Source organism: Pelecanus crispus, chromosome 2, assembly GCF_030463565.1.
Source record: "Pelecanus crispus isolate bPelCri1 chromosome 2, bPelCri1.pri, whole genome shotgun sequence".
Classification (NCBI taxonomy): domain Eukaryota; kingdom Metazoa; phylum Chordata; class Aves; order Pelecaniformes; family Pelecanidae; genus Pelecanus; species Pelecanus crispus.
The window spans coordinates 41,837,111-42,125,468 of NC_134644.1; the positions used below are offsets into that span (position 1 = coordinate 41,837,111).

The following is a 288,358-nucleotide window of genomic DNA, read 5'->3' on the forward strand; positions in this document are numbered from 1 at the left end:
ATGAGGCAGCATCTCCTCTTTATAAAAATCTGATGCACACTTGAGACCTGGGTGTGTGAATGTATGAGAAGCTTTCCAACTATACAGAGACCAAATCAAGACTGCATAGACAGTAATCATTCTATGTGATTGAACAATATGAATAATGAAATTAAACCCGATGCATGTAATTTCCTATATATTTCAAAAGGAAATACAAACCCAAAAGCCTAATAGGCTGGTGATATCACTACAACTAGAACCTTTTGAATCTACCACGCTGATCTGTCAGTACATTAGTGAATGGCATGTCTGTGAACATTGGTAAGCTTGCAGCCTTTATTTACACCAGCACAAAAAGGACATGAGGCTTTTGCCAAAACAGTTCACAGGTATTTGCCAGCAGCAGAGGAAAAATGAGGTTTACCATCATATATGGGTTCTTCTGCTTTTTTCCCCTGTACTTCACTTGTTTGACCCTTTCATCCCCAAATTGTCCATGATCCAATCCTGTATTTTCCTCATGTCATTCTGTCTAGCTAGCCAGCTCCAGTTTCATTTCTCACTTTTCACCCTGTTCCTGGTGTTTTGCCCCTTTGTTTCAGAGCTGCCCTGCTTCATCTCCTGCTGCTCATCTTCTGTACCTCGTTTGCACTGAGTCTAATTCAGATGGGATGTATTTCCTAATGACCTTTTTGGTTTTTGCTTCCTCTGACTTCTACTTTGTCTAAGGCCTAAAGGGTTTCCAGGTTCCCTGCAGACCTCCAACTTTTCCTTACTCCAACATCCACTTCCCATCTGCCCCTCATCCATTTCATCCCAATTACTCATCATGCCCCAGGCCAATTCCCTAGTATGGCTCCTCCTTTACATTATGTTCCAGTGCGGTTTTTTTTTTTCATTTGCTTAGATTTCTCAACCTGTACTTTTCCTCCTCACTTCAATCTTGAAAATGGCTGAATTTTTTTTTTTTTAAGCTGGAATGTTCAAGAGAGATGTTCTGTCTGAAGTAATTGCCATGTTTGGCAAAACTTTATACAATAGAAAACATGGTCTCATAGTAGCAATTGCTGGCATATATGTAGTGACATGTAGGTCTCTATAACCCACATAACATAGGAGCAGCACGTACTGGGTCAGACCAAGGGTCTGTCTTACCCAGTATCATTTCTCCACTGTGACTAGCAGCAGATAGTAGGAGAAGAGCATACTAACACGATGAGTATTAAACCCTTTTTCTTGCAAGCTTTCCCAATCTATGGCAACTTAGCACCTCTGGCTCAGGAGGTGACTATCCCTGTATTTAAACTTTGACCCAGACTGTTCCTCATTTGGCAGAGCTTCAATTATGCAGCTTTATTCTTGAAAAGTTCTCTTGTTGGCTTATGCACAATGGAAGAAAAAGGCCAGAATTTCTTTAAGTACAATGGTCATTTATTAGGATAATACTCTTGACACACACTACTTCAGACTAAATTAGCCTGTTCATGGCAGATGAACAGCAGGTTGCCATTCTTTGCCTTTTCCTAATATTTTCAGACTCTTTCATAATTCCCTTTTTTCCATTGGATGCCCAAGTTAACAAACAAATAAGTGGGTGGCAGTTTCAAGCACAAAAGTAAGCTGCAGGTAGTCCTTTCTGATTAATTTGATTTTCACTAACTGTTTTCTTTCACGTAATCATAGCAGGTAAGTTGAGGTCAAGTGCTTATACCAGGGAAGCAATAAGCAGCTCCTAACTTATTGTATTATGAGGTAATTCATGGTACTGCAAAATATTAATCCAGAAACTTGGAAAATGTACTTTTGGTTAAATTATAAATGAAGAAAAGGAGGTGTGCAATTATAACCAAAAGTGCTACAACACGCTGCTCCTTGCATATTCTAGGCAAAATTCTCTGCCCATGCCCTCATTTCTGGGTAACTAGCAATATCTAAAAAGATTATACAGTGCCTTGAAACGTAATGTGCTATGTTGAATGCCCAACTAGCTGTGGATAAGTGGGAGGAAACGTATGTCTGAGATTATATTTTACATACTGTTGGGTAATTTGAAGCAACAAACCTTATTTTCTTAGATCATACTTCTGGTCTAAATTGTAAGCCCCTGACTAAATTTCATTTGCAGTGTAGATGCTAATGGCAACCTGAAGTGTAGCAGCAGTCCTATTAGTTCCTAGTCTCTCAGCCCTGGTACTGTCTTGCTATAAATTTTTTTATGTTTTGAATTCAGAAAAATGTTCTACAGTAAACAAAGAGAGGAATACAGGGAGTGGGCCGTTTACCTAGAATGGATATGGATTTATGCACAAAAATCAAAGTTAGATTTCAGCTCTTGTTTATCTCTCCTTGCTGGTAAAAATATGATATCTTTTAAAGACAGCACCTAGGTATCCTAGATACTCAAATTCAAAATTAATATAGCAGAATTAAAAGCTGGTTTCCTGAAAGAAGATAAAAATAATCTGGTTTTGTATTTTACCTTTTCCTAAAAATTAAAAAAAAAAAAAAGAGAGAGAGAAAAGAAAACAAAAAGAAACCCCTTATTTCAGACTATTCGGAGTCCCTAGTTTACATTTTGTTAAAATGTTAAGAAATAATTTTCCAGGACTTGACCACAAACTTTCAGCTGCTCCTGCACCTCCCTCTTAAATACTCTCAGCTGTTCTGTCTCTGCTTCCCTGAACTTTTTGTCCTCAGCTCACTGAAATTTCAACCTGCTAAATGTGTCTGCTTTGAACTACTCCAGACTTAATGTTTCTGTGTTTTTCAACTCTCTGAAGTTAAGTATCGGTCTGTATTAAGGAGGATTACTCTTGTGAGTAAAAGGTTGTAGAATATGCCAAATTCAAATGCAAAATAGGATGTTACACTTCAGTTTCTCTTCTTATGTATTTTGAGGCTTTTTGTTGTATGTATCATTTTTATAAAATGTTTCATTAGTGCTATTTCAGAAACATTTGGGTGGTTATTCTGTGGTACATAGAACACAAGCTTTTTTTTTTTTTTAAAAAGCTTAATGATTAGTAATTGTTCATAGTACCTAGCTATTGTCATAACCAATTTATGACAATATGCCATGCTTGTGAGTATTTGTAAAACACAACAAAATTCAACTGTGAGAACTCCAGGCAAGAGGAAGAGGCCTTCAGCATGTTCTGCTTATAAATAATTTGCTGTTGTCCCTCAGTCTTGTGCATCACCAAGTTTTCGTTGTTGGTAGAGCTTTTACTGCAGTTGCCATCACCTTCTCCTGGCCAGTGGTGTATATATTTCAATAACCGTAACTTGTGCTCACCATTATCAACGTGAAACGTACCATGTAACTCCTCTGGCAGCTATCCATCCTTTTTGGCATGTGTATTCGTATAATTGTTTGGGGGTTGGTTTTTGGGGTTTTTTGGTTTGGTGGGTTTTTTGTTTGTTTCCTTCCCCAAGTTAAGCCTTAAGGCTTTACTTAAACATTTTCTGTCTTATGGTTGTTAAGAAACTTCCATGGACTCTCAATAAAGCTCTAAACTTACTGAAGCTGTTATGTCATAGAGCCCTTAAAACAGCATGATGTTTACAGCTCAGACTTTGTTGTCTGTGAGGAAGTACAGGATTAGCCACTTATGGGCTGGCAGAGTTATTGGATGACAATTTGATTCCCCTGTATCCTTTTGTATCCTTTTTTTCCCCTTTTGTGATGATTTTTGGTGAGTCAAAATTGATAAATACATTTCTATCATTAAATGTATACAGAGGTTACTGTCACCTGACTGCCTGTAGTAGGGTTGAGAAGATATTCTTTTCTCTTTCACTGTATCCCTACTTAGATGGCATTTGGGGCAGGTCATGAAAAAGAGTGCAAGCTGAAACATGACCACGGTGCACAGGTTACAATGTATGTAACCCCCTTGGCAGATTTCAAAGGTTCAGATTTACCTTAATAAATTCTGTTGCTGAGCACTCTGACAGAAGTGAAAATCTGATTGTGTTTTTCTGGATTTTGCAAGTATTGGAACAGGCTTTTCTTTATTTCACCAGTAGGGACATACTGTAACATCAAACCTAACTACTAGTGTCATACCTGCCAGTGAGACTAAATGGAAAGCTATCAAGAGAAGTTAGCTTTGGGGGTCTGCTTATATTGAACTGGAAGACATAAGAATAATTTTGAAAAAGAAAATTAACAATTGCTGGTATTCAGTATTAAAAATTGTACATTTTAAGGACAAGACTAGTGATTCCCAATGACAGTAAAAGCCTGCCATGAATTTGAAGTTTATCAGCTAAGAAACCGATAGTGCTGTGAGATCACGGAGACTTCCAAAGTAATAATGACAGTGAGGTAGTCTCCCTTTTCACATGCCACTTCTGAAAACTGAGCTGGCAGCTCCATATCGGCTATTTTGTACAGGCTTCCAGTACAAGGAGAATTGGACAGATTCATGATCTCAGTAAAATAAATACTGCTCTGTTCTTCAGAGCCAAGGTGGGGTTACTGTGGGTAGACTTTATTTTGTGCTATAAAGCCTATGCATCAGCGTTTTCTGAGGGTTTGTTTTGTTTTGGGTTTTTTTTTCCTTTTAATTATCTGTCATAAAGAAAGACCCTTTTTGTCCCTCCTGGAGCCTCTCTCTGTGCTGTTTATCATAAAACATGGGAATCAAAGTCCTTTGTTTGTTTGGAGAAAGGGAGAAGTGCAAATAAATGTGAATAGCAAGAAATAAAAATAGCAATACTGTAAATCAGTAAGAGACCAACAGGTTTTCCCTCCATAATGCACGGTGACTTTGTAGATTAGGGAGTGTACTTGCACTGTTCTCCAGTGTCTTTTAGTCCTGAAAGAACATGGAGAAATTTTGCCATTGCTGCTACAGTAAGTGGAATGACTATACCATGGGGCATTATCTGGCAGCATTTAAAGAGCCATGGTACTAGCCTGAGCAAGTTACTCATCCCAGTGTGGGAGCAGCTGGTGTGCCTGATTATTCTTCTTCCCTCCCCCTCTTTTTAATTATTATTTTTTTTTAAATTTAGACCTCCTGGGCTAGGATCTAAGTCTCAATTCTCTCTTTTTATTTTTTTCTTTTCTTTTCTTTTTTTTGGGGGGGAGTGGGTGGGGAAGGAATGTCTTCCAGGAATTTTTCAGGAGGAGTTTCTAAAAAATTATCTAGGAAATATTCACAGTGGAGTTGGAAATGCCTGTCCCTTGAATAAATAAACAAAATAGCCTCAACATGCAAATAACGCATGAGACCACACACCTGATGGAGCATTCTCCATGTTCTACCCTCGCTCTCCAATTAACATCTGCAGGGCCACTTGCTATCTTGCTATACATGGCAATACAGTATCTCTCCTTTCAGCAAAGTAAGATTCCCGGTCTTTGCCCTGCAGTATCGTTATTCACGAAACAGGGTGTATGTGAGCTAGTATGCTTCCAGCCTAGGGAACTTGTTGTGCGCCAGGGCTGAGCGCTGGACGGGTCATGCTGGGATGGGGGGCGGAGGAGGGCCCGGCAGAGCCGGGGCGGCCGCCGGTTCCTGCGCTGCTCCCGCCCCGCTCCAGCCGCAGGTAGATAAGGGTTGCTCTTCCCCCTCTCCGCAGCCCGTCCTCCCTCACGGCCGCTCTCTGCCGGCGCCCCCCGCCCCCTTTCCTTCGCGGGAGGCGAGGGGAGGGGGCTCCGCGCCTCTGGGCGGGGGCTCCGCACCTGTGCGCGGCGCTCCGCGGCCGCCCCGCCCGGCAGCTGTGGGCGGGAGCCATCTGCGGCGCCGGGGCTGACGAGCGGGGGGCTCCCAGCGCCGGAGGCGGCGCGGCGGCATCCCCATCCTCCTCCTCCTCCTCCTCCTCCTCGCCATCCTCCCCTCCCTCCCTCCTCCTCCTCCCTCCTTTCCCCCGGGCGCCCTCTGCACTTTCTTCTCGAACCACCCTCGCAGGCAAACTTTGATGGGGAACCTCGCACCGCGCTGGAAAAATGCCGGTTATGAAGGGATTACTGGCACCCCAGAACACCTTCCTCGACACCATCGCCACCCGGTTTGACGGCACACGTGAGTCCGGGCTGGGGCAGCGGGCGGCGGCTCCGGGCGCCCGGAGAAGGGGATGCGCGGGGGGCGCGGTGCCTGCGGTGGGAGCCTCCTCGTCCCTCCCCCCCGCGCTCCGGGGGTTTCCTTGGTACCAGAAGCCGGCAATGAGGAGGGGGAAGCGAGGGAGCTCCCAGCATCTCCCGCTCTCCTGCCTGGCTCCTCCACAGCTTTGCAGGTGAGGAGAGTGCCGGGTCCTCTCTCCTCCCGCCCCCCTGCGCGGGGGCTCCGGGAGGGCCGGGGCCAGGGCGAGCCGGGCTGCCGCTGGAGCCAGGATCCCTGCAGGAAAGTTGTGCGCTGAGCTGGGGCTTCCCCTCCCGCCCCGCACCCCTGGCAGCCGAGACACTGTGTGGGAAAGGCAGGCTTCCGAAACTGGGCAGGGCTTTGGCAGGAGGTTTGGGGATTGGGTTTGGTTTTGGTTTTTTTTTTTTCTTTATTACCGCCAGCTCCGTTTATTAAATCTCCCTAAAAGCTGAATTCCTGCAAGTGGGGCTCAGCAGTGGCAGCAGCTGTTGCAGGGTGTTAGCGGAGGGAGGGCCCTTCAGTGGCAGCGCGGCGCTGGCAGCGGCGTCCGGCTGCAGCACCATGGACGGGGCCCGGCCCCACGCGTGTCCCGGCGGGCTCGGCTCCGCAACTCTCCCCGCCGCGCACGGCTCCTCCCGTGGCACCCTCCTCGGCTCCGCTCGGCAGCTCCCCTGGGCAAGGCGCTGCCTTAACGTGCGGAGCTGGATCCCGTGCGGGAAGTTGGCTTGCTCCCCCACGACTGTGGGTTAGGAGTTGCGCATATCTTGAGTTTAGTTTCTTCTTTAATGGGGCTCATTTTAAAAAAAAAAAAAAAGGAGGGGTGCAGGGGCGGGGGAGAGCAGATTTGGGCTGAAATGGACTCCCTTCCCTTTAATTACCTTAAAAAAAAAAAAATCCAGACATCCAAAGTGGAGGAAAAACAAACTCAGTTTTGAGTCGCTGTCAGCTGTTTCTTGACTGAAAACGTTGCAATCTAATGAGTTTAATATCTTCTTGCTTATGTATCTATTGGCATTTTCCAAATGGCTCAGTTAGTGTGCGATTAAGATAACTGAACGGTGATTACTGTATCAATAAGTTGTAAAATGTCAAGAAACTGATTTAGTTACTGAGATCAATTGCAGAGAAGCACAGAACTGCGTTTGAATGGCTCTGCTAGTCTGAGGATAGATAGCTAATTATGATACAGTGCTGTATGTAATTGATACTTCATTACAAAGCAATCCCTCTTAAGACTACTTAGATGTACCTTTAAATTCCTTCAACTACAGAACTCACAGTCCTCCCATCCTCCACCCTTTTATTTCTATAAAACATATGGGTATTATTTACTGCATATTGAAGCATGCAGCTCTAATAGGAGTTTTGTTGCTGATACTGTCATTTGCCAGAAAAGCAGTTCTTCCCTGCTTTGTGCTCAGGACCCTCCCCCTTTACAATGGCTTCCTTTCAAAGGATGGAGCGCACAGCCTGCGAGCTGTACACACAAACATTTCACAAATTCTGTGTTGTTCTTCAAAGATCCAATTTAGCAAGCAACATTAGTCATGACGTGCAGGTTTTCTATTAAATAAGCACTAGAAAAATGTCTAATTACCATTGTTCTCAGTGACACCAACAGACAAGTGTGGTAGAAAGTTTATTGCTTAGCTGAATTCTATAGCCAAATGTAGCTACTTTTTTAATGCAATAATTCTACTAACATTCATGAAGTCAGTTAGGCCAATCTGTTCTTAAACAAGAAGAAACAGACCCCAGTGTCTTATTTTGAAATCTCTAATGCTAACAACTCATCTACTTTTTCCTGGGATGTAATTGAAAAATAATGTAATTAGATATTTAAGTACCTCAAGAAAATACAGCACACTATATTTTATTACAGGTAGTGATTTTTTTTCTTTTTGGTTAGCATTTCAGAATTTGGCTTAAACATTAAACAGGCCTAATCTAGAAGTCATCATTGTATGATTATCAGCATGTGAAATATTCCCAAAAGTTCACAAGGGAAGAAGACTTTTTATGAACTATGTAGTCCTCTATCTAATAGAACTTTGGAGGATGGTACTATTCTATGCAAAACTGGTAGCCTGTCTCAACTTAAAGAATAACATAATATCTGTTTTAGAGTGTTAGAGTAAAATGATGAATTGACTCAATGTTTTTCTGTAACAAAGTTATGTATACCAATCCACATCATAGCTTAACTTAAAATCTTCAGAAATAGCTCATCTTTGCGGCTTTGATACAACATACCTTTTTCCTTTAAAATGAATTGATCCTTCAACTGACTCTTTTTTTTTTTTTTTTCAAAGAAAGAAATGTAATTTTGCAAAATGTGTATACATATCTGAACATCAAGTAGAAACATTAAAGTGAATTTTGTTTTCATTTAAATTGTCCAGGTGGTATTACTAAGGTTGTTCAGGTGGTTAAAGCTAGAAGTAATAGTGATGGCTAATCCTTGCAGGAATCGGTTCTGTGTCTTACTAGTTTTATAGGTGATACAGTCTGTGAAGGGAATAGAACTGATACAGGGCACTGAACCTGAGGCTGTATTTCATAAACTTACTTTGACCTCATACATGACGATATTGAAATGTTAAAATACGGTTTTGTGTCAAAGGGGGTTTTTTTTGGTTGTTGTTTTAACATAGTCTGTAGTTAACAGACCTCCTTTCATTTTAAGCCTCTGGGAAGGATATATTATGTTGTCATCAGTGATAGACTAATCCACCAATGCATCTTTAATCCAGAAGAGGGATAATTCTAATTCTGGGCAGCAGTGCAAGGAAGGATTCCAGATAATATTAGAAAATATGCTTTGCTTTGCACAGAACTCTTCAAAAATTCATTCACATAAATAGTTGCAATAGTAAAATTAAAAGACTTATGTCTAATTAGCAATTATGAATCACATTATGAAAAAATTGCATATCTCATATCTCACAAAAACACAGATAACAACTGCTTGACAGATACTTCAGCTGCTCAGAATTCTCACAGTAGATACTCTGTTTTGTTATATGTATGTTGCACATACATATTCTTTATTTATCAAATCAGTGAATATATGCTAAACAAAGAGACTTAGATTAACGTTGGGGTGACTCTTAGTTGTGCAGGAGATCTCAGAGATCTCCTATGCAATGTTCCCATTACCTGTGTCGTGTATGTGGAAAAACAGCATTAAGGGTTTGCCTATCTGGATTTCCATGACAGAGCTCTTGGATCTGCCTATGTGCAATTGTATCTTCACCTTCTTACAACTCTGAACTGCTTTTTGTGTTCTTGACACTGTAGTTTTAGTCAATGCTTTCTTAAAGGTCTTTTTCGCGCCCCCCCCCCCCCCCAATACCTAAGCACCAGGTCATCCAAACACTTTTTACCTCCTCTGTTAGCAATGTGTTTATGTGGTTATTGCTCATTCAGAAAACAAGCATACACATTTTCAGATCAGTAATTTGTGGTTTGGGCTTTTGTTTTGTTGTTTTGGGGTTCCTCTCTCCCCCCATCCCCAGATTTTCAAGACAAGATATTATTTTCAAGTGTGAAAATATTTAAAATATAAGCTTGTAATTAATGCTCCACAAATATTATGAAGCTAAATGTCTGAAGTGAGTTCTTTCACTTCAAGCTTTTGAATGGAAAATTTGTACATTTTTGCTTCTCATCCCTATTTAGATTAGGAGAAGCATTCGGAAATGGATGCATGGTAGGAAATTATGTTCTATTGCTTTCTCACATATTTATAAAAAGACACATTGTGTATGTACTATTTATTTATTGGAATAGATAAATCCACACCAGATGTGGTTGTTTCTGCAAATTTGTGATACTTTTTCAGGAAGCAAAGCTAAGAGATTCAGCAAATGGCCTCATTAATTTGTATTTTTAAAAGTATGACAATTTTGCGTATGGTTATACTATAAAATGGCAGCTGAAGTTCTATAATTATCTCTTGTGTCTATCAAATATGATCCGTTTCCAAATTAAGTGTGTAGTTCCACATTCTTATTAACAATCTTGTATGATCAGTCTAATCTGAAGATCAAGCTGAGTTAATTCCTTCTTGCTCACTGTCAGTGGTGATAATTTGATAATTCCCTATTTGTAGAACAACTTCTACGTTCTGATTTGTTTTCCAATTAAAAACTTGCTCAACTATTAACAAACAGAACTTTGTACCTAAGCAGCAATTTTCATAACTTTTTTTTTTCTTGGTCCTTACCAATCACATGGATTCAGTTTTCCAGTTGCTTCAGTTACCCCTGAGGGGTGATCAAAAGGTACCTGATGAGAACACACAGATTTAAGCATATCAAACTTGGTGTCAGTGTGCTTCCACTGGCATCGTGGGTAGAACCAGGTTGTGTCTTTCGAATAATCAGCAGTTGGTACAGAACTGAAAGCCTTTGTATACAGCAATCTTCCCAGATTGCAGGGGCAGATAGCTTGCATTCCTCCCCCGGCCACCCCTATCATTTGCTTTTCATGCTCATAAACAAACTGGTGAGGTTTGCCAGGTTGAGCCAAAGCGCTAACGCTTTCTGCAGCTTTCTCATCAAATTCTGTGTCTCATTCAGATTGAATCCTACCCTCTCTAGACTTGTCAATGTGCTGCTTAATCATAACAAGGTTATCACAAAAACTTCAAAGGTGGCAAAGCACTTCCTGGCTACTGGTGCTACTCAGCGGTTCTCTCCTAAATGGGCTCAAGGAATTGCAACAGTGTCAGGTGTAGGGAAGCAATGGCTGAGCTTCCCAGTGGGAGGACGTTATTGATCAGTCTTCAGGATCAGAATGGTCCACCTCCCAAAGACAAACACTTGTGAGCAAAGAAGGGTGAAAGACTCAAACTATGATAAGCACTGATCAATGTTGAAGAGGCTTCCAAGCAGTGACAGTGGAAAAGCTGGTGGCCTGTCAAACTCTCCTTCTGAAGGAGAGGAGGTGCAGTGAAGGTGGTCTAGCTCTTTCTGCTAGAGATCAAGTTATTCAGCCAGAGGAAAATTTCCAAAGATTCATAGACAATTGGTCTTCCATCATGCAGATTCATTTCGCCCTTTTGCTTATATCCTTGGATAAGTAAATAATGTGGTTTTTTTTGAATGAATCATGTATTTGTCACTACAGAAGTATACTGTCAGCATAAGAAAAAATCTTGCTTGTTCTCAGCTCAGAGCACAAAGAAAGCAAACGCTTTCCTTTCTGTACTTGTCTCTGTAAGATATGGCGTGTGTTGCAGCTTGCTGTAGCTCTGTTACTAAAAAAAGGCAAATATGATTTTGAATATAAACCAGGGGTCAGATGTTGGAATCTGTGTTGTGCTGTTGCTCTTCGCTGGAAGTAACTAAGAGGCTTGATTAAACAGCTACTTGAAAAATCTTTTCCTCTTCTTTTGGCACAAGTGTTGGGGGTGTAGAACCTCATAATTTAAGGTTGTTTTGTCTGGATGATCTTTGCTTTCAGCAGCTATAGTAATTTCTTATTCTAACTTGAGTTGAAGTTGAACCTGAAAGACAGAAATGGAAGGGTTCAGAGGCATATTAAGACCACATTTCTTAACTAATTATTGAGTTTTGGTCCTGGTTCAAGGAAAAAAGTGTGCAGGTGCCATTTTTAATATCCAGTCACTGGATTATTCTTTGAAATAATGAAAATCCATTATTATTCAGAGAGCATGTTATTGATAGAAAAAATACTGATGTATTCAAATTGTCAGGTGGCGTTCTCTTGTTTTTCGCTAGACAGAGAGAAGTTAGAGTCACGATCCTGCAGTGCGACCATTCAGAAGGCTATGTAACTCATTAAGCACATCACTTTTAAGTCTAAGGTTCCAGGTTAATGCTCAGAAATGTAAAGTTATACCAGTAGCCCACACTGTTATTTCAGAAGTAAACTCTGTATTTGAATTCAAGATGAGCATTTGAAATGTAAGTGTGGAAAAGAGTCATTAAATAAAGGGGTTTTTTTCCTGAATAATACAAGAATATTATCCTCACTGTTGTTTCTGAGTAGAATTTTATATGTGAGCCTAAGAAACCTGACACTCAGTGCAGTGATCAAAACAAATCTCTATATTTGAAGTGACATATATTTGAATGAATGTATACTTTGTCAATGGATTACAGAAGAAACTCTTTAGAGCGTTTCTAAATCTTAGATGATTATCAGGGTTCCCACTAGAGGTGTTCTGTAAATCTACTCTCTTTTTCTTCTCCACACATATGATACTATTTTCTTCTCTGATAAAATTTCAGTGAGTAAATAGGTTTGCTCTGAAAATAGATTTATCTTATTGTTATCACCACATTTATACATTCAACATCTATTTTATCCTATTCTTATTTTGTTTATGTGCGTAGCAATTTTATACACATTCCCAGTCTTTTTGGATGCAAAGAAAATATGCTCAGAGTATTGTTCAGAGCAACAGAACAATAGAAACACAACAAAAGCACTTGCTCAAGCACATGTAGAAGTGTAAGCAAATATATATGCATGAATATATTACAATAAATCAGCAAAGGTATGGGTTTACAGAGCATTAACTACTGTTAGTACTATTCTCATGTAATGTATTTTTGAAAGAGAAGTAAGTTGCATGTATTTCATCAGCTGTAGCCTGGAAAAGGTGAACACAGGCAATTGCTACAGTACTTCTGCATTTTCAAAAGCTAGCTTACCTTACCTTGTGTTAAAGTGACTGGAAGTAAAGAGCAATTAAGGAACAACCTGCTCCCAAAGTAATGTTGCTTCCTGCATTCTCAATCTAAAAATAAATAAATATGAAAGAGAGAAAAAAGAAAGGGCTGAGGGATAAAGAAACAAACAAAGCGTTCTCAAATTGCGGACAGGAGAGAGGCTTCCTGAACAGTAAGAAAAGTCTTCTTTTGGAGTTTCTCTTGCCAAGTGTTTCTGTCTCCTTCTGTTTTCCAGGACTGATAATAGTATTCAAAGGCTTTGGAACAGGTGTTGTTCTTAAAATACTAGTATATTCAACATCGAACTTGACATTACATATTTTCTGAGCATCCCTAATGCTGGGCTGTCAATCATTTCAAGGACGACTGAAGACAATTGCATTATGGAGAAACACCTCATCTTCCCTGTTGATCTTAGATGCAGGATTTATTTTAAGAAATGTGGTCCACTATCTTAGGATGTTGCAATGATTTACCCGTTATCAAGGAAGGGCGGTTTGTTTGTTGTTGGCGTTGTTTTATTTGTTTGCTTGGTTGGTTGGCTTTTTTTTTTTTTTCCCTCCTCACAAGTCATCTATTTTCAGTGGCTGCTTAAGACTAGGTCTAGAGCTTTCTGATCCCCTGAGAGAAACTGAGGTTGAGTCAGTTGTCCCTGGTCTTCAAGAGACACTTTTCAGCAGAACGTATTTTTGAGAGTTCATGGCCAGTTTAATTATTTTCCATTAATGTCTTTCATCATATTACATAAAAAGCATTCAGGATTCTGTTGTATTTTATCCTTAAAGCAGCACTGCTTCTTTATGAAGATCAGTGAACTCTGATAGGAACACACGTATTCTGTGTAAGGAAGAAAGCAAATAAGCAGCAATGAGGATAACCAAGGGAACTGTCCTAAAGAACTTCCAAAATGTTCCTTCTCAAGTGGAATGAAGGATGTAACTGGTTCTATAGCTGAGTTTGTCCATCTTTGAGAGATCAGGAAAAGTATTGAAAATACAAGTAAAACAACTGCCATTATCATCCAGATTTTCCACAGAAATTTGTAATGGCAAACTGGCAACATGCAAAGTCAATTTTTTGGTCAAAATGAAAGAAAATAAAGCCCAATTCTAAAAATTTCTGGCCTAACTCTACTTTCGGTAAAGTCAATGTGAAATTTATTCCTGTTATAATAATTTTTTTTTACTTGAGTGAGAACAGAAGTGTTCAGGTACAACTTTTACCATGGTGTTACAGAATTTTGCAAATCCCTGCGATAGCTTTTAACAGTTTTACAACTATAGTCTGTCTCTCTCTTAGAATGACTGTAGATGTATCCCATTGAGCTCACTGAAATTGTATCAGTATTTTATTTAGGTAAATGAATGAGGAGTCTGGTCCAAGACCTTAAATGACCTTTCCAAATAGTACCTTAGATTTTCCTACTTTTTCTAGTAAAAGTATTCCAAAATATTCATGCACTAAATATGAAAAATTTTCCTTAGTACTAAGCACAAAATAGAAACACAAAAAACTTATGTCTGTGTCTCAGGAAATATGAACTTATATACTGTTAAGAATAAAACATGAAATATCAGGAAATGATCTCTTTTAGAATTCACAGTATTTGACACATAATTAAAAGAAGTTAACTCAAGTTTTAATGGAGAAAATTATTCATGGATCCAACAAGTGTGTGTGGGGGGCAAACTTGTCACAAAATGATCCTTTTTTTTTTTTTAATAGATCAGTAATAAAAATGTAAATACATATGTGCATCTGGGTTAGACCTTTCTTGTGTCAAAAGAAGAAATGGAAGAAAAACAACTGTGATGCAATCTAACTTGAATTTTCTTGAATAAAAACATTTAATCGATCATTACTTTTTAATTGTACCCTAAAGAAAAAATAATGCAAGAGATCTTGTTTACAGTAAAGGAATTAAATGTCAGTATTAGATGTATTACCTTTGGGGGGATGTAGGAAGTTTTGAGGTATTATTATACAAAGCTATAATTGTTCCCTTTTGAAGAGAAAATGGCTTCCAGTGTGCCAGCATTGAGTTCACTTTTTCTCTAGGCATTACTTACAACTGCTAGGAGTCCAGTTTCCAGCTCTTGGGACTTTTAAGGATTGAAAGTTGCCAGGGTTATTTTGCTTTTCCTTCAGTTTGAACCTATAGAAATACAGAAGGATTCATCTGGACAGCATGGACCTGAAACTCATTACTACAGCTTTTTTTGGTGCCCTTTTCTTTTTGCCTTCCATCTCCCTCAACAGCTTGTTATGATACATGACTAGACGTCTTATTCCAAATGTATGAAAGAGAACTCTAAGCTGGTCATTTTGTCATCTATTCGTTTTCCACAATGACAAAATTTTCCTCAGATAAATAGCTCCCTGCCCCCCCCCACCCCCCCGCCAAATGTCAGATATCTCCTGTGATGAGAAGAGTATGTTTTTGCATAAATTGTGCCTTTTCTCATGTTTTGGAATTAATGATGATAAGAAACGTAATGGCAATATTATATTGGTTTAGAGGAAAATATTTCTGTAGGAAAAGCAAACTTCTTTGTGGAAGATGAAACACCTTCTTTGGTGGATAAAGGAACTTCAATAAATCAACAATAATCACAGTATATCAGCAATAAGTTGATTTTTTTTTTTATGATCCAAATGAAAATACACAATATTTTAATCTGTGTCTTTCTTGTGAATATATAGATTAAGTTTGTGAGATAAGACAGTCATTGCATTTACTAAACTAGATGGTTCCTTTATTGATTTGAAAGATCTTGAGGCTAGGAGTTTGGACATTTCCACTTCAAGAACAGTGGGAAGAAGCATGAACCTTATGAAACCTGCAGTTATAGAACAATATGTTAGGCATTTCAATAATTAAAATTTCATTGTAGAATAGTATAGTTAATAAATATTAATGGAAGAGGTTGAGTTACACATTTGCCAAGAATAAGGAAAGTTAACAGGATCACTGATTTTTTCAGAGGAAAATATATAGCTATAGGTTGTGACTATTTCAGTGATGTAGTAATTGGGCAGGATGGAAAGAAAAAGGTGAGAGAATAGTGCAGTTAGATGCTATATTTTGGGCCTATTCAAAGTCTTATTGTATATTAGTGTTTGTGATTTTAAATATATTGTGGCTTTAATGGCCCTGTTTTAAACAGAGCTGTGATACAATAAAATATGGCCACGTTACTTCTTAGTCATGCTCCAGAGCTACTTCTGCATTGGAAGCAGAAAGCAGGATGCACTAGACATCCTGAATATCTTTATTATCTTTTCATATTTTTACAGAAATATTTACCTAAGCTTTTTTTTGAAGTAGACTTATATGAGATTTTCCGAATTCATCAGGAGAGTGTCTCTGCTGATACTGCTGTGCAGAGTGTACATCTGAGAGAGTGGTTAGAGCACAACATGCTCCATGCATCTGCTACCAAGAAATTCTTGCCTGGAACTAGGCAGATGATGGCTCTTACATCGTACTACATTGAGTCCTTCTCTAAGGAAAAGGGTGGTAGGTTTGGCTACCTCACATCAGTTAAGTGAACTCACTGTAGTGCAGGATGAAACAAAAGATGGAGGATTCATCCTTTCCACACTTACAGGTGTGCTAAAGGTTGTGCTGGTTAAAGCCTACTTCCAGATTTTCTTCTGGTAGGGTGCAGGTTTGCACCCAACTATTTCCAATAGCTTTGACATCCCTGTAAGAGCTTGTCATTTTTCCCTCTTTGCATCTGTGATTTTTGTCTTCAAATTCATTAGCAATTACAGATAATTATTTGTTAACTCATTTTCATATCTGCAGCCATAAAGGACTTGAATTTTGAAAAAGCAGTCTATTCTCCTTTAAAATACACTAAAAGCCTTAAGAAAAAATAGATTATAAGTGACCTTAAATATAAAATTGATTTTTTTAAGTTTTATTTACAGTATGAACTGCAGTGGTGAATGATTTTCAGAGGGAAGGGGTAGTCTTATGTGGTAAAGTGTATGAGTCACCTTTATCCAAGAAAGAGAAAAGGAGGGAGCAGCTGCAAAGAAGCAGTGATTGACTGATGGGATTAGTGAGTGAGCAGCAGGTAGTGCTTTGGAATGAACTAAACAGCAGTAGCACTGTGGGAAGCTTCACTTCGGTGCAGAATATGGCTAGGGAAATGTTACTGTAAATGAGTATAGTCGCGAGAGGATTAAAAGCACTGTCTTCTCAAAGAACAAATTACCTGTGATCCTACGTAGTGCTTGGTGGAAAACCATCTGGCAGTCTTGGGTGTCATAGGCCAACGTGTCTTCATTATCTTCTTGGTGAATTTAGCCACTAAACCAATGAATTGAAGTCTTCATTTCATCATATTGTAACTTCTAGCTGGTTGATATGCAGGAAGGAAGCAATTAAAAGTAAGTTAGGTAGCTAGCTTGGTGAAAAAGCACAGTAAGGATTGACTACGCAACTGTTTTTCTAATTATTTTTTTATAAAGGACTACCTTTAGAAATGACTATTTTTATAAACAGAATGAGGAACCAGGTTTTTTTGTTTGCTTTGTTTTAATTGATTTTCTGTTTATTATGTGTGGATGACTGGATAGCACATGATCTTATTTCTTCATAAACTTGCATATAGTATGTCTGAAAGTCTGCTGTGGTTCTCATGTTTGCCATCTGCTCTGCCCCTCTCCCAGAAGTTTCCATTCCTACTGTTGGGGTGAGTTGGATCTGACCAAACAGCTGCTGAGCAGCTACAGATTGCATCCTGGCAGTGAACAGTCCCAGCTTAATTCCACGCGTGGGGCTGTAAATTACAGCAATTCAGTGCTGCTTGCCCAGGCAGCTGATCGATCCCTGCAGCAAAGGCAGCAATCAGCAAGAGTCAGGATGGACAGGTGGAAATTACTGCAGAGATTTAATCTCATTAGTCATAATTCTTACACAAATAAAACAGGCAGCTGTTGAGCTGTTTTCATACTGCTATGAGCAGGATCCAGATGGGGATCTGGGATTTTGGTTCCAATTGCAACTTGGTGCTAATAACCAAAGCAGACAGTGGAAGCAGTAAGTCTGGGAGAAACGCACAGAGACTTTGTTGCCTGCTCCCAGTTGGATCTATCTGAATTGCTCTTTTTCTGCTGCTTTTGTCCTAACTAGATGTCCTGGGTTTGGCTGGGATAGAGTTAATTTTCTTCCTAGTAGCTGGCACAGTGCTGTGTTTTGGATTTAGGTTGAGAATCATGTTGATAACACACTGATGTTTTAGTTGTTGCTAAGCAGTGCTGACACTAGTCAAGGACTTTTCAGCTTCCCATGCTCTGCCAGGTGCACAAGAAACTGGGAGTGGGCACAGCCAAATAGTTGATCCAAACTGACTAAAGGGCTCCTCCACACCATATGACGTCATGCTCAATATATAAACTGGGGGGAGTTGGCTGGGGAGCAGCGATCGCTGCTCGGGGACTGGCTGGGTATTGGTCAGTGGGTGGTGAGTGTTTGAATTATTCTTTTTTTCCCTGGGTTTTGTTTCTTTCTCTCATTTTTCTCCTTTTCATTACAATTTTTATTATTATTATTATTTTATTTCAATTACTAAGCTGTTCTTATCTTAACCCATGAGTTTTCTTACTTTTGCCCTGCCTATTCTCTCCCCCATCCCACCGGGGGGGGCGTGGGGAGGGTGAACGAGTGGCTCTGTGGTGCTTGGCTGCTGGCAGGGTCTAAACCGTGACACTAAACAAAATAATTACGTGTTAGAGATGCACTTACTTTTGACCCCCAAGAGTATCTTCAGAAAAGCAATTATCTATCTGGAGCTTTCAACACTTTGTATTTCAGGTATATTTATAAATACAGAAACATATATGCAGGTGATAACCTGCTTTAATTACAGGAGAAAGCATGATTCAGTCAGGAGAAGTAGTTCATGTATTCATCTTTCTGCTGAAAAGAGTCTTCTGGAAATGATTGCTTGAACTGTCAGGGCAGCTGCAGGCCTTCTGTTTGTGTCTTTTGTGGTGAATAATTTTAACATTACTAATTTCCGCTGTCTTTTTTGTGGGTTTGGTTTTTAAACATAAATAATCATAACTTGATGTGGTATCAATCTCACCTGATATGTAACAAATTACTGAAGTAAGAACTTTATATAAATAGGTATGATCACTCTCAGAAATCAGGAAACAAGGAAAACATTTCTTCCAATGCTGACAACAGTCAGAGGGGGGAGAAGAACAGCCGCTATATGCATCATTAAGTAAGGTGCAAAGCATAAGTAAATTGCCCAACTGCCAGTCTCACAAGTGACAAGTGAATAGTACAAGGAAGTGTCTCTTCCAGGGAAGCAGGAGACCAAATTCGGGGAATTATTAGCCACCTAAATAAATAATCTGGAACTATAGTAATTCATTCACCTTTTACCATCATTCTGCTTTTAAAAACACATTTCCCTTGTATGAATTCTCTGTAGATAGCATCTTCCCAGTGAAAGGAAGGAAGACAAAGGCCAGAAAGCCCAACAACAGAAATGCCATACGACCCGCACCAAGATGGATAGATCTTAATAAGCCTAGTTTTGGGAGATGATCGAAATAATTGCAAGTAAAGCTAAGAGGTTAGAATTAATTGGGGGAATTATACTAGTCTTTTTCCCCAGCCTGATGTGGTTGATATTTTATATGAACTGTCACTGAAAAAAATACTTCCAGGGATATAATTAAAGGTTATGAGACATTTTCTGCCACCTTTACACATTCTGTTCTATGTTGGGCTGACTTTCTAAGATGAGTGAGAATGAAGGGAGAGAAACAGGTGTTTTATATTTATAGTATGAAGGTATTGTCCCCTAATGTTTTTGATGGACAGAAGTACATAAAATTGATTGCTCATGTTTAGTTAAAATGGACATAATGGTTATTCTAATGAAAATATTTTTCTAAAGTGAAGTTAATGGAAAAGAGTCTTTGTAATGGTGTTTCTTATTTTGAGAGTTGCTGTTTTTCCAGCTATTAAATTTTAACATATTGCTGTGCAGAACACAGTGATTTTATTTCATCTGTTTTAATGCTCAGAGTGTTGTAGCAGTTTGCATAACACTTGAATGTTTTGGTGTTCATTTATCATGGTTAATTCATGGCTTCCAGGGAGATTTTGTGAATGGCACAATAAACTAAATATAGTAATAGAATAGTTTACTCTTGAAAGCAGGTGCTTCCTGATAGCTTTCCAGGCTTGGCAAGCAAAGTTTGTGGCAGTAAACCACTGCAGAGAGTGTTCTGACAGCTTGGCTATGAAAAGAAAAAACGAATCTCTGCTTTTTGACAGACCTCACCAGTATCTTCTTTGGTACATAAGACAATGCCATCTTGGGCCACATGACATGGAATATCTCTTGGTCTGAGGATGCAAAGTGGCAAATGCTCTCCCGCTAGATATGGTCTAACTCCATGGCATGGCATTCTGCTGCAGGGAAGCACCAATGTCTCTCTTGTTCCAAAAACCCCTGTACCAGATTAGTACATGATTAGCAGATCAAATACCAGGGCTGGCAGCTACATATACAATGTGGGCGCCTGACAGGAAAGGATCCGAAGTACTGCTCTGTGTGATATTCAGGCCTGTGTGCTGGGATTATGAGGCAAGAGCTGTTCTCTGTATTATCAAGAAGGTAAAGTAATACCTAGAAATAAAACGAATTGTATCGACAGAAATTCTGTTTCTTGCTGCCAGCACTGCTACTCCACACTAAGAGATATGTTCGTTATGGTTGTTAAATTCCCAGTGTTTCCTGAATGAATCTGTACTTGCAATTATAATCAAGCATATGGTGTTGTTATGAAAAACAACCCCCCAAAAAAATCCTGTGGTTCTGAACCAAAACTTTTATTTTCAGTTTGTAATTATCTGGAATTTTGGATCAATTCTGCAATTTTATCAGGTTTTAAGCTTAAAAAGTAATTTTCAGAAGCCTTTTGTATTTTGTTACTCAGGAAAGGTCATGATGATCAAAACAGTTTCAGGATCTCTAGTAACGTCTAAATCGTTCAGTTGCTCAAGTGTAATGGTAAAAGACTTGATAATTGTGACAGAAGACAAATAGAGAAGTTAGAATAATGATGGATGTATCTTATTTCCACAAGTGCAAACTACTACCACAGTTAGTTATGAGACTTTCAGAACGAAAAGCCACCCTTGCACCATATCTATCCCATTCTTGCCATGAAAGGGATGTATTTCACACTCTTAATTCTTTCTGCGGGATAGTTACTTTACATGAATGGCTTATTGTAGACGAGAAGCATGTTTCTATCCTTACCTTGTATTTCCAAAATTACTCCCATAAAAAGATATCCTAACAAGACCAGGCTAGGAGAAAATGTTAAACTTAGCTTAAACTATACTGGTGACAAACCTGAAGGAACAAAACACAGAACTAGATAGCCCAGGTCACAGAAACTCATCCTGTCTTAGAAACAGATAATATCTCCTTCTAATCTTGGAAAGTTCTCAATCACAGACTTTGAAGAAATGAAGAGGATTTTTCATGACAAGGGATTTGGAACAACCTATGCTAGGATGAAACACCATGTCTATAAAGAAGAATTCTATCTTTACTTGCAACGCATATCTTTCACAACATTAATGCTCAATCAGCAAGAAAACAACACTTACATGAAAAGTTTTTGTAAATGTCCAGGACAAAAAAAAAGTTCCTGTAAAAATGAACATTCTGCTTTCCAAAAAGTTCTTCTAATAATGCAGCTTTCAGACCACAAGTAAAAAGAAAATTATGTAAATGTTTAAAAAGAAAAGGAAAACCAAAACTAAGAGAAGAGAACACAGAGAAGTGACTGTTAAACAAACAAGCTTAATATAAATAAGAATGTGGTGGTATTTAATTTCTATATTTTACCACATTTACGTGTTTGTTATTTCATAACTTCAGGATTGCTATGTTGTGCTTTAGCATGCTTTGTGAAGCATCAGGAGCACATGAGGAGTCAGCAGTTGTTTTTACTGGTATTGAGTCCATTTTCTGAGGCACAGCTGAATTTGTTTTCAGTCTACTGAAAACAAAAATATAACTACTATGAATACTCTAAGGTGTCATGGTCTGTCTTCCTGTTTTCAAAATCATCAAGACCAGAATCTCCTAGCACTTTAGCCATAGGCACTTATTTAATTTGTTTCTCCAAGACAGTATCTTTTGTGGTTCCTTCCACTCAGACCAGCAGCCCAACCTGCATTTCTCCCAAGACATTTATTCACACAGCTTGGGTCTGTTGGTAAATTCTTTTACTAAGTATGAGAGCTGTCCTTGAAGTGTGGGGATGTTTGGTTGCTTACTTGTTCGCCAGGCTAACTGTTTAAGTACTGAGACTTTTTATTTCCATGAATAATACACAGGTTTCATAGGTGTCTCATGGGAACTACAATGCTAGCCTGAGTTGTTCTCCATAACTGGAATATAAACCCAGTGATGAGAAATGTGAACCTTTAAACCCTAGCCCTGAACTGGCCACTTTTAATAAGCAGTGATCATGGGATTAAATCAAAGGGACATCTAGAAAGTTTCTTTGCATAATCCTTTTTTTTTTTTTCCAATTAACATTTTTTGTTGCTAAATTTCACAAAGTGCTGAAATTGTAACATTTAAAAATTTTTGAAGTATCAGATACAAAAATCTCTCTTCAGCTCTTGCAAATATGTGAAAGGGGGAACAAGTGATTTTGTGTGCTAAAGAACCAATGAAGCCTTGGTGTCTCTTGCAGCTGAGCTCCTACATGAATTTTCTGAAATCCAGTAAAGTCAAGCTGACATTGAAGCTTTGTGAAAATGGGACATGAATTATTTCTCTCCTGGCTGTTTTGTGAAGCTTATAGCATCTCAGCACCCTTCAGACCTCTTCTCCCCTGTTAAATACTGCTGAAAACAGTCAGGGGATCTAGTGTCAATAAGGGAAAATATGGGTGGAATCAGACGTGCATGGGGAACACATTAATTTATGTTGTGTTTGCTTTATTGCAAAAAGCAGCAACAGATTAAAACTTTCTTGAAAGATTCAGCAAGCATGGGCAATCCACAGCAGTTTAAGTACCATCCTTTATAACACTCAGAAATAGATGTTTAACTGACTCTGCATTGATGCTTTTGAAGTTCAGACTTATTTGGCTTCATTATCCTAGAAGAAATGCTTGCTGCAGCAATTCTGAATCCATTGCTGTGAGAGAAGAAATCAATCAGTTGAAATGAAGAGAAGATGTATAATAGTCATATATGCTAGTTGTCCTTCTTGTTGTTTTAGATATAAGCCTTTTCTCAGAACTGTCTTCCTCCCTTTTTAGCTAACAAATTTCTCAGCCACTGCCCCTCTCACAAGTGTGAGTAGAAGGACTGAAGATGGTTTTTGTGTCAATTGGACATTTGGGAGTGGGCTTTGAGTGATTCACTTGATTCATGATGAAAAAAGCTCTGAAAGGTATGGTAAATTTGGCACTTTTTTTTTTTTCTCCCTTAACTGGTTCAAGTTATTTACAGAATGGAGTAGGAGAAAGTGCTTTTCTTTCTTTTGACTGCAGAGGGAATCTTGCATTCCTAATCTTTAGGGCTTCTTGGATCCACTTTAAGTAGAGGTCTAAAATAGACCATATATCTACCCTTCATAACTGCACAAAACATATGATAAGAATCTCTTAATCTCTCTTCTCAAACCTCTCGCATCTGGAAACAGTAGAACTAATTATTTCTGAGAGTTACTTTTTGTCTGTTTTTATGGAAGGGTCTCGTATAATACCATTAGAATTATGCCTCTTTCTCTTAAGAGGACTGATGCAGAGGGTGAAATAGTGGTTGAAAGTAAGACCACTTTGGTTTTTGTCTTGCATTTTTTTCCACACATCTGCCTGAAGCAGATGGAACCTAAGCTAATTTCATCAATAGAAATTACTGCCTAAGTTAACTGGAACAATTTATTTGCTTGAAACAGTTTAGAAATAAACGACACATAGAGGAGTTATCTAGCAACACTCATTTTTACACAGTTTCAGCTAAACCATATATTAGCACACAAAAAGAAGCAACTGGGGGTAGCTGTGACACTTGAGAAAGGAGCCAAATTTGTACCCATAAATTTAACCCATCTGGAGATGAGGAGGGCTTTTTTTAGGTATGTGTGATATAGGTAGCAGTCGTAATATGAACATAATGTATTTTCTGATAATTAAACCATGACTGGACTATATATTCAGTTATTTAATATTTTTACTATTGCTGAATAGTGTTTTATTTTTGCCTAAAAATATACTTGAGGAGTATGAACTTAACTGGTTTAGTGATGGGGATCATAGTCTGGTTCCTGCTTGTATTTTTTTTTTTTAAATACTAAAATAACTACTAATCTAATGACCAATGACTTGCACATTGCAAGATAATTCTGATCAGTCATGCAGTCTTTGACGAGTTATCCCCATGAAAACCATTTCTTCCTAAAATAGCAATATTATCTGGCATGCAGTGTCAGAACATCATGTACTACAGTCTCTGTTGTTTGTGCAATGTTAAAAATGCTATCAAAGAAGTTTCCACATAAACTGAACCACCTTTTATACCATTAAGTATTGTAAAATAGTTTTATCCACTAGTAGGAAAAGCTATGTAGTTATACCATGTATTTATAACATAAAAATCAGCATCACAAATATACTTGTTAATATTATAAGGATGTGGGTTCCAACTTTTCCTTCAGAATCAATGACTGTAGAATGCTAGAGCTTTATTAATAGGGAGTAAAAATAAGAGAGTTTGGTTGGCTTGGCATGTATTTATACTTCCGCGTGTGGAAATTGGGTAATAAGGAACAAGCCCTCCTGACAGCTCTCAAAACAGAGATACAAAATTAGTTTATACATAATCATCCATCTCTGATGAGTCAGCATGCAATTTATAACTTGTAGTCCGTCACTTTTTGTAAGTGACTTCATTCTTGTGAATATTCACCTGTAATTTTCAGATAAGTGAAAACACTTCCCAAATGGATTGCCAGACATGGGAAAGGGACAAGCAGTTCCAGATGGTGTTTTCGCCATCTGAGAAGTGTCCTTCTCTCCAATGATTAGAGCAGGGAAATAAGGAATAAATGCCTGAAATTCGACAGGGCAAAAGGGGCCATAAGTGGTCTTCTTTCCCTGTGACTAAATGGCCATACAGGAGGGTAGTTGTGAACTTAAGTCATTGAAGAATATTGATTTTTTTTTTTTAAAATCTATCCACGTATATATATATATAAATATTACAGCAAGGTCTAACCTCTGCAGTAATATAATTTGAAAACAGTTCAAAGTTAAAATGTTGTTTCAGACAAACCAAGTTAGTACTGATATTTGAACTTAAATCTACTGGTTATATTTATCATCACTGGAAGTTTACATCTGCAGAGCAATGTATTGAAAGCTGTTGGCCAAATTAAAACTGGGGACAGTATTTCACAGGGTTGCACTGATTTTACACTAGGTCTGAACTTGATTCAGTTATTAATGAAGCTAAATTGAAAATAAAACCCCCAATATTACCCTTTTCTTTCAATGCAGAGTTAGTTAAATAGAGTAGATGTAAAAACAGGTGAGCATAGGAAACTGCACATCATAGGTTATGAGGAAACATAAGTGGGTCAGGAGCGCTTGGGTTGTTGTTTACCATTTACCTCATGTTAGTTCATAATCCCACAGGCCGTTGGGAGATTACAGTGGAACAGAGCAGTCCTGTAACAACGCTCCACATAGTATTAATCAAGAAAGAAACCTTTTTTCCCAGAAAAAACAGAAGGAGCACTGAGCACCCACCAAAGCGTATGCCTTTTCAAAGTGAGCCCTGTCAGGTTTGAAATACCACTTGCTTGTCACTGCACGCTCTCCATCACTGTCCCTCGGGAACTTGCAAGTCCAGCCTTCAAAAAGGTAAGAGAGCTGAAATTGTAGCTCCTCAGATAACCTCTTTCCTGGCTAGAGTATTTTCCATGGGAATGTCGTACTCATCTCTCTTGATATTGCTTGCAGCTGCACAGGTTTTTCATTTTGTGTTGTAAAAATACATGGCCAGTATTTGATGTCTGTGCTTTGTAACTTTATTATTACTTTAATTCAAACTAACTTATATCATGTCTCTTGCTCATGAGTTTGCATTAAAGACTGAGGTGTAGCCTGAATAAGTCTCCTATACGTCCTTTAATTTAGACAAAACCTGTATGTGTGAGCACTGTATGGTATCTGTAGTGTGTTTCACGTGCCCTGGATGCCTTGCACTAACCAAGGTGACCTGCCATGTCCATATGGTCTGCAAGGTAGATAGGGTGAGCATGGAGACAACTGGTACAGCAGGTGCTCACCAAGCCTTAAATGGCATGAAGCATCAGCAAGACTGCCTGTGTCCTGTAGCAGCATATCAAGTTAAGTCCAGTGAGACCAGAGTAATATGTTTTGTGAAGGTGGTAATCCACATGTTACATTGATGGTCTGTCCATCAGTAAAGGCTTTGTCCATGATTTCTGAATGTCCCATGGTCCTGCTAGCCATCTGTTCCTTCAGAAGTAAGTCCACAGAACATATATTGCAGACAAACATGGGAAATTGTGAAATTCTTCCCAGGTAAGAAGCCTGGGTGGGATAAAAAGAAAAATCTGAGGGGAGATTCAGATATCTAGTAGTTCTACTTTTGAATAAAAGGCTAGCAGGTTGGATGATCTAAGTTATACCTTCATTCTGGTTCTTGGGGCAATTATTGTCGTAAGACTGAGTAATTAACAAAATTCCCTAATTCAATTTTCTTCCATCCTTGAAGTGAGACATTGTGTACACCTAACTTGCAAGGGGCGTCTGAAGAATATTTAATGCTTGTAAAACATTTTGAAAATGTACAATGCCCTGCAAAATGTTAGCTATTATTCCTTATTACTAAGAAATTATTTCTTTCCCAAATCTATTAGCACTGCTATTATTTAAATAGAACAGAAGTGAGACAAATTTTTTAGCTTTTGGTTACTGTTGTGAATGAATATTTTTTTTCAGAGATTTCAATTGAACTATCAAAGCTTTAAAAAGAAAAAAAAAATCCTTTTTACCCTGGTTAAACCTCAACTTTGTAAGCTCTCTCTTGAAGTCAGTGGCCAATGTCATCAACATTATATTAGAAACTTTTCAATAGGCCTCAAGTTCCATCCCTATTTAGCAGAGCACTAAGGTTGTGCTCAGTTCCAGTGGCTTCTGAAATAGTACTGACTGTTTACGAAGCTGTGCAATTACAGCTGTTGCTGTATGTCATCCACAGAGCAATAATATTGTTTATGCAACTTCAGCTAAATGGAAATGTTGGGTTTCTCAGTTATGATGTCAGTTTTGTTTTGAGAAGATTTATGGTTTCTACTACTACTAGTTGTTCTCCAGAGCTACGTCTTCTCTAGTTCATTGCCAAATTAGTTGAAATGTAACCAGGTTGTAGAAAAGGGTTTATTTCCATGTCCTTTTTAAATTTTATCCATGGTGTTACTGTTACTTCTTACCATTTTGTGCCTCAAATACCCTTTTATTGTTTGCTGGTACATTTTCCCCAATTGGATTTATCCATTCTTTCTGAATGCAAAGTAATTTTTTAAAACATCACAAAAAGAAATAAACTATCCTGTCACTGCGAGGGGTTCTTTTCCTTCTTTCTTTCTTTTCTTCTAGCTACTTCATTGAACTTACTGAGTTGCACGACTTATGTTTTCTTTCTTTCTACCTCGTACAGCCAGCTACATTCTTCTTTGTGTGAATGCTCCACACTCCCTTTGTAGGACTCAGAGTGATGGATAGATCGGATAGAACAGTGAAATAAATAGATGGAAGACCAGAGCCTTTTATTTGCTAAAGACTGTCAAGGCCTAAGCTGAAAATGCATATATGCTACTCTTTCAGAAACTCAATGTAGAGAAATCCCACTATGGTGGACCTATTAGAAGGGCTGTCCCTGGAATACTAATTTTCCTTTTTCTTCCTTTCCTTGAATTCTGACAGCATTTTCTTTTCTTTACTTCTGCTTCATACTATTCGGTATATCCTTCCATACATATGATGCCTTTTTCACTTTTGCATAGAGGCTGGGTGTACATCGGCAGTGAAGAGCAGGATTACAACTGCTTGCTTTTGTGACCCACATGCTTTCCACCTGCACAATGGGCTATCAGTCCAGCTGTTGTTCAGTTACCACATCCACTATTCTTGCTTAGGAAGAACTTAATTGGTTACTTGTTGATAAAGAAGCATGCTCAACCCTGCTGACTTCCAACTCATCATGGGTTGGGGCTTAGGTTCTTCCCTTCTTTTGAGCTACATGAGTTTGCCCAAGCTCATTCTTTAAGTGTTTGTGTATAAATCATGTGAATGGTAGCATTGGAAGACTTTGTCTTAATATGTTCTTTAAGATTTCACCAAAAAGGTCTTAAAACACATAAAAATAAGCTTTTACGTAAACTTACCAAGAAAAATATCTTTTGAATTGTAAAGGAAATAATTATTTCATGGTGATAAATTTCAGAAATTCACATTTATTTCAATCTTAATCTTTAAACCCTCTGAGGAAACATAAGTACCCACGGGACACTGCAGTTCAGCAATAGCTTATTGTTCAGACAGAAATACTACAAAAACTCCTATGCTCATGTGCAGCCAGAAAAATATGTATTAAACCTGAGTGGTGAATACTCAGATATTAAATACTTAAAGTCAGATTTCTATTTGCAAAGCAGTAGGAGAAAATACCTATTTATTTTTTTAAAACACTTAATACTATAAGCCTTGTTTGCCATCCATTTTTAATAATACGCTTTCATGTTAAGTGTCGTTATTTCTGCTGTTTCTTGGACAATTTCATACAGATTTTCAGATCAGGATGTGCCATAAATACCAGAGTATAAATAATCTATCATTATACAGACATTTCATAAATAATGCATGGCTGTGACATGAATGAGCATGCATAACTTGCAAGGTAACCTTTTGAAACATTGATAAACATATGCAACAAAAATTTGTAAAAATTATTCCCACCTTTACAACATCTACACACTGATGTAGTAAGGAGACAAAATGGAAGTTTAATATACAGAAACAAAGGAGTATTCTCAGGCATTGTTAGTTGTAAATGCAGACCATAATTATAACTGTTCTTTCAATCTATTGGGGTGCTAGGTGAGAATATAATTACACCATTAGTAAATCAACTTAAGGAAAAAAATTATATACGCCCTGCTTCTGAAGATCGTACTGTTGAGTAGCCGTGCTTTATGCAATATTCCATGCAAACTTTTTTGGCTATGTTATTCCAGATGATACGCATATAAAAATGCAGAAAGTAGCATTTAAAAAGAATCATTCTGCTCAAATAATAATTAAAAATGCAACTTGGTTGTTTCTTATTGTTATTGATTTATCATAGAAGATAATTTTAATTTTGTTTTGTGAATATGAATCCTGAATATTTGTTTGTCACTATTTAGATTTCTTAAGTATATTTTATATGGAGAACTTCCTAATGAAAAAAATTCCTTTGCCTGTTATCTCTTCCAGTGATATTATGTTCCACTCACTTCTGATATTCTGTAGACTGTAACGTGTTCTCCCTGAAAACATGTTGATAGTTTCAATAGTTTATCTTCAAGTTTGCATTTTTGTTTTAAACAATATGTAATTTAAAAGAATGCAAACTAGAAGCAGAGACAAAAATGTGTGTGACAAAATATTACAAACAACACAGGCAGGGTAAAATAAGGCAAGGTGTCTAGATACTGCAGAATTAAGAAAAAAAGGTAATGGATAGAAGAAAAGGCAGATATAATAAAGTATGTGAACTGCCATGACCACATGCCTATTTTAAGTGTGTATTGTTATTTGTGCCTAATGTTTACTATGATTAAATCTACATGTACTGTCACATATTTATAAAGCCATTTTCTCCTTGTTGACCAGCTGTTTCATGCCTTAATCTTATTTTTTTTAATTTTTAACTAGGAATAATGGAGTTGAAGAGGTGTATTATGCTATAGTCAAAAAAAGATCCCAGAAAATATAACTGAAAAACTCGCACAAACCTGTGACTCAAGTTTTCCTAAATATCACATATGATTATGTCTTAGGGTCTTTCAGCCCTGTTAAGTGACATGGAGAAAATTGATTTTAGTAGAGAACAAAAAAATTTTTAAATATCTTGCAGCATGCGTGTCATTAAGGAGGTATGTATTATGCTTTTGTTCATTCAACTGTAGTTACCACCAAATGATGCCATGTCTAATTTTTGGTATACTACTGCTGAAAACCAGGATTGTGACATACCTTTCACTTTAATGATTTGCAAGGCTCCAAATGCTACAATAGTTTATCACTACATGATCATTCCTGTTTATTGTCATGTGTGTCTTTATGTGGTAGGTAAGACACGCTTTTGGAAATTAAAGCAACACCATGCACCTTCTACTTTGCTGTACAGTCAGTTTATCCATTTAAGCTTAATTATAGTGTAGAAAAAACATTACAAAGATATTCTATTTATTAGAGTTTTTCAGTGCTGAAAGGAGTAACAAGAACCGGCAATAAAGCAAAATTACCCTTCTAAGTGTTTCCAAAAACTGCAGTAAAAAAAAAAAATCAAGATTTACACATGGTTCTTGAATGCAGCAATATTTCCCTACCAGACAGTGCTATGTGTGGTAAATGGGGGAGAAAAAAAAAAAATCATCTGGGATTGATTGCATTGAAAAGCACAGTAAAATTCTGCATTTTTAGAAAATAAAGTAGGGCTCTGATTATTTTGTCAGAGAACATATTCTTTGCCTATATTCTGTGTCCCAACTGCTGGTTTTCAAATTCTGTTCAGCGATTTGGTTCCTTTGATAAGTGGCCTTATTATCAGCGCTGACTTCTCTCACAGAGTTGTTTTTCCTTTTTGTTCTGCTTTATCATCACACCAAGCATCTTCCCATTCGTCTGCCTGTAGGGAGATTTAGAATGGGTTTCTCTATGTATTTCAGATCCCAAGGGAAAGAGGACATCTTAGGGATGAGAAATCACATTTCTTTTGCTTAAATTGTTTACCAAAGTCCTGATTTAGGAAAGGACTTAAGAACAAACTTGACAGGAAGTGTATGTTAAACTCTTGTGTCTTTTTTTTTTTTTTTTTCCCCTTTAATTACTACTTGAGTAGAACAGGAATGACATGTCATTAAGAGATGAGATTATTTTTTTCTCTCCTGATTGTGGGCCAAGGTTTTGTTTTACTAGATTATGTCTACTCAACTTATTTACCTTTGTTTTCTGAATTGTGGCCCTTTGTAATATAGGTATTCCCTCCCGTTATTTCAATGAGAAAATGTTGGATATTACTTTTGTGGCAGCTAAGTCTCCATTTTTCACCCCACAAAAAAGACAGTCCTCCTAATATAGCTGCCACATTTGGGTTTTTATTTTATTTTTCCATATTATTTAACTCAATAATCTTTGCTGTTTGCAAGATATGCAGGGTTTTTATTGCTTTGACCAAGACCAAAATTTCATGATTGGATCTTTATTGTGTGTGTATGTATGTATAAATATGTAAGTACATTTCATAATTTCATTTTGTATAAAGTAATTTGTATGAAACATTTGAAATGAGTCTGTGTAAATAATGGATTCTTTAATTTGGGAGCCTAACAGAATTTAAAAAAAAACACAAAACAGAAAAACATTTTTGAGATCTAAAAAACATTGTTTAGGGCTTTTATGAAAAATTTTTAAAAACTGTCTGTTTTTAAATCCTTTCACTTTCAAAATGAAAACTCTACTTTGAAGAATATTTCACTTTTACAGCTCAAAAAGTCAGAGTCTCTGGGATGAAATCAATGACAAAATTCCACCAGTATATGGAATTGGTTCGAGTTTATGCAGAGTGGCTCAGGGGGCACTTGTTACTTACTTACTGTTGTTGTTTGTAGTTTACTTTTTGCTAGATCTAGCTTCCCTTACAGAATATATCTAAAACAATTTCCTGGCATACACTGTATTCTAGTTTTATCTTCTGCACTGTGGTATGTCTCAGTAATGATGGAATAACATCCCCATGGCAATTACACTAAGTAGTGTTGCTGATGTATTTAATATTCTCTTATCTATTTTAATACAGTATAGCAGGTGGAAATTGGAGACAACCTGCCGTCAAAAGCGCAGTCCTCTGTGGTGTGTTAGCATTTCTATGAGGGCTATATAGGTAGTAGAGAGATCATAAAAAATAGAACTAGTTATATGAAGTCTAAGGATCTGTGTCAAAGTGAAGATAAATAGATAACACAGTGGTCACTTTCTGCTTCAGATTCATTGAATAGATTTGGAACTAGAGTCCTAAATGACAAAAGAGTCCTCAAACAAGCAAAAATGTTATGGGTTTTTTAGTCCATGTTACAGAGTTATTTTTGTTTCATTTCAATCAAAAAGATTTGTTTAGAAAGTGAATATGTGTACTTGCGAATATATAACTTGGATTAGATTATATTTTTATGGATATACTTTTAAAAACAAATTCAATAGAAAGTAATTTATCACAGAAGTATTCTGCTTTGCTATATAATCTTTAGAAGAAGAAGGTAAAAATTCTGTGAAAACAGACTTTAAGGAATAGAATTATTGATAGTGGTCCTAAATCCATAGACCTGGGTAGGCTCAAAATGCTAATGGAGATTAATGTGCTTTTCTTTTCTAATCTGTCTGTATGTTGCTGTGAGTCTCTATTTTTGAATGCTCAAAATTCAGTAAAGTTCTCTCTCCCTTTTCAGAGCAAGACCTTTTTTTTTTTTTTTTTTAAATAATAAAAAAAAAAAAAACCCAAGACTTAGTTTATTGGAGTTTGCTTTCAACTATTTTGTTTTAATTTTTTTCGTTTCCTTTCCATACGGTCGAGGTTTTGAGTTCACACACTAGCTGCTGCAATAGTTAATTACCTCAACATCTAAGATAGCTCTTTGTGGAACTTTCCCTGCCAATATGCAGAGACAGGAGCTATCTCGGGGCACTGCTGGTTGCCAGTTCAACTACAGTTTAATGAATGGACATTTTATTTCTCTGGATTACTGTGAGAACAACATAGACAACTGTCTGGATGAATAATTCACAGCAAAAACAGTGTTCAGCAAGTACAACTTTTTCTTTTCTTTTTTTTTTTTAACTGCACATGAAAAGTCTGTGATCAGATCACACTGTACACACATTCAGTACTTGAGAAGTTGCACACTTGGGCCTATTATTTTGTTTATCTTCCTGAGCCTGATTGCAACTTTGGGAAGGCTCCTTACAGGCATAACGATTAGCGAGATGGGGCCTAACTTATCTGCAATTTTGATCTGTGTCCCAGTGCAGAGCCCAAGTACCTGCTCATCAGTGTGATTAAGGAATTCACAGCCTCTCAGTTATGTTCACGGCTCCAGCTGTGTAGGCTGAGATAAGCTATGTTTCCTTGAAGCATGCATGACTTTCTGTAGAAGGGGACAAAATCTTTTTTCAGGTCAAGAGAGTCTGTATTTAATGTATAATTCCAGCAAGCTAACTCTGCTGGAGAATGATTTTAAATGAATTTCAGTTTCACAAATAATAACAGGGCCAGAGTCTGCAACCGTTCCCTTAAGCCATAGTCTGATGATTACTGCACAAATAGCCATGGAGATTTACAGTGTTCGTACTCTCTCGGGGGTGATTAGTATCTTCACAGCACAGCCAGCATAATGGATCTTATTAGTGTTCTTGATATGTTTCTGTGCAAAATCAGCCAGCATAGCTTAATCTACCTTCTGTAAACTTTCTAGTGAAGTGGTAAGGAGTGCTCAGGTGCCTTTTCTGCTGATTGAGACAAGAGCTCATGGTTTCACCAGGTGAAGACAGATTTGGGGAGGAAGGCAACAGCTTTGCACTGATCATCTTATAATGACTCTGCTTCATACCTTATGCCACTAATAATTTTGTTCATTTCAGTGGACCCAATTGAAGAGCGGTCATACACTAAGCCAGAAATTATGAGGATGGGCGATGGTAGTAAGTGATCTATGTGGAGCCCTGTTTCTTCACAGTGGTCTCCTCCATTATTCCCAGTAGAATCCTGGAAGAAGAAAAGCAGCTGTTTCAGTGGCACTGCTTTTCTTCTGTACAGGCAGGCAGGTAGTTGAAGGAAAACAATAAGGGGCAACTGAGGCCTTGACAGCTCCATTCACTATCATATATCATTGACTGCGAGGAAAAAAAGGAAAGGGGCCTGCACATCTTTCTTTCCTATTCTCTATTTCCTTCTGTAAATCCCAAACACAAGGGATGGTGGAAATCAGATTTTATATCTTGGAGGTAATGCATATTAAGTGCTCTGACCTGCTTGGTGTAGTTATTGCTGCCTGTTACCCAAGGGGAATCGTAAATTGCAAGGTGCAAATCCAATTCAGCATGAAGGAGGAATGCAGAATACGGCCCATTTATTTTTAAGTTTGAGGAAATAATTAAAGCAAATTTGTTGTGGTTTTCACCCTGCTCTAATTACAACACAGAACACTTCAAATGTAGTTATTGCCAGATCTATTTGCATATTCAGTGTAAATTAAAATAATCATCCTGATTATCTGTCAAGATATACATAAAGTGATCATAAAATAGATGTAATACAGTATTCATTTTCTTACTATAATATGTTGCCTAAAACTGAAGTGTTATGGTCCCAGGAGTGATGTATGGATAAATATTAATCTATGAACTTGATATTACTTTTTCACATCATGCTTGTAAGTCACAGGAAAGTACATAAAATGTGTCATTCTGGCTTCGTCAATTTTGAGCAGAAAGGCTATAAATCTGTGACCTGTCACTATGATCACTAATAACTGAAGAGTGTAGTTAAGAAATCAAGTTTCTGAGGTAAGTATAGTCTCAGTGTACTGAGCTAAACTTGTAAGAGTTTCTTTTAAAGGAAGTTGAAAATGTGAAATGAAAGACTTAGTAAAGAACATATTGATTTTAAAAGGGTAAGTAAGGAATAACTAATTTTCCCTTCAACCCTTTGGACATGTGGTCACAGTGAAGAATCTGGCTGTAGAAAGTCATAAACAAACAATACCTCCATCTGAACTCTTCCTATTTAGATCCTACCTGGTATTTAAAAATCTTAGCAATTTTTTTTTTAGACTTAAAGATATGTTCAGATTTAAAATAATATTGCTGAAAATTATTTTGTTGGGTAAAACAAAGCTTGTTATGCCATTTTCAGCCGAATAAACCTGTTTTAAAAGAAAAAAAAAAGTATTTTGCATATGTTCTAAAAGTAGTCATTTTGATGCAGAAAGCAGCTATGATTTTTTTTCACTGCCTTTGTTACCTTCTTTCACTGCTTCTCCATTTCATCCCAAATGGCTTTTTTCCAGAGATGTACACAATGCAAATCTAAGGAACAGATTCTTCTAGACCTGCCTGTTCTCAAATTACTGGTTTAAAAAAGGTGGAAATAAGGACACTGACATATCTATTATACTGAATAGCAAACTGTCAGCAATGATGTAGATGCAAAATATGAAGTAGGAACAATGGAAAAATACATTAGAAATTACTGGCTTTTGATTAATATTTCATGCCAGTTTTATGTTGGTACAACTTAATTATTTTTCAGTGGAACTTGTTTACACAGGTTTAGAATAAAATTTATTTTAAATTTCTTTGTGAGTACTGAGTAAAAAGCTTAAATCTGCAAACGGACATGTAAGATAATCACGTATACTCATGTAAATGAGATTTTGTGGCTCTAAGTTCCCAATAAACATCTTTCTACATATTCTTAGATTTACAGTATATGCAGTTATGATTGAAAATATAATGAATGTAGGTAGTAGACAAAGCACAGATATTCACAGTTCCATTGAAGAAAATGGGAAATATGTCTGCTGCTAGTAGCAGGATTTAGCCTGTTCAGATTTCATTTAATTTCTTGTTGGCAATGGAATCAGTCTCTGGTTCTCTTCAAATGTTAAGCTCTGTGCTCCTGCATCCTGGCATAAGTAGAGGAAATGAGCAGCAACTGGAATGGTCTTACACTGGCTGGCATGGGAAGGAAACAGCTACTGGAAACTGCCTTGGTAAAATACAGAGAACAGCACCAGAGCTGCGGAGCCTAAAGCAATACTTGAGGTTTAAGATTAGGGCATAATCACTGGATTCATTGACTTCCTAAAAGATGTTTAAAAGGTCTCATAGTTTGATGTTTGTAAAAATAACTAGGTTTACATTTTAGCTGGATTTTAGGGGTGTTTATGGATAGCTGCATTAATATTTAGGGGGGTTTGTTAGATTTTATGTAGTAGAAATTGCTAAAATCATGTATTTCTGTCATCTTCTTGAAGCATGCAAGATTAAATAAGGAAGATAAATATAAACCTGTAAACCTCATCCTTTAATCAACAATGTCATCAGCCAATTCTTGTGGAGCTTCTTCTGAGGCACAAAAATATTGCTTATACACTTTGATATGAAAAATGGGGTGTGCTGGTACAAAGAACACTGAATAGATAGACTTGAGTTTCTACATCTTCTCCTACCACACTATTGGAAGTAGGTAGAAAGAAAGGCGGGGTGGGGGGGGGAAGAAGTAAAAGAGATTAATATTTCCTCCGAGCAGTCAGGAATTTAGGAAATGCTGAATTCCAGGGTAGAAGAGATACTCTTCCATCCTAGCAGCCAAGATACGAGAGACAGTGAACAGAAATGTTAAACATTCTTTTTGGTGAAGCTTGCATCATAGTATCAGATAATATGTATTTTTGATGGTATCACTAGGAGATCTTGTGTTCCAAACAGAGCAACAGGTAAGGCTGTGCTGGGTTTGTTTCTACAGGTCCTTTCAGAAGTTCAGTGGGCTCAAGCATTGCCTTTCCAACTCTGCAAACATTCATAATCACTCCCTTACAGCTCTTATGCAATGCCTTTTTGGTATGAAGTTTTTATTTTTTGGCACTGACTAGTTAATATAGTAAATGCTATACAAACAGGAGACAAAGAAATAACTATATAGCCTTAACTTTTACATAGAATATAAACAGGGTCTTGCAGAGGTAAGGGTTTCTACCAGTCTTTAAAAGGTGTATTTGTGAGGTGTTATCCTTAGTGTTCCATCTTCATGTATATGTTTTTTTTTAAATATCTTTGTAGTTGAAGGGTATTGAGCTCTTTGAGAAACTCCATAATTAGCACATTTAATAATAAATGATCTCTTGAAAGATGTACTATATTGAAAAGGAGGAAAACTCCCTTCAAAAAATTTCACATTACATAAGAATTTCCTGGGTTTGACTTTGAGAGTATGTTTTTCTTTGAAAAAAAGTCAGGAGCCGCTTTAAGGGATTATGTCATGCAGAAGAAAGAAATATTATTATATGGATTACAGATGATAGAAGAGTTGCCTCATTTTAAGGAGAAGTTATGTTTAGAAAACAACAGCCTGCCTCTTACCTGCCTGTAAAACATCTGATGCCATGTTTAACGAAGTAGCCGCGTAATGAAATATTTAGGTGGAGGTTTTGGTCTAAAGACGTTCCCTAAGAAATTTTAAATACTGACAGCCTGATCATTTTTAACTGTTGATCAGAAAAAGATACATTTAACACGTACACATGGGAACTGGATGAAGCCTTATGGATGACTATGGTTAAACAATTGCAAGTGATCTTAGAGAGGTTCAAGTAGAAAGACTCAAAGCCCTACAATAAATGATCTAGATCAGATTGTAAGTGTTAAGCCTTTCCCTAATGTCTTTCTGTTAGGATAACAGACCTTGTTGGAAAAGAGGTGTTGACTTTCTGAAAGAAAGGGGCTTGATTTGTCCAAGACCAGACCATTTCTAATACTCCTGTGGCTGGTGAAACAGATTGATTCAGCCTGTGGCAAATACCCCTTCATCACTGCCTGGGTTAGGCTGTGAACCAAAGGCAATACTCCACCAGCCCAGCCAATTGAATAAGCAGCTTGTGATGAGGATTTTATTTTTATTTCTCTGTGTATTTGAGGAAATATGTGGGAGATAAATGTGTAAGCACAGTCCTGATATATGTGTTTAACAAACATGGAGAACAGGATTGGATCAGGCTAACTGAATATTGCAGTCCTGTCCCAGTCAGAAAAAAACATCCCAGCTCAGGAGGGAAGAACACCGCAGGAAATTGCTGCATAATTAGATCTTTAATTAATTTATTAATTCAAGGCAAACTCCTTCACTGAGTTTCACCTACCAGTAATGGATTTTTCCATGCCATATACAATAGAATTTGATCTGGGTTTAGGCATAAGCTTTGCAGCAGAATTTTCAAGTCACATCTTTGAAGTTCTTTCCCAAAAAGGTATAAAAAGAGGTTTCTTCTGAATCCAAATCTCCCTCATATAAAATTCAATAAAATGTGACCCTTTGAATGAAAGCATTCTGTTTAATCTACTGGAGATTATTCTAGTGTCTATCAAACTCCCACATTTCTTCCCACATGTTACTAGCAGCTTTGTAGAAGTGTGCAAGATTAAATAGCCTAAGTTTAAGGCATCTTTTGTGATTAATTTAAGGAAAATAACTTGCAAATAAAATACACTAATAAACTACACAGCAGATGAGGGATTTTTTTTTTCCTCTTCTGATTTTTTTCCTTGCTTCATTTCATACCGCAAACCTCTCTAAGCCAGGCTTCTCATATCATTTTGGCTCTTGATGGCAATGATCAGGTAATAAAGTGAAAGGTAAGCAATTCCTGTGCAACTGCTCAATATTTACTTATGGCAGTTCATGTACTTGAGAAGACAAGCCTCTGTGTCTTGTTGAATAATAGCAATTTGGGAGCCAAAGGGAGAGAAACACTCCATTTTGTAAGAAAGAGGAATGAGTAGGTTTTGTGCAAGTCCAGTATGTGAATGTGTCTGTCCTTATGTCAAGAGAGTGAAAATGAAACAGTGAGCATGAAGGTCAGCATCAGATTTCAAGAATACCAATATTAGAAGTAAAATTTTATGTTCAAAGTAGATCACAAAATCACTTCTTTCTACAGATATAACTTATTAATGTGTCCTCGTGTAAGCCAAAGACTAGTTTTGAAAAAGTATTGAATTGGTGTCTCTAAGTTACAATACTGCCTGACACCCTTGCTGTCTATCTGTTGTGATTTACACATTTGTTATTTTCTGTACTGTTTCTAAATAGTTAAAATTCATCCATTTCTTTTTAAAAAAAATTTAATTTATTTCATCAGGAAACTTAGAATTTGAGTTTGGAATTTTATTCTTTCATCCCTAACTCAAACTTCTCTTCAAACTGATTAATTTTATATTATAAATGCAATGCATTTTCATGCTCATGTGTCCTTAGTAGCAATTTAGGATACATCGTAGGTGAAGAACATTGCATAGAATTGAGATATGTTAATATAAGTGTCAGCTATGCTGCTACAGCAAGCCATTCATGAACAATACATAAATATGAAACTAAATTACATTTCAATTAATTATTTCACTTATTTGTGGTTTTAAACAACTGTGCTTATTAGTAGATCATTTGTGACTAGATAGGCATTTCCAAAGGGGTGATTATTGTAAGCATTTTTCCCAACTCTAAAGGGAAATAAGACTACTTTGGTATTCTGAAATAGGAAGGAGACTTAGGAAGCTATGACATTGCTATATCTTCAAATGGGTCTCCAGGACAGAAATACCAGCAATATATTGCAGTAGTGCCGCACAATAAAATGGGAAAGAGGACCCGCTGTGGTAAATACAGTCCAAACATGTCTTAAGGGACTGGCAGGGCCCTAAGAAACTTGTAGTTTAAGCAATTGGAAGGAAAAGAAACAATATTATAAAAAGATTAAATTACTTACATGTGGTGACTCAAAAAATAATTGACCATACTGATCAGAATGGGACAGTGGGTGTCCTTCTCTTGCTTTGCCAGTTTGGCTACATTCACCAACACTGTCTCGAAAAATAAGTTTCTCTTTTGCAACAGAATAACCAACATTTTAAAAAAATATAGAAATCCTCTTCAACGTTGTTATGTATTCAGTATTCTGTGTTAGCGTTGTAACATTCACTGTTAAGACTCCTTTATTTCAGTTATATGAAATGAACACCCTCCTGTTTCGTACCTCATTTGCTGTGGAATGGGAAATTCTGCAGGATGCTGCTGAGTTCCCAACACATGCCAATTTCCATGTTCAGTTTTCACCATTCTATTCTAACAAAGCTGTTCTTTGCTTTCGGACTATTTTGTGCTAAGGAAGGGGAACACAGGTCTGTAGATGCTTTCTTATGGAATCTTGTTTACATCTGCTTTTACATGAATTATACCGTGATTCCACTGAGTTGAAGGAAATAGGATTATCTTATTTTTTATTTTTCTCCTTATGTGCGCTTACTGCTTTCCTGATTATCACATGGTGTGGTGTAGGAAAATAGAATATTAAATAAAAACTTTCATTTTTTAAAATTTAAAACTTATTGAAAATAGAAGGATAAGAGGTAATATGTTTGAGCATATCCATTTGAATGCATTAGTATTTTTTCTAAGTTGCTCTTCCATTATCCTTTTTTGACATTTTTCTCCTTAAGATCAAGTTACCCTGCCATAATGGATTGCTTTGTGGTGCCATATAGGTGCTGTCACTTTTCTAAACTCTTTCTTTAGGTCTTCTGACTGCTACCCGAGTTCTAAATAATCAGTTTAGCAAGACTGAGAAAACAGTTTAAGGAAAGCTACATGCAGACTTTTCTCCTAATCAAGCTCATTAGACATAAGTCCTAATTTAAAAGGATAGTGCATGACATTGTTCCCATTGAAACTCACGGCCCAGCTCACACTAGACACGTTTCAATATACTGTCATATCAAATACGCTTTGAGTTTATGCACCAGGCAAAGAACTGAAAAGGATTCAAGTGTTATTAAAACATTCACCTTCAACTTTCCTGTATTTTGCTGGTGATATTTGTTTTCTGATGTGAAGTGCTTGTTCTCCACATGCATGTCACAATTGCCATAGACTAGAAAATTTTACAGGATGCTATTGAATTTCCAAGATCATTTAGATTTCTACAATTAATTTTCAGTGTATTATTTATAGTGGTTTGCCTTATTTTCAAACAGTATGTGCTAAGGAAATTATGCAAGTCTGCACACGCAGAGCTGTCACAGACCATCAGAGGAATACAGCATAAACTCCAACAGTTAGGCTAGCAGAGATGTTCCATTACATCTAAGTGGAGAGGGCAGGAGCTCAAGGCAGGTATGATCTGTTAATGAGTCAGGACATTACATCAGGGTGCTGGTGTGCTTGCTCCATTTTCCCCTGTTGCTGCTGTGGTCCACTCCAACTTCTGTTGGGCAACTCTTGACCACGTCTGTCAGGAGCAGATTAGACTCTGTAGATTCTTAGATTGTGTCTCTTTTTGGTTGTAGAATGAAGAATACATTTTATTGAACATCTCAGACTGTTTCCTAAAGTGTGCCTGTCTGTGATGTGCTCGTGGGAAAAAGAGATAACAGAGTTGTACAGATTACAGATTTGCTTTTTTCTAGAAGTAATACATTGGCCTTTCATGTTGGCAGAAATCATATAAAATAACTACATCAGTGTAAGTATATATTCGAAGTAAACATACAGCAAGACCATAACTGAAAGTATGAGACATATTCAGGTACAGAATGCTTTGCAGTGAATTAAGGAAGATAAATTATCACATTTTTATCTGTTTCATAGGGAGTCATTTAGTACTGGAGATGGAGAGATCACAATTTAAAAGCCATATGTAAACTCCTGATTCTTAAAGCGTTGTTGTTGTTGCCTTGGTGTAAATCAGAGCAGTTTAAAGGATGTTTATGTTAGCTGTTCAACACCTGCTGAAAATTAACATCACGTAGCTGTAATTCTTCCATTTCTTTATGTTCCCTTCAAGCACCTTTTCTGCCTGGGATGGAGACCTGTGGGCTGTCATTATTGATCCAGTTAATATTTGCTGAACTTGAGAGTCAAGAGAGGAAAACTCACCTGGGCAGCAGCAAAATCTGGCATCTAGTTGTAGACTGTATGTTAAGTAAATAGGAAGGGAATTTCATTCAAACATGAACAGGTGGTGATCTATAAATGTTTTTGCTGAGAAATTAATTTTTGAAAGCTGCTTGTATTTATATTCAATCATAAACTAGATAATATCTTCTCAACAATTTTCAGTTAACATTGAAGTCTTTCCCATTGTGTTGATCTAACAAATTCTACAGTTAAACGATATACAGGGTATGTCAAACATACAATACACAAGGGTGCAGCCCCCAACCAAAGGGGGTGAGGTAGAAGATTCCTGTTCAGTTTGTGTATGTATATTCCTTAAGTTTATGGTAAATCTGTGCTTTGTGATATGTAACCAGAACAGGGATGGACTATATATGCAGATTTACCTGTGAATCCTAATAATACGGTTTACGTGGATTTTATTTGCTTTAATTTCCTTTGCATTTTTGACAGTAATATACCTTACACTGGCATTTCATTTCATTATAGAGGATTCTTTACAGGCTTCCACTGAAATTGTTGTTGTTATTGTACTCTTACATTGCAACAAGAATTGTCAGCAATTGTGGACTTCCAGTGAATTAATTTCCTCCTTATAAATCTAGACTCATGGTGACATTGAAACAAGACTAAGTTATAATAAGCAAGATTTGAGATTATTTTTTTTTTCATTGTAGTCTTACACTGTAGTAGCATAACCTACTGGAACTGCATTGAAATTTTCCAACGTGGATTTCATGGATTTGAAGTATTATCTCCATGAAATTCTGTGTGAATCATAAATTCTGCAGTTTTTCATTCACAATATTTTTTGTTGTTGTTGTTCCAGATTAAAAAAAAAAAATCCTGCTCATGTTTTAGACAAACTGCAAGCTTTATTGATCATTAGGATTTGAGGATATTTCACCCAAATATCTAAAAGGTGCAAATCTCAGTCATTAGTGAAAAGTGAGCAGTACTTTCAGAGGATGGTACATACTGTCCTGAGTTAGGTGTTTCCAGAGTGTGATTCATCCAAACTCTCCCTCCTCCTAGGCTTGTAGGTGTAGACTATTTGTGCTAGAGAAGGTGAGTCTCACGCTTACCAGGTTTTCTTAATTACATAGGGTTTCTGGTTTTTATGTGTTTTTTTTCTGGTGGCAGGGAGGAGTTAGTAAACATTTGGAGGGGGAAGAAAAATGAAAGGGACTAAAAGCAAAACTGACTCAGTAGAGATTATTTATGAATCAAAGTAAAAATAATATATATGTTATTATCATACCAAATATGCATATAGATGTTCAATTTCTGTCTCAGTTGTATAGTTACAAGGTTAAAATTTCTAGATACCTAACTGCTGTTCAGATGCATTAAAGGACTGGAAAAATAAAAGGTATATTTCTCATACTTATGTAATGACTTTTTGGATGCTGTTTTTTCCACTTATATAGATCCAAATAGTTTTTAAGTTATTCCAGTTTGTATCAACAGCTAATAAATTGTACACCTGTTCCTGTGAAGCTGAGTTAGGCCTGACAGAAGGGAGTTATCGATGTTTTTTCTTTTTCTCTGACGTGGTCCCTGCACCAACTGCAAGAAAGAGAGTTTATTTTGTCTTTTACCTCTAACTGATCTTTTAGAGACCTGGGATTGCCTCTAATGGCTGCCTAAGCATATTAGCTACATCTCTACAAAGCTGTAGTAATGTAAAGTTACTTCAATGCATGACATAATTGTGGCCATAAATTTTGTTACTGTAAATGAGAAAACAGGCAGCTCAGAAGCAACTGAAAAATATTGTTGTGACTACATCAAGGAGAACTACAAATACATATCAAAGTGGTCATGTCTTAGTTTCCAGGGACTATTAGTATGTTGGAGACTGCAACGTGAGATCCACGGTTAGGAACTTGGAATGTAAAGGTGGTAATTTAAAAGAAGCATATGAAATCTTTCAGACTGCATGGTATTTTGATTATTTTGTAAGAAATATTGAAAACATACACTGGATAGTAATAACATAAAAGCTGTACATTCTTTGTACTTGTTTTAAATTATTTAAACAGTATTTTTAGTCTCCTCATTAATTTTAGAAATTAGAGTGAATTTCAGAAATTCAGGCTGCTGGAGTGTCTGATGAATGTCTTCAGGTGTTAAAAGTATTTGAGGACAGAAAAGGAAATGTGTTGTCAATGTGTTCTCAATAGCCAATCTCCTTTCTAGACTGTTGAGAAAGCCAAGATATTGTCAGTGCAGCACAACCTGAAGTTTACTGCATCTCACAGGAGACAGTGGGAAGCCAAGGCAGAAACCTGATCTTTTTTAGTAGTAGAACATGTGATGCTAACCGAACAAAAAGGTTTGGGGTTTTTTTTCCTTCTCCTGTGTTCTTCTCTTTGCCATATCCAGCCTGTCTATCAATCTAATTTCTTGGACTCATCCTTCTTATATGTATGTTGTTTTTACATATGGGAGAAGTCCCTTTATTTATATATCAGAAGCCCTAACTTCTGTCAATCTTTTCAGAAAGTCAATCTTTTCTGAAAACTTTGTCAACATAAATCATGGTAGGTAGCAAACAAGGCCATATATAGCTAGAGTTGAGTCCTTTACATTGTCAGGTCTGCTACTGTCTGTAAGGAACCGTTTTATTCAAGTCCTGTTCTGCAAATAATTTTACGCAAAGGCACATTCAGAATTTCTACCCCTACTTATAAACAACATGAGTCATGAAAAATGACTCATGAGAATAACTGTATGTAGAAGTGTGGGACTGTACTGGATAAGGTTAGACCACTGGTTCTTGCTCAAGAATAAGCCCTAATAGCTTATTAAAGAAAAATAGCTTGAAAGATTCTGCTATACAAATAAGTCAGAACATACTGTAATGTGGGTGGCAAGGACATGGAAACCTGAAGTATCTGTTTATAGTATTTATTTCATAAGACAGGTATCGGAAGTAATTCATCTCAAAACTAATAAACTTTTAAATGTTTGCTGTTACTGCCTTGGTTCTTGCAATGAATTTCATTATGCTACCTGCCCTTGCTTTTAAGTGTAGAATAGGTACATTTGTCAAGGGGTGCTTAAAAAGGAGAAAGAGCCTCCTATGTTAATAACCAGAGATATTCCTATTAAAAAATTTATAGAAATTGAAGTCTCCATCTTTCAGTGTGCTCATTTAACTTTTGAAGGCTTTAAAGGAAAACTCCACAAGTATTTTTGCAGACTACCTTGTACTTTCCTCCGTAACTAAAAATGTTAGCCTGCCGAATTCTTGATTCTGTAATATCTAGTGACTTCTTAATAGACTGTGTGGTAGGATTTTTTTGTTTGTTTGTTTGTTTCAAACCAGTCCTAATGCTTTGAACATACCTAAACTACTAGTAATTTCTCAAAATTATTTATTTCTTTCTTCATAAGAAGCCAGAAATTTATTTTACACACAAGTGTACTTTGCAATTTATCTGTTATTCTTGTATAATAACTTACAAAGCTTAAAGATAATCTATCATATTAAAAAAATGCAGCCTTTGAAGACTAAGTTGGCAAAATTATTTTTGCATCTAGAAGAAGGGAAATGATGACTATTATTGGTTTTCTTAACATGTGACTGAAGTAGCACAAAACTATTTCATTCCCTATAGATCATCTCCAAATGCCATTGTAAATGAAAATGTACACTTGATATGGCAATTTAGCAATTAATGAAAATGGAACAGTGGACATGATGGAAATTAAATATTCATGGTCTTAAAAGCTAAGGCTGTTTATAACTCAGCAGTGAAGCAGAAAAAAGTTGTTACTGTATGTATTTTACAGACTATATATATCCAGAGCTTCTAATACATAATGTAGTTCTTTTTCAGTCTTCTCCTAAAATTAGTGATGTTAGATCAGGTGCTAATGGAACAGATATTAGCAGATACTAATGTAAAATGCTACCAAGAAAATATTTTTGAAGTGTTTGATGGCAACTGAGAACAAGAAAGAAATGTCTTTCTCTGCCATTATAAGAAATCCGAAATGGAAAAGTGCTGCCCATGTGTTTAAAAATGTGAAAGTCTTTATTGATACTGGAAATAATTCATTGAAAATGTTCTAACAAAGAAATTTCCATGAATAATAGGTATCTCAGGCCCAAACTTTTAGTTAAAAAGGTTTATTTGTCTCATTCAAAAAAAGGTACTGGAAGAGTACTGCCTGGATCACTTCAATGTTCAGCCCAGTAAGACAACTAGAAATATCCCAGTTTTCCCACCCCAGGACAAATGTTCCTGGTACCTCTGTCTTGTATTATGTTTACTTCAGTAGGACCAGGACTTTAGCTCATAACTTTTTGTATTTAGCAGTTTCAAAAAAGAATAGGAATTTAGAATTACAAGGGATTTCCTGAGTTGCTAGACAAAGTATCTTACTATTGCTGACAACACATCATGTAATTTCTTTAAATGTTTTTCAGCTTAATCTTCAAATTGGATTTGTGAGGGAGGTGGTCTTCTGTTTCAAAGAGGGTGTTGTCCCTTTACACATACTAAGGTTCTTCCAGAGCCTGACTTTTGATGGAAATTAGAATAATATTTCCAATGCATAACTACATGAACAAAATGTTTTTGTAGTTCTTATCTTTTCATACTCACCCTGTTAAAATCTCATAGCGTGGCTCTAATGTTATTCAGGACTTCTAGAGCTTTGTGATAGAACAAGGTAAGGTCAAGGCAGTGCGGTAAAAGATTTGCCTTACTCATTGAGTATCTATAGAATGTATATATACACATATATATGTATACATATATATAGACTATATATATACACATATATATATTCTATATATATAGAGAGAATGTATACCATAGAATAAATACTGTCTGTACAGAGCTAATCTTCATATCAAGTAAAGACATCTAGCCAGCTGCAATCAATGGTTGTAGATTCAAATAACTGATAGGGCTGGCAATGATTTTTGTGACTACTGTTGACTGCTTAGTACTTGACATTGGTACCTTTAATTGACCCATTTTATTTATCAGTATAGACTTAGTCAAAATTCCTGAAACAGGGGCAAGGTGCAAGCTTGTATCCTCTACTGTATGATAGGTAGTATGCTTTATGATACGGTTTTGGCCCAAACCAACCTCTGTTTTCACAGTAGTACCAAAGAAAAATTCAGGGAAAAGGCTTGTTCTCAATAGGCAAGAATGAGGCTACCCTGACATTTGTTGCCTAGGGTTTTTGTTTGTTTGTTTGTTTTGTTTGTGGATTTGCTCTTTTTTTGGGGTGGAATCAATAGGCGGTAGCTATATAAATAAGAAAATTGCTGTGCCATTGACCTCAGGGCCAGAGAATTGTCCCTGATCTGCATTTTTTTTAAAATATAGATGCAACCTTTGAGATCTGCTTCCTTGTTAAGCCGAGTGAGAAAGCTTGGTCTATGATTAACTGTTGCCTTCATTTTTTCTAAAATCCTGTGTTTATTAAGTCTGAGGAGATGCTCATCTGTGATCTGTCTAGAACAGGTCTAGAAGATGTAAACAATATAGTACTATACAAGTCTGGTTTTGGTAACTTTTTCTATTCTCCACACTACAAAAAGCTTCAGCTTTGTAGAAATAATTATGCTGCATGCCAGGCATCAGGGAATTAACATCAGATCTTAACAAAGATGGGTTTTATTCATAATTACTTGTAACATCTATATGTGTGTAATGCTTTTCTCTTTCAAAACACTGCATAAATACAAGCTAATTAATTTTAGAATCTACTAATAACTATTCCATTGTGCTCCAGAAGTCTGGAGAGTCAGACTTGTGCAGGACAAAGAGGAGCCTACAGTGGCAGCCATGCCACAGAAAGACATCATTTACAAGGCAGAAAGTCAAAATTGTCCTTTGTTCCAATTATTAGAACATTTGAAACTATGCTGGTGTCATTGTTATTAAAAATAATATTATTATATGCACAAGGTAGCTTCTTCTTTTGTGGTCTTTGGAAAAAAAAATATTAACAGAGGCATAAATGATACCTGTTTCATTCCAATTAAAATATTCAGCCAAAAACAATGAGGAAAAGGTGAGTAATGTCAGGTTACAGATGTAAGAGATTTTGGGGGGTTTATTTTTCTTTTAAATGCAGCTAGCATTTTACAGCAGGTCTGAATATCAGGAAGAGGTTGAAGTTGGAGGGAATAATTTCTGTTTTGAGGCCTCAGCAAAGAAAAATGCCTATGTCTGCCACCCTGAATTACTGTGTTACTATTGGGACAATACTCACAATAAAATCCAGCTGAAAGAGGGAGGTTTGTATGGAATGACTTGAAGAATACTGGGGTTTGAAAACTCCCAGAGACACTTTAGTCAGTCCATTAGGCTCTACATAAAATTTCTGGATAAATCAGAAGAGTTAGGGGTGAGTCAGACCCAAAATGCACAACAGTCTGGGATATTGATGGCTGTGATTGGCTTATTCTCTCTCTGACTCAGTGAATATTATCTTTCATGTGGAACAGACAAGACTGCGAGACAGAAATTGAATACATACCCTGATAATTCAGGTACTTACGGAGACAACCTGTTTGGGATCAAATCCTGCATGCCAGATGAGTGTCCCACCTTCTCAGCTTCTGATTATCAGGAAAAAGGAGGAAGACAATCAGGGCAAAAACATATGCAAGTCTCCCTTTCTATTTTGCAGCAGGGGAGGCTTCTCATGTGGAACAAAATCTGTATTTCCAGACTCCAGCATTTCTTACAAAATTGGCTGTCTGTTCTCAGGGTGCTCCATCCCATGGGGTTACAGGTCTTTGTCTGCGAGTTTCCAGTCTAAATCTTGTCTCAAGCTCTCTGTTGGAGCTATAATCAACAATAACTGCTGTGACTCTTTTACATAGGCCTCTTGTTGCCACTCAGGTTTATGCTTCTACGGTGTAATAAACTTGATTTATACACTGTATCTAGAGATCACTTTCAAACCACACTTAATAGTTAATAAATGCAGCCCCTTCATAAACATTGCTTTTAAATAGGAACTGACAATGTAGGATATGTAATAAATGCATACTTAATTGACTGAACAACTCTAATTTCATTCATTCACAGAATTAAATCCGGAACAAATGGATGTCAGTTTTAGGATAGGGATGTCCTGCCTGTCTGCTACCTCTCTTCATACAAAACAGGCAGTCTGATCATTCAGAAATGGGCTACTATATCAGACTTAGCCAGTTTATTGATATCTCTGCTTATATCACTCATTTTAATGCAGATAATTGTTGCATTCCTACAAGTTTTTATTAGCTGACTTGGCAAGTATTTTTATATAATTGGTAAGTAGATGTTGCAAGTGACATAATGACTGCTTAATTGGCACTTATTTCTGTCTATGTGCTTGAAGAAATGTAAGAATATTTTTTCTGTTTGACCCAACTTCAGTTAAAGGTATTCTACTTATTCTTTTTAATCTTGAGGTTGAGCACAATGTCTCATTTCCTGTAGCTTAAAACAAGGTATTAACTTCATTCAGCTTTCCCCAGTCTTGATGAATCTCTTCAAGATGGCAATCTACTTGCAAGACAGAGGAGTGGGTAAATATTGGTAAGGAAAGCTGCCTTGTGTCCTGTACACATATCACAGAACTGTTGTTTTATTAGTGGATAAAATAGTTGGCTGTTGGGAAGGTTATCTACCCTTTGCTCTCTGAAACTGTTGTAATTCACAATATAACTGGATGCAGGAATAGGTCACAAACAATTAATTTACAAGCTCAAATACAGTCTACAAATGCTAACTTCAGTCTTTATCTTCCAGTTTTCAGCTTAGTTACAGGCAGTGCCTTTGCATCCTTGTTCAGTAATCTTCTGACTGGGAGGCAAAGTGGGAATAGAGAATGGCTTGAGTTAGCAATCAGAAAGTAATCAGAAAAAATAAATGAGAAAAATTAGGGAGGAAGTGAGGAACGAAAGGGAGATACTAGAAATCAGAAAAGTAAAATAAACATAAGAAGGAAAGAAGAAGTATCAGTCTATCACATGTGGAACAAAAAAAATCCCAACCCCAAAGCAAAAAAAATCCAAACAACACCCCCACTCCCCCCACCCCCAATATAATAATCCAGAGGAATCCAGTGATTTATTTGGGAAGACTGAAACCCATTTTGATGTAATTCAGTCTGAGCGCGGATTCTCAAGCACAAATCTACTATAATTATTTCTGTGTTTTGATTAGTTTTTACTTTTCTCTTTACTTCAATTCTTTTTTACTTAACTTCTAGTGAAAGAACAGCTGCTAAAATTGCAAAATAATCTTTAATAATCAGGTCTGTGGACTGAGTATTAAACAACCAGTCTTATCCAGCAGACCTTGTATGCTAGAGCACAATCAGCTCAGACAGCACAGTTCCATCCAGACACGGGTCACTTAACAAAACCCATCAAAAGTTCTACTACCTCTTTTCTTGTAGAAAGGTTGCGTTAGTAGTAATGAAGGATATGGCCTTACTCTCCAAAGTCTCTTTATTTTTTCTGCTGTTCGGGTTTTGCAGATAGATGCAATATTGCAGAGGTTTGACACCTGTAAGAGTGAAGAAGTTGAATTAACTTCTGGCCTGGTGTCAGGGAAAATGTGGATTTGGTTACAGTTGTTGGAGAGAAAAAATTGGAATTTTTAAGAAACTGAACCACAAGAATTATTATTCAGCAAGCAATTGCAGGGGAGATCTCAAAACACACAAACACTCCAATCTGAACTTTACGTAATGCTCAACATCTTAGTGATTGGAAAAATCGTATTATAAATGAAATTGCAAAAGTTACAAGAGTCTTTTATCTGTTTGAAATGTCTTTTCAATGAATAATCTTTTGAACAGTCTATTAATGCACTTTTAGAGATGCCACTGATGTTGTTTTTCTTTTAGAGTTTATAAATGTTCAAAGTGTATTAATTTACCAAGCAGTCTGTCCATTTGATACCATTGTACTTTCTCCCCTAAACAGACACAGATGACAAACCTATCAACGCATGTTTTAAGCTTGTCATACATTTTCAGATTGACAGCTGAATGTTGTTTGGCACCATTGTTTTGCAGGGAGAAGGAATTTAAAAAAAAGAAACAACAACAAACCAGAAATAGTAAGAGAATAAATAGTGTAACATCTGTTCTAAAATGCAATAAAAGAGTTTATAAAAGAGAGAATGTGGAAGTTTAGAAACAAATTCTATTTATTGACACTAAAATTAACAGCAACCTAAAGTGATTATTGCCTTAGTTACCGTTTCACTGTTTCTCTTTGATAACAATATTATAATTTAATAAAATTGGTTAATTGCTAGATTGTGATCCTAAAAGTATTGTCTCTCCTTGAATCTGCACAGAAAATATTTTCTATGAGATGCAAATGAATATTATTGAAATCAGAATCTAATTTGCCAGATGCCAGGGAAGAAAGTGCTGGATTCAACTAAAATACTTTTCATAAGTACTGAAGCTTAATCTAAGTTTCCAGATTTCCATCTCTTGTAGAGCAAGATAAATTTATTACTGTCAGATGAGTTGCCCTGGAGATGTACCAGAGTAACTGAGAGCATGGAAAATGAGTTTTTAGATACATACATGTAAGGATGAAGATGATAACCCCATTTTTGAAAGTGGAAAAAACATATATTGATTAAATTGGCACTCATTCCTTCTCATTATGAACTTGTTTCTTTAGGGAATCAAGGAGAGGAAATAATGATGCATATAAGGAAAGGTTTTTGATTTGGTTCTGTGCCCCCCCCCCCCCCCCCCAGCTTCTTGCTGTTACATTAAGTAGTAAAGTACATTTGAGTAGTAATAGCTGAGCTTTACTCTCTTTTTTATAGATGATTTTGGTGCGCATGCTTGTGACTCCAGAAAAACATGAAAGGCCAAACAGGTTGCACTTGAACAAGATTTTATTAGGATCCATTCTACTGAAGATTTCCAGACAGACTCAGCATCTGTTACATGGAAAATAATTGTGTGAAGCAGAAGTGTAGAGTTTAATCCTAGGTTGCTAATATCATACTCACAAGAATAACCTTTTTTAATGTATATTGTGACAGGCAATACGATAGGTCTAGAGACAACTTTTGCAGCAGTTTGAATTCAAAGTAAAAAAAAAAAAAAGAGGGGGAAATAGTAATAATGGGAACAAAGGGGTACTTCGGCACCAGTGCTCTCACTGCTCCTGCATGAATCCTATGAAGGAATGTAACCAGCATTTACATCTCCAGTCAACAGCAAGCTTGAGAGTTTCTATTTTAGCTATCACCTTCTAGTTATGGATGTGCTATCTTTGAACCATTACCAGTGGCATTTAATTTTGAGCAGATTAGCATCCCAAAGGAAGAATTAGGTTCACAAATTACATCTTTTAGCTTAAAAAAAAATCATCCTAAAAAACCCAGTGGCTGAAATAGTTTACTTGTAGGATATGAAAAATAAGTATCTGCTTGTGGACAAATGCTCTGAGGAGAGTCACACCTCATCTGGGCTTTTCTGGCCAGTAAAATTACAAAAGTGCATACACTGGACACACTGTGCAAAAATACTGTGCAGTGGTGAACTAAAACAAAAACGTTCATATTAGCAAAGGCTGAACATATTTTAACAATTTCAGCAAAAAGTATGTGTGCATAGTTTGGATCAAAATGCTTTTTTTACTGATTCTGTACAGATCTAAATCTATATCAAGAAAACTAAGTTTGTTTAGAGATTTTCACTTTCACTATTTTCATTATGTAATACCATTGCATCATCCTAAAATTCTGAGAGGAGGATTAAAACTAATATAATCATGGCAAGCACTTCTTTTTGTCCTGGTTCCAAGAAAACAAGATGTGTGCTATATTATTGGGAGGCGGTCCTGAAGGGCAAAGGGGTCCAGGAAGGCTGGGCCCTCTTCAAGAAGGAAGTCTTAAGGGCGCAGGAGCGGGCTGTCCCCGTGTGTCGTAAGACCAACCGGAGGGGAAATCGACCGGCCTGGCTGAATAGGGAGCTTTTGCGGGGACTCAGGGAAAAAAGGAGAGTCTACCGCCTTTGGCAGAAGGGGCGGGCAGCTCAGGAGGAGTACAGGGATCTTGTTAGGTCCTGCAGGGAGGAAATTAGAAAGGCAAAAGCCCAGCTAGAACTCAATCTGGCCAGTGCTGTAAAAGACAATAAAAAATGCTTTTATAAGTACATCAGCAATAAAAGGAGAGCCAAGGAGGATCTCCATTCTTTGCTGGATGTGGGGGGGAACATTGTCACCGAGGACAAGGAAAAGGCTGAAGTACTTAACGCCTTCTTTGCCTCTGTGTTCAACAGCCAGACCGGTCATCCCCAGGGTACTCAGGCCCTTGAGCAAGAGGATAGGGATAGGGACCAGAATGGAGCCCTCATAGTCCAGGAGGAAGCAGTTAATGACCTGCTATGCCACCTGGACGCTCACAAGTCTATGGGGCCGGATGGGATCCACCCGAGAGTACTGAGGGAGCTGGCAGAGGAGCTTGCCAAGCCACTTTCCATCATCTATCAACAGTCCTGGTTAACAGGGGAGGTCCCTGATGACTGGAGGCTTGCCAATGTGATGCCCATCTACAAGAAGGGCCGGAAGGAGGACCCGGGGAACTACAGGCCTGTCAGCCTGACCTCGGTGCCGGGGAAGATTATGGAGAGGTTCATCTTGAGCGAACTCCACAGGCAAGTACAGGTCAACCAGGGGATCAGGCCCAGCCAGCATGGGTTCACAAAAGGCAGGTCCTGCTTGACCAACCTGATCTCCTTCTATGACCTGGTGACCCGCCTGGTAGATGATGGAAAGGCTGTGGATGTCATCTACCTCGACTTTAGCAAAGCTTTTGACACCGTCTCGCATAATATCCTCCTCGGGAAGCTGGCAGCTCACGGCTTAGACAGGCATACTCTTCGCTGGGTAAAGAAATGGTTGGGTGGCCGAGCCCAGAGAGTAGTGATAAATGGTGTTAAGTCCAGTTGGCGGCCGGTCACGACCGGTGTTCCCCAGGGCTCTGTTTTAGGGCCAGTCCTGTTCAATATCTTTATCAATGATCTGGATGAGGGGATCGAGTGCACCCTCAGTAAGTTTGCAGACGACACCAAATTGGGTGGGAGTGTCGATCTGCTCGAGGGTAGGATGGCCCTGCAGAGGGACCTGGACAGACTGGATCGATGGGCCGTGGCCAACTGTATGAGGTTTAACAAGGCCAAGTGCCGGGTCCTGCACTTCGGTCACAACAACCCCATGCAACGCTACAGGCTTGGGGAGGAGTGGCTGGAAAGCTGCCTGGCCGAAAAGGACCTGGGGGTGTTAGTAGATAGCCGGCTGAACATGAGCCAGCAGTGTGCCCAGGCGGCCAAGAAGGCCAACAGCATCCTGGCTTGTATCAGGAATGCTGTGGCCAGCAGGAGCAGGGAGGTGATTGTCCCCCTGTACTCGGCGCTGGTGAGGCCGCACCTGGAATACTGTGTCCAGTTTTGGGCCCCTCACTACAAGAAAGACATTGAGGTGCTGGAGCATGTTCAGAGGCGGGCAACGAAGCTGGTGAAGGGTCTGGAGAACAAGTCTTATGAGGAGCGGCTGAGGGAACTGGGGTTGTTTAGCCTGGAAAAGAGGAGGCTGAGGGGAGACCTTATCGCTCTCTACAACTACCTGAAAGGAGGTTGTAGTGAGGTGGGTGTTGGTCTCTTCTCCCAAGTAGCTAGCGATAGGACAAGAGGAAATGGGCTCAAGCTGCGCCAGGGGAGGTTTAGGCTGGAAATTAGGAAAAATTTCTTTACGGAAAGGGTGGTCAGGCATTGGAACAGGCTGCCCAGAGAGGTGGTGGAGTCACCATCCCTGGAGGCGTTTAAAAAACGGGTAGATGTGGCACTTCGGGATATGGTTTAGTCTGGTCTACCCTTGATTAGTCTAGAGTGGGCTTGGTAGTGTAGGTTAATGGTTGGACTAGATGATCTTAAAGGTCTTTTCCAACCTAGATGATTCTATGATTCTATGATTCTATGATTATACTCTGTCAGTTCCCCTTTCCCTTCCCTGTGAAATAAACTTGGGAACTTGCTGGGTGCTTTAAGAAATCGTAAGTTTGTGCAATAGGCCTGCAGAAGAAACAAACAGAACCCATATAAAATATTTCAAGCCATTTGTTTGGCTCTCAGCACCTGAGAAGAAGCTCCACTTGGCTTACCTGTGTCTTTTGGGTGGAAGGTGTCCAGCTCCTGTTCCCCCAGCAAACCAACCAGCATACACACCTCGGCAGGCCAGGAAAATGTACTCTGCCTCTTCATGTGAGAGCTGAAAGCAAACTAAAATAGATAGGGACCTGAAGAAGACAGGGAGGAACTGGGGGAATTGTGAGGGGTCTATGTAAGGAGTAAGGAGTACTGCAGTAGAGAAGGAAGAGGATTTAAGTACTATGGCATAAGGAAAGGAGTTATGAAGATGCTCTTTTCATAGTGGACTGCAGTTAAGATGTCAGTGGCTAGGTGCTGCAAATCCCATTAAAAACCCCCAAATTTTAGTTCTCTCACAGCTAATAGTTAAGGAGCTTCTATAGCAGACCTGCTATAACTCCTTTGTCAAAGGCCTACTTGGGATTTTTTTTCTTGCAAATATTCCTAAAGTTTGAAATCAAATATAGAAAACACAAGTCTAAAGCAGCAAGCATGCATGCACCTCATCTTGCTTTCAAAACAAAGCTGGCCTGGATGTTGTTTGGGTGAAAGCAGCAGGCAGTACATCACTAATGGTGTCAGTTAACCATCAGTAATTCTGCATTCTGAGAGATGGGGTGCTGAACGCTGTGGGACATCAATGGGACACATCTGTCTCACGGCTGAGAAACAGGCTTCTTGTGAATTATAATATTCTTGAAATGTTTTATAGATTGCATATTAATCTTGTTATGAATGTGTTCTCTGTTTACTTGTCATTTTGCACAGAGAAAATCCTTTAGGAAATGAAACATCTCAGTTACAGAAATATCTTGTCATGATCAATACAAATCTCGCCTACATGCCCATGTAACAATGTGTTTGGCCAGATACTGATTTTTTCTTTTTTTAGAAACAAATAATACTGGGATTGAAAATGAAAAAAAAATGGGTCATTTGCCTCTTCTAATTTGGTTTCAGTTATGGAAAGAGAAGTAAGACTTAGTCATTAGTTTTACCAGCTGAATAGGACTGGCTTAATTAACATCAGCTCCCACTTCTTCAAGTGTGAAACAGCATAACTAAGAGCAATGCCTGAAAATGTCTGGCATATTAGTAAGAAATGGAGCCACAACTAATTAACAGAAGTTAAACATTCAAATCATTGCATACAAAATGTATTGAAAAATGTGAACAATGCGGGATTTTAATTGAAAACATGGTGACATGGTATAGGAATATATTTGTAAGTGAAATCCTTAAGGTTGCCTCTTTTTATGAAATAAGATATTAAACGTATGCTGTATAGTTTCCTTCACCTCTTGTGGAAGCTGAAGTTTGTAGATGATTGCTAGGTTATTCAGTTTTCTACTGTGGGCATATAGCTAGTAGCAGATCATGGTTTTGTTGTATCTCTTGAAGCCTGGGATAAGATCAAGGAGCCCAAACTCTGAAAAAGGTGACTCATTCTTTTCCAGGAAAGCCTAAACGGAAGAGAAAATTGTTCAGGAAGAAGGTTAGTCGTTAAATGCTGCAAAGGTAGGGGTCGATGTGACTAACATTTGTGTCTTATAACCTTTTAGTACAGTAGACTGAAGACCAAGAATTAGATCTCAGATACTTGCTTAATTCAAGTTTGAGGCAAATGCTATTTCTATTCCACTCTAATTAGTTCTGATTTCCTAAATCCAGTTAGAGACAGCTACCATAAACATCAATATAAAGCCCCTTTCCTGGGGATTCGGACTGCCCAGAGAAATAGTGATAGTTCTGGGGAGTACAATATCAGTGGAGGCCACAACAGGTGAGTAAATGGATGAGAAATAAGCTTCTCAGCTGTTTAAAGCAGAGTTACCTGGATGACTTCTCTAACTGAAAGAAATTGCCAAGAGTGCCTCTGAAGAAGCAAATATAGGGCCTATGGCATTTTGGTCCTCTAAATGCCATTCATACTTTACCAATCTACTCATTTATGAAAGCTGGGGAGGGAAAAAAGTGAAACTGAAAATTCTTTTCTGAAATATCAAAGGTGTTTTACTTTCCAGAGGTCCAAGCATATTTACTTTTCTTGCATGCTGCAAAAATGTCCGTTAATCCATTGTTGAGACTACATCCTGAGAAGAACAAAAGCTTTGGGAAATGGTTTTCTTTATTTCTTTTCTTAATTGATTTTTTTCCCTGTGTGCTGTTTTACATTTTTGTTACCATGTCATATGAAATGGTAAAAAGAAATAGCTTATCATTATTACGTTTGGTTTCTTTTTTTATAAAGCCACAAAAATACTTAATGAAAATCCTTTTATTTGGAATTTTAATATACCAGTTTAAATTTTTGCATTTCATGCATGTTTTATTATGTGACTAATTTTTCTGAAGACATACCCTTCTGAAGCAGAGGTTATATGAACAAGGTATTTTTAAAAGCAAATTTAAATGTTAATTAAAAGCTAGTTAGTAGTACTTCCAGAGAAATAACCAATATGTTTCCTGCTTCTGAAGAACCCTTTGACATGTAGTGGATTAGTTAGTGGGTTAGAAAGATGGGGAATAGCTGCTCTTGGGCAAGTTTGCAAAACTCCAACCTTAGTCTTATGACTATTCCAATTAATTTTAAAGGACTATAATCAACTGAACATTTCTATATATTGAAAAATAAACTTCAAGGTATTCTTGAAAAAAAAATTACCTCTTGTAATGGTATTGATACTAAAAATATTTCAATAATATCTACAAAACACTGTTTATGTAATTTTCCCTTTGGAATTTCTTTAATGAAGTAGAGTGAGGAAGCAAAGCAAAGAGGTTAATGAGCTGGCCTGTGCAGACAGCTGTATCCCACAGCATCCTCTAGAAAAGGCAAGCTAATTATACTGATAGCAACTGTTTTTCCTGAATTCCTCTTTTTTTTTTCTCTCTCTCTTTTTATTCCTCTTTCCACCTCTTTATTGTCTCTTAAGTTACATTTTGGTTCATGATTTAGGCAGTTTAGAGCTATTTTTTTTTAATATATATATGCTCATAAAATGTCCTAGAACATAAGAGTCTAACAAAGTGCAAGTAGTTAATAATACTGACAGAAGTATGCCAGCACCACCAACTAGTGAGGAATGAAATAAATAGCAGTTAAAAAGGGTAACAGAACTAAATTTCAGAGTTCTGTCTCTCCATTTCTTCTGTCTCCTGGAGTGAAAAGAAGTGAGTCTTGCTTACTTTAATATTCAAGACTTTGTGAAGAGAATGGGAAATTAATGCAATGGACTATCTATCTATCTATCTTTCCTGAGAGAGAGAAGGCTGACCACCTTTTTCTTAAGCAAGAGAAGCTCTTGGGCAGCCCTCTGAAGGGTCTGTCCATCTAAGCTGAAGCTAAAAACTATTTGAAAGTCTTATGAAAGAGAAAAACAAAAAAAGTAAGGCCTGGAAGTGTTCTAAAAGGTTTGGGAGATTTTATCCCTCTTCTGAATGAATCCAAATTTATTACTGCGTCAGATGTTGGCTTGTTATTTAGTACTTGGATGATTCCCTTGATGAGAGATGTCATTTTTCCCTGAAACATATTTTCTTTTTGGATCCTGTTGTGGTTGCTCAGTTTTGCACTGATGTGACTCCCACACAGGAGTCCCTATTAATATAGAAAACAGTGCAGCAGCATTCAGGTTCTGAGATGTTTGATAAAAGAAGCCCCTTTTCTGGAATATTGTGGTCCCCAAATTGCTCCCTACCACAGGCTGCTTTGACCCAAAGTGGGTTACACTTGTCACCATACAAAAATTTAACCAAGCTGACCTACCACCTGCTGCCCTCGAAAGGGAGAGATCCCATGGCCCCTCCTCCATACTGCTCTCCCCCTCTCCCTTGCACTGAAGTTCTGCTCTCATCTGACCACAGCATTTAGCCTGCTAATCCAGCAGGACTGTCCTGGTTTCGGCTGGGATAGAGTTAATTTTCTTCCTAACAGCAGGCATAGTGCTGTGTTTTGGATTTAGTAGGAGAAGAATGTTGATAACAGGCTGATGTTTGTAGTTGTTGCTGAGTACTGCTTATGCTAGTCAAGGACTTTTTCAGCTTCCCATGCTCTGCCAGGCGCACAAGAAACTGGGAGGGGGCACAGCCAGAAGAGTTGATCCAAACTGACCAAAGGGCTATTCCATACCATATGACGTCATGCTCAGTATATAAACTGGGGGGGGGTTGGCCGGGGAGCAGCGATCGCTGCTCGGGAACTGTCTGGGTATCGGTCGGCGGGTGGTGAGCAATTGCATTGTGCATCACTTGCTTCGTGTATCATTATTATTATTATCATTATTATACTGTTACTATTAGCATTACTATTTGACTTTATTTCAATTATTAAACTGTTCTTATCTCAGCCCAGGAGTGTTTCTCACTCTTACTCCTCCAATTCTCTCCCCCATCCCATCGGGGTAGGGGGAGTGAGCGAGCGGCTGCGTGGTGCTTAGTTGCTGGCTGGGGCTAAACCACGACAGTCCTTTTTGGCGCCCAACGTGGGGCTTGAGATAACAACAGATTAATCAGAGTGTATTAAGGAGTCTGTTAACAGTTGCCGGTCACGATATTAGTTCTTCTGATCTGCACCATGTTCTTTTTTTTGCAGCACGCGTTAAAGCTTGCTGTCAGTTTGTGTAGTGTGCTATGCTCTGCAGTGATTCATGATCTTTTGCTTGGGAGGCTCCTTATCAAAACCCTGACCTTGAGCATTCTTTGGTATTTGGGTTTCATACAGAAGTCACTACTGTACTTCGGGTACTACCTCATAGAGAGAGTTAGCAATTATACTTCTTACTCTGAGAGGCTTGTTGTGGAGGAAATACAGAATGGCACCTTTGCTGCTTTCTTCTATGATGTTTCCTCCTTCATTACAACAACTTTCCTGTATCTTGAACACCCCTGGGCAGTTAAGATACTTCTATTGATAATTCTTGGGAATGTTGTTTCCATTTTGATAAAGGTCAGTAAGCAGTTTAAAAATACCATCCAGAGATCTACCCCAAGGCTGGATAGTTATGAGTGGCAGGGTGTGTGGGATCGTATGCGCAAGTACCTAGGGCAGTGGGGACCTCCAGTGTTTTGGAACTTCACCCCTGAACAAGTGCAGAATCCTGAAGAATTAGTAAAGTATTTGGAAGAAGTATGTTGTCACCCTGGTAGCTCCAGAGAGACACAAATCATTGCAACATGCTGGGGACTGGCCCATGCCTATCGAGCCGTGGTCAACGCTAATCAGTACCCTCAAAAGAAAGAGAAGGTCTCTGGATCTGATGACAAAACAACAAGCACTGTGGCTACTCAAACCCCCACTACAGGCCCTGCGGCTACTCCAACCCCCACTACAGGCCTTGCAGCTACTCAAACCCCTGCCCCAGGCACTGTGGCTACTCCAGCCACAGCCATGAGCACTGCGGCTACTCAAACCCCAGTGACAGACACTGTGGCTAAACCAGAGAACCAACCTGCGCCGGTATCAGTTGCCCCTATACAGAAGAAAAAATACACGAGGAAATCAGTTCGTTTAGTAAGGGATGAAGATGAACCAGGGCCATCACGAGAACCAGAGGAGGAAGAACCCATAAATGAGATGGTGACCACCCGATCCCTATCCCTGAGTGAGCTGCGAGATATGCGAAAAGATTTTGGTCGTCATCCAGGCGAGCACATCATCACCTGGCTGCTCCGATGCTGGGATAACGGGGCCAGTAGCCTGGATTTAGAGGGTAGGGAAGCCAAGCAGCTGGGATCCCTTTCCAGGGAAGGGGGCATTGACAAAGCAATTGGAAAAGGGGCAAAACCGCTCAGCCTCTGGAGGTGACTTCTGTCAAGCGTGAAGGAAAGGTATCCCTTCAAGGAGGATGTTTTATACCGCCCAAGCAAATGGACCACCGTAGAGAAAGGTATCCAGTACCTGAGGGAATTAGGCGTGCTGGAGGTGATTTACAGTGACCTGAATGATGAGCGGTTAACCAAAGACCCAGATGAAGTCAGGTGCACACAATCCATGTGGCGGAAGGTGGTACGGAGCGCACCAGCATCGTATTCCAACTCGTTGGCAATACTAGCCTGGAAAGACGACGAGGCACCAACGGTGGATGAAGTGGCTAGACAACTCCGGGACTACGAAGAAAAGCTCTCTTCCTCCCTACGGGCCTGTGTCTCGGCTGTGGAAAAACTGTCTGAAAAAATATGCCAAGAGTTCCAACAACTCAGAGAGGATCTGTCCTACTCCCCACCTGCACGGACCAGTGTCTCAGCCATTAGGAGTCAACGTCCCTATGCTCAAGAGAGAGGATATAGAGGATACACACCACGGGGCACCCTGTGGTTTTACCTGCGTGATTATGGAGAGGACATGAGAAAGTGGGATGGAAAACCCACCTCAACCTTAGAGGCACGGGTGCGTGAATTGCAAGGAAAAACTATTAGAAAAGGCGGTTCTCCCAGGAAAATTGCAGCTCCAGTTTCCAGTGAGCAGTTCCCGAGACAGAGTAAGAGGGCTAATTTTACTTCCGACCTTGATCAGGGAACTTTTGATTCACATTTACAGGAAGTGAACAACGAATACTGTGACCAGTGTTAGAGGGGCCCTGCCTCCAGCCAGGTGGAGGAAAGGGACAACCGGGTTTACTGGACTGTGTGGATTCGATGGCCTGGAACGTCAGACCCACAGGAGTATAAGGCTCTAGTGGACACTGGTGCACAGTGCACGCTAATGCCATCAAACTATAGAGGGGCAGAACCCATTTGTATTTCTGGAGTGACAGGGGGATCCCAACAGCTCACTGTACTGGAAGCTGAAGTGAGCCTAACTGGGAATGAGTGGCAAAAGCACCCCATTGTGACTGGCCCAGATGCTCCGTGCATCCTTGGCATAGACTACCTCAGGAGAGGGTATTTCAAGGACCCAAAAGGGTACCGGTGGGCTTTTGGTATAGCTGCTTTGGAGACAGAGGAAATTAAACAGTTGTCCACCTTGCCCGGTCTCTCAGAGGACCCTTCGATTGTAGGGTTGCTGAAGGTTGAGGAACAACAGGTGCCGATTGCTACCACAACTGTGCACAGGCGGCAATATCGCACCAACCGAGACTCCCTGATTCCCATCCATAAACTGATTCGTCGACTGGAGAGCCAGGGAGTGATCAGCAAGACTCGCTCACCCTTTAACAGTCCCATATGGCCAGTGCGAAAGTCTAATGGGGAGTGGAGACTAACAGTGGACTATCGTGGCCTGAACGAAGTTACACCGCCGCTGAGTGCTGCCGTGCCAGACATGCTAGAACTTCAATATGAACTGGAGTCAAAGGCAGCTAAGTGGTATGCCACAATTGATATTGCTAATGCATTTTTCTCCATCCCTTTGGCAGCAGAGTGCAGACCCCAGTTTGCTTTTACCTGGAGGGGTGTTCAGTACACCTGGAACCGACTGCCCCAGGGGTGGAAGCACAGCCCCACCATTTGCCATGGACTGATCCAGACAGCACTGGAACAGGGTGAAGCTCCAGAACATCTGCAGTACATTGATGACATCATTGTGTGGGGCAATACAGCAGAAGAAGTTTTTGAGAAGGGAAAGAAAATAGTCCAAATCCTTCTGAAGGCTGGTTTTGCCATAAAACAGAGTAAGGTCAAGGGGCCTGCACAGGAGATCCAGTTTTTAGGAATAAAATGGCAAGATGGACGTCGTCAGATCCCAATGGATGTGATCAACAAAATAACAGCTATGTCCCCACCAACTAGCAAAAAGGAAACACAAGCTTTCTTAGGCGTTGTGGGGTTTTGGAGAATGCATATTCCAAATTACAGCCAGATCGTAAGCCCTCTCTATCAAGTGACCCGGAAGAAGAACGAATTCAAATGGGGCCCTGAGCAACAACAAGCCTTTGAACAAATTAAACGTGAGATAGTTCATGCAGTAGCCCTTGGGCCAGTCCGGGCAGGGCAGGATATTAAAAATGTGCTCTACACTGCAGCCGGGGAGAATGGCCCTACCTGGAGCCTCTGGCAGAAAGCACCAGGGGAGACTCGAGGTCGACCCCTAGGGTTTTGGAGTCAGGGATACAGAGGATCCGAAGCCCGCTACACTCCAACTGAGAAAGAGATACTGGCAGCATATGAAGGGGTTCGAGCTGCTTCAGAAGTGGTTGGTACTGAAGCACAGCTCCTGCTGGCACCCCGACTGCCGGTGTTGGGCTGGATGTTCAAAGGGAGGGTCCCCTCTACACATCATGCAACTGATGCTACATGGAGTAAGTGGGTTGCATTGATCACACAACGGGCTCGAATAGGAAACCCCAGTCGCCCAGGAATCTTGGAAGTGATCATGGACTGGCCAGAAGGAAAAAACATTAGAATATCACCAGAGGAGGAGGTGACATGTGCTGAAGAGGCCCCACTGTATAATAAATTGCCAGAAAATGAAAAGCAATATGCCCTGTTCACTGATGGGTCCTGTCGTCTCGTGGGAAAGCATCGGAGGTGGAAAGCTGCTGTATGGAGTCCTATACGACAAGTCGCAGAAACTGCTGAAGGAGAAGGGGAGTCGAGTCAGTTTGCAGAGGTGAAAGCCATCCAGCTGGCTTTAGATATTGCTGAAAGAGAAAAGTGGCCAGTCCTTTATCTCTATACTGACTCATGGATGGTGGCAAATGCCCTGTGGGGGTGGCTGCAGCAATGGAAGCAGAGCAACTGGCAGCGCAGAGGCAAACCAATCTGGGCTGCCGCATTGTGGCAAGATATTGCTGCCCGGGTAGAGAACCTGGTTGTAAAAGTTCGTCATGTAGATGCTCATGTACCTAAGAGTCGGGCCACTGAAGAACATCAAAACAACCAGCAAGTAGATCAGGCTGCTAAGATTGAAGTGGCTCAGGTGGATTTGGACTGGCAACATAAGGGTGAATTATTTATAGCTCGGTGGGCCCATGATGCCTCAGGCCATCAAGGAAGGGATGCAACGTATAAATGGGCTCGTGATCGAGGGGTGGACTTAACTATGGACAGTATTGCACAGGTTATTCATGAGTGTGAAACATGCGCTGCAATCAAGCAAGCCAAGCAGTTCAAGCCCCTTGGGTATAGTGAACGATGGCTGAAATATAAATATGGGGAGGCCTGGCAGATTGATTACATCACGCTCCCACAGACCCGCCAGGGCAAGCGCTATGTGCTCACCATGGTGGAAGCAACCACTGGATGGCTGGAAACATATCCCGTGCCCCATGCCACCGCCCGGAACACCATCCTGGGCCTTGAAAAGCAAGTCCTGTGGCGACATGGCACCCCAGAAAGAATTGAGTCAGACAACGGGACTCATTTCCGAAACAACCTCATAGACACCTGGGCCAAAGAGCACGGCATTGAGTGGGTGTATCACATCCCTTACCATGCACCAGCCTCCGGGAAAATTGAGCGATACAATGGATTGTTAAAGACTACCCTGAGAGCAATGGGTGGTGGGACGTTTAAACATTGGGATACGCATTTAGCAAAAGCCACCTGGTTAGTCAACACCAGGGGATCTGCCAATCGAGCTGGCCCTGCCCAATCAAAATTTTTACGTACTGTAGAAGGAGATAAAGTTCCTGTAGTGCACATGAAAAATATGCTGGGGAAGACAGTCTGGGTTACTTCCCCCTCTGGCAAAGGCAAACCCATTCGTGGGATTGCTTTTGCTCAAGGACCTGGGTGCACTTGGTGGGTGATGCGAAAGGATGGGGAAGCCCAATGTGTACCTCAAGGGAATTTGATTTTGGGTGAAAATAGCCAATGAACTGAATTGTATAATATTAATTGCTTTATAATACTGTATGTTATCTCTTAACTATATGTTATCTCTTAACTGCATGTTAATATAATAATATAGTAGGTTAATATTAAGTATATAATACTATATATTATGATTGCTATATGCCGCATCAATGGTATTGCAGTAAGAATTGCCCAGCCTAAGGAAAATGAACTTTGATGAAACCATGTTGGAATGAGAACTGACTTCAGCATGCAACAGTCCAACACTGCACACCACCTGTCCTGCTCTGAAAGACTGTGATGACAGATGGAACCCAAAGTCATGGGCTAAATGAACTCAATGGACATTTTAGGGGGATGGGCCATAGACGAAGGGAATGATATCTGTGTGTATATCAAGATAGGGAAAGGGGTGGTGATTAATTGGAACACATTGGAAAGGGGAGGGCCTGTGCATGACGTAGATGGTATAGAATAAGGGGTGGATACTGTCCTGGTTTCGGCTGGGATAGAGTTAATTTTCTTCCTAACAGCAGGCATAGTGCTGTGTTTTGGATTTAGTAGGAGAAGAATGTTGATAACAGGCTGATGTTTGTAGTTGTTGCTGAGTACTGCTTATGCTAGTCAAGGACTTTTTCAGCTTCCCATGCTCTGCCAGGCGCACAAGAAACTGGGAGGGGGCACAGCCAGAAGAGTTGATCCAAAGTGACCAAAGGGCTATTCCATACCATATGACGTCATGCTCAGTATATAAACTGGGGGGGGTTGGCCGGGGAGCAGCGATCGCTGCTCGGGAACTGTCTGGGTATCGGTCGGCGGGTGGTGAGCAATTGCATTGTGCATCACTTGCTTCGTGTATCATTATTATTATTATCATTATTATACTGTTACTATTAGCATTACTATTTGACTTTATTTCAATTATTAAACTGTTCTTATCTCAGCCCAGGAGTGTTTCTCACTCTTACTCCTCCAATTCTCTCCCCCATCCCATCGGGGTAGGGGGAGTGAGCGAGCGGCTGCGTGGTGCTTAGTTGCTGGCTGGGGCTAAACCACGACAAGGACTTTAACCCAAGTTAAAAAAAAAGAGAACACTTCTTTACTGCGTTAGTTGATGAGGTCAGCTGGGTGTCACAAAAGCGTGAGGGACAGGGAAAGCCTGCTTAGGCAAGAGCACAGGATGAGAGTTAGGAATGAATAGGAAATTTGTGTTGAACAAAAGATGTTGAGACAGGCTTACATACTCAGAGGTTTTGTAGTGGAGCCCACAGCTGATGGCATACATTGACTTTGAAAAGCTGATTTAGGAGGAAGGTAAAACAACAAAGGAGAGAGAGAGTGCAAAGGGAAAAGGAAAACTCTCCCCCAGTGGCCAGCTGGGAGAAGCAGTGACGGGATCCCTAGAAGAGCTCTGGGCATTTCTCCAGTGTAGCAGGTGGCAGTGAGGAAAACCATTTTTTGCCTTGTTTTCCCCTAGTACTATACACTTTTACCAAGACCACCTCTACCACCACCACCCCCTGCAGTGGTTGTTCACATTAAAGGATGGCATTAGTGCTGACTGGGATACGTGTATTAGCTGGCAGTGATATGTATTTATTGCTTGTTAAGCTTGTGTGTGACCCGTATCCTATTATGGGTTAATATTTATGGAATACTTAAATTACTATTGTCTTCATGGTTGTGCACAGTGTTTTGGTGCTCTGTAATAAACTAAAATCTACAGTGAGATAAGGAGACAAGGGGAATGAAGGGGTCATTCTTAGACCAGTGATAGGTGCTTCCTGTGAGAGCCCACCACTATTCAGGCTTGCAGGTGCAAGGTTGTGAGAACAACAATATAAGAACAAGAGTATGAGAAGAATAAAAAATAAAAGAAAAATAATACTACAGAGGCTCTGAAAACACTGCCTCAACAGTGCAGGTAAAGGTTATGGGGCTGCAAGTAGCAGTTCCATAGCATACTAGGAGTAAGGCACTATGGTACCTAAGGCACCGCACAACATTTGTTACTATTTGTCATGTAAATCCACTATACTATATGTTTTCTCTGCTTGTGTGAAAGTATTTAACAGGCCAAGTTTCACACTTTTTGTTTGTTAGTTTTAACCAGCAATTGTAGATTTTGTGAAGTTTTCACCCAAGTCTTTCAGTTATCATTATTGCTATTGTAACTTAAGAAAGTTAATTTATGCTGTTATGCACAATATGTATAATGACCCTTTTTACTCATATTTACACATATGGGGAGGTCTGAAATTGAGTGATTTTCCTACACCACAGTATAATCCATGAGGTCAGATTCCTACTTCATGCAGCTTATTGTGTTAGGATAAACACTGTCCTATTGTTCTGATGTGAGTCTCTTTCTGATGTAAGTTTTGCTTTATTCAGGCAGCATTTTGGGGGTAAGGGGATGGGGAGGGAAATTGGTTTTGTTCCACAGCAGAATGAAAATAACATTTGTTGTAGAAATGCCAAAGGTTCTTCTGTGCTCCTTAGCTTTTTTATTTCCTTTAAAAATGAACATGAGATAAAACAAAACAAGCACCTATAAAAAGGCCTAAGTTTTGAGTAACTAACTATCTTCAGTCCCTTCATGATTTTGGCATGTTTCTTCTCTTATCTGCACTGTTTAAGTTCTTTGAGGTTCAATTCAGGGATTTTCATGATATCAATCTTTTCCTATGCCTGGTTTTCTTTCACTGAGATAATACTTAGTTCAAATTATTTTTTTCTTCTTCTAAGGTAATCAAAACCCTGACAATTTTACTGTGTATTTATATCTGTACTCCTTACTGCAAGGAAGTTCCAGATGCTTTGAATTTCCCGGACCTTATCCACTTCTTCAGCCAAAATCTGGATTTTTCTCCAGAAGACCATCTTATGGCGAGTTCACCTCAACTCTTTCAGGTTCCCCAAGAAGCTTCTTCCTTGATTATTTGGATATCGTACATAAATGAATAGATCTACGATCGGGTGCTCCTGCTTTAAGCTATACCAATCATTCAGGAGGTCCACAGTAGCTTCATTATAAGAAAACATAGAATCATAGAATCATAGAATGCTTTGGGTTGGAAGGGACCTTTAGAGGTCATCTAGCCCAACCCCCCTGCAGTGAGCAGGGACAGCTTTAACCAGATCAGGTTGCTCAGAGCCCCATCCAACCTGACCTTGAATGTTGCCAGGGATGGGGCCTCTACCACCTCTCTGGGCAACCTGTTCCAGTGCTTGACCACCCTCATTGTAAAAAATTTCTTCGTTATACCCAGTCTAAATCTATTCTAAATCTAAATCTATTCTTCTTATTTTAAATCCATTACTCCTTGTCCTGTCACAACAGGCCTGGCAAAAAAGATTGTCCCCATCTTTCCTATAGGCCCCCTTTAAGTACTGGAAGGCCGCAATAAGGTCTCCTCGCAGCCTTCTCTTCTCCAGGCTGAACAACCCCAACTCTCTCAGCCTGTCCTCGTAGGAGAGGTGCTCCAGCCCTCTCTATATATAATAGCTTATGTCTGCTTCAGGCATCTACTTTACATTTCCAATGAGGTTATTCTGCTTGTTTATTAAACAAAAACACCGGCCCTTCCACAGTTTTCAACATTTTTCCTCTGGATTTCTCAAAAGTTCATTCTCAGCTGTCAAACCCACTACAAGATAGTTAATTTTCTTTTGAATACGATGTTAATTACATTCTTACCTGTAACCTCCCTCTCATCCTCTTCCACCCCAAAAATATGGGTTTTTTTTAATGGATGTTGTTCAAGAATACCATGTCAGTGAGCCTTACACTGTGATTCTTAGAATTATTTTGATTCAGAAAGGGTGAGTTTGGGATACACAGTGTAATTCTTTGTTATGGTAAACAGTGCAGTATAGAACTCTACCTTTTCTGGAAATGACATTTCCTGGACACTGTTCATCATTTTCTGAACCATTTTTTACTTAATTTCTGTCAATTTGTCAGAAGAACGTTCTTTGAACACACTTTCTTTTCCACAGCATCATTTTAGATTAGTGCTGCTTCTCTGAGAAAACTGTATGCAGAAATTCTTGCAGTTTACACAGAACTCATTTCACTGGAATAGGCACATGGGAGTCTGCTTCCTCTCCCCATTAAAATTAACTCAAGCTTACCCTTTAATTTCAGGGACTGAGAGAGGAGCAAATAAACTGCAAAGGCTCAAAATGGTTACTTTTAGCCATAGAGTCCTGGCACCTTAATACTGAAGTATAATTATAGAGAGAAATCAATATAGTAGAAGTCACCAGAAGCTGGCATGGAATTGTCATGGGGGTCGTAGAGGATTGTCAAAGTGACAGTGAACAGCCCAGAAACAATGCCTATGAGCTAGCATACATGAAAAGCAGCTTTGAGCTGCTTTGAGCAACAACTTCAGGGTAGTACAGCACTTGTATGAAATGATAAATGTTTCTTATTCAGATAATATAATAGTAAAATGTGATATTTGAACAGCCAGTGGTTTTGACATAAGAAAGGTATAGATATTGGTTTTTGAGTATCTCTCATGTGGAAATGAAGATTGTATGCAGAAGCTGTGTGCTGTTACTATGTGCAGGACCAGATGCATCTGTGATAGTGATGGGTGAAAAACTGAGGATACTGCATCACCCTCTGTGCAGTGCAAGTGCTGCACTAGGCAGATGGTGCTGAGGAAGGATGACTACTGTCCCTTTTGCCTTCACATTAAACCCAGACCTTGGTCTGGATCTGTTTTGAGGGTGGATCATTTTGTTCAGGTGAGGAACAGTCACATGAAATGCCCCACTGTCACCAGGGGAGAATTAGTGTTAATGACTCCTGCCTCACTGGACTCTCTAGCATCCAGAGGGCACAGCCTGGTCTCAGTTTCTTCCATGGCCACTTCCAGGGCTGCAAGTGTAATCTGTTCTCCTTCATTCTTTTTGCAAATAGTGGCTGAAAGTTCCCTGTGCTCAGCATGTGGACAGTAAATAGCTTCAACTGGCCTTGCACGGTAGAAGTAAGGGGAAGGACCATGAAGCTCTTCCACCCTCTTTGTGCTGAGATCCCTTTATATTTCTTTGTTGAAAATATTTTCTTTACGTACTTACTGATAACTTTCTTTGGATATAGAATCTGCTGTACTACAGTGTTTTTTTCCATGGTCACTTCCAAAGAGGAAACAAATTTCCACAGAACCTACTCATTTCAAGTGATAAGATTAAACTTTCTCAATAGTAGGTAACTAGTTCTTCAAACCCATGACATTACTTTATAAAGAAATCCAGTTCCTTATTTCCAGTATAGTTGGCATCAGGATATTTTCCAAGCCCCTGAGCTACCACTCCATAATCAACATAGTCTCATAAGAAGAAAGAAACATTAGATTCCAGAGGCAGGAACATAATCTTTTAAAGGCATTTCACACTGGGTTCAAAATGTCTAGCTTAAATTCTTCCCCTCAGGTGTGCAGGAATAAGAGCTCATTAATGTATTTCCTGTATTCTTCCATTAGTTCTGTTAGCAGCATCTATAACATCTGGCTCAGATATATTGCAACATCAGTAGCAGTACATACCATAGAGGACAAATATCCAAATGGCTGTCTGCTGCAGTAGTATTATAAACAGGTTCATCAGTCATGATATTTAGTAAAGGCATGTGTAGGACACTAAAACCACAAAGCATTATGCAATGGTGAAAGTCTGGTATGTCTGTAAACTGAAAGAAGTCATGATCCCAGGCTCTTAAATCATTAGGCCATATGATTTGAGTGTACGAGAACTTAGCATGTCAGTTTGACTTACAGCAATTATATTTCTACCATTCCAGGTGAATTTTAAATCAACGGAACAGTCTGAAAAGAACAGCAAATTAAATATAGCTGGGTTACACAAACAGCCCTTCTGCCTGGTGGATGAACTTTAAATTTCCATGTATTTTACTGGAGAAATTGCAAAACATGCTTCCTTTGGAAGCAGGGATCTGTGCACTCTGCTCTCCGGTGGGCACCTGCAGAAAACACCAAGCAACAGCTGAACTCCCTTGTCAGGGCTAGAGGGTTCAGCTCTGCCAGGTAAACAAGCATCTCCAGTTCCCATTGAGAAACTTCTGGATGACACCATGCATTGTTACAACATGCTGGTGACTCATGAGGTGCAGTGTCTCTTCACTGCTAATGTCTTTGTCTTTTTCATTGGCAAGTACTGTTTCACTTGCAGCATTTCAATGCATATAAAACTACACACCAGCATGCCAATATTTGACAACTGCAATATAGCTTTTTTAGTTATGTCAGCACTGTGTGCTGGCAATCACTGCACAATCAATAACACAAATAAAGGTGGTCAAATACAATGCAATTTTTTTTACTGAAAAACAAAGTTTTGTCAAACTCAACACAGCTTAAGGGTGGGAAAAGAAATATTTCATTGCAACTTTGATTTAACTTCATCTGTTGGATTTAAATTGTTGTTCCACATAATATATGTGTAATGTGAATTTGTAATTCCAGGTAAATATCAAGAAAAAAGTAAAAAGACATATCTTAGAGCAGTTAATATTTCCTTCTGAGAAAAAGATGCAGATGCTTCTGCTAGTGGAGTTGAATTTTGAAGAACTTAAAGCCATCTCTGCTAAAAGTTCCTCTCTTTTACTACAGTTCACCCATTACAATTGCACTGATTGTTTATTTGAAAGGTGCTCTGTGATGATAAATGAGCAGTAACAGCATAGATATAATTTGAACAAAGTCTTTTTCAGTCCTTATACTTTGGAGTTCAGGTGGATGCAAATGAGATTGGGATTAGAAAAAGAATAGAAACATATCCAGAGGTTTCTAATGGAGAAGCAATTTTTTTTTCTTTTTTTTTTTTTTCCCCCCTCTCTCTAGGATCCAAGGAGCCCATTTCACCATGACAGTTATTTTTGGTTTTGTTTTTTATTTTATCTCCCTCTGATACTGTCTGGCTTTTTGGTCTGCTTCGTTCTAGGAATAGGTACTTTGGTCATGAAGAAAGCTGCAGTCATTATTCTAGTATTGACCCGATACACTAATGGTATCGAAGGCTGGGTTTGAGATCATTAAACACTGAGTCTCTTAAATGGCTTGTGATCTGTGTTTACCAATAAGACTAGAAGATGATTTAGCATCCAGATGCCCAAGTTTTGCTTGGATATCTCTATATTGAACTGCATTACAGATTAACTGTTTTTGTAGCTATAAATATTGTATACAGTAAAGCATTTTCACTGTCAGACTGGATTTTATTGTAAATGCAAAGTGAAAGGTTGATTTCTTAGCTGCTGAATTCAGAACTTTTCTACATAATGGGAATTAATTTTGGTAATGCATGTTCAGTGAGAACTATGGTGGTTCACCCTTGAGCTGAGTCCATAGGGCTAGGTACTTCAAGTATCATTTTGTATTCTGAATTTGTAACTGTTACCCAATTTTATGAATATATTTCCTTGTAACGGCAGCCTTTATTTGAGATGACTTGGCCAATTAAATCAATTATACAGCTTACAGTGATGGGTCCTTTGTTCATCAGTCCATACTTGTAGTTTATTATGCAACAGTTCTACCTTTTACTGTACTACTGTAAATTCCCTGGAATATACAATATTTTTTAGGGAAGAGTAGGAAGAGGTACCAGTATAATCAACTGTCTTTCTGACTCAGTGAGATCTGGATAAATCTTAATCTCACATTAGTGACCAAGTTAACTGTACTGAGATTTTCAAGAGGAATTTTAATATTTGGAAGTGTATGCATTATAAAATAATTTTGGTCTCAATCAGATTCAAAGGATAGTAGTTGGTAAATGAGTTTAAACTCTAATTAAATGCACTTGGTCTAAATATGCTGACATAAAGCTAAATGTTTTCATATGCTATATTTAATCATTCAGGTAATCTCAACTGTTAATATGGTCATGTTCTCTGTAATAGTAATTTGCGTGAACCTGCAATGAGACTTCTTTTGTTAAGTTGCCCATATAGGAACTGTGGAATCAAACCTAAATGTTGTAAATCCTTTCATCCAGAAGAATTATGCACTGTTCTCCATTCGATAGAGTAACTGTGTGAGTCACTTGCTTAATTAATGCAGCTTCTTTGATTGCTAGGGATTTTTTTTTTCCTTTTGTAGTGTTTTTTCTTCCTTTTTAATTCATAAATAATTTAATATTTAAAATTAGAATGGTGGTTGGCTGCGCTCAGTTGCACAAGAAGTCAGATAGATGTTCTCTTCACTGGTGGAGATGAAGACTTGCAGAAACCATCTGGACTTTGATTGAAAAGAACTGTTACAAGAACTGGGGAAGCACAACGATGAGATTTATAGCAGGCATAGCTACAGTATTAAAGCAAAACCCCTTTTGTAATTTTTTGCTGAATAAGATGACAGTAAGATTTATCAAGGGAGTGCTGAGTTTAATCGTAACATTGTCTCATTACAAACAGTCAGATAAATTGTGTGCATTAATTATGAAGCAGAGAATTGCATAATAGCCTTTGCCTTTAATTATCTCAATTCTAAAACTCTGTCATGGGACGTTTAACAAACCTGTCTCTCTGTGTCAGATGGCATATGATACAAATTTTTTCTGTTTCTCAGGTTATAATTTTTGAGTATCAGGTCACTGAAACAGGGCAATGTTGTGTAAGCCTATGATTGAAGGTATAGTTAGCATGGTTCTGGTTCAGCTTGTTTACTTGTCTCCAAGTTTATGCTATGTGTCTAGCAGAGGTTTCTGGAAACCATGCAAGTCTTCTGTTGATTGGTGTCTTATCCACTCCAATATGTCCTGTTTCCAAAGCAAACACAAGCTCCTAATATTCTTCCTTTGAACTTTCATGTGAAAAAGTCAGTTGATCTTCATAGAAAATGAGCATAAAGGGAAAGAAGCATAGCTAAAACAAATCTGCTTTTAAATTGTGCTGAATAGTTGTGGAATACCTCTGTCATATTCATCCATGTCTTCTGACTTGCTGTTAAAGGAAAACATAGTGAATGTTGTTGGACTTCTTTGTGCCTAGGCTTCTTGTCTCATCTTTTAACAGAAGCACTTTTAAATAATCCTTTACACATCACACGCAGGCTTGAACATACAACTGAGTATTTTTATTCAAAGCTAATATACAAATACACAATCTGAATATTTTTGTTTATTTTGCACAGACTAGGCACATTTAACAATTTCTGAGCTGAAGAGAGCTACTTATGGTTTTGTCAAAATCTATTCTTTCAGGTCATATGCAGATTGGCAGCAGTTTTACTCCATTGTTGCACATGCCCTGTACTCCTAAACAGTCCAAAAAGCTCAAGGTTGCATCATTCTCAATAGATCTTCAATTTTGCTTGGATGTATTTTCTTGTCTTAAAAAAAAAAAAAAAAACAAAAAACACAAACAAAAAAAACCTACCAGTAATCTAGTACTGTCTCCTGATCATCCAAGTCCAACCAATCTGAATAAAATAACTTAATATTCATGCTGATGTGCTGAAAGAACAATATGGAATTCAATGTCTTCTTTATTATTATGGAAGTGTTGCAGTCTACATATAAACATACACCAAAACATACAGACCAATAGGTTCGTATCACTCATTGCAACTTTCCTATTGTAAGTTCAAAGATAAGCAAAAATGCTGTCTTCCAGTCCATAGATTTCTAATAAATTATTCTAAATAAAATGTCATTCTTCCTCCTCGGGATTTTAAGATCTAGCTAGCTATCACTGAAGATCGTAGAATTAAATGCTGGGTTTGTTATTTGTGTCACACTGAAGCCTGAATGATATAAAATTCTCCTTCAGTTCTTGGTTTTTTGGAATATTCTATGGTGCTTTATGTGCACTAGGAATAGCATGTGATATTAAAGGTGCCAAGCTATGAAAATAAATTACAAAAGTAAATAAACTTAGAACCAGAATATTTTAAGATGTGTTTCAAGACAAACTTTGCATTGTGTAATAGGTAAATGTTAGTTATAAGTTAATAAATATTACTGAAGAACTTGATGAAGCAGAGATGATTATTAGACAAAACTCTGTTGCCTGAACCTTAAATATTACAAGGAATTTTTTCAATAAATTATTTAAATATTTCCCTTAGTCTACTAGTTTTGGATTGCAAGTGCATCTTTCATAATTTGATTTGAACTTCAAGCTCAAGAAAAACAGAAAATATAATTCTGACTGTATTTTTCTGAAGCTGATGCTTTACTGGTGTACTCAAAAAGTCCAGCAAAATTAGGCTTACAAGCCTTATCAGATGTTAACAGAAAGATTGCCTCTTATTCTGGCTGGCACTGGATTGGGCTTTTACAAGTAAATTGTTTTCTGCTATGAAAGTTAAAGTAACTGAAAGTATTCTGGGTTTATTTTGATGTAAATGACAGCAGAGTTTGGCCATCTTAAATTTTTCATAGAATCACGATATGCTTGGTAAGCTCCAGTGTATTCCTGTTCGTAATGATATTCAAACATTCCTGCACTCTGAGAGCATCCTCCCTACCCTTTCTGTCCTTTTAGTGTTCCATATTCTGCTTCATGCAATTCACAACAATTAGAATTAAAAAAAAAAAAAAAAGTTTTTGCATCACATAGTTATAAACCCAGGAGTAAATTAATTTGATAGCTACAGATGCATTTGGGATGTGTGATCTGCAGGTCTTACACTGTAATGCTGTCATTAAACTGCAGCGCAAGCATATGATTTTAATTCTTCTGGCAGTATGGGGATTTAGTTTTGTGTTGATGGGGGGAGCAGCATGTCAGTGCATGAATGGTAATGATACTTATTCCCTAGTTAGGCAAACAAAAATGACAGGCTAAGTCAAGCACAGCACTGAACCAGAATACATTTTTAAATCACATGATTTGGTAAATGAGAAAAGTCTGTTTTAATATAACAATCATTTATTTATTGAATGACTTTAATTAGATTTAAACAAAAGGTGAGTAACAGAAGCAAAGTCTTAAGAGCAAATCAATCTTTTACTAAACCTCAGTATTGTCTTTAAAATACTGAAATCTTAGCAGTATCAGCCACAGTATTTTATCCCTTGGGTAAATAAAGAGTAATGTAGTTGAAGTTGTTAGAATTTCATGGATGTAGAACTCGTGACAGTTAAGGCTGAAACAGACCTATTTTTCCTCTATTTTAGTTTATGAATTCTGTCCCTCCCTTCCCCATTCATGAATAATATATCGCTATATGGGGATTAGGCATATCAACCTGAGTTTTCCATTAAAATAGCTCATTTTTCTCTTTAAATTTATGAATATTTATCAAGGGATTCTGGGTTAGTTAATAGTATTTTCCCTTAATACATACACATGAATCCACATACGCATAATTCTGAAAAATTAGAGGTATCTATCTTGGGACTAGGCTGCTTCTAAGCTCACGCCAGCAAGCTGTAAGGTAAACATTCCTTAATAAGCAATAGGCAAAAAATAGTCTTTCCTCCCTCAATGTGAAATGTAGACAAATTCCTCCCATAAAACTTTTTTTTTTTTTCCCCCCACTTCAAGATAAGGGAACACAGGCAAAAAAACTGTATGAGAACTTCATACATTAGTTGGAAAGGGTGTCCATGTTAATTTAAAAAGACCGTAAAGTGCCAGAGCTGTTGATGTAAGCTGAAGATGAGAGTCTAAGGCACAAAGCTTCCAAAGACACTTTAGCAAGGGATAGAAATGAACTATTAGGCTGCAAGATTTGCCACAGATTTGAACTCAAATTAAAACACATTCATGTCCATGTCAATATAGTATTCTTGCATTTATCATACATGATAGTTGCATCTTACACACCCTGAAAAATTACAAGTGCATTAAGTTGTAACAGGATGGTGAATCTTTGATGTGCCTGTTTCATATGGGAGAAGTATGGTGGGGCTCTGGAAGACAGCTGACAGTGCTTTTGGATGATATCTTTTTCCTTCACACACACAAAAAAAAGAGAAAACAAGGACAAACAATTTCATGTATCCCCAGAATGTCCCTCAACTCTACGTTTAAGGATTCCCTTGAAAAATTATATAAAAGAAATTTTTACATAAAGTTGATAAAGATCAACTTTAGCTTATTGAAAGCGTAGAGAGCTTAGCTTTTTTTAAGATATAACTATGTCTGTTCAGACTGCAGAGTAGTCTGAGCAGCAGAATGACATAACACCTTTAAAATTTCTCCTAATCTTCCATGTTTGTCACCAGTCTTTGGTCAGTGCTTGTTTTAATGTGCTAACATCCATCTCAGAGGCAGTTATTGTAAATTATTGCTTGAGGATGCAATGAGGCAAGCTGTACATAGCCATGAGGAACCATCGTATGAAGGTGCTCTGTGGACTGTTAGACTTGATTTCATTTCAGACTAATGGTCTAAAAACAGAAGTTGCATTCTTGTTTGCAGGCAGTTGGGACTTTACTTTTAAATGTATGTCCAGTTGTGCCTTCCTATGAAGCTAAAGAAAGTATTATGTCAAATGATGTAGAATTCAGACTGTAATTCATGTTTTACTTTTGTGTTCTTCTACAGATAGTAACTTCATTCTTGCAAATGCTCAGGTGGCTAAGGGATTCCCTATTGTTTACTGCTCAGATGGCTTCTGTGAGCTTGCTGGATTTGCACGAACGGAAGTCATGCAGAAGAGCTGCAGCTGTAAATTTTTACTTGGTGCTGAGACAAATGAGCAGATGATTCTTCAAATTGAGAAATCATTGGATGAAAAGGTAGAATTCAAAGGAGAAATAATGTTCTATAAGAAGAACGGTAAGTTTTTATTTCCCCTTTTCTTTGTCCCAAAGAATGAAACTTAGCATTAATGCATATAATATATGGTATTCATTTCTGTGTAATGATTTTGTATGTCTATAATCAGACCTACAAGAACAGATTTGAATAAAGACAGTTGGGTACACTTTGAGAGTATGTTTATATTAGTGTTACCGATTTTATGTAAGTATATGACAAGTTACAAAACTGCAAAGAAGAAATTCAGGGTCCTAAAATACATTGTGAGACACTTTTATCTCTACTCAGTATGACGCTGCATTTTCTACTTTTTCTTATAATGAAGTTCTTACCCTTTATTGTTGAAACTGTAATTAAAAAATTAATACTCACCATAAGGTAGACATTGACTATGTAAAATTATCAGTCCCGTCAATAAAATGCTCAGAACTTTGAATAATCCAAGTGACTCGTTTTCTACAGCCATTATGTATAAATATAATAATAATGAATTTCAGAATGTGGGTAAGTACTCTTAGTAAAATTTATATTTAAGTATCTGTTGTCACATAAAAAAATTTCCAAGCATTAAGCAACTCCATAGACTTCAGTAAATTTTGAGTTGCACCACTAAAGCTTTTACTCCTATGGTAGGGCATTTATAAGGACAGTTTCATAGTCAAGATCAGTGAGCCATGGAAGAAAGCACCCCATGATGCACACTTATCAGCTTGTTTCATTTATATCAGGCTCCTTCAGTGTACCTATTCTGTAGGCATTTACACTGCTATCATTCATGTGATCTTCAAACAGTTGACACTAAGTGTGAGACACTGACAGGATTGCAATGACCCCAGTGCTGTAGGAGCCTTCACATGTGCTTAATGATCCATGGGTGCCTGTTGAATATCACCTTCTGTTTTATTATATGGCTAGAATTTCTAGGCATATGTTTAGGCCACGTGTTTTCCTCATAGATCCTACTTATGTCTTTACTAACGAAACATTTTCCCCTCAAATATTATTACTATTATATTAAATATTTTAAAAGTTATTTTAAAAAAATAATAACTATATATTGACAAGAAGATTGTCAGTGATTTAGAGTGTTAAGAGAAGGCAGCTTCACTTTCCCTGACTTACACAAAAAAGAGAAATGTTGCTTAGTTGGCTTGTGTTCATGACTGCTGTTTTTCACGGTATGAAATTTTGAAGTTATTCTGAAGATGCTGCTAAATGCTTCCTCCTCTTGTCTTTTGGGGGAGGGGGGGTGTTTGTTGTTGTTGGTTTTGTTGTTTAGCATTTAGAAGAGAGTCCCGTAGTTGAACTCATGTTTCAGGAAGGTTACTCACAGAAAGTAGTTTCAAATTTGCAAATCATGTCTGAATATAGGATAAAAATTATCTTAATCTGGAAGGATAAGAGCTGCTTTTCTCCAGTATTGTATAGTGATGAGTGGGCACGGTGAGAAGAGATTTCAATGTATGTAAATGAAAGAAGTAAAGCTAACATTCATTTCACTGTCTTGGTCCTGAATGATAAATTGTGATTCCTTTGCACTATGAAGGAGTGCTTCAAACCTATAATAGATATGATTAATGCAGGCAAAAAGAGATTGCAGGTCAATGTGCTTATCAGTGAAGTAGCTGAACCACAGATAAGTAGGTAAAGAGAAATTGTTTAGGATAAAAGAATTCCCACAATCCATCCTGCTTGCTTCCCCATGTACAACTCAACTGGAAGCCATTCCAAGACACTTTCTGAGTATGAATAAATTTTCCAGACTACCTATTCTATTTTTCATTTTCCTGTATTTCTGTACCACTGGGAAACAGAAATGAATAGGTATTAAAATAACATGAGACTGTTCTTGAATAAAAGCAAAATTTATCTTAAAAAATAATCTTGTTTTTTCAACAGAGCTGCAAGGTGCAGACACCAAATTCGGTAAATCATCCGTTTTAGGTAAATGTTTGGGTTTGGCGGGTTTTTTTCAGAAGAAAAATTGAACCTCTGAAGCAGTTAGGCTTATTCAACATCGGCAGAAAAAAAGAAAAAAAAGATTTCTTTGTTGCAGAACAATGTTTTAAAAATATTTTAAGAAACTTTGGGAATAATGGCCCCAAAATGACCCTATGGATATGTTCAGGCTTACCTGATATTGAAAACAATTGTCAGCTGGGCTAGTGCCCAGTGTAATACCAGGAACATAGGTCAGTGGGAGACAAATAACTAGCAATGTCTAGTCATCACAGGGTTATAATTCAGTGTCCTGTTAAGACTTTAGGGTGTCCGAGTGAAACTAGGTATGTGCCTTTATTCCACTATTCAGAGGTACAGCCTTGCTCTGTAGGCCTAGCTGCAAGACCAAATGAACAGTTTCAGGGATAACTTCAGGGACAGAAGTTCAGCTTCAGGGATAATTCTGAGCTCACAGAATAGACTGAAATGTCCCTCAGCATACTACTTAAGAGCTTAATAATGAGTACAACATTACGATAAGAAATGACTATGAGGGAAATGGATATATCAACATAATAACTTATTCTCGGTTTCTTCTTCTGGATTTGGTCTAAAATGTAGAAGCTAGAAACTTGTAATTTTTTTTCTTTCTTTCTTTCTTTCTTCTATGTGTGTCTCATCTTTTGGGAAAGAAATTTAAGCTTCCAAAACTGATTATGTGTTGATTTCTTAATTGCCGTATTTTTTAATATTTTGAATTGGATTTAAACTCAGTTTAAAACTGATTTAGTTTTTATCATTAAATTAGATTGTTCTTTCTAAACAAGTAGTGATTCAAACTTGGGACTTAAAGCTCTTACTAGTTTTGATCTGAATTTAGGTAGCTTGAATATGGGGCCTTTCACACTTATTAACCATCATTTAAGAATTCACATAGAACTTCTGCTCAGTAATTGTTAGTTAAAGGAATGACTGTTATAACTAAAGCAACTCCAGCAACCCACCCACAATTTCATGGAAGTTCCAGACTTCTCCAAGCTGACACTGCAGCAAGAGTGGTGTGCAATGAGTTGTGTAGGGAGCTGAGTAAAATGGATTACCTATCTGTGGGATGAAATGCAGGATTTCATTGTCTTTGTCATTTGGGTTTGGATCTTAACAGAAGGGTGACCTTCAGCAGTTGTACTCTGACCAAACTAGAAAACAATCCTCCTGGAATGACTAGAAGTGGATAAGAACTTTTCTCTGTGTGTTCTCCTTTAGTATTTTAACAAATCCTTAATAGGATAAACTGGCCTTCTCATCCAGGATATTTTCTGCCATGTTAGCACAGAGCAGTATTAGAACTGTGGCAGCAGCAACAGCAGCTTCAGAGAGAGATGTCTTTTGAAAATCCTGTTCAAAATACACTTTTCATCATAGTTTCAGTATTTATATTGTTTCCTCAGTCAGTTTCTAACTTTTTATTCATCAGAGCTATATTGTTTTTTTGAAGACAAACAGAAAGGAAACTATTAAAAGACAGGGAATTTTATTATTATTGTCTTCTTCAGAAAGTTTTAAAATTATATAGCTTAGGAGCTGATTTTTAATTTTTTTTTTCTCTTACTATTTCTACACTTTCTTCAAAACATCTGCATCATATTAAGTCGTCAATTATGATAAACAAATGCAAAGTAACCTTTTTGAATTCAAGTGAGTTGTGAGAAAAGAACTCACTTCCTGGATGTCTTTTTTAGGCTAATCTGAAAGCAGATGGACACTATGCTGAGGAACTACATTTAGACAAACACTTCTTTTTCTCCGTGCTAGACCACTGCAGAAATTTATCAATAGCAAGTACCTGTAGTTAAATGAAGTCTTCACAATCCCCCAAACTTAAGTACAAATAAGCAGCAGTGTGGATTTTTTCCTTTTCTGTCACAGCCTAAGAGAATGCTACAATAAGCCCTATAATCATTGACTTAGTCCAGTCTAAGCTCTCTATCTTCAGCTGCTGAGAAGGTCATACCTTACAACCCCATCAGACTCATTTCCTATGTCTCAAAAATCAGTTTGTAGTACTGAAGAAGAGGTCTGTTCCTACACACACCTTCTTAAGACCTGCAGTAGTCCTACAGTCTTCCTTCATTGAAAGGAAATTGGCCTTTTTCTGTGTATGTGTAACTTGTGGGAAACACTATGTAATCAGCTGTGGCCACTTCTGACTTATGGACATTTGAGAGGCTTCATTGTGGTGTCCATTGTATCTGTGCACCCCAGCAACAGGGCTGTTTGCACAGGCTTTTGTGGGCAATTAAAAATCTGTGCTGTAAGAGGACTGGAGTGAGTGAGTGTTGCTGGTACCACCATTAGAAGTTGCCTTAGGACTTGGCTTCAAGCAGAGTTTGCTTCATCTGTGATAGACCATGGGGACCCAAGGGACACTTTGACATCTTCTACATGTAAACTGATTTAAACACTTTCTGAGGTATGTCTTAGGCATGTACCTTGTAGGTCTTGGCCCCTAAAGATTTGGTAAGTAACTTGTAAGGTCAGGAAGTCATGATATAGTTATTTTCTTATTTTTTTTAATTTTAAGAGTCTTAATGATTAAAGCAAGGTGTTTTGGCTGTTCTCATCAGTGTAGGAAAATACTTGTTTTAATAACTCTGTATCCTTATCTGGAAGGTCACAACCAAGGTGTTATTTCAGATGAGTGGAATATGAGTGGAGAAAAGGTGAAAGTCAAAGTCTCTTACTCAGTTACTGGATACCATCAGGCAAAAGGCCATTTGAAGTCTAGGTATAACAGTGTTCTCACATGAGCAGCAATTGACAGCCACAGGCAAAGGGAACAAGCCTCATGCCATGAGACATCATCTATAGCCTCTGCCATGGCTGCAGTTGAATAATGTGGCTACAGGGTAACAAAGGCTCCATTACATTATTTGCAGTTACTGCATGACTTGCGTTAAGCAAAGAAAGCTTTTTTTAGATGATGAGTTTAATCTTATTTAAAATTATAGAAGCATTAATTAATTATAAAGAAATTTAAGGAACATTAATTTCCTTTAAAATGAAAGAAAATTAAGTTTTCTTAAAGCTTTTCTTCTCTACAAAGAGTATTTTGTTAGTTGCAGAAATGGTATCCCTTTTTTCCAACAAGAAGTTTAAAAATCTACTTTTAATGGTTTTCCAAAAATATTCTGTAGCATTTTGAAATGTGGGAGTTGTATATTACATTTTTAATATGAACTGACTTCCTGCTTTAACAATCTCCTGAAATCCACTGTATCTTTGGGAAATGTTAACCCAGGAGTTAGAGAAGAGGCATTTATTAGACTTTTCTAATTAGAAAAAAAAAAAAAATTCTATACAGAGACATCAATTTTCTAGTGACGTCTAGTTACTAATGTAGAGGAAGTCCCTTGACAAGTTGCTTGGCAGGATCGTTCATAGCAACATGACCTCACTGCTGCTCTGCCTTAAAAACGTGGCCTAAAAATAAGAAAGCTAAAAAGCTTTTGTGGTTGGTTTGCTCACATCTAAATTATAGTACAAAATACAGGAGGAGGGGAATAAAAAAAGCAAGCAACACTGAAAAATTAATCTGACGGTAATATTACATGAGCCATAAACAATAACTTTTATCTTTATGAAAGCATCCTTTTCTTCTTTCTTCTTTCCTTTTTCTTTTTTTTTTTTCTTCTTCCCTGCTTCCATATAGCTCAGTAGGCATTAAGAAGTTTCACTGATCTTGGGGAAGTCTTTCTCTTAAAAAGCAGTATAGTTGTAGACCTAGACAGAAGGCATGTTCTTATTTTCCTCTGTTTCACAGAAGAGGGAAATTTTCAGCTCCTTTTCTCTCCAAAGACTTCATTTGATTGACCCATGGCCTCTGATGGAAGGTAATGTGTAGCCTTGAAGTGTGTGGTCATTTTAGAGACAGTCCCAGCATCTGCAGCGGAAGGGGAAGACAGGGCATATTTCCGCTCCTCTGGAGAGCCCTGGCTTAAACTCTGCAGAGCCTCAGGTGAAGGAGTCAGACAAAGTCTGTGAAAAGACAAAATGAGGGGCTGAACTTCAGTTAGAAGAAAAAAAAAGGCAGTAAAATCCCCTGCGTGCAATGTGATCTAAAACATCTGAGATCTTCTTCTGTAATTTAATGAGACTTCAGCAAGACTGCTGCTTACTAACTGACAGCGCTGGTACTTTGTTCTGATGGCACTCGTGGTGACGTTGGCTAATAGCTTCTTTCAATAGCAACATGATTTATTAAAAGCATAATTCACTGAGAAAAGATATGTTCTCTTAGAAGCACATTGATAAGTAAATAAATCCGTATGAGCGTTTCCTGCTGCTTACTGCACTGTTACAAAGTGATGGGCTCTTCATTGCTTACAGATGCTTACAGATTAGTGTTTCCATACAGGCACCCTCAGCTCCCAGCTGCACTTAGTATAAATGGCTGTTAGTAATGTTGCATGCACTTTTTTATTTTTTTTTAAATATATTTCATTATGCTACTTTTTACACATCCATTTTTAGGAAGAGATGTAGGTATTTATTTTGCAGTGAGATGTTTGTACTACATCAGACCGGTCACTCTTCTCTTCAAATTTTCTCAGAATTTTATGGTCACACCGAGGCTGCCTATCAGCTATCTTCTATTTGTATGAGTTTTGAATGTGGCTTTAGCTAAAAGTTAGATAAAAGCTAACAGCAGTTAGGATGTTCTTTGGTTAAAGAAAGATCAACGTTCCATTTCTCCTGATGACTACGTGCCTCCCCGCTACTGACATTTCCTTATTTTGTTCATGATACCCAAATCCACGTACTGAATCATGGTGCAGACTAATTGTCACCTCCTGTGCTGACAATTGCAATGACTTCTTGCATTAGCTCCATAGTTTTTTTGGAAGAGCAACATGAGGCTCATGTTAGCACTGTCTCTTGAACCCTCTCACTGATTTGCCTAGGGAATTGCAAAAGAAGTCTGATTTTAGAGAGCTGTTAAGTAATTAAAAGGTTAAAACCTAGCACTTTCCAACTGGCAGGGTAACTATAATTCTTTTCAGTGGGCAGGCTCAGAGTCTGTTTACAGCATGTGCTCACATGGATTCGAGTGGTGAACAGGGAAGATTAATCCTCTCTATAGCGTTATGTAATTCCTCAGTGTCTGTTTCAAAACCCTTCTGTACAGAAAACATAAACCTGACAGGATGGAGGTATCAATCCAGATCCGTGACTCGACCCCTTCTCAGGTCCCAGCTTTAGCCCCTTCCTTCCAGAAAGGTGCCAGTGGGCAGTATGTCAAGTGCAGGTTAAAGTTCTTGAATCGTGGGCTCAACAGAAAATCCTCAAACTTGCTCTAAAACTTCTGGTGGATATTAACAGATAAAACTAAAATAATAGACAGGAACTACAGAGGCACTGATATTCTTGTTAAGCAAAAAACTTCTCCAACCTAACCTTGTGGAAAAAGCAATGGAAAATAAATGATCAGTTTCTAAAATGGAGATTTGCAATGTAAGTGGACAACTAACCGGCAGAATCCTCTCTTTCTCCATGTAATGTCTGTTGAAAGTTTTATGAATAAGCATGAGGCTGTGACCAGCACCTCTACCAGCATTGGGAGACCTCCCATTCTGCAGAATCCAGACCTTCTGTTTCTAGCGGCTGCCACTGCCAGAGACACCAGAATCAGGGTCACAAAAATATCTTGCAGAAGATATTTTTGTCTATATTGTTATCACTTGTTATTTGAAACTGAAAAAGTGGAAAATTGTCTTTATAAGTGTAGTGGTCTGTTTTGGTATGGGTGTGCTTTTGCTTACAGGAAATTTTGTGTCATCTTTGACCCTTTGGGTTTTTTTAAGAGAATAAAATAATGAGCTTAAAAGCACAATAACCTCATTTGAAAACATGGTTGTGTTCAGATGAATGTGGGCTACACCTCCTCCTGCTGTCAAAATATCAAACACAACTTCAGAAACATTAGGTAGCTTATAGGGAGAAACTGAGAGAAATGAAAAAATGTGTTTATAAATACATGGTTTTTTTCATATATATATGTGTATATATATAAATATATATGCACCCATACATACATACATGTATATGAGACCTCATCCTGGCTTAAGAAAATTTCATGCTTTTTTTTCCAATGGACAAACGTACATCCCTCAGTAGGCTGAGAAATCATATTTACTGCTGTGAGTGCATCTACATGTTGGATTAGATGCTCTGAAAATTCAAAAGGAGTAAGGACCATAGTTTGTAAATGCAGTTCTAACAATAGATTTCAAAAATACAGTAATCAAGGGAAAGCAAAATTTGCTTCTTTTGGGATTGTTCAACTCAAAGCAATGAAAGAGGCAGAATTCAGATGAAGAAAGTAAAGACTAGTCTGCTCAGGAAGGATTGAGCCTGACTATTTCTGAAACAGTACATACAAAGATATTGAAGAAACAGTATTTTGGGTTTGGTTTTGTTGGTTTTGTTTTCATTTTTGTTGGTTTTGTTTTCCTGTGTTTTTTTTTTTTCCACTTTAACTATAGATATTGGATATTTATTTATATAAATAGACTGTCTCACTTAGTACTTTCCCAGGAGTTAGCTGATGAATGCTGAATATCTTGTACTACTATGACTGTTGACAGAGTAGTCATCATCAAGGAAAAGTAACTTGCAGACTGATAATATTTATTAATCTGCCCTGAAGTTTTTTGCATTTAAACAGAATGCATTTCATTGACTTAACTGAGTTTTTAGATAATCCTGTGTATTTTGCTAATTGTTATAAATGTAACCTGGTAAATGTATTACATCAGGGAATTATTTATCTCCTTAAATGCAGTTTTCTAATCTGGATGGAGATAGGAAAAGAAAACTAGAGCAGACGAAAAGTAAGTAGCACACATAAGGATAATGAATGTCACATGGCTTTAACAGGCATTGCTCAGCTTCTCTGCTTTTGCTCAATGAAAACTCAAATATAACTAGAGGATTTTGAAGCGGAGTTTCATTAAGTAGCAAAGATAGTGGAGTTACAAAAGGAGAGACAGGAAAGCTGAGTAAACAAAACTGAAACGTAGATGTGCTAGAGATCATAAATTAGTTTACATAAAATGTGGACTGCAGACTGTACTAGCTGTTGCATACAAAATACGTAAACACTAAGGTTGGAAAAGTCACGCACTCAAACTAGGAGCTGCCATAACAGAGGCAGTATGTGTCCACATAGTAATAAATGGAGAGTTTGAGGTGGTGAGTTAAGCTTCTCTCTGCTTAAAACTGGGAGTTTGCAAGAGAGGCAAGGATAAGAGATTGCTGTGCTGAAAAGTGTCTCCTCTTAGAACATCCTTTCCATCCCTCCGTCTCTCCATCATGGCACTGATGGCAGAAAAAGTTAGACATGCTGGGCAACATGACATGAGTCACTGAATTACCTGGCAGTAGAGGGAGCAGAGCACAGGGGCATGGAAAAGAGGGTGGAAACACATGGAGGGGGGATTTGCACATTCTAGGATGATATGTGATAGATTTGAATAAATTCATGTGGTACTCCATAGCCTATACAGAGGGATGCAGGGATATTTTTGATGGAAGTTTCTAAAGCAGCTCCACAAGATTAACACTTACCTACTTATTCATACTGAAATGCAATTTTTATTTTGTTATTAAGGTATCTTACCTATAAACTTTCCTCCACCAAGTTCTTGGTATACCACTGTATTCTGGTTTAAGACATTTTGGAATGGATTTACATTGACTGTTAAAACTTGTAGGGAGAGTTACTGGCAGGATACAAGCATGACCTATTGGCCATACAGAATGTGGGTAACAAGTTCTTAATCCTTCTTTACTATTCCTATGAAAGTGTAGGCACAACCATCAGTGACCATATAAGTCAGTTACCTGATAGCCCATATGTGTTCTTGTTAGTTTTCTTACAACATCATCAGACTGTCACTAGGATGTAGCGCACAGGCTGTCATCTACAGTAGCAGAATTCAAGGAAAAAATGGTTAGATTTTTATTTGTTAATACATACATGTGATTTCTGCAGAGATGATGGAGAAGAATGAGGGGCTTATTTGCTTAAAGCAGCAAATCTTTGCATTAGTTGTGTTGATTGATCATTGTCAAAGATATGATATCTACAAGACAGAAAGTACTCTAATTATAGCTATACTTTTCCTTCCAGCTCCATTCTCTTTCTCTTTAGTTCAGTTGCATTTTTTTTAAAGCATTGTTTTCTTTGCACTTTACTCTCCTTAACAAAATGTTGACACCTTGTCAAAACCACAGAACATTCAAAACCAAATCTTATCAGTGACACAGGGGATCTTTGGATAAATTACTGAAAGAGCCAGTTTGGTTTCCCCATGCAAAATCTTTGGCATCCTGATCTGTCAGTCTCAGAGTCACACTTTGTGCAGTGGAAAAGTGGAAATGATCAGGCTAAAACTTCTCTGGCAACATCATGTATCCAGCAGCAGGTTTATTTTGTTAACAGTTAGTAACTCTGTAAATGAGATCGTGTTGTAATGTTGAAGATTTAGCTTCAACCTTATTGACAAGTTATTATAGTTATCTATATGAAAATATTTTTACCTTTGTCTTTTACTTAACAAATCCCTGGTCATAAGGTGGTGTGTTTTAATATTTTTTTAAAGGCTTCATCTGCATCTGTTTAAAAGAACATTTAGTTTACTAAGTCAAGTACTGAAATGTAAAGAAATGTGCCAGATTTATCATGTCCTGTGCAGCCTAATTCTGCCCTTTTATGCATATATATAATGATAATTATTACTTGAAGAGTGATTGCTTTGTGCCACAAGACTTGTATATCAAATATGCAAAACATTAACACTTTCTGTTTTTTCTTTGGGTACTTGGTTTATAAGACTATGAAAGATTTCATTTGATTAGTCTTGTATGTTATGTGCAGATGCAGAGCTTCATGAAAGAGCTCTGCATCTCAATCCCTCTTCCTCTCACCACAGAGAGTAGGAGACAAATCACAGGATTTTGTTCATTTGTTATTTTCTGTCCTTGAGTGATGGAAGCGGCAATACAGGCTGGCTCAGTGTTTGTCTGGAGGGTGGTGTGGCAAGCAAAGTCCTGAGAAAGAGAAGGTCTGGAAGTGGATATAAACACTGACAGTTGATACATGGCAAAAAAAGGAAGACAAGCTTGTCTACCTGGAAAAAACTACTCCCAGGCTGTCTAGAGCAAAAGGAGAGCTTTGCGTCAGTAGCACTGGTACTAAGTAACTCATAGGGATATTTGAGGCTAAGAAGATACTGCAGAAAAGCTCAATTAAAATTTTGAGGAGATGGATGCAGAATTTAATTCTTTTATTAAAGAACTAAATAAGATGGGTGTCAATAATCCCTTTCCATTTCTATATCATGATACCTCTACAATAACCAAATAGCCACCAAAGATTTCCATTCTGAGTATTTCATTGAGCATTGTCTAGGGTGGGCATAACTAAAGATTGAGTATTATTGTATGTTGAGTACACATAGCTCATCAATAGGGCTAATGGTCCAAATCTGTTCCTTGGTTTAGACAGGCCGTATTTTCTGGTGAAAGGAACGCTTGCCTCTGAAGGCTATTGGCATCCTGATGGCAGGGCGCTGTGGTTTAGCCGCTGCCAGGAACCAGGCACCACACAGCTGCTCGCTCATCCTTCCCTCTCCAGTGGGATGGCGAGAGAACAGGAAGGGCAAAAGTAAGAAAACTTGTGGGTTGAGATAAGAACAGTTTAATAATTGAAATAAAATAATAATAATAGTAATAAAAATTGTAATGAAAAGGAGAACAATGAGAGAGAAAAATAAAACCCAGGGAAAAAAAACAAGTGATGCAACAGATCATCACCCACTCACTGATGCCCAGCCAGTCCCCGAGCAGCAATCGCTGCCCCCCTGCAGCCAACTACCCCCTCAGTTTATGTACTGAGCATGACATTATATGGTATGGAATATCCCTTTGGTCAGTTTGGATCAACTACGTTGGCTGTGCTCACTCCCAGTTTCTTGTGCACCTGGCAGAACACGGGAAGTGGAAAAAGTCCTTGACTAGTGTCAGCACTGCTTAGCAACAACTAAAATGTCAGTGTGTTATCAACATTATTCTCATACTAAATCCAAAACACAGCACTATGCCAGCTACTAGGAAGAAAATTAACTTTATCCCAGCCAAAACCAGGACACAGGGTTTTGTATAAAATCTCCCTTTTATATTCCTTGGTTTGTTGACTTTTGTTTTGATTTCAGTCTGAGGACAGACTTCTAGCTGTCAGAGCAAGGAAAGGTAGAAAGGGTGGTTGAGAGAGTGACCATAAAGCACTCTCTGTTTTATGTATATATAAAAGGTAGACTATAGCCAAATTGCTTTGTGATAAGATTATGCTTCATTTGGTCTCTTTTTTCCTTTCCTGTGATGGGCTTGTATAAGCCTTGAGGCTTACATAAGCCTTGAATATATATTCAAAAATATATTTTGAACCTTCAGTTCATAATGTAAGAGAAAGATTAGACTCCTTCTCCAAGACTGGTGGCTTGGAGCAATAGAGTCTGTATATAAATAAACGTCCAAAAGAAATTTCTTTGATAGACGACTCTTGACAATACAAGACCTTTGTATACACCATCTGAAGCAGGGAAGGAATTTCTGTCTCACAGATGAGTGCACTCAAAAGAACTGTAACAAAAGAGGGCACTACTTTTTTGATGAGTAAAAAGTTATTCTTTTGTCTTATAGAATTATATGATGTTGGCTTTCAGTAAAAGCTATGTAATGGGTTGCATTGGATCAGTATATATTTCCCAGAATGCTCCTCAATAGCGAAAGATAGTACACTTCTGTTCTTGACAGAGTGCAAGCACATATTGACCTAGTCCTGACCTAAATTGGATCATCTCCTCTAGTCCTGAAAAGTACTTCATATTCATTTGCTCCTGTCAGACTAAAGACAGAAAAACAAAACAAAACAAAAAACAAACCAACAAGCTCAGTTTAGGACTTCTGAAGATTGAGTGTGTAAGTAATGTCAAGACTGACTCCATGCAGGGCACTAGTCTGGAACTCTTCAGGAGAGAAGTAGCCTGTGCATGTACTGGATATGTGTTTTCCTTAGTGGTGCATACCATTTTTTATCCATATTTGTTTTGCTTAGTCAAAATATTTTCAGACATATTTACAGAGGAGAATGAGGACAGATAATGAGAGAAAATATGATTAAAGAGAAACAGCAAATGACATTAAATGATGACAGGATGTGGAACAATTTCAGTGACCAGTGGTCACCTGGAAAGAATTCAAATGCACTTTGATTATAGAAAAGAAGAAATGCATTAAAACATGAAAGGCTAAATAGATTTGTCTCTATTTCTAATGATGAACCATGTTACAATAACTTCCCTAAACCTACAAATCTATCATTTCAAATAATATTACCAGGTGTGCTTCTTAGGATAACTGAGTTAGGTTTGTTTGAACATGGCTGATGTCTACAACTTTCTTCCAGAAACAGCCTTAATGACTAATTTGTGCATGTGTGTAGAAAAGACATGAAACAGTTGAAAAGAGTAAGATATGCTTCTACTTCTGGAGGAGATTACAACATCTGTTTAAAGGAACATTGCAGCTATTGGTGTTGTTTAGAAGAAGGAATTTAGAGTGACTTCTTGTCCAACTGAAACTACTGCTATAATGTAGCCAAGCAGAATGTAAATTTACAAGAAAGAATTTGGCCAGTTTAAGAGTTATAATATTCTGTAGAGATCTGTGATTCTATTTTTAAGGAGGAAAGTAAAATTGCTTAATGCTGCTTCTCTTTGAATGCATCACTTCTGATTGATAGGGTGATGTCTCTCTATAACATTTCGGATGGTAACAGCACTGAGCAGTTTTTCTCAGAAATTTTGATAAAAGAGTCAACTCTGTACAAAAATGAATTAAGGTCAGAAAATTAGAATGGAAAAAGGAACCGTAGAAGTACCTTGCTTCTGACATCAGTTCTGCCTTCTTTTAAAAGGGCTTCTTTGCTTGCTCTTTCTTCAACATCCAAATGAGAATATTTAAACCCAATATAAAGCCAGTCTGCTTCTTCCCAAGACTTTTCTCTCCTTCTCCAGTCATCTTTCTTCCTGTTGCAAATTCTCCCTATCCCTTCTTTAAATACCTTAAGTGGAAGCATTACCTGATGACTGAACTAGTAATGTTACTCTCAAAGTTGCCTGTCTGCCTCTTGGAAAGTTTGACCAGGATGGAGAGGACTAGATGAATTTCCTTTGAAGCATACTTTTGGACCTTCAACTGTGGTGGCCCTTCAAAAGGAAAGCTGCTGTTTCACCTCCTATGCTTGCCTACAGCCTTCAACAGGCAGTCAGGGAACTTCCAGTTGAAAATTTAAATTAGAAAGCTGAATTGTGATCCTGGTGTGTCCGGTTCATTTTCAAGATCGCAGAGTTCAGAAGACAGAGAACAGAGTAGGAAGTGACTATTCTGCTTGCTCTTTCTAAGGACCCTTCCAAAGCTTAGCTGATTATTTGGCAGTAGTCAATCGTGACAGCAGTGGTCCAGGGAACTATTCCTGTTTCCTTTATGAATGAAAGTAGACTTGTGCTTGTAAATGAATGTCAAAAATAGTATGTTGGGAAGGAATATGATTATGGAGGTGTAAAGACGTGTCCAAAAAAGAAATTTAAAACTGAAAAAGTAATGCTGTGGCAGTACTTATATATCTTATAAATAACATTAGTAGGCTGATGGTGGGTGGAGGTAGTTAATGTTGATACTCAAAACCTGAATACCACAAAAGCCTGGCACTGGGCTGAATTATCCCAAAATGGATGGGATTGGGATCTTGGGTGTTTGGCTGAGATCTCCATTACACTTCCAGTGCGTTACCAGCATGTAGGCATTCATTATCTTCTCTTCTGAGTGGTCTGCATTAACTGCAAACTTATGAATGATGTTATTGGAACTGAACAATATATCTTGCAAGCAGGACCTATGACACAATCAGTGACAATAACAATTTATTTTAAGCAGTATAATTATGTAGCGGGTGTGGGCAGAGAAAGGTTGACATGAATTAAAAATATTGCCAAACTCAGCAGTGTCTAACTTAAGTCTTAGCAAGGTGAACATTATAGACAGTAAGGAGGATAGCTGATATTAATTTTACAGATGATGTGTAGTATTGCAAGTCTCATCATCTGTAAGATGCAAGGAGTTAATTCTATTTCTATTCTAAATCTGTTGTCTGATTATTTTAAATATCTTTGAATTAGTGGAATGAGCTCTGACTATCAGGTCTTCTGCCAGGAGATTTTAATGAGTATCAAGTCAGATGATTAAGGTAGAATGATTCTATAGTAAACATGGAAGCTTCAGATGTCAAGTTAACAAAGTGAAAGCTATTCCAGTAAAATAAGCAACATCAGTTGAGACTTCAAAGCAAAGCATGGTTTCAGAGGAGTAAGCAGCTTCATTAAACTCTATTAATGATCTCTGTAGATAAATTTTGCATTTAAATTTATGCCTTGCTTCTAGAGAAAGCAGTATTACTGAGCTTCAACCAATGATGCAAAGAGATTTACATGAGCTGAACATCTGTGATTCTCTGACTACTAGACCTCCTAAATAAGATTTTTTTTCTTTAGAATTATGTTAGTTGTTGATTTAGTATTTCACTTTTTTTTTCCCCTTTCTATGCTAAAAGACAGCTGTTTGAATTAAATTCATTCTTTATCCTTGCAGGGTCTTCATTCTGGTGCCTACTGGATATTGTTCCTATAAAGAATGAAAAAGGAGATGTAGTACTCTTTCTGGCCTCTTTCAAAGACATAACAGACACAAAAGTGAAGATTGCTGCAGAAGACAAAAAGGAAGGTTTGTGTGAATTGGAACAACATTGATAAGAACCAACATTAATAAGTTTTTTGAGAGTGCATTTTACACACCTACATGAACTCTCTCTCTCATGTACACTTTTCAATATAGAGACGTCCTAGCTTTCCAAAGAAGAAATTCATATATGACATGGAAGGTTAAATAATCTGTTGAAGTTCTTATTCATAATTTTTTTTATTTACATATTGCTTCGCATTCTGTAAACATGGAAACCAGGGAACAGAGTGTCCTCAAAACTGAATTTGTTTTAATGTCCCCTGATTTAATTAATTTATTTTCTGGATTATCAGAGGTACATTCTGGAAAAGCTAGACCTTTTCAAGCATTCCTTATGTGAATCTGATTTCAACATGGCTGAGAGATGAACGAATGCATTTTTTCATGTTTTTCTATAAGCAGAATATACATCTTTTGAAATTATTTTGCCTATTGAAAAGCATGACTATTCTTATGTATCTAATTTTCATTACATTATATGAAATTGTAAGATTTATTATGTATTTAGGAATATCAAATAATGTAAGAAATACTTTCTCCCATTTATTTGCTTCTGAAATGAAACAATGCAAGGATTTTCTCATGAATTTGGAAAAAGATTGTGTTATGCTAATGATTCACAGCTGCCATAAAATGATCTTGACTGTACAGTGTAGTCAAATTTTGCTAAATTCTGCTAACACAAAGCAAAGGCAGTGTGGAGGGATGGAGGTTATGCAGTCAACATTGACCTGTGTTGTGTATCAAAGGCAGTGAACTTATTCCAGGTTTATATTTTTTAAAGGTATATTGAACTAAGACTTTATGTTTGCAATTTTTCTGTGTCAAGGAACTGTCTAGAAAAAATTTACCTAAAGAGGGTAAAAAAGTTCTGTAAAATTTCATTACTGTTGAATTTTCCAGTCTGGTACTACCCTGGGATTTATTTAAATTGTTCACCCTGTGATAGCCATTTGATCTCAGCATATCTCAGAAACAACATAGACATGGCCTTAGGACTCCTTTTCTCGTTATGGGTTTCTGAAGTAGGGGAACAATTAGTATTCAATTTTTCTGGTTTTAAATATTTGCTTTTCAATAAAATAGTTATATTTCAGTTACAGAGAAGTGTAATTCAGCATTCTTTTACAACAGTTTATTACTCTAAAACAGAAAATACTATGCTTCCATGTGCTACTGAATATTCTTAAATCAACATTTATGTTAAGTGTCTGCCTTTTCTGTACATTTGGACAAATAATTTCCCCTTTGTCTTACTTTTCAAGCCCTGAATAATGGAGGGGTTTTTTTGCATCCTTCACTTTTTGCATTGAGAATTTGAGAATTTCTGAGCTGGAAGACTGAAGAAAGGCTTTGAAATAGTACACAAGTACGTCTTGCAGCTTTTCCTTACATCCAATTTCAACCAATCACTTCACCTCGAAGTAAAGCAGTTAAAATAGAAAACATATTTTATCCAGTTTCTCCCTAGGCCTTAGAAAACCTTATGCTTATGAAAGTTTTAGGGAAGTAGTTTATTAAAACATCATATGTGGGGCCATGTAGAAGAGAGATTGTCAGAACATCTGTGCTCTAAAGGCTAATAATTTACATTATGAGAGATGCAAATTTTCAGGATACACTCAGTGAGAAATCACATTTAGTCTGCCAGTGATGACTTGAAATAGGTATATCACTGATTACTTGTAAAATGACAGCTATTGTTTACCTGATAAACATTTTATAGCTGTATGCTTATTTTAGGATGGATTAAAATGATCTTCAGCTTTTGATGTGAGTTCGTGTCAAATTGTAAATCTAAGCAGATTTTAACTTATGCTTGCTGTTGCACATTTAAAAATTAATACTTCTCCTGCTGTGTACTGACAAAGGAACACTCTTATGCAGAGCTACATTACAGCAGCAAATGCCCATTCAGTTGCTATAAGCTTATGAATATTGATGTTTCGCCGTCTTGTGCAATGTACTCTTCAGAGCACAATCCCGAAAATTTGTTGTTCCTTCCCTTTATATTAATTTTAAAACCATGGCAATCATTTTATGTTATGGTGATACTTGATTGCATCATGGCAACAGAAAGTAGCACTTTGCATGGTGTTTTGCCAAATACACTGTTTTATACAATATAGTGAGATAAGAAACAGGATTTAACAATTTATTCAAAATATTTACAAACAATACCAGCATTTTAATTTTTTGTAGATCTACCTAGCTATATAAAAATAAATTTAATGGTATGTTAGCTCTTTGAGTAACATTCAAATTCTTCCTATGCAGAATGATTCAGTAGTCCTCCAGCGGTGAACATAATCTCAGCATTGTCAGAAAAGAATTCCCAGTGCAATCTATGCAACTGATTCAGTACCTGAAATTTCAGAATGTTTAACTTCCAGAAGTAATTGGTTCTTCTTTACTTAAAACACAACCACTATCTGGCATGTAGGATGCACCTTTTATTAACAGAAAATTGAGTTTGCGTTTTGTTTAAAGATATTAAAGATCTTTTTAATGTTCAGTGATTAACATCTATTGCAAGGTGATTGATACACATGGCTAGATATTATTTTCACAGTTAATATTGCTAAAAAGATAATTTTAATTTTTCGAAGATTACTGAATTTGTCCTTTCAAAAATCAGGTAACTTCTAAACTTGGAGTTGAAAGCCAACTCTTCCTATAAGATAATTGCCATTATGCACACTTTTCTATTGCCTGTTGAGCATATCTCTTGTGGTTAGATTGTGTATGGGAAGAAGAACTTAGATACAAACATGCTCAGTGTGAAAGTCTTGTGCCCATGCAAGGCTGTTGTATTAATATTTTTGTTTCAGTCTATCTCTTCTCTGTTCTGCCCAGAACAGACTTTGGTAATTTGTATGGAACATTAATAGTCACATTCCATCTCCCTTTAATTTCTAAATCCCTTAGAAAGCTTATCTAATAAAATTATTTCATGTTCTGTTTCTCCTAAGTCTGCCCTGCACCCTTGGCTTTCCACCAACACTCTATGGTAATACACTCTCACTGGTTGTGTCTCCAAAAGTCTTAGCATCATAGAATGCTTTGGGTTGGAAGGGACCTTTAGAGGTCATCTAGCCCAACCCCCCTGCAGTGAGCAGGGACAGCTTTAACCAGATCAGGGTGCTCAGAGCCCCATCCAACCTGACCTTGAACGTTGCCAGGGATGGGGCCTCCACTACCTCTCTGGGCAACCTGTTCCAGTGCTTCACCACCCCCATGGTAAAAAATTTCTTCCTTATATCCAGTCTAAATCTATCCTCCTTTAGTTCAAAACCATTCCTCCTGTCACAACAGGCCTGGCAAAAAAGATTGTCCCCATCTTTCCTATAGGCCCCCTTTAAGTACTGAAAGGCCGCAATAAGGTCTCCTCGCAGCCTTCTCTTCTCCAGGCTGAACAACCCCAACTCTCTCAGCCTGTCCTCATAGGAGAGGTGCTCCAGCCCTCACATCATTTTTGTGGACCTCTTCTGGACCCACTCCAACAGGTCCATGTCCTTCTTGTGCTGAGGGCCCCAGACCTGGACGCAGTACTCCAGGTGAGGTCTCACCAGAGCAGAGCAGAGGGGCAGAATCACCTCCTTCAACCTGCTGGCCATGCTTCTTTTGATGCAGCCCAGGATACATTTGACTTCCTGGGCTGCAAGCGCACATTGTTGGCTCATGTCCAGCTTTCCATCCACCAGTACCCCCAAGTCCTTCTCCGCAGGGCTGTTCTCAATCCCTTCAGCCCCCAGCCTGTATTGATATCAGGGGTTGCCCCGTCCCAAGTGCAGGACCTTGCACTTGGCCTTGTTGAACCTCATGAGGTTCACACAGGCCCACCTCTCCAGCTTGTCCAGGTCCCTTTGGATGACATCTTGTCCATCTGGTGTCTCAACTGCACCACTCAGCTTGGTGTCATCTGCAGACTTGCTGAGGGTGCACTCGATCCCACTGTCTATGCGATTGATGAAGATATTAAACAGCACTGGTCCCAGTATGGACCCCTGAGGGACTCCACTTGTCTCCGGTCTCCATTTGGACATGGAGCCATTGACCACTACCCTCTGGATGCTACCATCCAACCAATTCTTTATCCACTGAACAGTCCACCCATCACATCCGTACCTCCCCAATTTAGAGAGAAGGATGTTGTGGGGGGGACTGTGTCGAAGGCTTCAACAGAAATCCAAGTAGATGACATCCATTGCTTTTCCCTTGTCCACTGATGCAGTTACTCCTTCATAGAAAGCCACTAGACTAGTCAGGCAGGACTTGCCTTTGCTGAAGCCGTGCTGGCTGTCTTGAATCACCTCCCTGTCCTCCATGTGCTTGAGCATAGATTCTAGGAGGTTCTGTTCCATGATCTTCCCAGGCACAGAGGTGAGGCTGACAGAGCGGTAGTTCCCAGGGTCCTCCTTTCTTCCCTTTTTAAAAATGGGCACAACATTCCCCTTCTTCCAGTCACCAGGGACTTCATCTGGCTGCCATGACTTTTCAAATATTATGGAGAGTGGCTTGGCAACTACATCAGCCAATTCCCTCAGGACTCTGGGGTGCACCTCATCAGGTCCCATAGACTTGTGTACATTGAGGTTCCTCAGGTGGTTTGAACCTGGTCTTCCCTTACAGTGGGAGGGGCTTTACCCCCCTGGTCCCCATCTTGCAGTCCATTGACTCGGGATGGGTGAGGAGAGAGGTTGCAGGTGAAGACTGAGGCAAAAAAGTTGTTGAGTACCTCAGCCTTCTCCTCACCTGTTGATACTAAGTCAGCATTCTTGTTCGTCGCGGGGGTATGTTTTCTTTAACCTTCCTTTTCTGGTTGATATACCTGTAGAAGCCCTTCTTGTTATTCTTTACATCCCTTCCCAAATTCAGCTAAAGCTGTGCCTTGGCCTTCCTGACCCCATCCCTACACAACCAAGTCTTCTCCAGACTCATTCTTCCTCATATCTTTCCTACCTTTGATACCATCTGTATTTTCTGTGAAAGCTTGTTCTCCTTACACTTTCACAATGACCTCTTCCTGAGCTTTATCTCCTGGTTTTATGGCTTCTCTTTTCTTGTGGATCATCTTTTTACTTTCGCAGACTTCAGGAGTTGATACTGTCTTCGATTTTCCGCAGACCTTTTCTTATCTATTTTATCTCATCTGTTCACACAACTTCAGTTGCTCCTTTGTGCCTATGCACCTTGCAAAAGTCCACTTTTTTGCCTGATTTCCCTTTACCCAGCCCAAATGTCAGATGTCGTCTGTGACCTTTTCTTTTGAATGTTTCATTCTAAATACAAATTTAACGGAATCTTTTTCTCCTCTTCGTCTGTATAAAAGTTTCCAGTTAAATCAGCCCTACCAGCCAATGGGAAGAGCAGACTTTGTCCTAAGACTTTCACATAAGAAAAAGGCAAAACCACATGCCTGAGAAGTTTGGCAGTCTTTAAGAAGTGCTGTGACAGTCAGCAACTCTCATATGGCTTCTTTGGTTTGGTTTGGTTTTTTTAAGTTAATTTACCATCCTCCTCCCCCACCCCTCTTTTAATTGAAATGTTCTTAGAGTTCTCAACTTTTCAGTATTGGTAGTTTGCTTTCAACAATACGTTTCCCCTACCTGTAAGTTTATTGTAGAAATACACTCTGCTTTCCATCTGCTAATAATACCTATAATCATTAACTGCTGTGAAAAGCAACTCAACAGTTTTTCTTCCTAAAGCTGGGGCCTTTAATCAAATTGATGGTCTTTTTTTTTATAAACAATGATTCCTTCAGAAATTGTTTCTTAAATAGTTTTAAGGGAGATTTATTTTAGCATCCTAACTTACAATGAGCTTCATTTTGGTAAACTGGTTAAGAGTTCCATTGTCCTTTTTGAGGGAAAACTGATTAAATGGAAACTATCAGACTCCAAATCTGGACTCCAGTATGGGTCAGTGTTTTTTCATTTCTGCATATGTACTTTCCATAATACACTTGGACATGGGCTGGAAGTTACTGAGATTACAAGAATCCAGGTAGGGAAATAAGAAATTAAATTAGTCTGTGACTACTTTTAGATCTCTATTCTCTATGCAAATATACCATAATTGGGGTTATATAGGTATAGAGTTTTACTGTTATAATCACTGCCAAAATTCCTCTGTTGAATTTGACTCATTCCAAAAAGTTTCCTTTAGCCTTCATTGGTTTTGAAAATGTTTAGCTTTGTTTGAAAACAATTATCTTATGACAGATTCTCTCAACTTTATTCCAACATTATTATAAAAATGTGTGCAATAGGTAGTAACCATAGAATCACATGATAGTTGAGGTGGGAAGGCATCTCTGGACTTCGTCTACTCCAGTGACCCCTACTCAAAGCCAAATCAGCTAGAACATGTTGCCCAGGACCATGTCCAAGTGAGTGCTGAATATCATAAAAGATGGAGACTCCACAACTTCTCTGGGCAGCCTGTTCCAGTGTTTGACAGCTCACAAAGTAAAAAAGCTTTTTCTTATATTTAAACAGAATTTCACATATTTAATTTTTGTGCCCATTGCCTCTTGTCCTTTCACTGGGCACCACTAAAAGGATTCTGGCTTTGCCTTCTTTACATCTCCCCACCGCATATTTATACACATTGATAAGATCCCCCCCTGAGGCTTCTCTGCTCCAGGCTGAACAGCCCCAGCTCTCTCAGCCTCTCTTCCTATGTCAGATACTTCAAAAACCTAATCAACTTTGTGGCCTATTTCCTGGATTTGCTCTAGTATGTCCGTGTTTGTCTTGTACTAAGTAGCGCAGACCTGGAGCCAGCACTGCAGATGTGGCTCACCAGTGTAGTAGAGGGGAAGGATCACCTCCCTCAACCTGCTGGCAGCGCTCTTCCCAATGCAGAGCACAATGCTGTTGGCCTTCTTTGCCACAAGGACACATTGCTGGCTCATGTTAAATTTGGTGTCTACCAGGACCTTCAGGTGCTTGCTTGGCAATCTGCTTGCCAGCTGGTTGGCCTCCAGCCTGTCCTCGTGCATGGGTTTATTTCTTCCAGGAGCAGGACTTTGCACCTTGTTGAGGTTCCTGTTGGCTCATTTCCCCAGCCTGTCAAGGTCCCTCTGAACCTTCTTGCAGCACAAACATCTGATATAATAACTCCTCACTCCAGACTGTATCATCTGCAAACTTGCTGAGAGTGTACTCTTTCCCATTTCCTAGGTCATTAATGAAGTTAAACAGTATTCACCATAGCATTAATCACCCAGTCATAATGCTATTGAGTGGCTTCTAGCTGGACTTCATGCTGCAGATCACAATGCTCTGAGCCCAGCAATTCAGCCAGTTGTCAGCCACCTCACCACTTCCTCACTTGTTTGTTGGTTATTGTATTCTCCATCTATTGTTCCTAGTTTGAAGGCCTCCTTGCCAGGCTGGTGTGCCTGTTGGCAAAGGTGTTTTTACCCTGGTAATAATATGAACTAAAAGCTGGACCACACCCTTTCCCACCATGGATTAAACTAAGCTGCAGTGTTACAGTTTAACTGGTTAGTTTTTTCTGGCTTCTTATTAATCCTTAGGTCTATATAAATTTCTAAGAAAACAGATTTATTTTGATTTTGCATCATTTGTTGGAGGGAGGGGTTGTTCTTTTCAGTGTGCTAGAAGTGAAATACCATGTGCCAAACATTTTGCATTCCAGATTTTTATGTAAAAAATATCTGTTGGGGGCAGGGATGGGCTCTTCTTCTAAGAAATTCTGCAATGTGCACTTTAATTTATTCTGCTTAATTACTGTCTCAGCTACTTCATGATTGCTCAAGCTACAGCAGTGAATATTCAGGGCACAACTTTTCATTTTAAAGCTCTTTACACCTGTCAGGAGGCAGTGTATTGAGAGGGGGACATACAGTCACCTAGAAGTACAGTATTCAAAGCAGGTAAAATTGTTTCAGGATGCATGGGGCACCATGCAGTTTCATTGATGGAGGAGGTGGGATAGAAGCACAGTTTTACACCAACATTCCCACTGCCCAAAGGAAGAATATATTGGGGAAACCTTATTCTACAATGACTCAGTTACATCTTTTCTAGGATGACTTTGCTCCTGGCTGACCATCAAGGAAGGGTCTGTGTCTCTTCTGCCCTCAGTAAAGAGAAACTCCTTTCCTCCTGGTCAGTGCATGAGAGTGTAAACACTTAGGGGACAAAAATAGAGCTTCCTTTCTACTCCCTGTTCCTTCAGATACATGTGAGCACATAGATGCTCTCACTCCCCCCTTTCCACCTTCTTATGCAAGCAAATAAGTTGTATTTGAGCCTTGAACCTTTAGAAGATGTATCAATCCTTACGGCCATTGCCTTAGCTTTTTACCAAGTGTTAAATGCAAGTGGCAGTTCCATTCCAGCAACTCTGAGAGGCACAGGATATGTTCTGGAGGTCAGGGAAAAGTGTCCTTTGTGGTATATGTGGAGTGAAAATGAGAAAAAGAAAAGCAAACTGATTCTTAAGCAAATGCAGAAGAGCAGACTGTATTCTAGGATATCCTGGAAGGGTGAGATTATATATGTATTTGCATAGTTCATTGACTCACCACTTCCTAGATAAACTCATGCAATCACCTCTAGATTTTCCTTAGAAACAAGTTACCAAATTATGGGACTGAGGGGAGGGGGAAGTAACTTGTTTGGGTTGTTTTGTTTTGTTTTCCATTTTGGTGTTTTTCTGTTTGTTGGACTAGTTTGATGGCAGACTTAGTAGAAGATATCTTCAGGTTTTCCTTTTAGAGTTAGCTAGCTGAGCTATGTAAGACTGACAACAGAAAGCATGGAAGATGTAGGGAATTATCTTTAGTATGTGCGTTGCCAATTAGAAGAGCTCTTCAGAGTTGTGTGTGTGGTAGGTGGTTTTTTCAGGGTTTTTTTGAGGGGGTTTTGAGGAGGTAGAGGGTTTGCAAACTTTTCTGTGGAAAAAATCTTAAAAGGAAGAAATGTCTTTAAAGACTTTCACAGACCTAGAGGCAGCCTGGTGTCTTACATTTAATTAATTAAGAGACCATGAGGACTAGAATATATATTGCATACATTCTTTGTGTTCAGAAAACACACTTGGACCACTTGCAGAATTCATCTGTAACTGCACATATGCTGAATACAGTTCATGCTGTAACTCCTCAGAGCAACTCTGAGGTCCTATAAAGACTCAGCAAATAAGATGTGTTATGGGTGAGTTTTGCCTAGCTGTAGTGAAGACAGTTTTACAACTGTCAACTGTCTATCCTACCTTGTATAATTAAGGTTATAAAAGAGTTTGGGGTTTTGACCAGTCACTTTCATACTCTGAAAATCTCATTCCTTGAGAGATAATCAGAGATACTTTCTGGGTGTTTCAATGACCACATGAAACATATACACAGACATTATAGGTTTTTGAACTTATATATGTCTTATCTATTTAAACTATTTTTTTTTTTAAAAAAAGCTATTTTTTCCCCCCATTTTAAATCTGGACAAGTTGCACAGGCCACAAAACATTTTTATGGGTGACTGATCTGGTTCTGAATTGCAGATAAATATATTAAGAAAACAAGTCTTCATTTTCAAAAGACTTGCTTTCATTACAAAATAGAAATTATTCAGGTGTATATATTCCTATTTTCACTTCAGTGAGCAACATTATACTTTACCATCAACTTCTGTGCAAATCCTTTTTTTATTTTATTTGTGCAAAGATCAATGATTGTGAAATTATGATCACCTCAGATTACAAATGACCTTCCTCAAATATTCTGAAGGACAAAATATCAGTAAATAAAGTATGTGATTGAATTAATGGAATTAGTGGAATTAAAGGAAAAAAGAAAACCTTTAGGTTCAGTGAGATTATGTCCTTAAATACTACATTCTTGCACAGAAGGACAGATGTTAACACTTGCTGAAGTCAATGAGAAGTTTCTCAGTGACTTAAATAATTGGAAATATTTAAGCTCTAGGATTTTTTTTTTAAAATATTTCAAATATTCTCTGTATTATTACAGTTATGTTTTGGTTCATAATGATAAATGAGCATATTACTTTGCCATGAGCTACCATTCACTGCGGGAAATACAACCTGTTCCAGGAAATAAAAGTCACATCAAAACCAGCTGAAACAATAAGGGATGACCCAGCTGTAAATTCAACACTACATTTTGTTCTGTAAGAATTACATATGAATGCTCACTTCAGTTAAATCAATAGATATGTTTCAAATTTGCTGGCATAATAAAAATGACAATTTTCTCCCTTGTGAGACAATGTGTGTAGTAATAAGCTGGTAAATAAATATTTTTACACAATTATAAAATAGTTATTTTTAAGTTGGAATCTTTTACTTCATTATAAGAGATTCTGTAACTCTTTAGGTAAAACTGGGGAGAAGGCAGTAGTATTAATAAATGCAGAAATAGCTTAAAGTCAACTCACCTTCAGAGTTCTGCTGAATCTCAGTCTATTAGAAGTAGCTGCAGAAGGTTGTGTCTACTTGGATTTTTTTTTCCAATTCTGAATTTTATGAGATAGACCCCAATACTGGCATCCAAAAAAGAACATTTATTTATTTATTTAGCAGTGTACACCTATCAACCATGAAAATGGAAGTGGAGAAAGGTCCTTTCTTCTGGTCTTTGTGTGTCTTTCCCACCCCCCCTCCCCCCTTTTTTTCTTAATGATGGAAGAATCAGCAGCCCAAAAATACCACTGTTCAAAGGTCTGTCTTATCCATGAAACAGTAGTAGTGATGTATACTATTGCTTCTTTTCTCTGCCTGTTCTAAGCTGAGTTTTCTCTGAAGTCACAATATTGAAATGATGAAAATCATACAGTTGGGCCTGTGTAAAATTGGTCCCTTTAAAAAATATTCTGTAGTAATATTTACAGTTTTTCAGCTGGTATGTGCATTAAGTGTGTCTTCTTATTGAATCAGTTAATCAGTTAACAGAATAAAAAAGCAGCTAGAGGCTAGCCTCTAGCTAATAGTTCTGTGAATATTTAGTTGTTGTTGACAGAAAGAATGTGTCATGCAACTAACAGACCTCCTGCAGCCTACTGCCCATAGTAGTGCTTTTATTCTGCCATTAATACTGAAGCAAGCTTTTATCAGTTTTCTCTTTATTGACAACTGCAGGTGTGCTGTCCCCTAGAGAATAATATCTGAAAGTTAGCTAAAGGTTTTAAAGAGCCTGGAAAAAATCATACCAGCCTTCTAGACAATCTGTTTTTCAAGGGTTTTTTATGTTCATTCAGAATCCTTTTGTATTGCTTTACCCCAATTGTCTCCGTCAGAATTTACTTGGTGGTTTGTTGGTTTTTGGTTTTTGGTTTTTTGTTTGTTTTTTTTTTTTTTTTTTTTGAGGACTACCTATGAAATGTATTTTGTGTTAATGATACTGGACATGATTAAGTACCATTGTGTTTCCTGTAGACATCACTGTATTTATTTTATGATGTGGACTATTCATGGATGTCTATGCACAGATCACACTTTCTGCTGTGGTTTTTCTTACCTTATGATGCAAGTGATGAGGGTTTCTCAAGACTTGTATTAAAAGGACAAAAAATCTTGATTGCTCTTACAAGAAGCCTTTTATAGGTAGAATTATGAGATTAACAAAGGATTAAGAAATCCTTTACTAAATGCTTCATTGAACCAGGATCAAAAAGGAACAGTTCAGTACTTATAAGATATCCCAGGTAACAACATCTCGCTGTGTGATCAAGCCAAGTGGCTGGGTTATGATACCCTAGAGAAATAAATAAGAAAATTAATGGGGGAGGTTTATTTCCCTGCCTGATTTCAGGAGCAGGACAAATCATGCATGTACGTGAATATGCCTCTCCCTCTGTGTTTTGAGGGAAGGCTTCAACTGGCAGTAGTTTAAAGTCACAGTGTTAGCCCAGTTACTACCTCTTCACAGTGCTCCAACGTGTACATGGAGCAGCATCTTGGATCTCTTAAGTCTGTCCATATCTGGATACTTCTTAGCAATGAAGAAAGACCATTTGTCCTATTTACCTTTTTTTGGTTGTTCAAAAGGAAATCTAGTTCATACATTCGAAAGGATATTATTTCTATGACAAATTTTCTTACGTGGGAGCTAGCATTACCTGCTGTTTCGTCTCACAATTGACTTTAGCTCTGTAAACAATAAAATAAATAAAAATGTCCTTAGCTACTCTGCCAACTTATCCAGTCCTCTGAGTAAAATGTTAATAGAATAAAAATTTTATCTATTTATTCCTCATACTTGCTCCTGGACCTCAGAAGATCTAAGAAGTCATCTCATTATTTTATGCAAATCTATTTATAAAAGCATACACTACACTATTAAATAAGCCTAAAAAATATAATTTTTCCAGATAGCAGGCACTGTAGGGTTGACTGTCCATGTAAATCCAGAGCCATCTGATTGTAGCTCATTGCTTTTCTTCAGAACTCTTCCTTGCAAAGTGTTTAAAGATAGCTATATCTATACTATCTTTCCTGGGTTTGCCCATGTGGACAGTCAGGTTTGCTGCATGTCATGACTTGAGATGGTCATATTTATACTGTTTGAAAAGGTTATTCAATGTGTCTGAATCATTCTTACCCTAAGCCTAACAGCCCCATCTGACAAGCAAACAGGACAGCAGTGGCAATCAAATGCTGGGGCTGGAATATAACCTTGAGCATGGAGCTAATGAGGTTGTGAAGATGTAAGAAGTAAGCCAACAGTTATGGTCTTGTCCCTAGTGGTGAACTCTATCTTTTCAATGGCTACTATACCCAAACAATTGAAAAAATTTGCAGAAATACTGCTAAGAGGTCCAACTCTGCAGCCTCACAGCCTTTAGGATAACTCTGCCCCATTGGTTTTTGGTAGAACTACTTTCTGTGAATAAGGTTAATCAGGTGTGTATGTGTTTCCAGGGCTAAACCCTCAGACTACTTTACCTCACCCCTCTCTACCTTATTCACATATTGTCAGTATATTGTGCTCTGGGTTAAACTGGAAATGTGCTGGCTGCTTTTATTTGTTCTCTAATTTTATGATTGCTTAGGTAAAAACAGATAAATCTCTTGGATTTTCCTGTGTAATATGAATGAAATGCTAGATATTAATTTTCTCTTTTGTGTCCATGCACACTTGTATAGAAAACTTTCTGTGATTATGATCCATGATCAGACTGGGAGATGGTTCTGTAAAGGAGCATTCTGGGCATTTAATCACACCAGAGGAAAATCTAGGTAGTGGTTTTAATTAATGCATAGTCTGTTGTGATAATGCATAACCTGAGGGAAAAGTGAAGGCAGTTCTTTTGAAGGGATATAAATTAATACTGTGAAAAATGAGGCAAAATATGAAGGTTGAGACATTTTTTGTCAATAATGCACAACCTTTCTGGCCAGAGCAGGTTAGCTTATTTCAGTATTTGGAAAGAAATGTATTTCATGGTCACTCTCATGCTACAGCTTGTCTGCTATGAAGAGAGCATAATGCTTCTGGGTCATGTCAGAGTAGTGTAGACATAGTGTAGACAGCTTGAGTCCACTGTAAAAGAAGATCATGGTGGTTCTGCTTGTATATGATGGATTTGCTTTCCAAGGAAGCTCCTATACCTGCACAATTACAGCCAAGCACGGGGCTGGAGACCTAGAACAAGAGCAGGGTAGTATTCAGGTGCAGCCTGCTTGTGCCTGTAGAAGAGTTCCTGGGCCATGAGCCAGTTCCTGTCACCCTCTCAGTTGTCCTGAGAAGTAAGGTCTGTGGGACCTGGCAGGCTACAATGGGCTCCCTTGACCATGTGTTGAGCACCCCTCCTCCAGGTCCAGCTCTGCCTCAGAAAGCACTTGTGATATCTTTTATTTGTTACCACCTCAACTTCATGACTGAAAGAACAGTTTCTTATCTCCCATTTGATGGTTAGACACTTTATTTTACATTTCAAGGATTTAAATGTAACATACTTTAGCTGGGGAATGAGAACATTATAAACCATAAAGTATCCTGGACTATATCCAATGCTATGCTCTGACTACTCTGATGTGCTTTGAAGGAGAGCAGACATAGATTTGGTTTTAATTTGGTCACTAAAGCTGAGTTTACAGTTCTTCTGCATTGCTAAGGCAGCATATACCTAGTAGACCTTATCAGAAGTTGTCTGGTTTTATTCTCCTGATTTATACCTAAGGAGTGGATATATTTTTTTTTTTCCAAAGGGACAAGAAAGTGTTAAGCCTCCACTTTCTATTAAGTGGAAGATTGATGCCTCATGTTCTTATGAAAACACAAACAGAAAAGTCAACACTTACAAAGGCATTTTTGTCTGATTGTGCTTTTTTTACTGCAACCTGCTCTTACAAGATTGTAAGAAGTCTTGAGCTGTTATGAGACATGTTAAAATTGGCAAAGAGGTGTTGTTAGTTTCTTTTCTTAGAAAAGACTTCTGAGATTGCCATGTGTGATGGTTGTGGTGCTATACCTAATCTCATTTGAAAGAAAAAACACAGAAGGACAGCAAGAAGAGTTAAAAAATGTATTACCACTTTTCAGATGAAAGGGGAGTTAAGACTAAATTGCAAAGCATCCTTTTTAAGGGCTATTTCGGGGGCGGGATTACCTTCACACAAGAAGGGGTGTGTAGAAGCACCAGGAGGAAGAGCCCCAGATCTGAGCTTTTTTTAGAACAATGATTTCTCACAGTATCTGGGGAGATGAGAAATCCTTATGATTTTAAGCACAGGGTAAAAATAGAACATCTGTATTTAAAGTGACTTTCTGCTTATGGTTGGATTTACTATTGTATATTTTTGCTAAGATCAGTCATGGAAAGACAAAAGCAAGTCTGTCAGGTACCTAAAATTTTTTTAAGAATCAGAAAGAAATATCTGGGTATTTATAACAAAAACTGTCTCCTTCAGAGTAGTGATCTGTAAACTGAATGTGACAGGAAAAGATTGAAGGTTACAGACAATAATCACACACATACAAAGGCACACCTGCTGAACAACATAGTTTACTAAGGATCAGGATTGCCTCTTTTCCTAAAGGCACTGGGAAGATCAGAAAGCAGGAGAATTCACAAATGTCATTCATTGATTTGTGTTATAAGCTATTGACACGTGCTCCAGTGATGGCATTGTCTGATGGCATCTTATCTGTATAGGCAACTTGCATTCTTTTCACTGCTAATAACTACAGTAAAAAATCTTTACCATTTCAGTTTAAAAAGAAAAATATTATTACTTCATAATGAATGTCACACTTCCCTTTTTTATCTGTGCTTTTCTGTCTCTAGGAGTTGAGTGACTTCCAATATTACCATAGAGGTAGCATTAATCTTTTGCAAATAGTGGAATCAACATGTGGTGGAAGTCACTTGTTTTACAAATATGCAACTAGTATGATTCTAAGTGTCATATCAAGCCCCACAACCTGAGCAGGTTAATGAGTACAGAATTCTTAGTGGCTGGAATGCTAAACCTACATTTAGATGGGATCTATCTAAAGCAAAATATTATCAGGCCACTGGCACATAAAATTTGAAATCTTATATGGAACTTGGTTTTTATTTAAAGAGAGGACAGAAAATGAAAAATCAGTGTCAATAAATACATAGGAAAAAAGAAACAACTTTAACTGAATATGTATATATCAACTGTCTCCATAGTAATTATTACCATTCTGGAAAGAGATGGAGTTGTGGACAGCTTTCAGCTTAGTGCTCAGCAGGTAAGAAAAAGGCAAATCTGAGGCTAGGAGCTATTAAGAAAATAACTGAAGACATTATTACACTATTGTATCAGGTGATTTTGTATCCATATCTTGAATGTTGCATGTTATTCTGGAAAAAAGGAGCTACTTAGAGGGTATCTTTAAAAAGACACAGGAGATCTAGGAGGGGTAAAGAGAAGGCATTCAAGGTTGAACAGAGATAGAGAGCTCCCCTTCCACACAGACAGAGCCTTGTATTGTTTGGGATGCTGAAAGTACTCAAAGAAACTCCACCTGAAGGCACCACACCTGCCTTCTGCCACACTGTTCAGTGTGGGTCTTGCAACACATCTCCTAGGCTGTTACACCTACCACCTACCAGGATGGACTATCTTGTGCTTTGTAGGCTAAGGACATGGAGAGGTATTAGATATGAGACTGTGTGAGGACAAAGCCTTTAGCTAAAGAGTCCTGAGAGTGTTGCTGGCCAGAAACTTTTGTGGGTATTTGCCCATTTTCTCAGCCTGCCTCATAGCTGGTCTTGAAGCATATTTTATTGACTATTTTGGGAGGCAACAGAGAAAACTGAATGGCCTCATCCAGCATAGCACTTCAGGTTTAGAAAGGGAAGAAAGAGAGGTCTGTAAATAGTTTTAAAGAGAATTTCAAAGTTGTATGACAAAACCAGACTACTACAGCTATCCAATACAACAGTGGAAGCCCAATTCAAAACACTTACATTTTTTTTTTTACTCAAAGAAGCAGATAAACACTCTGTTCTCACCCAGAATTTAAGTATATTTTTAAAATACAGTTTGAGTTTTAAATGGTTTGATGCTTGAGAGATGAAAGTTCAAAAAAAACCCCAACATTCATTTAGTTGAGTATTTTCTAAAATAGTCCCTTCTGGTTTACCTTTTTTTGTTGTAGCTGGCATCTGTATGTGTGGTAGCTCTTTAAACCACCTGCAGGTACCCAAGTCAGAGATGGGAAAGTATGGGTTTTTTCCATCTGCCTCTCTCAGCTTTCCAGTAGCTATCTGGTTTTGCAGTGCAATGTTTTTCCTTCCTTTTTTTTTTCTTTCTTTTTTTTCCCCTCTTCTCCTCCTTACTGACATGTAAACATCCTCAGCTGGAGAGGAGTCTTGCATGAATTACATGAAATATTCTTCACTGAGAAGCTTGAAAAGTTTAGCTTCCTACACTTTTTTGTTATGTATGGTTTTGTTTTGTAGAGCCAAAAATATATCAGTCTTCCATAATTCAAATCTTTCTTGCTTTTTTAGGCAGGTTTCAAGATGTAGATATTTTGCTTGTTGTTAATTTCTGGCTGTGCTAATTGGGTTTTGGGTTTTTTCCCCCTTAGTTTATATCCATTGAATTGAATTTAATTAAATCTGTTTGACAGACAGCTTCTTCCTTTATTCCCATAATTCCTTTTTTCTTAATCCCAACACATCACAAGATGTCTGCTTTCATTTACCCTGGCATCAATTCACTGTAATTCCATCAGAGCAGAGCTACAGGAGTTACTTTGAATTTACTGCTGTATAAGCAAGAACAAAATTTGATCCCATGATTGACATATATAGACATCTGAATGGACGGAAAAACGACAAACCTTTCCAAACCGGTGTTCAGTCTTTACTCTTAATGGATTTTATGTCACTAACGAATGTGTCAAGTAATTATGCCACTGACCATGTGGTGGGAGAAGAAATCTAAAGGCGTGAATATAAGAATTGGATACTACTAATGAGCAAGGTTGCAAATTAACATATTCTGACATAATGGCAGCCTAGTACAAGTCAGATTCTTTGTTTTTAAAAAGTACACCGCAAGAGAGATTTTTTTTTTTTTCCTTTCCCTGAAATAGTAGAGTGTAGGAACACCTTAAGGACATTTTAAGTGGTTACTCCTAGCCACGCTTGCCTCTGGTCAGTAATCACTATTTAATTTTCTGAAACAGTAAAGAGTACATTGTTCTTATCTATGAAATCATATGTTGCAATTAATTCCTTCTGAGTTGTGTGAAGGCATTTGACAATTAAAACTTTACAGTGATTTGTATTTGCCCTTTAGGAGAGGGATTTTATTTTCTTAACTGCAAAAGTTTAAGCAAAACTAAGGAAAGGTGTGTATAATATTTACATCTAGCCCTATTTCTACCAAAGTCAAAAATGTCAGTAGTTCAGCTCCCAAAGTTAAAAGTGCCATTTCCTGATGTATAATGGACTCTCACTTCCGTTCTACAGAAAAATGGAAAGGAAGAGGAAGAGCGGGGTCACATTTTGAGTCAGCACGAAGACGGAGTAGAGCTGTCCTTTATCATATCTCTGGACATCTACAAAGAAGAGAGAAGAACAAATTAAAAATTAATAATGTAGGTGTAATTCTTCTTTTTTTAAAAAAAAAGTACTCTTTGTACTGTCATTTTTTTTTATTCAAAAGTGCTGTTAAAGGTCAGTGGGTACCTGAGAAATGTCCTAATCATAATTTTACAGTAACAAAAGGAGTAAAGTGCAGTTCACTTAAGTGCAGTTCTGCCTGCTATGGTATTTGTTACACTTCACATAGCAAGACAGTGCATTTAGCCATACTGTGAACTGACATTTATTTAACCCCAGGAAAGCCACATTATAAAATTTCTCAGAACTTAGTTTTAGGTTACAATTTACCTTACTATCCCAATTATTTCACTTCAATAATTACTATTTGCCAAAAAAATAATGAAGAAACTCAAAGTATTACTCTAGCTGAAAATGTTTATGCTGTGTAAGCTCCAGAAGGTCACACTTCATTTAGGCAACTTTTCATGTGAATATCTCCAACTTTGTGCCAAGTAAATTTATCTTTTCATTTCCTAATTGAAGTAGTAATGCTTCTTTCTTTAAATTGCTCTGCGTTCCCATAGTAACTATAACTAATAAGTAAGTCCATAAACACTCTGTGAATGTTGCAAAAAACAAAACAATACACAAAACCAAAAATATAGCAACAGAAACTTCTAACAAAATATACTTAGGAGAAAGAATAACTCTCCTGCTTTATGGAACTATGTTTCAGGAGAAAAGTTAATGCAGAGGAAAGCTAGAATGCATAGGAAATAAGTATGTACATATAAAAATTACCTAGAATAATATCTGAGAGCCTGTTCCAACAGTGAGAGCCTATAGTTATTAGAAGCAGGGGTAGTAAAAAGAAACAGTTATTCTTAAAATCTCAAAACAGTATTTCATTTCTTGTTTGTATATCATTAGCATCAAAAAGCTAAAATCTTTGACAGAGCCACAAAAAGAAAACAATGGTCTCTTTTTTTTATTTTTTTTAATGGTTTGGGGGAGAATGCAAGACAGACAGTGGACAAAGTAGCCAAAGGATATATATAGATCATGAACACCCTGAAAAGATGATCTGTCACTGGACATGTTCCTTTTATTGGTTACAAAAATTAAGTAGCAGTGCAGATACATCATCCTAGACAACATTATGTTAGAAATGAAAAGCAGAAAAAACTTGGTATAGATTAAGGACAGGAAAATACACAGCTGGTATATGCCTCAAAAGACATACAGTCACTTCCATTGAATGTAAATGTTAGGTGTTAAAAAATGTTAAATTTAAAAAAAAAGGTTAAAAAGCTAAAAATGTCAAAAAATGTTAAATGTTGAAAAAGTGTAAAAATAATAATAATAATTTTAAAAATCTGCAAAATATGACCCAGTCTTCCAGTGATATTTTGATAGCACAGTAATATTTTTTAGGAACATGACTTTTAAATAACTTTTGGTGACTTTCCTGTACTGTTAAAATCCTAGTGCAGGTGATATTATACTGGTTTAAAACATTTGTTGTCAGACTAATTTAACACCTTTAGTGCAGAGACTTTTAGAGCTAAGAATTGGAAGTCATAAAAGGAACATTTTCTTCTCTGTGATTAAAAATGGTCTGACACTAACAACAGTGAGAATTCAGCCCCTAAGATTCATGAATGAGAACAAGAATGGAGAAGGCAAGGACATCAGTATTTCAAAAGAAACACACAAAGAGAAAGGCTGTGACAGGCAAGGCAAATGTAATTAAGTCTGCGGTCATGCAGTTGTTGTCTTTTTATATTCATAGCGAATAACTTCAAGATCAGAAGTAATCTTAGCTTGCTGAATACACAATATTGTTTTGTGAGGCTCTTCATTACTGGAACAGCATTAACGAGGGGCACAATGACAGGGAGCAAGAATTTTGTTAGTAAATAATACAAGACAGTTCATGTAGCACATGCTGCTTTTTAGGAGAATAGATGTTTTTATTAAAACTGAAGGATGAAAGCTAAGAATTTATAAAACTGGTGTGTAAGACTGAAGTCTTTGTTGCAAAGACCTTTGCTGGCTCGATGACAAAGACTCGAGACACATGATGAAGCTAGGAATAGTCTAATGGTGAGGGTACTTGGTTCTGGAGCTGTATTATGGAAGGTCTACATCAGTATTTTGGATTAGATCAGGAGTGCAATTTTAAAGAAAATCAAAGTTATTCCTACTAATTCTGCTTTGGTTCATAGCAGTCTCAGGCACACAAACTGGATTCCCTCAGATGAAACTAAACCAGGAGAGGTGCTCCAACTACTTATAGTTGTTCAGTCTACAGGACCAGGCTAGAGTTACTCTGAAACAACCTTCTCACAGCTCTAAAATATGTGTAGGAAGGATGTTTTGTCTTCAACACCACCTATTCCTTTCTATATGTTTATTCCTATTTGCAGTACTATGTCCTCATGTATACAAAGTTTTAGCCTATCTGTCCAGCAGAAAAACATTGCTCTTCAGTCAGAATTCACGCAACAGAGGACGAAATAGTTTGCCAGATTCAGTTCCCTCCTCATTCTATTTAATCTGTTCTTTATTAATCCTCTTCCTGCCCCCACATTCACAAAAGTTATTCCATCAACAGAACCATCTGCCTAAATAAGGGTGAGGACTACATTAGAAAAAAAATCAGCATTAGTTCTTGCCTGCATATGAGTATGTCATATTTCTTTACGCTTTTTAAAAAAAACAAATAGCTGCATTGGAAGAAACATGTCTGTATGATCAATTTATTGTTTAGTCTCATTTAACTTTTTCTCTCTTTTTCAGAATGTTTTTGTAGATAAACCAGCATTTCCAGAATACAAAGTTTCAGATGCAAAAAAATCCAAATTCATATTGTTGCATTTTAGCACTTTTAAAGCTGGCTGGGACTGGCTTATTTTACTGGCAACGTTTTATGTTGCTGTGACTGTACCTTACAATGTTTGCTTTATTGGCCATGATGAGCTGTCTACAACTCGAAGCACAACTGTCAGTGACATTGCAGTGGAAATTCTTTTTATCATTGGTAAGATATGTTTCGGGTTTGTTTGGGATCTCCTTTTTGACATTCAAGGTTTTCACAGAATGTATAACATAGAAGAGGAAATAATCATTGCTTTCATGATTTTAAAGAAAATCAAGTTTACCTGTATACTTTGAGATTTTATCTGAACTTTAGATCACCTTTCTTTTTTTTCTTTTTTTTCTTTTTTTACTTTAAATTGATTCAGGTAGTCCTGCTGTTACTCAAAAGGGACCTTTGACCTTACAGAAAGCTGAAAACCATTGTTTTACCCTGTGGATGCCTAAAACCTTCCCAATGTAGGGATGTGCCCTGAAATTATGATAGTGCTGTTCATAATGTACCTTTTTTTTTTTTAATTACCTTTCACAAATACTTGGAAGACCCATGGACCACAAGTTGAAAAGCACCAGATTTTAAGCACTAATGACATAAGGTTAAAACTCATATTGCAATAATGCAAATGTACTATCCAATATGCTATACTGACAATTAGGATAGAATTTAAGAGGCAGAGCTTGCAGCTTGTCATCTGGTCTGTTCTCTAAACATTTTATTTCAATGATCCATTTAATTCTTATACCTTTAAAGAATTAAAAAGAAGACAAGGTCATGTCTAATAGTGGCCTTGTAGCAAAGGAATTTCTTTTTTGTATTATCTTTTTTTCATTTCTTTGTGAATATAGAAAAAAATCCCTAACTAGAGTCACACAGATTTTTCCCCAAGTTATAATACCACTCAGTGCTGTCACACTGACCAACCATAGCTCAAATCTGTTGATAAGATGCTGGTAGAGAAGTTATTATTTTAAAGTAATAAACAAAGTTGAGTATGTCTTTCTTGAATATGAAAAGGCTTAGGATGGGTCCTCAGAGAGAAAGAAAATTAACAAAAGAATAAAATCATCCTCAGATTTGAAACTTCTTTTTCTACTTTTCTCTATTTTTTCCCTGAAAAAATGTAGCTTAACTCTTACATTAAAAGCAGTGTTATGATCTTCTCTAGGAGAACTAAAGAAGACTGAAACTTCTTAAATGCTAAGCAACAACTCAGAACGTCTTTAGTTTAACAGAAGTTTTTCTTAAGAAAATTTTGAAAAGTTTATTCCATTTCTCTGACAGCTTCACTGTAAGTTTAAGGTGATGTGGCTAATAGAAGAATCAAATGTCATGATGGATAAATATTTGTGTTTCCTCCTTTGGACATTGATTTGTCATTAGGTTTAAGGTCTAATTTTCCCCTTTTATGGTCACTATTAGAACTTGGTGGACTCTTTCATATTAATGCAGATAATCCACATTGAATGATACTCAAGCACTGCAGTAAGAAACCTATGTTCTGCAATGCAGATCATGGAGGATCATCTTTTGTCTTGTGTAAAAAGAGCAAGGCTATGACTCTAGTCAGTCACATATGACTCTACATTCTATTTTAAAGAACATAAAATGAAATAATTCCACTTGATCTACCTGGGCATCTTTATAAAAAGAGTAGACTCAAGGTTAAAATATTTTGATAACGATTGTATTCTTCACACCACGCCAGTGTAGATAACTGGTTTGTGTTATGAATGTGTTTATTAGAATCCGAGCACAAGAGAGTATAATCTGTATCTAACTGATTTATGTGCTGTAGTATTCATTTGAAGCAAGACAGATGGTGTACTGCCCAGTGTTACTTTTCTGTTTATATCCTTTGCTGGAAATATAGAATTCTTATATCAGTAAGTCAAAAGTAATGGTATCTCTATGAACAATAGAGTAGCTGGGTAAGAAAAATAAAAGGAAGATGATGTTCTGTAAATTTTAATTCATATTTTCTGGTTAGACTTTTAGGTCTATCATCCAGGAAATCAAACTATGCTTGTAACTAAATACATTCAAAGTGTATGAAGTACTAGAAAAGACTTCTTTGCATAGTTACGTTACTGGTAACCACAAACACTGTACTGTAGCATACCAATATTCCTCCCCCACAGTTTCAATAATTGTTTCAAAGTCATTATCTTTTTTTAAATTTGCGGCTCTGGGGAAGGGTTTATGGAGTATTTTCAGGACATTCTCATACTGCATTTAAATCTCTGCAGTGAATTTAAAGAAAATAGTGTGTTTATAGTCACCTCTTAATGGTCCTTCATCCATTAAAATATTGAATGAATGTGTCTCAGAACATGTGTAAGATTGACAGCATACATAAATTTAAGCATAAGTTTCACGGCATTGTTGCACTGTGGCTCCGACAAGCACATCTTTGATGGATGGTCTATGTGCTTTGAGAAAAGTCAATGAGAAGCATTGAGTAAAATTCTTTTTATGGTGATGCTGCCTCAGAAAGTCAGTGGGGATATCTGTCTGAGATGGGGCCTTCAGCTGTATTACAGCTCTGTAATCGTGGATTGAGGTATTATAACTCTGTAATCGTGGACTGGAGAAAAAGAGTCTATCTGCTTTGATTTTATTCGGGTTTCTCAGAACATAGAATAATATTCCTTTTATGCACATAACTTCCATAAACTCTTATTTGGACTTAACAAGGTCTTCTTTTTTAGCTGTGTTATCAAAGGGAGCAGAGACATGACAATAAAAGGGAAAGATGTCTTCTCATCTGTTCAAGGGAAATAATAGAGTAGAAGCTAAAGGGTTTCCTTTAAGCAGAAGAGTTTGAATAAATCTAGTGGCTAAAAAAAATCTTTTAGGCTTATCCAATTTGTGATTCAGCATATGCTTAAGCACAACAAAAATACATATGGAAGTGTTCTCCTGACTTGGGCTGCTTACAAGTAGGAGTGTTGATGTGAATTAAATTACTTATGAGAAAAGAGCACATCTAGCTAGAGGTTTAATTGCTTTAGCCTTTAAAGTTCTCTAAAACATAAACAGAAGATAAACAATAATAATAACCCATTTTGTGATGTCTTTGGGGAAGAGGTTGGAGAAGGAACGTAATTAAAGCTTCTCAAAATTAAGTTAAACTTATTTTCTGCTTGATGTTTCCTGTATATGTTAGTGCTTTGATAACTCGTGTGATGTGATGTTTGAGTGTACTTTCAGATCTCTTGTCCTCTGTAACGTGTGCAAACCCTCTCTAACATTCTCCTGTAAATATATCTTTTGCTTCTTCTATCCAATGAAAGTTTAAAACTAGTTTAGTTTTAGAATTTGACTGTTGTATGTATCTTAAAATCATAAAAAGGTGGAGAGAAAAACTTTTTAACATAAGTGTATTTAAGCAAACACATAAAGAATTACCTTAGAAAGTGTTTCATCTGGTGAACGAGATTACCTGCTTTATTGCACTATTTATTTCAAAGTTTATGCCCCTTCATTTGCATAGAGAGTAGCTAGGTCCTTCATTTGTAGGTAAATATGTCTGGGTGGCTAAAGTTTCAATATTTCTAAGGAGCATAATGAATCTTTGTTACTTTTCAATAATATTTGTAAAGTTTCCTCTCTTTCAGAGAGAAAAGCTGGGAGACCAGTTAATTCCCTTTTATTAGTAATGACCTCCTGATTGCGTAACTTTTACTCTTCCATAACTATCCATTGTAGTGCTTTTCTTTCTGTAACTGTTTCATTCTAGTTTTCAGATATTCTTTCTTTTTATTTGCATTTTTAAAACATTATCAAATGCCTTAATTGAAGAAAGTAACATTACTGAAAAAATTATCAATACCTTATTGCTAAATGCTCAGACTCACTCACAGGACTATTTGAATAGGACATCTTCAACAAGAGTTGAAATCAACGTGATGGTTCAGAGAAAATATATCTAGGCTTTCAGGGTAATGGTAATACATTATTTGCTAGATAAGATCAAAGGTGTCTAAGTATTTTGCCTCCTAAGGTGGCCAGGAACAACTATAGAGAGAAGAGCTATGAAAATAAGTGATCTTTAACTTTTAATTTTAGTTTTCTCTTTGTGGATCATCCAGTTTCTAGTGGAAGATGGAGAACCCTGGATGCTAATTATAGCTATAAAATTATACTCTTTACAAACATACTGGCAACAGTGATTTTAAGTGATTTTCTGCTATGTACTCCCTTGCCTATCTGTGGAAAAAAAAAAAACCAAACCCATACCCCCTTCCCTGAATCTCCCTACACACATGCTTATCGGCAGACTTTATCTGTGGCTTGCACTTTCAAGAGAATAAATTAATCATGGTTACTAAGATCGCTTCTCTTTGCATGTATCTCTCTCTCTTGTTAAATACTATTTAACAAAGTGTTTTATCAGTAATTTCAGTTTTTAAAAGCAGCATGTTCAGAAGCCCTAAAACTGTCATTTGTGTTGCATGATACTGTAGATTAGACTTGTTGGTCCATTAGCATCTATCACAAATGTATATGACTCAAAATCTGTCCAAAACTGTCTTAAATCATATGAAGCTCTTGAGTCTCAGATGTATAATATGTAGAGATTTAAAAATATGGTACAAACCTAGTAAACATTCATAACATAATTCATGAGTTATGCAGTCATTCAAGTGTGCATATTATTGTATTGAAAATAATATATGTTAAACAAAATTTTTTTGACTCAGGTGAGATAGTATTAAATGCTATAGGTTTTATTAGGACGGTTTAAATTAGAAGGTTTGTTTTCTTTTTTTGCTCATGTTGTTTTTCATTATTATAATGAATATAATTTCATATCTTTGCAAGTGCACAGAAGGTCATGTAAAACAATATCTGTGTCTAGGGGACCTCACATCTAAGAGGAATTGCACATTTTGAAAGGATATGGCAGTATTTTGAACCACATTTTAGAAAGTGTACTTTCAGACCCTAATATGCTAAAATTCAGGGAGATGCCAAGGGAGTAATTTGAATTTATCTCTGGGAATTTATCTCTGAGCATCAAATGGTCTCATTTGTGAGATGAGATTGACATGAACAAAACACAAAACTGGATAGAGTGACATTGTTCATACACTTAGTATTAGGGAGGGAAGGTCATAATAAATTGCTCATGGACTATGAATTACCTAGTAATGTGAACAAACAGTACAAAATATTTATGTTGAAAAGCAGTAATAAATTTCCTAAAGTTTCTCACTCAAAATGTCAAACTGAAGTTGGCAAGACCACTATATTGTTAGAAATTTTTCAGATAGTGTTCCTTATATACCTTTGTAAGGACAGATGCTAGTCTGCATACAAGATGCAAGATGTGTTTCCAAGCACAAAACCATTCACCTGGACATAAAGAAGACAAACATAAACCACAATAATTTAGAAGTGGTCATTTCCATGGAAATGTTTCTGTATCTTCTGGTAGATGCAGATAAATGTTATGATAATGAAGGCACCCTGAAAATTTGACTTGTATTGGCTCTGATGACGTCTTCTCTTCATTTGCAGAGGCATGATGTCATTGTTACACATCTTTAGCCAACTTCTCATAGAATGAAAAAAATGTATGCATGTAGATTTAACCAAAGTTTTAAGAAATCACTGCCCCAAAATGTTGCTTACTACTCCTGAAGTTGGGAGATACCTTACAGTTAAGACAAGAAAACTTATCTGAGCATTCCTGCTTTTCCTGAGACCAAAATGAACCACATTGACTTTAACTACTGGTGAACTGGTTACAAGAAGGGATCCTTAAGTATTGTGCCATGTACCATCAAAGTTAAAGGTAAAATCCAAGAAAAAACTACTTAAGGAAGTACTGAACAGGCTCCATTCTGAAATCTGATTTTGTGAAGGAATACCTAAAAGAAAGCAAGTGGATTATGCAGGATAAAGACCTTTTAAAAAACACATATAAGATGATGGGAACCTCATAAGTACAGACCGAAATATGCATTTACCATATGTATTTCCTTACTATTCTGGGGAGAGTTCTGTAGGCAGCTTATAGCTAGGTCAAGATATTCTGCATCTGTGCATCTAGCAAATATAGTCACTGTTCTACTTCTCAGCTGTCCTAAATGAGTCTCTTCAGACAGATTATTTTTCTTTCCTACTTCCTATTTCACAATGAGACTTGTAACATTAGAGTGACAGGCTTCTGAGCACTTAAGAATACTAAGAGCATTTAAGAACTGACTCTTCATCATTTTTGTCTAAGATGTGGTGCTACTGCATTAAAAAAGAAAATCAGGCAGTGTGACAAATCATTTGTTTCACCTATAGTAAATCCACACATTGTGAAATGCTGTAGTAATAGTTTTGTAGGTAATTTTCACTCTGCTATGTTTCATTTCAAAAGGTATGCAAAGTTAAAACTACCGTGTTATACAGAGTATGACTGACTTGCCTTATAACTATGATCAAAATTTGTATTTAGGTTTACTCTCCTATAACACCATGGTAAAACAACACTATATTTTTCAATAAGACTGAAGTCTTTTAATTAACCATCTAGATAATTTCCAAGGAAATGCTTAGATGCTTAATAGTTTACCATAATTTTTGTGAGCTTGCATATGGTTTTTTTAATATATTTTTTTTTAATGATTTATGGATATGTCCTATGTATGCGAATTGTTGTCAAGCTGCATGAGATAATTTCTGAGAAAAATATTTCAGGTTTCCTCCTTGGAATTGGTGAAAAAAATTTAAGTGCACGAAGCAGTTTCCCCATTGCCCACTGAATGTTTTACTTGTTTGATCTTTTCATTGTTTTCTCCAGCATTTGCGTAAAGAGAACTGTGTTCATGAAATACCTAACAATGACATTTGCTTCACACACACTCAATTTAGTGAAAAGTTAAGTCATATGACTGATGTTTCTTCACTCTTTGGAATTGCTTCTTTCTGCCCTATTTCTGCAGGTTCTGTTAAGAAAATTACTCGTGTAGGAACTTTCACACTTCTGCAGTCACAAATACTAGCTTCTTTTAAAAGCAGAGCTAGCAGTTCGTTTTTCAGAAATATTTTTAGTTCTTTGCTTTTCTTTCAAGACTCCAAAGTGTGTATCTTCCTTTGTAGAAAAGTCCATATAATATATTTTGGTTACTTAATATGTTCATGGATTGAGCCTGGTTTTAAAAGGTAGGGCATGGTTTATGAAAAAGAAAATCTTTCCAGTGTTTAGTATGTTACTGTTAAGGTCATGATACGTAATGCTTTTCTGGTGTACCAGCTGCTGTAGAGCTGAGATTAGCTAATCCCTGTTTAACACCCTCATCATTAAGGAGAGCAACTTGAAAAGGTGAACACAAAAGGCTCAAAATCAAGGAAGCCGATAAAATAAAAGAATGTGACTTTTTAAGTTTGTGGTCTTTTGTTCAGTTTCATGATATTGGGATTTGAAGTCATGGGCTCTCAGCACAGTAAAGAGTTGTCATTAAAACCCGTGTTTTAACTTTGTGCTGGTCATCCTGTGTGTCCCAGCATGCCCACAGTAATGGGTACAGCAGTCTAAGTATGGTGTTTGGTAGAGCATACCATGCTAGTGCATTAACACTGACCATACTACACTCCTGCAGGGAGTGACTTTTGTTACTACAATAGCCCTAAACCACTAACGCCTTCCGATTTCAGGTTTTTATATTAATGGATATTTTACCCAAGTAAAACAGTATTTCCACTTGGGTAGGACTTCAATATCCCATTACCTTCCACTGTAAGAACAAATAGTAAGGGAGAGCAAATCAGTCTGTCAGTTACAGATGGATTTTGGGAATCAGTTCTGATATGATCCATCATACTGAGAATAGATCTTGCTCCATTAAAATCAGTAAAAATGTTGTTGATTTGTCAAACTGTAATGGAGCAAGGCTGAGAACATACATCATAGCAATGCCTTAGAACAGCAACTGTGCTGCTATGCAGTGACAAGCGTCTTGGTGGCCAATTGTAAATAAACTCTTTTCACTGGAGAAATTTGACTGGTAAACAGCTTAGTGTATTCAATGGTGACTTTAAGAGAACAAAGCTTATGAATTATATTCATTCCACATTAACAGAAGCATTTTTCAGAGGTCCAGCATATCACATGAATGTGATATCCCTGTGCTGAGGATTTGAAGAATTTGTAGCTTTAAACTATGTTTCTGTTGTCCATCTGAATGCTAGTCATCCAGCTAAAGCCACAAGACCTCTGAAAAAGAACTGCTTTGAATGGAGGTATAATGTGTCTCTGAAATGAGGTTTCCAACCTCTGTGATTACCTACACAAACCAAAAGGGGTTGTTTCCACAATATTCTGGAGTGCTAATGGCCAGGAGAAAATGTTACTGGTGGTTGTGCCCAAGGAAAAATAGGAAGGAGAGGTATACCTGATAGCCAATTTTTACTATTTTAAATACACTGTTGCTGAAGGACTAATTCTAATCCTTTTACACAATTTTCTTTAATGATCATGCTCCTCAATAAGATTTTTTTTCTGTTTAAGCTGTGGAAAAGAACTAACTTTTCTACTTAACAGAATGCCATCCTGGTGGTACAATGGTGGCTTTTCATACTCCTTTTTAGATTTCAAGCCCATTGGTACCTACACTTTGTATCTTGGGATACTTCATCTCTTTAATTTCTAGCAGTATAAAATTTGGGCTGGCTTCTTCCTTCTCACTGTTATCTATGCCAACACGATATATCTGAGATTTCAGTTATATGCAGTTTTATATGACCTTTCAGTTCATAAAGACTCTGATAAGAAAGAAAAATTATGATCATCTAGCTCGATCCTAAATATAAGACATAATATTTAATCCAAGTATTAATATTAATGCCAGTAAACTGTGTTTGGCTAAAGCATATTTTCCTGAAGAACATCAGCTCTTCTTCAAAGACCTCACAGAAAGGAGAATCCACAACTCTACTCACCTATAGCTTGTAAATGACATATTTCTTTTTTGTATTTTTTTCATCAGTCCGCAGAAGTGACCTCTTGTTAAGTGTTTAGTGCTACTGGTTTAAAACATTACTACCTGCTGATTCTTAGTTAGGACACATTGGATCGTAATTTAGCATCTGATATGAATCAACCATGATTTGCTGCTTCGTTCCAAAAATTAGATAAGAAGTATTTATTGAATACATCTGGGGGTTTTATAAGATTATTAATAGCTTCTGTTACAATGGGATGCCACTAGTACAAAGGAACTAATGTTGCAGATTACCGTTTCTTTTCTAATACATCTAAAACTGTAATTTTCCTTCATCCTCACTGCCAGAGATTTCTTTCTCTTTCCAAAACAGGTCTAGATTTTCACATCAAATTTTCTGGGGTTTATATTGATTGTTACTTAGTATCTGTTCACCATTTGTTATACCTTTCTTAAAAAGAAAAAAAAATTCTTTTCCTTCAGCAGCTGCAATAGGCTGTTAGAAAGACTTATTATTTCATTATATATTATTATTTATATATTAAGTATTTTATTATATATTACATATTTATTATATCAAACCCCTACATTTAGGGGTTTTATTAATCTCTGTTGTTTTTTTCTTTTACACTTTATTTGACTTCATAATAGCCCAGATTCCTAAGCAACAGGTGTAAAATAAGCATTACTTTCCTTTCCTATATAAAACCAATACCATCTCCTTCACCTTATCATATCATCATCTAAAAGAAAATCATCAAGCTAATTGTGGTAACAAACATCTTGAGGGGATATGCTGAGTTGAAAAATAACACTTCCATTTGAATAAATTTTTCCTAGGAGATTTACTAGGAACATCTAGATTTATAGCTGCAGTAGAATAGGAAAGAAAAAAAAAAAAAAAAGAGTTTATATAGAGACAGATAAATTGTTCTTCAAGCAATATAGCACTAATATTTCCTGGAGTCTTTCCTAAAAGTTCTCCAGCCAGATTCTAATACCATTATCTATATATAATTAAATAACATTGGCTCAAATAATCAGATAGATCAAAGAGCTTGGACTTTGGGGAAAATATTGCTAGCTAAAGACAATCAATGTAAAATCACATAAAGGAAGATGAAAAAAAAATAAAAGAAATAACAGAAGAGCTAGTCATACCATCTAGAAGAGGGAGCTGGTGTAGGAAACTGTATGCTCTGAAAATCAATGGGGTTAATACACCTAAATCATCTAGGTCTCAAGCACAGGATTGAATTACTGTAGTTTAAAAAGAAATCATGCATCACCCAATCCCCTGGTTACTGCTTATATGTATACCAGTTGGCCTAAAGGTGAAGGATTTTTCAACTTCATTTAGTTCACAGTAAAAGAGAGGTAAACTGAGTTATATTACCTAACATTTGCTGCAATCTAAAAGTGTGCCTTGGGCAGTTATTGAATCATCTGACTAATCCAAAATTGTTATTCTGCTGTAGCTTGATCATATGTCTAATCCCAACAGGATCTATTTTTTAACAATCAAGCCTTAAGAGGAAAAAAAAATGTTGGCACAGGAAAATCAACTGCTTCAGGTAAAATAATCCTGTTTATGGATAAAGAGGTTCAGTTGACTACCAGATAAATTTTTACCTCTGGATTATATCTTTTTTTTTTTTCTCTGTTGTTTTTTTTTTTTTTTCTTTTTTTAACAGGGATTAGAAATTGAGATTATACAGAACACATATTGTACTTTCAAAATTGGAAAATGAGTATTATTATGGAAAACATCTTAAGGATTAATCGGATAGTTTGGTGAATATCAGTTTATGGTTTTCACTCTTTTTATATCATTTAGAATTGCAACCTGCATTATGCACTAAGTAGAACCTCCATTTTTTAATGTAATCTTTTTTGCCCTTTGTTGAGCACCAGTTTAAATTGGTATTTTCATACCATTCACTGAGTGGATGTGTCTGTGTGTGAATGTGAGCACGGCAGATATCTAAACAGGGATGGCTTGGTAAAGGATGTGACATGTCCTAACGGATCTTTAATTCAAAAGAAGTCACCAAATGGTTCCAAAACCACAGACTTGCTCAGTGTTCCCAGGTCATTTATGCCCAACTATGAAATAAGTTGTCTTTTCATAGGAACTAGGCATAGCTAGGGCATGGATTTTCACACTGGAAGCTTGTGAAAAGCAAAAGAGTCACCAACGGGTGAGTAAAAGCCATTAGATCACTGAAATAAGGAAAGGAACAAGTTAGTTTTTCAGTTAGATCACAGTATTGGCTTTAGAAATTTTGAATGAAAATATCACAAAAGCATGTAGCCATGGTAACTGCAAACTTGGAAGACATTAGGGTAATGTTGGTTCCAGCCTTCTGATGTTTACTGCTGTGGATACTGTGTCAGAGCTTCACTGAAGCAAAATATATAAATAAATTAGGAACTGCAACTGCATGTAGATTAACATTTTTTAATGTAGACAATTTCATAGCTGAAACAACTGGGTTTTGTTTTTGTACAAATTCAACTTTTTCAATCTTTCAGTGTAACTTCATAAGAGTTCAAGAGATACAACATTTCTTACAAGAATTTATTTTTTTTAAAAAGGGATGCGTGTCCATATCTTACCAGTAATGGAAATAATAGGCTGAGAGAATCCATGCAGATTGAACTAGTTAGCCATGGGATCCAACCAGAAGATAAATCAAAGTCAAGGTTTAAGTTTGAGGTTGATTGTACCAAATGGTTTTATGAGGTTTGTCAATCACTGTTTATTTTCTCTGCATGCATCTTAGAGACTTAGTGCCTAACTGGCCACTTTACTTTGTGTGGGATTGGTAGGGGAAGGCCATCAGTCTGCAGGCTAGAGAGAATGAGGAGCAGCACTGGAAAAGCAGAAAGGAACTGCATCAACAGGCACATGTGGGCAGAGGGTTTGAGGAGCAGAAGCCCATGTTCTGACACAACAGCACAGCAGTGCTGAAGGATGTGGAGAGAAAGCAGCAGGCATGTAAAAGAGAAAGTGAGGGGACAGAGAGGTAAAAGATTTGCCTAGGGAGACTAGGCAGAACAGGTTTTCTGACAGTAATCAGCCATTGATTTGCCATTGAATTTTTCTTAATATGAAGTGATCCTGCATGACCTGGGTGTGGAAAAGAGAGCTGAAATAACAAAAGAAAAAATGCTCTATTTAAATCTTTGGAGGTGAGGGGTGGGATGCATAGGTGATATGATTGCTTATTCCAAACCTGTTGAAATTGAAGATCTTGGGTTCTCCCTATTGAGTGCTGCCAGGTGAAGTTCACCTTTGTGTTTAACAGCAGAAAAATTACTTGGTGCTCTGCGGACTGACACACTTTGCTTCTGCTAAGCTCACAGGTTCACCTGCACAGCCGTAAGTGGGGAAGGAGCAAAAGTCTGCAACACAGGCCAAGGCTGGCTTAAAATGCATGGGTGTTTGTTAACAAAACAGGTGTAGCTATGATAAAACATGGCAAAAATCTGTGGAAAAAAGGCACCTTGTAGTTTATACATGACTTAAGAGCCTTTCTTAAAGTCAATAGGATAGTCTAGACTTTATCTTGATCTTCAATTTGCTTGAACTCTGATTTTTTTGCTGTCTAATTTTAACCAAAATTGAATTATCTAACTTGAAATAAGAACCCAGTTTTTTTCATGGTGAAGACAAGAATACAGAGGCTTCACCCTTTCCTTCCTCTCTACATCAAGTATAAAGATGATATTTTAGTTATGTGCGTGCTGTGTTTCAGCACAGAATGTAGTGAGTCAACCAATTAGATGTTATCTGCTGTTACTCCTGCTTTAGTTTTAGGTAACTTTTTAATGATGTTGCTCATGTCAGAGGCATTATTTACATCCCCTATTCTGCTTTCCTGAGCACATGGCATGATGTATATAGCTTGCAAGATCATTTAAAATTATGCTTTTCCAGCCTACATGGAAAAAATTTGCTCTGAGGTAACTTCAGAATTTTTTTCCTGTAGTAATAATGCTTATTATTAATGATTTGTGTTATGAGAGCTACTGAAACAGAAAAGAGATAGTAGTTCTTGTCCCACTCTGAAACAAACATACCAAATACAGCTTTAACTATGAAGCTTGCACAGGCTGAAGTTTGTTGTTAAAGTATACTTAATATGTTCAAGCATACCTCTTGCAGAAAACTTTTGACCTGTTAATTGTCCAAAGATATTAAAGTCACTTCATGTATGCTTTAACAGTCAGCTCAGAGATTAAATATCCCTCTTGCCTGTTTTACAGCTGTAATCTGTAAAATTTTTGCCCTTCCTTGTCTGGAATCTCCAATGCTTTACAATATTGATGTTTGTGTTGAATTTTCAAATGTTTTTTTGGTAAGTTAGTGTCATTGGTAGGTAGAAGCTAGTGCACAGTAAGATTCACAAACAATTTATAATGTATTAAATAGTCCATGAGTACTTTCAGAATAGATTATTGTGCAGTTTTTTGATGTTTAACTACTCTTTGTTGCCTCAATTTCCTTACCATTCTAGTTGCTCAAAGTTTTTAAGGATAAGAAAACATTTATTTTAAAAAAGAAAAAAAGTTAGTCTTCCACTTTTTAAACAGCGATCCCAAAAAGACCATGGAATGTGTAATTCCTAAAAATAATAAACTCTCTCAGGAGAAATGGTCATTTCTCAATTTGTGTTAAAGATTTTATTGTGGTTTTAAAAGTTTCTTGCCTCAGGAGTTCTGTTTTAGGTTTTTTTCCTTTACAGCTTTCTCAGTAAGTACTTTAGCAGAGCAGTTAAGCTGTAAATAAGGTTGTCCAGATGAAGAAACTGTTTACACCCAAGTATAGCTCAGAGAGTTGTCAAGAAATAAAAGATGGATCACACTCACCTACGTCCCTCTGGATTTTTATCTAATGAGTTGGATGCAGAAAGAAGCACTTACCGTTTCTTATTCAGTTTTATATATATAAATGTTATCTGGGGCTGTTGTCCTAAATTGCTTTGATAAGAAGGCAGAAAGGGGTGCTGTGCAGAAAAACCTCTAATCTCTTCAATCTTGAACAGTGAATTCCATATGCACATTGATAAGCCTTTGGTGTACTGAATGGCTTAGGGGAATTTAAAACAAGCATTTATCTCCTTTCCTGTTAAAGCTTTAGTTTTTTCACAAATGCTAATGTGCAATAAATAAGCAAAACATTTTTCTAACTTTGATAACTACGCACTGGAGGTTTCTGAGACAAATGAGAATATGAGGTTTCAAAATACTAGTGATGTAAATATCTTTATCTTTCTTTCTTACCTATATGAAGCAAATCTGCATGAAGTAGTCAATTAACTCTACTAAGCACCTGTGGAGCTGAACTGACCCCCTTGCTCATTATGAACCATATGAAATCATGCTAATTTCACATCTTAATTATATTACTGAAAATATCAGAACATTTTTATAGCTTTAAGAATGCAGGGCCAGCTGAGACTTCTTGACGATCTAATCCAAAATTTCTATATCTCTGATTTTACTTATATGTTCTGTTCAACCTGAGGATTTTGTTGAATGAAAACAGTAGTTCTTAAAGCCTGAACCAATTATAACCTGCAAGACCTTGGTCCATGGAACAAGACAGCCTCAGCTATCTGTCTACGTCACTTTGTGTTAAGGTTTTGCACTAAATCTTGAAAAATTTGAAGGATCAACACTGTGCCAAAACAACAGGAACTCCCCCAAAGATTTCATTAATTTAGGAGACTCAGCTCCAATGTGTAGAAGGGAGGGAATGTAGCCTATTTTGCCTAAGTAGCCTATCAGTGCATGAAAACAAGTAAAAGTCAGTTATCCTGTTAGTATTCCAGACATGAGTAAACCAAGAAAGCTGAATTTATAACACCATGTAAAGTGAAGTCCAGGTAGTTTTCTGTAATTCTCTTTGTCTTTTCATTTGTCGTGAGGTGTGGGTGCTAGAGTTGTATGGCTGTAGTTGTTTCACCAAAGGCACAAACTGTTCTCTATTCACAGGTGATATTCTTGGTTTTGCCACACCTTTGTACTAAGCCCATACTGACATGCTTAGCTATTAGAAATCTCTTTGGTGTCATTGTTTTCCAAGCCAGAATCTCCCCTTCTACAGATACCTTTTTCCTTCTTGGGTCTTAGATGTGTTTTGCCTATTATATGGAGACATTTGACCCATTTTATGTTTGGATTTGGATTGGCCACAGTCATCCATGTTCTTCGTTAAAAGCTACCATATCACTGTGGACTTAATCAGCCCAGATGAGTCCCCTAGAAACAGTTTTGTTTATAAACAAACCCATAGTAACAACATTTTGAAACTGAGCAGAAAGCCAGGTTCAGCTTTTGTTTTATGTGTCTCATATTCTGGTTAATGCAGACCTTTAAATTACGGTGATACAGGATGAAATAACTTGAGCACATCTAAATATTCTGCAGCAATCAAGTAGTTTGATAGGTGTATCAAAAAGACATAATTTTCTTAGAAAAAGGCAATGTGTTGATTTCATACCCTCCATGAACTTATGGCATTAGCTATACTTTAACATGTATTGTTACTACTGCACATTTAACCTGTATGCCAGAATGATCAGCTTTTCTTGTGATTGAGTCACTTTTAATGGTTCCCCCTGTCGTGTGTCCCTCCCCCCCCCGCCCCCCCCCAGTTATTAAAATTATCATGGCAAATTCTATTTCCTTGGCATTTCTCCAGTTTTCTGAGATTTTATTAGAAGTTAATACCGGTGATTCAGAAAGTGGCTCTCAGCAAGTTCCACTTAGAATTTTAGGTGGAACATTGTCTTCAAAAATCTCCTTGAAATGTCTAATGCCTCCTTTGTTATATGATAAGCTTGTGTACCATCTACAGCATCATTTAGAGTGATAAATCTTCCTACTTCACTCCAAAACCAGAGTTTTAGTTTTCTTCTTTTTAGAAAATGAGACAAGTGGACTATAATATTCTATACACCTCTTCAGTTTTGTTAGTCATTTAAACTTAATTACATTTTGTTCTCACTTTCAAACTTGTAATTTTGATAGTCATTGATCTTTTCTTGCATTTCAATTACATTTTCTGGGTTTTTTGTGTCTTACAATTTTGTGAGGGTTTGGGGGGTTTTCTTTTGGATTTTTTTTGACTAGGAAGGCTTATTGTTTTTCCTTAATGTTCTGAATGATAATTCATGCTTAAAATTTGTTCCAAGCATGTACATTGATAAAGCACCTGAGGTCTTCAAAAAAGTCTCTTTTACACTTCCAAGTGCACATCTTAGATTATGTTGTATTTTCACAGTGTCAGTGTATGATAAGGTCATGTTTTCCAGATCCAAACAGTAACTGATTTTTAGTCAAAAATAACTTCCGCCCCCCATTAAAATAGATTGCAGCACTAATTTATCCCAGATTGCCACAGAATGTCTAATCCCATGTTAGGTAGTTATTATTTTTTAGAAACTGTTAGGAATTTTTGTTACTAAGCTTATAGAACAACCAGTATATATCTGAAACTGAAGGCACCTATGAAGTTGTGTTTCATAATACATAATATGAATAGATGATATTTTTCAGTAACTGCCTCTCTTTTTGTGGGCATAATTTGTCCTTGCAAAAAAGCATACATTCATTGTTTGTGCCTGGTTCACTGCCAAAGTACAACAGCCATAAAAGTGAAAGACAGGATCAAATATAGCTGAAAAATCATTTCTACTATCCACATTGAAGAACTTGAAAATAGTACATGAAATACCAGCACGTTTTAGAACTGGAACTATTATTTCTTTGTTATAAAATTGTAAAAATATGCAACAGAATTATCCTTTCTTTAAGGATGAGGAATATGTATATGAAAAATATGCATATGGTAATGATATTGATTAAATATGTATTTGTATTACTACATGTTAAATGGAAGTCTAATTGATATTTTATAGAAGCTGATCTATCATAGAATGCTTCTCTGATTATGTTACAAAAACTTTAAGAAAAACTCTAGGGAGATGAAACTTTGAAACCTGGTTGGTTTGGGTTTTTTTTTTTTTTTCAGTTAAGAGGGGAAAAAAAAAATCAAGTGTATATAATGAAACATGACTGTTTTATAACAGCTATGAATTTCACCAGATCTTTTTGTGGTTCAGAGCATCATCTAACAATATAATGTCACAACATGGATATCTCAATGCAAATCTGAGTAGAATTAAACAAGATGGTAAAATTGACACTTTTGTAAAACATTATACCAATGTTTGGCAGTGCTTTAGGCATTCTTATACCTTGTGCCCCAGAAATGTAGAGATCCTTAGCTCCAATTCTTCATAGCTTCCATCATCAAAATATGCAAGCAGCACATTGCAGCAAGCATAGAGGAAAACATCTCTACAAGCATCTCTACAAGTACACTAAAGGAAAAAAAGTTTGATATTGCTGTTCTTAAGATGGAAATGATGTCATGGATACTAAGTGACCGCAACAGATCTCCTGCACAAACCTGGATAAGAGTTAGTAATTCGTCTGAGTGTCAGCTACTCCATTATATTTAAAATGAAGTGTAGGCAACTGGGTAAAGTTAGTAGGTGGATGGATTTAATTTTCACACTCCTTTGCAAGAACAGTAGTGGGAACTCAGTCCTAGGACTTCAACAGTAATTTCTGCATGGATTGTGTGGCTGCTGTGTTTGAGTATCTGTGTTCATAAGGGATGAAAAAGAAGTTTTTATAAAATACTGGATCTGTCTGGTCCAAACATAGAAAACGCTAGCCCTAAACAATTAAATCCTGCAGGTACCACTCTCCAATGCTACCCTGGCATAGTGAGAGTCAAACAATTTCCATTTTAATGTTTGTTTAGTACCAAAAGATTCTAAAATAAAATTCTGGAAATGAAAACTTGCTTTAATATAGACTATTGGCAATCCATGCCCTCTCAATGAGGCAGTATTTTCCATTGAGCTTTTATAATGTGTCAAATTGGTTTATATCAAGTTGATTTACTCAGTTAAGATGAATGTGGTCAGATACTTTTACTCTTGCTCTGCTCTACAGTGCTCTCCTTTACTGTAAGTCTATGTATTGGCTGTCCTCACATTGTTGAAGTGTCTTTTCCAAAGCCTTCTTAATTCAGAAGTAATTCTGAATTCTGAATTCAGAAGTAATTCTGAATTAAGTAATTCAAAAGAAAAAACTACAGTGAGAAAGAGAGAAAACATGGGGAAAGGTGGAAAAAAATGTCCTTGATAAATGGGAAAATTAAGGAAAATCCAAAAATACCTAACCACCAGAACGTAATAAAATCTGGCTCATTTAAAGAGAGCTGCATAAATGTTTACTTATTCAATTTTCAGCATACTGTATGCTATATAAGCATAAGGTTTTCATTTTAAAATTTTTTATTTACAAATAAATCATGGGCAAAAAAATGGTTTAATGCTCATTTTTACATTTTGCTGTCTAGGTTGTACAGAAGCTTGCAAATGGGACAAAGCTCACCAGCTACTCTTTTCTATGGCTCTAGTGGTGGCAATGCTTTGTGTGTTCTGGAAAATCTATCCTTCGATTTTGCTTTCTGAGGGGTGTCTGTTTGTTCATACATGCTGGTCTTTGCAGACATTTCTCATACACTGAAAGAAAAATGCAGGATCAAAGGTATATCAGAAATTAGGCATTCATTCTCATGTGTGTATAGCAGGAAGAAAAGTTCTCAGGCCCCAGAAACTGCCTACAAAACCAAGAGCAGATGAATCTACTACTCCTATTAGTAATCCTACTACTACTCACTTTTTAGTTCTAACTTGATTTACATTAAAACCAAGTTACAATACTAGTACTGTTAGTGTACATTATGTTTTAATTATGAGGAGACAAAAGTTGAGGTATGCTTACTTTTTAGGACTTCACAGCTTTTTTTTTTTTTTTTCCAGGAATGTGCTGAATTGGAGCAGGTTTACATAGCACACAAGAAACTAGTTGTGAGGAAAGGAAATATCTGCATCCAAAGAGAAAACAAATCCCTTGAATAGACTGACGCTATGAAATACTTATATTCTGTGGTTATTTCCATTTGCAAGGCAGATATTTTCTTCCTATACCTTCACCCTGGTGGTGTGCAAGAGGCTGAATTTCACTTGTAGGTGCTTCCACTTGGCATTTTTATCTCCCCTTCCCCAGAGGCTGTAAGAAATATCTGTTTGGGCAGCAAACACTTCCCAAACATCTGCATGCTCCATGCTGTATATAGTGCAGAGCCAGCCCCCAGCAGCTGTTGCTGCCACCTCCCTGCAAGAGCAGTGTGTAGAAGAGGCAGCTGAAGGCGTATCTTCTTGTGCATCATGTAGCAGATAGAGTCAGTGCTGCCATTGTGGCCATAGACAGAGGCAGAGGGCACCGGGAATGCAGTTCTCTCCTTGTAACACTTAATAATAGCCTACCTAGATTACAAATAACACAGCTGACAAATCTATTACACACTGGACTAGCATCTAGAAAGCTGCCTCTCATAACTTCGACATTAAAGAAAGTCCACTGGCTTTCAGGCTGACAAGACCATCACCCTGCAGTTGTTATTTTTTAATGAGAAAAAAGTATATCACACTCTGAATGTCTTCCTAACACTTGGGATCACTTTTTTCTCTTTTATGAGATGGTCTTCCACATGAGGCATTAGAATTTGCAAGGCAGCAGGCTGGTTATCTTGCTGTAAAACACCGGCCTTGATGGTTGGCTGCACTCTTTTCTGACATTGTAAAAGTTATACAAGTAGTTCTCACTGATGTTGGTAAAAACTGGATGCGTAGCTCGAGGACAGATTATAGTCTTAGTCTTGTAGGACATGAAAATAATTGAGACTGTGCTGTCAAGACCTCAGCTTTTCTTTGAGTGTTAATGTGTTTTGGCAACACATGTCAAAACTATATCTCATATTGAAAGACACTCATTGTGGAATGTTAAATAAGAACATGCAAAATGCACAAGCCACCAAGCAATTCATATCTCCACCATAGCCCAAAAGCCATTTTTTTCAAGTGAGTTCAGCACTTTTCTGTTGATAAAAGAGTCGTTATCCTTGAGGATGATATTAGTTTTCTGTGCTAGACAGTTATCACTAAAACAAAGTGTCAATTATACCTTTTAAATAAAGTAATTAATGACATTTTATCTCAAAAGAAATGTAAATAGGTTTATGCACAACAATCATACCCTCATTTTTCATTAAGAAAATTACTGTATCACTATTTGGTACTGTTTAAAGAGCAATGGAGGAGGGGGATGTTTGGTTGATGGTTTGGGTTTTTTTTATTCAAGTTCCCTTTGAAATCAGTGAGTTTTAAATATTTTAAACATTCTTTTTACTCCTTACAAAGAACAACGTTGTGCATCAATTGGTTTAACTCTGTGTATCTCTATCTCTTACCACTGTATTTTGTTTCTGTATGAGATTCTTCATCTGGTTTTTGCCATGCATAACAGAAACAACCACTGTTATGGTGGATTGCTGGTGTTATCCCCAGGAATCAAGAAATCATTGTCTCTGATTCTGTTCATTTTTTGTCAAGCAGATATTATTTTAAATTTCCGAACAACATATGTCAGCAAGTCCGGCCAAGTTATATTTGAAGCAAGATCTATTTGTATCCACTACGTGACTACCTGGTTTATCATTGATTTAATTGCTGCACTTCCTTTTGATCTTCTTTATGCTTTCAATGTCACTGTGGTAAGTACTAACCTGTCTTTTTTAATTGTTCTTTTTTCAAGAGGGGTTTGTTGGGGTTTTTTTAACATATGTGGAGACTAAACCAGAATGACCTAAAATACCTTGGTGTCTTTTTCAGCTTTGTACTGTATTTTCACATTGGATGCAGAAGGAAGGAATACAATGTAATTGTACATGTTGATTGAAGGAATTACAAGATTGGGTGTCAAAGTGGCCATTCGTTATCATGAGACACATATCTACCATCTTTTTTAAATTCAATTATTCTTACTTTGTAAACAATCTCACCTATGTTAGCTTCATAGCTACTGTACTCAAATACATGTCCCTATGGCTTTTGCTCTCTTATGCTGCGTAAGTTCAATTAATTTTTCAAGACTCATAAATTGTTACTGTGGTAAATTAAATCATTGCTATGGTCAGTATGGTCAGCATTCTTCACTCAGCCGGGAATCTTCTTTCTCTTTACCTCTGTATTCTAGTGCAAAAATTACAGCACGATCAACAATTTTTGTGTGTTCTAATACCTGTTACTTACAATTGTCATTAACTTTGGCTTCGGTTTCAACTCATCTTTTTTAGGAATATAATAAAAAAACACTTAAGCCACTTTGAAAAATATGTGGGTCTAATGTTTGATGATGTCACAGTCCTGATGGGTTATATTTGTATTGGTTTACTTATGCTAAGACAAAGGTTCTTCTTCTGGTAGCCCTATTAGATTTAATAGAGTAAGAATCTACTAAGCAAAAAAACCCCAACAAACAAACAAACCCAAAAAAAACCTCAAATACCCCCTTCCCCTCCAAATCAGAAAGTTTAATTTTGGAAAAAAATGTTGGCAGAGGTTTCTCAATTTTGTGGATTTTTCACATAAGGACTTAGGCTTTTAAGCTGTCCACTTTCTAATTTTCAGAATTTTGATCTTTTCTGAACAGATGCACTCAGTCTCGTTTTCAATAAATGTGAGTTACAGACAAGTACATACATGATAGGATAGACAGATATCAGAAAAAAACACACAAAAACACTAGTCAGGAAGCCTCCCATGTAAGGTATCCTTTTTGGTTTTATCATTTTTTTCCATTTCCTTCAATGATCTCCCTTTTCACTCCATTTGTTACATTAAGAACAGTCAATCTGATGTAAGTGCACTAGCTTTTAAAACCAGACAGTTAATAGTTCCACATTCTTCAATCATTGTTTTTTTATAACTGGTGGGTAATCTATTTAAATACACTACTGTCTCAGTTTGTCCCTTACATTAAAACCAAACAGACAGCATAACTGTGTTGCTTTAATTTCTATTAAGAATTTTCATTGAATGAATGAGGTCTGATCTTTTCCTTCAAGGAGAAAATTTAAAAAATGAAAATTTATCTTTTTTTCTTTTTTTTTTTTTCATTGGGAAGACTGATATGTTTTCCATACTGAATTCTGGAAAAGAAAGTATTATGCAATAATTATTTTTACAGTTAAAATGTCACAATATTAAAAATGCTACTATAATATGATTAATACACATCTCCTTTCTGTCGTACTTTTAAATTTTTTCCCTAATAAGATCACTAATATGATGACTAAGAATATCCAGGGACATTGAAATGTCCCTCTGTTAGTAGAGGAACCTTAATGAGATAATTAATGATAGATTAGGTCCTAACACTAAGCCCCAAGTAATAAACAATAGGCAGCCACATTGATCTCATAATTAACATTGACTGACAGGCATAGCTCCCTGCATGCTCCAAGAGCTAAATACCTTGTTAAAAGTTTTTGCAAGGTCCAACCTGCTTCCTCCATTTGCTTTGGCCAGACTTAGGTAGCTATGTGGTAGCTTTTGGTAGCTTTTGGTAGCTATGTGGTAAAGACCACTACATAGTGGAGAGTCAAGGGCCAACCCTCTCTTGTCTCTGGTAACTGAGAGTAAGTCCAGAATCTGGGATTCTGCACCCGGCGCTCACCCCAGCAAACTCAGTCATTTTGTTCTCTGTATGATTCCTCAGTGGGAACACAGTGCCTTACTATATCATATTTCCTGTCGTGGCAAGACTTGGCAACTGTTAATATAATCCTCAAGATAACAATGATGATCAACAGGTTCAAGAGAGGGGGGAGGTGTTAATCAGATTCCACTGTTTTCAGCCTTTATGATTTAATAAGCCATTTCCTCATGTCTATTCTCAGATTTTCACTCCATCGACTCTCAGATGTTGCCTCAACAGAACGGTGAGAAGGGGCATCAGGGAGCATCTCAATCCTTTGCTGTTCAGGCCCCGGCACAAAGGCCAAAGCTTTAGGGATGCTCTAAATTCTGCAAGCTATAGGTATAGTGCCATACATACCTATGTATGTATGGCACATAAATGTCATCCTCAGTTTGGAGATTTGTGGAGTTAGAGTGCGTGAAAAAGCTGTGGAGTCTCTAGCCATCCTTGCCGATATTTGAAAGAAAAAAAAGTGAAAATGTATGAGGTGGCTCTACTGCCTTTATACCTTACAGAGATTCTGCCCTACCACTAAATGGGTGATTCTTTGGAGGTCTGTGACCTCAGGCATGTTTCTGCCTAACCTCAGTGCCCAGCTCCTTCCATCCTTTTATTCATCTGACACAAAGGATCCCTTAATCTGTGGAAATATGGTGTGAAATGCTGCCAAAGTAAAAAACTAGGCCATTAACCACTAGTTATAATGATTGAATTTGCTCCTCTCTGAGTAACTACTGGTGGTTATAGAGCAGGAGTATCATTTTTTTGAGGAAAACCAACTAACCAAGTAGACAAAAAGGATTAAAGATCCCTGCTGCTAGTCATTTGTTAGCATGTATTATATTTCCTTATTAATTCCTTTTTGACATAGGAGATAATTCTTCCAAGCAGAGAATTTCATCATTAGTTTGTAGCAACTTTATTTCTCAGTACTTCTCCGCACTATGCTATGATTGAGTTTGTGTCAGTTTTAGATAAAATTCTGTCTCTGTCATTTTGACAGAAAAAGGTTAACCCAGCTAGTCTAAAATGATTAACCAAATGGAAAATTTAGATGGTTTTATATCTGTGGGCAAAGCAAAATCTATGCAGGCACAAGTATGAGTGCTGATTCCTCATTTTGTCTTTCTAAATTTGTGAAATAGAAAAGAAAGCTGCCTGATGGCATTTCAGGTCTTCCAATGACACACTGGACACAATACAAGAAGAGTATTTGGCATGACTAATGAGAAAATTCAGTGCAATTACATATGATTAACCACATTTGTGTTCAAATTTATGCGGAAACTATTTTGAAAAGAGGTGGTCTTTAGGCCTTAAAATGAAAAGTATCTCCAAGTTAAAAAGAATATTTTCATATATGATTCCCTGGTTTTATATCTGTCAGTGTTCTGTAACTTAACAAAAATGGTCAGAATTTAGTCACAAGTGATAACTGGCAGGGCACACTTATTACTTTAACAGCCCTTTTGAAATTTCTTATTTGTAAGAATCTAATAAAAAAAAATAATTTCACCTAAGTTATCATTATTTGGTTGTGATGTGGTAGAACATAAGCACCCAGCTAAAGTTGAAGGCTCCAATGTGAAGGCCATAGCATTTATACAATAGTTATATATAAAATCATTATATATATGTTTATATATTACTACAACACCTTGAAAAGTCAGTCAGGTAGAGGGACCCATTTATGTTAAGAGTGCAACAGAACCATGTTTGATTCAAACAAGCTGATGAGAGAAAAGAAAAGAAGGCTTTGGGAAATGAATTACCACAGGAAAAGAGGTAGTTGGTATAGTGGCATGGCATTCAATTAGAATAATTATATTTTAATAGTTATATGATTGTATTAATACAAACATGGCAATTCCTTCAAATATTTTGCAGCCTTCTACCCCAGACTTGCAGATATTCTTGCGCTTAAGGCCACAGACATAACTAATTTCACTGATTTATTGTAGATGATGTAAAATGGATAAAAGAAATGCAAGAAGACCCTGTAATTGTTTGTATGCTCTAATGTCAGATCTTATTCCTGACAGCAGTGAACTTCAAAGTATTTTAAATAACTGTCATGTTTTTGTTGATTTTCTTTTTTCACCTGCTATGTACGTGAGAAAAAATGTAAAGGTTCCTGGAAAAAAAAAAAAGAAATAATGGGCAGTAAATACTGCATGAAGAAGCTCGTGGGAGAATTACTTATGCACTATCAAAACTGTAGTAACAAAAAAAAAGAATGTTTGTAGATTTATTATTTTCTTTTTTACAGGTTTCCCACCAACTTAATTCCTGAGACTGGAATAAAATCAATTAACTGTTAAGTCTTCATGAATAAATCTAAAATACCCCATGTTACAGAATTTATCAGTCATCCTGGACCTAGCTGTTAGTGAATGCACACCTATAAAATTAAGATTTCAGATTATTAGTTTTGGTAACAGAAACAGAAAGGCTTAGCTTCAGGTTATTCTGGATCGGCAAAAGCAAAAGGATGGTGACTGAGCTGTGCTTTTAGACTTTGTTTTCAGAGAGCTCATTACTGTGCTCTGGGAAGGCTATGGGAAGACATGTCAAGTTTGATGTGATTTTTCTAGCTGATGTATGTATCCTGTATCAGACAGGTACCTCGTAGGCATTAATCCTAATCTCTTATTAATGAAGGGGGAAAAAAGCTTGCTGTTAATGAAAATTATGCATATTTAATCTTCAAAAAATTAAATTAAAAATATTTGGGATTCTAATCTGCATATTGTTTGCTAACACTACCCAACAGCTGAAACATGAGCCAAGTATATTCCATGCAAAACTGGGAGCTGTGCACACTCTGATGTGGGTGTAGGTTGGAGGATGCTCTGGAGGGGATGGGGTCATCCAGAGACTGCTCGCTTTGTACATTGCTGCATCTCCTCTGGGGCCAGAGCCTATATAGGCCAGAGCCTATATAGAGGGTGCTGAGCAGGTTGAGTGCTGTTATTGCCACATACACTTGAAAGGCAATAATATTTTAGGGCAGTAAAATGTGCCCAGGCCACTGAACACAGGTTTAAATCTGAAGAACAAATCTGAGTCTCCATTCACTTCTCTGCTTCCTTGTTCTGCAAAATATCTGCTGTATGTTATTGCCTTTTCCGGGCTTAATTATTAAGCTGGTTTCATCTCATACGTAGCTGAGTTAGGTCTACTGTTCGGCAGTTAGCAGAAACTGTAAATCATCATGTGCTTGAAGAGGTTTATTTTGTGGTTTCATATTGGAATCAAATGAACATTGGTCAGTTTGACAATTACGTTTCTCTTCCAGAGCAGGGAAGGATCCATTTTTTGCACAAACACAGTTTTCTAAGTTAAATCCAAAAGAAGAGTTTGCATGAAAAAAAAGACAAAACAGAAGATCTCCCAGTATTTCAAGTTTGTTTGGTTTAAATCAGAAATGGTAAATATGTATGTACACAGCAAAAATAAACATTTTTTTTAACCATCTTCTTTGTTATTCTCTGCTCTCTTAAGATTTAGTCAAGCATAATATGCAGCTATGTAAATGAATGAAGAGTGGGCAAAAATTCATAGAGGTTTAGAAGACAGAGTTTCCTTTCACTGAAACAAGAGAACTGTGTGATAGAAGTCAACTGCTGACAATTTGTTTTCTCTCCCTGTTCTCCTAGGTTTCCCTTGTCCACCTCCTAAAGACAGTGCGATTGCTACGCCTTTTGCGTCTCCTTCAGAAGTTGGATCGTTACTCCCAGCACAGCACGATTGTTCTCACACTTCTCATGTCCATGTTTGCCTTGCTTGCTCACTGGATGGCCTGCATTTGGTATGTCATAGGGAAAAGGGAGATGGAGCAGAATAACCCCCTTACCTGGGACATAGGTAAGTTCTTCTTTCCACCATCTACATCTACATCTACATCTACATATGTGCGTATATATGCATATATATGTAAATATATAAAAACACACATATAAGTCACTCTATTTCCTTTTCTTTTTAATCTTATACAATTATTTAGTGCTGTTTGTAGTAGAAAGGAAGAGATTGGTGCTCTGAATTTCAGGTCAGTCAGAAAAAGAGGCTTAAAATGAAAAGAAAACGGGAAAAATAGAAAACAATGAGATTTTTAGGTGTGATTCAATGTTTGGGAAATTGGGGATCTGGATAGGAAAGGGCTAGACAGACTGTATAGAAGAGTGGATGAGAAAGTTCATCCTGGTTTTGCAAATTAGGTAAATTCTTCAACAGAGGCATTCCCTCGAGTGTGCTGATTATTCCTTACTATACATTGAAACAGATAGGCCCTGAAATGCCTTCAAGTTAAAAACTCCCTTTGGAAATATTGTTTAGCTGTTTCGCAGGCTGTGCTCTTTTGCACAGGAGATGAGGTGTTTATCAGTGGAGAGATGGGTTTGGAATACTCAATTTTGATCCAATGTTTAGTTTCTACCCCAGCCTTCATTCTGATTTCAGTGAGTGTCCCAGATTGACTCTTTATATTTTAAGCTTTTCCTTTTTTGTTTAAGGTTTATTTTTATTTCTAAGGGTTGTACCGATGTGTGATGGTACGGTGGGGAAACAATATACCTTGTATAGGAGCCTGGCATCATCAGGTACTTGTATGTTGTTGAAGGTGTGTTACCTGCTAGTGTAACAGCTGATGCTCCACATCTTCCCACATGGGTCATTCTGGCTTTGCTGTAGAGGTGCATTTCTTTTGCTGTCTTTCTCAGATGCCATATCAACATCAAGCAACCCCCTTTCTCCCTTTTCTTTCTGGTTCATTGTGTTCTATCTTTTTAATTCTACATGTATTTACCTTTAGCCTAAATCTACTATGTGTTCATTGAATCAGGAGAAGAAACAAGTACAGCGATAAAATTAACTGAAAGAAGGAAGCCCTGCTAGTTTTATGCTGTTGGATACTAAAGACATGACTAAAAAGCATATGAGTAATTTAGAATATGTAAGTTATCTGTGAGAGGAAAAGAATGTACATGTGTCCCTTTCATAAACAAAAAGTATCTAATGGTGAGAGAGAGTTTCCCAACAGGTAAAATATTTGGGGGGGGAATGATGCAAACACCTGTGACCAAACCCTCAATGGCATGCATTCAAACTGCAGTATGCCTATTCTTATCTCCTTTAGTTTCTTTCTTCTCTCTTAACCCCATTAAATATCATCTAATAACGATAAGTCTGAAGGAAAAATGGCAAGTATGTTAAAGGTGCCTGACCTCAGATGAGGTGAGGATACTGGGTCAGGAAGAGGAAAAGAAGAAAGTAAGTCAAATAAATACATCTCTCCAGTTTGTCCATAGGTTACTGAAAGCTTTGTGGAGTCTTTTTATTCTTTTAGTTGGTTGTTTATTTCTCCTTCCCTTTGTAAACCAGGTCTGTGACCTGCTGCTGAACTCCTCATAGAGTGCAAACCTCTCAAAGAAAAGACTGCAGCTGTAGGGGAGAGTATACAAAGACAGCCCACTGTGCACAAATTGGTCAAATACTGCTAACAGAAAAACAAATCCAGATAATAATAATAAAAAACAGAAGACTCTCTCTGGTGGGAAGTAGCTATGAAGACATATTGTCAGCTTATGTAGGCCACAAATGATAGCTGATTTCAAAGCATTCATTGAAGTCCCAATGATGAGGATGGGCTGCATCCTTGCACCCCTGGTGGGGCTGCTGGCAGCTCTCCCCATGCAGCCTGTCCCTCTCCCTTTTTCCTGAGCCGAGGCCACATTCAGGAAATTCTTATATCTCCTGGGTCTATATCTATGGCTACAAAAACATGAACTTTCACCTCGCAGTTTTGTCCACTCGTGGGTAATAAGCAAACATCCCAACAACCTCATTAGAACTAATCCCAGTTTAACTGGAACAGAGACATTTCACAGAAGTCCTATTTGCATCTTAGTGAAGAGTGTTGTATCTGGGTTATCACACACTGATCATCTTCTAGTGGGCTTCCTAGGCAGGAACTGTTCCTTAACAACCTCTCCCCACTGGCTCATCTCAATGTGAGACTCGGTGACCTTTCCTGGACAGCTGCAGGCAGCGTAGCTCCCCATTGGATGGGCCAAGGCTCTTAACGGCGTGTACTCTTAGGCTTTAGCCTCCTACCTGGCAAAAGGGTTTCGCTGTTGAGCTTACAGCTTGATTTTATTTTAGTTTTTTTCCAAAAGTGTGTTTTTGCATTTTGTCTGGAAAACTGTTCTACCACCTTCATGGATAGTGTCTAAAATATTTAGATGCTATAAATGTATGATAAAAATTATACTGCAATGACTCCTGCAAAGCTCCTGCAGATAGTGGTTCTGTATCTGTCTGTATGGTTATTTCTAAAATTCTCTCTAGCACTAAGTTAAATATTTTATGGCTTTGGGGATTTGTTTGGGGGTTTTTGTTTGGTTTTTTTAAGGGAAACAGTTTTAAAATGTTAAAGTATTACAAATTGTTTTTTAAAAAAAGAGCTCAGAAAAATCCAGATACCTGGCACGAAGACATTATTTTGCAAAGACCACTTCAGCACTGATAAATTTTCTGTTTAAGCTTAAGTGTCACATATATGAGCAGAAAAATAAGATTATGTAATTTCTCCAATCAGTGCAAATTCTGTTGCTCTCCACATGCAAACTATTTGCTGGTAAAACACAATGAAGTTAAGTCTTGGCCCTCTGCATGTTATAATTTTTGCTACTCTGGTGATACACACCTGATTATATGTAGCTAGCCTGTCTTTTCACCTTAAGAAAACTTCAAATGACCAGTCCACTACACCTCACAGCACCCATATAAGCTGTATGTTGAGGGGAGAATGGTAGGTGTGACTTAGGATATGAGTGATTAAGCAAAGTAAAATAAGATCTGGAAGCTATAATAAATCACAAACAACTAATGCACACAGGAGAAATCTTGTTTGAGGTATAACAAAGGTAGTGTTATTGTAAGACACTGAGGATATTCTATTCTCCTGTAAGAAGGCCTCAAATGGAAATTTTTGTGCAGTTTTGGACAGCATGTAAAAGAGATTTGTTGCTGCAGACAAAACAGTAGAATATGATCCTTAGTCTTGTATTTACAGGTTTTAATTTTTAAACTTTTAATACCAAAACTGGAGACTCAAGTTTCCACCAATAGATCTTACACAAAGTTCATTCCAAACATTAGAAGGCTTTCTAATTGGCAGCATTAAAAAATACAATGTAAAAAATAGAATTCCTATACTTTTTTATTAAAAGAAATGGGTCTCCCCCTTGGAAAATATGCTTTTTATTCTTCACTGGAGTGTCTCAGGTGGTGTCTGCCTGAAAAACTGATACCCTGGGTATGGATGCTGCAATCCGTGCAACAGCTGAAATATAGGGATGGATTAGTTCTAAGAAAGGAAAATCATGCCTGGAATAAAAAGAAGATTTCTTTGTTTTTTACGTTTACTTCTATTTTGAGGGGGAGAGGCAGAGCGAGAAAAAAGCTTTTAGCAAACTCCTTACTCCATTTAGTGCTTCCTCAGAAAGCCTGCAACACAGCCTTAAGACTGAGGTTTTGCTAACGCTTAAAGCAAACATTTTAAAGCTGCAGTACTGTTAACATAATACTTTGGACCTTGCTGTGCCATCAGATATGCACCATAGCCCAGATCTCACAACATTGACTTTAGTGGGAGTAGCATTTGCTTCTGTGTATCTATTTCTCTGGCTAATTTAAACAAATGAGGTGCTTAGTTTACATTTGGATTGGGGCAATGGGAGTGATAAAGTTCTCCCTATGAAAATACCCAGAACCAAAAAGTGTATTTGCTTTGTTCTTGCTGTGCCTAATTGTAAGTCTTTATTTTATTTTGTGTCCTTATTCTGGCAACATTCTCATTGCAAATAATTTAAAAACATGGTTACTTTCAGAACTTTAGCCATGTGCTTGCACAATGAGAAGATGTAGTGTCTGGGAATATTATTCATGAAATGTCATGACATGGTGGCATTGGGACATATACCAGTGTAGTATAATGTTAGATCTGGATCTCTTGCTTAGCTCTGGTATTGTTATTTTAACTGATTACATGAGGCATTTGGAAGATACACAGTATGGGCACTGCTTTCAGGTGCTAGAAACCTTTACCGCAGCAAGTTCTCCCATCTCAGGAACCAGTTGTTCATGTGCAGCAGCTTGACTCTAATGTCTGATAAAAACATAACTCCTAGACTGGTCATTCCCACCTGCCTTGAGACAGTGTTACACTCCTTATCATGCTTTTCCCTTCTAGGTTTTTCAGATCCTCCTCTGTTACATTCCACCTTGTTCCCCTCATTTATTCTCATTGGTGAAACAGATGTTTCCCTGACACATGGGATGATTTTCACCAACCTGTAAAAATAAGATTAACTTTCTGTTAGCTGACATGGAGTAGAGGCTAGACTGTGTTGAGGTTCCTGGCTGATCCTACCACTCCAATTCCATTGACCTCAATACATTGGTTCTCATTTCTATAGGTTTAACTGGTATCGGATTTAGGCATAGACTCTTTATTTGCTGTCTCCTGTTTTGAATTAGTATATACCAAGATATTCCCCTTCAAGTTCTTGTCAATATGAGAAATGACTTTTTGATCTGTCTCTACAGGAAACAGATAATATTGAAAATGTTTCCTGTTGCTGAAGGCATTCATTCGGTGAGAACCATATGAGCTGTTGAAACTCAGCTGTCTTGAGTGTGGTGAGATTAGGAGAAGGCCAAGAGTCAGGATGCTGGTTCCATTAGATAGTCAAAGCTGTCAGGTATAATTTGTGTAATTGTCTCAAATAAAAATTCCTTCCTGTCCACCAGAAATTCAGCTGCAACTTTTTATTAGTCCTCCCACAGTAACACTTACAACATTCTGACTATGGAGAAGTTGTTATAAAAGCAAAATTTAAAAAAAAAAAAAAAAAAAAAAAAAAAAAAAGAAGAACCTGTGCTTTTAGAGAAAATAAAGTCTATGTGTTTACTTTGGGAGAAGGTTTAAAGTCAGGTCTGTAGAGGGTATTCTTCAGATATTTAAATCTTTATTTTGGTAAAATACCTCCACTCTCATCTCAGGTTTTTACTAATTTTCTATTAGCTTTGTAATTTACAGGACTTCTGAAAACAAGAAGTCAATCATGACTGGAAGACTTTCATATACTCTGCAGTATAAAACTTCCCCTCCACACTTTGTTTATCACACTTGCAGTCAGAGCCTTTAAAGGGACTTGGATGCCTGACTCCCAGTGAAGGATTTATACCCTGAATTAGCTCTCAGGGCAATGGGTGGCAGATTTAGGTGCAGAATGAGGTGTGCATAGCACCTGAATGGAACCAGTAGGAAATGTTGAAAATAGGGGTTTGCCTTCAGGCCCTTTCACTCGAGGTTTATATGCCTCACATTGGACAGCAGGAAAGTTATAAGCCCTTTTCACAGGTACTGAAGGACATGTATGTTTCATGTAATGGAATTTAACATAGAAATCCCTCAGATAGTGTTGATTCAAAGAAGTAAATCTAGCAGCGTTGAGTTTTCTGAAAGTTTACCTGTGTTTGCACAGTGTTACACCTGTGCTAGTAAGGATTGCCCCTTTCTGCAGCAGTTCATGCGTTCCTCTGAGTCTGCACAAGCAGCTTGGGGTTGTCTCCGTCTAGAGCACAGATGTGAAGTTGTTCTGGTGAAAAACAAAACAAGAGGCCACCGATTTCTTTTGGCCACAGAAAGAGGCAGAGGTAGTGTTACCAAATTTCACTTTTCTTCAGCATGGGGTTCGGGCACTGGAACTTGTGTCTAAGGTATGGAAGATACAGGTACAAGGCAAGACTCTTCAAGAGAGCACCATACCTCGATGTATGGGTTACTTCACTCAGCATTCTTCCTGGGCAGCTCTCTTCCTTGAGTCCAGGTTGTTCTTTTCCTTCCCAAACTGATATGATTTCAACAGAGGAATGGCCAATGCCTGAATCTCTACCCAGAGTCTCCAGTGTCCAGGTGAAGCTAGAGATGAAGGCTTGGACTCTCCGAGGATGAGGAGAAGAGAGATCTGAAGCCTTTCATGTTTCATGTCTTATCAGTGAGGTATTAGGTGAAATGACAATCCACATACTCTTTTGCAATTAAATTTGCTAGAGCTATACAGTGATGGGTGAGAGAGGAAGAACAAAAGTTCACAACTGCCTTCTCCATTGAGTCCTTCAGGGGATTTAGATGCAAAAGCAAGGTGGATGAAGGATCCCCACTGGGTGCAGATAGGAGGGATGCTCTGAGTGTCTTAATCATGCAAAGATGGTGCATTTCTGGCCTGATGCAGAAGTTGGCTGACACAGACTGTCCAAAATGTAGGTGTCTAAGGTCTTAGAGGCAAGCTTTAGGTTAGACTCTTGAGCTTAGGTTCCTAAATTCTGTCCAAGTCCTTTGTGGCACCCTGGTAGCTTCAGTCTTGTCAGAATTTCATAATTCAAAATTCATAATTCAAAAAAAAAAGTCTCCATTAAGAGATATCAACAGCTTGGGAAATTTTCAGTGCTGGGAAGATTTTTCCAAGGTTATGCTAAGAAACCTCAGGCAGTCTTTGTTAGTTTTCTTAAGGTCCTGAGTAGTTTGGCAGGATTTCTGAAGTTGCAGATTTAAACCTATCCTTGACAATAGATACTTGGGGCATTGGTACATTTATTCAGGTTACAACTCAGGCTATTCTCTTTTCAGAAGAAAGACAATTTTTAGGTATGTGTATCTGCTAGTTCTTCCTCAAATAATGTATGTTAGTGATCTAATACAAGGCTTTTCTTTTTTTATATGTGAATTGTCTTAACTATTAATGATCCCAGATCATTCCAGCTCTGTCTCTGTACATTTCCTTCTGTTAGAGAATTAATGAATTTGTTTTTGAATGTGACATGAGCAGTTTTTACCAAATCCAAATATTCAAAAACCAGAACAAAAATAGGTAAAAAAGAGATTTTTAAAATGTGTCATTTTCAGCCTGCTTTTGAACCCGCTAAGATGCCTATTTTAAACATATTCTTGACAACATTGGCAACCAGGAACTTAATTTTAAAAAGTTATGAAAGCTGAGATTTTGTGTGATCACAAATCTCCAGGCACGGGGGCTGTCAGGTAGATCAGCTAACAAAAGACACGGGGTAAAGTTACAGTGCTAAGGAATGATCTGGCTTTGGACCCAGGTCATGTAAGTGGTCAGTGCGTGCAGGTACGTGTACCTACTTCTGGATTCCAGACCTACCTTCTGGAGTTTGAATCTGGACCTATGACAAAACAGCTTCTAGTAATTTCAACAAGTGTTCAGCTTAATAAGAGCTAATAGTCATGAACTACAACTGGAATCTTGGGAAAGACTGCAGCTGGCATCTGCTGTCATGCTGCCAGGCAGGCAGCAAGGTTTAACCCAGGTCCCCAGCACTCCCTGGTATGTTTTAATCACGTCTGTTGAGGGTGGGAACAGCAGTTCAGCTTGTTTTGTTGCGTTGATAGAACTAAGTGGATCCCTTTCACTGCTGGAAAGAGTGCTTGTAAATTTCCAAGGCTCTCAGCCAAGAAAACTGTATTCTACTATAAAATATTGGTCTAGTTTCACCACTCCAAACACACACATCCATCAGGTTAGAATTGGCATGTGTAGATTTATGAATCCTTGCAGGGGAGGAAAGAACTTCATGCTGACTAAATTGCACAGGACATCATTCACTAGCCGTGATCAGTTGTTCATTTCAATCTGTCATCCCTGTACCTGAATGTTGGATTTTAATCTCTTTCAGTCTGCTTCGTTATGCTTTATTATCAGTTTTCTTAATTTTTTGTTATTGGTAGTAACAAAACCAGTTACTTTGGAACTATGGTCCTTTCTAATTTTTAAGAGACAACTTTAAGAAAAAGTTAAAAAAGTACAGTTGCGTCATGCAAGAGCACTGACATCTTCAGTTTAGTAAAGTGAACTATAATGTTCTATTGATCTGGTGTGTCTGTATTGAAGGTCCACTGTTGTATGGAACATACACACCCATGTATTCACCTGTCTATTTTGGATATCTGGGAAGGGGGAAGTGAATTATCCTGGCTGAAAAATAATTTCTAAGTAATATATGAAGGAAACAGTTTATGGTTACCACTCTTGTGAAACATTTAGGGGCATCAGTATCTTAAAGACTCAGCCAACTAGTTTGAGTTATTTCTTGCAGCGGTTACATGAAATAAATAGCCCCTGGACTGTGATACATGAATAATAAATATGAATAAACTAAATGACCAAAATAAGACAATTACTTTGAAGCTATGAAACTTTTCAAAGAACCCATATCACAAATAGTTACAAACTGGACTTGTAACATTGTACATCCTTTGAAAAAGACAAGGACGTACCACAGTACTGAAGCATTTCATAGTGATGAAGTATTCTAAGGCAGTTGAAACAGAAATTTTAAATCCCAGGAGAATGCCTTACACTAGAATGCTTTTCAATATTTTCAATGGGTTTGAATCCGCTTGAGTTTTACTTCTCAGTAACAGTAATGCTCTTATTGTATGCACGATGTGTACTTTTTCCATGAATTCATGTTTGAGGTACACAATTTCCAGCTTTTTAAGAACTAAAATATATACATTCATTAAAATAATGAGGAAATTGTAGTGAATAAATCTACTTATTTGTTTCAAAACAACTACAAAATATTTCTTTAAAGTCTGCTGGATACCTTACCTGAATGGTTAAACCAGTTCTGGTGTAGGATACTATATGAGGCCCAATTTGGAGAAGCCTATAGTGTAAAATATTTATGAAAGAAAACTTGTTCTTTTATCTGATTGAGTTACACTTTTGAATAAGTATAATTAGGGAGGGAAAGTTCATCTAGTTTTTGAACAGGAAATTCTATTTGCAAATAATCATAGTTATGCACAATTTTTAGTACAATACAAGCAGAGGCACATAGTTTTTCACTTGTTAGTCAGTCTGTTAGAATAGACACAAAGAAATTTAACTGCTACAAGGAGGTTTTATATGCATAGCTCTAATCATCTGGACATGTGCTGGAAGTTTGCGTGGAAACCTGTCTGCACATGGTAAAGACCAACACTTACAAAAGAGGGTCTTGTAAAGGCTTATCTGAAAACCTGCTCCTACTTTTCTGCCTGCTTTATGTGTAAACATACCTTCTAGGAAGTTTTGTTTATTAACATCTCTCATTTCAGACCTGTGTATAACAGACCTTGTCAGGATTTAAAATATAAATTTAAATTTTAAAATATCCATAGAAATTAATTTTGTGGAAATTATTCAATTTTGCATTTGAAAACCCAAACCATTATTTTTATGATGGAGCTGTGCCAAACCAAAGTGTCATTTGTTGAACTGAACTGAAACATTTCCCTTGCATTTAGTTTAACATTAATTTGTATCTCAGCTGCTTTGTGCCTGAGTTGGTTTTATTCTGACATTCTTCCCTGCTGTTCTTTTCTACAGGCTCAGTTCCTTGATTAAACTATATTTTCCTTTATGTACCGTACTTTGTCTTCTGATTGAACCATTTCTGCAATCACAAAATAGCCCAAGATTGAGATATCCCATTGAATTTGCAGCCCAGAAAAAAATAGGGATGAAAGTACCTTATTAAAGAGAGTGTGAGGTTTTTATGTAGTTATTAATAAATTTCCAAGGTTTTGTACCTAGGGTAAAAATTTGAAAGTGAAAAGTAAAAATCTGGTGTGTGGATGAAGCCCCTGAGATTTGACAAAGTTGAAAGTGTCCTACTGTGTCTAAACATATTTCACCTACATATCATTCATTAATTCCACAAAGCAGTTTTTATCTCGATGGAAAAGCTGTATCTGGATCAATTTCTGCAAGTGTAATAGAAATTCTCAGTGCCACATGTAGGGGGAAAATCTGTTCAGTGTACACCCCATAAGAGGGAATAGTCCCAAGAGGTAAAATAACACCGTGATCTTTCCATGTGGCTTCTGTAACAGAAATATCATAGAGTATAATTTATTGAAAGTTGCAAATATTGTGCATAAAAATCTTGCTCAGTCAATTAGAAATTGCATCAGACTCTTTAACCCTTAACTGCTGTACTTTGAATCATAGAAATGGTGACTGGAGAGAACCTCTGGGGTTTATTTAACCCACCCAGCTAACTGAAGCAAGATTATCACCAGCACTAAATTGGGTCAGACACAACTTGCTCCATCCAAGTCCTGGAAAGGCCTCCATCTCTTTGGGTAGCTTGTTCTAGGGTTACACTGCCCTCTTGGAGAGCTTTGTAGCAGTTTGCTAAAACATAAGTGTCTATCACACATTGGTCTAATCGCATGTTTTGTTAGGATTTCTCAGAAGTCACTACGTCTGGTTTCAGATCTCATGGCTTGGCTGTTCAAATTACAATGTCTCAATGCAGTTTAAGCCTACAAAGCCTTTGCTATGTATTTTGAAATCTTTTCAGCAGCTGCTTCAATATTTGATTGGACTGCCTCTTTCAGCCCCATCACATAGGTAGAGAACGTAGGATGTTAGAATGCTATATTACATTCCACAGACATCCCATAACTACTAAAATTGCTTTTCTTGTCTTCTGTAGCACAAGCATTCCTTACATTTTTAATCTAGAAGGGTCCTTTGTGCATATTTCTATTTTCTATTTATTTATCCTTTTTCTTGCCTTTTAACAGAGCGGGTGCTTGATAAAAGAAGGATCTTCCTTCTACCAGAATAGAAAATCATTTCCATATAAAAATGAAGAAATTATTCAAGACTCTTTTCTTTCCAGACTTTCTTCCATTTTCATTTACCTTGGAAGATATTTGTGCTTCTTGTACACTTTCAGGTACAAGTTAACTAGTAACTACTTTCAACAAAAGAAACTGATGTGAAGTTGTGAGAGTATGTCACAGCATTCTAGAGTCTAGAAAGTTTTACACAATCCAGATTCTGTAAAAATAATTATACCTAATTATTCTAAATAATATTTCATTGTCAGATCTAAGATAGCTGTAGATAAAAATGCTAATGCTTAGGATTTCCTTATGTCACGCACTTCAAAAGACCTGTCAGATCTGCAGACACAGATGTTTTATTTCAGAATTGCTGTAACTTTAAACACATAGTGTGCTTCCCCAATAAGGCACTAGCTTTCTTCTTTACTTTTTATTCTTTTTTACATCAAGCTTTCATTACATTGTAAATTCTTGTTTTTCAATTATATTAAGATATAATCTGGACTAAAATATCCCCTGTTGATTTTCTCCTCACAAAAGCCAGATACGTTTGGATCTCAACGCCCCTGATTCAAATGACACATAGGAAAAATCATATTGAAAAATGTTACTTAGGTTGTAGATTCAAAGATTAGAAAATTAAGACAAGGCAAGAGCAAATAAAGTGTTAATACTGTTTATTGTATGGCTGCCTGGTTGGAACACCATCTGGACCAGAAAACATCATAGTGGTTCCTTAGGTAAGAATGCAGAGGAAAAGACTTAGAAGGTATAGAGAAATCTATGGAGGAAGCAAGGAGAGGATTGTAGTGAGGGTTAGTGTATTAGCTGTTACCTAACTAGCATGGATGCTATTAGTGTAGAAGACAAGGAGAAATGGATGTCATGTAGACTGCAACAGTCTGTACTGACCCGAACTGAACTCTCTACTGTCATATCATCCCCTGTATGATTGTGCAAGCTAGTCAGATGAAAACTAGCATGGTTTTTGTTGCAATTCTGCAATTACCCTTTGTCATGGTTTAGCCCCAGCCAGCAACTAAGCACCACGCAGCAGCTCGCTCACTCCCACTACCCCGATGGGATGGGGGAGAGAATCGGAGGAGTAAGAGTGAGAAACACTCCTGGGTTGAGATAAGAACAGTTTAATAATTGAAATAAAGTCAAATAGTAATGCTAATAGTAACAGTATAATAATGATAATAATAATAATGATATACAAAGCAAGTGATGCACAATGCAATTGCTCACCACCCGCCGACCGATACCCAGACAGTTCCCGAGCAGTGATCGCTGCTCCCCAGCCAAACGACCCCCCTACCCCCACCCCCCCCACCCCAGTTTATATACTGAGCATGACATCATATGGTATGGAATAGCCCTTTGGTCAGTTTGGATCAACTATTCTGGCTGTCCCCCCTCCCAGTTTCTTGTGCACCTGGCAGAGCATGAGAAGCTGAAAAGTCCTTGACTGGCATAAGCAGTACTTAGCAACAACTAAAAACATCAGCGTGTTATCAACATTCTTCTCCTACTAAATCCAAAACACAGCACTATGCCTGCTACTAGGAAGAAAATTAACTCTATCCCAGCCGAAACCAGGACACCCTTTCATTTGTAATTAGACCTACTAAAGGAAATAGTTCTGTGCTGAGGTATCTGCCCGTGTTTTACCAAGTTGGGAGGCTGCATTTGAACAGGTAGAAGCTGCTGAAAATTGTCTCGATTGCTGGAGTGGGGAAGACAGAAGGACAGGGGAAGGTATCAACTGTCAGGGACCACCTATTGCATTACTCAGCTTTGAGACACAGAGAGGACTCTTACAGAGGAGTCCAGAAGTAAACAGCCCCACTCTGCAGATCACTGGTGGTTAAACAGGCAGTAAGAAAATATGTGTAGCATATTTCAATGCTTTTATAAAAAATATAGTCCTCTTGATATCGTGCTGTTGCAAATAAATAATACTTTCTTTTACAGGCATTTTAAGGTATTGATTACCCTTGTCATTGCCCTTCAGGATATTCTGTTTGCAGGACTCTTAATATACTCACTGTTAGGATTGAGAAATTGCTGTGTAAATATAGTACTGAAAGACTTTATCCTGAGTTTCTCTGATGGTAAGACCTGAGCAGGTAAGAACATCAGGGCAGAGGTAAGATTAATTTACCAACTGTGATAGGAGTTAGGTAATTAGGTTATGCCACGCTGCATACATGCAGACACAAAATTTTCCTAGCAACCTTATAACTGACGTTCTTCAAGGTTATGTTTTGTGGGCTTTTTTTTTTTTTTTTTTTTTTTTTGCATATAGTGATAATAAAGATTTCATTTTAATGTAATATGTATTGCTATATGGAGGAGGGTACTTATTTCTTAAAAAAGACAGGAATGTATCACCTGTAGTAGCTCAAACCCTTTCTGTCGTGATTTGGACTCCGAACACATTAAAACTGCAAAGCAGGTTTCTAACACTTTAGCTGACAGCATAAAAAAAAAGTCATTACCATTAATTTTATTGCAACAGCACCTGGGATCCTAGTCATGAGCCAAGACCCTCTTGTCTCCATTGCTGAATTAACACAGGATAAAAAGGCTGCTCTTGCCCAAAAGGGTATTATACTCTAAATATAAGGTAAGAAAAGCCCTAACAGATGGGTACAGACTGATGGAGCACAGGGAAGCAAAGAGGGCATAGATAGATGTGCTCTCTGCCCTAAATGGACTAGAAGCACTAACATTTCTAATTCCAAGCTTAGCTGCAAGGCATTTGATAACCTGGAAAAGGACAGTAGCAACCAGTTTGCTTAGGGAACAGTAACGTTAAATGCTGAGACTCTTTGTGAAGTGACAGTGTGACCATCTCCTTAAAGGAGATGATTTGCAAATGATTTATGCACTTCTAATGATATGCTTGCAATCTCATTTCTTAGAATACAAGTCTATATGTTTAGACTTGTGTGTTTTAACTGTAATCTAAAAATTAAATGAACTTTATAAGATATTACAAAAAAAACCCAGTAAATTTACTTATGTTACTAATTTATTTTAGCTTAAGAACCCTAAAAAAAGTCTTGGGGGGGACAAACCAGGATAATTAAAAAATAAAATTAGAAGGCATTTATCTTCACTACAAGTATGTTAATGCTATTGGAGCTGTTTATAAACTATTCCTAGTAAAAAGAAAAAGTTTGATTAAAATCATTAGCTATATGTAGTGGTTTGTATGTATTGACACATGGAAAGTTGATATTGAAAATATCCTCATCTCATCCTTTCAATGAAGTGGGGAAGAGAAAAAAAGCCTGCTGACTTGCAAAAGCAAGAAGGATTTAAATCTCCCACATATCCAAATATAGCCATCTGACAAATTACTGTTGAGAAGAGCTGTACATGCTTACCACAGAGAAGAAGAGTTTCCAGTACATTTCTTTCCTAAATTTACCTACTCCTTGATAAATGAGGCTGAAGGATTTTATGACCTAGTTCTGCAGGAATGCAGGTGCACTTACCATGTACACTGGAGCTTCTATGCAACAGTAAGTATAAATGTTTAGAGAATTGTCATAAAATATCAAAAGGAATATGTTCCTTGCAAATCTGCTGAGTTAGCTCTTAAGACTCTTATACATAGCTCTTATATGTAATATAGTCAGGTCTCTACCTTGGAATAAACATATCTCTACTGTAAGGGAAATCTTTATTGTGTTATACTGTCAGACTGTTGCAAATGTGTATTGGAGGCTTCCTCATCAATATAAACAAAAGAGCTGTGCAGCTGTCTGATTTGTTTAGACATGTATAAAATACCTGTTGCGTGTCCCAGAGATGCAATATGCAGCCTTATGAGGCACCAAGGTAGTAACGCAGTGTAGAGCTGAGAGGGACAAACCACCCAAAGCCTGCCCAGTCAGCCTGCATGGCTGGCCCACCAAACAGGACAAGTTCAACCATCCAGTTCCCATTCCACATGGCAAATGGTCTTGGAGGAAAAGTCCTCCAGTAATAACCTCTATGGTCATGCAGAACAACAGAAGACTGTCTTGGAGCTCCACTCCATGTCCAGGGGGGAACATGTCTTCCCCCATACCACTCCCTTCTTTCCCCTCTCACAGGAATATACTGTAGTTGTGGACATGAAATAACTTCTGTGGAAAAAGAGTCTTCTGCCACATGGTGAAAGAGAAATGTAAGTAGCTAATTCACATGAACTATCTACCATCTTAAGAAATACTTCGGGCCCTGGCTGTGGAACTGTGTCTGGGCTGGTCCTCAGGGATTTGTCTAGTCCAGTAGAAGAAAAAGTAAAAGAGCAAAATCTTACCTTGCAGACAAAAGAAGATAGAACTTCATCTAGAAATGTTGAGGTTTAATGCATGAACATAGTTAGGTTCTGGCTACAGCCTGGGGCTTGATATCTGTGCAGCTGTTGGTAATTCATGTACACTGTGTTTTGTAGAGTGATAATGTTGCATTCTGCATTAGGTGGAAGAGCTGCAGAACTCCACCCTGTTTCTACTTGTGACTAACTAAATATTTTTTAAGAGATAGCTTTGCAACATTGTTTTCTAATAAAATGCTAGCATTACAAGTATTTCATATCAGGCCTATTGCTCTACCACTTACGAGCCACAAATGTGCCAAGGAGTGATCAACCAGAGGGACTTTGGAAATTGCATTATAACCCATGCACCCTTCACTGGGGTGGATTACAAGCTTCCTGTAGGATAAAAAGTATCTCTCCTTGCACTTACGGCCTTCCAAAATGAAAATATAAATTATTTAACAGACCACATCTTGCTGATGACAACAAATTAAACACTACCCACAAAGGCTTTTTGTCAGTATCTCCAAGGGGACAGCAATTTTACCATGAGAATATAGAAATTTTACTTTCTTATTCTAAGCAGTGATACTTGCAATTCAGAGTTGAGTTTTGTCAGATAATTAAAGCTTAATTGTTAGGTTTTCAGCACTTCTGTGGGCTCAGCTGTGGTTTTGTTGTTATCAGCAACATTACAATTAGATCTTAGATTTTTTTCTTTTTTTAATCCCTTTATTGAGCACCTCTTCCTCCTGCTACTAAGTTCATTGAATATTTATTGCACCATGAAAACTTCATTTTCATTGAGCACAATGGGTCAATGTCATGTTATGACTTTGTTGAGTTACATGAGTTAAAGGTCTACAAAATGTAATAATTTTTATGATAGCTTCTAAGTATATATTCAATTAGAAATACAACAGCCAATTTATTTACAAAGGGTAGTCAGCCTTACAAAAGAATAAGATGTCACTTTTCAAATTAACTTAATTTTTGGTAGACCTGACAAAGGTTAATCTTGTATCTAAAAATGCTCCAACTAAAGGGAGTATTCATTTCGTTTGGAAAACTCCATGGGTTTTAAAAGTAATTAAAACATCTGTCTCACTGTATCTCTCTAGATAGTTAAAAACTTTCCCAAAGGATCTAGGGAAAGATATAGTTTCCTCTAGACCAGTGTCCAAGAAGAACAGTCAATATGTCTGCAAAAGGTATTCCATCATTTAAGGCAAGCATTAAAAAGGAACCAGATATAAAGGTAACCATTTCACTTACATGCCTTTAACTACAGAAGTTGGTGTATCTTGAGTGTGCAAGCTTCATGGAGCAGTGGGGCATACATGGACCTTCAATATTTATCTCTGGGGTTTTTATCTGACTGCTCTATGTCCAAGTTCAAACTTTCTCTGGGTGATGTTACAGATGCTTGAAAATCAGTGGTAGAATTCCCAAAGTCATAGAACCATAAAATCATAGAATCATAGAATTGTTTAGGTTGGAAAAAGACCTTTAAGATCATCCAGTCCAACAATTAACCTAACACTACCAAGTCCACCACTAAACCAGTTAAGGGTAGAGTAATAATTAATTTCATGTTTCCTGGCTTGGTGGCTGGATTATTTTTTAATGAAAGTAAAATTAGGAATCATTAAGGTTGGAAAGGACCTCTAAGATCATCAGTCCAACCATCAACCCAACACCCCCATGCCTACTAAACCATGTCCCAAAGTGCCACATCTACATGTTTTTTGAACACCTCCAGGGATGGTGACTCCACCACCTCTCTGGGCAGCCTGTTCCAGTGCTTGACTACCCTTTCCGTGAAGAAATTTTTCCTAATATCCAATCTAAACTTCCCCTGATACAACTTGAGGCCATTTCCTCTCGTCCTGTCGTTAACTGCATGGGAGAAGAGACCAACCCCCACCTCACTACAACCTCCTTTCAGGTAGTTGTAGAGAGCAATAAGGTCTCCCCTCAGCCTCCTCTTCTCCACACTAAACAACCCCAGTTCCCTCAGCCACTCCTCATAAGACATGTTCTCCAGACTCTTCACCAGCTTCATTGCCCTTCCCTGGACACACTCCAGCACCTCAATGTCTTTCTTGTACTGAGCGGCCCAAAACTGGACACAGTATTCCAGGTGCAGCCTCACCAGCGCCGAGTACAGGGGGACAATCACTTCCCTTGTCCTGCTGGCCACACTATTCCTGGTACAAGCCAGGATGCTGTTGGCCTTCTTGGCCACCTGGGCACACTGCTGGCTCATGTTCAGCCGGCTGTCAACCAGCACCCCCAGCTCCTTTTCAGCCAGGCAGCTTTCCAGCCACTCTTCCCCAAGCCTGTAGCACTGCATGGGGTTGTTGTGACCGAAGTGCAGGACCCAGCACTTGGCCTTGTTAAACCTCATACAGTTGGCCTCAGCCCATCAATCCAGCCTGTCCAGGTCCCTCTGCAGGGCCATCCTACCCTCCAGCAGATCGACACTCCCACCCAGTTTGGTGTCATCTGCAAACTTACTGAGGGCACACTAAATCCCCTCATCCAGATCATTGATAAAGATATTGAACAAGGCTGGCCCCAAAACTGAGCCCTGGGGAACACCGCTTGTGACGGGTCACCAACTGGATTTAACTCCATTCACCACAACTCTCTGGGCTTGGCCAGCCAGCCAGTATTTTACCCAGGGAAGAGTACACGTGCCTAGGCCATGTGCTGCCAGCTTCCTTAGGAGAATACTGTGGGAGACTCTGTCAAAGGTTTTACTAAAGTCCAGGTAGATGACATCCACAGCCTTTCTCTCATCCACTAAAGTCTGGCAGAGGATTACAGTTTCATCTGACATATGTTCAAATCCTGATTTTTTTTATTTGATCCATAATAAAAATATTAACCAGATGCAAAGACATGGTCCAGATCTCAGCATGTTTGTACTTTGGATTTTAGCTCATGCTGATTTCTTACTTCACTTGTTAATTTGGGAAGATCCTAAAATTTTCTGCTCATGAATCCTCATGTATAATTTTGGAGAGAATATGCTGTCTCATCAAGCTTTATTTCTGAGAAAGGCATGGTTTTGAAACTCTCAACTATTTTTCTTTTCATTTTAAAATATTACATTTCTTGTCATTGTCATTGTTTTTGAGCTCCCCAAAATATAATGTTAATGATTTCACATGGAGGTGTAATGATATATACAGCACTTCCATGAATGAAGGCTTTATTTTGGTTTATGCTTTAGGCTTTAAAAAGATGAACATCTCAGATCTGAAGTATGAAATCTTCTTATAAAATTTGTTCTTTCCCTTGTAAAGATTTTATCTACTTAATAGAAAGAGGCATAGTGTACTTCATAGAAAAGGGATCATTTTTTTTCCTCTTTGATTACATATTAAAGGGATACTTTTGTGGGTTTTATTGTCTATAATGTGGGTGTTCAACAAGCAAAAGTGTATAAACTTATATCTCTCTCTCTGTAGAAAATGTTCTGTAGTTTCCATCATGCTAATATCCATGTGCCTCACTTCTGTTGGCACTTAGAAGTCCACTGAGCCTGGAGGTTAAGTATAATCTGCTTGTACAAGATTAACATTGTTAACTCTTCATTATCTGGATAAACTGGTGCAATGAATGCACAAAATCGCACCAAGGATTATGGCCCAGACAAAAAAAAATGGGGGAAAATATTAAAATAGGCATAAATTAGATTTAAAAATATATAGTTAGTGTGGTATGAAGGAAAGAGGAAGGTAATGTTATGAACAGTGGAGGGTAGATACTTCTGTCGTGCATGTATCTGAAGCACTAAAACCCATACTTGCTGCATGCATAGCAGTTCCCAGGCACCATGGCTCATGCTGGACTCTGGTCCCAGGGTCACAGAGGGCAGACTTGAGTGGCATTGTGTGCCCCTACCACAAGGACTGCAGCCACACATTGTTGAGAGAAAACTATTTTTCATATAGTGCAAGTTAAATCTATTTCTTTGCTATGTCATGTCAAGAATTTCCCTCCACAAAATTTGACTATGTGGATTTGACTGCAGTAGATGTTCCTCTAGTTCTGTCACACTATCAGTCTCATTCATAGCCATGTTATGTGTCTTTCTATTTGAAAAAAAATATATATTAAATCCATCATAATAAAGAATATACTCCATTAAGGACAATATTTTACAATGCAAAAATAAGAAAACACATTTTTAGAATAAATTATTTTTGGGAATGACTTTAATATTTTTAAGTAGAATTTCAGTGCTTGAGAAAAATGTTAATGTCTTTCCTTTATCATATTTGTTTTCTTTCTCATTTTAGGTGTCTACTGTTTGCAGGAAAGTGTGCTAGCAAAATAAAGACCAAGAGGAGTAGATTAACGCTAACTGTTCCTTACTGTCATGCAGCCATTATGCTTGTGTCTGTTGTTCTAACATTGAAATCTTTCTAGTCTAAATTTCATGCACCAACACTTAACTTTTACTTATTTTGAATGGCAGCTAATTCTCTACTTCAAATATAGCCTCTAGGCCAGAGATGTTCCTCTGTAGACTGTACTTATTGACAGGCCATATAGATGCACCTCAGGTTTCCTCTTACATATATAACATTTATTTATTATCTTAATTTTGAAAAGCGCATAAACTCATGCCTTGTATTTTATTACTGTGCAATTATACCATCTGGGCACACATGGTGGAGCTGTATTTTCAGAGTCCTAGAACCTGGAGATGTATGACACCTTCAGCATTGTAGGTTTTTCTATTTTTTAGTACATATTTTTTCTAATCTGTGTGAAAGAAAAGCCTCATTCATGTTTTCCTTGTGACCTGGTGCAATAAGGCCTGCCATATTTAGCATTCTCCAGAAGCTGTGGTTGAAAGTATAATTGCTCCTGTCATGTCTAGGGGTCTTTAATCCTTAAACCATCTGCTCTGCTACCTGGAAGCCTCTCCTAACATGACAGGCAAAATTGACCACAGATCAAAACTGATGATCAGGTTTTGTGACAATGAAAGGGTAACAGTGATGTTCCACAAGATTAAGTAGTAGGAATGGTGCTGTTTAGTGTATTAATAGTCTGGGAAAAAAATGCAAATGTTTTAGCAGGAAAAAAAATGCAGATGTCAAAAACATTTTGGCTAGACAGGGATTAAAAGGCTTTGAGGATCTTGAGAAGAACTTGAACACCTTAAATGAGTAAGCACCATTAGAATAGGAACAATGATTGCTTAATAATGCAGTCATGCACACTAGAAGAAGTAAAACGATTTGGTCTTCTTATATACCTCTACATTTTACATTGTATCAGCCAGAAACAACTAGAGAGTAACTGTGCAAAATTCTTTAGAAGCAATCTTAAAAGCAAAGCTATCTTTTTAATGTCTAATGAATGATGATTAGGGTTTGATAAGGTAGAATATATTCATTATACTGTTATACAAAATTATGGCAACATCTTATCTCAACTACAATATTAGCTCTGGTCTCCCCTCCTCAAATGCTCTTTAACTATGACATTCTGAAGAAGTAGCATGGACAGTTGATGGAAGTGATTTGGACATGTAAAATTTATCTCACAGATACCATAATCATAAGTGCTTTTACCTAAAAAGAAGGGAATTCACTTACTTGTTCTATCTTAGCAACTCTTTTGCCCGAAGGTTTGATTTTTGCAGGTTAAGAATTCAAGGAAACAGAGTAGAGGGAGATACAAGCTAAAATCCTGGCTTCATTGAGATCAGTGGGATCTTTGCAACAGATTTCCTGAATTTAAAATTGAAATACGAGATAATCATTGGAGTGTACAGCTATGTAACGAAGGGGTGGTCTGATTTCCCGTGCAAACCTGCAGCTTCTGCCTGACTTTAGATCTGAAATGAAGAGCTATCAGCAGTGTCCAGGGACGGCTGCAGTGGGAGCTAACATCGCTCTTAAGGCACATGATGATTTTCATTTAAAAATACATTCTAGTGATGAAGGATCTAATTTCTTTTGTATAGCTTTTATCTTTTCCTTAATGACCCTAAACTGTTCACTGCAACACACATTAGTAGGCATAAAACACACAGACTTCTGTGTTAAATGTTACAATCCATTTATATCAGAAGGCTGTATGTGCTCCAATTCAGGAAATTTTTTTAATTATTATTTTAAAATGTTTGGTGACTTATTGATACTTTTTGTCTTTTGCTCTCCAGTATTTCTAAGTTTTGTTTGGTTTTGGATGGTTTTGTATTACCTGCTATTTCATAAGGTAGAGTTCTAGGTTTTGGAGAAGTATAAAGAAGACATGACATCTAATAAAATCATTGCCATCTTTTGTGTTTTCATTTAGAGCCCCAGAGTTTTTCAGCTGAGCCAGAAAAACATAACTCAGAAACATAGCCTTTAAAGATAACCCACACTTGACAGTGTCCTTTAATTTACCCCAGCATTACTCATTACATATTCTCTTTCCCTACTATCAGCATAACATTGATTACTCTCCTCACCAGCGTGAAAGAGCCAAGTATGATGAAAGAGACCTAAATGAGGTTCAAATACTGTTTAAACACAAAAAGGTGATGATGTGGGAACAGATAGACTTTTCTACCTTAGCATTTCTCCTAGGAATACTTAAAGTCCCCGAATTTGATATGGAACCACAACTGAGAGAGGGTGGGCCTTTGTCCCACCCTTTCTCTTCTAGTATCATCACCACTGGTCTATTGAAGAACCATTCCTGCTTTCAGGCATTCAGGGATGCTCTAAGAGATACTCCTCATCCATTCCTCTCTGCACTTCCTGACACAGCAGTCCCGAACAAACCAGAGAGTTTTGGTCTACTTTTTAACTGGAAAAAATATATGTCTGTTTTATAGAATAAATGCTGTAGGTAGATAATTCATTAGAAAATGCAACTATTCTCTAAGTTGTTGAAATTAAGTACCAGGCGGGATTTTGTTACGTTAAGTGTCTGGCATATAAGGAAAATCTAAGTAGTATTGAATGAAACTGCAAATTATAGGCAGTGATGTACCTGCTCAATGCAGTGCAAGCACCAAACTGAGGGAAGACTGAGTTTCTGGATGTCCAGTAAATGAGGTAATGTATTTTACATCCAGTTATAGAGTATGTCATCTATGGATGCTTAAATGCTTGTTTATGTTTCTGCTGGTACTTGAGCACTTCTCAAATACAGGTAAACGAAACTCAATACGGATTCTTCCAGCAATTTTCAAAGTAGCCTAATGGAGCTAGATATCCAATTCCTACTGACTTTTCCAATGGGACTTGATTACTTAAGAGTTCTTTTTCCCTTTGAAAAATCTTCCTCTTAATTATGCTAATCAGTGCTTAAAAATGTTTTCAAAGTCACAGAGCTATATCTAATGCTAATTCAGAACCAGACAAGATTTATAATGCTAAATTCTAGGAAGCTCCCTCTGACTACAAGGTATATTTATTTTTCTCTTCTTCCCTGAGGGCAGAAATTAATTACTCGTTTGCGAGAGAATCTGCTGAGAGCTGTTACCTACAAGAACCAAAAGGCATCAGTCAGTCATGCTATCTTATGACTATTTCCATTGACTAATGAAAGTATTTACAGCCAACAGTATCTTGTCTCTACCCCCAAATGGAAAAAAATGTAGTGCTATCAACAAAAATCTGAGAAGTATAGTTGATCTGGAATATCTTGCAGCTTTTTATACACTTTGGATAGAACCTCATCCTATGTAATTTCTTCAAAAGGTCCTGATCAGGATCATCTCTAACAGCCAAAATAGAAATGAGAAGCTGTAAACATGTCCTTATCTACAAATCAGAGGAATATATTTATTGGGTTTTCACTTTCAGATATACATCTCTTCCAAATCTCATGGTCCATCTCTAAAGGAAGTTACCTAATAGCTTTTCTTTATATAGTGGGCACTTTTTTAGCAATTGTTAACAGTGGCCAATAATTGCTAACAGCTACTGTTGTAGCTCAGTGATAAGCCATTCATCTTACTGATTAAGATAATTTGTCTGACCCTCAGTTTTGCCACAGAATCAGGCACAGTGTGCTGAACTCATCTCAGATACTGGTGTCCTGGCCAGAAGTGCTTGTTAGCAACAGTTAAAATGCTAATATTGTATTTGGTACTTTGGTAGTAGAATTATATTAGAAATATTATAGGGACTTCTACTGTTTGATACAATGTAGGCATTTATTTTTGTACCTTACCTTTACTAGCAGTAATTAATCCTTTAGGGATAATGATGTTTTAGTAAGGTTGAGTGTTTTGCTTGATAACCGTGAACATAAAGTGCGCTGTAAAGGAGAAACCAGTTTACGTATATCTATCAATTAAAGAATCGAGTCTTCCACCTTTTCTGGATAGCATTGAAAATGTATCAGTCTGAAAGTGAGGCCCGTAATGTTTCATATAAAGTTACAAAAGGTAAACTCAATATTTTTTTTTGTTTGATAGCTGAAACTGTGGAGAAACTTGCAATCAGATGCAATATGACCACCAGGAATAATGAATGTGAAATTCATTCAGACAACAAAAGAAAGAAAAATGGGAACACAGAGGCCAAGAATCAATGGCTTTTGGAACACTCCCAAGAAAGAGATTTTCTCCTAAGAGGCATTATTTCAGTGTTCACACATCAGTTACAGTTATTTAAAATAACTTACTTAATTTGTTTCCGTTTTGCAGTTCTTCATACAACCAGAATACTTTCAAAACCTGATGCTGTACTTTATGATTGTAATTCTTTTCATTAGGTTTAGATAGACGTTTTTAACTCTACCTACTCTCTGCCAGGGATTTTCTTAGGTTCTTATTCTTTATTCTTTAATATGTGGGATTACATTCCCTAACATGAGCACAGGAATGAAATCTGCTGTACAAAGGGCCATATTATTGTTGGGGAATCGTAATGTAATCTCAGGAAAACACTACTGCACAGAAAGAGGACTGGTATCAGTTCAGTTAGCCTTTTTTTTTTTTTTTTTTTCCAGTTTTGCTTTTCTTTCATTTTAAATAATTGGGAGCCACAAATACAAAATAGCCTCATGTGATTATTACTTTCTATCAAGGCAAAAATCAACGAGATTTTCATATGCTTTCCTGTCTGTTGGCAAGGTAATACAACCCACTCAGTACTGCCATCTTATGACAATGCAGAGCGCTTTCATTTATGTTTTTGATTAAATTCAGCAGCCTGCACGGAGTGGGTTCGGCAGGGTCATGACTAGACTTTACGCTGTCATTACCCAGCTCTTCTGGCCTAGCTTTCTCTGTAGGAGAGCGTGCAAGAGAGTATGGAGCTGAGGGTGGCAGCAGCCATGGCTCAACAAGTCTGTTGTAGGTGGTAAATTCTTACAGACTTTTTCCCCAACTTAATTGGAAGTGCTGGAACAGATACTTTAAATCTGCCCCCTACTTTTGCAGATATTCTGTACAAGGGGGTTTCCCCTAGTTCATACTTAGATTCATCCAAAATGAAGAAATAAATGCTGACTGAAGTGGAGAGAGAATAAGCTTCAGGAGGTGATTCAGTCTATCAGGTCTCAGCTTACAACAAGCAGACCCCCAACCAGTTTTTCTAAAATAAAACTCTGCCTGCCAGGAATATTGTTTTTTTGGCGGTTCTCCCTGAATATCCAGGCAAGATTCCCACTCTCCCAAGCAAACTGCTTAACAGGCAAAACTGGACACACAAATTGATTCTTATCTTTTTTTTTTTTCCCCCCCCTCTTATTTTTTTGTGAAGCATTGTGTTTATGCAATTAATTCAGGTTGCTTATTTTCCTTTTCCAAAAGAGGAACTGCATACTTTTTCCTTGGTTTGTTGCTTTGGGTTTTTCTTTTGTTGGTTTGTTACAGTTTTTTAAATATCAGTAGCTAATTCTACTTTCTCTAGCACACATAAACTTATTTAACAAAATGAAAGGAAAGATTAAATGGACAATTTAGAGAATACTTACTGAAGCATCTTCTGAAAATTAATTCTGGTTTGTAAGTTATGTTTAGCTGTTTGAGTCCTTTCTGCTGTAAAAAGAAACATGTAAAAAGCTCTAAATATGTAATTATTATTATAACAATTTAGCCCTAGAATCTCAAAAATCTTTCCAAGCATTAATTAATGGAAAGAATCAAATCAATGTTGCATTCTCGCTGCAGTGTTATTAGGTAATGATTTTTTTCTTTTCAGTGTCTTAATGGATTTTGTGAATTATCTAATTAGACCTGTAATATGCAATTCAAAAACACTTGATTTCCATACAGAAATACAGTTCTTATCATAAATAATCATGCATAAAACCAAATACTCCAGAGACACAGTCCCTTACATGCTGTATAAATCCCTACAGTTTAATGTTCTTTTTATTCTTGGAATTGTGTGAAGAATGCAGTGTCTTCTAAATAATTTTTTTTAGAATTATTTTTTTTTACAGAATGCGTATTTTTCATGGTGTCAGTATTCCTTAATAGTTCTTTTTATGCTTTGTTTTTCAGGTTGGCTTCATGAGCTAGGAAAACGTATTGAGTCTCCTTACTATGAGAACAATACACTAGGAGGCCCATCAATCAGAAGTGCCTATATAGCTGCCCTATATTTCACCCTCAGCAGCCTCACCAGTGTTGGGTTTGGAAATGTTTCAGCCAATACTGATGCTGAAAAGATCTTCTCCATTTGCACAATGCTGATCGGGGGTAGGTACAAATGCCACGTAAAACATTTTGGGTGGGTAGGGAGAAGTAAAATAAGAGCTGAAATTTTGCTAAGTTTCTTTAAAAAAAAAAAAACCACAACAGAAAGTTTAATTTAAAATGGCAAAAGAAGGAAATAACTTTGTTGGTTTTACATTAGGTAAATTCTCTTAAGCAGACTTATTTCTAACCTTTTCATCACTTATGGCAACAAAAGACAGTCATCACTGAGTAAAATGCAAACTCACATTATTGTCAGTGAGTGTGGCCCAGCCATTATGCCAGGGGAGCGTTTTGGTTATGTGCCAGGCACTTTCCCATTCAGCTAATCAATAGGTGCACGTTCAGCTCCAGTTCAGTCCCCACACCATCCCTGGGGATGATGGAGAGGAGAGGCGGGCAGCCCACCGGTGTATCTGGCTGTGAGCTGGTGTGTATGTGCATCTGAAGGACCAGCCCAGAGAGAAGGCAACGGAGACAGGACAGTGCCAGGAGGACTGTTTGGTGAGACGTAGGTGACTCTATCATAAACAAAAAGCAGTTTAATTACCACTAAGTAAATTTTACCACATCAGTGCTTCAGATCAGAATCAAAATACCATGTTTTTGTCATATTTGGAGCTCTTAGTACTATTTTTATTTATGTTAATTACCTAGTCATACTGTTGGGGAAAGCTATGCGCTCATTTATGGTCACCTTCTTCCTGCTGAGGCACCTGGGCACAACCAGTGAGCTGGTGACACCTGCACAGCTTGATAAGCCAAGGCCACTGGAGAATGTACCTGCAGCTCTCTCTTTACCTTCATCTTCCTTCCCCCCAAAATTAGCTGTGTTATTTCATAGTGTGTACATCATACAGCTCAAAGATGTCACAGTGGGTGTGAAGGGTAAAAGCAAGTCACCTCTAGACTACTGCCCCCCTCATTTTTTTGTTCTGTTTGCCTGATTGTTCTGGAAATACTAGTAGGTATTGCTCCAGGGCTAGTCAGTAAGGCATTGGTTGTCATCTTTGCAGCATAAATTTTCCTGGGCAAAACTAAATCGACAGCTTGACACTTGAAAGCCAGGGAACAGGATGAATGACCCATAAACTATATATTTGCGGTATCAAGTGGTATAAAAAGTGCTCAGTGAATTATTGTAATGTTTCCCAGTCCTGAAAATGAATGGCAATAATATAATGAATTATCCAAGAATGGTGTCATTTCGATTTTGACAATGTCACAGAAACACAAGCAGCTCATTAATTGCTTTTGCTGGTAGCATAAAATTATAGTTTTAAAATACAGTGTGGTCTCTCTTATTTGGGGCTTTCACTACATAAAATCAGTTGGAAAGAAGGAAGGAGTTTTCATTTCGATCAAGAAATCAAGAGGTATCCTGTGTAAGGCAATGATGAATATTTAATTCACTTTGATATGGCAGAGCTTTCACAAAATTAATAGAGTAGAATATAAAAGTATCCTATACTTTTATTGAGTCCGGTTATAGTGATTTCTTTTTAATTTCTTATATTATTGAGTGGTAGAACTAACATGCTTGTGCACTGAATAAATTGTGAAGAACTAGTCAACTGAATGTAGTAAGAGGGAACTGAAAACTGAAAGGCAAAGTTCCTCATAGGCAAGCAGGTAGAAGAATTACTTTACATCTGGGAGGCGCCAGTGAACAAGATATATCCAGGTAAGAAAGCGGAGAAGGCTGGCTTGCAGGTATTTTCTTGAGGAATTGTATTTTATACACTATTTAAGAAAATCAGCTGAGCAAGGAAACTTGAAGGAGTGAGCATCATACAATGCAGACTGCTGAGCAAGCCTCAGAAAACTGTATTAGCAATAAAGTACTAGTCTGTATACTTAGGGCATAATATGTTTTCATTTCTTAAAACATGTTTTGATGTATAGTGTTGGCTGATATTTAATTTTAAAATTCCCTAGTGGAAAGTGATGTCTTGAGAAAAATTGATGTAAGTTTTTTACAGTTGTTAGACTAAGCCATTAGTTTATCAAATTTCAGGTGTAATGGATAGCATGATTTAGTTTATCAGTAGTTCGTCTGTACCTCTTTAATGTGCATCACTGCAAATTGAAAGAATGAAGTGAATTTATTGCAACCTTAAAGAAAGTCAAAGCCAGGAAAAAAAAAAATCAAGTCTTAATTTAACAGATAAATATTCTTGTTTGATTTTTACCTGCCTTCTGGTATTAATTTTTGTTTTGCACAAATTTGAAATTACAATTTAAGACAAGTAATATTGTGAAGATAAAACATCTTATTCTATACAGTTACTTCTTAAAGTTACTTATTAAAATTTAACCAGAATTCCTAGGATACCCTGCATCTGTAAAATATTAATCAGATCTGTCCTCCTGCAGATGACTGTACCAGGTGCTGTCTTGTATTCTCTGTGTTCTTTAAGTAAAGAATGCTCAGTTTTGTATTCATGAGACTGGAGGCTCATTCTAGTAGCTTCAGTCCTTTCTGGGATCAGAGGTGTTCCTCTGTTCCCTAAGCAACAAAAATGTAATTTAGAATATCCATTAAAATCAAGGCCACTTTATGAACTACAGTTCCTAGAAGTTTTTAACTTGTCCTACTTAGTTTTAGAGAACTGATTAATAGATTTCTTACGGAAAGTAGGGTGGGTCTGTGATTATTTGATAAAGAAATCTAATGCGTATCACAGCCAGGAATAGCTTGTCATCATCAGTAGCAGCTGTCTTGCAATGTACATATGCAAAGAGAGATTCTCTCATAATAATAAAATTCTTGATGATATTTGTGCCTATAATAACATCACGGGGATCTCTACACTGTCTGGCTCCTAACCTTGGAGCCTGTTGGGAGACATATTACATGTGATTTTTACATATGCATCCATACACCACCTAATGCTTTACCCTTCTTCTCCCCCTGACCCCCCCTTTTTAAACTGATTATCACATCCTTGAAGAGGCTACACGATCTCTTTAGCCTATTTAGCTATGTCTGGCTAAATTGTTTCAGCCCTAGCTGCCATATTTCTATTATAATATCCTATACTTAACATTATACCAGTCCCTCATATTTTGTTGCCCAAGCTTCTGACATGAGTGACTTAGCAATTCACTGCACCATCAGGAACAACACTTGCTTGGTCCAGCTGATCATTCTTAGAAATAAATTTCCAATTATGCTTGCTTTTCTTTCTAATACTGATATCTGATCCTTTTCTTTCTGCCCTGTTTTTCATTTATCTTCTTTTACTAATGGACTTGTATTGACTTAATCATATCATTGGACCACCTCTACAAGAATGCATAGTGTATTGTGAAACTACACAGCACTGCAGTGCTTCATCTGTTTTTCTGCACTCCCTTCACAACAGAGACATAGAGATTGCTACTAGCTCCTTTGTGTTTTACTCAACCTGTAAAAGTTTTCTACACTCCAAACTAAAGAATTTTCTGCCTGTTTCTACTACATAAAAGCGTTATTAACCACCAAAATCATCCTTTACTCCTCCTGTTCCCCCTTGCCTCTCCTCACTCACACCGGACTTCTGTAAATTGCCATGCAAGGTCAACATCTTGTTTGTCCTGTTTATAAACCAATTCCTTTGCCACTCTGAGGAGTCTGTCTGCTTTCTTTCAAGCACTATAAAGATAGATGTCCCTTAAGAGTAATAATCAAGCTCTTTAATAGTTTTTTCAATAAACAATTTGTAAATGTGTATATTGTATACCTCAGATCAATACCACATGACAGACAATCTAGCAGTGATTTTTCCCACTGATAATCAACAAGCACATTTCTGCACAGACAAACTCAGACAACCTGCATCAGTAAGCATTTCTTCAATTTTGCTTCTGGTCTTTTTATTCCCAAGCCAGTCTCTAATTGCAGACAAAACCCAGGATGTCAGAACTTTCTGATAAACAATTTCACACCATATTTGACCTTCTCAAGCAACATAAGAAATCAAATTGTCAGTTTGAATGTAATTTTTTTTAACCTGAATTTCTGCTTCACAATACATTTTTTTCTGTCTTTTTTTTTAAACATCTTATTCCCAGAATATGATACATCTGTAAATGTTGTTTGCAATCTCATTCTGCTACACATGGTCACCATTTAAAAATAAATTGTTTTTATTTATAAGGTCTCTGAAATCTATTACATTCTATGTAGTTGCTGACTGATCATTTGAGTCTAGTTTTCATACTGATTATTTCCTGATCATGCCTGCCTATGTGTGTTCATCTGTTTCCTTTTTTCTTAAACTATAAACTTAATTTGTCTTGGGCATTCTTTTCTTGGTACCCTGACTAGATAGCATCAGATGTGTTTCTACCCTGTCCCATGACTGTGACTGCTAGTGACACAGAAAATGGAAATGAGTAATCATATGAATACTACTGTATATCACTCATGGAGTCTTGTATTCGAAAGCTTTACTGTATCTATCAAGCAGGAAACTGGTTGTCTGTGAAGACCTTCTTTATTTCTCTGTTACATTTTAATGATCACAACAAGTCACTCCACATTGCTCATAATTTCTGTCCTTCCTAGCTCTGATGCATGCCTTGGTGTTTGGCAATGTGACTGCCATAATTCAAAGGATGTACTCCAGATGGTCTCTTTATCACACAAGAACCAAGGATCTGAAGGACTTCATACGGGTCCATCACCTGCCACAGCAGCTAAAGCAAAGGATGCTTGAATATTTCCAAACCACATGGTCTGTCAATAATGGAATTGATTCCAATGAGGTAACCAAACAAGGGAGGTTCTGTGTTTGATGGTTTTGACTATGGACACGTTGGGGGAGGGAGGGGAGGGGAGGCGGGGGGGGGGGGGGGTTGGTGATGTAATTTTCCATTTGTGATGCTGTGTTGATGTTTTCACATGAGAGTGAAATCAAAAGACAGATTTCTGGTCATGTTTTTTTCTTACTTGTTCTAAATGTCTTATCTAGATGATGTATTACCATACTCCAGGAGGAATTATGGCTTCTCTCTGGTGGAGTGTTATTTGAATGAACACTTCCCTTCAGAGTTCTTGTTATATACATCATTATAAACCTCAGTAGCCTCTAAAGATAATGTGGAAATAAGCAGAAAGATTTGGGTTTGAGAATATTCTTTTCCTGATAAATTCTTTTTGTGGTGTGCACAGCACACCTAGCAATAGAAGCAGCCTAGTAAGATTTACAAAGGTACAAAAAACACTTAGATGTCAAAGATTTCCTAGATTTGGTTAACCTTAACCTTAATCTTCAATCACACAGAAATTGGGTGATGGCTGTATTACAACAGCAGCCTCTGGAGAGACCATCAATATTTCATGATTTGCCTCCCATTCACAAACTGCCTTGTCTAAGCCCACTTGGTCAAGAGTTGGCTGATTGCATCGCTCAGATGCCAGATCCCCTCAAACTACAGAGAAACCTATGCATGTGGGCTTTCAGCTTGCATGGTCCAGAGCTCTGCCTGTAGGCAGGCAGTATACTTTGCATCAATGGGGCAGACACTTGAAACCACTTAAACATTTTTTTTTAAAAGCTCCACCTGAAATTTTTGATGATTTGAGAAGTTATATGTCATTCTCAGAAGATTGTCTCTGAGCAGAAAGATGCTGCTCTCAATTTTGCCATCCTGCCACAGATCTTCTGTAAAATATACATAGAGATCATTAAGTGTTGGCCAGACTACACTGGGAATTTGCCTGAAAATTAAGACCAAGGAAAAATAGGAAGACCTCATGGTCTTTTAGTTTCCATAGGTTCTTCCACTGAACATCCACCTTGTCTCCACACCTCTGCCAATTCTCCTTCAGTGTCCAACTGCATCATTAAAAAAATAAAAGGGGGGGGTGGGGGGGGCGGACGGACACCTACAAGAAAAAAAACAAAAAACACCTTAAAAGTTTACTACATAGAGGGGTTTTCTGAGTTATTCCTCTCCCAGTGGTTTAAACACAGAAGAAACAATATAGCCTTTTGATGAATTTTATACAAGCATTTTAAAGAAAATCTAAACTAAGTTCATTTTTGCTTTGTTTTCAGTGTATATGTCACTGTATATAGTGGTATAAACCTGAACTGCTTACTGCATTCTCACAGCTGAGAAGAACTTGGACAAGATTAAATTGTGTATTGGGGGAATTCCTACACACAGCATTGTTGACTTTTTTTCTTGGTTTTGTATAAAGGCATATTTTTATTCATGTTTTTCCTGGAATTTATCAGTGTTTACTAGCAGAAAGCTTTATTAAGACAAAGCACACATGTCTTACCAAGGGGATAAGAAATATCAAAGGGAAATCTTTGCATCAGTACAACATGTGTAGCACTACTAAATCAAATCACTTTTACAAAAGAGGAAACATTATTTTATACTTTTTTCTCTTTTTCACCCTTTTTTCTCTTTTTTTGGACAGCTTTTAAAAGACTTCCCAGATGAGCTGCGTTCAGACATCACCATGCACTTGAACAAGGAGATTTTGCAGCTCTCCCTTTTTGAGTGTGCCAGTCGCGGCTGCCTCAGGTCTCTGTCTCTGCATATCAAAACCTCCTTCTGTGCTCCTGGGGAATACCTCCTCCGTCAGGGAGATGCCCTGCAAGCGATCTACTTTGTGTGCTCAGGTTCCATGGAAGTCCTGAAGGACAGCACGGTGCTGGCAATTCTCGGTATGCTCACAATTACTGCTTCAAAGAGAAAGAATGGTCCTCCAATGTAGGGGGACCGACACTGCTAACTGATGGCTTAGCATGTCCTAGTAGTCTGATGAGAAAAAAAATTTGTTAGATTTTAGTCTGCTGTTCATATCTATGGACATCCCTAATTCTTTTAGTTTAAACCTACTTATTTTTTGCCCTAAGGAGCTTTCAACTGCTAGAGCGTTAGCTGTGCAATATTTCACTTGTATCTTGATTTTCTTATACTTATTCTCTCTCCTTTGCATGTAAGGACGTACTTGCTATCTTTTGATACAATTTGCTGCTTTCAGCTAAATTTGATTATAGTATTGACACCTCAAAGGACATTGGTTATCAGTTCCTAAATCTTTCATGAAAATTAGTGGCCAGGCAGTGCTCCTACTAATGCTCCCAAATGAAAGAAAACAATGTGAGCCTACTCTCATTCTTTGATGAATGCCTATGAACACCTCTTGCAGGACAGCTATGTGATGAAAAACAAGCATTGTTGGCTCTGCTCCCTAAAGAGTTACTTCAAGCTAATTGATGCTGCCAGTAGTCATCTGAGTATATTAGAACAGAGAAAGGCCAGAGGTTCTGTTCTAATATTTTCTTTTTTTTTTTTTTACTTGTTGTTTGCTAGATGACTGCTTTGATTTATCTAGGGTTAAGCATCTCTATCTGTACATGTCAGTGACTGGCCTCAATCTAATGCCTACTAAAAAGATTCCCTTTATCTTCAGCTAAAGGGTGATTAGACTTCTCTGAGTTAATGTTTATAAAGTGTTTTGATAAAGTAAAATACATAATTTTACTCTAAATGTAAATAATTATTTTATTATGATTTTAATACCTCTTAAGATTTAAAGGTATTCTTCTTTCTAATAACTTTTAATATTCTTATAAAGCAGGGTTAAAAAGAACATTTCCTTTTTTGCTTTCCTTCCTGTTTTGTGGGATTGCACTAGACTGTTGAAAATGCAAGCTTCTGGTCTTCTGTAATTGAATTTCCTTTATTTTACTATCATGCATTTGATTGGTCTTTTTTCAGAATAGAAATGAGATACATGTCTTATTTGTTTCATAACTCTTTAATTCCATTAGATTGACAGTCCACATCACTCCATCAATCATTTGTAATTAGGACACTTTAGAATGCCTTGATTTTATTGGATCACATTGATCAAAGCTATAAGATATGGCTTAGAAAAAACATAAGCTTAAATACAGCAAAATGTCAAGAGCTGCCCCCATTGGAACTATGATTACATTAATGATTCCATTTTCAGGCACTTCTGAAAATGTTAATGAAAACATCATTGTGTAATGGTGGCAATGAAAACAGTAAGAAAGAGATTAGTGGATTTCTGAGAGAAGTTAATGAAATTGTAATGGAAAAACATAAACATAATACAATGAAATAATGTTTCGTTACAGTGAATGGGAGCTTCATCATTTAAACCTAATTAACATGAGCAGAAGGTGAATGCATCAAACCTGTAGGTCCCCACAAGAAACTGTGTTACTGATGTGATGTAAATCCAAGGGAGAAGTTTTTTCCCCTGACAAGGCTGGGTTACTTACAGTTCCCAGACCACTATTTTATAATTCTGTCATGATTCTAATTCTAGTGGATTAGTTTTTGTTTACTGATGCATTCTCTCTAACAAGCAATACAGCAACAATACCATGAAATGCTCTGATTAAATACAGCTGTTTGGTTCCTCTTGCGACTATTACTTGATGATGGTTAGGATATTTTTTATAGGAAAATATTTTTTAATATAACAGTTATGTACTGTTTCGGCATACATCTTAGATTTGTTAAAAAATATTAGCCATGAGTGATTTAAAAGATATTCATAAAGAGAAGAAATTTATAGATTTGACTGCATGTCCCAGATATATTAACAAACAGGTGTGTCTGCATAAACATTTATAAATAAGTTTGTTTTCCAATGAGAAAGAAAGAAAGAAAGAGCTACTAAGAATAACTTACATGATTCTCTTTACATAACAAATGTTGATATTCAAGGTACAATCATTTCGCTGCTGCAGTAATTCTACCTGAAACTTCAGCTTATTAGCTACAGCCTTTGCTACGTGATTTTCATTCAAAAAGAAACATACATTTGCACTACCTGATCAATTATAACATCTTTCAGGCTGACATTATTTCATCAAGCACTGTAACTACAATCAAATACAACTCTAACATTTTTTCCAACTTATACATTATGGATACTAATACTGTTTGTATGCCTAAAAAGTTCTAATTAAGATGTTTAAAGATCAGTTTTGCTATATTTGAAATATGTTATCCCTTGCCCACATTTACACAGCCAGTCGCAGATTAACATTGCCAGCCCTCTGCTTAATATAATCAAATATAAAGAATTGTTGATATATACAGTAAAAAGTAAAAGTGAATTATTGCTTAGCTTTACACTATATTTGGTTAAGTAAGCACTACATCATGTGATGAGCAATGACAAATGTTATTGTCATCTATCATCAGATTTACCTTTCTCAGATTGACTTAAGCCAGTACTAGTTCTCATTTATACTAACTGCAATTTTTAAGAGAATCCAAAGTAGCATTACCATATGTATATTCCTAGCATAAAAGTAAATCCCTCCCTACACTGGGTTTATGATAAGTACTTTTGAGAAAGTTGTACAAGCTCCATGTAAAGACAAAAAATTACCAGTAATATTTTAAAGTATAAAATTATCTTATTTAAGAAGCTTCAGGAATGGCTGGTTTCTTAGTTTAACTTACTCTTCAAGTACACCATTTCCTGTGTAATAGCTAGTGGGAATCACATCTTGGTGTATTTTCAGATTTTACAGTCTTCATTTATTAATCACAGAATAATGTAAGATTGGAAGGGACCTCTGGAAGCCACCCGACTTAAACCTGCTTTAAGCAGGGCCAAATTAGCTCAGCTTGCTCAGGGCAATGTCCAGGAAAGTTTTTAACATCTCCAAGGATGGCAATTCCACAGCCTCTCTGGGCAGCCTGTCCCATTGTTTGACCAGCCTCATGGTGACTTTCATTTCCTGATTTCTAATCACCATTTCTTTTGTTACAACTTGTGCCCAGTACATTTTGTCGCACTGTGCACCCTGAAGAGTTTAGCTCTGTCTTCTCCACATTCTTCCATTAGGCTGTTGAAGATGGCAATAATGCCTTTTCTTCTTAAGGCAGAACAATATCCATTTTTTTCAGCCTTTCCTTGTACATTACATTCCCCAGTCCCTGATCATCTTGGTGGCCTCTTTTGGACTCACTCTAGTATGTCAATATTCTGTCTTGTACTGGGAAGCCCAAAACTGGACACAGTACTCCAGATGTTGTCTGACTGTTAACATACAGAGGGGAAGAGTCACCTTCTGGGACTTGCTGGCTGCATTCTTGCTAATGCTGCCCAGGATGTTCTGGGCCTTCTTTGCTGTGAGGGCACATTGTTGGCTCATATTTAACTTGTTGTCCACAAGGATTCCCAGCTCCTTTTCTGCAGTGCTGCTTTCCAGCTGGCTGGTTCCCAGCCCATACTGCTGCAGGGAGGTTATCTATCCCAGGTGCAGGACTTTGTATTAGTTTTTGTTGAACTTCATGAAGTTCCTCTCAATCCTTTTCTCATTCATTGAAGGTCCCCTGAAGAGCAGCTTTGCCCTTCAGCATATCAATCACTCCCCCCAATTTGGTATTGCCCATAAACTTTACAAGAATGCACTCCATCACACTGTCCAAGTCTTTAACAAAGATAATCTGCATTAACTTTTGAGGAAGCTCTCTGATTCAGTGATTGCTCTTTGGACTTTATACCTTAGATCAGATGTTTATGGAAGCTTTTCATGATAAAATTTTTGTACTCTTCAATATATGGTCAGTTGTGGGTTTTAATACATCCATTATTCTAAGGCAGTCTTGCCTATAAATGTCAATATAATGGCTTAAGAATTCATTCTTTTTTCTTGACAGAAGTGCTATCAAGCTACACATCTATTATTAGCCTATACAACTAAGATACATCATGAAATGTAGCTCTGCATCCATAGCTATCTTAGATTGCGAATGTTTTGTAAAAGGGTCATTTGAACCGATGATCTATATTTAATCATGTCAACGTTAAAATGTCTGTTCTTAACACCTGTCTGTTCTAACAAAAAAAACCAAGCTAGAAGCATAATGTTCACTTTTTGAAATACAAAATCACACCTGCAATTAATTACCAGTACAAATCTCCTAACTTTATACATATTTACTTGATTGCTCCCTTAAATCAGGCAGTTACATGTCTGGAAATTAGTCTTTCTACCTCCAATTAATCGCATATAAGATTGCACCTGCAAAAAAAAAAAAAAAAAAAAAAAGACAGCTTTTAGACAAAGATCATTTAGAATGTTATTAATTAAACAATGTGGTAGTAACAATGGGATTTAAGATTTAGCAATTATGTTAAACAGATTTATGATTCAAAAAAGACGTAAAGAATCCATGCTTTGAAGATTATTAATTTCATATTTTCTTTTAGGTAAAGGAGATTTAATTGGAGCAAACCTATCCATTAGGGATCAAGTTATTAAAACAAATGCAGATGTTAAAGCTCTAACATACTGTGACCTCCAATGCATTATCCTCAAAGGTCTCTTTGAAGTGCTCGACCTTTACCCAGAGTATGCTCACAAGTTTGTTGAAGACATACAGCATGATCTCACATACAATCTAAGAGAAGGCCATGAAAGTGATGTAAGTATCTTTAAAGGTCTCTGCAGCTATTGTTACCTATGTTTGTCACACTTTAGCCAGTTCTCATAATTTTATAATACAGAGATTACATTAAATGGACTGCTCATTCCATTTGCTTGATAATTCAGTCATTACCTACATGAATCATCTATCAATTGATCAGATCATAAACAGCGAACATGTTCTCTGCTTCTAATTTTTCCAAAGAAAACATCATCTATGAGATAATATTCTTCTTTAATATTTTGTCATTTTTTACTTATGTTTAAAAATAATTCATATTTATGTAAAGCGTGTGTCCAAATAAAGGTATTTAACTATTAACTATAACTTTTCTAGAAGCTCATGTGCCAGCCTAATGAACATTAATTTCATAGATTACCGATTAGCACTTCTTAGTTAAGAATGTTGTCACATGCATTCAAAATAAGAAACAGTTGTTTCTCATCACACTGCAACTAAAATGTGGTTTTTCCATTTAAATGAGCAATCTAAGGTGAAATAACAAGATATTCTAGACAAAGCACTGCTGAAAGTCTTCAGCATAGACTTACCAAAGTACTTTCACTGATATTATGTAGTAAATGTTTATATTCAGATTTTGACACTGGAAAGATTTTATGACAGCTCTCCTTTTCTGACTTAACCATGTGAGCATATGAACATAGTGATAGGCAAACTTTCAGTTTGGTATTTAACAGTTCAGGTATTTGTCTTTGTATTGTACTCCTTGCACACAGAGAGAAGTAACATTGAAAGAACATGGCTGGTGACGAGGAAACTATGAAGACAGGGGATGAATGTAATGCCAAGGAAGAGTAAAGGGCAAAAAAGGTTATCTGTGTGGGCAGACACCACAAAGAGCTGCAAAGCTTAAAAACTCCACATCCTGTGTGGCTGTTATCCTCCATTTAGCATAGCCAGAGACTCGCAGTTATGAAGAGTTGCTTGTTGGTTAGCTGGTTGGTGAAGAAAAGTGTCAACGGATGCCCTGTACGCATACCACTCCAGCACTACAGCTTCCCTGCTTATGCCCACTCAGGGCATGAACTGCAGGGTGAAATAGCATGAATTTTCCTGCTATGACTTGCCAAGCACCTTTCAGCCCTGACCTAAAACATTATTGCATTTTCAGCCACAGCCCACCAAAAGTGCCTTAGGCTGTAGATTTCCTAACACTTTAAACCAGCACTAAAAAAGGTGAGGCTGCAGAAAGATGCAGTCCTGGTGATCCATTATCCACTTTCTTGTGCTGTTTGAACTGTTCATTGCACACAAAATTAAATAAGAGATTTGAACTGAATTAAAATTAAGTGGACCAACCAAGGGCCAGAAATCATCAGGAATCTCCTCATCCTAGAGTGTCAAACTTGTATACTTAGCACTAGATCATGTAACTACCCTACCCACACAGAAATCTCTAGGAAAACTTTTAAAATTTGTTTTCTTGGTTCATTTGCAAGTCTAAGAGTGTATATAATGATGTGCTCCATCTGCATTAAAATCCAAGTAAGGTGTAATGGCAGAAATGGCTCCAGGACTTACATAGCTATGTCACTTTTCAGTAAAACAAGGAGGAGCTGTAACCAGATTTCCCAGTAACAAGTAGAAACTGTAGCTGTCTGGTTACAGAAAGATTGAAAGTGTTGTTTAAGCAATCTTGGAAGAAAAGCTCAGGAGATTTTAACTTCAGGAGCTGGCAATCGTGTAACTATTTCAGCCTCTAATGAGTAACAGATAGAGAAACAGAAAGACACAAAACCAGAGAGATAGTTTCAGTGGTTCCTCATGATAGCTCTAAACCCAGCAATCATTAAGTGATTTATGATTGTAACCATTAACGTGTGTGCAATCACACTAGCAGTGCTACTGTGCCATCTTTTTATATATTCTCATGAGAGTGAGATGCAAATTAGGAAAAAGTCCTTATGTCGATTATATATATTCTGTCCTTTCCATACTTTCTTTGCTGAATTTTGCTTGAGAAACTCATAACTGTTTTTGTCATTGTACTAAATGGTTTCAGGACAGTTCAGAAAAGCTAATCTGTTTGGTAGCTGGAGTTGTGACATTAAAACAATTCAGCCATTCAGGTGTTTCAACCAATTTTTCCAGGTCTCTGACTATGATGTCATAGTCATGAAATAGTTTGCTAAATGAAACAGATTTTGACACACCCCCCTCACCCCCACATATAATTTTGCATCATATATTACAGATTGCATATATAGCAGGCAGTGAGAGAGTCAGATATCTGATTTGATAAAGATAAGCACTCATAAGAAGGTTCTTACAATATATAATACAATTATATAAAAGAACTGGAAATGATTCTGCTATCCACCAGCCCTGGAAAACATGTGCTATTTTATATATTTAGAGAGCAGTAGCAGATGTTCATAACTGAATAATCCTATGAGAAACTCAGAATAGGTAAATGTTTGCACAATATCTTTGTGGGCCTGGTGACAGTTTATTGTTTCTGATTATTTCTTGTGTCTATGCAGAAGTGTCTGCAGTGTAGACATCATTATTCATCAAAAAACCCCAAAGGCTGGTTATAGCCAGACTGATACAAAGAACAAGAGGCCTCCTTGACACCTATGCCATCCCTCAAGCTGTAATGAAGTCCCAAAGGAAGATAAGACCCATGCAGGCACAATCTTTGGCTCACTAGAACACTATCAATATGTGCCACTTTCAAAAAGAAAAGATGATATTCCTGAAGATTCAAAAATCCATCTTTGCAGACAGGACCCGTAATTAATAAGAATCTACTTTTCCTTTTGTAGCCTTAAAAGTAATGTTCTGCCTCTTACAAGAGTTTCCCTTCCCTCTCCCCCCCCCAAAAAAGGAGAAGCTACTCTCCTTACAATGAAACTACTCAGCCTCTGAAGCAGGAGGAGGGACTGCTTCCTTCAGTGTGTCCACAGTGTAAATGAAATATAATGACAAAGATTGCATGAGAAAAGTGGTAGATTATTCCTCCAGTTGGGAACGTTGACTCTTACTGCAGCTTAGGCAGGCTGCTTGATAATAAAGTAAATAAATAAACAAATACATTTTAAAAGGCAACCAAGAAGCAATACAAACAAATAATTCCCCCCACCCCCTTGAAAGACATTGGCTGACAAAACAGGGCTTAATTCTTGTCCTTTGGAGAGGCTGGTGTTCAGAATTTATTAAATTGTAGTGATTGAGTTGGGGGGGTTTTAATATAATAAAACTCAGGTTGCTATTAGCAATACCAAACAAATAACAAGGGATGCTCCTCATTTTCTACTAGGAAACCTGACAACTGGCCAAAACAATTGTTCTTGAAGGTGAAAACAGCTCTAAGCTCTGGAGCATACAACAGAGGGTACAGATTGGGAAGAAAAATATCTACAAATTCTAATCTAAAATACGCTGAGTTTTCTGGTTCATTCCAGCTAAGCATTAAACAAGTATTTTAAGAGCATATATGTAATTCCACCTTATTTCTTTTTAATTAGTTTATTTCTAGACTTTTATCTTTCTTTGTGCCAACTGGTGGTATAGCTCCTACAGGCAGAAAAAAGGATAGCAGAAAATATTTTGAATGCAAGCACAAAATTCAGCTGAAAGCCTGCCTAGCCACTGTTTGGTTTTCAGCTAGCAGATTACATATTTTACATACATTCATTCTTGCCTCTTTAGCCATGCTTTTTCTAGATATTCTAATATAGGTCTGTTGAATTTATGAATGCTGTTTTCCAATATAGTAATAACTCAGAAGGAATTCTATCGGTTACGTATGTGATTATCTATTATGAGTCAGCAATGGAAACAGCATGACATTTCTGCTTTTTTTTTAAATGCATCTATTGTCTGCATAATAAATAGTATTTCACTTTACTGAAAGAAACCAGTTATCCTATTTGCAATTCTATTGATATTAAGGAAAAAATAAGCTTTTTTTTTTTTTAAATAGTTGCTTTTAATTTTGACAAGTGTTGTAAGATAAGAAAACATGATAGAAACTTCGGTCACATAATTACTTATTGATGTGTTTAACTTTCAGAGCCAACAAGATCCTATTTCTTGGGTATTACATATGTGTTTATAATAAAAACTATGCATTGAAAAAATTAATTTCTAAACCAACTCTTACTACATTGCTACACTTAGTCATAACTTCTCCACCCCAGCTTGTATCATAGCTCATCCTGTACGCTGCAGGACAATCACAGGTTGCAAAATATTTTTCAGAACAAATAATTTCCATGGAAGATTTCCCAAATAATCCCAAACACCTTCTTAATAGAGAAGAGGGTTTTGCCACGTTAACCCAGCAGCCGTATAGAAGGAAGTGGCTTACTTTAGAAAAGTTAGAGAGCCCTACTTTAACATTTAGAGTGGGGTTGGATAACATTGAGGAAAACTTGTAATTTTTAAACAAACTTACATGCAATTAAGCACCCATCTTTGTTAATAGCTCATCTGGCATATCATGTACTTTTACTGCAGGTGTAACTCACTGGCATTTATTGTCTGTGGCATAAATTCTGCAAAATAGGAGACCGGTCAATGGCAATTTTTGTGTTTCTATACAAGCATTATTACAACAGGTGGAATAGAGAAGTGAATAAATCACCTAAAACAACAGATGTCTAATATTTTATCTGCATAATTATTCTGAAAAAAAAAAAAAACAACCCCAAACCTTAGACTTCTGTTTATTATCTTTCTCTTCAGTCCATGTGCATTTGGCAGCCACACAGAACAAATTCCCATGGTTCTATTAGAGATCCTAAGTGACTGATGGCTATGCATCCACTGCTTTCTGCTTGTCAGCCACCGTATTTCCATTTGTCCTTTATACCTCTTTTGATATGAGATGGAGTCTGCAAACTTCTCATCTTCTCAGCAGTTATAGTATAGGGATGAAGGTGCTCCTCATTGCTATAAAAAAACCAAAATAATTTAAAAACTGTGAACATATAATTAGCATTGAGACATGACTGCTTATGTGTTCACTTGAGTAGATCTCTTACCTGGCTCTGTGCATGGACTACTCTGTAATCAGTGCTGCTGTGAAATATTGCTCAGTGCTCTTTCACATTTTACAAGCTACTCAGATTTTTTTGTTCATGCTTTTGGGACCACCTGGAATGTTCTTTTCCTTCTTCCCACTCTCTCTCTCTCTTCATCTTCCCAAAATAAATAACCTTATTGCTGAACAAGGCAGCACTCACACAACTTCACTTACACAGCTCATCTTCTATGTTCCTATGGAACGAGTAACAGGATTGTGCAGCCATAGAAGGGCATAACCATTGACAAAAAAACAGAGCAGTTCCTTCACCTGTTTTACACTTCCTTTCTGATTTTAAATGAATAAGAAACAGTTTGGGAATGAGATTTATCATCTAGCTCTCTGCAAGATATTTCACATACCTATATTCATGACACTAAGCATGTTTTGATGGATCTTTGGCGATTTAAGGTGGATGGGAGTTTCAGACAACTGATTCTGCTGCAATACTCTCCTCCCTGTGCAGTGTTACAGTCAGTCCTTCCTCCACTCCCTCAACCTGGCAATTACCTGCTTCACTCAGCGTGGGAGTGGAGCTGACCTGGAGCTATAGTGCAAGCCAGGTTTCACTCCTTTTTGCTGTCTGCTAACTCATAAAGTGTGTTTACTTGCAGTCATTGCTGAGCATGATGTGTGGTGCCTCTGAGCTATCAGTTCACCCAGTACCCCTCAAGACAATCATCTCACTATCATGTTTCTAATATATCCTTTAATATGGTACACCACCGAGAAATAATGCAATAAGGATACATGTAATTCAAAAAGGACAGGCTGGTATGCTTTTTCTCTTGCAGGCTTGGTGGCCTTCTCATTTTCTTTCCTCATAGCTTTACCTGAAGAATTTTTTTTGCTGGTACGTTCCTGTCTCCTTTCTGTAGCCTTCAGTCGTTCTAATATTTTTGAAAATAACAACAAACAGCCACTGATGCTGTTTGTTTTTTTCTCTCTAATAGTTTATTCTTCCGATTTGCAGTCATTTTCCAAGTTAGAAGATTCACCCTACCACAACTTATTGATGCAATCATGTAATCTTTTCCATTCATTAATTTTTTTCATGAATTCTTGTGTTTTTATAAGTCTTTTCCATTTTACACCTAAAACAAATAGACAATTGGCTGTAAGGATGAAACCCACAAGATGTGGAAGAGACCAAAGGGGAGAAAAGAAAAAGAACCCATTTAGTTTTGCCTGGGAATATATTACACATATGTGACCCATCCCAAAATTCCTACCCCTGTGGTCACTCTTCTACTTTTGTGAATGGGTTGAGACAGGAATTATGATCATTAGTTATACATTATTTATAACAAGACTATTCAATGCATGTATGTAATTACGATTTTCATAATTGGAGCTTGGCACTTTCTTGACAAGACAAACAATTTGCACTGTAACTAGAATTAAAATGTTTAAATAAGTGACAAAATTTTACTTCTAATTATAGATTTTGAGTTATTTTGAGTGCTCTCCATTCTCATTTATTTCACTTCCTGAGATTATTGCATTCTGCATCAGATTATAAAGCTTAACCAGAGGGTTACATGTTGAAAAAAAACCCCAGACTAGCAAAGCAGCTTATTGATGTTTTTAGACTGTGGTGTGAGGAGGATATAAAACACTGTGTCAAACAGAATTTTAGCCAGCAAAAGCTCCTGGCTTTCAGAGAATATTGCCTTGGAATCTAACCATGTTTCTATTTTAATTACAAAGGGATGCTAGATGATAACTTTTTCCAGTATGCCTCACTGTGCCTTAGGAAACATGATACTGTAACTTTTACTATATTAATATTATATCTTTGTCTTTACATTGAAAACAATGGAAATAAAATTAATCCTAATGTATCTTAACCTTAAAATGATATGCATTTAGAGGGTGGATATTTTTTTTTCCATAATTGCTTTTATTTTGCATTGATACAGCGATGACCAGATAGTGGCCTTAAATTTAGAAGCATTCTTACAGTAACCTATCCTTTTATTATTCTGTGTAAAGTAAGACTAATTTATCAAGAAAATTATAATAGTTACCACAATTTCTTCTATAAGAACACTGGTTCTGAAGGCATAGACTGCCTTAAGATGTAACTAACGTGTTAGACTGGCTTATATAGTAAAGTTCCTATATCACTTGCAGAGTCATAACCTCAGGAATGCTGAAATGTGTGAAATTAAATATTACATAGTCTTTGAGCAAACTGTCTATAATCAGTGCAACATGTGTATCAAGTAGACATTCTACATGGATACAAGTATCCATTCTCAATTTTACTGAGCTGAGAGAACTTTCAGTGCAATTTTTTAAAACATCATAGAATAGTAGAATAGCTGAGGTTGGAAGGGACCTCTGAAGATCATCTAGTCCCATCCCTCTGTTCAAAGTTATGAAAGCATATAAAAGTGAAAACCAAAAATCATTTATGCGCAAATACACTCTAAGATTTTATTGATATGAAGTCAAATATAGTAGCATATTTTTCTTTTTAATCATCTATACCTTCACTCAGTAAAACCAGAGCTGCAGAAGCTACCTACAGAAGTGTAATTACAGTTCTGCTGAAAATTTAGTTCCTACGTAAGACATGGAGATCACCTTTTCAATGCTGTGATAACTAACATGATTGTACTAACAAATATATACATACAGTATATGCATATATACTGTATATACAGTACAGTACTGCATATATAGTAAGTATTCAGGGACAGGCTCCATTGATAATCACACTATTTCATTCCTTCAGCAAAACTGACATTGTATTTCTCTGACACCGGGTTTAGTTTTATATCATGGTACTTTGAAAACTGAAGCAATTTTATTCACTTATTGAGTGTCCGTGTTGTTTTAGTTTTTAACCTATGCAGAACTTCTTGAGTAACAAAGCTGCCAGGAGCTCCCAAAACCTAGGTGCTCAGCTTTTCTGTATTTTGCTTATATAGAAAACACAAATTGCATCTCAGGGGAAGGAAAGTATGATGGCTCTCTTACTTAACAAGGTTATATACTTAGGCTTCTGCTGATGTCTTCACATGCCAGGACATGACTTCTTGCCCTGAGGTGAAATCATGCTAATCACTTTCACAGTTACTGTAAGTCTGCTGTCTTGCCCAAAGTTTTAACTGAATATATCTAGGGGCCAGATGTGTGCCCAATTTGCAGTTTTTTTCCTTCTGGGAGAATTGACTAGATGTTAATCTCCTGATCAAGTTGCCACCCAAAAAGCAAAATATTCATTATTTAGAAGCAATGTTTCTGTGAGAAAAAAAAAAAGAAAAAAAAAAAAAATTTTCAAATAAGGAAAAAGATTATGCTTGTCCCTGCCTTCTTCTTTGTAAAGTTTGCCCAGAAAGCCAGACAAAGCTGGACTTTCTTAAAAATTCTCCACAGATATATTGCTGTCCTCAAGTCACTTCTTATTAATGCTCATCCCACTGATTTGGCCTCTGAGTGCTGGCAAAACAACTGGGCAACATTGGGGATGCTTGGAAATAGGCAATTGGCAGGTAATAAAATTCTTTGGGAGAATATTTTTCAAGATCCACTTCACTGTCTTCCTCTTTTCTTTTCCAGCACCTCTCTGAATTTAGATACACATATTTACATAAAAAGTAGTATGAAGTTTCATTTAAAGATAAAGCTAACAATACAAACTTAAAAGCAACTCTTCCACAGTATCTACAGCCTTGAGTTGAAGAGTCTGTTTGGATATCAATCCACAGGGCCAGTCCTGCAAATATTTACAAGCCTGTGTGAAATCTGAGTTGCATAAAGTTAAGCATATACCTCAGTATTTTCAGGAACGGGAAGAATTATGAGATTTATTGCTTTGAAAGCTGTAAGCATTCATTGTAATGTCTATTGATATAATGTAAATCTTTACATGACTGTAATCAAACCGTAGGAATATTAAAAAATATCTTTTGTCTGCAGTAATCTGCAAGCTTTTCCAAAAATTCGGCCTGCCAGAGCAATATACAGTCAGTGCCATGTCAGTTGTCTATTTTAACAATTCCTCCTTTTGTCTTCTTTTGACTTCATTGACAGTCTCTTTCTTAATTTTTTTTATTTTTATTGGCACAGGTTTGCTATGAAAGATGTATGTTCCGAGCAGTTTGGGACACTATTTTTTTCTCCTGTTTTGGGGTGGGGAAGAGGGAAGTAAGAATATAGAAGTAAAAATGACAAATTATACCAGACACATTCAACATTTATTCGATTCTTGGTTTGGAGCAAGTGACAGAGAGGTTAGTTTTTGTTTCTGTGATATGATTTACCTTTTTAACACAAAATGCAATAGATCCTGTATTGTGACTAAAAGAAAGTAAAATTAAAAATTTTTGCTAATTAATGCAGTGAACTTAACATCCAGTTTTTAAAGAAATATATGAAAAGTAAACTTTTAATATTAAATATTAAAGCTCCTATAAGAAATTTGAATCCAAGAAAGTATTAATTTGCAAAAAAACTTATCCAAAGCTATCCACAACCAGCCAGTTATTGAACACTTGTCCTAACTTCACAGGCTACAATAATTTATTCAAAATATAGGAATGGTGTAGAATAATGACTTAACAGAAGATTGCAGAGCTCGTGGCAATTCACAGTTATTGGTCACCTAGGATACAATACTGGTGACAGATCTTCTGTTCAACTTTTGCTGCTAATTCAATATAGTCTATGCTGTAAGTAGGATCAGAGAATGCTGAAAGCATCTGCTTCCACAAAATACATTTTCTTAATCTCTCCATTAAGCAAGGAAAAGAGATACGAATAAACCTGAGAAAGTATAGGAACAAGCCAATGAACTATAGAAAGTCAGAAAGAGAAAGAGAAAAAGATGTAAATTTCTCAGTAAATGTAGATGTAAAAGAATTATATCTAACCTGAGAAACTCTTTGCAAGTGATTGAGTCCTTTGTGATTTAAAGAATTTGTGATATTTCATTGAAAAATTTCCTGATTATGGAAAACTGAGGCCTGAACACATGTGAGGCATTAAGCTTTCAGCAGTAAAATAATCCCTTGTTATGTATTTGTATCTTTTTCCATTACCATACAGTAAATTTGAAAAGAATAGAACATATGGCATGTGTTCCTGGTTTTTTTCCCCACACTGCCAATGCTCCTAAATGGGTTTTTCCTGTTTCCAAATGCTGACTAAAAACATCAAAATTCTAGTTTGATTTCATATCCTTTCCTGAAAGCATATTTTATCCTTTTGACTCCTCAGACACAAAGAATTATTCATATATTTTAGGACACAAGTGTTACAAGCAAATCAGCAATATTATGTTTCTATTCTTGTTCCTAATTCTGGCAAAGGTAACAGGAATCAGGCCAGTAAAAGCTGATAACATTCTTTTGAGCCCAAAAATGCAAATTTGCTTACCTGGATATTTAATGTATTAACCCCAAATTTAGCTGCACCTCTATATTTCTCTTTTTATGGTTTTATAATTGGAATTAATATTGAATTATTGTAAAGCAAATTACCTGGTTTGGCCACAATTCCTGGTAGAGATTCTTCTATTAAAGACTACTGTCTCTTGACCCTGGAAAAATCTTCAGATCACTGGCTTTCGACGGCAAACCACCAGTGTTTCTAGACAGGGAGATGTTCTTTTTGTGCTTATAATAAGAAAGGATAAAGATTACTGAATTTTTAAGCTCTATATATTCACATATTAAACATGTACAAGATAATAGATTTGAGGTTACATACATGGAAGAATTCAATCTGAGTCTGCTTTTGGTACATGATCTATTTTTGGTTTATCTTGTGAAATTAAATTTAATAGCTGGTTTCACAAGACATAAAGAGACACCAGGGCTGAAATTAAAAATTGAATTAGACCCTTTGACAGTATTTCATACAACTCATGCTAACATCAGTCTTTTGGGGTTTTTTTCCTAATGCATAGCAGGGGAGATACCCCTGTTTTTCTTTCAGCAGAAAAAGCTGTACTTCATTTCAAAAGACTAGAATGTGAGCTATTTTGCATCCTCTTTCTTTTTGCATAAGAAAAAGAAGGATTTTATAGAAGGCTACATCAGTGTGTTGCCCTAAATAAAAGCTCTTAGCAGATCAGAAACTAGGACAGCACCTCATCATTATTTACCCTGATGCTACATTTTTACAGAGAGAAAGCTATGTGCATGGTGAGGTCTTTAAATTTACTGCCCTTTGACTGGCTTTGTCCTTGTTCGTGTGCTTATCTTTCCTTTTTCTCTTTGAGAATGGTATTTTTGCAGGGAGAGAGAGAAGGGAGTTGCTGGAGGAGTTTTAATAGCCAAACTCTTGAGAATTTCCTCTGGTCACAGATTAATTGTAGTTTCTTTTACCAACTTTCAACTACCAAGCCATAAAGTCCAGGCCCCTGTCTTATGTGTGCAAGATACGGTGTTCAAAGTTACAACAGACATGGCTGCAACATATTAATACAGAAGCAAACACAACACTCTTTACTGTAGTTTCTATGCTACGGAAAAAACAGTTTATAGGTCCAGAGTTTATCTAAAAGTATCAATTTATGCAGACTGAAACTGTCCCCGGTGGGTTAAAGGTGTCAATTTGGGGAAATGAAAGAAGAAAGTCCGATGAGTAGTTTCTCATGTCACCTGCTCCCTGTTCGCACCTATCCTTCTTTTCTGCTACCCTTCCTCCTGAGGATACTTATTCCCCTCCCTGCAAAAACCAACCTGCCTTCAAAAATCCTTTAACTTTTCTGTTGGCAAGGTCATAAGGCATCAAAGTGCTGCCACTACCCCCATTTCCTCTGCAGCCAGTTTCTCCATGCTGCAGTGACCAGTAAGCGTAACACTGCGAGCGGAGGAGGACCGATGGGTGGCTGTGGTTGCGTGTTGATGGGCAGCGGAGCGAGTGGTCCTGGCAGCCAGGGAACAGTGCTCCCAACTGGCCATGGAGCTGAAGGCCCACAGCTGAAAGACTCCAGCAGAGCCGTGGGAAATACCACCAGGACATCTAGGAGACACCCATATAATGATTTCTTTGTCTCTGTTTTCAAGATGTACAATCAGGACTAACACATGTGCTCAGGAGGGGAAAAAGAAAAAAAAAAGTGAAGAGAAACCTTCACCAGCATTACAAACTATTTGGAGTTTGGAGAAAAATAAACCAATGCTACAAATTTAAAATTGATGGGCATTAAGCATTTTTTATCTTGACGTGTGGGTTTAGGAAAGCCAAAAATCACTTCTGAAAATTCTACCTGACAGACAAAAATTTTCCTATAAATACAGCATGTAGGCTGTCAGAGACTTGCCCATGGTCAAGGTACGGACATTCAGATAAACAACAGAACATTCATAACACATATTATTCAGCAGTTCCAGTGGATTTTACTAGAAGTAGTCATGCATTAAACTTGCATGATTTTTTCTTCTTCTTTTTCTTTTACTCTCTGGTTAATCCAAGAAGGGAAAATGTCATGGCCTTGAATAGTTGTTAGGCACGTATCTCCCTCAGGATTATATTGGTCCTACTTGCTTCCGTCCCATCACTGCCTTTGAAAATTCCCCAAAGATGCTACAGTTAGTTATATCATCTACATGTAAGGACTAGGCTGGCACAGGAGCTAAAGCTACAAAAACGTAGGACCAAAGCAGAGCACTGTCCCTGCATGGGATTCCATCAAACCAGGACTGAAACCCACCAGGCATACATTCACCCATCTACCATCATTGACAGGTTTGGAGCTTTGACCCAACTTTTTATTAAAGTAAAAGGTTATTTTTGCAGGAACTATCTCTTTAATAAAAATAAAACAATTCCTTTTTTTTCACAGCATCTGTTTCCAAGGAGTGTCCTTAGTTCAGTGCTGTGTCACCATTTAATTTAATACAGCTGCTTTATCATGAGATTCTTTAATATAGAAAAAAAAACATAAACGTTTTGGTTTAGATGTTTGTATGCTCTTGGAAGCCAATACCGTGCAGATGCACATATTTGCTACTTTTTTGTTTTGCTTTGTTTTTTCAGGTAATATCAAAATTATCAAACAAGCCTACGCTATCTCAGGTATGTTAGCCACATTTTAAATATGCCAAGCTTGACTTTGAAACATGCACACAGTTATGGCCACAGCAAAGCTGGAAAAACTCCAACTGACTTCCATGGTTTCGGAATGAGACTTTAAATAGCATCCTGCAGATAGCTCTGCCACTGTCCATTTTATGAGTAACAGCTTAGGATCTTTTCTTCCAGGTGCTGGATTTAGATATCCTACTACAGCACCTGCATTTTAAATACATGGTTACCCAAGCCAAAGTTTTGAATATGGGTAACGCTCATTCATCAGTGCCAGGTCCTGTACAATTTGATCATCAATGACAGCCTTCAGATAACTATTATGGTTGACCACAAGGTTATTATATTTTATAGACAGGTCTTTTGCCACTGTTTTAAATTCTTACCTTTTCATACATCTCAGATGGAAAGGACCTAGTTCACTAAATCTGTCAATATATACTAAGAAAAACATTCGCTCAATGGAAGTCTGCTGTAGTCACGCTGCAAAACATTTAGACAGCTACCAATATGGGTTTAGAACATTTGGATAAATTCCCCAAATCTGGATTTTTACCCAGCCAGTCTTACTTGGCCTGAATGTGGGAAATTCGACTACACAAGGTCATCTGAGCTTTTCTATCTAAAGTTAACAGTGCCTTAATCAAGCTTGATTAAGAGTAGCAGCCTGAAAAAAAAAAATGAATAGCAATATTTTCTGAAACCATGAAGTTGCATTTGGCTGTACTCTTCACTGAGATGTGTGGAGTTTGTTAATTTGACCTGGAACCTGATTCTGCCTTGGTCCATTCACCTACTACGAATAAATACAGTAAGTTGTACCATGGGAATAAATGGAACTATTTTTGAGTTATGGCCTGATCCTGACATGAGCTCCACGTTGGCATATCTCAGCACTCATGACCAGTGTATTTTGTTACCATGAAACAATAACAAACAATACATTGCTCTCTTACACTGTGTTTTAATTAGTACCTAAAGTACAGAACCCAGGTCTACATTGCCTCTAAATTGCCTTGGTTCCAACATCGAGCATTCAAATTGCATTTTTCTTAAAACAGATGTAGCTCTGCTTTTTGATGACTCAGTTCTGATGTTGACACTGTCACACCACTGGTGCATTACCAGGACTTTGTATAAACTGAAAAATCTGCTTGCTATCCCAGCAGTGGTTTCAGTTACAACAACTAAGAAGGATACAGAGGACATTCAGGCTTGAGCTGAACTGATGTAAATGCTATTTATACATTATAAATGGTTCCATATAAAAATGTAGAATTATATGAATTACCAGCCTCAATTCTTTCCCTTGGTCCACCCGGAGTCTGAGTGTGTAATGTTCAAAAGAAATAATGCCCCAGTAAAGCAAGATTAATCTACTCAAGTGTACATATGGCACATGGCTTAAAGAACTAGTCATGTAACCTTTCTTATTAACCAAATACATTGCAGTGAGTTCACTGGCTATGTCACTAGTGACCTTTTTTAATTTGTTTGTATTTTTCTCACATATGCACACATAGCCATAGTTGAAAAGGGAAGCTATGGAAGAGTTCCAAAAGAGCTATCTCTAATGAGAAATGAAAGCTGTGCTAGATGTAGGACTGTTCCAGGATGAACACCAGAAAAAACTGTGTTTCTGCAAAATCAGGCTCTGAATTTTACACTTGTATTATGTGCTATTTTAGACAGAACTTAAGGGAAACGGAAATATAAGGAAGAGACTCCCTTCAATTGTGGAAGATGAAGATGAGGATGAGGACGGAGAAGAAGAGAGCAGCACCCTTTCACCAATCCATACAAGAAGCACAAATTCCTCTCAGCAGAAGAAGGCTGGAAGCAATAAAAGCCACCTCGGGAGAAACTTGAAGCAGTTGGCCTCAGGAACGGTCCCCTTTCATTCACCCATCCGTGCTTGCAGTTCAAACCCCTCAAGAACCAAACATGAAACGGAGCTCCATTACTACTCCAGAAGGAAGGAGAAAACCCTTAAGTTACACCTTTCAGCACTGACCACCAGTGGCCCACCTGACCTAAGCCCGAGGTAGTAGTTATGAACAGTTATTTTCTTCTCTATCATGTAACTCCTATTAAAAATATCACGATTGTAACACTATAAAATATTTCTTTTTCTTTAATAGTTGATACTTCTGCTCATCCCACAGAGAAGGAAAAGTCCTTTTACTGTAGGAACTATTACACACTATGCAGAATGTTATGACTTTAAGACTTTACTGCAAAATAAAGTATTTCTACCAGTAAAAAGGGAAAGTATTGAGCAATTACAGAAATGACTATTTGAATAGTCTGGCTTTATAGAATCATTTTGTCCATCTATAATAATAAACCTTCCCACAATAGCACTGTGAAACATCCCAAGTCCATCAGAGAGACGGCAATTTAGAAAGCAAGTAGATGATAATACAGCATAACTGTGCAAATACAAAAATTACTGGAGTAGAGGACTATAATGGAAAACTATTGCCTAGCAAATTTAGAAAATATTTAGAGGTTTTTTACATTAGAGAAAGGAAACCTGATAATGCAAGTTACATAAAGAGTAAATATGGAGTTGAGAAAAATCTGTTTTGCTGTGACTTTTGACATAAACAAGAGTCATATAATAGTTTACTGTGGTATTATTAGTGTATAATTTTAAATATTTCAATTTTTTATTTGTATGTTGATTTATGTATCTTATCTCTATATTGCTGCAACATAATATTTAACTATTAACCAAGAGTTTTGAGATCAGTTCTTTACAGAAGTCACAGTCTCTTTTTCACATACAAGGAGCTTCAGCAGTTAATCTTCTAGCTCAAGTTTTGGTTTCTATAATTTGAAGTATTTTACGTGTTCAAGAACTTCCTTTATTCACTACAGGCAGAGTGATAGTTTCAGCAACCTGCTATTGCAAACATGAAGTAGCCATGGCTTGACCAATATTTGTTTAGCTCTGTCAAGGTACCTGTCCCTAAGGATACAATTATAAAAAGGACATGGAAGACTATATAGAAATCTTTCCTTCTCATCATATATTTGACCATTACAGTTACATTTCAAATAGGAGCAGGGTATAAAATTATTTTAGTTTTGTCAATATAGGGGAAAATAATGTGTGGAAAACCAGCTTCTACACTAGCAACATTGAAATGCATAGTAGATATTTTCTCATTTCTTTCATAGATCTCATATGAATTTCGTTCAGGTCAGCTATGACTAAAGGTCATTATAATTTGCATAACAGGCAGTAATTCAGGGGAAAGCTACCTTCTGTATTTTCTGCTGAAATGTAATCCTGTTCATTATTGTTCTGAACATATGCAGCCAGACATTGGCACTCAAGGCTGCAAGAGCAAATGTGAAGCAAGTATTGTTACATATATTATTATTTCCTATTTCCCTTCATAATTTTATAACTGCAGAATAATCCTGCTAATAGGCTGGAGAACTGATCCAAGATATATGTATGTTTCAGACTTTGTTTTCCAGCCAAAACACTTTCATATTATTTCCCAAAATTAATTTATATTATCAGAACATTTAAACTGACAAGTTAAAACCATTTTTAAAAGAGCCTTAAATGTTTTTAGTAAGTATTAAAGAGAAAATAAGACCTTACTTAAGATCCTTGCTTTTGTTTGCTGTTGGACAGCAATGTAAGGGGAAGGCAGACTCTGGCTGAAATGTGCAGTCAGAGCAGTTGAGGTGTATAACCACATATATATAATATATATACTCTCTTTTGTCAAGAGAATATACTTTGTCTGCTTAAGAAACTTGTTCTGCAGTGGATGTTCCCTTGAGTAAGCTGACCAGAGCTCTTCATTGGTGCTTCAGGTTCTTTCCTTGTATGCCACAGTGAAGGCAATAAAGCACAGAGACTGGGTAAAATATTTCAATAGTTCTTGGCACAAGGAATAGAAGCCAACATCATAACTTCTAGGGTACAGTCATATTCTTCCCAGTCACTTTTTGGGTACTGCCTAAGAAGTAGAAGAACATCAAAAGGAAGAATGTGTAAGTGATAATAAAGACAGTCCTGGGAGGAGGCGTTTATGTATTTGAATCTCCTCAGACCCACATGGATGAGCGCACTCTAGCCCTGATCAGCTGGATAGGAGAGGTCACATGTTAATCTTTTCTGACTTTTTGGCTTCTAGGAGTGGAGGTGTCTGTCTTCAGGAGAAAATTCAGAGCTGTACAATAGCTAATTCAGAAAGGGATGAGACTTACCAATTACTTTTGTCCCTTCGTGTTTTCAACTCACTAGATTATGTTGCTCCACAGCCAGTTCCTTGTATATGAATAAGCATCTTGGCCATTACATATTTCCCACATAGAAAGTCGAAAGTGTTTTGGCTTTCTGGAGCTAGCTATTTTTTGCTGATATGGTTTCCTTTTAGTCTGAATCTTTAAACAGTTTAAAGAATATAGTGTCGATAAATTCCAAGTCACGTCCAAGTAGGTTTTCCCCTGTGTGCTTCAAAGGCAGTTAAAATGTTAGCATTTTATATAATTAGAAATCTCTACAAAGGGATATTGGTGTTTAAAATTTGCTTTTTGAAGCAGTGAGGCCAGATGACATTAAATAGGTTGTATAGCAAATTTCAAACAGAGTAATCATTCAGGTTTTCAGCTGCAGACAACAGTATAGGCCAGAGAAGCTCAAGCACCACATTGAAGTCTCATCTCCTCCCAGAGACTGGTTAAGATTAGAGTGAAGTTTAATAACATCCAACTGGCATCATGAACACTCAGACATGACACAGAGCCCTAAACCCCCATGAAGAGCCAAGAAAGACAAGATTATATGGTATGTTCACAGAGCTCTAAGTTACAAGCCAAATGCATCACAGATATCTCTGTGTTGTCTGTTCTTCCTTTCTCCAAACATTTCCAGTCAAGAATTTGCTTGAGAATATCCTTATTAGATGGAAAGTCTAATTTCCATCATCACAAAGTTACCACCATTGACTGAGAGGCCAAGAACTGTCTGCTTTAGCCCTTCCAGATTAGTATTTAACTCATCTGCCTACTGTAAGACAAATTCTGAATCTTGTGCCTGGACAAAACAAGAAATTGATGCTCCACATCTGCCAATTGGCAGTTTTCCAAGTCACTTTCATTGACTTTAAAATACTTCTCTTTATAGCACAATTTATTATAAATGAGAACAAAAACTATTCATAATTATATATTTTTAATAAAGTGTATTGATTCCTCCATCTGATACCAGTTTTCTATTCTTTGTATGCAGCACTTGATTATTGTATAAAATGCTTCATTTTTTTTTCTTTGGATTTCTTGACACTGCAAATTGGAGGTCAACTGCAATGCATGAGTAGAAATAACTGACAAAAATGCCTTTTCTAGTAGTTAGATCCAATATTAATGTAATTGGGACATTGCAGGATGGTCTACACATCTTCCTATACCCAATTTACAAACAAGATTTCTCTGCCTGAGCTAGTTAGTTTTAACCAAATTTGAGAATAGCTATTTGCATGGCAACAACACTTTTGACTGTGGTTTACAGAGATGCTTCCATAAATATGTTATATTCAGGCTTAGGCTCTGACTAAGTAAGCCTAATATAATGGCCTGGCTGTTATGTGCAGGGAGATTTAAACTTCACAACAGCATAGTGAAGCATCTTTAGTTTATGTAGAAGAAAGAATGGCAACAGATTACTTCAGATATGAAAAACAAACCATATTCAATTCAGGTTTTGTTAGGATCCAGAATATGCTGCAGAAGTCATGAAAATTTTGACACTTCAGTTAATTCTATTTGGCCTCACATTTCTTCCTCTAACAGTAAGTTTAATCTTTAGTGACTCACAAAAAGTTATAACAAAACAGTAGTTTTTACTTTTCTCTAAATCTAATGTTGTGCAAAATTTACCATTGCTTAAAAATATGCCCTTTAGGAGTAATTTTGACAACATAATTGTGAGTGTGATGTTTAAGAAACTGTTTATGAAACTGCTCCATCTATCTGATTTTTCTCAACAGAATTGTTGATGGGATTGAAGATGGAAACCATAATGAAGAAAGCCAAACCTTTGACTTCAGCTCCGATCAGCTCAGGCAGGAATCCAGGTTATCTCCTACAATTGGAGGTTAGTTTTGCCTGGGAAAATCACCCTTTAGAGAAAACAGTTTTTATAACTGCTTTTTGTTCCCCTTTGTTTCTTCAACTCTGAGAAATGGCATAAACGGATCTAACATATATCCATACTTTCAGCACCATTTGAGTACTGCAATTGGTACTGTAGAAAAATACAACAGGGTCCCAAAGGCCATTTGTTGTTTTCCTGCTAACAGACAGTCATGACAAAACAGTTTGCAGAGAGTACTGTATTTTTATGCATTATATTTTACCAGCAGTATTATAGGATCATCCAGGAGCCTCATGCTCCCAAACCTTTGGGCATGGAAGGTACTAAACACAAGGACAAATTCAACATCAAAACATTCTAACACCAAATAATAATTTAAAAAAAATTCATAAAGAGCCATATGCAGACTTCATTCTCAGTTTCTGTTGAAGATATTTACAGAAGTGGAGGAGTATGGAAGTACCTAGATTTTTAGAAGTAAAAGAGTGAAAACCTTGAATAGCAAAAGGTTTTAGGAAGCCTTAAATGACCTACACTCTGAAAAGGTTGATAAAATAGCACCACAGAGGAACAGAGCATGTCAACATGAAGGGGGGGGGGAGGCAGAGGGGGAGACCAGTGGAGTAATGGTGAAGTGACACAATTAGTGCAGCTCAGACCATTTCCAACATGCCCTCTTTTATGAGTAAACAGTCCTCACAGAGTTATGTGCCTTTTGCATGGAGGCTATTAGGGCACTTTTTGTTCCTCTTAAAGCCTAACAGAAAAATAATAATAGAAGCTTAATTGTATCTCTGATTTTTAAAAACAGTTGACATGTCACATGGTTATCATTTTCAGTCCTTTCAAGTTCAGACAGAAGAGATCAGTACGAACTTTATTCGTCACACTTGTCTTACACATCATTCACTGAACAGTAAACACAAGATTTTATTTTCATTCAAAATCCAGGTGCGAACTAGGTTTATATTTAAAGCATTGGATAAATGCAGGAATAGCATTGCTGTTTCCAAGTTATTATACTTCTCTCATTTACATACGTTTGAATTATTTTCAGAGACTGAAATTGGTGCTGCTGTGCTTGTTATCAAAGCAGAAGAGACCAAACAGCAGATCAGCAGGCTTAATAATGAGGTAACAAGCTTTTGTGGGGGTTAGAGGATATTAACAATGATTCAAGGAATGCTGGAGAAAACTTAGAAAACTTTGGATATGATAAATGTGTGATAAATGAGTTTGCAAAACTGGATGGGGTTCCTACATTTATGGCAGTTTGGGGTTTTTAACTCTTTCCCAGATTAATTTTCTGCATGAAAGCTGCATAAAAGATTGTATTGTGCTAGAGCTAAAAACAAAGTGAGGTTATCATAGTTAGTGTATCTAATTTTCTTAGGATTTACCCTCTTCTGTATGTACTTCTATTTCTCTCTTTCCTCTCATTTTTTCCCCAAGTCCCATCTTAAAACTTTTCTTGTTTTGGTGAATGCTATGCTTTTGGAGAATTTCCTTGAAAGAAATGCAAAGCCAGTCATGTTCAAATTCACATCAAACGTTTCAAATCACTTTACTTGTGCCTATTTAGAATGAAACAGAAGTTTATCCATTCCTGCTCAAAGCAATATGACCTGAGGAATGCAGGGTCAATACTGTTCAGTGGTGCTTTCTATTCTTCCCTTCTAATAACTTCAAACCTGTAATCGACTATCAATCCAACACTAAAGAGGAGATGTTCTCTGCCTAAACTGTTTCATTTCAAGGAGTAATGGTTTTAAACTAAAGAAGAATAGATTTAGACTAGATATAAGGAAGAAATTTTTTACAATGAGGGTGGTCAAGCACTGGAACAGGTTGCCCAGAGAGGTGGTGGAGGCCCCATCCCTGGCAACATTCAAGGTCAGGTTGGATGGGGCTCTGAGCAACCTGATCTGGTTAAAGCTGTCCCTGCTCACTGCAGGGGGGTTGAACTAGATGACTTCTAAAGGTCCCTTCCAACCCAAAGCATTCTATGATTCTATGATTCTATATCCAGCCACTGCAGTACTTTGACTAACAAGATGAGAGCATCAGACTTTAACTTCACAGTTATACTGCAAGACTAAAATCTGTTCCCAGCATACTCTGTCATATCAGTATGAAGAGATTAGAGAAAATATCTTATGATTCCACATGAAGAAACATTCAAATAAGTCCAACCACAAGTTTCACTACTTTTTTTCTGATCTCTTTAGTTACCAGAAATATCAAGTTTTATTTTACCTTTCCTTCTATATTGTGTATACTTAATCTAGTTATTCTTTATTTCCATATATGAAGTATTGGGCTTCTAAACCTCTTTCATCTTGGGTCAGGTTAACTTGGTCAGATAACTTAAATGTCCTAAGATAAGAGCGCATGCATGGTTAGTTAGTCGCTACAAATGCATCACCTCATTTGTATGCCAAACTGTAGACTTCAGACAAAAGTCTCATGCCCCATTCACTACAGTTTTTTATAAGGCTTGGTCATGATATTTCTTATATAATACTTTTGAAATAGACAAGTCATATTGATTCATCCCTTTTGATTCTGAAGAGGACAGGTATTTTTAAAATATGAAGATGTATTACATGGTTATCTGCAAGAGGCAATTGGAAAATACATCATGGTGGCAGATGTACTAAGGCAGGCATCTTGTGGATTAACCAAACATTTCAACTGCAGTAGTTCTGGGCTTGTCATTGCTTTTGTAGTGAAAAGCAATAAATAAATCTTGGAGCAGGGCAGTATGTTAAACAAAAGAAGAAAAAAAAAGAAAAAAAACATGATGAAGGTCATTTCCCGCCCTGCACAATAAGGGAGGGAATGCACTTCATTTTCCCTGCTAACACTATCTGAACAAAATGTTACACAACTTGGTTGCTCACATTAACATAAAAAAGGAAATATGACCACATGCAGTAAAACACTAAAGTTTCCACACAGGGAAACAGCATCCAAAATTCAGAGACAAACATTGCACTGTTCTGAATATGGTTCACTCTTTTATTTTAAAATTGAGGAGGGGGGATCACTCCATTTTTTCACATAGTATGCTACCTGTGAGACTTCACTTGATATAAGAGGTACTTACCTCCCAAGACTTCTGCAGTCTCTCCTGGAATAAGGATGGATTTGAACCACTAATTCTTGATTAAACAGGTCAACCGTTAGGTTGTCAGACAAAAAGAAGTCATCACCAGCAGGTCCTTCTCTTCTGTCCACAGGAGTGTGACAGAAATTGGTTCATCTATAGTCTCTGTCTGTTGAGCAGGTATTAGGACCCCTGTAAGTAAGAGAAAGAGAATCTCTGGAGATTTAAAAAGAGTACCACCAACTTCTGGAGTCTTGCTAGCTTGGTGTGTGAGACAGAATTTGTTTTCACGCTACATAACTGACTGGGGCGTGCACCAGCATGGAGTGCTAAGTGCTAAAAACTGGAAGCCAAACAAGGTTTTGGTAGGTTCAGACATCTTTTGGCAACACTTGAATTGATTTACATCTAGCCTCGTTAGTGATAAAATGGCATTAATAATAATAATGCAACCAGAAGATACAAGTAACACAATAATGTTGAAAAAATACTGAAAATAGTTGTGCTTACTTTTAGTCACAGCAGAGAAAGATACCTTTCTCTGATTACAGAACCTCATAGAACTTACGGAAGATTGTAGAGCTCCATGAGGCTACATGAATGATTATAGAAAATCCTACACTCTGGAAAACACACCAGACTTAGTCTAGGAACCTAAGAGAAAGTTTATATTCAACTCTGCGGTATCTCTAAGATTAATTTACTCTGTGCTGTATGGAGTACATTACATAGAGTACATCTACACTAGTGTAGACATGTTTAAGATGAAGATTGTTGGTAGTGTCTTGCAATACTTGGAAGGAGTATTCTCTACTTTCCAAGCTCATATTTTGTTTTCTGTCTAAGAAGTCCCCTAGAAAACAGCATTCTGCATTCTGACCAAAGAAGAGTCTTAAACACAGAAACATTTATGTATGTGAGAATTCTCAATTCAGTGTGACAATGCATGGGCATACAATATGGAAAAATATTGGACTGGGACATTGAAAAAATAATGAGGAGCAATTATCTAAATCAATCTATTGATTAGATTATCTAATCAATCTAAACTGGTGTAGATTTAGATTTCATAGGTAACATTCTTGGCTCAAATCCCAGAGACAGATGACTATCCTTCAAGTCCTCCCATGGATCAAAATTTACATTGAAAAAAACTGCATGACTATAAGGCTGCTTAACTGCATATTCTACATGTATTCAAACATGCCCCATCTGGAGTTTCTGAACTGACAGTACTGACTTGGTACTTACCCAGACAGGCCTATGAGTAGCCTTGCTGGAATACACTAGCTGCTCCTTAGGGTTTTTGTTGTTACATTAAGTACTGAACGCTTGTAGACGCAGTGCTTTCATCATTCCATCACTCGATGATGACCATTAATGGAAGATTATGACAGATGCTGCAGCAGACTGCTAGCAGTAGTTAAAATCCTGGCAGAGTTAGAAACTAACTTCTCTGTTAAGATGTGCAGCTGCCTTCTGAAAAAGAAAATATAAGAAAACAGGTCACAAGTAGCCAACAGCAGCAAACATTATCATTAATACATTTGCCAGTGGAGATCAGAAGTCAATCAACAAATGCAAAAATAGCTGCTTTCATGAAAGGCAATTGTATTACAACAGTTCACTAGTTAGCTTAAAAACATTTCCACCTTCGTTGGGGGAAGACAGACATGCATCTTCCCATTCAGACATTCAATACAGTACATTGTTAGCAAAGCAAAGCAAGAAAGTTACCCCAGAGATAAATATACAAAACAAGCTATAATGAGCTTAGATATCCAGTGGAGCTCTTGGCAGTATTTTAAGTGTATGACATTCACTATATAATCCAAAGGAAAGTTCATTTACCTAAGAATGGGACTAACAGAAGACAGAACCTTGATTTAACTTCTCGGAGTTTGTTACGTATTACATTTAGGACTAATGGATGCACAGAGTTCCTCTAAGAAGAGTAGGCTCCAAAGTCAGCACTGCCACTTTATTAGGCAATGTGAGAGAAACTTGAGCACACCCCAAATTCCTACTGTATAGCTCCATGGTTTGACTGCTCAGCCCATTACCCAGCTGCTTCATTCCCTCACCTAACCTCACTTCTCATTTTGAGTCTGAATGAGATCTAAGATGATAAAAGAGAATTTCCCTTCAGTTCAGTATTGCAAGGTAGAGTGGAATAGGACTACTTAATCTCCTACCCTATTTGCCTGTTCCACTTAGTCTAAATAATCACTGAATAAAAAAGGCGTGACTTTCTTTATTATTCAGTATGTGGCAGGCAAGAGAGTTAAGGTGCAGGTTCTTGCTCCTGTAAAAATGCAATTATTTAAGCAATAGTTTCAAGATTAAGTGACTGAATCCTCAACAGCATGGCACATTTTCTGAGCTGGGGAAAGTTTGATTCGAAGATCTGCTCCAAATTAGGCAGAGCAAGAATTTAGGAATAGGTCTTCTGCCTTACAAGTATGCATCGTTCCTTTGCAGACATCTGTACACCCAGCCTGGTCTTTCCAAAGCACTTGTCTGCAAAGACTGATCAGATAAGTGTATCTAAACATTCAGCATTTTTTCAGAGGCACCATTTACCTGGTGCAATCATACATAACTAAGGAGCCCAGAAGTAAAAACAGGAGACCACTAAGCAGATTTTCTGAGATATACAGATGGCCATAAGTCTAGATTAAAGCACCTGCCTATCGTTGTCCCATTGCCTGTATCCTACTAGGCTTTCAGCTCTCTCTCATTTGAATGCGACTGTATGAAAAGAGCATGGAAATAATTCTGGTTTCATTCAATGTGTACAACACAAACCTGAATTATTTAAAACATAGACCAGTTAAAAATAAGAAAATACCCAATTTTTAGTGATAATTTTTCTCCCATAATTTGCAGAGTGCACATGTACATGTTCTCCATTCAAATACACAGCTACATGATTTCATGCTCAGATATACAGGACATCTTGCGCAGTGCATGCAGACAAACCGATTTCTTTGTCATGTCCCCTGTTTTTCCCATATGCGACCCAGCTCCAGTGCAGCCTCCTTCAACTTCAGAATCTGGGGGCTGATTTCATACTTTACCACATCCATAACCCCCACAACTACAGTACTAAAACGGTATAATGACCAGAGTACTAATATTTCCCTCGTTCAACTGAAAAACAAACAAACAAGAGGAAATAGGAATAGGGTCAGGTTTTGTACTGGAAAATTGCCTTCTATTTAGCTGCATGTTGGAGCACTTAGTGGAAATCTAGCTATTTTTAATTTTATGGTTTTTAGATGCAAGTGCTTAAAATACTCTAAGCATTTGGTGCTTATTCAGAACAGAGAAAATGAATTCACAGGGATATTTCACTTTCATCTAACAAAAGGAACAATCCTAAATAAATATGTTTATTTTCCAAATCACCTAAAGAGATTTTATAAATAGATTATTTTAAAACATATTTCACATTCAGCTGCCAAAAATCAATCTCATTCTCCTCTCAGGACAGGAAAAAAGACATTCTTTTTTTTAAGCAAAACATATTCCTTAAAGCTAAAAATGTATGCACACGATGGAAACAGTCATTTTATAATCAGTGCCAATGAAGAAAATTTGGTAAAGCAAAGTTTATCAGGCCTTCAGTTTTACATAGGGGATGTATTGTTGAAATTCAGTGTGGAGCTTGAGAACTCACATAAAGAACTCCCCTGACTTACAGTAATTAAAAACATATTCTTTGTAACAAGTTCATAACTATATTATCACATGAGAGAAATTATTTTGCAGCAAGGCTATCCCAATAATTCACTTTGAAAAATACCCTTCAACCAAGAAAAATGTGGCAAAAAGTGAACTAATGACATTTATTGATGATGGAAACTAATTATAACTAATCTATCCATTTTGGATTTTAGCTATGTAAATTTAGCATAAAAGTTAAGACATAAAACCTAGTATTATTTGTGTTAAGAAATAAAAGCTTTCTAAACCATAAACACCAATTAAACACCTTTTTTGTCTACTGAGATTTCTAAAAATATATTTTCCTTTTAGCATTGACATTCATGTTTCCACCGAACTCCTAACTTCTTGTTGTTTTCTCTCTTTGTCTGCTCTTGCACTTTGATGATTGTAGAGCAGTCTTTCCAGCTAATTTTTTCTTTCTTTTAATGTTAGCTTAATAGTTGTTGGCAGATGAAAGTAACAAAAATGGCTGATGCTCTAAAGCTTAGGTGAATTCCGTTTTTTAGGCAGGGCATCTGGCACATACAGGGCATAGGTCCTATATGCTGTGGTGTCTCGCTTGCACATTTCCTTGGTGGAAAGGCACCTGAGACAAAAACTTAATCAAAAGAGGAAGCCATGTAGTGTAAAAATCAACTGGGTACCAAAAGCTGACTTCAGATTTTAATAAAAAAATATTACTACTGTGACAAATGACGACAATTATCCAGTTAACTAACAGGCATTTCAAAATCTTCTTGTACTGAAAAAAATCTATTTTCCCAACATCTAAATGTAAATCTCTGTTGTTATGTAAGCTCACTGCTTTTTCTCTTATGCCTAGAAGACGTAAGAAAAAGCTGATTACCGTGCTCCTTCTAAAACCAATTTACACTGGAAACATACTATTTCAGCAGATCTCAACAAACAAAATGCATTCTGTCTTTCTGCCCATCACATTTGCTAAAACTCTTCATTACTAGCATTTTCTTTTGGATTGTTTTGGTTAGATCTTTTAAGTCACTGACAAAGTACACAATCTCAAGCTGCACCAGCCTAAGTTATTCCTAATGAAAAGAACCCCATTCCTGTGTCCAATAAAAAAAATGCTGTTGATATATCCTGGGACCATGATTAATTGCTGCAAAGTGTGATTCAGCAAAACTCCACAGACATTTTTCTATAATACTCTGCATAGGCAGAATATTATATTTATATGCATGCCTCTGACATTTTCTTTTCAGATGTAATGTTTAACATTTATCTTTGTTGAATTTCATATTACTGATATTTAAAAGTGAACTTGAATCCCATTTAGCCATTAAAAATAAATATTAAATAAAACCAGATCAGGATAGGCTGCTAAAAAGAATGGCTTGAAATGTCCTCCCAGGATGACAGGAAACTATTGATCATAAACCATTCCAATCATGTATGAATCCAACTCATGGTGATTACATCTCAGTCATATTTTCTTAGTTGGTTTAGAAGAATGTCGTGTGGACAGTAACAGCTGAGTAGTTTCCTGGCAAGATATATATCACATCTACAGTTTCTTCTTATCTATTAAACCAGCTTTTCAGTTAAAGAAGAGAATTATGTTGTTTTGTCATGGTTTATTCTTAAGAAATGTATGTTGCTTGTTCTCTTTTAACTATTCTTTTAGGCGCTTATAGACATTGTTTCCTTAATATTTTTTGCCTGCTATCATGTATACAACCTCAGGCTTTCTTTCAACAGTACACATTAACAGCTTCTCTTCTCCCAGCCACCTGGGATTTCCATGATCCTCCATTTGCTCTCAGTCAGTAGCTAGTCAGTCAGAGTTTGTCCTTGATACTTTCTGAAGTCCTTGAAGCAGTAATTTCCAAACCTGGTTTTCTTATTACCACCATCATGCTAACACTGTCCTGATTCTATGCCAACCTGATGGCAGCATCCGCACATCCAAAAATGAGTAGCCAGAAATCATTATTAGAACTGCAGTTTGGTAACCTCTTTTCTAGACTGAATTTCATGGGAGCCCTGTTGAACACACTTATCTAGTCCTTTATACTTTTCTGTTCTGTACTTACTTGTTTAATAACAACAGCAATAATCTTAGTGTCCTAAGTTACCCAGACAAACTGGTTGGCCTGGAACTACCCAAGAGCTGGCTAGCGAGTCAGCAGAGAAACCAGCAAATTTTATTCTACCCCTACATGATACAGCCAATTTCACAACCTTCCAGATTTCTGGATTTATTTCACTGAAACTGAACTATCATACCATTAGACAAATCCTATATATTTAATCTGAACTCAGATTAGCTGCACTGTTGTGTGTTTTTTTTTCCTTCTGCAACTAGCTTTATTCCTAAAGTGCCATTAAATCAGAAATGTCTGTCACCATAATACCAATGGCCACAAAGATGTTGATAGATGACCAGTGAACAGTCTGTTGCAGCTCAGTTCTCATTTCATTCATTCAACAATGCACTTACTGGGAAACACAGCATCAGCAGCCAGTTAATCTGATCCTTGACAGACAACTCATTCTGGCTGAAAGTCTCCTTGACTTTATGAAGCACCAGAACAGAAGCAGCAATGAAACACTAAGCAAGGAATAAAGAAGCTGCCATACACAGTGCAAGCCAGGCGGTTTCGCTGCATTGCCAAAATGCACTTTCCATTTCTCAAGAAGCAAATTTTCTTCTTCACTTCTTTTGGTGTTCAGAGTCATGGCAGGAAGATGTCTGGGTGAAGTGTGAATTGCAAAAGCCAGTAAACCACAGAGAGAAAAAAATACCTATTTATTAGGCTTCTAATCAGAAAAAATGGCTTATTCCAGATTTATCCAGGAACAGTGATGAGAGATAGGCATTCTAGTAGAAAATTTAACATTAAAAAAATGCAAATGCTGGAATATATAATGGAAAAACAAAGAAACCTGTTTAGCCAATACCATTTAATAATAATCGCCATCATCAACTTACCTTATTTAGAGATTTTCATCACTTTTATGAAAAGGTTTAAATACAATCACCTCTATTCCTACTTAACTACATGGAACAAAAGCATTCAAACTGCACAGTTTGTGCATTCAAACTACTAGTTTAATACTGGTAGTGAAGAAAAATACACTTTCTACTGAAACTGTCGAAGTAAAATTGAAAATGCAAAATACAACTACAAAAACTTATATTGGTCAGGGCATCAGAAAGTGTTATTATTAAAGTTCATATGTTAAGAAAAAAAAATCTGTTTTTTTTAACCTCTGTTTTAAAAGATATCCTTTCTTTATAACAGAATCTGCTAAAAATGTACCAGTGCATTGCTTTTGACCAGCCTGAGAAGCATGTCTTGCTAATTCAGGCTAAATCTGTATAAATCCCAGTTTCTATATCAGGAAACATTGCAGTATCTTTCTGAAGTCCTAGAAACTGTTAAGACAGCATTTCAAATATATTTGTGATCTCACAGATTATTTTAAAGCTGTCTGCCTAGCACAGCGGGAACCATTTGTACAACTAACTGTATTGCCTAGTGATAATCACTGAACTCCTGAAAAGAGAGTAGATTTACCAACATACAAGGAATTAGTCCTTTCACTCAGAAGGAAACTGTACTGCTTTCAATTTCTTTTTCATAGACTTAAAATGTCTTTTGCTTTTAATCTCTGTTCTTTTGCACTTTCTGGAGCACTGTGAAATAGTTAACATTACTGATAAAATTGTTCCCTGTTACACCTGCTTATTTACATCTGCTCAAGAATCTCTGCAGGGTGTAAAAAGGATAGCATAAACAGTATAGTATTGATAGTAATAGTATACTATGTAAGTATATAAGTATAGTAACATAGAGATAGATGGTAATTAATAGTAGTACAGATATTTGAGGTTTAATCCAGTAAGGTTAACAGTTTGTAAAATCCAGAAAAGGTTTCAAATTATCCAGAAAATTACATATTTGCTTTGCCTATGTGTCAGGCAGTACTGGTCAAAATACTTCTCACTAAATGGTGGTCAATTTCTAATGAATTTTGGCATAAAATCTTTGAATCTTAAACTATCATACTACTGGAAACTATTAAAGCATACATCAAAGGCTGGTTTAACAGGTCAGTTCCTATGACTGTGCGAGAGCAAGCTTATGAGAAGATAGCAGTCTAAGAGCTAGCTGATATATCAAAAGCAGTATGTGGGCACTAGAGCAAGTTGTAATTAACAGAAATTCAGGACTGCCACAAGTACCGATGCTGGGATTAATTTTTGCTGTATTGCCTCAATGAATTGGCAAAAGAAGCATGTTAAAGAATAACTGAACTTTTAAAAAGCCTTTAATTAATCAGAAGAGAAAGACATGTACCAAACCAAACAAGATATTTTTAAGTTGCAGATATTTTCACACAGCATTCATAGTTTGGGTAAGGTGCATGCTCATATGGTAGCATCAATCTTCCTGTCTGTATGACTGCAGAAAGCCCTGTAAAATGGATGCAAGTTGAGAAATTAGGCACAGAAAACAAAGTTGCTTTCTCGGCTAGGAGTAGAGGCCAGCCAGTGATGATCCTAAAACAGAACTGATGACCACTGAATCTAGGTAGCCATGGGTTTGGTCGTCCTTCTTCCCAAAGAAGCTTTTGGAGGTTTTGCAATGCCATCTCCCAGTTCCCAGTGGAGCACAGAAGTTCTTGCATGGTTGATTTGTCCAGAAATCTCATAGTATGTTTCCTTACAGTCCGACAGTACCAAGAACCTTCTCTGGCTACTCTGACCCCACAGGAAGCCTGTTCACAAATCACTTTCCTAACATATTTTAATCCCCCACTTAACTGAAGTTCAGATGAGCTACCAGGCATTCAAAGCAATCTCAGCTGGCAGAAGGAGATCTCATGGTTATTTTCTATCTAGCATGACTTAATTAGGTAACAAGGCAGAAAGAGAGAGAGAGACAGAAGGAGATCCTCTAATGTGCCACTCAAGAGCCTCCTCCCTTTAAGCATTTTCCCTCCAGGTGTAGTGTGATCATTACAAAACTATTAAACGATATGATGAGTTTGAACTCTTAGCTCAGAGAGAAATGAATAAATGTATAGCAGCTTCCTACTTTCCTTCTAACTTGGAATTTCTTTATAATTATTGTGCCCATGGTAATGCAGTCAAACTCAGCCTGGAATGTCTTTTCAGCAGATTTCTTTGGAAGTGTCCTGTCAGAAAAATGAAAATTGTATTTCTATTTCTGATTACATGAAAATTAATCTGTGTAGGGCACCTAATCGGTGTTGTCTTTACTTCAGGGCAAAGAAAGGCCCCCCGAATTAGCCTTTTTTCTTTTTGACAGTTGGTTTATCCTTCTGAAGATAAATGTGCAGTCATGCCTTTTTTTCAACAGAGTATTTTCACTAACATCAGTATGAGAAACTCTATTTTAACAGTAATGACAGTGGTTTGACCAAAAATAAATTGATTAGCTACCATGGAGAAAAAGTTCATTTCTACCTCTCGATAGGTTCATTTCTCTTTATTAAAAATAATTGACTGCTTCTAACTTCCTACAAACTTTTCCTTAACAAGGAAAAAGGAAAGACAAACACATTTGAAATGGTGAGTGGTTCACTTCTAAGTTTGAGCTAGGCTTTTCATTCCCCAAAACATCCTTATAATGTCCTGACAAATGTCCCCATTAATGTTGATATATTAATTTACTTTAAAACACAAATTCAGAACCTGTCAATCTGATCCCCACCCAAACCAGCAATTTTTGGGAGATTAAACACTTCATGTAATTCATGTAATTAATTGGATGCTATCAGTGGTTCCAACATTAAAAAAAAAAAAAAAAAAGTCTAATAGAAAATATGATTCTTCCTTTTGCACACACACCCGAGTAATCTATGCTAGGGTTTACTATCTCAGTGTTGTATGCAATACCTTTCAAGCATAAACATAATTACATGGAAGCAAACTATTTCACAGGCTTTTGTATTGTTTAAATGTTTAGAGGTAGCAAGTGGGTTTTAGAGTTTCCAGTTTCTTTTCTTCTTTTTTTTTGGTTTTAGTAGTAGTCCACCAGATTTTCATGTAACTACTACTTCCATCCAACAACTTCGGGTATGGGTTTCTTTTATTTTACTATGAAGACAGCAGTATATTTCACATGTATATTTCTAAACAAGATTTCACAATACCCCATTTTTATATCATTCAACAGTATAAAATTGGTTAATAAAAAAGGTTTAGGCATTAAAATATTTAATGATTGATCAAGAAGCTGTTGATGTCATATTGTCACTGGAAATCATCTCAGCTCTCACCCTAAGGCCATTCTTTATATACAGAGTATCATTTAAAATTAGATGAATTACACCTACGGTGTTTTCATCATATGTTTTTATTGAGTTGCTTTAATTATTTCAGTACGCCACAGGAAGTGTAACACGTAGCTGTGGTAAGGGAGATTGATGGACTATTTCCCACACATGTATTAGTAGAGTATATTTCTTTAAAGTAAAGACACTGTGCCACAGATCAAAGCTGATATTATTAGAATGAAAAAAGGTATGTATGTGTGTATTTCAGGCATGACTGCATAAATAAATACTGTGATATTTTGGCCTGCCATAACAGGTGACAACTTTAACTCAAGAAGTCTCACAATTAAGTAAGGATATGAAGAACGTGATGCACCTTCTGGAGACCCTGCTCACATCCCAGAAGCCTCCAGGGTTCTGTGCTGTGCACGGCATATCTCGAAGTCCCACTCTGGAAAGTCTGCATTCTCGAATGGCTTGGACTACACATCAACCTTGCACACACATGCAAACTGGGAACTTTACTTGCACCAAAGCACAACTTTGCCGTGGCAACGTGTTATGTGACATTTGGAATACAGATCTGTCCTCTGTAGGCAGCAGTCCCCAAAGAACTGAACCCAACCTGCAAAATTCTATGGACGGTGAATTTTATTATACACCGGGCCTTCACAATTCCCCCTCCCAGTATCAGGTAATTCAGAAAGACAATTTGCAATTTTTAAGATGCACCTCTCCCCGTTCAGACACTACCTTGACTCCTCTCCAGTCTATTTCAGCAACTCTTTCCTCTTCAGTATGCTCTTCATCAGAGACATCATTACACCTCGTGCTCCCCAGCAGATCCGAGGAAGGTAGCTTTAGCCAAGGAGCAATCAGCTCGCTAAGCCTTGAGAACCTGCCGGGATCATGGGACCTGGAAGGAACAGCCGGAGTAGTTTCTGCACAGACCCCAGATTTCCCAATAGACATTGTGACAAGCACAAAGGATGTTAAAGAAAAAGATTACGAAGCCATAGACGTATAATGAGAAACAGTGAAGTAGTACTCGAAGCATGTTCCACAGCTGCCAGTTTTAAATTTAGAGAGTACTGCATGACTGCTTTATTTGACCTTTTCTCTGGCAATCGTGGAGACTTACAAACATGAAAATTCGGATTTACTAAAAGTAAGAAAAGGTATTGCTGGTTCATACTATAGGAAAAAAAATTTCTAGATTCTAGAAGCATGTTGAAAAGCATCTTGTATACAGATATAACTTACTGGTCTGTTTGGCAGACTTTTGTGATAGTCCAAAGACCCTGAGGGTCAGAGCAGCTGGAAGTCTAGGACAAAAGAACTGTCGTGGGTGGCTTTTGTTCACCGAAGCAAAGGTTTTCCCTGAGTGTCTGACTGTTGTTCCCAAACAATATCTATGGCACTGTTTGCTTCAGGTGATTGTGGGTCCTGCTGGTCTGTTTGTCAGTTCTGTGAAGGCAAAGGGACAATTATCGCTGCATGTCACCTAGACAATCAACCAAATAGAGCTGGTAGAGAGTGGTTAGTTGTTGCACGTTATTTGTCATGTAAATGAAACTTCTTAATTTATCTAAAAATACTATTTTTATATACTTGGTATGAAACATGTACTTAAAAATTATTTAAAATATTTATAAGGAGAATAAGAGTTTGTTTTCATTTTGGTAAAGGCTTGCAGTTTTAACAAGAAATGCACTACCATCATGTATTAGATCAAATACTATTTATTGTTAAGATATTATGTAGTTTACAAATGGATTCCCTTTTACGTGCATGCAATTTGCAATGAATGTATTCATGCTGGTGGAATACAAATAAATTAAGGTATTATTTTATTTAAAAAAAATAAAACAGCTGCAATGTTGTATCCTGTAGTAAGTACTAAGCTATCACTACTTAAAATGTGAATTGTTATACTGATAACATTAAGTATCTTTGGTCTGTGACTTCATATTGCAGTATTATTGATAAGACCAAGTCAACATTTTACTGTGCATCCCTGTTTTGGGATTTTATATCTGAACAAGAAAATTAAGAGGGATGAAAACCATTGAGTAAATTGAGGAATATTAAAGGAGAAAATTACAATGTTTTAATCAGAGACAAAGGAAAAAGTTTAAAATAGTTATTTATTTGATGATTTTTAATTACATACATAAAAACTAGCTTTGACCTTTAGCCAAAAAGAAAAGAGACTATAGGTTTGCAAATTTTTTAATCCAGAACATGATTTAATGCCCAAAGAAAATGTGAAGGTTTTTTCAGTATTTAATGTATCAAGAACTTATATTGCTACAGTGCAACCAGAGCTACTGCTTTGCATTGGAATTTTGATTTATATATTTAAAGATGCACAGAATGCATCATATTTGCATGTTATTTAGCAAGCTTTCTTAAAAAAAAAAAAAGTTTACAACCCAAAATAAATGTTCTGAAATGGAGAAGTAAATTACGTTGCATTTAATAATTAATGCAAACTGGTGATGTTATCAAATTAAAATTTTTACAGAGCACAGATTTATGTTTAACTTCCTTAAGAGGGTTTTTTTTTTTTTTTTGAAAACTTTGAAGACTAAGTTTATTGTTAACATTTGAATGTGTGCCAGAACACAAATCCCAGCTGATATTCTGTGCTCAACTTACACCCTTTCACATCCTTTTTCCCACTGGTACAAATTAAGGACAAAGTTTCATCTCTCATTTGGAGCTGCTTGAATTTTGTCAGTGTGTCTACACTTCAATATGGGTGTTTTTATATAGGGTTTCTTATTTTCCCCTCTATTACAGTTTTTACTTAGTTTAAGGTTAAAGAGGGAAGTGCTGATTAAATAAGGTATATCCCAGAAATTTAAAAAATGAATAACAAATACTAGCAAATGCAGGTCTACAGTATTTCTGCAAACAATCCTGGCTCACCTTCTGTTTCAAAGAACATACGTAACCATTACCTGGCTTCCAGAGATTCTGTAAGATGGGCATCACACAGATGAGCATACTGCCTCCCAGGGGGAGGCTCCAGGGACTTAGGACAGGACAAGAGTTCATTCCAGGCCAAAACCAAGTAAGGAAAGAAGAAGGTCAGCAAAATAGAAATCTGAAGGGTGGGTCTATTTTAAAATCCCTGGCACCATTATATTATGAAAGCCTCAGGAAAAGAATCCCCCAAGAAGCTTCTGTTGGAAAATATCTGGCAACCAATGCAACAAATTTCAGTTTTGAAGGTAAAATGACACTTCATAGGGATAAATGGGAAGGCACATGCATTTTGGAATCGAACAATAATATCTGAACAGAATTATCATGAGCAGAATATTTCTATACACAGCGTGGCTATAGAGGATTTCTGGTTTTAAAGCAACAACCACTGTAATATTCAAGTGTCACCCTTAAAGAGTGTTCATTATGAACATCAGTGCAAGCATCCCACACCCTAACATCCAGCAGCCCAGCTCAATTTACTGTACTGCTTTTTGCGCAGTTTTACAAAAATAAAAAATAGATTTAATTTTTGTCTAAGGATTGTTCTTCCCATCTAATTCTGCATCAATTTACTTCCTGAACCTGCTGCATTTTCTTCCTTTCTTGCATTTTCTATCACTGTTAGTTTCTTCTTCTGTACAGTAACTGTTCTCTCATTCTATTTATTTATTTTCCCTCTCCTTTTATCACCCAATCTCTTTTCTATCCCCTTTGTAACATCATCAAACTCAACCATTTATTTCCTCATTTCCAGGTCATTTCCCTATAAAGAACCATCCTAGCCTGCCACTAATGAACTAAGTGGTTACTGAACTCGGTCATGCAGCAGGACAGCAGATTTGGTCTGTGTCAAGATTCAGGCAATAAACCACCAGTCTCTAACCAGGATCTCATGTACTATTACCTTCTCACAATGCTGCAGGTGCCTCCATTAACAATGGGAAAAATGCATTTAAAAAAAAGAAAGCACTGAAAAAAGGAAAAAAAAAAACAAAACAAAACAAAAGTAGGATCCCCCGTTAATTTTCTCCTGTTTTCTGCTTTTACATCTTCAGATATATTTTTAAAGATATGTATTTGTGTTGTGCTCATGATAACTACTAGATTCAGTTTAAGGAGCACAGCTTATCACAAATTCTGCAAATATTCATCTTTTTTTTTTACAAGGCATACCCAGCTCTTCTGATAACTTGGCTTTGACCCATCTGCTGGTTATCTACCACAAATAATTTACTCTCTAATTAGTCCATCTGCTTACTGCACATGAGATTTCAAAACATTTTACTTTATGAGGCAATTTTGTAACACACAGTGTCAACAGCCTCACCTGGTAGCTTGTAAAAAATCTTGTGTTTCGCAAATGAAGTTTTGGGATGAAGTAAACTGTTCTCAACCTTTTCTGCAACTTCTTTCCTTACTTAAAGCACTTGGTACCAGCACCCCTCTCAGTGGGACACATTGTAGATATTTAGTGCTGCTGGGCCTACCACAGAAAGTGCACAGTCACATTCACATTTTCTAGAAAAATGTTTCTAAGAATTTACCTCAGTGTTAAAAGAATGAGACTATAGCTGGGAATTTGTGCAGCAATGGAACAAGCAATGAGAAAAGGGAAAAAGCTGGTGCTTGGTTTCATGGCTCTATCCCCTGACTCAGCAAGGGAAAGTTGCACAGCAGTCACCAATTCCAGCAGCCTACATGGTATTGAGTCTTCAGTCAGAAAATCATAAACTATCACAAGAAATCTAAGCCCATCCCCTTAATATCTGCAAATAGTCAAATCCTATTAAGAAAAATGCATAACTGCAAGCTTGTTAGATGATGTCACAGACAAAATCAGTTTTATCTCTTCCAAGATGAGCATAGAAGTTATTTCATCATTCCCAGACCAGCCACTGACCTCCTCTGTATTTCATAAATTTCTCGTCTCAGGGTCCCTGTATTTCTCCTACCATGCACAGTCAGTGGCAACAATGACAAGAAACAGCAATTTCCTGCTTCAAAAACACAAAGAAATGCCACAGATCTGATCCTTTTGTTTAGAGAAACTGGCTGATGAAAAGAGAATTTTATTTCATATGTCCCTTGATACCAGAAGTCTCCCAGACTTTGGAAATCTCTCAAAGAACCAAGTTAATGAAGGTTAAGAGTTGAAAGACTCGTTTCAGTCAGAACTCAGAACCACTACAGTTGTGCAAGAGGAGAAGCAGTACCTTCTGCTTTCATGTTGTTTCAATGTTTAAGATTTAGTATATAAACTTACACCTATGTCTTGATGGTATGCTTTAAGTCTTCATATTTATGTACAAGAGATTAACACTTGAATTCATTCTCTTTCCAGAGCTCTTCAGGAATGTGTTAATTTTTGCCATTGTAAATCCAAAGGTCTTATACACAACCAAGAAACAGCCCAGTACAACAGAGGCAAGGTAGAAAAAAGAGTAGTAAAGATCTTCAGTGACACCAAACTGTACAAATGAAGTATTACAATAGTAAATGGCTAGTATTTATCTAACCATAAGATAAAATATCAACAGAATTAATCTCACACAGAGTAAATGCTTCTACTAACTGGCTTATGAAGAGCATTGAAACGAAACATGTTTTCTCAGTTCTCCAATTTTCTTATCCTAAATGTTGTGTTATCAACCTCACATATTCAAAATACTCTGATAGGGTCCCTAAAAGCTACAACTTCAGAGAATTATTTAAAGTCATTCTTTTTTTACTTGCCTTTGACCTATTACAGTTAATTTACCCCAAAATATGAGGGCCAGAGTAGCGCAAAAGAGTTACTTAACACTGTTGTAAATCACAGCTGTAGGAATTACTGCACTAAGGACACTCAGACACCAGAAGCATCACAGAGAAAGTGCTCAGAAACAGGCAAAAACAGAGTTTGCACAGACAAATCCTAAGGACTTGCAAAACAATAGTGGAAGTATTAAGTATGTCAAAAAGCAGCAGAAGATTTCTCAGGGAAACATGCAAAGATAAAGAAGGATTTTTTAAAATTAAAAACTCACAAGCCTTCACATTTAACAGTCCATACATCCTAAGGATTTAGGACAGCACAAATTTCCAAATGGGCAAGAAATCCATATTATCTGCACTTAAATTTCACATTTCATATATAGTGGGTGATATTATATGTCTATATTCACCCTGTCCTGGCCTACATGGTAATTATTCTGGTTCCTTATTTTAGTATATTCTACCTCTGATCTCTTTGTGCAATTAAATGGACTACTTCTTCCTTTGTTTGCCCTAATAAAACACAAGATAACTGTGTAGTCATTTCAAATCCATATACTTGGAGAATTTTTTCTTCACGAGGCACCTTAAAGATTTTGCTTCCTGCTCTAAAAATCTAAGCTTCCTCCAAGAAAAAAAAAAAAGAAAGAAAGACAGAAGAAAAAAGGTGTTAACCACCCTATATACAAACAATTAAATCCCATGCACCAGTTTCTTTTTGACTCTGCAGTCAGACACAGGGCAAAAACAGCAGCACTAAGAGACAAACTGGAACCACAAGTCTCAATAGGCAGTAACTTACAGACTAATTATGCTGTCTTAAAGGCCAACCTTGCCAATCATTTACTTCCTGAGTTTCCTTCCATGATATTGTAGCTTAACACGTACATCTAGTGCTGCTGGATTTTTTTTCCATCCCTACACAGCACTGATCCACAGAATTACAGCTCACATTCTTACTAGGAAAATTTCAACATTATTTCAGTAACCATGCAAATAGCTGTTAAACAGATTTTTAAAGTCTGTAGTGTGTGAAAAATGTATGGGTTTCTTGCATTAGACTTGCTTATAGGAAAGGAAAGGAAAGGAAAATTATAACCACACAAATGAGAATATTTTTCTTCTCACTCATCACTCTGAAATTGTTTTCTAAAAGCAAATGGCAAAGTCCTCTTCTGCACCTTTGCTTGCAATGAATTCTAATAGATGTGGGGGGAAAAAACACCCAACACACGCATTATCTGAATGTTACGCTAGCTCAAAATAACATTTTAAAATGTTACTGGGTCATGCTTGTCAAGCAGCTATTGAGGGTTTAAAAAAAGTGTGGTCACCTGCTTATTTTTCCCTATATAAAATTACCAGTTTGCACTACAGATTGTGCCACAGAATCTCTGATGAATGTATATATGCAGCGTACTAATAGCTACCGGCACTTCTACCATATCAGAGATAAGGCAAATCTTCCTTATTCACCACCTCTCTAACAACAGGCAAAGCTTTTTTAAAAAACAAAAACTGCTGGTTAGTCTTTTGTAAAATAGTCTACTTTTTTAAAATATGCTTAATAATCTCTTTTAGGACTAAATTATCTTAATAAACAGCAGCAATATGACAAGTATAGAGCAGGAAGCTGCCTATTTCTGATGCAAACCAGTAGGTAAACATAAGTATTCTTTGAACTCTTGGTAAGAACAGAGCCTTTTCAGCAACCAGTTATTATCAAAAGCTTGTGTCTATATAGCTACTTACTAGCAAAAAAATAAAACAGAATTGTAAAAGCTCTCAGAAACATTTGACAATATCCTCACTAGAGCCACAGCACCCAGTCTTTTGAAGCATTGGTCGCCCTTCACTTCAATAAGAAAATTGTATTGGAAAATAAATGGCATCCTATGGAGCTTAGTTTAGCAATTATTCACATTGCGCTAGAAACTGGAGTGCCTAAAAGAGTTCAGGGGTCCGTTGTATTCACCACAGTATAGGGGAATAATATGCAGTTCAGAGAGCTTTTAGCCTAACAAAACAAAGAGTAGCACAAAAAGGACAAAAAAGAGCGTGAAAAATTTATCCGAGGTCCTGCAACAGCTCGTGGGGAGTCAGGAGCGGAGCACCTGCCTGCCTAGGCATGGACCCCTCTGCCCAGCCCAGCAGCACCAGGCAGGAGCAGCCTCCCTGCCTGCCCCACTGCCGGGGAGCAGTATGCAGCTGGAGCGGGGAACAGAGCCCTAGGAAGGCAGAAAATGTTTCCGAACATTAACGCCGAAGGATTCCTAGCACTGTGCTCTGTACAAAAAGAGGTTACCTACAAACAAGACATATGGGAGGGTTGTCTGTGGTCTGAGCTATATAGCACAGCAAGTTTCTGCAAGGTTGCTTGTTAAGTTTCCGAGAGCAGGTGCTTGAATTATGCCAGCCAGTTTGATAATTAATTAGCCTTTTCATGTGTGCAAGGTGGGAAAAAATGTGGCCTCTGAAGGACTCATGTAAGTTTTGTATCGCACCTGCAAGCCCAGGTTAGCAAGAGCAGCAGAGCAGCCCTTTTCCTTAACCTGCTAATATCAGACATAAAAATCACATCTGGACAATACCCATGCATTTTAGTGCCTGTGAGGATAAACTTTGCCTCAGTCAGGTATTTTCAGAGGCAAGAAGGCAGGCAATGTGTCCTAGCAATACGCAGTACATCTGTTGACTCTGCACATACAGCTGCCCAAGCCTCACTGCTGCTGCAGTCAGCCTTCCAAGCAAAGGCAGTCAAGTCCTTGAGAGACATTTTACATCCTGCACTTTCACTTCTACAACTTTTCCTCCAATCATTGTGCAAGCAGGAGCAGGAAGACCCCAGGCCCTGTCTGAAACCAGAAACAGACTATAGCTTGGGAAACACTGTAATCAAAATTAAACAAACTGTGAAAAAAGGATAGAGTACGTCCAATGTTGCCTCTGAGCATAACCTTCATATGAGTTAATATACACTCAGGCACTCACTCACCTGGGTAAGGAAAAAGCTGGCAGCTTTGGGAATAGGAACAGGATCCCCCTGCAAAATCAGCAGCAATGAGGTCCTTCACAGTTATTTACAGCCAACATTCATGTTTACAATTTGAATAAATTCATTATTGTTAACAGAGATGGATAATTCATTGTTTATCTGTTTTGCCAGATGTTGCTGAATAGGCTAACATAGTCACAATTTCTTGTGTGAATGACTGATGTTAATACTGCAGCCTCTCTCTAAAAACATTGTCCTCTTTCTAGGAATATGGAGTCTAGCTATTTTGTTGTATTTTTGATTTGAAGAAAAGAAAAGCCTCCTCTGTATTCATACCCTTGGGCAACTTAGGTTCGACTAACTTCAGACTGTCATACACATCTCCTTTGAGACTTTTATTTTTCATTTAATTTAAACTCTCTACATGTGGTCAGTTGGTCCAAGGTTACCTTCTGCAATACCCCTGTTAAAAGTCTAAAATAGACCTGATACAGGACCTTCCTCTTGTTCTTTCAGAGACCATTTGGTGATTAAATCTGCCAGCTGTCATCGCCCGGCATGTTTTTTGCCTACCACTGTTAGTAGCATTTGTTCTCCAAACTATATTTGGGAAGTGAAAGTTTCCCACAATGAAACAGTTCCCAGTTCTCTCTCTCTCTCTCACTAATAACAGCATTGAACTTTCCAGCCATACCCAAGTCTAGCATAGAGAGTTTATGACAAGTTCCAAATATTTCTAGGGTCCCTTGCCAGCTCTAAGCTGAGTTCTGCAGAGTAGGAGAACATTTAATTTTTTTTGCAGTCATAAATGTCAGTGGCAGAAACCAATCCTTTTTTCCTTAACTACAGATCTATTGTAGTTCTCCAGCCAGGATATGACTTTCATGCAGCCTGAACTTTCCTGAGTGAACTCTTAACTCTTAATATTGATGTGAATCCATTCTCACTTTCTACTTTCCTGCTATTGTTTGGTTTAAACCAGAATGTGGTGACTTAGAAATAACCTTTTTCCTGTCTGCAGGGACAGCTTTTCTGATCCTGAGCTTGTTTTGTTTTATCTTGTGTAAATTTCTGTCATGTGAGTAACATCAGTGTAAAATAAATGGCTTAAGTGTGAGATAAAAGGATTTCATTGTCCTATTCAGAACTTCAGCCAAATATTAAAGCTGCTCATCCACACAGAGTGTAAATATATTACTTTTAAATTGGTGCCAAGAAAACACTAGTTTTATTATTCATTGTGTATATGTTAAGTGCCTGTTACAGACTTAATTTAGGACACAGGTGCAAGGTAACCTGGAACAATGTGCTTCGCGAATGACTATGAAAAAGCCATGTATTTCTGTTTGTTATTGTTCTTATTAATAAATAAACAAGCCCTCAGAACAGTGGCAAGCAGAACAAAGTAGCACACAATGATTCATTGCCAGCTGGGAAACATTTAACAAGAAAAACCTGTAAAACAACAACCAAAGCCAGAGACTAACTGCAAGGGAGGGGAAAGAATCAACGCCACCCAGGAAGAGGATTGCACAAGCCTACTAACTATAAGGCTGAACAGCAATCTGTAGGCATTATCCTGAAGCTGGGATGGATACAAGAGCTCTCTGTGATACAAGATAAACCTCAGGACTTAAGTTCTTAAGGCTGAATTCTTCTCTGATTAGCATCAGTAACAAAAATCAAACAGGCAAAAACTCCAACATCCTTGTTTTCATCTAATGCCTATTAGGCTATTGTCAAGCTTAATTTGCATTCCCTTTTGCTAGCTTACATTTTCTAAAAGCAGTTTTGTAGGTTTTCTACCTTTTTTCCTAAATCCTGGGTTATTCTGATCCATATCTTTAATGCATTTGTCTGCTTCATATTAGTTGTTGCCCATAAGAAAAAAAAGTTGCTTAACTGCATATTCTCCAACTCACCAAAAAGGGAACCTCACTATCCATCAACAGGCTTTATGATTTCCATATTAAAGCTAACATAGCCTCTGCTTCAGATAATGGGAAAATTGGTATCTTTCTTCTGCTTTCTACTTGTAATTCTTTAGGGTGCGAGGCTGAACTAGCATTGATGTGCCTCAAAAGCATTCATATACAACTTTCAAAAACACCAGAATTATATTTCCACTCACACTGATGGGCTAAGAGTTGTACACTACTAATAACTTAAAGACAGATACAGCAATTTATTTTATACACTCATAAAACATGAAGTTCTGACAAACTCAGATGCTACAGAAGTATGCTGAATACAGCTCACTGGGAATTTTCAGGTGAAACAGATTTAACTGGAAAATTTGGAGGTTTTGAATCTGAAATGCCTTCTAAAAATATCTAAGTTGCCATTGATGTTCAACAAAATACAGACAGTTCCCAGATAATTAACCTAATAGTCTCTGGGCTTTCCAAGTCTGCTTTTCCAGGGCAGCCCCTGCTGTAGAGAATACCACAGGTTTTCACCTTTGCGATACCAAACTGTGGGGGCAATGAAAATTTGGACCATTTGTACTAAGCAACACTAAACCTTAATTCCTAATCTCAAGGACTTTGAGAATTCAGATTTCAAGTTTCAGAAACTAAGTCATATGCACATTAGTAAATATTTTCATTTCAAATAACTAAACAAGAAAAGGTTTCAAAAAGCTTTCAAAAACTCTGTTTTTTTGCTTCAGATACAGCTCAAACACCAACTCTCCAGGTTTTCCATAGAACAGAAATTCCAGCTTTGGACCAATCTAGCTCAGGTATCTTAATAATGTGTACTTTACTGATGCTACCTCAATAAATGTGTGGGTCCTTCTTTGTTATGCTTTTTCTATCCCAACATTTTAAAAAATTATTTGGAGCTGTTATTTTTCCATTAGTAACCACTACAGAATGACTGTAAAATACTTACCATCCTTGCTTGATCTATTGTGAAAAGACCGTTTTCTTTCTGCAAGTGCTTTCAATTAGCCAGGTGTTTGAAGGTCAAGGAAGGATGCATTCACTCTGCGAGCGAAGCCAGCCTGCACACCGCAGATACCACTTTCCTATTATCTTCTGGCCCAAGCGGGAGCATGTGTTTTTTGTCTTTTACAGGAGTCATAATCAGCTCACTCTATAAGCAGCAACTTTTTGAGGAGACCTGAAAAGTTATATTAACCCATTGTCTGTGGAGGGACATTTTTATACCCGTTAGCTCCAAATATAATACTTCATTCAGATGGCTGCCAATTAAGACCTTATAATATGTAATTAATCTCTCTTTCCTCTACACGTACAGTCAACATGCTGCCAGAATAGACTTTTTCACACGATTCTCAAAAAATATTTTCAGATAGATTTCTAATACTAGAAATTGTGTTATTAACAATTTCATATTTTCTTTTTTGATAATTCCTTGCCTTTCACTTCTGAAGCAATGTGCTGTAGGGACAGAAACACAAATTTCCAACCTGCAGGTAGTTTTCTGCTTGCTTATTTATACAATACTTTTGTCATCAGGTGCAGTTCCCTGAGAAGCCTGAACTGTCACAGCAGGGTATTTGATGAGCTAAGGAAAGAATCAGATTCCACCCTAGGCAGACCCATAACAGCAACAATAAAAAACTTCACCCCTCTCACCTTTGTCCCTGAACTCTCTAAGGAAGCATTAAGCATCAAATGGAGAGAGTATTCACTTGAATAGCTAATAAATGTCATTATAACTGGAAACTAAAATTTCCTGAGGTACTCTCCACTTCAGGTAAAATCACTGAGTTACAGTTTCCAGCAAGAGAGACAGGACTGCTAAGACTCCGGTGCTGTATTGCTCATATAGCTGTGCTGTTAAGACAAGTTTCTTGCTGTTTTAACAGTTCCTTTCCATTCATTTTAAAATCAAGTGTTAAAAGCCTGAAAGCAAAAAGCTGCACATCTACCCAAAAGATAATTATTTTCAAACTTCCAGTTCAGCAAAAAACTTCAACACTAATTCGTTCTTGCTCAAAATGAGATAGTCCCTACCCCCACCCCCACATTTACATTATCAGTGAACTTAAATCACATTTATTTATTTTTGCCTTTGTACCTCTGCAGCTGATGATAACCAAAATATATTTAAAATACAAATAATTCAGGATTAGTCTAAAATCTGCTTCTGGAAAGTCAAGCCAACCTAAGGAAAAAAAAGAAAAAAAGAAGATAATTCAAAGCGAAATCAAAACAGGCTGCCCAGCTGGAGCTGAAATCCTTTCCTACTTTCTGCTTATTCTCCTGCCTATTTTCTGTCTACTCCACTTTACACCACACTGTTTCACAAGTGAAGGAAACAACCAGCCCTCAAATTAACTTTCCTTAAGGAAGTCTATTAATAACTGGATCAACTTCCATCAAATTATCGCAACTCAGACTTGATGGCTCCTTTCCCCACAGGGCAGTTTTTGTCACTGGGATCTGGATACACCTGTATCCGGGATGTAAAGGACCTTATAAAGGACTTTATACCCTGGGTGGTCTTTGGCTACCATTTTAACTTGCTTCTTAGCCAAAAAGGTTTCTAGTCAATTATGATCATCCTTCAAAAGAAGAGCCACAGGAGCAGGTAGCAAGCACCAGCAATAAGCCTCTGGGACGGGAGACACTTGTACTCTGAGAGGAGCGAGGAAAACCAGGTGAGAAGCAATAAAGCAAAAATTCGTGAGGGAGCTTTGTATATGTTAAAAAATAAGGTCAGCAGAGCTGGTAATTGCAGGGAATGACAAGAAGCAGGCAGAAGCCCTGGAAGAGGAATGGCCACAGCAAAATATTCTGTGAGGGAATTAAGAAAGGTTTTGACAGTTAAAAAGTCTCCAGGATTTTTGATAGCTAACAGCAGTGCAAGATCTGACAGAAAGGCACAAATGAAGTGTATACATGCATAGTCTGTGACAATCCAAACCTCCAAAAACTTCCTTTTTAACAGAGAAGGTCCATAAATTGCCAAAGCAGCAGCAGCACAGGCAGGAAAAGCAACTTGCTGGTGATAGTTACCCTGCAGTGAAACCAGAAACAGGCATGAGGTCTCCCGAATCATAGGCCAGCTCCCCTCCCACAGCCCAAACCGACTCTCAGACTTTGCCATGCACTTAACACACCAGCTTGGTCTCACCCCACCTTGGTACCAGCGTATATCATGCGTTTTGTTGAGCGACTGGCTGGCCACCAACACCCACAAGCCAGTCCCCTGCTAGTCTGAACAAGCCATTCAATTGCTCAAGGATTATGTGATCCAGCTGAAAAGTGCACCAGCCCCCAGCACCAAGTTCCAGGTGACACTCAAGGTGGAGGCTGTGACCTTGTTATCTTACTGAATTACAGTAAGGAACGGATGCAACATCCTTCTGCTGCTCTCCAGGCAATTTGCACATTTCCTGAAGGCAATTTTGAATGCTAGTAACACCCAATCCCTGCCATAGACCGAGCAGCAAAGCAGTCAAACAACAAAAGCATACGCCTAGAACAACAATAATGTTACGAGTGTCTCTATCAATATATGGATAATACAAAAAAAGTTGGAGAGCTACACAGTGATAAGAAGCCTTGAAATAAAATGAGGGTATTTAACAAGGTCCAGTATATCTAGACATTGGGACTGGGTTTTTTAACACCACATTATTTGTAACATGACAGCATCCTCTTTCATGGGGTATATGGTTTTGATGAAGTGGGATAGGAAAAGCATATGCGGAAACTTAGATCAGTACTAGCTGCAGCGCAAAAACTGGTGACATCACATTTGTCGTGTATCCTCAAACCTTTTTCTGTTTTGTAAATGAAGACTGAGTTAAAGTTATAAAGCCATCACTGAAGATGCTTTTTCAGCCCAACATAAACACCTTGCAGAGTTACATTCCGGTAGTACTTTATGGCCTCTCTTTGACACTGCGGAAGAAAACTTGCACACATTTCATAGTCCAGAAGAGGATTTACATGTCCTTGACACAAGTTTCCAGTCTTTGCTCCTCTTCTGGCTGCTGTTAGCATTCTCCCCTCTTCACAGCCCCCAGTCCCCCAATTCTTAGAGGCCATCATGCACTGCATTACAAGAGTCATCCACAGTCTAAACCACGTCCATGTGATATTTATTTACACAACTGAATACTCACTTTCATAAGAAACCCTTGCTTCTTTTGTACTAGAGGGATGATGCTGTGGTTTGAGGAAGTTGTACATTTCTGTCACATCCCTCAGGAGGCTTATAAACTTCAACAAAATAACAAAAATAATAACTTTGTCTTCTCCATAACCTTTCCTCCCTTTAGTACTCTCCCTGTTGCCACTCCCTGACTACAGTTTTATTATGTTGTCATATTTCCATATTTCATTATAAATTTATCACATCCGAATACTGTCCAATATTTTTTGAATAGTAGATGCTACCAAGAAGAATAATTCAGGTCCAAAACCACTTCTAGCTCACTCATGCATCCCTAGCAAGTGACTTGTAATAATGGTTTGTAATAACACTGAACAAAGCAATAACTGCATATGCCTCTTACAATTTTACTTACCTTTAATCTACTCCTGAAGATCTACTTCTAGTTATCAAGAGAATCACCACATAAAATCACTACATGAACCATAAATGCACAGTAGATGGAACATCATGGCATAATGAGGAGCTTCCAGAAAACATATATATGCTAGTTAGCATCTGAATGAAAAAAGCCCTTATACAGAGTCGTGATGTCCTCTTCCCCTTTTGCTGCCTGTGTAATTATTTAGAGAAACTCAGATACTGAGAAATTAGAACAAGGTAAGAAACTTGGGACCACATACATAAAGAGATTTGTGTATGGCGACACTGGAGAAATAGAAATCAGGTAGTTGAATCCAGTACCTATATACAGTATACAGTGAACAGGAAAATTTCTTGCAATAGGCTAAGGATGCAGTGGAAACAAGTTTTGTGTACAGATAATATCTTTAGTAGACTACGGAATGCAGTTTAAAACAATGTGATCTGTATTTCATATTTGGAGCCTCTCCAGCTCTCCGAGGCTGAAGCTTCTCTCCTGCTGACTAACCAAAATGTCGTCATGCTTCCACAGAAGGGGCAGGCTTGGATGCAGGCCACTAAGCAGTATGCACAGTTTGGCACCCTTTGAAAGGACTGAGACCTTCATTTGTTCTGAAATGTGAATACATTCTGCCTTCATAATAAGCTGAACCCCGCTATAGTAGGACTGACTGCAGCAGACTTGCATGGAGAGTGGTATTAAGAGAGCAGCAAACCAGACTGCTGGGCCACCTCAAATGGTTAGACTCACAGGACCTCTGGAGTTCTGAAGAGCTGCCCAAAAGGCTTGCTCCCTATTCTGAGACAAGTCATTATGACCACACTCTAAGGGTGTCATGCGCCATGTACAATGACACATTCAAAATAAGACTTAAGATACTAGGTATGGACGTGGATCAAAACATCTGTTGCTTTTCGAAATCTTTCCCCAACTTGCTACTGCTCCCCCCTCAGCTACCCCATCCTTAATATGGAGTAATAATATGAAAAAGTTTTGAAGACCATTTCCTTAAAATTTCAGGGTCATTTTTCCTTCAATGTGAAATACAGTCTTTGTGTCAGGTCTGTTCTCTTTTTATAACCTTCTACATTTCTCTCCACTCTGACTTTTCTTTCCCCTTCATATCTTTCTCCTAGAAATCTATCCATCTGCATGCACTTCTACTCTACATGCCAGATTATTCCTGTCATTTCATTACACAAATGACTGTTACAAGAGATTAAAAAAACCCCATGATGACATCCATATCCTCTTAGCACCCTTATTATCTCCAGTATACTCTACACTCTTACTGCAAGGGCATGATTTAATATGCATCCCCTGTCCCAAGACCCCAGACTACAACACACATGTAGTTGTAGATGATCCCTGTCCTGGGGAAAAGGCAAGCAGGCAAAAGGAGGACAAGACAGGAAAGGTGAAACACACTGCCTAACCAAGCGGTACAGTCCCAGCCCACACCACCTCACTTCTGTTTCCACTCAACTATTTCTTCTTGCTCCAAGTCAAGTCTTGGATCGTTAAACTTTTAATCATTTTGTGCAGTATCTAGGCATTATTACCTAATTCTTAAAGGACTGCTTGTTGATGAGTTGATTTTATACCTGCATGCCATTCCAAGCATTTGAAAGCAGCTTATGTTTCAGCTAAGGCAGAGACAACTATCACTGAAAGAAGACTCCAATACTATGGCTTTTGCATGATAACCTACTTTACTGGATGTAATTGTAGTTTGCAGACACCTCTTTCTTCATAACACACAACTATCTTTTCTCTTAATGACCTTTGTAGTACAAGTATTTCTTTTTGAGCCGTGTTAGCATAATCAGCTGAGTTACTGTACTTGAGCACGTTATACTTGTTTAAAGCTTCTAATGATCGACTGTCAGAGTAGTTAGATAAGATTCTTCTGTGAACTTGCAGACTACACATAGCAGATATGCAGATCTGAATAATTCACAGGCAACAAAAGCAGAATTACCTGCATTAACATTTTACATGCTGCATTTAAGTCTAACCTAAGAAAGTTATCTTGAAAGGGATTAAATACTCCAAATGGAATACCTTGTCTCTTGCTATGCTTGACAGCATTTACAGTAAAGGGATTACTGGCTGTGTTAAGAGAGATGTGTTTGTTTATTTACCTTCTGTATTTGGTATTTGAGTATTTCCCATGATTTACTGTAGAATACATGTTATAAAAAGCATAGCTCATCTCCTTTCAATGAAAGTAGTCAGATGAAAAGTGATGGGAAACTTGCAAATAGGATAGATTGAAAAGCACACATTCTTGAAATCCACAGTAGTCTTATGGTGTTCAGGTGTTATTTTTAATTACAGCAGTATTGTCAAGTGGTGCCATATGGCAGTTGTATGTAATACATCACCCCACTACGTTGTGACCTTCTGATAGGAGACAAAAAAACCTGCCAATTTTGGCACTCCCCATAGAGATGGCCCATCTTCTTCATCTGTGATCAGCACCAGTGTTGTCAAAGAGACTGCACCAGGTTTCTTCACTCTCATCTCCCTTCAAGTAACTCTTCTTTACGAATGGGTGAGCAATAAAGCTGAGAATGCCTCCCCTTCCTTGTTATACCACGGACCTGGTTATTTGCTTGCTGACCAGGGCTTACTAAAAATCAATTCCAAGACTGGGTGGGGTGTTTTGCTTCGGTTAAAGAAGCTCAAAGTTCTCGGTGAGACAAAAGACTGATATTCTCCTGACACTCTTCAGTTGCTATTACAGACAGGTAAAAAATTAGTCTCATCCCAAAGTATTTCTGCTTTCTGTGCACCCCACTAATCCAGAAGCAAATGAGTGAGTTTTTTTCTGGTCTGGTCTTATGGCACCAGCATCATCATTCACACTAGCAGTAAACCCCACTTGCGGAGAACACTTTAAGCTCAGAATCCAGCCTGAGAAAGAGAAAACCAACCTGAAAAGGCTGGCTGGGGCTGCTACCAACTGGTGGGAACCTAATTACCAATCATTACTGGTTACCTGTAGTTCGCTCACTGGAGTCTCCCTAAACTCTTTAAATAATTCTTTATTTTAAAAAGAATACACTGAGGACAGACACTGTATTTAAGAAATTCAAGAGGAAATGCAGTATCTCATTCAGTTGGCTTGAGGCAAACCAGCTAAAAGGTATAAATCTAAATTACATGACTGCTCCTTCACTCACACACAGAAAAATGTCAGATTGCAGATTTAGATTTTTTAAAAATTGACAAAGACATGGTGTTATCAGAAAGGACACTGCATGAGCCTAAAACAGTTCCAAACAGACAAAAACCCACTGAAATAACTGAGGACTTGAATGTCACCTTGCCACTCAATTCTACCATGCCAAGAAACAAGACCCACAAACCAGAAAATAGATAGCACACTTCCTGCACTATTTGTTGTTATTGTTCTTAGATCTGTTGGTACTCATTAACTAGGGAGATGCAGATCTTTGAAAGCTTGGGTGCTGCCTTTGTCATCTTTGCATATGTATTAAACTTCCATGCGCAGCCCCTCTTTTTGCCTTGACTATACTGCTGATATTAGCATCAGCTTCCTCGTCTCTTCCTCCTTCCCTCCAGTCCTTCTGTCAGACTGATCAACAACAGCCTTTCCTTGGTATCTGTAGCCCTTCACTGTTAAGCAGAATAGCTGTTTGCTTTTTAAGTCACAAGCTTAGTTTCTTTTTCATGAGCAATTTGCTTTCCATTTTAAAAACTTGAGCCAATTTAATAAGCATGAGCGATAATGTGACAAACCTTTTCCCAATGAACGGAGCACACTTGGCATGCCAAAACATAGCAATGTTTCTTCAGCTTCATGCCAATGTACTTTACTCTTCAGATGATAAAAGCAGCTCCTACCACTAATTATTGGGCCTTGAAGAAAACCCACAAGAATGTGAATAAGGTCCATGTATTATTCAAGGTGCTCCGAGACAGACTTCTGGTGAACAGACCTTGATTTCATTTAACACAAACCACAAGATAATGAAGAGTTAGTAATCATCCAGCAGGTCATCTATAAGTATAAAGCCATTAAAGTGGTAAAAAATTTCTATAGAAAGTTACTCTCCTATCAGCCATCCCTTTTTTTAGTATGTTTTTTCAAAAGAGGTGGAGGGTATGTTCCTTACAAATACTATATTCCTTTTTAAAATCCTATCATAAGTACTTTTTACAGATTATATATTATATACATATCAGCAATTTCCTTCTTGCAGTGAGAAGTGATGTATGACTGTGCAAGAGGAGCTGCAACAGCATGTGCTTGGCTGTACAGTTTTGATTTATTACATTAAGTTGAGAGAAAACAAAGGTTACCTCAAAGTACTTCAGCACATATGTTCATAGAGTTATTTTTAGACTTGCATAGATTTAATCTAAGAAAACAGGTTGGTGTATGCTGTGCTGTGTGTGCACCATAGACTGCGGACCTGAACACACCTGAAGAGTCTATAAACTGTGTGATTTCATTTAAAAAGTGAATTAAATAGAAATGGCACAACAGGGAAAGATTCATAATTACTACTGTATTGCCAGACATCTGCCAACAACTATTCAATATTCTGATGAGCACCAAGATGGCATTGATGCTCTTACTGTTAATTAAACTTAAATTGATGTGTGCCATGTTTGGGAAAGATGATTTTTACTTTTAGCATCAACTGTTTGTGCTTTTGAAATCAATATTCCAATTTAATTTTATTTTTTCTTTCATTATAGACTGGTAATATCTAGTAAACATTCATTTTTGTTCTACTAAAGAATTTGGTTGTGGAAGGGAATGACAGATTAAATAGCATTTCTACTAACAAATATACTCAAGGGTTGAAAAAGTGGGAATATCATTGCAAACAGGTTCAGTTCAATGCATTTGTTTAAAGGCTCCAAGACTTCCCTGTTTTCAGTCATTAAACTGTTAAAAATTTGGGTCAGCGATGCCAAAATTTTCAAAGCCTTGTTTTTGTTTCAAGTCAAAATTTATTTGTTCACTTCAGCTAATCTCATGAGAGAGGCTTTGTGGTTTTCCAGAACAAGGTTGGGAAGGCACGTTTCTATGGCTTTCTCAGATTGGAAAGCTTTGTATCACAATTCACTAAAACTTTTATTCTTTAAACCAGAGGCAACACAAGTAACAGCAAAACAGATTCAAACAGGTACAATTAAGACCATCCTGAAAAAAAAAAAACCCAACACTATAATTAGCACATGATCAACAGAGGCTTGCCTAGCACTTGTATTCTCAGTAAATTCCCTTTATTCTGGATTTGGTCTAGCACAGATTTTTACAGTATTTCTCCTGCAATTGTTCCAACAAAGAAACTAAAACCAGGATTCTCTGTGGTGCTTGTTCAACAATTCAAGCTCAAACCACAAAAAAAAAAAATATTGGGAGTAACACAGATTGAGAGGTCTTACGGAGAGCAAAGATTGTGCTATGACACATGTTCATGAGAGCTCACAGACAAACTAAATTCTGGCCTTTTCCAATTTTGATCGCTTGATTTTGTAAACTGATATGCATATCACTATAATATACTGAAGTGAAAATTTGTTCTAAAACACCGTCATAAAAATAGCTTCTTTTTATCTATAACTGTACTTTCTAAGAGAGTTGCCAGCTATCCTGTTGTTATACTGCACTTCTGCTTGGAAACACTGTCTGTTACAGCTCTAGCTAGGGTAAAGGGAGAAACGAAGTTTAAAGCCCTAGTTTTGTAAATTCAGTTGCCTGAAAACACAGCTGTGTGGCTTGCCTTACCCCCAATATTAACAAAAACCCCAGTGCCCCAGTGTTACCAAAGATACGAGCCTGATGTTTAGCCAGTTAGCCTCACAAAAGACAAAGCAACTTTACTGTGGGCTCCACAGGGAAGCGTACATGCTCTGGGCGCTGTGCTTCTTGCAGGGGATCTCAACCAAGCAAAGTAGATCGTCATCCATGAAACACTGCAAAATACTGCTAATGATTCTAGCTACGATCCTCAGCTCCACCACCTGTTTCTAGGCTAAGCAACAAATTGACTGGGGCAAGTGAGGTGACTATACTGTTCTGTTTCTAGCTCTTTTAACATCAGCTTGGGAATATCTGTTTTGCATCGTACAGTACAGCACAGACATGCCCATAGAGATTTTGATATTGCAAAACTTATTGAGGATAACATCTAGTCAGATTAAACTTTTAATGTCTGTTTTAAAGACTGACGCATCTCAAGGCTAAACAAATTAAGAATTTCTTTAATAAATCACTTCAACATTTAAGATGACAACTGTCATCTTCAGTAGTTCCAAAATTTCACTTTTCTGCCATGTGACATCCATCTTACAAGAAGGGCCAGAAGGAGGACCTGGGGAACTACAGGCCTGTCAGCCTGACCTCGGTGCCAGGAAAGATTATGGAGCAGTTCATATTGAGTGTGCTCAACAGGGATGTGCAGCTCAACCAGGGGATCAGGCCCAGCCAGCATGGGTTCATGAAAGGCAGGTCCTGCTTGACGAACCTGACCTCCTTCTATGACCTGGTGACCTGTCTGGTGGATGAAGGAAAGGCTGTGGACTTCAGCAAAGTCTTTGACACAGTCTCCCATAACATTCTCCTTGGGAAGCTGGCAGCTCATGGCTTGGATGGGCATAGTCTTCACTGGGTAAAAAACTGGTTGGGTAGCTGAGCCCAGAGAGTAGGGGTGAATGCAGTTAAATCCAGTTGGTGACCCGTCACAAGCAGTGTTCCCCAGGGCTCCATTTTGGGGCCAGTCTTGTTTAATATCTTTATCAACGATCTGGATGAGGGGATTGAGCGCAGCCTCAGTAAGTTTGCAGATGACACCAAGTTGGGTGGGAGTGTCGATCTGCTGGAGGGTAGGATGGCCCTGCAGAGGGACCTGGACAGCCTGGACCGATGGGCCGAGGCCGACTGTATGAGGTTTAACAAGGCCAAGTGCTGGGTCTTGCATTTCAGTCACAACAACCCCATGCAACACTACAGGCTTGGGGAAGAGTGGCTGGAAAGCTGCCTGGCTGAAAAGGAGCTGGGGGTGCTGGTTGACAGCCGGCTGAACATGAGCCAGCAGTGTGCCCAGGTGGCCAAGAAGGCCAACAGCATCCTGGCTTGTATCAGGAATAGTGTGGCCAGCAGGAGCAGGGAGGTGAATGTCCCCCTGGACTCAGCACTGGTGAGGCTGCACCTGGAATACTGTGTCCAGTTTTGGGGCCCTCAGTACAAGGTGCTGGAGCGTGTCCAGGGAAGGGCAATGAAGCTGGTGAAGGGTCTGGAGCACAGGCCTTATGAGGAGCGGCTGAGGGAACTGGGGTTGTTTAGCCTGGAGAAGAGGAGGCTGAGGGGAGACCTTATCACTCTTTACAACTACCTGAAAGGAGGCTGTAGTGAGGTGGGTGTTGGTCTCTTCTCCCAAGTAGCTAGTGATAGGACAAGAGGAAATGGGCTCAAGCTGCACCAGGGGAGGTTTAGATTGGATATTAGGAAAAATTTCTTCACGGAAAGGGTAGTCAAGTATTGGAACAGGTTGCCCAGAGAGGTGGCGGAGTCACCATCCCTGGAAGTGTTCAAAAAATGGGTAGACATGGCACTTTGGGACATGGTTCAGTGGGCATGGTGGTATTGGGTTGATGATTAGAATGATGACCTTAGAGGTCCTTTCCAATCTTAACGATTCCTAGTTTTTACTTTCATTATAAATAATCCAGCCACCAAGCCAGGAAACCTGAAAATGCTACTCTACCCTTAATTGGTTTAGTGGTGGACTTGGTAATGTTAGGTTAATGGTTGGACTGGATGATCTTAAAGGTCTTTTTCCAATCTAAACAACTCTATGATTCTATGATTTAATGAACTATATTTTTCTGAATATGCTTCTCACTCATGGTACTTCCAAGGAGTGTTTTCAGAAATCTTACTCCGTTCTAATTATTACTACACAATTAATATAATTTGTGAGAAGGAATATTTTAAAGTATCCTTTAATAATTATTAGAAGCTTAGAAGTGTTATAGACACAGAGGTATTCACTTGCTAGGAAAACAGCCAGCTTCCCATTCTCTCGCATTTGTATTTTCAAGGAAAACATTTTACTAGTGAAACTGGTTAGAGACCCATCACAAAGGCTCCTCTGGGATACCTTTTATTGCAATACAGCATGCTTCCTTTCAGCCCATTACTATCCTCTCTGGGTTTCAGGCTGAAAATAAACTTGAAAGGAGTTCAAAGTCTGAATCACATTTAGAAGTTTGTTGGATCTCCAAAAGACTAGCAGATGTGCCTGTCTCTTAAGTTCTCTCATCCTCTTACCCCTGGTGAAGAATTTTATCAGGTTAGTAATTGCAATGAAATATCAATCATTACATAAATATGAAAGCATTTTACAAGGCTTTAAAATTCTGTATGTTCTGTGCCCCTCTGCCAAACAGTAACAGATGTTGAGCCAGCTTTCAAACAGATCGGTGACACCAATATCAATGTTTGTTTATACATATCAGTCCCTGAACACAAATGATGTCAGATTGATCTGGTCACGATTTTTTTGACAAAATACTTTGGGGCTGAGGTTTTTTTATTTTTGGGGCAGATGGGGGAGAAATGTTAAAAAATATTAATCACCAAAACTAAAACCATTGCCAGAAAGTATCAATTAAAATGCGCTGGGAAATATTTTTGAGAGTTAACACCAAAATTCTAGACAAAATGAGAAGTTTCTTTGTTCTCAAAACAATTTCATACTCAGAAATACCATTTGTATATCTTGGTGCACTGTGTTGACTTCACTGGTGATACCTTCTCCCTCAGTTCTGTCAAACTACCTCATTTTTTTTCGCACAATCAAATATTATTCCAACAATATTAGAGTATTTGAATGGAAGTTCAGATCAACAAGGATAATAAAAGGAACTTTAGAAACTCAGAGTTCAAACCAAGGCTTTCCCTATACTAAAAAACTAAGCACATTGATCATAAATGCATAAAGGAAAGACATTACAAACTACTAATATCAACCCCTTGAAGTAATTTAAAACACCTGCTTAAAATTGTTTTAGGTTACACATGCAAGTCAAGTATTTGAACTAAACTGACAGGGCTTAGACACAGTAAAAATTAGCTGCTGCATATCAGCTATGCCAAACCAGTTATCCATGTGCCTGTTCTTCCCCACTTATATCCTATCCTTCAATGCAAAGAAAAAAAGGGTAAGTGGCATCAGATGACCTTGCATTTCCCAAAAGATAGTTGTCCTACATTTTTTTTTTTTTCTGTGGAACTACCAATACAGGTATTGTTTTTGTTCAGGTATCACAGGCCTTAGACTTCACTTGAGTTTTACTTACGCTTAGACACTCTGTCAGATCATTTAATTTCATTTCCCTATGTATCAGCCACAAAAACTGGCCATCATATGTCAAAAGGGTTGCAAGTTGCATGCTGCAGGGTTACTTCCATGCCCCATGAGCTGTTTCATCCTGATCGAATTGTTTTCTACTTCCTTTCTTCAGCCTTGCAACTAAATACCACCTATCCCCTAATTGCCAATCTGGTTATCTCAAACCACAGTGCAGTGAAAATCTTGACTGGCTTATTTTCAAATCACATGTAACGCTCTACAAATGTTTTTTAAAATCTGAAAGTTTTCAGCTATGATTTGACAACTTGTTTTTCTATGTGTTCTCTTGGTTACCCAGAGACACAGTCATTCTCCTCCTTTATTGAGAGAATAACACCTAGCAACAATGTGCGAGTACTTCACAGCACACCTAGCACACTCAATGGGAGGGCATGGAATAATTTTCATACTTTAGAGTCCTCCTTAGCACTCTGGCATTCTTCCATTGAGCCAACCAAGTTGTATCTGCAGCTGGACCAATGCTGTTGCAGCACTGAGTATAACTTCTGTCTGTGCCTAAACAGGGAGTTTGCTTATTACAGCATAGGACAAAAATTATTCCCTCAAAACCAGGAATTTGTTCAGGGTACCTGTGACATTCAGTTGACCTCCTTCATTGGGTCCTCATATCTTTATTGCTGCTTAGCACTGCAAAGCACTCTTCCATCTGTGATCCCAACACAAACCAGCTCATCCTTGTGGTACAGCTAGACAGGCATTCTTAGGTCTTAGTAGACGACATACCTGTGGTCAGTCACATGGAGGTGGCCTTCAAGCCTGCTGACTTTGTCCAGCATGACTGCCCTTCACAGGAGTTCTGCCAGTACTGCGACTTTGTGTCCAAATCAATTGCTGGAGGATGACAATTCATCAGTGCTAGAAGCTGTCTGTCTTAACAGTGAGAACTTAACTGCAACTAGCTGTTGATTGGGAAAACAGGACATACTGTGGTCAATGCATCTGCTAGGTCTCTACCATAGTACTTGGTGGAGGAATGTGGAATACTGAGTACTGATATATTACTATTGTGAATACTTGTTGTGAACCAAAGTTTTATCCTCCATGGGAAAATAAAGCATACTAGAGTTGATCACCATTAAAAAACAAACAAACAAACAAACAAAAACACCTGCTATTATTTACTTGTACTAGCTTAGGAAAGCTTTCACAAGTTAACTACAAGAGGGCACACTACAAAAGAGACATTCACCCTATGCTGGGCTCTGTTAGTCCAAAGTTGTTTGTTTCTTTTTAGTTGTCTGCGACTGAGCTAGATGTTGTAGGATGTCCTTGAAATAATCAGTCCCTTCAGATCTACCATGGAGGTAAAGAAGGTTGCTGAAAGGCAAGATTCCTGCTCCAGAGATTCACTGTGCAGATCTTCTTTCTAGCCTCCTGATAGAAACTGTGATGTAAGCATTCCACGATTTTCATTCTTACGGATAAAGAATCTTTTGCACTATACAGTAATTATTCCTACTTGCACTGTTTTTAGAATAATTTCCTCCACAGTAATTTTAAGTTACATGATTATCTTATATTCCTCTTTATGTTCATTATACAGCTTCTGAGATTTGCACTACAAGTTAAAAGAACTTCTCTACTACAGTAGCCAAACTTTTATTGCATGTTTATGTCATTCTCCAACTCAAATTTTTATTGTAGGTGTATGTATCTCAGGCAGCTTAGCTTTAGAATTTTATTTTGGCTGGCTACAATAAACACAGTTTTCAGAGTCTCACTATGCTATTAAGTCCTTTCTCACATTTTTTCTTTCTGTAGTACTACACCAATGATGATTCTGCTCATCTGGATAAAACGGGACCATAAAATTGCAGCTAGGTTCAATGCAAATCTTTAGAAGTTGCTTACAGAAAATTTTGTTCTTATGTTAGTCCTTTTCTTGGGTGTTGCACTGACCAGACCTTTCTCCTCCTTCCTTAGATAACCCAGACCTGGATCTCCTCCTCCATGTTCCTTTGGATTATGTAAGAAAATCTTTGCAAGTTTGTGCATGATTTTTCACCCTTGTAGATGTATTTAGAGGCAATTTTAAGAAACATAATAGTCAACAGTGATAAAAATTAAAATTATGCCTTGAAGAGTCTTTGAACATCCCTCTCTGAGATTCTGAAGTCACACAGTCAGGTGCTATCAATTTATTTTATTTCCATTCTTTAATTCCTTTCCTAAAGAAAGACAGCCTAACTATAGGTATTTTCAGGTTTCAAGCATGGGGGAAGGGGAGGGGAAGAAGTAGCTCCTTCATTTGCACTGAGAAATGATAGCAAAGCTAGGTAAGGCAAGTGTCACTTAACGACATTTTCATCTTTCTCTCCAGCATGAGAATTTTGAAGAACATATTCAATCGGTTCTCTGGTTTCAGAAAGCATGCTAACATCAGATGGAAAGAATCCTTATGACTTTTTTGACAATTCAGAAATCAGGAAATACCTAATTGCTAGTGTCCACTATTTCACCTCACCCAAAATGGTCCCACCTTCAGTAATGAAGGATTATCTTTCACCAAAGAGGCAATGCTAAGGAAAGCAATTAACAGAGCAAACACAGTGGTTGGGCCATGGTTTGAGGTAAGGACTGGTAGAGGCAGCAGGGGTGGCAATTAAAGCTGTTACCACAGGTGCCATGTCAAACTATTCACTCTTGACTGAAATGTCAAGTGGGAAACCTTGTGAGAAAGGTATATGCATTTGATTAAATAAGATAAGGAGAAGGAAGATGAACAAGACAGACCATTTAAAAACACCAAGGTCTAGTAGTAGAGATAAGGTTTTCCCCTCGTAAGCATTATACCCCGTGCTGGCCGTCATCTCCTCCATTTGCAAAACCCCTGGATTGTACAGCCCTTTCCCTTGCAAAGCTTTACACTGATGCCTCCTGTTTTATTTTGATCAACTGTACTCAAAGTGGCCCCACCTCAGATGATAAGAGTTTTTGGATAGAAAATCATTACTGAAAGTAATGGATGATAAAGGGAATTACATCTGGATGGGGCAAAGCAAAAACAAGAATTTCTATATCAGAAACTCTCAGAGTAACAGAGGTGTTCTGAATAAATCAGAAATAGAAGAAGAAAGCAGATGCTCTCACCCCACCAATACTCATCCTTCACACCAGAAAATCTATACTTAAACAGAAAGCATTCTTTAACATATTCCAAGGATAAGATGTGATATAGCTAGAGTTAGAGACTGAACTGTGAACTTATTTTACCCCTAAAAGACCTCATTGCCTGTGGAATGACACTAAAGGATTACAGCAATCCTTGCTGCTGCAGATTTTTCACTTTCATGCATTTCCATTGACAGTCTTAGTAGAATAACCTCTGGCAAGAAAGATAAAGTCAAAGAGGAGAGATTCTGTTCAACCAGCATCTTTTGACAGAATAAAGCCTAAAAATAAACTCATATGGTAAATGCAGGCAAAAAAATAAGTCACACAGAATACTTAAGTATGGGCGTGATTTATTTACGACAGCAGGAAATTGTCCAACAGCAGCTTGTGAAGCTCAAAAAGCAGAAAGCAAAAAGGGTCTCAAAAGCAGCTCTCAGGTACATGTAAAAAAGGCAGATATACAAGTCTGTCAAGTAAACAGGTATTCACAGAAAAAAGATTACATTCTACATTCTACATTCTTTACCATAGTAAACTTTTTTTAACAGGTATATATAACCAAAATTAGTGAATCTTCTACTGCAATTGTACACAAGTTCCATATATACCGGCGACTGCGAAAGACATGCACTAGTGAAATTTCTTTAAAATATGGCTTCTGTTAGTGTACTACAAACTGCAAATAAAACAAATGTGAACTAATATAGTTTTGTTTCACATGGATGTGTGTCATAAGAGTGTCTCTCATCACAGCCCTTCAAAAGCATTCTCTGCAGCACAGCATCTCTAGTGTCCAGTAATAGATACATTGAAAACACCTACAGTGGTTCTCTTTTTCAGTGCTGCTTGTTTTCACAGAAAAGGTAGAAACTTAATTCTTCTGGATAAATTTACCTCTCTAAGGTGTGGCTGAAATTGGCCACATTTGCAAAAGCCATTAGGGAAGAAGAGAAAGGAAGTCCACATAAAACAGGTGTATATGTATATGTGAAGCCTGAGGAGTCGAATAAATGGCAGAGCAAATCAAATGTGGCAGGTGCATGGGACAAGGATGAGGTGAAGAAAATTACATGAATGAGCATTAGCTGATTCAAAAAAAGACCTAGTAATGATTAGAATGGCAAGAGACAAAAATAGCAATGCAGGAGGCTGAAAAAGAAACTGCTGCTGCATGCTAGGTCAGCACAGGCGTCCTATCAGGCAGCAGCAAACATGTTGGGGTTTACTGGTAAAATAAAAAGCATAAAAAGCATAAAGCCCCCCAAAAAATTAGCAACATCAGCAATGCAATCTACTTTGCTGCAGCAGGAGGGTAGAAATTTGGGAATAAAAGGAAAGAAATTGGAAGATTGGTGGGGCAGGAAAGCCAATAGCTGTTGCAACCACTCACTCACAGGGAGACTATAGCAAAGGAGGACTTAGAATAAACAGCAAGACTCACACATTAAAAGTCTGGAGCAGACTGGGACAACAGCTTGTACCAGCAGGAGCAGAGATGATGACTATAGTAGGTGGAACGAGACAGGCCAGAGAAAGCAAAGTTGGATGATAAAACCACAGATAGAAGAATAATTTTCTTCATAAAAACTTCCTCATCACCAAAAGCCAAGGAAAAATTTAACAAGTATTATTACAAATGCCAGGTAAATTCTGAGAGTCAGATACCATTGTAAAAAATACAGACTGAGCACATATTCAGTCCACATAACACTGTGACACCTTTAAAGGTAACGCAGCACATAGTTCAACAAAAGGGGCTCCCAAGTGCTGTAAGCTTGTTTACACATACAGATACATGCTTCAAAGGCTATAATTGGGGGTGGTGGGTGTGTGTATATTTTCTCACACCAGAAAAGAAAGAAAGCACATGCAGTTGTGCCCAAATCCCATATTGACTCAGATTCATACCATATAGTTTCTACAATCAAAATATTTTACCTATTATGGACCAAAGTATTTTACCTATTACCTATTTACTTTCAGTATTACACTTACTTGGCTAATGAAGAGTAAGGCACTGGGATAAGGGACTGATTTTTGATGCAGGTACCTCTGACACCCTGAAAAATCCAGCTTCTGATTCGGACTTCAAGCCCTGACAGAATGTAAATGCAATAATAGCACAGACTGCATTAACATGAATGAGAGCTGGAAGAACTAGCATTCATCCTTGCGACGTATTTTCTGATAGTGTGGGAACATGAAGAGGTGTCTCTATGTCTTCCAGTGGTCTCTGCTGGCTCAAAAGCAAGCAAGATTTTAACTCACACGGTACTGCTATCATAAGATTACCTATATCTGGCACCTGGACAGCTGGGTGCAGTTTATCAGACCTTTGTGAGGTGAGGAGACAGGTTATGCTCCTCTGTATGACTGGCAGCTCAGAGCATCCTGATGGGCATTCATGCAGTTACACTGTGAAAGATCAGCATGAGCAAGGGTGCAGCTAGGAGTGCCCGAGCTCTCCTCTTCACGGGGTGTGATGGGAACCCAAAGGCAGACTGTCCCTCGCTTTCCACCATCTCCACTCTCAGAAGCATCAAAAGCTGCTGAGAGATCTCACACGACCTGTAATGTCAAGCAGATTTAATCTGCGTCAAGCGCAGGAACTCGTACGGCACTGCCTGGAGTTCATGTGCAAGCCCAAGCTTAGGCATTGAATCTCAGTTGGAAAACACTGAGGACTCCTTTCTTATTCCTGTGTTTAATTTATTCCAGTCCCTTACTCACTGTATTTCAGAGCGCAGGCAGCCTCCCTTTGGCATACATGCATATATATATACTTTTACACAGTAAGAAAGAAAATAATGAAAGTTTTAATTATGTTCTTTCCTTGAGAGGGGAAACTGTCACCTAAGACAGTTTTTGAGTTTCCCCTTTGCCCTACTTATTCACAACTAAAAACGTCTGGTATCTATATACAGGCAGCTGTTCTAAACAGCAGCCTTTATTTTCATTGTAATTTCTATTTTTAAGTATGAAACTACCTTATATCATAAAAACTCCTTTGAGGTTAAGACACATCTATATTTTCCAACTAAAACTGAACATTTCCTGAAGAGAAAATTCACTTTACTATTTTAAACAAGTGTAAAAATACAAAATATCTTCTTAGCTTTCAACTGAAGAAAAATTGCAGAAAAGAAAAACATGCACATTTTTTTTTCCTATACTAGGAAACTGTCTTCTAGAGTGCAATCCCTTCTTTACTATGAAGGATTTTATTACCTTAGCATACACCATGTCACTGCAGAGTTTGGCAGGTTTTTTACTCTCCCTATTATAGGGATCTGAGCATGAACAGAGGTGGAAATTTTTTAAAAGAATGGTGGGATGCACCTTACTCTGAAAAAAGCTTTGTGTTATAAGTGATTCTTCTCGTTACTACCACAAACACGTAAAAGCAAGCCTACAGCACAACTAGTTTTATTAGCTGCATTAATTTTCAAACTACCAACTTTTATTTCGCAACAAAAGTATCTGTAGCATCCTCAATAGAGCATGAGAAGTTGAAAAGGATGCTGCAAACCCAAACAACATCCTGCCTCATAACATATTCTGTTCCCACCACCACTTCACCCTCTCCTATAGCTTTTCTAAGAGGGTTACTTGCACTGTCAATAATTTTGTTTATCTTGGGTACGTGGGAAGTCTTCTAATTCAAACTTGAAATATTTCTAACAGGATTACTTGAATTTGCTATAATACTGGGATTACATGCTACTAGAACATACCTGGTCTGGTGGATGTAATTGTGTCTCGTGTTATTTCTTCCCCCTTCTGGAACTGACTGGTTTTTTATGTTATATTATTAGTTAAACACTTCTACAGAACAAACCGTCTTGGACAGCCTTTCTACTGGTATTTTTTGGGGTTGCTTTATGTAGGAAAATTGGTGCTGCTGAGAAGTAACAAACTAGTGCTGCTTTGCTAAATTCAGTACCATTTACATGGTAGCTGCGGTCTTCTTTTAAAACTGATCACTTTTGTAATTACAATAATGAGAAGACCCTAGGTGCATTTGTCCAGCTGTAACAACAGTGTACAGGCATATTGACTTTCCACAGCTGCACTTATCCTTAATCAATATATTACGAACAAATGAAACTATATGCTTATTATCACCTGATGATTTTCACCCACTCCTGAGTCCTATTTCATTGTAAGCAGACTCAGCAGGATGGTCTAATTGTACCAGTCCTGACTTTTCATGAAGCTGTTGTAAACGTATGGGTGGTGTGATGGCATATTTGATTGAAATGGAACATGGGGTTACATAAAGAAGGTCAATGTCCTCAGTGTCCTCAATGGATTAGTACACTCTGTACTTCTGTTCATCTGACATTCTCATGACAGCTGTATTTTCAAAGATCATCACAGAACAATTAAAATGGAGAGCACAGGATAAATTGATGATGAGGAACAGCATACAGGTTTTCAGCCCTAAATTCAATTTTAGATGACCACTTCATTCTAGAGCCTTCTCTACAATGCAGCTTGTTAGCGCCATATGGGAACAGCAACCTAATTTTCTGTTATTATTTGGAAACTTATCCCATAATATAAACTAGCACACCACATTCATTAAGCTCTAAATATGCCCTTGTAAGTGCAAAGACTGTAAAGTTGTACTCATCTGTGACACTGAACTGTTTTCTGATGTACAGGAGGCTGTGGGTTTGCTCAGGTTTTTTAATCTTATTTTTGTCTAATATGAATTCACAGACTCTGTAACATTAAAAAAAAAAAAAGAGTCGTCACAGGGAGAATTAGGAGAATATATGGTGTAAAAGTCCATTTAGAAAAGTATTTCAGCTTTCATTATCAAAGACAACTAAAAATATCAAAATGTTTCTCCAAAGTTCAATTCTTCCCTTTCCTACACAAACAGCCAAATAGCTGCACTTTTAAGCTCACTTTCTAGGAGCTACGGAAGATGCGATGCATCCTTTGATTTGTTCTACAGAACCTGATTTTCTGATTGAGCCCCCAAGGCAGCAAATTCACAAACAGAATTCTTCAACCAACTTTATATTACCTAAGAAATACCATAAAATTTTGTAACACATTTACATACACAAATCACAACCACTATCTCCTCTGTGTTTTCATTGCCACATTTCTAACAGACAACAGTTAAAAAAAAACAAACAAAACAAAACAAAACCAACAAACCTCCACTCACTAATCCTTGATTAAAAAAAGAAAGGCTGCAGAGCATTTGTGAAATAACATTGTCCTGGTTTCGGCTGAGATAGAGTTAATTTTCTTCCTAGTAGAAGGCACAGTGCTGTGTTTTGGATTTAATAGGAGAAGAATGTTGATAACATGCTGATGTTTTTAGTTGTTGCTAAGTACTGCTTATGCTAGTCAAGGACTTTTCAGCTTCCCATGCTCTGCGCCAGGTGCACAAGAAACTGGGAGGGGGCACAGCCAGAATAGTTGATCCAAACTGACCAAAGGGCTATTCCATACCATATGACGTCATGCTCAGTATATAAACTGGGGGGGTTGGCCGGGGAGGAGCGATCGCTGCTTGGGAACTGGCTGGGTATCGGTCGGTGGGTGGTGAGCAATTGCATTGTGCATCACTTGCTTTGTACATTATTATTACTATTATTATTATATTATTATTATTATTATTTTACTTTATTTTATTTCAATTATTAAACTGTTCTTATCTCAACCCAGGAGTGTTTCTCACTCTTACTCCTCCGATTCTCTCCCCCATCCCATCGGGGTAGGGGGAGTGAGCGAGCGGCTGCGTGGTGCTTAGTTGCTGGCTGGGGCTAAACCACGACAACATTTACTTATTTCAGTACTTTTCTGTATAGGAAAGAGAGTTCTTTTGTGAGAAAATGATTTTTGTTCAAACAACAGATACTCAATACTTTTAATGTGTGATATATTCCCAAGGGAACGAAGTTGCAGGTTAACTGCACAGTTAACTGGAAATGAAGTAGTTTTGTTTGTTTTAAACAAGAGAGAAGATAAATATATTCCAAGATGACGCCAAAGGAGACGTTTCCAATGCTTTTGCTTCATTTGCTTCAAGCCACTCCACAGCAGGGAATAAGATTTCAGCTTTGATTTACATTCACTAAGTACATAGCTATGACAGGCTGTAATTTTCCCGGCCTTTAGCACTCTGCCGCTGCTGCTTGCTGTAGCAGGTAACCTCTCCTCCACCCGCTGATGAGAGGTTGCCACTAATACTGGAGTCAGCAAAGAACATACTCGGGTACCTCAGCTCGGCAGGATGGGATGGGGGCTGCCAAACAGGAGGGGCAGGGAGGAACAGACCATGAAAACAGAGGATCTACACCCAACAAAAGAGGCCTGGCATCCACAAAGCAGGGAGCCCATGGCCCATTAAGCCCTTAGGAGCTGCATTAATAAGCCCTGTGTTTATGTATAAATATGGGCACAAGGGGATCCTGCAATGTGGTTTGTATCCAGGAGTCAGGTTTCTCAGACACACATGTGCAACCAAGCAGAGTTATGGCAGGGGTCTGTTTTATTCTGAATTCAGCCCAGAAAAGAACAGCTCTCCTCCTACAAAATGAGTTGGTCTTTTATGTGTTCACTCAGTTGTAAGAAAACATTAATAAATTATGCTGGTGTTTGATCTACTACTATTACCTTCAAACAATGCAAAAAAGTGAGGTTTCCAAGTAATTTTCCACTTAGTTAAAGAAAAATGGTAACTCAAGAACAGGAAATATTATAAAGATTTTTCAAAACCTCTTCTACAGGTTGTGTAGTTACTTAACCATCCTGTAAGTTACTTTGACTATTAAACTACACTGTCATCTGAGATGACAGATACTTAAATTAACCCCTGAAAGGCCTAACCCAGGGAGGCCGAGAGAAATGCTGGGCTTTTGTATCTCCCTCTCTGCTAGGATATGTGAAGAAAAGCTGCTCTTGAAATTACACTGACCTGGATCCTCCAGTCAGAAAGACTGTGGTATCATGGTCCTTGCCTGACAGGTAAACACACAGGGTTCAAGGTAACTAAAGCTTTTTCATAGGCATAGGCATGCTGTTGTTTTTCAACATAGTTTGCATGCTTGTTAAAATGACTTCCTTCTATTACAGCTGTAAATGAAAATGCTGTAAGCCCTGCTTTATTTAATGCTCAAACCCTCATTCACCTTTCAGCACAATGAACCATTCTGAACACCCTCACAGCTTTGGGGAGTTTATACCTGACCTCAGATGCCTCTATGTTGTGTTTCTGTTGCTTCTTTAACAATTCCAAATGAATATTAACAAAAGATAGTCCATACATGAGCTATGCTAGTATTTCATATGACTGTTTTTAAAACAAACAAGCAAAAATGAAAAAGTAAACAAGTGGAATGGTAAAATTAGGGTTTTTTTCTTATTTTTTGATCAATAAATCAATTTAGAGAGACTGACAATAGCCTAAATCAAATTCTTAGTCAATGAAATAGTCAACATAAGGAATTGGCCTCACCTTTAAAAAAAATAAATTGCACTTATAAATAAGTGAACAAGCCACTTCATAGAGAAATAGGAAATTAGGTGAAGATGACAGAATAGTGGTCAGTCATTAAAAAGGAAATCTGGAAGTGAGATTAAACAAAGAAAGGGGCATTTATTATCTGCATAGAAACCCAGATGGCACAGTGTCATCTATGAAAAGAAATGCACTTTAAGCATGTTGATGATTTGAAATAATATTTGAAAAAGACAGCCATTCAAAATGGATCAAAGAGATTGCTGCAGAGGTATGGGGGGTATGTTCAGGCATAATAACATTTGCAATAAAACTGAAGGCAAAAACCAAATTAAGCAAGGATTTGAGTTACAGTGGGGCGACACAGATCCAGTGAAATGAATGCTAACTATCTAACTAACCTAACTATCATGACACTTTTCCTACACTTTTGGGGAATTTCAATTTTTATAAACCTTTTTTAGCTCAGTTAGGGTGAAGATTATCTCAAACCAACAAAGTGTTCCAGAGCAGCTTTGAACAAGTAAATAAAGAAATGCTCTATGTTTGCCAAAACAACCTAAGGAAAAATCTCAACAGGCCCTGGTGTTCAGGCAGTTGGTTAGCTGCTGCTTTGGTGACACAAATACTGCCACGGGTGGATAACAATATGTTCACAGGTCTAAAACTGAAGCCCTACTGTCAGACTGCACGCCATTGTTCAGTGGCATCCTGTACAATGGTAATTCCAACAATTGAGGGAAGTTTTCAGTTTATTACCTTTGGACCTTAGCATCCGGCTGCATCTGTAGACCTGACCTACGGTGATATGAGGAAATTGCTTTATGTCTGGCTTTGTCTCCAGGATATCATGTCAGTGTCTCACTTGAAATGGTAATTTCTATGGTAGAATAAGCCTAATTGACAGAAGGTCCTTCCTGCATGCAGAAACTTCTTTTTAAAAGCAAGATGTTCCATTAAATCATTATTTATTTATGTATCTTTCAGAGAAAGATAAAGGAGGTTTCCCTCGCTTTTCTGACCGCTTCCTCAACTCCTTTGCAACCCATCTGGTAAAGAACTATGCGGGCAAGGCGTACTGCACTCCCATGTTTCCCCAAAGCCTCCATACTGAATAGCACAAGTCACTCTTTTGGGCAACTGAACCTCAGAACATTTCAGACACCCACAGGAAATAACCAAAAACCACAGAATAACAATGACAAAAAAAAAAATTTTACACTCTCTTTAAGCAAGAGATTTGACATTTCCAAAACATTGTTTGATTTCCCTTCCAACAAGGTTTAAGGGCTATCAGGGTGGTGATAAAAGATGTTTCAAAAATATTCATGCTATTTAAGACTAACCAAAAAGAATGTTACTAGTATTATTCACTATGAAGTGCGGTTTGAAAATCAGTGGAGCCAGCCTAACAGCTTGCTGCCTTGAAGAAGAGCATACCCTTGAGATAGTTAAAGTGTGGCAAGTGATCATCATTAGGATACGCCTGACGAAGACGTAAGTGTTAAACAGAATGACAGAAGCAACAACAGTTGGAACAATAGCTTCAGTAAAGACATTTGCATACAATGTTTCCAATAGCAGATCAGTTCTGGGCAAGTAACGCCAAGACTTTTCCATGTCATTGTCCTGTTATGGGCATTACAAACTTCAGTAAAGGTTTCTCCAATTACTCATTATGAGTTGAACATAACTGATGTTCACACACATGCACATCACACCCTCCCAAATAAAGAGAACATCTGGTTCTTCTGTGATCCTACAGTTTCCTGACAGATATTCGTCAGGCTTATTCTTCAAAACCTCCTGTGTTGATAATCCGCTACTTGCCAGACAATTTATTCAGACTTTTCTATACTTAAAGTTATAAGGATTTTCCTAATACTTACACTCTTTGCTGCAGCCTAAGCTCATTAGTTCTTGTCCTTTAAACACAAAGATAAATTGTTCTCTCTCTTTATAGGCATTCTTAACACATTTCAAGACTTATGTCTCTTCCCAGGTCCCATTTTCAGTATATTAAAGCAATTTCATGTTTGTCTTTCCTGGTCGCCTTTTCTATGTTGTGATAATTCTTCCTGCTTTCCTATGAATTCTGTTTTTCTTGCCCCAGTTGGTACTCTTCTTAACCAAAACTTGCCACCACATTCCAACTGTATTTTTACAGATATTTAGAATTATTTCACATTTTTCAAACTCTTTAATTTCATTTACCTCTGTCCTTCTGATAACTGTGTTACGCTGTTAGCTCCTGTTCAGCTTTTGAGCCACACTACCTTCCAGATTTTTTTACTGACCTGCTACAGGTCAGCTTACAACTGCTACCTGCACAGTTGTTCTTGTGGTTACACAGGAATGTAAAATTGAGGAAGTACCCTCAATTTTATCATCTTAGTAATTGCTGAAAATAAATGAATTGTACTTCAGCCAGGAAAGATCCCTGAAAGATCCCTGAAGCATACTACTTCGTTTACACAGCCATTCTGTCCCTATACTACTGAATTTGATAATTTCTTTTTTTTATTGGTTACAGTTAAATGCATTAATCTAGTTTGCTCGTGGGAATACTGTGCAAGTCAGCAACAAAGTTTTACTAAAGATATACAACTGTTTCATTTTCCTATCCAAAAGGCCTGTTGCCTTGTCACTGAAAGAAATTAGATTGGTTTGACATGACTGTTCTCAACAAATACACATTGTCTGTTACAAATTAGAAGCTTCCCAAACATGTCATGCTGGTTAATAAGGTGACTGTGAAAAAACATCAAGATAATAGTTGTAGCTTTTATCCAAAAGTCAAAGATATTTTCTTAGCATTCTAGAGGTAGCATCCTACTACATATTTGCATTTTAAATAGATTTTAAAATGGTCCCAAACTTTCATATCTACAAAAAAGTCTGTAGGAAGACAAAGAGTTTAGTAGAATTAAGCTCTTCCTTCCTCAAGTATTTTTATAGACTTTTAAATAGTACCTATGAACAACAGTGATCTCACAAAAGAAGTGCAGATTTTAAGGCATGCAACTCTGCCTGAAGCAGAGGAAAAAAAATATTTCTTTCAAACAGTGAAAAGCTATTTAAAATATGAACACTACCTCTCATCACAGTGGACACTAGCTTATACTTTCTGATAAGCATCATCCCTGGCATTCCAAAGTCATTAAACTTATCAAAATTTTAAACCAATAACGTGTTCCATTGACATCTGTGGTCTGATGGGATTACCACTTAGGGGGATAATTTTGAATTTGTTACTTGGTTTTATAATGGGTTTGATTGTCCTTTGGATTACTTAGCACTGATTTTTATATCAACTATTTCAGAAAGTTTCACTGAAGACACTGCTGATTCATATTAATACAAAAAAGGGAAAGATGACAATTACAGTTTTTCTGAGACAGTTCTTTGCCTGCTTTTCACAAAAATTAAGGAAACATTGGGGGGTTCAATTGCAATAAAGCAATTAAAGACTTTTTTTTTTGTAGGTAACTCAAATAGTTAAATTTTCAAGAAAACCTACAGGGTCTGGATTTCCATTTTTAGAATCACACAGCCTTTTTCCCATCAAACCAGCAAAAATCCAGCTAACAAGCCCCTCTTGATTCAGAGATCAGCAGATGGACTATTTTTTCCCATCAGCAGAGAGGCTAAAAGGGGGGGAAGTGGGGGAATCTAAATAAAAATGAAGCATTTCTCGAGTGCAAAACATTTCTGATGACTCTGGAAGCACATCCTGAGCATTGAAGAGGACCCTGTTATTGGAGACCATGAGCAGAGGCTGGGCTGGATGTGTGTAAGCACCTTTAGCTCCAGATGTGACTGTGAAGGTAAATGCAAACACTTTTCTGTGCAGGAACACTGAGCTGGCTGACAGTACAGGTGACAATTAAAAATGAGAACAGCCTTGATTGCAAGGCTCATGCTGTTGAGATAAGAAAATTGGCTCTTACTCCATCTTTCAGCTTATACCCCAGCAGTGGAATGGCTTTCAAGGCTGTTTTATTTGGCTCCCTACTGTTCCCTCCTCAAGCTTTACCGCTTCCAACAAACACACACAGCATTTTGCCTGCTCTCTGGAACAGCTTTTTCCTTTGTTTCTAAATCACCACATACTTTCTCAAATATTTTTTCCAGGTCTGGAGATTAGTTTGCTTGAATAAAGCATTCATCAGCATGGGTGGTGGGGGAGAAGGGGAAATATTCATGTCTTTGCAACTAAATATAAGGGAAGCTTGTCCTCCCCTCCACCTCTCCTCTCTGTTAATAGAGGAAGATAAGCATCCCTGGAGAGCTACTGGGAGCACCTCCCTCTCTGCAGGGATTATGTAGGTGTGTAAATTGAGAGCCAAGGCTTGCTTCCTTAGATGCATCAAATTTCACAGTATAAACAACCCCCTTTCCTCTTCAGAGACAAAAGAGGGTTTACAACTGTATGAACAATAAGTAGATTTACAGCCATTTTAGGAGAAGACCCAGAGTCTGTTTCAGCTATGCTGTGCTCCTGACTATGTCTGGCTGTGCCTTGCTGGCACTGAAAAGCAGAATTGTGTAAAAGCCATGTAATTTAGATAGCCCTGTATTATTAATCTAGACTATGTATTCCTTTGCAACATCATATTATAAATCCAGCTGTTCAAGGATCAAGAGTAAGTCATCTAAATTCACTAACCTTGTTTAGCGAACACCCTTGCAGAATGTGTTGGGGTTGAGGAGGAGTAATCTCTTTTCAGACTGTAATACATAAGGTACTTCTAGGCCATCTTTTCAAGCTTCTCTCTGTGAGCATGAGATATCTGCCCCCCATCAAAGTTCTTGCTGTTTCTAGCATGAATTCTCTCCCAGGAAAGGCACCATCACTTACAAGGACTTTCAGTAAAATTGCAAGAATTCTAGCAGACAGACAGTGGTCCTGACCAGTAGGTCACACTGCCCGCAAAGTGGAGACCAAATGCGAGGGATATACTAGGAAGAGGCATAAATGAAGGGGAATCTACATTGGATGTTGCTGTATTGCAGAATGCCATAGCTACAGCAACAGTGCCTTTTCTAGGGTTTTGAAGGCAATTACCAGTGAAATAGAATTTCAGTTTACACAGGGGTCCAAAGTAGTTTTTCCACTTCATCTTTCTCTTTCTGTCTTCCCTCTTTGTCAGGGGAAAGGATATATCCTCCCTTTCTTCCATGACTATGCATTGAACAGATAAAGTTTCTTTACCAGATAATATTGCAGTAGATAATTAAAAAACCCCAGTACTCTCAATCTACTAATAGTATACTGCAATTAATTTTGAACTACAGGCATAGTAAGAAAAGCCTGGAGACTGGCAATGAATTTATGTAAACAGATAAACTTAGATTTCTGTTTTATTAAAGGATAATGCCAAGGGAAATCCCTTCCTGAGACAGGCTAGTGAAAACAGGAATGAGTGAGAACAAGCAGAGCAAGAGCTAGTGAGAAAGGGAGATAGTGAGAAAGGACCAAGCCATGTGATTTAGACTCTACTCTTTCACTGAAATCAGTTGCGAACTCCATGCTTGTACTTCCATTCACAGGTAACGGATTTGGTTTTGAGAAGTTGTGTTTGCTTTTCTATAAAAAAACAGCCCAGTTAATGACATTTTCCTAGCCTTTCCCACCTCCCCACTTCCATGTAAGAGCTGTCATCCTCTTGTTCAAGGTTTCTTTGCCTTCACAGAAACACTTACTATGATCTTAACCTACAGTTTTTACACTCCTTACATAGAAAGGCAACTACAATGAAGCTTCTTAAAGTGTTCAGGCATGGAAAAACCTCTTCCACAAACAGCAACAAACCAACCACCAAGCACAGAAGTCGATTGACACATCTATATATCAAATATAATGTTGTAACTTCCATTCATGCTAAATGCTAGTTTACTATTTTAGTAGTTTTAATAGAAAAATGTCTGTCAAAACAACCATGAAGGTGCCAGAGGATTGGCTTTATTGTCTTGGCACTGTTACATGCATTAAAGTACAACAGACAACAAGGCTGAAGCCTTCTCTTCCATGTTTGGAGACAAGTAAAAAGTCAACAGCAAGACTCTGAACTTCACTGGACATTGCAAAGAGCCTTCTGCACTGCGGCTATTATGTACACCTGGGGTTTTATCAGTTAACCCACCAGTCTTGCCAGCCCACCAAGCCAAAATACCATCACAGGTCCTATGTCAAAATATCACAGTGCTCTTGCAAAATCAAATCTTTAGGTTTCAACCATTAAATTTCAATCTTTGCTACGGAACAACTGCAGGATCTAAGGTTTCAGACTGATGTACTTGAAAATACACATGTGGATAGCCACAACATACAGGAACCAAGAAGCAATGAGAAAATGAAAACCAATTAATATCTTTTTTCAAAGTAATTTTTCAAACAAGTGAAAATACCACAGTAAACTTAAAGGGACACTCATACAGTTAGCATAAAAGGCTGAACATAGTGATACACAGTTAATTAGCAATTGCAAGATAAACAGCAGGGTTTGCTTGCACAAATAAAGAACAAAATTAAGCTGTGGTTCCATTAATGTTTTCTTTTTAAAGATAGGGTAGGGAGGTGTCAACTTTAATTGCTGCTCACTGTCCACTCCCTAAATAGCACAGAAACGATCTAGTCATTGGAGTAATATATCCATTTTCCTTCCATTCACAGCATGAAAATAATACTTTTAAGTACTTTCTAAGTTTGAGTCAGTTCAGTTTACCATACGGCCCCACCACCAGTTATTTTTGTATAACTTCAATGCAAGGATAGGAAGGAATAACTGAGGCCAGAGACATCTTAGGCCTCTTTACTGCCAAAAACCACTTTCACAGAACATCATCTGCAAGCAGAAACAGATTGAAAGAGCATTAAAACTAAAAACCTTTTAGAAGCATTAGTAGTTTTTCAATATTTCCCATACACACCTCATTTGCAGACTTTATCGGAAACATACACCTATCCCCAAGTGCACAAATACACCAGACGTGCCTTTCTCGTAAGTAAAAGTGGCTCAAACTATGAGCATAGGGCTGAAATAAGTGGTTCAAGGCCATACAGCCTGGAGGACTTAACATACCAAACACATGGGCCAAGCAGAAAGGTACATTGCTTCCCTCCCTATATAGGAGGCACATTGCAGACAAGTCCCGAGTCTCATTCTTTTCCCCTGCTCAGTGTCTGCCTTCCCTTTGCATAACCCATGCCCTGCGGCAGCCACAGCAGCTATTACTCTGCAGCATGCTTAAAGCAGCAACATTTTATCCCTCAGCTAGCCCCCAGGGGCCAATGTAAGTCACAAATACAACATGAGAAATATACATGAAGCACAACTTAATGAGCAATATCCACTTGAGCCTCACAGACATTAATTGCTCCATTCTTTTCAAAGCTTTAGGAACAGGAGTTCCCACAGGATAGCAAGTTGGCACAAGGTGTTTTCTCCACAGCAACTGCCCTTGGTTGTTTCTATTTTGTACTTAGTGCAGTACAGCACAGCTGATGCGTAATAGCTTGCTCCTAGGTCAAAGCTGCAAGATATTAAAATGACTAGCAATAGCCATTTATGGTGCTACTGTGTCTTTATCTTCCCTTCTCACCTGATTTCATAAGAGAAAAACACACAAGAGTTCCAGGGGTATGCTCTCTGGCAGGTAAGTGTGGGGCAGTAAGACTGCGCTCTCTTTCCAACTGACAAGTTATTCTGCCAAAGGCAGTTGTTGGAACCAAGCTGGAAAATCAAAGCAAAGGCAAGCATGTTGGGCAATTTGGTATACTACTTATATAGAACTTTTTTAGCATAACCTGTTTAGCATTAGTAGCTAAATTTGCTGAAGCCTTGGGCCACAAGCTGTGAACTTTCACCTGGATGTGTTGAACTTTTATCTAGTCAAGTAAAAGAAGGCCCCAGAGCCAGTTCAAGCCAGAAGATAAAGGAGCTACAACATTAACAGAAGCTGGAACCTTAGAGATAAGAAAAGAAATGGCCTGCCTCAAGACAATGAAAGGACCCAATGAAGAATGGGAAGACCCCAGACCCTAATATTACTACTGGTCCAAACTGTCACATGAGGGGTGGGGAATTTAGATTGTGAGGGAATAACTTCCCAGGGACTTCTTTGTTTGAGGTCCCTCTTTGGAAGCACCGAGCTCAAACTGTAATGCTATTAATAAAAAAGACTTTATAGAAGAATCTCATTCAGGTTTAGTGCTTCAGCAGAAGCCTGGAGTCAACCCCTGTTATGGCTGGTGTGCGTGATTTCCATAACAGTCAGGACAGTGCTTGTGATCATGTAATATTGAGTAAATTCTAGAAGCTCACATAGGAAGTGATGCCAATGCCTTTATGTATGACCTGGTCTTCTGTTCATAGCAGGTCAACAGCAAGCAACAGATTTCAATATACGTTTGCATTGTCATCAAACCCCCTTCATTTTATGTTTAGCTTGAATAGATGCATATCCCACCTCCAAAGGTGATGCTCAGACAAAGGGCAAGGTTTTGTGGGTTGGTTTGTTTGGTAGGGCATTTTCCTGTTCCTTATCTCATCCATATGCCATCCTGCTCAAAAGGAAAAAGAAAAAGTACTCATTCAGGTTGTTATCAGAATTTGAACTGGGGAGACTGGAGTGCCGGGTGACAAAGTTTGAAAGAACTTGTCAGAAATGTTCTGATACGACAAGTGTTAATTATTGGAGTAATATTTAAGCCATCCTGCTGCTCAGTTGGTATACTCTTTCCATGGTGCCTCAGAGGAATGACACTTCTGGGGTGCCAAATTCTGACAGTTCTAGAAAGTAACAAGTGTCAAACCAAACCACTCACCTCCCACTTCTGCAAGTTCCTTCTCTGCATCTCACAGGACTCTACAGCAAAGCTGCCTGTATTGGATTGTACCATTCCCCCAACAGAAGTTTTCTCCAGCTTATTGACAGGATCTCAAACAGTGGCCAGAATGTTCCTTTAGAATCCAAAGCAATTTCCATTTAATAGTCATGAACTCGAGTGAACAAAACCTTCTTAGTCCCGTTGCCTAACCTACCTGAAGTTTATGTAGAATACCTCAAGACTAGACAACAGGAAGCAGGGCAGTTACCAGAATTTGTAATTAGTTCCCAGTCAGTGATCCAAACCAAGATGGGTAATAGGTATTGTAAGAACCATGCATACGGATCTCGCCTGTCATATCATCAGCTGGACATCCTACATGGGTTTGACTTATTCATGCATATGGTGTGAGGGAATGAAACGGTGATTCTGCAAACTCAGGCAGATGGCACCCACAAGGATAGCTCATATATAGCGTACCTAGCCTTTTCGCATGGTCATCCACAACATAGTCTGTTGACGTGTAAATTGAAGACCATTTTATATTATATTTCAGGAAAGGGGTTTTTCTCAGCTTGTTAACAGCTTGGGTTGTAAATCATGACAAGCAAATATGTCTCCCAGACTATAATGAAGGCCGTGTCACTTCACAAACCTAACTTCTGTAAGATGCATTTGATCATACACTGGACCCCTGACATCCCAAAGGTATAGTAGCAGATTTATTCACAAAGAGATTGTAGGAGTAGAGTGAATCTCCTCCCTATGTTGCTGACTAAATCAGCTAATATCTTTGTGATGTTTTCATTTTTAAGAAAATCCATAGGGGAACAACCTATTTTATCATGAAGGTATGTATATAATTAAACAATAAGAACAGCAACAGGAACCCCTTCTCCCTTCCACACGTGACAGAAACACTAAAACCTCATCAGGATCTGGAAAAATTACATTTCAAAGTTTGAGGAGGAAATACTCCTGATTTATCATGATGAATAAAGTAGTCCTGAAAAGACAGTGAAGCTTCTATTCTTTCAGTTAGGAAAAAAGAAAAATCACATATAACACCTCTTTTGAATTACATACTTCCTCCTGAACCCTTTGCATATTTTTCTACTGATTTTCAAAAGACTTACAAGCAAAATTAAAGTGCTTCACTGTGAATGCCAGGAATACAATTACAGCCCATCAAAAGCTCCACAAAAGAGGGACAGAACTGATGTGCATGGTAATGCAAGACTTTTTTTTTTTTTTTTTTTTAAGACTTTCTTGTAGAAATAGACCCAACTAACCACAAAGCTAGAGGTTATGTCTTTTTTATTCATGCTTCAGCCAGCTGTCCTGTGTATTCTTATACTGTGTTTGCTAGCCTGACTTTCAAAGAGATCTTACATTATATAAAGTGGCCCAATAGGGACACAGAGAAGCAAAGAGCAGCAATCTCTTCTTTAGCCTATCCAGCCTGAAGCAACTATTTCTTTACTTGACATTCCTTTAAAAAACATTAGTCTAACTATCTTGCCTTCTGTGGATTTTTAGGGTAGCAATGCTTTGAGTAGCACTGTATAAACTTGTTCAAGACACCATGCAACTGTAATGGTTCAGGAAAAAGAGTTAGAGATTTGACAGTATATTCTGAGTATAAAAGGTTTCTCACTACTTTACTGAGGAAGGAACATATTATAAGCTCAGTATAGAGAGTCATTCTGTCCACTCTCAGTCTCCCTAGCATCATCATGTATGTGTGGTGTATAGCACCTATGTACTTAATAATTTGTCCCCATATATAAGTATTTATTCTCATGTGTAACAGTTACTAATCCACCCCAGAGATAAATAAAGGATTTTTTTCCCCCACTTCTTTTTAACAGAGACACCCAATCCAGTGCAGACTCTATAGCAAGGGAGCTGTTCACTGTGAGAATGTAGAAGAGTGGGAGAAACAAATGCATATAGACAGCATTAATGGACAGATTCCTACTACCTCAAATGCTTTCTTTTATGTCCAACTTGTAAATCACTGTCTGTTGTTGACTTATATGTAATACTAGTATTGATTTAATGAATATTTCCCTAACTGCTTGAACCTGCTATTGAATCCACAAAGTATCCCTCATATGACTCATTTGGTAGAAAGGTGTTTGAAAAACCGTTTGTGCAAAACTCAAATCGTTCCTCATCAACCATCCCTTTACTTAAAACACGGATCTTTTCTCAAATATTGAATTAAGTTTCCACTCTGAGCCAGGAAAACTCAATTCAGTACACGAAAATTCTGTAAACCTTACAGCTCTTGCTCCAACAGGGTCCAGTTAGCATTGCTGGAATAGTCTCTGACTGACTGGTATCCCACAATCACTTGACAGTTGACAACCTTCATGCAGAGGAAGCTCTTCTTAACTTTCCCTCAATTTTCCCCCTATGAGTGGATCACAGTAGGGATAATATTTGTCTCCCATTTACTAAGCATTTGACCTTGTTTACTATGGTTGGTGTTAATCACACCTCAGTTACTGCTCTGAAGTTCTTCACCATTTTTCCTTGTCCCCACATTAGAAAGGGAGACATAATACAATACATGTAGGTCATGTTCAGATCTTTTAAGTGTAGCAAAGATTAAACTGAATTCTCTTCTGTCATTGAACAGTACTAGTTAGATATTTTTCCTTTAGTATGCTAGTGCCATGTAATTTGCAATTTTTGCAGGAGCTCCATAAGTGAGTTTCACTGCTGGAAGATCTCTTGGGCTGATCTTCAACCTAGTAGCACAAACTGGGACTCCCACTCTACAGACAATGTATTCCTCCACTCACTTCCAGTTCCAAAAAGATTTAGGGCTTTTTGAATGGTTGGGGATTTGGGGGTTTTCGTTGGTTATTTCTGCCAACCTAAATGATAAGTGAATCTAACACCACTTTTACTTACAACATTTTAAAATGAGTCAATTAAAAAAGCTGAAGGAAATTTGGAAACAAAAATCCATTAAACGCAGTCTCATTTTCCATTACTTCCTAATAGTTAAAACTCTTACTTGGGTCCCCAAAGTTCATGTTTTATTTAGAATAAGGATTTGAAAATTAATTTTCTGCTCTCAGAAGAAATTCTTGTCATGATTTGGCTTTAAGATATTCTGTGGTAGATCTCTTTCAATGCCATGTTTTGAATTTTTTCTCTTCTATGCGATTATTAAATACTTATAGACACATATTCAGCATTTCCCCCATGGCCACAGGCATCCTATTTCTGTGGCTATTCACAGAGCTAGATGGCTAGAACTTCAGACAAAAGTCTATGACTTCATTGGAGATATTCTGTAATATGCTTGCTGAAGGCAAAAATATTTGTGATACTCTGTTATTTCTAAATTACAAATGAGGAATATGCTACATAAATCAGAGAAAGCTAAAATAACTTTAACCAAATTTTTATTAACAAAATTCCAGGACAAGACTGCAACCTGTAATTCAAATAGCTAACCAGTTTTATAAGAAAAAGATAATATGGTTCCCAGTCATAAAAGGATTTGATGATCTTCAAGACCCATCTAGGTTTTGCCCTATGAATTAGGGAAGATTTTGGCTATCACAGCAAGCTGAGATATTCAGTAGTACAACAACAGGTAAATTCTTGCGGTGCATTACATCAAAAAGTAATAAAGAATGATGGAACCTGTTCAAAATGGAGAAAAATACATCTTCTTTGGCTCTTAATAGGTGTTTAGCTGTGTTAGACTGACAGTTAAGGACCACTGCTATGCACTACCTTAGCCCTTGTTTCTATTTTCCAAGCTGCTAAAAAAAAAAAAAAAAAAAAAAAATCACCATTATCCTTTTCTGATTGCTGCAGCATTAAATATCTGATTAAAGAAAAGCCTTTCCAAAGTGCTAGCAATGGCTTTGTTAAAATGCCGGATAGTTTCACAATCCTTGCAATGAAAATGTCTATTCTTAATTCCCTATCCCCCAAAGCATTTAAACAAATAAATAAAACCTGAAGGTCGAAGAGGGTTAGGGGTTTTTTCTTCTTTATATTTTGCTTTGATAGCATGAGAATAATATATACTGCTTATTAGAGGGGGAAAATTGCAAACAAAACCTTTTAAATCAATGCTGAAATATTAATAACAAGGATACAACTTCTATCCTAGAGGATCTTCAAAATACAAATTCTTGTGAGCCATTTCATTAGTTTTATGTAAACCCTTTACCAATAAAACTGCAAAGCATTAAAGGATGTTGTATTCTTTCACAAAAGACAGACACACTAGCTCCTTCCCAAAAATATATAGAACTGTTTTTTTAATGGCCAAATCCTCATATAGTGTAGATCAGAACAGATTATTTACAGTGTCTTGAAGTCTGACACACACTGAAATGCATGATTTACCCCAAAAAGCATCTGATCCATTCAGTATAACAATTCCCAGAATAAGAGGCTAAAGGTTTATGTTCTTTAGAAACAGTAAGATTATTTTTCTGAATACAAAATTCTGCCAGCAGGATTTTATTTTAGAAAAGGAAAAAAAGAAATATAAATACACATATGCAGCGTTGGTAAGATTCCTCTGAATACATTATTTTTATGTGAGGATTTTCACCAGTCCTATGTTCAGTATGTTGTTTCCTAGTTACTGAAAACATACTCCTGTCTATCATGCCATAAATCAAAATCAAGCATTCAATAAACTTTTCCAAGAACAGTTTACTTTTTCAGCTTGTATTTTTCTGTGAAAAGTGTTAAAGTTGTGTGTTTCAGATGGATGAGCCCATAAAATAAAAATCAAAACATTTATCCAGTTCATTCTGTTCCACTCCCACCCAGCACATACAGAGTTGAATAAACTACACAGAATATTGTGGTATCCCAAAAACTGCATACACTTAGGAAATTGTACATTACTATCCCAGGGGTCTGGAAGAATAACTGACACTTAAACGCTGAAGTACGTAGACATGTGACTTTAAAAGCAGTTATGGCTGAACCATCCCTTTAATGCCATTTAATCAATTTCTATCAAAATAAGATCAGAAGCAACAGAACCATTTTCAAATCTACTCATCCAGGGCTCTAATAAGAATGAATAGCAAAGCAGCCTTATTCTGAGGATCAAAAGTCTGGTTTGTTAGCAACAGACCCAGGCGTGCTGCATGATATCACTGGAGACAGACTTCCTATCTGTGCCAATCCCACCCATCTTATTTTTCCTACTCACTGTAAAGTCACAAACAGTCATGGAAAGGAAGAGCTGGTACTGACTGGTGGGCTGGTGCCACAGCTACAAGGTACTGTCAGTATCTCCCCATTTCTTCCTGTAGGAAGCTTTACATTTCTTTGCTGGGATCCAACTCCTACTGTAGGAACATCTGATCTCTGTCCAGGTAATAACTGTCCCCCAAATAAAATACATGTGTGGCCCACCACGGGAAAAGTTGTGATCTCACCACTACCCCCAGAATTCAGTACTTTTAGCTGGTCACTTTAAAAAACAAAACAAAACAAACAAACAAAAAAAAACCCACACCACAACAAAAACCACCAAACAAACAAAAAAAAGCAAACAAAACCCCACCTCATTTGTCTTTTGTCACTGTCCACATCAAACTGAGTTTAAAGCCCACAGTGATGATGTAAGGTGGAATTTCTGAGGTATAAGGAAAGAGAATAGGGTGACTGAAGCAGACTTTGCTTCTCTCAAGTAACCAAAATTAACCCCCAAACTAATAAACCATTTTAAGACATTCTTATACCTTCGTATCACTACTTGTTATTTAATATGACCCAAAGAGAAAAGTCACTAAAATTCACAACACTCCCCTTTGATCTTGCCAGTCAAAGTGACCATGTATCCCATCTGGCTTCTGGTATGATAGGAATTCCTTGTAAAATTAAAGAAAAACATGAAACATGTTAACCTGCCTGTTGTGAGGAGGCCGCCTGCAATTTTAAAAGACAAATGTATGAATCACAGAATCATTTTGATTGGAAAAGACCTTTAAGATCATCAAGTCCAACCATAAACTGTATGAAGAAAATCTAATGGAAGTTTTTCAAGTATTTGTGCATGGGTGGTTCTTTCTTATAAGCAACAGCTCTCCCTTTATTAGAGGAATAGCTACAGTGTGTTTTTTTTCTTTTAACAGGGTTTTACTAAGAGTCTTGGAAGCTTTGACATATCATCTTATCTAACAGAACTGGTGAAGCTTCAGGAAGACAAGGAGTAGATCAATCACAGCATCTATTCCCTCCGCCATAAAATCATGAAGCTTAAAAGTCTGACTTTCAAATTAGCGCAACATTTTTACCAATTCCCTGAATCAGTGCTACTGATTTGCTGATGATCAGCAAACTCATACTGGTTTTACTGTACATAACTTACTTGGACAGTTGTTTAAGACCTTATTTTGACTCATTTACATTTATATACCCAAATTTCCTTCTGAACATGCCCACAGAATGAACTCTCACTGATGAGAATCAATGCTGAGCACCTGAGACTTCATCATCCAACACCTAAAGTAGGTATCTCATAAGGAAACTAACAATGTACTGGAAGAAATATAAAAGCTGTTTAAGAGCAAATGAAGACAGCTCTTCAGTGCAGCTTGCCGAGTTGTGTGTTTCTTCCCCCCTGCCATGCCACTTCTTCTTCATTGGCCTGAAAAGGAGAATGGATGATACAACCTGCAACTGCCAAAACACACATAGCAGAACACATTTGCTCCCAGCTGGGCACGAGGCTCCTATTACCTACCACCCTGCCCCCCTCATCCCCCCTCCTGCCCATCCAGCATTTACTCTAAATTCAGCAGTCAGAAAGAGGTCAGTTTATGAGATAGATGTATTGTTCATGCAGGTGGTACACAAGGAAACCTAACTTGAGCAAGGGATGATTTATTCCAGGAGTCGCAGTTCATTAAGGCAATTCCCCAAGATCAACATTTAAATGTTCTGCCATATGGATACCAACATAAAATTATTGTAATACTGTTTAACTGTTAGGATAATTGTGGATTGGAAGAAGGTGTACATGTAAGCTTCTCTCTTTGTGACCTCTAATCCCCTGCTTGACATCCGACCTGATATTGTGGGTAGAAGGAAAGGACAGGAGAGGAGAAAGAGGATGAAATTTGCCCTCCAAGAGTTTTCATTCCCAGAGGCACACTGCTGTCTGAGGTACCTGGATCCCACCCCCTCCCTTCTTCCCCGTCACCCTGACTCAGATCCCATGAGCAGGGAATTTCTCTACTCTGTCACTTTGCTGGGGTGGCAGGGAGAGGACTACTGGCTGGACAGGAAACAGGAGGAAGAGGGAGAAGAGAGAGAAAAGAAAGTGAACACAGCTCATCTCCAGCTCTTTTCCCTCTGCTTCTCCCTATGCCTAGAGCAGAATTCTGTGTATTGTAAAAATGCACCGCCCCAGATGCATACAGTTCAGAGCAGAACATGAGACTGAAAAGGGCAGGAGACCACATAAATAGTACTGATGCTTAGTGATTTTTAGTGTGTGACTCCACAAACATTAAAATTCTGATATGACAGTGGTACCCAAATATCATTTAGTATTGCTATAAGCTATACCATAGTATGTCTTTGTGAAGGAGTCTGCAGTGGTATCTTCTCTATACAGTTTTGCTCAATGGTCAAAATGTCTTTGATGATTAAGTGGACTTATTTTCCCCTTTGTACCTATTTCTGTGCTGCTTTTGTGTCCTCTGACCATGTGAGACAAGCTCTATTCCTGGTCACTTATTAGTGATCACTTCACCTGCACACTTTGACTATTTGGACGACCTGACCTCAAGCTTGCTCCTCCTACTTTTCTTTCCTTTGGCTTCTTTTTCTCAGCTTCTCCAATACTCCTTTACATCCTCATTTATCTTCTTTTTCCTCTTTCCAAGTAGTTTGGGTTTTATTCTTTTCCTTAGGAAGTTACCTCTTTTCCTGTCCAGGCTCCATTTATTAGGCTTCACTACCTGGTTGACTAGAGTGATGAAGAGCTGTCAATTCCCTTCATAGCATGTGTCTGGATGACACCTGCACAATTCACTCAACCACCCTATCCCACCACTCCTATCTGACTGTGTGACACCAAGAAATCCTGGGCACCTATGGATCCCTCATGACAACACAGCTGTAGCTTTTTTCCTCACGTAACTACTTCTGTTTGAAAACAGAAGATTTGAATAATGTTAAATAAAAAAAAATTAATTCAGTAATACTTATGTGAATTTGTAAGCAGTCTGAAGGTGAGGGGGACACACATGTATATACACATAGCAGAATTAAAAGAACCCTGAATTCAAGGGTCTAGTGAACACACATTGTTCTCTTTTTGCCCTACAGGCTCCATACATTATTCTCTGCATCAGACACATACTCATTGCAAGAAGTGGTCCAATATTTTGTTTTCTCATTATTTGGTTAATGTGCAGCTCGAGATTTTCTTTACTTCATAGTATTCAACTTCAGTCCCAGGACAGACTTAAGGTTCCATTTCTACCAGATTTCTAGTTTACACTATACATCTTATATGTACAATGTTATACATTTCTAGAGCATACATCAATAGATTATCCAACATTCAGGTACCTGTCTTCGCAGTCCTCTCAAATTCTAGGTATTCCTGGTTTATAGATGTCGTGGTTTAGCCCCAGCCAGCAACTAAGCACCACGCAGCCGCTCGCTCACTCCCCCTACCCCGATGGGATGGGGGAGAGAATTGGAGGAGTAAGAGTGAGAAACACTCCTGGGTTGAGATAAGAACAGTTTAATAATTGAAATAAAGTCAAATAGTAATGCTAATAGTAACAGTATAATAATGATAATAATAATAATGATATACAAAGCAAGTGATGCACAATGCAATTGCTCACCACCCGCCGACCAATACCCAGACAGTTCCCGAGCAGCGATCGCTGCTCCCCAGCCAACCCCCCCCAGTTTGTATACTGAGCATGACGTCATATGGTATGGAATAGCCCTTTGGTCACTTTGGATCAACTCTTCTGGCTGTGCCCCCTCCCAGTTTCTTGTGCACCTGGCAGAGCATGGGAAGCTGAAAAAGTCCTTGACTAGCATAAGCAGTACTCAGCAACAACTAAAAACATCAGCATGTTATCAACATTCTTCTCCTACTAAATCCAAAACACAGCACTATGCCTGCTGCTAGGAAGAAAATTAACTCTATCCCAGCTGAAACCAGGACAATAGAAAAGGATCCAAGGAGATCAACTTTTCCTCCCATTTATAGAAAACCAGTTTAAGCAGCCTGTACTAGGTTCCACTGCCAGCATCCCAAGATACGTAGCCTCTTATGGTCCCAAGTCCTTGACTTAAGACAAGCATGATACACCACCATGCGACAGAGTAACTCACCTGATGCATTGGCTACTTCCAGCATCCTCTGCCCTCACAGACAGAAGGGACCAAATATCATGTAATACAGGTTTTCCTGGAATATCTTTTCCTGCAATCACCATCTTATTTTCCCATGATTAAAACCATTTACCAACTTTACACAAGTTTACAAGTACCTTCTGTTTTTTCTGGCTCTGCTAAACACTTTCCCAGACTTACAACAAGCAAGAAAAACGCCTTATAAAAATCCTCCTTCATTAGCTCACCCTCTAAATAGTTGTATTCAGCCCAATAAATCAAGGAGTCTTGTGGGAAAATTAACTTAAGGTTTCACCGTTGTGAACTTCAGTATTTCTTAACTTCTGAGATGTTACAACATCCTCTTTTTTCCTCCTAGTAAGAATAATGCTGTTGCTACAAACACAACAGATACGATGTATTTCTATATATTATGCAACGTGTCAATTTACCATTAATATTGACCTGGAGTAAATGAGTAAGAACACTGAAAAAGCACAGCAAATACAGTTACTTTGTCTCCCTTTCAAACAGGATCGTGAAGGACTTAGGTACCAATAAGCTCAAAATTGTGCCTTGCTCAGCTACTCATAACTTTCCCTCTGGCTTTTGAGGCTGTTCTTTGTTAAACTGCTATCTTAATGCTATCTTTACTAATCTTTCACCGTTATCTGATAATGCTTGTGCAGGAACAATTCTCCTTTATGGAAATGTAAACATTCCAGATGAACTTGCCACTAAGAAGCAGCCTTCTGATTTCCCCTACTCTTGATGAACATCAGTAACTTAAAGTTTAAGAATATTTTGTGTTGTTATTACATTTAGACTAATTAAGAAACAGAGAAAAGATCCCCTACTTTGCTATATTCATAGGGTCAAGACCAGCTTCCTTACACTGTCCTACCACACTGCTTCACCACCCAGACAGAGTGTTGCTCTTCAAAACAATAGAAAAAGATCAATTTTTTTGAGTCTTGTCCTCTTGCCAACTTGTCTCAACTCAGCTTTAAGACACAATCCTCTTGCTCATTGTAAGCTGCACCTGAACCACAGCACTTCCATAAACCCAGTGAAGACACCTAACAGATACCTGATGATAACATGAAACAGGAATACCATCTACAAGAATCTGAGGTACCTGATAATGACAGACAATTTACTTATGGGATTCAAAAACCCTGTATTCCTAATGTCTGTGCTGTGAAGATTTTCTTCCCTATCAAGCCTAAACCTTCACCAGGAAACATAATTGCCAGATTTCCAACCTCCAATAATTTCTTCTTTTCGCTTCAGCTTTATGTCTTCCATCAGACATCTTACGTAATGGCAGACCATTAATTAAGAGTCCTCTAAACTATCAACAATTAATGCATCTAGCTAAGCAGCCAGAAATCTCTTCCTTTTTTTGCTTGACTCTAAGATGAGGAAGAATAAATCAAGACCAGAATTTCAATAATTTAAGCATAGGCAGCTGTTTGGATCAAGAACTTTCCACCCAATGTGTCAGCTAGTGCACTACAGATACTGAAACTTCATCTTTGAAGGTAAGGATGTGTAAAGTGGAAAAAGAATGTCTGGATCCAGGTGTTATCAGATGCCTTCACAGATAATTTTCATACTTCACGGGCAATTACGGTTGTAAAATAGCTCCTCTACCATCCTCTAGATCACTGATGTATTACTGATGCAGCAACCCAATCACTGCAAAATTGACTGCACTGTAGAATGCTCACCTACTATGTTTCATACTAATTTATCACAATAGGCATAATGTTAAGAATAATTCATGCCACTACAGTAATTAAAGCAAACACAGCAAAAAGACAAACATGAACATTAACCTGGCTAAACAGAAAGAGGAAAAAATATGGGTTATATTTTGTAACTAAACCAATATGCAAAGGTGTAGGCCATGTAAGAGGAGAGAGTTGTGGAAGAAAAATGCTGAATGCTTTCATTTAAATCCAAAAGTAATTTATTTTTTTTTTTTTTTTTTTTTTGCCACTGAAGCCAAACTGAACCATTTTCATAGTATGATCTTTCAGAAATAATCCAGTTCCTAGCAGATGACTGAGCATCAGGTTAGAGGTTGAACCAGTACGGCAGACTTGCAGAAATGTTCAGATCATACCCTCCCCCAAGACCTCAGTTTGATCTCTTCTATTTATTGTTTCTCTCTTTAGAGTTATCTTGTCTTCATCAATGAACCTGCATTTCCCAGAGTCATGACTTGGTATTTACTTCCTGTTTTCTCTCTCTCTTTTTTTTTTTTTTTCTTTTTTTTTTTTTTTTAAAGTCTAATGTGTCAGGTAGCTTTGCCTCACAGGAGTCTACCCATATATAACAAGAGGCATGAAGAGCTTTATAGCATACAATTTTCAATCATGATTAAAGCAGGAGAGACAACAGAATATGCAAACGGTAGATAACACTAAACTTCCTTAGTGCTTTGAAAGGTGAAAGCCTCTAACCACTTAAAGAGATGTTGGCTTATGCTCAAGGGATTTTGTACTGCTATACAATTTTGAAACAGTGTTACAAGCTACTGTTCATTTTCAGGCAGTAGGGCATTCCCTTTTCTCCAGAGACATATTTTTGGAAGTAATATGTAACAAGGAAGTGTTAATACCTGAATCTGTGTGATTCTACAGAAGGATTATGTAGACCTTATTAAAATGTAATAGTTTTCTGCAATGCAAAATTAATATCATAAAAGAGATCTGATTCTGGTTGCAAAATGTTTTTATGACAGTTTTAAAAAAAAATGAGAGGAGTCAACTAGTTTAAAAAGACAACAGAATGAAATTCACAAAACCTTAAAAATTTATATCACCAACTTGATCAACTGCAACGTCATACTGACAACAGTATGAAAAATCATTAAACAGGAGATTGTTCATGCAGTTGCCCTTGGGCCAATCTGGGCAGGGCAGGATATTAAAAATGTGCTCTACACTGCAGCTGGGTAGAATGGCCCTACCTGGAGCCTCTGGCAGAAAGCACCAGGGGAGACTCGAGGTCGACCCCTAGGGTTTTGGAGTCAGGGATACAGAGGATCCAAAGCCCGCTATACTCCAACTGAGAAAGAGATACTGGCAGCATATGAAGGGGTTCGAGCTGCTTCGGAAGTGGTTGGTACTGAAGCACAGCTCCTGCTGGCACCCCGACTGCCAGTGCTGGGCTGGATGTTCAAAGGGAGGGTCCCCTCTACACATCATGCAACTGATGCTACGTGGAGTAAGTGGGTTGTGCTAATCACAACGGGCTCGAATAGGAAACCCTAGTCACCCAGGAATCTTGGAAGTGATCATGGACTGGCCAGAAGGAAAAAACCTTAGAATATCACCAGAGGAGGAGGTGACACATGCTGAAGAAACCCCACTGTATAATAAATTGCCAGAAAATGAAAAGCAATATGCCCTGTTCACTGATGGGTCCTGTTGTCTTGTGGGAAAGCATCGGAGGTGGAAAGCTGCTGTATGGAGTCCTATACGACAAGTCGCAGAAACTGCTGAAGGAGAAGGGGAGTCGAGTCAGTTTGCAGAGGTGAAAGCCATCCAGCTGGCTTTAGATATTACTGAAAAAGTGGCCAGTCCTTTATCTCTATACTGACTCATGGATGGTGGCAAATGCCCTGTGGGGGTGGCTGCAGCAATGGAAGCAGAGCAACTGGCAGCGCAGAGGCAAACCCATCTGGGCTGCCACATTGTGGCAAGATATTGCTGCCTGGGTAGAGAACCTGGTTGTAAAAGTACGTCACATAGATGTTCATGTACCCAAGAGTCGGGCCACTGAAGAACATCAAAACAACCAGCAGGTGGATCAGGCTGCTAAGATTGAAGTGGCTCAGGTGGATTTGGACTGGCAACATAAGGGTGAATTATTTAGAGCTCAGTGGGCCCATGACGCTTCAGGCCATCAAGGAAGGGATGCAACATATAGATGGGCTCGTGATCAAGGGGTGGGCTTAACTATGGACAGTATTGCACAGGTTATTCATGAATGTGAAACCATGCGCTGCAATCAAGCAAGCCAAGTGGTTCAAGCCTCGGGTATAGTGAACAATGGCTGAAATATAAATATGGGGAGGCCTGGCAGATTGATTATATCACGCTCCCACAGACCCGCCAAGGCAAGCGCTATGTGCTCACCATGGTGGAAGCAACCACTGGATGGTTGGAAACATATCCCGTGCCCCATGCCACCGCCCGGAACACCATCCTGGTCCTGTGGCAACATGGCACCCCAGAAAGAACTGAGTCAAACAACAGGACTCATTTCCAAAACAACCTCATAGACACCTGGGCCAAAGAGCACAGCATTGAGTGGGTATATCACATCCCTTACCATGCACCAGCCTCGGGGAAAATCAAGCAATACAATGGACTGTTAAAGACTACCCTGAGAGCAATGGGTGGCAGGACATTCAAACATTGGGATACACATTTGGCAAAAGCCACCTGGTTAGTCAACACCAGGGGATCTGCCAATCAAGCTGGCCCTGCCCAATCAAAACTTCTACATACTGTAGAAGGAGATAAAGTCCCTGTAGGGCACATAAAAAATATGCTGGGGAAGAGAGTCTGGGTTACTTCCCCCTCTGGCAAAGGCAAACCCATTTGTGGGATTGCTTTTGCTCAAGGACCTGGGTGCACTTGGTGGGTGATGCGAAAGGATGGGGAAGCCCAATGTGTACCTCAAGGGAATTTGATTTTGGGTGAAAATAGCCAATGAACTGAATTGTATTATATTAATTGCTTTAGAATACTGTACGTTATCTCTTAACTGCATGTTAATATAATAATATAGTATAATGTTAATATAATAATATAGTAGGTTAATGTTAAGTATATAATACTGTATATTATGGTTGCTATATGCCATATCAATCGTATTACAGTAAGAATTGCCCAGCTTAATGAAAATGAACTTTGATGAAACCGTGTTGGAATGAGAACTGGCTTCAGCATGCAACAATCCAGCACTGCACAGCACCTCTCCTGCTCCTCTGCCTTCTCATATCCTTTCATCCAGCATTTACAAAATTCACTGAATTAGGCTGGGAAATTGATTCAGATCTCTCTTCCCAGGCACATATTCTTTCCACGAAACACATAGTATTCCTGTGTTGAACTTTCTCTAGTTCATTTCATACCAAATATTTAGCAAACCCAGGAAGAAAACAGGGGTTTAATCCACATTTAAATGAGTAAACTGGCAACTCAGTCTCAGCTCTAACTCTGACAACAAAAAGATGTTAATCAAACTGATCTGCTCCTGATCTGGTGGTGTCCTTCAATGTTGCCTATAAGGAAGAGTACAACACCACTACCATCACCACAATATGCATCTACTCATTGCATTTTATTTAAAACTCACAGAACTGATTTTGTTTCATGAGAAAATTGAACCATTTGCCTTTCAAGTTTACATAAGCAGAAGGATTTCTTGAAACTATTACATATACACACAGCTGCTGAGTGTGGTGCAATCCTGAGGACAACCATGACTCAGAGACTTTATTCTATTAAAGGGTAGCTGAGTAATTTGGCTGAAAACAAACTGAATTTTGCAAGAGTTTCTCCTTACAAGTCGTTATTTTTTAAGGAAATAAGGCAGGTTCTGAGAATTAATCTCCTTCTCTCCTTCCTCTGGATTCAATCCGGGCACACATAAACCCATGACCTCCATCAAGCATTCTCCTCCTTCAGCAGCCCACACTGAGGTTTATTTGATCCAGTGATCTCAAAAGCCCTAGAATATTAAGGTAAGTGCAAATACTGCCAAAAAAGCTGCATAAACTGTTTTTAAAAACTGCAATAGCAGACTTTCTTCTCCTACTACATTCCCTTTGCCCTGAAAATTTGCTGTGCACGGTTCAGAGTGAGCAGCAGCCAAAGATAACACAAATGTGTGTGCCGGTACTTTTAAGGATGGCATTTGAGTCAGAACACCCTAACAAATGGTGCCAGAAACTGCTGTCCTACTTATTCTGACACCCTCTAGCTTGCAAAAGCCTTTTAATGAGAGAAAACTGTTAAAAATGCAGCCACTTTATAGAAAGATCAGAGGTGAACATGTAAATACTCTGTCTCATCATTAAAGAAGGACTATGATGGTTTTGATCATTTCTGACAGAGAGTCTGGATTTGTGTCAGGTATACTGATTTAGGTGCAGAGTTGGACACAAAGACAAGAAGCGGGACAGAGGCTCAGGGAGGTCATTACGTCTCCTTAGATGGTGTGGTGTCCTATGGCTCAAACACTCCCAAATGAGCAGATTGTTGGACAGATGCTAATGAACTGGAGGTGGCAGAAGAGTGTGATATAACAGATAAGGAAGGATGAGCAGCACCATACAAGATAAGACAGCAGGAGGAGGGAAGAAATTCAAGCAACAAGCAGAGAAACTGAAGAGGACAAGTTCTGAACTTTGACCATGACCACAAACGAGGAAAAAAAGGCAAGCAGCAACAGAAAAAGAAACAATGTGAAGGCTGGCTTTGCCTAAGCATAAGAGGAGGTAGAATCTAGAAATTAAAAAGTGGAAAAGGAGGAATTAGAGGAGTGCCTGCCTAACTTTGGGGAGGAAGGAAGTGCAGAGGATAAGAAAATGGAGAAAAAATATGATGCATGAAAAGAAGAATCACTGTGGTTTTCCCTGGCCCAGGACTGAGAAGAAAAGCTATTGCAAGTAGTGTTCCACAGGCAAAGTAGAACATCATGAGCAAATGAAAAACTTCTTCAGCTGGTGAACACATGCTGGAAACCCCTGGCAAAGAGACAGGGGTTAACCAGAAGTTAAATGTTGTTCACAAAACATTTATGTAAGCACACTAGAATTGCCAGGAAAAAAAGTCTCCTTCAAAGAATTTCTAGAAGGGAAAAAAGTCCATGCAGTATTTTTTTGCAGCAGTGTAGCTGATGAGAATGAAATAAAAAAAGACCTTGTCTCCAAAGTCTTGTTTGTTAATTACTTGCAATCTGCTTGGTAAGGAATAGGGAAAATAAAAGGAGGAGCAGGTTCCTTCATTCCAATTAAAAGATAGGAATTTGAGGGCAAAAGGATATTTTGTTCTTATGAAGAACTGCCTCAGTCATACTGATAGTTTTTAAACAATACAAAACTGTTCCTAAACTCTTAAAATTTTAAATTCATACAGAACAAAAAAAAGAAGTCCAAGCCTTAGCTTGAGAGGTAAAACACAATCTAAGCCTACCTGCAAGTAGAATAGATACAGAAAAAAGTTAAAGATTGAATAATTTAAACTTTGATCTTTAATTCAAACCCATAGACTAAAGACAAAATTAGAAAGTGGTGAATAAGAGAAAAAAAAAAATCCTTAAGTACATGCTTCATTTCAAAGATTTTTAAAGTGTTCTTCAGCAAGTTAGGAAAATCATTCAAGAGACTTCTCTATTAAGAACTCCAGTATTGAAAAAGTGGATTTAATTTTTCTGTGATTGACAAGACTACAAGTTCTTCACTGGCCCATGCAGCACCTAGCACAAAAATAAGTTAGCATAATCATACAATAGATATTTCTGGGATTCTGATGCTGCAGTTCATTAGCAATGTCATAAAGGACTTTGCTTGCTTGAGTGCTGAATTTCAGTTTCCTCTCCCTCAAAAAGGTATGAGTTTGCCTCTACAGAAAGCTGTTTTCTGTGGCATTACTAGAAGTTTGCATATTTGTTTGTAAAGACTTAAGTAGTCCCTTTTCATTGTGTAGTGCAAGAGTCATTAGCTAAACTTCTGCTCAGGAAGGCTCTAGATAATGAGGTAGGGCAGGACAGTCATGAGACCGAGCTGCAGTGAGCTTGGCTGGGGGAGGGGGACAAAAGGTGCCTCCAGGGCCTCCTCAAACAAGGGGAGCAACGGGCAATGTTAAAAGGACTTGCACAACAAGGGCTTTCAAGGGTTAGGTAGACAGGAGGAAAGGGGTCCTTGCAGAAAGTTAGGATGCATGATGCTTTGGAAAGAAAGGTTACCTCATTGGGAACTGGGTTTTGGGAGATGCCAGAAAGCATGTCTGTGGGAAGCAGAGTCCCAGATCTACTCCAGAGGGAGGGGAAAAAAGGAAAGAGAAGAGGCTTTCTGAAAACATTCAAAACAAACTGCCAGGAAAAAAAAAATCACATAGCCTGTAAACTCCAGATCAGAGTGTTTTACTCAAATGTATGCACTATTGATTCTTAACCATAATAATATTTGATTCTTCTAAGCCAAGGAATTGAGCAGGATACACAACATATCATGTCAGTGTCCAAAGCAACAGGCTGCAATGCATAAAGTCCCTTGTTCCATGAAGTTCTGCGAGTGGGTATTCTGCAGATTATGTCCAGTCTTATCTAGACTTTAACCTGTGTAGCTCATGATAACATAAGAGAAATCATAAATTTTCAGAAAGATAAATGAAGCGCACAGGAAGGAAGAGATTTTCCTAACATCATAGAGCTGCTATATGGCAAGAAACCAAAGTTTTCTGCATTGCAGCCAAGTGCCCTGCTTTGAAACCATACTGCTTGACAAGAATAGGATTCCTTTGTTGTTTAGACAGTCCCAGCCTTTCATTAAGTCACTTATACCCATCACAAGGCTCCCATGGCTTCCAGATTAGAAGTTGTGAATGTAAATCGAAATTTTGCCGAGTGTATTATTGCTATAAATGAACCATAATTTGTTCCAAAGGTTAAGCATGAAGGGGCTTTGCTATGGATTCACAGCCTTAAGAGACCACTTTCTCCACAGTGCACTTCTCAGTACAGAATGACTATTACAGGGTTATGTGCAGTCCCTTCACTGCTGCTGTAAGGCTTCCCCCTGCCTATCAAAGAGTCCCAGAAAAGAGCACATTTATTTATACAGATATTTAGAAAAAAAGACCCAAAATGGAACATACAGAATTCTTTAAAGTGTCACAAGTACCACAGATGTACTTTTCTCTCCAATCTGCTGCTTAAACTCACGTCTTTAACTCTTAAGTATCCATCTCTCCCCTCATCCCCCCAAACAGCCTCAAGAAAATACATGGAAAGCATGCCGAATCCACTCTTGGCATAGCTCCACAGTCCATTGGAAGTGCACCAGGGATGAATCTAACCCCTGCCTTTAGTGCAACATAGTGCTTAACTGCATTCATCTTGGTAAACTTCCAATTAAATTATAACAAATGCTGTTAGAAAGTATGTGTTTGGTTGGGGGTGTTGTTTCTTTTGTTCTTTTTTTAACAAAAGCACTCTAAATATTCATTACCACCCATACTGCCACTCTATTTTCACCAAAAGAAGAAAGAAATTGCTTGGATATTTTCTATAGGCAACCATCCACATTGCTGAACTGTCATTTAACCTCAAGCAATGTTAATAAATTTGTTCAGCTAATGATGCTGTTTCAAACAAGACATGGTGTGGAAAATAACAAGCACATAGAGGTGGACCTGGTAAGCAGTTAAATCCAATTAAGTTATTGATACCTAGTATCAATTAAATTATTGATGCTTATTCTGGGAGTTACAGAGTTGGTGAAACTTACCCCATGAGAGACCACACCACTTATTTGCTTTGTCATAGCAGTGTCCTATCTCCCTATTAGAAGTATCAACAAATCCCTACAGTTTATTAGGACCCGTAAAAGTAGCAGGTAAAATAAGAATTGGAAAGCTGAAAGGATGACTCATCCACCTATTTGTTTTCCAATCTGAGAAAAGACCTATTAAAAAAACCACACCCAAACAAACAGAAATCAAACAAATTGATGTTAATTGGCTCTCTGTGAAACGCACAGGAGAGCAACACCTTTAATCCTAGGGAACTGTCATTCACGGGGGCGGGGAATCCTACTGCACATTTGCAAAGATCAGCTGCTTTTGTTGCAGAAAAGCCTTTGACCACAGATAGGTTCCCCCACGATCCTGATTTTAGGACACAGAGTCTCTTCAGGGCTCGACTCATTACTGAGACAGCTGAGGCTTATGTTGCAGTACCAGAAAAGAGATTGAAATGCAGTGCGTACTGAGATGTGGAGCAGGATTCACATAGCCACTAATGGGGGAAGGAACAGTACTGTATGGTTTGTGCCTCCCACTATCTTCATTTTGACTCATTGTGGCTGCAGAGAAACACCAGTTTCACTGGCTACCCTAGGCAAATTTCTGAACGGGGGCAGGTGTGTGTGTGTAACCAAAAAAACCCCCAAACACACCACCTTTCAAATGGGAATTAGGGCACTCTTCTCACCATCCTCACATGGGCTGGGACAGCCAAATCCTATTTAAAACACTTCTCTGGATATGCTGAAGAAACCCCAAACAAACAAACGAAACCCCAAACAAGCAAACAAAACCCCAAACCCACACAAAAAAGTGCAAGTTAGCTTAGCCTATCTAACAGATGGCAGTAGGGCTAACCCAGCCTGCCTGATGTTCATTGCCTGAGGGGTGTAGGATGTCAGCAGAGAGAGGCAGGTTTCTTTCCATCTTCCTCTGAATAACTTCAATCTGCCTAATTCAGGCAGTTCCTTTTGTTCATTGACCAAACATGGGAAGATACAGGCAGCAACCCAGTCCTCTTAGGACAGAAACCCATTAGAAGATCACAACGAAACAAGGAAATTATGTCTGCCTCTAGCCAGCTGCTAAGCTATTAGCTATTATTCCCATACCTGCTGCTCACTTTTTGTGTAAGAGCCTAGAGGGCAAAGCACTCGCCTAGGAAAGTCTCAGCTCCGGTCCTCAAGTGCCAGTGAGCCTGACGGGATGGAGCCCCTGCTTCCCACAAGCATGCTCCCCACTTCTTTATGAACCTGCAAGAGATGCCAACCACAGTTTCATGGTCAGCACCCCTCTGATTGGTACCAGAGATAAGAAGTATTGTTGCCCTATCTACACTGATAAGATTTTTCTTTTTGTTGTTTCTGTTTTTAAACCCAGGCATGGTTCATTGCAAAATACAGATCCATTCCTAGAAGCTATCTCTGAAATCCCAGTCACGCCTCGTCCCAGCCCAGAATCTGAAATATCATGCACCTGGAAATATTAGCAGAAGGGCAGGCAGGGAGAGACAGCTTCATCCTGATGGCAGGATCCTCACTGGCAGACCTCCATCCTACTCAGCCAGAGAGGGGAGCAGGATGAGGCCACTGGCACTGCCTGCACTCATGCAAGTGCTCTGAATGCCCATCCACAATCTGCGTGACCGCCACGTATACATGTGTTTGTGTCTGCTGGGAATACATCTTCAGCTTCGCTACTAGTTGGATCTGGAGAGGAGGAGCTGCAGCAGCCTCACTTCTCTCAGGCTGTGAGAACCAGCATGACATATTTTCCTTTAACACTTTCCAGACCTTACAAAGTCAGCCTACAAGGACAAATGCCCAAGCACTTTACCAATTACACTTGGAGACACGTGCTGTGTATTACATCCATCTCTTTTCTTTCCTGTCGTCACCCACTGCTCTGTCCTCCCCAGCAAACAGGTCTCAGCACTTTTAGCCTAGACTTCACCAACCCACTTCCCCGTCCTACCAGGCCTGCCACACTACTCTGTGCTTGCCAGAGGCTGAGTAGGACTCTGACAATGAGGATAGGCTACCTTCTTCATTCCCCCCTCACCCGCCATACAAGTGATTTTTTTTGGAGGCAAGTTCATCTGTGAGCCTTGGAATTTTGTTAGGAAGCATGGGTTTATGCCAGTTAGGTTTAAGACTAATAATAAGATATCTTTTATGATACATCTTAAGAGCAAGGTTTACAGAAAGCTGAGATATTCTAATCACAGTCTCTACAGAGCATGGGAAGTTACACCAATCTTCACTTAGCTCAAGGAGACTAAACTATGATTAGTTACACCACAGAAGACAAAGTTCATTCATTACATCACACTTTGGCATAAATTCCAGGCATGAAGAAACCTTGCAGTGCTTAAATAAAGCACTAGAAGCAAGCTTTTAAAGTCTTTTTTCTTCTAGGAATGTATAATGACTCTGTCAAATTCTACAACAACAGAATTGTATTTACCAGTTGATAGCAGAGGACGATTCAAAAGTAGGAGGGAAGAAATTTTAAATGGAAATTATGTTGTACATGAATGCTTCTGGACCACTTTGCTCAGGTCTGTTCTCTCCAGTGGCCTCCTCTATTGGAACATCTCATTGAGCTTCATCTATTCACACAGGGGAGTAAACTTAAGAGAGCCACAAGGCATCTCCAATCACTCACTTAACCATACAGATCAACTCTTCAGAAAAAAAAGAAATGTTTGAACAGGCGTCTAATTCTTTTGGACACCAGAGGTACTGCATCAAGAGGGCCTTTCCTCAGTTTACAATTTAGATTCTACCACTTTTTAGGGAAAAAAATCACATCCTTAGCTTGAAAGGAAAAGAATCTTCCTGGACAAAACAGACTTCCAGGATCATGATCCCTTAAAGGAGCACCACCTTTCTCAAAGCAAATAAACAAAGCAAAAACAAAGCCCCAAACAAACAAAACCCCCAAACCCACACCCAACAAAAAAACCAAAACAAAACAAAGAAACAAAACCACACCCACACACCCAAAAAAAACCCCCCCACACAAAACCAAACCAACAAAAAAACCCCCAACCAATCAACCAATCCCACCCACTGTCCAGACCCACACTTCCTGGGTACAACAACCTCAGCAGGAGGACCAGGAAACAATAGCCAACCTGTTCTTTTTTAAGCTACAAGACCAAACCACTGATGGCGGAGACTATTTTACAGAGTAAGCCTGAGGGCTCAGAGTTACCCTTTTATTTTGGCCATTCTTTCTATCACTCATTTTCCCAAGACAATTTTCAAGAAGGCTTCTGTAGGAGGAATGTGGAAAAATAACATCCTGGTGATATTCCCTCAGACCTTGGTTGCATTAATGCAGGCCTCCACAGCTACACATCCTAGCACAGTTTGCAGACCTCCTACTAAGCCAGCATGGGAGACTGTGAAGACCACCCTCAGGTCCCTCCAAGCCTTTTAGCATATTACTATGGAGTCTACCCATATTCTGGTAGGCCTGGATCTCAGTAAATTTTCAGTGACCTGAGACACAGCAAAACGTGAGAGAAGCAGCATTCTTTAGTTGGAGAATTTATCAGCTCCAGTAGCAATTTCTTAACGTCTCTAATACTTCACAACAACAGGGAGCAGCAGCCCAAGAACCTTAACCTCTCCCCCCCCCACCAGCTTTAAAGTACAGAGAGCAAAAGGCAGATAAAAAAAAAAATCACTCTAGTTATAAATATCATAAGACTAATTATGAATGAGTCACAATCTTTTCAATGCCTGACTCCAATTTTTTTTCAGATTTAAACACAGGAAGTATCACCTCAGGTAAGATAGGAAGCCACATCTGAAATGGTAGAGAATAGCCACATTTCCACCTGGAAGAAAAATATTTTGAAAACAAGTTTATCATACTGCTAATTTTGTAGCTACTCATCCATATCCCACTTCACTGAGTTATTAAAATTAGCCAGACCATTCTCAGCCACTGGAAAAGCATGGAGCTTAGTTCCTAGTTTAAGCTAGGAACGTGTTTAATTGCAATGCCAAAGAAATTTTTATGGCCATGTATTTAGTTTGAGCACATGGAATTCCAACAATCCTCCTTTCCTTTAGAAGTCCCAGAGCCTTTACCCCTCATGAGGACATTACCACGTTAATCTTCAGCAAAAGTAATAAAGGTTACCTGTCACACACACACACACAAAATAAAGCAAAATGCAAGCAGCAAATTCATTTTTTTCCTCTCTTTTTACAGACACATGAAACACACATAATGCCACCAAAAATCCTAAGCAAATGGATGTTTAAAGCCATTCTAATGAAAGAAAACAGATGTCAGCCAACAGAAAATATCTATTTTGCATTTTAGGCACACTTGATACTTTGCTTCCTTTTCCGCACAAATTTTGAATAAGCCATCAAAAGGCAAGGATTATTTTCTTTAATCACCAGTTCTTTCCTGTTGGCAGCAGTTCCAATCTACAGGATTTTAGAGAGTTTCTTTTACACAGGTGTGGATTTACTGAGGAAGAAGATAGATCTGCTGCCTTCTGTGACCCCTACTTGGTGGTCCCGCTCAGTGCTTTGCATAGATGCTTCCGTGCCCCAGTCAAACCACAACCATCCTCACCCGCCTCATTTCATCTAAAGTCAAAAGCAGCTGTACAGCTTTTACAGAATGACTAACACACCCCAGTGAAGGGTAACAGAGCATTACCTCCATAACCTTAACAGTTAAACCCACCCTGGACAGCAGAAGCAATAACTTGACCGATTGCCACAGAGCTCTCACATTTGTCCTCGCAACAGTTTTGGCCTCTGGTATTTGTTTAAGACCTGAGCTGCAAGAACTCCTGTATGTATTTAATCGACCTCAACATCTTTTAGGTATGAATCACCTCCTCAATATCTCCCAGTCTTTATGCCCCCCCCCCCCTTCTTTTTTTTTTCCTTTCCCTCCTTTCCAAACCTCATTCTAAATATTGTTTTGGTTTTTAAAGGAGTGATTTTGGAGTGGCAGCTGATGTTCTGAGGATTTTTCTCAAAAATCTAATACTTAGTTGCATGCAGGACAGCTTACGGTCCTGTTAACCGATTTCTATGAAAGTTTTCAGTTCAGAGTTGTACCACATTTCTGATGTTCATATGCAGTAAAACATCATTTAGGTTTGCAGTTAAGTCTAGTTCAGGAAAAAGGAGAACAGAGGCCTGATGAAATTGGGCACTTTTTACAAGAAACAGAAGGAGAAAGTATTATAAATCTTGTTACAGCAGTTGAATAAGAGATTTGCCTTTAATTCAGGGTTTTTTTGTTTTGGCATTTAGTTTGTTGGGGTTTTTTTCTGGAAAAGTGACAGAGGTCCATTTTCTAGGAAGCTGCATATTAGGGTAGCCGTGTCATCTGCTGCGTCCTGCCTGCCAATTGTCTCTCCTGCTTCACAGAACAGCTGCTTGCGAGTAGCAGCTCCCATTTGGTCCATTGGTTGTGACTGTCACCCACCACAAACTGTCACCTGTCATTTTGTCATAGCAATAGCTGGCACTAGTGCCTGGCACCGGTACGTGCTATATTCTCTCCTACTGCAGGCACAGGTCAGAAGGGGTGTGGGAGGAGAGACAGCGACTGATGCTGCAGCTGCTTTTGCTACTATCCGATGGCCACAGTAGCTTTATAGGTGACAGACCCAGCTAACAAAGCACAGCCTTCCTCATGGCCGTGAAAGGCCTTGGGGTCATCGTCTTCAGCCAGGTCTTCTCCAGACAGTACAACCCTTTGCAAGCATTCACGTCGTTTCATGTTGCTCTGACCACTGGTATCAGCAACTTGTTTCCACATAATACGGTTTATAACAATACTTCTGGAGATACTAACTATAACAGTAATCGTAAATAGTTAAGCAAAGATTCAGTAAATCAACTACCAGCAATAACAGCATTTTCCACATCAGCTGTACTGGACGAAGACTACAGAAGCAGCTTGTATTTGTTTTCTCTAAAACCAACATTTTAATCTCTGCAATTTTTCACCTGCACTTCAAATTATAATAAAGCAAGTATTTTCAAGGTAGGTTAAATCATGCCTTGTGATGTTCACATTTTTTGCAACATGTCTATATTTTTAAGCTGACTCTGTGGCTCAGTTGTATAACCTGGCTCTGTATCTCAGAAATATATAATTAAACTTCACTGGTCTCTGTGAAAGCTTAAAACATCAATGCTCAGTTGAAGATGTTTATGGACATTATATACTGAATAGATCTGGATATGTAACATATTTATTGTCCGAAAGTAACTCTTACGTCTCTGAAGTATAAGATAAAACAATGTTGTTCACGCTTTCTCCTGCAATTTTTGGAAAAGCTTAGCCATATCTGATCTATTTAAGATCTGCACAAAAGTTTATTTGTATTGTTTTCAGAAAATAATTCCTACCTCCCTCATACCTCTCTCAAGAGGAAGATGTTTATGTACAGTCATTTCCTTCATGCAATTCATTCATTTAAAAAAAAAAAAAAAAAAAGTACCAGAGCCCAAATTCCTCCACGTTCAGGGAACAAGAGGCATGCTACAATTTATTTTTCCTTATTTTCAAGGCCCTTTCCAGACAGCACTTACCCCAAAGGCATTCTCAAAATTTTTTCTGAGGACCATTTCTACAGCTCTTGTTTGACTGTACACTTCATTTTCTGCAGCTTCTCTGTGTCACTTGTCTTCAAAACAAAACCCACATGGGTCTTTTTCTGGCCAAGATTTCAGTCCCCTATGTTTGATGATATATTTAGAACAAAGTAACTGAAACCAGTAAAAACGGGTTTAATAGGTTCTGAAAATTCATGATACATACCACCTTTTTCGCATGGCTTTTGATGGATTATCATCTGGCAGTCTGCAAGTAATAACCACTCAAAAGCCAATTTTTAGACAAGACTGAGAATCTGGAACAAAATTAAAAAAAAAACCAAAACAAAACAAAACACAGAGTGGAAGGACTGACAGGTAACTTATAACTGAGATATTTTGCCTCAAACAACGAGTCAACACTTTCAGTAGCATGCAGCTTTTCTTTCTCCACGAAGTTATTTTTTGCTCATTCTCTGAAACACAAAAAATGTTGTATCGACTGCGGCTTCAATATGTCTGAAAGCTTTTGCACCTCTTCACGTAAATATAACTATATAAATTAGATCTCTAATTTGCCAGCAGATATATTATGATTTTTTGTTGTTTGACAAAAGTCACAAGAAAATACTGGGTTTTACTCAACAGCATCAGTTAAGGGCTCTGAAGCTTGGGGCAGGGGGTGACATGTTTGCTTGTTTTGAAGTCTCTCTAAACACAGTAAAAGTTGTTTAAAAAGGTGGTGTTGAGTTTTCAGAGGCAGACGAAATACATGGTGCAGCTGAAGGTTTTGCCATTGCTTCTGCAGGAAGGTAGCGTGTGGCAATTTCCCAAGCACCGATAAGCTCCAGAGACTGATGGTCCTGTTGAATCTGTAAGGACTGACAGACTCCAGCCATGAGGTTCTGCTCAACCTGTACGAGACCACTAGCACATACTAGGATCAGCAAGGGGCTGTGCAAACCAGACCACACGGAGACCAAGCCACAGGGATGCCTACGCACCTGCTGGAACCATGGACTCTCCAAGCAGCTGCCTGGCAGCCCCTGGGGCATAAACTCACCCCTCTGCATCTGAGCATCCAGCTGGGGCTAGCCCATCAGCTGTGGCTCCACCAAGGGTACTGAGTGAACATGCGAGCAAGCTACGTGAGCAAAAAAGCGCATACTTTGTTTGAACAGTTACCTACAAATTACTGTCTAATCAATAAAGGCATTCTTAATAACGCTGGTGACCTGTGTCTTACACACACACGCCAGGGAAAAGGCAATTCACAACGCATACAGTAATAAGATATTGACATTTTTATAAGGAGAAAATTTGATCAGATATTTGCCACTAATGCTTTTATAAACACATTTACAGATGTATTTACCTGGAGACCTCTATATCAGTGTAGCACATGTATTTAGCCTCCAAAAATACTTTCTTAAGCAATGATTGTTGCTAATACATTGCGTCCTCACTGTTTTCAAGTACTCTGCACCCTCCATTTCAGAAGCACACAGCACCAGCTTTTGTCATTTTCTCCCCACCTCTTTAAGCCAGCAATGATTTTACGCTTCCACAACACCCATTAAAAAAAAAAAAAAAAAAGGACCAAGTTCAAATTCAGAGAATTCCATTAGAAAATACCTGCATAACTGGATACTTCCACATTTACAGTTGCTTTTATATGCACTGACATAATTCTAATTTGTTTCATAACTGCTGTCTGCGTGTACGTTGCTTTAAGGAAATTCACATTGCATCCAAGCTCTGCGTCATACGTAAATCTAAGTGAAGACCGTATCATTTAGCACTTCCAATCTAATTCAAAAGAAATTACAACAGCCAACCTGCTTTCCATAGCACCATGCTGATTGGCATTAGCTTTGCTGACATTACTGCCTGATTGCATCCCATATCAGTCTCAATCATCTTGCCTGGTGTCAGTGTCCAGGCAACCAGCCCAGTTACCTAGGTTATTTTGTCTATTCTGTTTAAGTGCTGGAGAGACCTTAGCTTTTCTTTCCATTTCCTGGAACTTCCCCAGACTTACAAGATTTTTATTTAAAAGAAAATCACAACCAATATTAATTTTTATAGCAGTTCTTAGTAGAATTTCTCTGTGAACATTCAGAAAAATTTTAATAACAGTGGTTGAAAAGTTTCTACAGCTCTGTGAAAATCTCTGTTTGATATATAATAACACATATCTACCCTTCCCACTGAGTAGCAGAAATATGAAAATTACAGATGCAACAAACTGGTAAACATGGTTGTGCTAGTTTATTGTGTTACTATATGCAGCTGTTCATCCCATACTTTGCTCCTTGCAGTTACTGTCCTCATAGCAGGAGTGAAAAAACAGAATAAGCACTCAGGCCCCAGCTGTCCCAGTTTACAGCATATTGTCTTAGCCAGAGACCCACAGTCAACATCAATTTACACTGAAGTGCAACAGCTGAGTCACAAGTACACAAGTTCCTCTTCTTTCACTTGAGAGGGCATGGGTATTTCTGGAGGAACACACTTTACTAATACAGCTGCTTACTTTACCAGACATCTGTAAGAGGTCTAAGTAGAGAAATGGTGCTTTGAAATACTAGCTTCTAAATAAGGTCAAAGAGTTTTTTTGCCCCCTTTGCTCCCTGGAAGCTGTCATCCATTCAGAGTTGGATGTTTTGTTCTTTTAGGTTTGTTTTACAGGAAATGTCAGTGAAACACTTTTTTTCTATTATGAAACTTAAAGTCTGTGTTTTGACTTTAATGAAGTATATTTCAAAGCATTATGAAAAATTCTGAGATTTTTTTTTTTTTTGGTCCTATATTGGCTTAAGGAATTAACACGAGAAAGTCAAAATGCAGAACTTCTATAAGAATCTAGATACCTTCATAACACTTAACTAGTACAAATCTAAGTTAGGGTGGGGAAGAGTATACTGAGCTCTTTTTATATCTGCCTCCTTATTAAAAAAAACAACTACAAACAAAAACATATCCATTTAATTTAGAAAGGGGCTGTTCAAGTAACTAAAGTCTATTAACATGAATAAGAAAAAAAATTGGCAGATTACTGCAGCAAACAAAGGCAACTGGAATTCTTCAACACCTTACTCAAAGACTTATTGGTGATATACTTAGAAAAGAGGTACCTAGAAGGACAGCAGTTTTGTTTCCTATTCTTAGTCAAATCATTTAACACAAGCAAAAGATTGTGTAGTTCTACCAGAAATCTCATTTTGCAGGAACAACTCCATGTTCAACCTTGCCCTGCACAGGCGAACTGTGTATTAAAAAAAAACCCCAAACACCATTCTTCTGACTCAGAAAAGAGCATCACTAAGCAAATGCTGCTGTTTTCACACACTTTAGTTTCGACTGCATTTTTTTTGTACAAAATTTGTGGCAGACTACTGAAAGCCCTGGCAAAGGTTACATTTTTTTCCACTTGTAAAAGCTATTTTTCAGTAACAGATAACACTACATGAAAGAAAGAGAAAAATTAATATAAACTAGAAATAGACCATCACGGTCTCACTCTAGTATTTTGTGATTTCTAGCACCTGTATTCTCTTGGACAAGCAGTGGACTTGGCAGTGTTAGGTTTACAGTTGGACTCAATCTTAGAGGTCTTTTCCAACTTAAATGATTCCACGATTCTATGCCTGTTTCTCTGCTGAGCTGTCGTGGTTTAGCCCCAGCCAGCAACTAAGCACCACGCAGCCGCTCGCTCACTCCCCCTACCCCGATGGGATGGGGGAGAGAATTGGAGGAGTAAGAGTGAGAAACACTCCTGGGTTGAGATAAGAACAGTTTAATAATTGAAATAAAGTCAAATAGTAATGCTAATAGTAACAGTATAATAATGATAATAATAATAATGATACATGAAGCAAGTGATGCACAATGCAATTGCTCACCACCCGCCGACCGATACCCAGACAGTTCCCGAGCAGCGATCGCTGCTCCCCGGCCAACCCCCCCCAGTTTATATACTGAGCATGACGTCATATGGTATGGAATAGCCCTTTGGTCACTTTGGATCAACTATTCTGGCTGTGCCCCCTCCCAGTTTCTTGTGCGCCTGGCAGAGCATGGGAAGCTGAAAAAGTCCTTGACTAGCATAAGCAGTACTCAGCAACAACTAAAAACATCAGCATGTTATCAACATTCTTCTCCTACTAAATCCAAAACACAGCACTATGCCTGCTGCTAGGAAGAAAATTAACTCTATCCCAGCTGAAACCAGGACATGAGCAAACCACAATAATTCTCAAAAATAACTTCCAAATTATATACTTGCTGACCTCCATCCTTACAACACACCCACAATCCTCAAAGAAAACACAGGTACCAGTCCACATCACTGACAAGAAAGCACAGCCACCATTTGCTTTCTCAAGAAGCTGCAAGCTCTTCAAGGAAGCTCCCTCTTCCAATAGCTGTCTGTAAAGTTCCTAAAACACTTTGAGGGCCATACAAGTAAACAAAAAAAAATACTTTTGGAGCAGACAACCTTTCTAATGTTCATTTAAAGCATTTAAATTTGTCTTGAGATATCATTGTAAGTGTCTAAGGCAAAGCAGATATTAGAAAAAATGCAAAATATTACTCTAAATCTCTTTAACATTGCAGCAAATTATGTTTCCCCTCCTTTCCTCTCCCCAAGAGCAAAGATTTAAACAGGTTTTGGCTAACACATTCTGGTACTTTAAATCATACACCATGGTGCATGAATCATAAGGATAATTTAGTGGCTTAATTGTTGATCAAAGTAATATTCTACTGATTTCTGAACTTGTCAGGGGAGACAAGCTAAGATTACTCAGTTTCTCCTCATTTCCTCCACAGCAGTACATTATTGCGTTGCAGTTGCTCTTTTCTTTGCTAGCAGCTTCAAAACACAAAAACAATTTGTAACTTGCACCAGATTACTTGATTCTTTTGCTGCACCAATCTTTAGACGAAAGAAGGAAAATAGAGAAGAGGAACGATTTCAGTTCCTTGAAGTATTGTTGATCAACCACCTGACTATTCTGAAAACCCCACACAGAGATGATAATTTTATTCGAGGTATGTAATTTTCAGATAGCAGCACGATGCAGTACAGAACATGGATGTTTCTCAGTATTTTTTCAGTAGCATTTTAATTACTGCTGCAACAGTTCTGGTAAAATTTCCTGGACCATTTTCACCTTTGAAACATTAGGCAGATTTTCTTTCCCAAGTATGACTGTAAAAACACTGACCTTTATTTTTAGGACTGTTTCAATATGTATCTTGTCAGTATTGCTCTTTTACTGCTGAAAGAAGAATAGCTCAGCAACTTGGACTCCAAGCTGCAGTTCAGAAGATCCCAGAATGAAGTCCCTAGATTATCACCCACTACTCGACGTGTCCTTACACAAGTCACTGGGGGAATGAAGGTCTAGGAAGATTTAGGAGGCAGACATCAGCACCTTTGACTCCAGGCTACGAGGACAGGATAAATACCTCGAGAAATGTCAGAAGTTCAGTTAGTATTTTAATAGTGACCATTGAAATATCCAAGACATATCTAATAAAGAGAAAAGCACACCTCACAATCCTGTTTAAACAGTGCATTAGTCAACAACACTGCTTCCCATCTGTATGACCTCCTCCATTTTAGAGGAGCAATGCCTTTTACTAGCTTTTTATTTAGTAAACTTTGGTTAGTTTTATCAGAGCTAGTTTTCTAAGATACATAAGTACACATAAGTGCTAGGGAAAAAGAGTCACAGTGTTTTCTCTTCACCGTGTCATTCATGCAGGAAAGGTTTTTGAAATATAAGGGTCAGCACCATAGGCATTGAATTGGGTACAAAGACACAATCCAGAGGTTTAGGAGCCATTGTGCATAACTAAAATCTGTAGAACCTGAAGGGAGGATACAGGGATTATTCCTTGATGGGCAAGGTGCAGCAGCCTTGCCCTTAGAACATATTCCTTTGCATGGAGCGACAGCTGCCTGTCTTTCCTGTGCACCTATGTGCAATGAAAGGGGAATAAGCCACTTCATCCTATTCTCTTCTGCTTCATGGGACACAAAGGAAGAACTATCAAATCACAGGTTTTACTGCAGCAGTATGACATCATTTTTCTTCTGAAGCATCAAATAAAAACTAGAAAGAGCCAAAAATCAAGAATAGAAGTCAATAAAACAAAATTACAAAACAGGATTTCCCCCTGTCATTCCGCCCCCCCCCAAGAAAAAGATTAGAAAAGGGAAAAAAAATCAGAATACAAAATATATAGTTGCAGTTGTTCATTTTAGGAAGCTTGTTACAAGAACATGTACAACACTTCAGACTAAGTATTTGGGAACCAGTTTCACTCTTTCCTCTCCCCCCACATTTGGGGGATGAGGCACAAAAGAACACAAAATAATTCTTCTATAGTTTTCTCATCTAGAGAAGCCAATAGTAATACTATTTTTTTCCTTTAGACTGAAAGAGGGAAAAATATTCAGTACATGTGGATTTAAAACCTAAGGCAGTTAGTGACATTATCCAAAACATCTATTCTTGGTGAGAAATGTCTCACCAAGAGAGACAAAATTAAAATAATTAAGGAACATTCCAGCTGAGCTTCTGCAACCTCATCTACAGAATGCTCTGGAATCACCTTTTATTCATGTGTTTACTGTTTCCTCATCATTACTAGCTAAAAAAAAAAAAAAAAAAAGTCTGAGCACCTTCTGTTCTATATCCCTTTATTCATAACAGGTTCACTGTTTTTCTGATATGAATGTTTTCAACAGTTTATAAAAAGCTAATGTGGCCATTTGGTTCAAGAATTATAGTCAATTTTCTTAAGCTGAATAACGAGTACTCAAATCACCTAAACATATGGGGACGGGACACTAAGCTCACAGGCACTAAATAATGAGTTGTCATGCATCCTCCATCTCTAAGGATAGCACTGAAAATCATAAACAGTCATCATTCTGTACAGCTGAATTCCTCATCCAGGATACCACTGAGGACAGCAGTATTGGCTGATTTCGCACCAATCAAGCCATAATCAGCATTTGTACCATGCATTTAATGCTTTTGTTTTTAGCTAGATTTAAAGATTACCCCTGCTCTCATCTTTTTGACAACTTTCTTAAATCATTTAGCTTAAGATAGTTTACAGCCTGTTTATAACCAGCGTCACTGCAAGGAGAACCATATTCTTGACCTGGACAACACTGAAGTGCAGAGGACTGGTAATCCAGCAGTTATCACACACCTAAGGCAGATTTCTATTAGCTTACTACCAGCATTGCTTTTGCATATCAGAAAGGACAGGGCCAAAACCTCCTAATTTGTTATTTGGCTCTATCTTCCACCCAGCTACATAAGTCTTTCCTAGAGAGGAAATCCAGTGCAGGGTTGAAGCTACACCACAACACCTGTACTGCACTCCACTGACAAGTTAGTCCTACTGCCCAATACCACCTGGAAAGGCAGCTTGCTGCACTTTCATTTCAACAGGAAGCAGCTGCCTTTCAGGTATACACACTAGGGATATCTACATAGGTAATTAAAGCAAATTGAAAATCCACATAACCTTAGTGATCTGTATATAGTAACTGTTTTGGATAAAAAGGGTCCCTCTCTGCATGGTTCTGAACATCATACAGTAATTCACATCCATGAAAATATAAAGCAGCTAGAAAACCCTATGAAATCCAGATGGTAGCGGTTTGTACTGCCACTGAGGGTATGAGGTCACAGAGAACAGGTTGCATTGAGAGGACAGTTTCAGAAACATTGGCAGCAAACACACAAAACTTCCAGAGAGAACAAACAGAAAGAAGTTTTGATAAAGTCTGTTTTGATGTTTGTTAAGGCAGCTTCTTGGGTCCCAGTAGGAAAGGAGAAACAAAGAAATATGCATACTTGAACCTGAAGTTCCAGGCCTTTACCTCACTTGTATATCGCAGTTTCAAGGGTTATTTGCCCAGTTTGAAAAAAAATCACGGCATATTTTATTAAAACATCACTAATTAGTCCTACGAGTTAGGAGAAATAGCTCCATCCTCTATCTATATAGTAGATTCCAGTAACCCTTTCAAGTATTTCTTTAAAGTTATATGAATTAGAAACACTTTCCTTTAAAGAAAAAAATGCCAGAAGTAAAATTTTCATTTATCTCTAGGACCGTAGCTTGAACAAAAGCAAACAAACCACACAGATACCACAAGAATTAACAACACCAAGGAGACCATCACGTACCTCTTTCCATTCCATCTCAACATGAAATCACTACAGCATGAGCTGGGATCAGGAGACCACAAAATCAGGAGACCAAGGAAAAACAG

General features: G+C 37.8%; 1 protein-coding gene across 1 annotated transcript; it reads left to right on the plus strand.

The window, feature by feature from the left end:
* The first annotated feature begins 5,941 nt into the window (after positions 1 to 5,941).
* On the plus strand, positions 5,942 to 211,431 carry KCNH8 (potassium voltage-gated channel subfamily H member 8). The gene is made up of 16 exons (XM_075704873.1): positions 5,942 to 6,017; positions 77,296 to 77,529; positions 93,220 to 93,351; positions 111,324 to 111,451; positions 114,201 to 114,441; positions 134,768 to 134,925; positions 140,573 to 140,780; positions 166,437 to 166,634; positions 171,184 to 171,383; positions 173,053 to 173,302; positions 177,853 to 178,067; positions 191,122 to 191,160; positions 192,858 to 193,213; positions 197,187 to 197,293; positions 198,351 to 198,427; positions 210,721 to 211,431. Exons 1-16 carry the CDS (start codon positions 5,942 to 5,944, stop codon positions 211,429 to 211,431), a joined length of 3,330 nt encoding a protein of 1,109 aa, XP_075560988.1.
* The last annotated feature ends 76,927 nt before the right edge of the window (positions 211,432 to 288,358 follow it).

What these genes read in the sequence shown, in the direction of transcription:
- KCNH8 (XM_075704873.1), top strand. Translation starts at nt 5,942, where the DNA reads ATGCCGGTTATGAAGGGATTACTGGCACCCCAGAACACCTTCCTCGAC. An exon ending in CCCCCTTACCTGGGACATAG is followed by an intron (nt 140,781 to 166,436) that starts GTAAGTTCTTCT and finishes TTTGTTTTTCAG; the next exon opens with GTTGGCTTCATGAGCTAGGA. An exon ending in CACGGTGCTGGCAATTCTCG is followed by an intron (nt 173,303 to 177,852) that starts GTATGCTCACAA and finishes ATTTTCTTTTAG; the next exon opens with GTAAAGGAGATTTAATTGGA.